Genomic DNA, 288,358 nt, shown 5'->3' with positions numbered 1-288,358 from the left:
AAGAAGCTTAATAAGCTTCTTAACTTAAGGTAAGTTAGTTGGTTTCATTCGACGACGTGGTTATCCTTCCCTCCCCCCTCCCACACACACCAGCTCCTGGAGTCTCAAATTTTTCATCCTGCATAAACTAAATACTTTATTATTGGACTTGTCCTTGTGGTGTTTTTTGAGTGGGATTTGTCAGTGTGTGTGTCTGTGTGTATGTGTGCGTGCGTGCGTGCGCGCACAACAGGAATTTCTCTAATTTTCATTCTCTCTATAATATTTATATAGCGCCTGTTTCAGCTCTCTGTATGTTCCTAGATTTCTGTCGTCGAACGGCAGTTTGTTTATCATGTCAGGTATGTAAAAGTTTCGGATGGCTTTGCAACAGTGATTGTTGTACTTACAGTATATGTTATGATGTAGTTTGTTGACTGTGGTCTTATCTGGTTACTCTATAGGTTGGGCTGTAATAATGTTTAAACATGACTGTGTAGTGGCATAAGTGTTTCACCTTAAATATTTTGTGTTGTGTCTGTGCTGCCTACATAGGTGTGGGTTGTTCCCAGATTATCAGTTTTACCATTTTATCTTGCAACCATTGCAACCTGTTAAGTCTGTAGTCTGCGCAGAATGCATATGATGTGATTGTGTATATTAAAATGTTTTCACATAATGCTTTATAGATTAATATTTTTTTGTATGTCAGGGAAATGTCTTAATGATTTTTAATTTTAATAAATCATTTTAAATCGCAATAATAATAATAATAATAATAATAATAATAATAATAATAATAATAATAATAATACTTTATTATATGTCAAATAATTTTTAGATGATTTCTTTCAGAGTTTAGATCTCAAATAAATTTACGCTATAACAAAATTCAGAGTAGTGACAAATAGTCACTCTTAGAAATTAATCCAGAAGTGAAACTGGTTATTTTAATGATATTGACCAAAGCATAGCATTTTAATTCATATTTAGGGTGAGTAAATGGTCTTAGAGCTTGCCATATCAAGAAGTCAGGCATAAAAATTGTCTGTTGAAAATAAGCTGTAAAATAACTATGTTCTGGTAGTATCAAAATGCAAGTTAATTTTTGATTTTTTGTAGTAGATAATGCTATCTAATATATTTTTATATTTAGATATTTATAATGTAGTTTTCATATTTCAAAAGGAACAGATTGCTCTACTCTCTGATGCATTCTCTACTACGCAGCACAATCATTATATTTGAACATGAAGCTCATCCACGAAAAAAAAAAAAAAAAAAAAAAAAAAAAAAAAAAACGTAAATTTATAAACAAGTGTATATAAACATGATAATTTGTAAACTGGTGCCATTCATTTAGGGATAGTTAAAAGCCAATTTACCCAAAATGGTAAGAAAATCTTTCAAATCAACAGTTAGAAAAAGTATACTAAGATGTAAATTAATTCCCCCCCCCCATTACACCCCAACAAAAACTGGTAGCAGTTATTAAACCTTATAAGCCATTCAATATTTTTATCAGATACTAAAATGCTGCATAAAGACAATTTTATCCAAAAATATATAATTTTCATGTCTCATTCTATAATAGATTCAGAAACCTGAGAACAAAAGCAACCACAAAACCAAAGGTTGCTGTATCGCATTTAGTTACACACCATTGTACAAAGACCAATTTACAATTGTTAATTAGAACAACTGTTACAACAAAATGTTCACAAGAAGTAGCACTGAAGTTTGATTACATGATGACTGCATTTTAGTTTAAAATTTAATTAATTGTTATACATACAGTATACAGAATTTTATTACTTAATAAGTGAAACAAGAATTTCGGTGATAATTTAGTTATGAAGCAATTTAAAACAACAAATGGGCTTTTTAACAATTGATAATGTTTAACTTATCACAAAAAGGCACGTACATATGTTCTCTAAAGTTCGAAAACACAGCCAGGAAGTCTCATTCTTGCTAGTTTCATTAACTTGAATTTATACTGCGAACTCCATTTTAAATGCCATATAAGTATAAAATGCCATTCAGCATATATTGCACAACCACTTCTTTGAAAACATTATACACATATCCACAGAAATCAGGACTTTTCAAATATTCATGCAATGTCATTCTGATATTTAAATTGTAATGAGGTTCATTTGCTGCCACAGTCTTAAATTATGACTTACAATTAAGGCTGTACTAATCAAAGTGTGATTTGTTTTCTTAGTTATTCAAAACATTTCTTCTACTGTTGCTTCTTCATTTTCTCGAAGTTAACAGGATTTACAATGATGATTTCTAAGCAATATATACATTTGGTACAAAAACTGCCCAGAACTCTTATGATTTCGAATCAAGTGGCATTGTCTGTTACGCCAATTTACAAAAATGGTAAAAGAAATGATACTCAGAACTACAGACCAATAGCTAACCTACCTGCCATTTCAAAAATCCTAGAAAAAATAACACACATCACATTGCAGAACTATTTACAGAAGTACACCATTATCTCACAAAACGAATACGGCGTTCAGAAAACAGAGCACCATCACTTTATTAGAAGACATCGTCGACGCCATAAACAAAGTCCTCGATAAAAACAAGTACGCTGTCCTTATACTACTTGACTTAACCAAAGCTTTTGATACACTTGAATATAACATACCACTCATCAAACTATACTCGATCGGGATAAGAGGAACACTGCATACCTGGTTCAGGAACTATCTCTGAAACAGAACACAATAACAAAAATAGGCTCATGTTACAGCCGGGATATACAATTAAAACAAGAGGTTCCACAAGACGCCATATTATCACCTACTCTATTCAATATATACATTAACTATGATCAAAACCTGGCCACATAAAGTCAAATATTTCAGTACGCAGATGACACCGCGCTACTAGCACTTCACACAGACATCAACACGGCTCTCGCCAAAGTACAACAAGACTTAAATGAAATCACAACATACTTCTACCAAAACTCAATTGTAATCAACGGCACCAAGACACAGATGTAAATAATACATAATCCGAGAATCACGCGCCCCGCACCACTATTGCTACACTGTCACACATACCACCGTATTAGCAACAAAAATACCTGCCGATGTCCCGAAATAAAACCCGTAACACATGCTAAATACCTTGGCCTTTACATAGATTGCCAACTTAAATGGACAAAACATATAGATTTATAGATTACCTACATACCAAACTCCGCATCATCGCAGCAAAACTTTTCCAAGTAAAAGACATGATTCCATTTAACATAAAAAAAACTCCTATAGCATGGTATCTGTGAATCTCTATTCAGGTAGCCACCTAACAAAATTAGAAATATTACATAGGAAAATCGTGCCAACAGTTATTTGGAAATCACATACACAACAGCCAATATCCGAACCGCTTATGGCGACACACACAATCCTGAGCATCAAAAATATAAAACACTACATAATGTTACTAAGAAATTACTTCAACATCACCTATCGTAACAACAGAGACGCATATCGCATAACATGACTCACAACAACTGTTTACATTTCTAGACCATACAACTCACGCTGTTCTTTTGTGAGATCGCATCTGAAACCCACGCTACTCAACAACCTACCAAGAAATTTAAAACACATAGACAACTACAGAACATTAAAACACGAACTCTGGAAACTATATCAACACAGTTAATATAGCATTAACACTTATATACAGACGACAAATCACCAGCATCCAACGCCTACATTCCATCCATAAACAGTACCAAACAACATAAATAGTGAAGACCAATCCTACTCTCTTTATAAAAGCTAACCCTAGCTTCGAGGTAGGAGGGATTAGCCCGCCTCGTTCAACTAATCCTCATAATCATAGAATGCAAATTATTGTAATGTAAATGTCAATATACCGCGTATAATAATAAATGATGATGCTGATACGGAAAAAAAAGATGTGTATTTATATTTAAAGAAAAAATATTAAAAAGAAATAAGGTACTTTAAACTGCGTACAGAATTTTGTACAGAGCAGAAAATGTAATATGTCTTAATTGTACATATGTAAATACTCTGTATGATGAAAATAGAAAAAAATTATTATTATTAAAATAATTATTATATCGAGAAATAATATATAGTTATTGTATACATAGAGTGTAAAAAATGCAAAAAAATCTGTAATAATCATCATTGTTAATATTATAATAATATACGTTGTGTTAACAATTATTGTTATTATTATTATTATTTAAAAAAATATTATGTACGTGCAAGTATCTGTTATGCACAATTGTGTTCAATAATTTTTAACACAACGTATATTAATAATTGTTAATATACGTTGTGTTAACAATTATTGTTATTATTATTATTATTTTAAAAAATATTATGTACGTGCAATTTATGCACAATTGTGTTCAATGTATTATAAATATTCTCTCTCTCTCTCTCTCTCTCTCTCTCTATATATATATATATATATATATATGACAGAATGATCATTGACTCGGTTAACATACACAGTTTTATGAAAAAAATTGAATGACTAGAACCGATATTTAATTAAAAAGGTTTTAATATAAACACACTACTAGTTTCGGCCTGTAACAGCCTTCTTCAGGTGACATTATAAAAGAAAAAACACTAAACATTGAGGATTAAAAGACTATGAACAACATAGACAGTCTTTATACATAATTAGCATGAAAACGTTGTAGTTGTATTTGAAGCTGTTCTTTCATTTGTTGCATTGTTGGGAGAGTGCGTGCTTGCTGCATCACGTGAACGCCAGTACATGATTACAGCTGAATGACTATCTGGGAGGTTGTAGCTTAAGTTGTTATTTAGATGAACAGGATTGAAGATGATTTCTCTCGATTCCACAATTTTTCTCTCTATTTCGTCACTGCAACGGAAGATGTTTGTAGATTTTTCCCAGCAGACTTTGTGACTTTGGTTATCATCATTAGGATTAGCCGAGAAGAGGATATGACTTGATAATGCACTTGCTCGCTGTCTCTTGTAAGTAATGTCTCTCATGTGTTCTTCCATACGCATTTCGACATTCCTTATTTCTGGCAGACAGACAAATCTGTCGAAATGCGTATGGAAGAACACATTAGAGATTCATGCTAATTCATGTATAAAGAATGTCTATGTTGTTCATAGTCTTTTAACCCTCAATGTTTAGTGTTTTTTATTTTATAATGTCACCTGAAGAAGGCTGTTACAGGCCGAAACTAGTAGTGTGTTTATATTAAAACCTTTTAAATTAAATCTCGGTTCTAGTCATTCAATTTTTTTCATAAAACTATATATATATATATATATATATATATATATATATATATATATATATATATATATTATTTTTATTTTATTATTTATTTATTTTTCATAGAATGGGAGATGGGAGTAGAACAAGAGGCCATTGCTGAAAACTGTATAAGGAGGGTGTAAGCAAAGGAGTGAGAAGCAGGCTCTTGTATGGAGGGTGGTTGGAGTGAGATGCATTGCCTGAGTGTGTTGTGGATGTGGACACATTGAATCAGTTTAAGACGCGGTTGGATGATCATTGTATGCAATAGTGAGTACCTCCCACGATGAGTATGACTCTATGGAGGTCATTTAAAAATAATAATAATAATTTATTGATTGTTATAATATTTATACATACAATAAACATCTTGTGTGACATTGCACCTTATAATTTTACAGAGTTCAGCACTAAGTGCTGCATTTTCTACAGTGGATTTCAATTAAAATTTTTAATAATACTTTTTTGCCTTTATATTATGTATTTACAACACACGTTCTTCTAATATTAACAATGAAGATTATACAGAATTTTTTGTATAATTTGTTTTTCAAAGTTTGGGAAAGGGTGATTATACAAACAAATTTCTGATTTGTTTATAAGGATTACTTATAAAAAATAAATAAAATAATAATAATAATAATAATAATAATAATATACCGGATGACCAAAGGCCGAAGCGAAATGCATTATAGCATGTTTCGTATTTTGTTAGACGTGTGCAATAAAAAAAAATCAAATTTTAAACAAGAGGACGGGTGAACTAGTATTGCTAAGAAACAAATTAGTATTACTGAAAATCAATAACCTGACGATGGGAGGTTTTTTTGTTTTCATTATTTTTAAAGGGAAAATAGTGAACACTGAAACGTAGTTAACGTTTCATAATGTATCGCTTGTGTAGAAGATCAACTGCCTTCGAAATATAATGAGGAATAATACATTGTTATTAAATTTTCTTTCCAGTTTAATTGAAGAACTTCAACCATTTGCATTTTCAGCAATATGCAAATTTTTAATAAAAAAAGCAGATGAAGATATGATTTCTTATATAACTATCAAATTTATTTTCCACGCCTAATTAATCGAGGATTATGATATGTTGTAATACTTAGGACTATATTAGTAATCTTGCTAATTAGCATTCACTTTCATCGTATCATATTTTTTAACTGATATGGAATAAGTTAACAGATTGAAGCATAAATCATTTCACAGGGACTAACATTTAATCGAACAAAATACTTACAATATATTTTAATAATACACGTTTCATTAAGAGCACATTTGTAAAATTGAATTTTTTTTTTATTAAGTAACCTACTATTTAGCCATCAACAAATTTCACGATTTCAAACTTGTAGCTAATACTATCACTGAAACGCAGTTAACGTTACATAATGTATCGCTTGGTAGAAGATCAACTGCCTTCGAAATGTAATGAGAAATAATACAATGTTATTAAATTTTCTTTCCAGTTTAAATAAAAACACAGATTTAGTTCAGTATTCTTGAATAATTGCATATCAAAATTATAACATATTAAATTAAAGTTCTGAATATTACCTGCAATATAACCAATTAAAATGGCGAAACAAACACAACTTCCCAAACCTGTTTACTCCACAATGTTTATGACTTCTTCTTTACGACAACCTACGCTAGAGGGCTTATCATTAGTGAATATTTCATTATTATAACTGCGTATAAAAAATAATCAATAATAAATTCTGAAAGGAGAAAATTTAAAATATAATTTTTAAAAAAAAGCAAATAAAAATAGCACTAAACACAACGCCTGAATATTTAACAATTAGTTTTTATTAAAAATAGGTGATATCAAAATATTAGCTACGAAACTTTAAAACTCACAAAAATATTTTCTCATAGTCAAATGTAAGCTATATTCCAGGCATATGGAATTTTTAAAATGTATACCATCGCAATATAACTAGCAGCAATCATAAACAGCTTTCATAGAGCTTAATAAGATTATTAAGCTCTATCAATAATCGCTATCGGAATTCTTCTCTTCCTCTTCTTCTTTTTCTTATTATTGTTATTACACGGGCATTTCCATGGAGTCAGAAGACTCATTGCTGGAGATCCAAACGATCCACGATATCTATCATACTTCTTCTTGATCAAGCACTCACAATTGAGTCAGGTAACGCTTTCCATTTATCCACCACTCTCCAAGCGAAAAATCTAGTCATCATGCCCGTGTTAACTACACTCTTACATAATTTCCAGTGATGGCCTCTTGTTCGTTCACGGCTATTTTCCACAGCTGAAGTATTTCACTGGCATCAATCTGATAAAAATCTTTTAGTAACTTAAATGTTTCTATCATATCCCCTCTTCTCCACCTATCAGCCAACCTCTGTAATCCACAAACACTCAATCTATCAATGTAGGGAGCATTCCTTACACCACTCACAACTTGGCCACTCGCCTCTGAATCTTTTCTGCCACTTCCTCATCTCCAAGGTATCCAGGCGACCAGATTTGAACACAGTAATCCAGATGTGGACGTATCAACGAATTATAAAGAGGAATAATAACTTCTTTATCTCTGCATGTTAATGTGTTCTTCAATAAGCATATAATCCTATGAGAAATGTTGGACGCATTAGCAATATGCCCTCTTCACTTCAACTCTCTATCTACTAACCTCCCAAGTTCCTAGCCTCATTTATCTCTTGGAGTACAGTTCCATCAATATGGTACATAGCTTATCATCTTTTAATTCCAAAATGCATGACTTTACACTTTTCCACATTGATGTGATATCCATTATCTTTTGCACATATAGTCAGCTTATTTAAATAATCTTGCAAGCTCTCTACATCAGTTTCATTACTTACTGTGCTACCAAACTTTGCATCATCAGAAAATATCATTTATTCACAAATTAAACAATAATGGTCCAAGCATAGAGCCTTGAGGCACACTAGTCATCTGTTTCGTCCTACACTCTGCTCCTACATACACTATGTTTTCATATCTGTCCATGAGCCAATCTCTTACACACATTACCAGTTTAATATCCATCCGGATTTGTTCTAAATTGCGTAAAGTATTCCCTGGGGTATCCTGTCAAAAGCCTTATTAAAATCAAGCAGTACCACTGCATAGCCATTCCCCTTATCCACCTCGATTGTCACTCTATTATAAAAAGTTAATAAATTACTAAGACAAGACCGACCTTTTACAAAACCATATTTTGTTAAAGGTCGGTATAGTAGCATATTCTTATCCACCTATTCCAGAATTTGAATTAATCCTCATTAGTTTTTGTAGCAAATTTTGATATATCAATGCCATGAATGGTATAAATGACAAACTTTTAGTAATGGTTTTGCTGCTGTTGCATAAAACGACAGCAGCAAAACCATTACTAAAATTCTTAGTCGAATAATAATAAATTGTACATTATCAACAAATATTTGTCCGGACCCTTACTGATAACAGCAGGAGAATCCTAATGTCGGATATTATTATTATTATTAAACACCTCCAGGGAGTCCAAAGACTCATCGAGGGAGGGCATCTGCTCTACAACTCTGTCTCCGTCACTCAATCCACCAACTGACCGCAACTACACCGACGCCATCTACCACCGACCACCACCACCACCACTAGTATTTCCGAAGACAATCAAAAACATCCATGCCCACGGCGGGATTCGAACCCGCAGTCTTTTGACTGGAGACCGGATACACTAACCACTCGGCCAGCCTGGCTGGCCACCTATAGCTTTGATCACCTCATGGACCCTTTGAGGAAGGCTTTCCGCCAATTTTCGGCAGACATCAGGTGGAATTTTTCTCCATTCCTCCATCAAAGCAGCACTGGGTTCATCAACAGATCGAGGACGTGTTGCTATGGAACCTCAATCACCGCCCCAATTCGTCCCACAGATGTTCGATGGGATTGAGGCCAGGATCCTGCGCGGGCCAGGGAAGTCGTTTTACACCCATTTCTTTATAACGTTCCAAAACAGCTACAGCTTTGTGGCATGGGTCATTGTCGTCTTGATAGTACCACGGATCCGTTCTATGAAATCTCCACAGTGTAGCAGCAAATAATTATCTAGGATATCAATGTGGTGAGCTGCCTTCATGGAACCACGGACAACGACCACTGGTCCCACTCCAAAATAGCTGAATGCACCTCACACCATTACTCCATCACAACCATCACCACCAAACTTTACTCTGGGTACAACACACTGTGGTAATAATCGTTCACCAGACTGCCTCCACACTCACACTCTGCCATCAGACTGGAAACAGATAAACCTTGATTCATCGCCCAGTGTACCGTTTCCAACTAGTGAATTGTCCAGTTCATACGCTCTTTGCACCAGGCCAGACGAGCCGCCTTGTTCGTTGTTGTGATGTTCAGCTTCTGTACCACTGCTCTTCTGCGGAAACCACTGAATGGAGTTCTTTTCGTGCAGTATTAGTGCTCACTATGGTATTACTGGCGCTCTGGAACTCATCACGGATGGTTTGTGCCTATTGTAGGCGGTTTTTGTGTGTCATCCGTTTTAACACCCTCATGTCCCTTTCATTTTTGACAGCCGCCTTGGGTGTATTCCAGCACTAGTGATGCCAGAACGTCTCCATTTGTTGATCACATCGCCAACAGTTGAATTTGGATGCTCCAGTTGAGTGGAAATGACGCGTATGAACATTCCACTAATGTGACAGCCCACGATAACACCTCTCTCAAAGTCACTGAGTTAACGTCGTGTTACCACACCACCTGTATTCAAGTGCCACGATGAAATCCTGCTTCTTACTATCTGCATATCGGTTTTTATGTTATTAACAAACCTGGATGCTGAATATATATATTATTGTTTGAATATTTTATTATTATTTGTATTATTTTGTGTAGTTTTAAATCTAGTAGCAGATAATTTCTTGTGCTCAAAACTCAGATACAAAAGAAAAAATGTAGATAGGTGTTCCAAGAATTTCTTATCTTACCTCTGTACAAAATAAAAGTGTTATCAAACATGTTTACATAATTATCTAGCATTGTTTCTGCAATAAAGAATTCCTTTAACATTTATACTCAAATTTTAATTCTTAATGTAAAAACGAAATAAGCTTTTTCAACAAAATAAACGGTTTAATGTGCGGATTTACAACACTCACCAAGTTCATAAGGATTCAGTAAGAGAGAATATATTCGTTATTACCAGATATTAATACAATTTATTACCCTAATAATAATAATAATAATTTCTGAACTCCTTTAATTTTATAATTGTTAGCCAGTTTCATTATTAACCACTCTTGCACTGCTGATTAAGATATTTTTATCCTAATAGTTCTTTACTAGTTATGGTAAAGAAATTTTAGGTAATGAATACCGAAAATCTCAATTTTTTACTATTCTCCTGTCATATTTCAATGCGCCTCCATTAAGTTTCAAATCCTATCAACAGCTTGATATGATAGCAAACTGCACATACCGGTCACTGAATTAGAAACTTTTATTTAATACCGTGTTGGACTTCTTTTAGAACTGCCAATACCGATCCTCTTCAATTCCCTGCGCATAGTTTGGTGAGATATGGGTCTCGTACAGCCTTCATTAAATGATTCGGTCAATTGCTGCACATGAAGTTCTGTTTGTCCGTACAAGCCTTCTCAGATGATCTCGTTCCTGATAGTCTTAGGGCCACAGTTACGCTTCTCAGACAAGCAATATAAGTTATTTTTACACTGATTAAACATCTGAGATATTTCACCCTTTGGAAAATCAGTTAGCTCTGCTGTTTGCAAATTCATTGGCTCCACCAGACAGGCACCCACAATAACCCCTCTATCGAACTCCGAAAGATTCTTTGTTTTCCGATTGTAATCAGCACTATTGACAATTACTGACCAGCAACATTCTTAAATAGTTTTCCTAGAACAGTGGTCTCCAAACCTTTTTTGATCGCGTACCCCCAAGACAGAAAAAATAAATAGCGCGTACCCCCAATTGATTGAGCAAAAATCTATTGTAATAAGTATTATAAAGAGGAAATATGCCTTGTATCATCATATAATAATTAAAAACGCTAGATATTTTTACACATTATTTTTTATTATTAATAGCTTACAAACATATTTATTACAATATTTAATGTGAACAATGGCCTTGCATTTCTTTCATAATTTCTTGAAATTCTGGTTTGATGGCGTCTGATACTGCGATACGAAGGTTTCCAAGTATAATTTATTTCGATATTTGGTTTTAATACCTATCATTGCAGAAAATGATACCGCACATAAATAAGTAGAACCAAACGGTAGGAGTGCATTATTTGCTGTGTTTACTTTCCTTGCCACGGATCAATCACGGATCTTGCCACGGATTATGTGTGCAAAGTCGCCCAATGTGCGCTACTCGCAAATTTAAGTTTACATGATCTTTATAACGTCTTTGTCTATATTAGATATATGCTTAATTGATGAAAGAAAGTAATATTCTTTATCTTTAATTAATTACTTAATTTTTTCATATCAATATAAAACTTTTTTGACGTATCTTCACATATCGACTCGCGTATCCCTTGGGGTACGCGCACCACACTTTGGAGACCACTGGCCTAGAACATGTGGCGACGCAAGTGACCAAGATCTTGCATATATGCTGCGTAAGTGACGTTTACGTACATCTGCATAAACGTTTCTAACTCAGTGGCCAGTATAGATACATTGTCATTCTCAAATCTTACAATGCACGAACTAAAAAAAAAACCTTCGTTGCTATTTACCAACAATTAATTAAGCATTGATGTATTTCCAACTCTACAGCGACGACTTAACAACGCTAACTTCAGTGCAATTTTATTTCTCATAAAAATAGCTCTTGTCAACAAATTTACTTACCGTACGTCCTATATATCAAGAAAACCAGGCAGTTAGCCAGAGGCTTTCCTAGTAATGAATGCATTTTTGTGCGAATCAGCAAGAAATGCTGTAGATTATATTGCTCTTTAGTGTATATTATAAATATTCTATATGGGCTAAAGGTTAGGTAAAACCTGAAACCTGGACTAAATGCAAATAGACCAAATCCCGTATTTTGTCTACATGATTAAAGTTTAAGTTTAAAAACTTCAAGGTATTTTTAAAAAAGAATTTAAAAAAATAAATGAATAGTGATACAAGAAAAATGGAAATTAATAATCATGAACGTAATATACTATTCTGATAATCACGTTTGCAAGATGATATATAAATATATTAGACGAAAGTTCTTCAGATAGAGCAGCATTTATTTGTCTGTCTCATTAAGAAAAAAAATACATCACGATAACTCTCGGATATCAGGCTATCCTATCATTAATTTTCCAGCTCGTGTTTCCTGTGCCACATGCAAGTATCAGCCACCTCTATCCATATAGAAGAAGCAAAGAGAAAGATTTATTACTTGATGGCTTATATATCAAGCTGAAGGACGAAACTATCAGTCTTCATGCTATTCCATCAAGTCTTAGCCTAATAGCAGATTTTGGAGAATGCGGATATAACACAAAGCCTATCAATAACACCATCTGTCTAGATTATTACAAAACGAATGTCTCTATAGGCCGTAATAAAAGAGCTCCATTGGAAAGTCAGGCTCTGTGTATTACAGAGACACGGGTTTTTGCTGTTGAGACAAAAACTCAAGGAATTTATAGCTTTGTCAAACGATTCTGAAAAGCCTCCCTGACATAACTTTAACACAATAACGGGCCTCCTACATTATTGATAACATTGTCTCTGATTCTCGAGAATCACCCGCTTTGGCACGCTCTAGCGTGCAGAATCATACCAGTCAGGATAATGACATGATATTTTGAAAAGCGTAAAGCAAGATAGTTGAGCTCATTATTGACTATTAGTTAACAGCTCATATTAAATTACGATATTCCATTTTCTAAGAAATCTTCAAGATTAATTCTAATTACGTGCAGCCTATAGCTGCATTTGGATTTTAATTTAGTGCCAAGCCACGAATGCATTCTTACCATATATTGAACATATATCACGGGTAATTGCTTACAGTTACATCTAACTACTTATTGTACTTATCTCTGCTGTTTTTATATTAGTTTCAGAGTTTAGTTCGCTTCTGTAACAGATACCCCGGCTTCTCTGCGTAATTATAGTAACTGCGTAGCAAGATGTGAAATCGAAACCACTTCCATTCTATGCAATTCAAGGAACTAATCATCTATCTGAAAGCGAGTGGAAAGAATCCGCGGGAATTCATTAATTATTATTAACTTTAGGCTGTGACTAGTAGCAGCCAGAGATTCGTTCTTCGTGCGTGCGAGATGGTGGCCGATTAACATTTTATTAACTCGATCTACCGTCCTTATAGAATTGCTGATAAAAAGTCATCAGTCCTCTTTCTCTCCTCGCACTGACTCTTAACCTTCTATGCCTGAAGCCGTACCGCAAATTAAACCATTTCTTACTTTCACTTCTCATTAATTACCTCCTTGCCTCCGGCACCGACATACTGAGGTTCCAGAAGAGAGAGAGAGAGAGAGAGAGAGAGACAGAGAGAGAGAGACACGGCAGGGGAATAAATAATTAAATTGCAGAACTCTCCAAGGATTAAAATTATCGCATTAAGTAGACGATATGTGTTTTCTTTTAATATCGGCATTTAGTTTTCTTTATTGTAATGCTGCGTTAGCGTATCATAAGAATATTCATAAAAAATTGGAGTAGAAATGCGATCTTTCTTCAAACGAATGCAACAACACATAAAGCCATAAACGTTGTTATAATTTTCTAGACGTTAACATTCCTAATTTTACATACCGAGGAAAAGTCCAAGATTTAGAGAGCAAATAAATCAATTTAGTTTTGAGTTTAATGATTTGTCTCAATTTCATCTTTTGTTTATCCTTTGACAATTAAATAAACCAAAAAAAAAAGGAATTGAGCTGTAAAAGAAAGAAAATAACGTCACATGTAGGAAGATATAATACTTGCAGGTTCAATTTTTTGGTAACATGTCATTTAATGAATGCAGGATAAAAACTACAATGAGAACCGTATCTCACACCTGCTCTTCACCTCCATCTAAATTAGTGGTTCCAAACAGCAATGTCCTTTTTGGGAGAGTGCAACTATGTAGACGATACTTGTGGTGGTTTTTATAGAATTGCATGTGCGAGTAGACTGATTTCTGGGACGAACAATGAAATCAGTGAGAAACCTGCTTTTCTAGTTAACCTATGATCAATGGAACCTGAATGGTCCCAGATATTCCCTATTGTGATATTTCAGATGACTGCGATAAATAAATGTAAAAATAAATCGCCATTTATTCCAATAAAAAAGTTTATCATTTTTTATCCTGTTTATCCTTTATTTTTTAGTATAAGTCTCTTGGTTCTTCTTTCGTACTTAAATTTCTTCAAAAATTTCTTCATTTTATTAAATGATTAAAGCATACATTATCTTTTTTCTAAGTTTAACACAATTTTCCTTGGCATCATATACTTATAATTACTTTTATTGATATAAACCACTTTGTTTATTCTAGTAAGACATTTTAAGCACGATATATAAATTCAGCCAATGGTTTATAATATTCAATTTGTGTACATGCGTACAGGCATACATATTCGTTTATCAACATAGTTCCTTCGGCAAGTGATGCGTTTACGCAATGTCACAAATTCCATGAAGTGGATGTTAGAAAATAATAATTGGAAAACGGAGACGAACATGTCCAAATTGTCGATAAAAGCATTCCCTTCGAGTATAATATAAATTACCACTCCTGTTAGAGCCACTTGTAAAGTCACATATAGAATTTTCTTCCACTTTTGTCTGTAAATGTCTCTAACTAAACATTGTCGATGTGGAAATGCAACAACTTTGCAGCCTCATAACTTGTTTATATATAAATATTTCGGATACCTTTATATTCACTGTTTAAGTTATAGAATGTGTTTCAGACTAAATTATTATGATCCTACATGTGTGTTGTGGATGGCTGAATTGAAGTTAGCACTCCTGATGCAACAACGATTCCTTACAATGTTTGAGAAGGCACCACAGACTATAGAAATTTGTAAATATATTTAAAGAGATGGATAAAAACTGGTGGTATTCTGAAACAGCAACGTATATGGACTGCCTTTCAAAGAAATCCAAGGATACATTCGTTCTGTCAGTAACGAACCGCAAATTCTACGTAGAACTGTTCATAGTGCACGGCTACAGGTCTACTCTTATATGCTTGAAATGTTGTCAGTAGACAACATTTGACATATCAAAAGGAAAATTATTCTTCCATACTTGACAGAATGAACCACAATCCACAGTATATGAATCGGATCATGTTCTCCAACGAAGCAATATTTCACATATATGGCAAGTTAATCAACAGAATTGTTGCATTCTCGGGGACAAAGAATCCACACACCTCACCCATGAAGTTGAAAAACAGTCCAAAATCGAATGTTTTTGATGGGACTTCACGTGTACCAGGACTGTCGAGCCATTCTTCTTTGAGGGAAATTATGTAAGTCTCATGGTGACCATTACTTCCTTGATACCTGGGTGCAGAGCGCTGGAGAGATAGAGATGGACTAATTCTTGGTCATATCAATAGCTTTTCCTATTCCGCTCGATTTTTTGTGAAGTTATATTAAGTAAAATGTGATCATAAAGGTGTTAGGGACATTATTCAGATGAAAGAGATATTGAATACCGTTATGACCTTACCTGCGCTAAGAATAGCGCACATAGTTGAACCATCTCAGACATCACATCACATATCCTATTATGTTTCATCCCAATATACAATATTATATAAACCGAAGCATACTTGACTAAGACCTCTCTGTTAATATTCCTCTTTTTAAAGTCTTCTATAAACAGTCTTCAAATTTCTTTCATTTTTTGAGTATTACAAATTGTGTTTATTCTCAGAATAGTTTGCCTGTTTTGCTGGGATAAAAATCCTACAACATTCACATAGCCAATCTAAACAGTATACTCAAACCATAATCACTTCTTTCGCAATATTTCATAGAGTATACATGTCTTTCAAAATTCACTGGTCAATCTTGATTCAAGATGTAGTTCATTCGTCTCATCCATTCCATATGAAGATAAGATTATGTCTCATTTATAATGAGGCAAAATTTTAATTTTCATTTGAACTGAGTAGATGTTTTTTTTCCTGAACGTTTTCTTTGCTTAAATTTAAACCTTTTACAGTTCATTTTTATCTCCTGCATTCACTGCTTGTTTTAATTTTTACAGCTTCGTTATATAATGTTTTCTTTATGCGTTTTCATCGTACTAAGATGAAAGGTTCTGTGAGTTCTCTTACAACTCGACGAATAATTGTAGAGATGTCGTAAATAACAAAATATATTGCGGTTATCACATAGAACTGTGAAGAAATTTTTGCGGTAAATTATTTTATTTCCCTGCTGTTTTACAAGAATCCACCTTATCCTTCAGTTTAAAATCTATAGTTTAAGATCAAACAATGAAACAGAAATTTTATTATTAAAATAACGCATTCCTTGCCAGCTTTCATCTGCTTACTAAGTTCAAAAATTATGGTTTATCTCAAAGGTTTTTCTTAACTCAAATACAACATGGCTTTGATAACTCATAATCAATTGAGCATTGCTATGCTTAAACAAAAACGAGATCTACCACATCATTAAGACCTAATAAATCTCTTAATTAGTCAACGAGAAAAGTAGTAACCTCTTCTCTCTCTCTCTCCTTTAACATAATGGATGATGGAATATGTAAAGCGTTATTCGTGTGCTTTTATTATTTGTTTGCATTACCGTCATCCTCTTCCTCTTCCATTCAGGGCAGTACTATGCACAGGCACACGAGGTTCTAGCTCGGATCCCGCCCGCCTGGACAAAATTGTATTCTTGTATAACTATTACAATGCTTCCTTGAGCCTGGAGAAAAATGTAAGTACGGCCCTGTTTCAATTAAGAATAAACTTAAATAATCAAGAGAGTCAAAATACTTCAATGAGCTACTCAAAGTACTTCACGATTGCACTCCAAGACTAAAGAATTTTATAATTAAAGGTTTCGTTTTCTTAGACATAAGAAAATATTCTAAGGAAAGTAAGATTTTCATTAGCTTCTGGCCATCTGATCCACAAGTTTCTGAACTTGACCCGAGGGCTTAATCATCCATGAAATTATTCGCAACGACTTAAACACTAGAGAAGGAATAAAGCATAATTATTTATAACAATAATAATTGTATTTTCGCTATGCATCTTTCCATATTTTTTATGTAAATCAATAGACTAGTAGAAATTTCGGTATAAGATATAGATCGACATCGAATTCTATCTCAGTTAATAGTTCAACTCATCTAGGAGAAAAGAGGTTGCCATTAAATCCATTTGTTAAAATATTTCGTGTTTCAGAGTCAGTGTAATATAATTTGGCAGGCAGTGATTGATAAGATTTTACCTTGCCTTGAAATTATTTTACCATGCCTTCAATGCATTTAACTAAACCTAAATTCAAATTTCGAAGAAATTATAATGGAATTAAGTTTAATTAGAAAATAAAATTACTAACTGCTTTTTATAGTAGATAAAATTTCTGTAATAATGATGAAATGGAAAACAAGTCATCCCATCAAGTTAACTAATAAGAATATCTTAGATTTTAAGGGTAATCTTCATAGCCTCCTTCTCGCTACTCTTTCTATAAAAGTTTGAATCCGTTTAAAAAAATTTAAAAAAAAAACTTGCTTATGAAACTGCTCTTTACTGGGGCTAAAGTGTTACAGTAACAACTGTTAACGTAAGAAAAAAATTACTTTTTCCACTCAAATGATGAAACGTTGCGTAGCTTATAAATTTCCCACAGTCGAATTGGTGCATGCCGAACTGACAGGAGATAATATCTTTTATGAATCATTTCGGCAACGGATGAGAGTTTAGTCAACGGAAGGGTGGTTCAAAATTCCACGTACAAACTTTGAGGGGAGATAGAGAACATCAAAATCAACCATATTCACCTGAAAAAGCATGACGGGAAACGCGACAGGAAAGTACTAACAGGAACACAAAGATACAGAAATAACACAAGGCAGTAAGTAGTGTAAAGAACTTCATTAGGCGTAACTGAACAGTTCAATAGTAGCCGGATACATAATATGGTTTCACATCAGGTGCTCAAAGCTACGACCATTAGCAGTGATGCATGCCTGACACCGACGACGCATTGATTGCCGTACATTTTCGAAAATACCTGGGGTTTCCCGAATATTAGCAGCGGCAATGGGGGATTCTTGCCAAGAGATCCATATCAGAGGCAACAGGCGTTTCGTACACTATGGCTTTAAGGGTCCCCCACAGAAAGATATCGATGCTCGATAAATCAGGTGAGCGTTGGTCCATACGACTGGTCCACCACTCCCAATACATCGAGCCCCAAAGGACCTTCCAAATACTGAAGCACAGAAATGCCAAAATGGGCTGGAGCCTCGTTGTGTTGGAACCATATTTGCCGACGCACAGTCATTGGAACATTGTTCACTAAATCCGGCAGAACCCCCATCCAGAAAGGTCCGATACTTCTGGGAGTCCAGTCGGGATGGTAACAGTAATGGGCCGAATAAACAGTCAACGATGATACCTGCCCTTACATTAATGGCGAAGCATTGTTGTGCAGCATGGGCCTACACATGAGCATTGTGGTGATTGAAGACCTCTTCGTGGGTAAATGAAGCTTCAACCTTGAACAAAACACAAGTTGGAAAATCCAGGTCTACGGCACTTTTCTGCAGAAATCACTGCGCGAATTCCACACGTCGAGGATAATCTTCGGCCATCAGTAACTGACCCGTTGCAGATGAAATGGATGTAAGGACTCAGAATGCAAAACGCGCAATGCACTGGATCGAGATACTCCTATATCAGAGGCAACGGCATATGTGCTTGTCTCTGGATTATTGTCCATGGCATACAACACCTCCTCTTCCATGGCGGGATTTCGCGTCGATCGTGGCCGCCCACTATCATGCCTGCGATCCCTGAATGATCCATAGTCACACAAATTCTGATGCAAATGCGCAAACCTTTGGTGATGCGGTACACATCTGTTTGGGCACCTTTCGCGATACATTCGTACAGCGGCTCGTCCATTACCGTCAGCTAACCCGTAAACGAGGTGCATGTCTACTATCTCAGCGTTCGAAAAACCACGCATGTTCTTCTTACGACGTAGAAAGCTTGAATGAGGAAGCCCCAATTGCTCACCTGGAGCGCTGGGGAACAGCGCCACCTATCACTTTTGGGTGGCGTTTCCGGTCATGCTTTCCTATGTGAATACGGTTGATTTTGATGTTCTCTGCCGCCCCTCAAAATTTGTACGTGGAATTTTGAACCCATATATTTGTTGATATATAGATTTTCTAAATATACTGGTATATTTAGAATTCGATCTTGGTCGTTCAAATTCAGAAATATAGGTCATTTTTACAAGTGTTTTATTTATTCAGATGATTTATTTTCCTGTTTTTTGTTTAATTTAATTTTAAATTGCAATTCATTCTACATTACTAGTGCAAGTGAATAAGAGTTTTTGTAATGGTGCTCTCGAATCCAAAGGGTTCTTCATCTTTTATTGCCATGGTGTTTTGGATGGTGTACTGATGAGCATAAAGAATCAATGTCTCAATTAATAGGTCATACTTTTTAGAAAACACAGAGCTATTTAAAATTTACAGAGCTATTTAAAATACCTAACTTTTTTTAATTTTTCTCCCACCCACGAAAGGTTATTTGCAAACCTACTTTTTGTTTTTACAGTGAATAGATTGAGGATTTTTTTTTGCTTTTTTATATCAATTTTATATATTCTTCTTTTAAATTTATTTTTACATAGTCTAGAAATCCTGCTCCAGAGACTAACATGGAACTTTTTCAAGCCACTTCAGGCCTCCAATAAGCAGGAAGCGAAATCCATCTTCCACTTAAAGATAATCACAAACATCCATACCCACGACGGGATTCGAACCCGCAGCCTGTTGCTTTGAGATCTGTTACGCTAACCACTCGGCAAACTAGGCTATAACAATCTACGTTGACAAATATCAACAATCGTTGATACTTGAAGTGCGCCTTAGAAGTTGAAAGAACAATTGGACATGCGTTCTTCGACCTCAAAACGCTTGAGTTCAATTGTCGTCGTTATAGGAATCTTTATATTGGCTTTATCAACTTGCAGGTGAGTTAGCTGATCTCTTACGGGGATAGCAGCATTTTTCTCTCTGCAGCTGGAGTTTTTCGTCTTACGAAAAAAATAAATTGGATGTGACGAACACGCTATTAACAGACAAAAATACGATTCAGAATGTGATAGACAACTTAGTAACGACGGTGGACTGTGGTGTATGAGTTCCTGTAGAGTCCTTGGATTCCACGGTCGAGTAATAAACTTTTGCGCTATACCAGTGATCAGATATCAGATATACAGCTGGCACAGTAAATTAGACAAAAGGAGACCCGGAAAATTGAACCGCAAAACTTGAAAATTAATGAATATGCATCATGCATTAGATCCGCAAAATGACGCTGATCGGCTGTCTCTACTAAGAAAAATAGCTAGAGGAAATCTGCAACCAATAAAACAAACTGTTAAAGAAATTAGTTGAAAAATTACATCGACATTATCGCTAAGGAATTATTCCAAGCCATTTTACAAGAGGGCCTTCTGAAATCAATAGGGAATAAATTCGATTACAAAAATGAACAGCAAAATAACCGATATATGCACTGGAAAAATAAACCCTAGCATGACCAATTTCTGCAAAACACCAAGGGAAAAAATTGGCGTGACCAAGACGTGGCAATGGCAACAATATGGATATAATAATAATAAAAAAAGAAACAGAAGGATTTATTCTAGAAGCTCAAGAACAGGAGTTACCAATTAATGCAATCAAAACAAAAATTGAGAACATCAGTAATAATAGTAAATGCAGATTATGCAATGGAAAATAATGAAGCTGTAGAACATCTGAGTAGTGTCTGCAGCAGGATAGCCCAAACTGATTAGAAATACCGCCATGATCAAGTAGCCAAAATAATTCAGAAAATATGCTTTTCCTATTTCTGATAACTGGTGGCAGCAGAAAATCGAGATAGTATTGGAACGGCAAAACGAAACGGCAAAATTCTCTAAGACTTGAAAACACAAACTGCTCGGCCTTTGGAACATAGTAGACCTGACATCACAATCATTGAACATCAACAAGTTGGGATTATTGACCGGCTGTGGTTTAAACAGACCAAAGTCATCCCAATTCTTATCGGTGCATTTGGGGCAATTTTAAAGAAGTTCTCCAACAAATGACAAAATTAAATATCAACGAAGTGACCACATGATCTACGAAAAACATAATTACTTGGAACAGTCAGAACATTTTACGACGCTACTTGACAGACTATTCTTAAATTCTTGGACAGAATCTGAATTGCGCTATATCACCAGTCAATTGGTTGTTTGAATAACTTGTTTAGACTGTATTTCAGTTCTGTGAATAAAGCCATAATACTAATCTAGAATGGATGCTTGTCAAAAGATATCATATCAAGATCTAATTGAAAAAAAAAAACCCCGAAAATTACTGTGTATTGTTATTTCTGTTGTTTTACAACATCATTCTAGTTCTTCCTAACTATATTAGCATTATATAATTATTTATCATATAATTAAACATATAATTTGACTATCATTACATTTTTCACATGCGTTTTTATTCCAAGTTTAGTTTAACTCTGCAAAGTTAATTTTCTTTGTTAAGATGCGCCCCACGTGATATTGTTTTCAATTTAATAATGCAATTTTTTTCTGAATTGTATTAAGACGCGATTTTTTCCACTTCAGGGAATGTTTTTTAGTAAAAGAAAAGTTTTTAAGCGAAAAGAATTCTCGAAAAAACTTTCCTTCTCTACTGTGAAGCTTTTTAACGAAAAAAAAAGTGCGCTGTTTGCATTAGAAAAGTAAATTTCCTTTCATGGTATCTCCCATCTCTTGCAAACACATTCCTATAACAAAGGCAGTCTAAACACCAACATAAACACAACGGTGCAAAATTACATGGCGATGTCTAATCTGAAAGTTTTTCTCTCCGATGTTTCTTTCGTGTTTGTTTGAATAAGTAAAAGGTAAGCTTAAAGCTCTCGCAGTTGCATGATTTTCGTAACCTTTCTTTGCAGTACAAAAAAATCTTCTAACGCATCTTGCTTACGGCAAGCATAACGTGCACGTACACTAGCTCAGTGTTATATAAATGCAAATTACTTCGAGAAAGTGTATTCTCTAGGCAGTTTCGTGTTTGTTTAGATCCTGATAAAGCAGGTTTGGGGGGGGGGGGGTGTAGCAGTAGTACGTACGTATGTACGTCTGTCTGTAAAAATGAAGCTCTGTACAGCAAACCAAAAGTATAAAACTTTTCAGATGTTGAGATCTGAACAGTCCGATGTTTTTTTTTATCTTACTTGTACAAATACGAAGCGTCTGGGTAATGATTGTCACGAAAGAACTTGTCATCAGGACATTTCCAGATGGCACATGATCACGTCAACTTTTTAGTAGTGCTTTACAATGGAATAATAGACTAAAATGGCTGATATAAAATTACCTCCACTACATTAAACTTTTAAACACGGTGCATTGTGTGTTTTCGGTGTCACAAACAACCTAGTGTAATGCTAGACGTCATGATTTCTGAGGTTTTCAAGCAATTTTAAAAGATAAACTTACGAAGGACTTATTCGAATGCTATGTGTATGGTTTTCTTGTTTTGTTAGCTTCTTGGTTTTAGCTATTTCGGTTCAGTACTTATGACCACGCCTTTAGCACTTTGTTTTGCAATATGATTTTTGCAATTTTTTTCGATATACAGTTCTTTACAGAATATTTGTGTAGAAAATAACGAGAATAGAATTTGTGTAGAAAATAACTATATATATATATATATATCAGTTTAATAAATTGCATTATTAAATTCAATTTCAATTCAATTCCGAGTCAGTACTTGGAAAGACTTCAGAACTACACTAACACCATTATTCTGAATATTAAGTCCTGTTGGACAAAGTAATGAATTATTTTTTGCTTTCTTCAACTTAGTACATGAGGGAGTTTCGGTTCTCAATTTTCATTAAAATTAAAACGAAAAAGAGAAACACCTTATTCGTATTAGAACGACATCTTCGCATTAAACTTTCAAATATTGTACTTTATATACCCTATCCTAGTGTTTTGTCACAAGCAATTCCATTTCTCATATTAAATATTCTGTTTCATATTTAAATTAAAAGTTTTTTCCTTGATTTTTTTTCAATAAACTACATTAACTCCACAACACACACGCAGGTGGTATGCCAATGAAACAGTGCCTCTAAAGCGGTTATCAACTATTGTGGATTGAGGAAACACATATAGAAATACGGTCGAAGCAACGGAAAGATTGAGGCCATAGCTTTTAGATGCTTATGCTGGAGAGGCATGCTATTAACGTACATCATGGTCTCCGGAATAAATTTAATGTTTAAATTTATGTTTAAATTTAAGTCCCTCATGATTTAAGTTAAATTTAATTATTTTTATTTAAATCGCTTTAATGCAATGATCTTGAAAATAAAAGTTACCAATGCATTTCAAATGCAATGCAAGATACAATACAAGTAGGGAAAAAACTGTACTTGTATATATTAAAGAAAATGGACCACTGGCAATCGAAAGTAAACTGGTTAAAGTGTTTAAAATTATCTATGACGTAAGTAAGGTATGAGTGGTCAATGTCAACCAAGTGAACATTTGAATCGATATATTATTACTTACTTCTTACCAACTTCTTAGGCCGGCTAACTCCGCTTTATTTGAAAGACATAGGAAAACTTGTAGATCCATCTTCCTTAAGAGAATTAGACTCCACATCTTTCGTAGTGATACAGTCATCCCTCGACTTACGTCCGGGTTCGGTTCCACCCGGCAGGACGTAAGTCTAGTCGGACGTAAGTCAATACATTAAATCAACAGAGTTATAGGGGTTAGGGACTTAACCGTACTAAGTATACTGTCATTTTAATTTTTAAACCTTATTATAAAACTGTACTGTGTGTTAATGCCACTGTAAAACAGGAGAATAATCACCCAAATCTTCCTCCACAATCACATCTTCATTACCTTCTCTGTGTGACAATCAGGATGTGGCTTTTCTGGTGTCCTTTGTTTTTTTTTTATGAAAATGTCCAATGTGCTTTGCTTATTTCTCTTCTTCTTTTCATCATAAATTTGTTCGTAGCAAGCAAACGCATCATGTACTTTCGTTTCTATTATTAAGTAGCGTTCAACATTGGGGTCCATGTCTTCAGCCATTTTGAGAACATCGCTAACTGCAAAGAAGATTTCTGCAAAACCCTTCATTGTAAATTGTTTAACTATCTCTTCCTGTTTTTCTTTTCCCTCTTCCTTTACTCCTTTTTCCTCTTCTGCAACATTTGTTCCTCCAGTTCGACCAATTCTTCGTTGGTCAACTCTTTAGGGGAACTTTCTATGAGCTGAATTACGTGGTTATCATTCACTTCGAGATTCAGATTGTTTGCTAGGTCCACTGTTACAAACTTCCAAAATCATGCACAAACCTTTTTACTGTCTTTTCCCATATGCCACTCATACATTGAGAGATCACTTCGTCCCAAGCCACAGCAATATTTTTAATAACATGATAAATATTGAATGTTTTCCAGAATTGAATGAGAGTCTGGTCATTTCCTTCAGTGGCAAAAATGGCTTGTGAAAACGTTGTCCATAGATAATAGGCCTTAAACATTGCAAGAACTCCCTCATCCATCGGTTGGATCAATGAAGTGGTGTTTGGAAGGAGAAGCATAACCTTGAACTTGATGAAGATCACAGTTATAAGACGTACAAGACGGATGACCTGGAGCATTACATAGAATTAATAAAATTTTAAATTCTACATTTTCTTTCACGCAATGTAATTTTATTTAATTCGCATAACAGTTTATTAAGGCATCGTCAAACAATTTTTGAGTCACCTACGACTTTTTGTTGCTCGATAATGAACTGGGAGTATGCTTCCTAACGTTTTTGAAGATTCGTGGATTCCCACTGTGCCATATCATAAATGGTTTCCGTTTATATCCAGTCACGTTACCCGTAACAGAATCGTAATATGGGCATTAAGAGCTTTGAAACTAGGTATAGATTTTAGATTTTTGTCGATGGGCATTTTTTTCTGAAACAAGGACATCTCATCCATATTAAATATTTGCTGTAACAAATAATCTTCCTCCAATTAATAATTTTATCCAATTTTTCCACAAACTCTTTGGCAGCACTTCTCAGATTATCATACATCTCAGCCTTCTCAGATTACCATTCACATTATGCAGCGCAAAACGCTGCTTGAATCTCATGAACCAACCGGAAGAAGCGTTGAATTCGTAGTTATAATCGGGTTCTGCTTTCTCCTTCAATATGTTGAAGAGACTTAGTGCCTTAGCGGTTATAGTGACAGTGCTAAGGGGTATGCACTTTTGTTCAGGTCCTCTATCCATGATGCAAGTAGCTTTTGCATATCTCCGATAGGACCTTGTCGTTGCTTCGTCGCTATCGTCGATTTAATGGAAGCAGATCCTTTCACAGCCTCTACGATTTTATCCTTATTTTTCAAAATGGTCGTCACTGTAGAATGAGACCACCCGAAGTCATGTGTGATCACACTGGCAGGCTTACCAGCTTCATGTTGCTTTATAACTTGCAACTTCGTTTCAAAATCAATTGCTCACCTCTTTTTATGTGATTCTTCACTAGATTTTTGATTGTGCATGTAGGGACCATGTTGCACAAAACATCGCGAAATATTTAACGATAAATACAAAAATAACCCATTTTTCAAACACAAAATCAACAGAGGAACTGTTGAAGACACGTGCGGACTGCCTAGGAAGATTGCCACTGTGCATGCTTTATCATGCGTTCGTTTGCGTCTTGTTCGAAAGTATAGCTGAAAATGTTATTTATTCCCTTATGGGATCACGGACGTATCTTCGAAAGGACGTAACTCGAACGGACGTAAGTCGAAGAATGACTGTAATTTGATTACTGATGAATGATCGAAAATGTTTGGTTGTTTTTGTTTTTCGCAACTCTAATACGGAACTCTAAACTATTATTTTTATTTAACGTTTATTTATTTTAGTGTGAATCCCAACCATAGTTAATTAGTAATTAACCGAATAAATAAATTAATCCAAATTAACATTTCGGAAACCTTCCTCTACAGATCACACATAATCTGCCCTCCAATAAGCAAGAGAATGGTTTCATACGTGGCGATAAAATTACCACCTGATAAATGGTGCAAATACTATGATTTTTTTGACATTAGTTATTGCTCATTATTATTATTATTCGTGACACCTCCAAGGAGTCCGAGGACTCATCGCGGGAGGACATCTACTATACAACACTCCGTCTCCACTATTGCACCGACCCTCTACTACCAATCACCTACATCAACGCCATCTACTGCCCACAACCACCACAGCTAGTATTTTTGTCTGTAAACTGCGTGTGTTCTAAAGGGCCGATTTGTCTCTATGCGGGATGAAAAACCCGAGTTTCCGGGAGAAAAATCCTGTTACCTCCGTATGAGATCGGCTAACTCACCTTCAATTGAAAAAGTCCATATAAAGATTCCTCCCGTCATGACGAGAATCGAACTGAGGTCTTTTCTAATCGAAGGGCGGAACGTACCATCGTTCTTCCAATTGCGCTACGGGGGCGCATTATTATATAATAATGAATGCCGTTGTGAGGATAGGTTTTATTGGAAATTTAAAGTTTATATAAAATATGAGATACGTTAAATAATTAGCACAACACGTAATCGTATCGATTAATATAATTAATTGATGTAATAATTATAGCTTATTATTTTTATTATTATTATTATTATAAATAAATTATTATTAGTAAGAATAATTGTACATAAACTGCGAAATATGTTAAATTATTAATACAGCGAATTTTGAAATATGTTTATTTAAATGGTCAAATTATTCAGGTACGATAAATACACTTTAGTTTGATAATATGCGTTGTAATGTAATGTAAAAGTATATGTTATTCACTGCAGACGATTTTTTGTTTACGCACTTTACCAAAAATAACTAACTCGCGCTCGTGAAAAGAAAAGCGAAAGGGACTATGGGAAAGGAAACCAGGAAGGAGTATGACAAACTACGCACTTCTGTAATGGCGAAAAAAATGCAGGCGGCAACTTTGAAGTATGCAAACGGAAACGATTTCTTGGATTACTGCACACATAGACTGAAGTGTATTTTATTATCGTTGCTTGTTCGTTTAGGAGTTATTTGCGTGAATTACTTTTGCGTACATGCTATATTCAACAGGCTTTTAGGAAATGTGGAAAATCGCTGAATTATATTGTACGTTTATTGCCATCAACAGTTTGTGGAACAATTTTATATGGCTATCTTTCAACGAGAAAAACATGATATGATTTTTGGCAACTATTATAATTGTTTACCCAGGTAACGCCTTTATACTTTTGTAAATAATTTAGCATATTCAAAAATGCTGTAAGATTGTTTAATTAGTTCGTTTTGTGTAATTATCGCAAATTCTACTTTATAAACAAATTTTCGCAAGCAAAATGAAAATATAGGGCAAGGAATATGCAACAGAAATACACTTCCAGCCTCGGAAGTAATTTCCATACTTGCGGTGTCAACTCGATCAGTGGCATACCCAGAAGGGTGGGAAAGCCTGCCCCCCCCCCCAAAGAAAAAGGGAAAAAAAAACACTAGAAAATTCTCCAAAAATCTTTTCCTAATTAAAATTAATTTTTTAAATTTATGTTGTGTCGTGGCTTCTATTTCTATACTACTTATTAATTAGCGATCATTGCAGATGCTCAGTCATAGGTCGTATGCGATGCGTAGTGTATTCTCAAATCGTCTACTCAATTCGTCCCCCCCCTCCAAGATTAAATCCTGAGAGCGCTACTGAACTCAATTGCAATAATTTCTTTCTAAGTTAGTCTTTGAAACGCTCCCTGCGATTTCAAGGAATAAGACATCTGGTCACGTATGCGCTGGATGTAGATTGACTAAATTAAAAATTTGCATTTTTTTACTATATCATATGTGTAACAAATTTTATGTGTAACTCTGGTGCATGTGTGTCATATAACATAAGGGGTCAGTCATCGTGTTCCAAATGAATTTGAGGCATCTTTATCAATTAGGGTATTAAAAAAGCTATATGATTGAAGTTTTTGAATATTTTTATGGTTAAAACATAACTTTAACCATTATATATATATATATATATATATCCATAACTATCGTTAGTTGTAATAAAATAGAGTAGTCATTTTCGGTTTGTAAAATCGTTCTAAAATAAATGAATGGATGGCACTTAGACTCGTTTTTCGCATTGAACTGATAATTATTCTATTAACATTCCCTTGTAATTTCCTGAGATAGAAACGTGATCATGCAAGAGCTGAATCAGTTGTCCATTAGCCGTTTAAATATACACTGACTATTTCAATATTAAGTCTGTCAATTGTGTGTGTGTGTGTGTGTGTGTGTGTGTGTGTGTGTGGTGTTTCTTGGTCAGTTTGTCTGTGACTGAGAGTGAAATATGGTATTACTAACTCATTTCTTGACTGTTTTATTACAAGATCCATTGGTAATACTATCTTTCGTTCGAGGTCTCATATAACGGTAGCAGCATTTTTCCTGTCTGATCATCCTGCAGAATAGGCACAACCGTCCAGAGAATAAAAACAGAAAATACACTGCACCCGCCCTCACAGCGTTAGTTGCTTCCGCGGTAAGCCTAATTAACAACATCTACGTAGATGAAATCGAAAGTATGGACAATATTTTTGCTGGTGAAGGGCGAATACCTCATTATATATGTACTATTTAAAAGGTTCTTCCGTTCTGTCTCCAAATGTGAATTTTGTGAACAACTCAAACAAATGTCAAAGACCAAGCATATTCATTTTCCCAAAACTCTGCGAGTTCTGTAACTTGGTGTTTTTTATTTTTGTGCGTTCTTCCCACCAGACGTCCTTAGCAGACCGTTAAAGACAGAAACAAGCAGTCAACCAGCAAACTTATGCGGACAAAAGTTCGTCGCCATGTGACAGCATATCAAGTATTCTCGTCTTACGATTCAAACTCAAGCGATTAATCTTTTCCGTCAAAGAAGCATCCAACGCCTTTGTCCGTCGCAAACTAGCCACTTAGCTGAACGTATTAATTTATCCGGTTCCGCTGTGACCGTGGGTAAAGGAGCCAAATTTATCATTCCGTAATACGCACCTGTCACAGTCTCGAGCTGCCCAAGAGAGGCTTTTTTTCCTTGTTTCCGACATGTAGGTCTTTTGCAAGGATGCTAAAAGATTAATGTAAGCAAGTCTGGACCACTGACTTGTAAACACGTGAAATGCTACGTAACAGAAGCATTCAAGAACTCATATGAGCGAGAGGAATGAGGAATTGCATAAGACGATAAATATTTCTCGCATTCCCCCCCCCCCCTTTTCCCTCGTTTATTTTCAACATTACAGTGCTACACTTCCAATAGATTTCCGATTAAATATTTCTACGATAGGCGCAAAATTCCCTTACTTCCATAGCAAAGTGAATGTATAACGGTTATGTAATTTGTATGTGTGTGTTTTGAGGTGGGCGGATAATTTTTCTATCGTTTCCCTCCCTCTCCACCGCTGCTTTCGTATTTTAAGAGTACAGATTGATTTTCTATTTCCCACATCTTTGCTCACTCTACACACTTCTCTAACAGTAGATTCGGAGTCGTTTACTTACTCAGAGTTCAGTAACAAAGCTCAGCGCAAACTATCAATTCAGTTGGACGATTAGAGCTAATTTCGAATGGGAACTCACTCTGAATTTAATTTTAAGTTTCTTTTTTAATTTTAAAAATAAAAAAGAATTTAAGTTCAGTTCTTTTTGAACGGGTTTTTGATATAATTATTTTCAGCATCTGTAACTGACACCCTACATACACGAATTAGTCGGTCCCATACGGAGGTGGCAGGGTTTTTTGTGTTTTCATCATGCATCAAGCGCACAACAGTTTACAGATAATGCTCCGAATACGCTGGCCTCATAGCCGTTTCTGTTGAATTCTAAACAATCCAATCCACCAAATATTACATGCGCGCGCATACACATACAGCGAACTTCTGTAAATATGCAGATATAAAAAAAAAACTTATTAGTTTATTAGTTAACTTCTGAGTTCTTCACGTCTAGAATCTAGGTTCATGAAACTCATCTTACAATCGCCAGAATTTTTAAATCTCTCTTCATATATTAACGATACTAAGATGTCTTATAGATATATAGTTATATAAATCATTTCTCAGAAACTTTAATATTCTATGTATTTTCTTATCGTTGTTTCATGTTAGCTAATAATGGAATTAGTATATTTGATAGCAACCGTTATAGTAGTGAAATGAGTTTGATGTTAAACCGTTGATTTTCTACCATAATATTGATTCGTTTTTATTTAATCATGAAGAAGAAGACCAACTGCGTTGCAGAAACTAGTCTATTTAAACAAAAAGCTGTTTATAATACATGATATTTATTCACATTATCTGTAATAGCACAAACGCTTGTTCACTCTTTACATGTAACTGTGGAGAAGGATTAATACTTAATAATAACGGATTTACTTACGTGGGGAAAAAACTTCTTATTCATTTATATTTATCAAAAGGTTTTCACGTAAATAATCTCTTATTATTCATTAATGACATCTTACGTTTCAATTAAGAAAGCGTGATGAAAGACGTTTTTCTAATATATCTTTTTGTAATTCCAATATAAGCAATAAAGCGTGAATAGTAGTAACTATGGTGTACTTAATGATAAACAACTCGAGCACGCCGAAATAATCCTTTTAATACTGTCTTAGCTGCTACTCTTTTTGGCCAGCCCTCCGTAACAACTTTCATTGGATCTCCTCGAGTGTTTTTATTCGGCTCGCTGAGTTCTAGCTCTTTCCCCTTCTGCGTATTGCTGCAGTTGGAGGAAATTAAAGGGTGTACCCAAATATTTCTTTATCCAGTATATGCAATTAAGTGGAAGTAATTTGATCAAAGTTCGAAATATTTTCAGAACTGCAATTCTTAAAACAAACTACTTCACTATAATGTAGCGTGGACAATTTAAATATTTTTCCTGAAGCGTAACTAATTTTATTCAAGTTCTCGATACAATACGTGATATGAATTCTCATAAAAGGTTCTGTAACGTCAATAAAAACAATGTAATTGTTTTTAATAGAAAATGTTCATTAAGAAAACATATTTCAAAACTTTCTTTTTTCTTGAAAGCATCACCAAGATATTTGTAGAAGTTAATATAATCTCGGAAAATTATTCCTGCTACTGAAATACTAGAAAAAAAAAGGGGGGGAAATGAATACGTTGACTCAAATATATTTAGATTACTAAACATAATTTTATTGCAAAACGAGAAACTGATCTTGTAAGTATAAAATTAGTAAATGTAAAAAAAAAGTACTATTAAACGTAAGTATAAAATTATCTTTTTACACACAAAAAAGCAAACATACAACCCAGGAATGTGAGGTATCATCAAACTCCATACTTGGGTTAATTAACTGATTATTAAAGAACAACATTTGGTTAAAAAAATCTGCGTCATAACACAATCTCTGTATAGATTATTTAATTTAATGAAGTTTTTGTTAATACTTGCAATAATTTTATGATTTGATTAGATCGACTGTGGTACACCACGATAATATACTTTAAAGCACATATGGGCAACCCCCGGCTCTCTATTTCTTTTGATTTGGCCTTAATCTATTTCAGCGAAGTTTGCCTGGTTTATGGTGGGAGAAAACATGGTGTGTTCTACTAACTCACATTAAGCTGACGTCATATGACTTACGCAAAATACACTATGTTTTCTCCAATCAAGGTATCTTTCTCACTTTGACTAGCGGCGTGTGTGAACGTGTTACAACGTGTCAGTTCGGTACTTGCGTTGATGTTGTGCTTTGTTCAGTGCATGCATTGATATTATGTTCTGTTCGGTGCCTGCGTTGATGTTGTGTTCTGTTCAGTGCCTGCGATGTAGAAGACAGTTTTGTTTGACAATTCTGAATATCGCTTATAAATTTGGGACAATGTCAGGGGTTATTGCAAAAAAAAAAAGAAAAGTAGATGTAGAGAATTGTCAATTTCAAGACAACTGGACGGAGGATTATTATTTTATTCTGAATAAAGGTTTGCCTGTATTTTGCTGTGCAACGAATCCGTGTCCGTCAACAAAGAATACAACTTGAAGAGACACTTTACTTCGAGACATGCGGATCACCCAAAACTTGATGGACAACTACGAAAAGATGAAATACAGAAGTTGAAGAACTTGGATACCCAGCAGCAAATGTTCAACAAGCAAAGAACGCAGCACCACAGCATTTTCAAAGCCAACTTTGTGGTAAGCGAAAAAATCGCTCAGCATTCTAAGTCATTTGGTGAAGGAGAATTTATCAAAGAATGTCTGCTGGATGTTGCAAGTATAATATGTCTTGAAAAGAAAAAAGATTTCGAGAATATTCGTTTGTCGAGACGTACTGTTGTCCGACGGATAGAAATTATGGCTGATGATATCAAAAAAGGTTAAAAGAGAAGATTGCTAGATTGGAAGCATTTTCAATTGCTTTGGATGACAGCACCGATGCCTCCGATATAGCACAACTGTTTATTTTATTCGAGGTATAAAATAATATATAATATAGATACAGCAATATTTATTCGAGGAGTTGATGCTGATTTCAACATCACAGAAGCATTATTGGCGCTTCGGCCGTTAAAAGGAACAACTACCGGTGAAGATATATTTGAAACAGTCAACACAGTCTTCGAGAGATTTGGGCTTAAATGGAGTTCACTATCTGGCATATGCACTGATGGAGCCCCTGCAATGGTTGGTGCACAGAAGGGATTTATTGGAATAGTTCATGAGAGCAATAGAACTACAGATCCATCGTGAAAATTTAACACATTTTCACTGCATTATCCACCAACAAAATCTGTGTGCAAAATCGATTAAATTCATAAATGTTATGGAAGTTGTAGTAGCCAGTATTAAGTTTATTAAGTCACGTGAACTTAATCACCGCCAATTTAAGGAGTATTTGGCAGACCCATTTTCGGATTATGAAGATATGTCTTATTATTGTGAAGTGAGGTGGTTGAGTAAAGGTAAAATGTTAAAACGATTTTATGATCTGAGATTGAAGACATTGCAGATTTTATGGACATAAAAGGAAACACAATTAACCAAGTAAAAGATGATGAGTGGATGTGTGATTTAGAATTCCTTGTAGATGTCACCGGATACTTAAATGAATTGACTGAATCTTAAATTGCAAAAACAAGGACAATTGGTTCATGAACTGCATGGACATATCAAAGCTTTTTTGTAATAAACTAAGATTGTTGGAAAGTCAGATAAGAGCTAAAAATTGTTATCATTTTCCTACTCTAGCAATTTATAAAAATATCCCTTTATAATTGTTATGGAGATGAACTGAAGGCACAAATAGAGCAATTTGATACACGGTTTGCCGACTTCAAAAACAAAGACTCCACATTCGCTATATTTGCTCGTCCGATGGATGCTGATGTAAATAATGTGCCAGAAAACTTACAGATGGAACTTATTGAGCTTCAGGCGGATTTAGTGCTAAAATCACAATTTAACAACATTGCTTTGACGGATTTTTATAAATTTTATTTCGTGGAAGAAAAAGATACAAATTTACGCGTTTTCAAGAAAAATCATTTGTCTTTTCGGCAGCAGCACATATATGTGTGAACAGTTTTTTTCGAGGATGAAATACAAGAAATCAAAAATTCGGACAAGAATAACAGATGAAAACCTCGAAAATTCTATGCGATTATCCTTAAGTAATATTAACGTCAATATTGATAGTCTCGTAGTTGAAGTACAAGGCCAATCTTCACATTAAATTGTTATATCGTTCATTATATTATAAAATTTATGTAGAGCTTTATACCAAAGCATTATATTATAAATAAATGAAATATGAAGTAGCAACTTGTTTTAATTCATTTAATATTAATTTATTTTATTTAATAATTTGGTTCTGCCCTTGACTCGGAGACAGAACGATAATTTGGCCCCCGAACTAGGAAAGATTGCCCATGCCTGCTTTAAAGCAACACGAAATGACAGCAGTTTCTGTCATGTTCCGTGTCGCTTTCGTCTATCTACGCTCGTTAGAGATTGCAACAATCTTCTGTCGATGATGAAGTAGAAATTACCGTCAACCGGTTTCCCTAAAGTTAGGACCAAAGCGTGTCACTTACTCGCATCTGAGAAGAAAAATGCTTAGAGACTTATTTTATTATTTTTTATGTTTATTATAATCGAAAGCAAAATGTATAAAACCAATGCACATGTAAAAGTTAAAATGTACAAGGAAAAGAAATAAGAAAGATACGTGGTAAACAAACAGGGAATGAAAATAAAAGAGGGAAGTAGAACGGGAAGATGCTTCAGCTCAACTTGATAGGAAATAGATCTCTACCAATGAATAAGTAAGAAGAAGAGAAATGAGGTTATCAAAAGTAAAAGGCCAAACAAAGCGATGACCTGTTACGTGTAACAAGCTAAGACTGTTGTAAGTTACTTTAGCACAACCTGCAGCATCTCTGCATTGGTGTGACAACATAAATCACCCCTGAGATGATAGGGAGAATGCCGTGATTTATCGAGCTTGTGGTAGTCCGCCACAATCAGTCTGTGTACATGATTAAGTGAGGATCCGGTTACCCAAGCATTCATCCAGTCTCCAGGCAGTTCATCATTTAAATCGTGATAAGTGTGGAAATGTCTGACACGACAAGAATAATGATGGTTCCCATTTACATCTGAGTTGGGAACCTCCCTTGCCATATCTGCTTCATATGGATATTTACTCCATATGCATAATAATAGCCTGCGCTGTTTCTGAAGGCATATGTGTTTGTACCAGCTCCACCGTACAGATAAAATACAGGTTACTACGCTATACATTGAATTATATGTGCCCCCCCCCCCTTCTCCTCCTAAGCGGATGTAAGAAGAAAAGGACATGCGGGTAGATCGGTAAACAGGAGTTACTGAAACGCTAGCGATATATATTTACACACATAAATAACCTCATCGCCACCGAAACCCCGTAAACTGCTGTCTGCCGAAGTTTCTCAACGTAATTTAGGAGTCACGAGCTGAAATTAGCTTTCTTGCCGTATTTCTTATCCCGCGTGTGTCTGGGGATTACAGCCATAGTAAGAAATGGTCAAGTGAGAAACTTTCACCAAGCTTTTGATAGCGTTGAATTAAAAAACATGCCAAGTTACTATAGTTTTCTGTTGATATAGTATTCGCCTGTGTTGCACAGTGTTAGTAGAACAATGACTTTTTCGTAGGAAAGGTCAGAACTATGACGTAAGAAACTTTTTACGTTGTGTGTGTGTGTGTGTGTGTGTATATATATATATATATATATATATTTACACAGGATAATACATATTTTATCATTAATGAAATAATTTATTTTTAAGCTAAAATTTAAATTATAAGTACAAATCTTCATAAAAGCAGTTTTCCTCATGTATCGATGAAGTTTTCTGGTTGCGAAAGGGAGGGATAGCATCTTCACTCGTGAAGTTAGAGTAGACTATCATCTGCATATGAATGTTTGATATTTCTTCAATGATAGAGAATACCAATTGGAGTCCATTTCTCAGTGAAATCAGATAAACTTCCTCCTTCTCTATTCTCTATGATGGCGTTACTTAAGGAATAATATGCTGTGCAGTTTTCTGCGTATGCTCCACATGAAGTTTTCCATTGACTGAGTGCTTGATGGATGGTCATTGTTTTCTTTGTGTGTTTTAGATGTAAATTGTAAATAATGGCTCTTTGCAGCGATGAAGAGGTAGTTGCATATTCTCTAGAATAGTTGTGGGGTAATTGCCAGTAGTCTTGTAGACCGTGTGTCTGATTGCAGGTGGAGGAAGTGGTGATCAGGGAATACTTGATAATAGTAGTATTTACACAGCAAGTCATGTATGTTTGTTGCAGTAAGTGCAAAGATCTGGGTCAATAAACTGGATTTGTTCAGTTTGTTTGCCATCCGTAGGATGTTCTGCCACTACCTTCACTGAATTTTTGCATCTACTTCGGTGCTTGCAATGTCGTACCGGAGGTTCCACTGGAAATTGAATAGTACACGTGGTTGTGGTGAGGCGGATGCAGACCAGATGACTGGACCCAATAACATAAGCTAGTCGTACATTTGCCTGTAACTGGTGTTACAATACAGGTAGGGAGAGATGCTAGGTGATCTGAGTTATAAAGTAGGTATAGGTACTTGTAGAGATTTTAATGCAAGTTTTCAAATTCATACAAGAACCTCTACTTACTTTCCGGTGGGAATTTTAATGCCTTGCACCTGCTCTGTTGTGAGGTCTTGAAAGGCTTTGGGGACTGTTAATTTCACTTACTGGTACTGTGATTTCCTTTGTAATTTTTATTGGCGGATGTTCAAAGATCTTCAACTTTCAATTCTTAGTTAGAATATTTCTGAAGGTTCTTATTCATGCCCATTTCGATGCAAGGAACAGAAGATGATGTCCAGTTGTGAGGGAGGTCTGTAATAATATGTCTGTTTGTGAATACTGGCTCCATGAGTATAACTAGCAGGGATGATCCTTTAGTGGGTGATGCAGTTCTTTACTTTTCCAGCGTTGAGCAGTATTTCAATAAAATTTTAACAGTTGGAAACATCTTGGTGTGTTTACCATTCTGAAGATTGTGGATAACAAGTCCTCTGGGAGCCTTTTGAGAATATAATCTATAGTATGTGTGTGTTCATCTGCAGAGTTTTGAGGAGGAAAAATCATTCTAAAGGACTTGATATCATGGTTTCAATTGAGACTAAGTCCTGACCACATTTGTGGATTGGCTTGCAAAGTGCTGAGTTAGATTTACAGTTTGTTTTTTTCCATTTTTTCACTTGATGACAAAGATAATTAATTTGACAAGGAATTATATTCTTGTGTATTTCTTTATTCCTGTAGGATATGAAAAGTTCGTGTAAGAATTCTGAGTGTGTCAGAGAACGTTGGTTTATGATTATGATTAACCGGTTTATGATTAACATTCGTTCCCTGAATGAAGAGGTTGCTCGGACATTATGTTATTTCCCCAGGACTTTGCTTAACTTTTATTTCCATGTTCCACTTATGTCTTTTTTTTTTAGTCTCCATGTCTGTGCCCCATAAAACTGGGGCTTACACATGGAGTAGGACTTCACTGTCCAAAATAGACTACTTACACTACTAAACAGCATTGGTCCAGTGAAATCCTCCTCGATACCTCCTGGAATCTAAACTTCCATCGCTAGAAAATACACTTCTGAAATATTTGAGATTTAAACTACTCTTCAAGACTGTTAGACTAAACAACTCTTCAGGACTCTTAGACTCTTTTGAATCTAATACCGTTTACTTGTATATTCTCTCTGCAGCGTAAAACCATGCCCATAATCACCTACAGAAGAAACTGGACAAATGGAACAGTGGGACACATAACTATAAGTTACAGTTATGTGTCCCACTGTTCCATTTGTCCAGTTTCTTCTCTAGTTCTTCAAATGTGCTTAAATCACCATATCATCTGCAAACACAGCTGTTTCTTCTTTCTTGTCATCAACCTTATCCAGGACACTACTCATCACCACAGTGAATAGCAACAGAAATAACCCATTTCCTTGTCGCTTACCCGATTTAGTCTTCACACAGCTCTTAGATTTAGCATACATATTCTTGATCATGACTATTTCTTCTTTTTTCTATGCCTAACTTTTTCAAACATTCCTACTCTTTTTCCCGTTGAACCCAATCAAAGGCCTTTTTTCTAAATCAAGAAATGCCATAAATAGGCTTCATCCAAACTTCAAGTGTCTCTCCACCATTTTCTTTAAAAAAAATCAAATCAACGGTTGATCACCTTTTTCTAAAGTCAAATTGCTATTCCCTTGGACCTTAGTCCTCCCCTCCCCCCTCATTCTTTTTTGCCGTAGCTAAACCTTTTTGGTGTAGCTGAACTTTAGCGCCCTTGGAAAATTCGTAGCTAAGCGCCTTTTATAGTGTGTCAATTTCGATAATTGGTAAAATATCCTGCCACTGATTTCCTTCTGACACCGGCGGCCCTGGCAACCGTCCCAGCGCCAAAGCAGTCTTACTTCTCTCGCCATCATCCTTTCATAAATCTTTGCACAGTGACATAATAACGTTATTCTTGTATAACTATTACAATGCTTCCTTGTGCCTGCTTTATATATCGGAATAATAAGAGCCTTTATCCAATCAGGAGGTATCACCTTGTTTCTCCAAATCAGTCTAAAGATGTCGTATAACCATTTCATTCTGTAATTATCCTAAGCTCTTATTAAATTAACACTAAAACCATCTATCCCAGAAGATTTTTCCATTCTTAATCTTCCTGCTCCTTTGATCTTTGTCAGACCTACTTTCCTATTCTCTCTCTCTTCACTATATTCATTCCAGTTTATTTCACCATGGATTTCATCATTGTTTAACAGATTTCTGAAATAATGTTTTTCACATCATCTTAATCACTCTTCTCTCTCTCTCTCTCTTTAATCAGAGCCGACGCTAGGGTCTTTGTCGCCCGCATGCAATGTCTATCTAAGGGCCCCCTGTAACGATCCGGGCGTGTGTGGTTCTTTTACGATAATAAAAACTTAAATTATTTGAAATTTCTTAAATAAATTTTGACAGAACAGCCACACGTGGGTTCGCTAAATGTAACGAACTGCGGTTGTTGACTAGGCAGGATAATCGTTAAAAACCCGAATATTCAAAAAATTCTCAAAAGTTAAAGCAAATTCTGATAAAGCCACTTCACTTTAGTCGTTGAATATAATGATACAGGGATTATAGCCTTCTCACCGATTCGAATCGCTAACAAAATTAAAATGAATTTTAATGAAAATTAAAATTTATTTGAACTAAGGTTTAAAAAATTCTTGCATTTCACAAGTTACTAAATTCTTAGTAACTTGTAAAAAATTTTTAATAATTTTTATAAGTGGAACTATCTTTTAGAAAAATAAAAGAAACTCAAGATAGATGAGAAAATAAGAAAAGAGTTCAGAAATAATTAGAACATTTAGTATAAGTATTCAAAAAATAACATCTTTAAAGAATAACAGAAAATAAATTAAATTACATAAATATACTTGAAATTTTTTACATTAAAATTTTAGGGTTTTTGATTTCATATTCATAAAATTAGAAATAATGGTCTTAACGTCTAATTCCCCACATATATAATTTTCAATAGCTATTAACGCCAAACTAACAAGCCTTTTTTGTGACATACTTGTCCTTAAGTAGGTTTTAATCAATTTTAACTTGGAAAAGGAACGTTCACCGCTCGCTACACTAACAGGTAAGGTTAATAGTATTCTTAAAGCAATTGAAAAGTTAGGGAAAGATAAATTATTGGACACAATAAAATTAAAAATATCGAAATGTTTTGAATATTCAAATTATCCTTCCGAAAAATATCCCGGAAAGCACATAACTCGTCATATAGTTCTATTGCATTTATGTCTTTATTGTCGCCGTCCTTCAAGAGAATCTCTAAATCGTCACAATTTTTTCGTAAATCTTCGTTATTAATTTGTAGTAATCTATACAAGAAATTGAAATTATCATAATATGTTTTTAGTTGTTCAAAACGTTCTATTAACGAACACATTGCAACGTCTAGAAGTGTATAAAATACATTCACTCTAAATTTATCTTCTGGCGATTGTGGAGTTTCGCCATGATGCTCGTAGTCAAATTCAGTTTTAAATTCTTGTTCTCCGTCCACCTCTTCACTCAGTTCTTTTGCCGTTTTTAGAACTTCTTTAAAATTTGTATCTGATCGATACTCTTGTAAGAATATTTTTAAGTTTTCGATAGATTCTAAAGCAAGTGTAATGTTCATATTTTTGTCTTAAAGCATTTTACTCACAGGGTTTATTCTGTTAAATAAATCATGCCCAGTTATAAGAGAGAAAATAAATTTGTAGTCCTTTATTTTAGCACATAATGTTTTTGCTTCATGCTGAGTTTCTTTATTAAAATTTTCATTATTTAAAATTTCAAAAAGTGCATCGTAAATTTCTCCTGACTGATATCGTAGAGGGCGGATTGCATTAATTTTACTTTTCCATCGCGTTTCTGATGGCTGTTTCAATGTCAATTTTTTTACGAACTCAGCATGAAAGACATTTCATTCTCTTACAAACGTTAGGCAATCCTTTTAAAGGGTTGCCCAACGTTTGTAAGAGAATGAAAAGAAATTATATATTTCTTGAATAATTGCAAAGAAACTAATTGTATCTGCATTCACTTTGGCTGCATCGTTAATGATTAAATTTAGAGTATGAGTAGCACATGACATGTAAAAAGCTCGAGGAGTTTTGTTTAAAAACAAATTTTGGAGCCGATATTTTTTCCCTTTCATATTTGCCCCATTGTCATACCCTTGACCTCGCATGTCTTCAATGGGAATGTTCCATTTTTCCAGTTGTTCCATTATTGTTGCACATAAACCACGTCCTGTGAAATCTGATATATCTGCAAAACCTAAAAGGTTTTCCCTGATCTTGACAATTCCATTGTCACAGGAAACAAAGCGAATAATAATGGTCATTTGTTCTGTTTTACTTGCATCAGGTGTGCAGTCAAAAATTATGGAATAATATTTAGATTTTCGAATTGATAATAAAATTGTATCCCTGATTGCATTACTTAAAGTTTCCAATATTTCATTTTGACTGTCTTTACTCAAATAGTGTACTCTATTGTTTCGTTGTAGGGTCCTTTCAACATGATTTTCCATAACTGGATCAAACTTCGCAAACAGTTTGACTAATTTTAAAAAAATTGCCGTTATTCCTTTTATATAATTTATCAGATGATCCGCGAAAAGCTAAATTTTGGCTGCCAAGGAATTTTATAATTTCAATCAAGCGTTCTAAAACACTCGTCCAATGTTTCTTTTCCATTGAGTCTGGCAATCAATAGTAGTTTTGTTTTTTAAATTTTTATCAACTTCCTTCCATTTTAAGAAATTTTTCATGTGAGTTAAACTAGTCTCATGTCTATGCAAAGTTGTACTTAAATTTCTCCAATCGTTATAACCTTCTACAAGACTACTTGATTCGGTAGGTGCGTAAGGTTTGCAACAAAAGCAAAAAACAGAATTGAAATTTTCGGAATAAATGAGCCATGTTCTTTGCACGAGCTCCCAATTTTCCATTTTTCTATTATAATACGTGTCGCCAAATTTATGACCATATGTATCTCTTGGGATATATTATATTTTTCTTTTGAACAGACCCCCATTTCAATTAAAACAACTCGTAATTTTTCATCAATATTTTCCCATTCACCTGGATCTTCTAAATTTACAGAGACTAACAATGTGTTAGTTTCGTGGTCAACTACAACTAAATCTTCTCCTAATTGTTTTTCACTTAAATCATGCATCTTGTTATTTTGTTCAATAGTTGCAATAGTACTTTCATGAAAACTGGATGATGTGCACGGTTATTCAACTCTGATTTCTGATGTATCGAGTTGGTTATAATCTGCATCAGAATATTTTAATATTTTAACAAATTTATTAAGAGCCCCAGTTTGTTTCTTAACATCTGCTTCTTTCGCAGCATGACGCCTACGATTTTGTGCACCGGATAACTTTTTTTTTAATTTTTGATTCCATTTCTATTTTATACCCACAAGAAATTATTACACAACACGACTCAGAGACGAAATAATAGTGTGCACTGCACTACTGTCAGTAGCCTGCTGAGATGCGTACCATATGACTGGTTAACTAGCAACAAATGTTTTGTACGAAAATTCGTTTCTGCACACAAAAACCGTTCACCATCTCACTTTAGATTGACTGCAGTAGACACAACATTTTGTAGGCAAGCATTTAGCCTGGTCTCGCTGCAAAATTGTAAACAGCCGGCTGACCAAAGAGGCGGCAATATATAATTTTTAAATTTTTTTTTATTCGGTGTATCCGCCCTTATTTATTTTAATATTGATCATTCTAAGAATTTTTTGTTTTCATTATAAAAATTTTGTTTCTTAAAAATGAACTTATGAACGGTGCCCCGGCGGCGGTGCCCACTTCGTAGCGGCGCCCGCATGCACCGCAGCTCTGCATGCCCGCTTCCGCCGGCCCTGTCTTTAATCACAAGATATCATCTCTATTTATTAAAAATCCTAGTTCCTCGTGAATCCTGGCTTCTGTGTAAGCTTTTTATTTGTTTCCCTTTAATTATTTCTGCATAGCTTTTTCTCTGATTATGAACAAGTCTGTCATCATTTGATATCTAGTGTTTATGAACCTCTGAAAATCTTTTTTTTTTTTTTTGACTAAGTTTCTCATTCCACCAGCGTGTTTCGTTTTTCTTTTCTGCTTCCACATATCTCGTCTGCTGTTTCTACCATTACATTTCGAAAATTTTCCCATTCCTGATTCATATCATCTGGAATTAACTCACGGCCTTGGACCTAATCTGCGACTCAAATTCTTGTTTTAATCAGTCAGTCTGTTTCAACAACCACAGCTTCAGCTTCCAATCTCTTTTTTGCCACATTTATTTTCCATTTTCACTTTAACGGTGGCTATAAAAGGCCTATGATCTCAATCTAAGGCAATAGGTGGCGAAACTTTGATGTCCATGACTTCCTGCTTGAAAGATGAATTAATCTATTATCAGTTTTTGCTCACCATCCTAATTATATCTTGTGATTTTCTGGATTTTTCTTCTCTCAAACCAGCTGCTTCCGATTTTTGATGTAAAAAATTTAACTTTTGTCCTTCATTTCTTTGAAGAATGCCAAATGTGGAAACTTTTCATTCCTATTCTGTCTTGTCCAACCTGTGCATTAAGGTCTCTCTAAGATGACTGCATCCGTATTATGGATAACTCTCTCCAATGCTCCTCAAATAATGTATGTTTCATCCATATCTAAACCCTGTTATGGCGCGTATTCTTGGAAAAGGGAGATTTGTTTTCAGTTACATTCAAATACAAGCCTCATTATCCTATTACTGATTCCATCACTCTTTATAATTCGGTCATTCACTTCCTTACTGATGATATCATTAACTAATATCATTTTTGGACTAATCATCTGTTCCCTTCCAAAACAAAATACAGTCGTCTCTTGAATATTCCTTTCCATGTTTCGTCCATTTTCTCTCGCTCAAACTCTAAACATCTAATTTGTTCTCCATTGTAACATCCATTTACTCTTCCTGCATGAACTCACCGATTTGCCATTTCTTAATCATAAAAATAGTTAAATGACTGCATGCGGAATGCCAGCAGAATGGACGAATGAGCTCATAAAAAGATACCGTTTGGTGACCTCTACATTGCAATCTTTATCGAAAATCTTATAAGATCGTGTTTGTAATAAAGTTGTCATTGCAAACATATAACACCGTATATTGCACTCAAATGATATAATAAGGTTGTGAAATGTGGCGAAACAGTGTTTATTGCTAATAAACCCAGAAAAATGTCGACTTTTGTATAGCTTATATGACGCCTTGGAACAATCTTTTGCGAGAGAATTCCTTCTTGTTGAAACAGGAAATTGCATGCTTCATATGTTTTATTAAGATATACCATGGGAGAAATGATAAGAAACTTTGCGACCTCGATAAAACGAAACTGATAAAGTATCTCTCTTGGTTTATGGACGTTATTTTGTCGTTTCTTATCACCACTTATGTAAGCTAAAGTATTTCGATATCTAAGCTAACATCTGATATACAGAAATCGAGTAATTAGCAATTATAATCTTGAATCATTTAAAGGGAAATTGGGAAACGTATTGAAAATGGACGTGGAAATACAGTACAAATGTCTAAAGTAATTTTGACAAGATTTTTCCATATAGAAATCTTTAATGAGGAAGAATACATTACATGCATTTATTAATTTCGTAATATTTTATGTTGTTAAAATAGGATTTGGGTATCTTGATTCGGATACACGACTACATTAATGTGACGTCTGTTGGCAAATCTTTCTTTTTAGAAAATATCATAGTTTCTGTAAAACACAAGGAGAATCCTTGTTTTGTAAATAAGGAAAAATTGAGATAGGCTTCTGAAGTAAAATTTTTAATAATGCTAGTTATCGAATTTATAGTTTTTGTGGTCTGATCTTGAGACCTGGTAGTAGCACAAAAACCTAGAAAGGATTTACGGTAAACTATTTATGAGCAGTGTAATTTCAGACAAATGTACTCTTTCGAAATAATTTCATTTGGATTTTTTTTGGTCTGACATCTCTTAAATGATACAATGAAAAGTATTTTATTTTCATGCCACGGTATGTAAGCGAGAAGCAGTGGACGTGCATACAATATTAATTAAGTTTCATTCATTATTATGGACATTAATTATGATCGAAACGTGCCTTAAATTTTTATATTAACAAGACATCCGAATTTTCAAGACAACATTTCTTGATTTTTTTTTTCAACTGAAAAAAAAAGATCGCTATTCAGCGTATAGACGGACCCGTAGGGAACTGCATGTCACTAGCTATTGAGAGGAAATGAAAGCTTAGCAGCATCGAAGAAATTTATACATTTCCAATAACATCGTTAAAAGCGTGAGTTGCATTCTCATGAGAACTTGAACGGAATATCTTACTGAAAATGTCTAATTTCCTGTCATCAGCGTTATTCCTTATAAAATGAAGATTGAAATGTCCGCAGGGAAGACACAGAAGAGCAAATATGTGTTTCAATGAAAACTTAATAAAAGACCCATATTTTTTGCTGTGTTGTGTGTGCTGATGGTGGCACAGGTTTTCCATGCAGCAGCAGATCAGTAATAAAAAACGTCCGATGGGTTTTAATAGCAGAGTTCAGTGACATGAAACACATAATGGAATTTCAGATGCTGGTTTTATTTGTATTTGCAGTTCTTTAAAAAGTTACCAACTTCAAAGTTTTAATTTAAATTAGTGCAATGAATTCAGTATACAGCATACCAAAGAAAGGGCTGCTCAGTTTTATTGATAAGCAAAGAGGGTTAGATTGCCAGTTGACCTGAATGAAATTTTTAGAAAATATATGTGCAACGCTACTAATTTGATATTCATATTATTAAACTTCCGTGAACGAACCGATGGATGCCTTTTAAGCTGTTTCATTACTAATAATCGCTATTTAGGAAGATAAATAAAACTTTTCTATATTAGCATAACAGTTGCACAGCTATATGCCAACACCACACACCATAATGAGCACTTCAGTGATTCGAAGATGAAGGTATCACCGAGTTTATCTACCGGAAATACTGATGAATGGACAAGCAGGTAACTATAGGTAACTGTGAACATTCATTGTATCGTCATGAATATTTGAGCATATAATGAGGGACTGGCCGATAAATCACACGGCGACACACACAGAAGACAGAAGTCCTGGAGACTTAGTGGAAACAAACACAGCTGGAAAACTGTATAAAGGAAAGCTAGCCAATAATGTGGGAACCAGTTGGGCATTACAACCACGCAATATACATAAACACAATAACCATTTTCCAACATAACGAGCCCTTCATTGTGAATAACAAAGTAGAGGAGATACAGATCTAGACCATAACTAGGTTCATTTGAATTAAGTCATCTCGGTAATTTACTGCCTTTTCCTTGATGCTTTCTAAGTCCTTTCAGGAGCCAGACCGTTGTTGAGCTTATACATGACATTAACTTCCAAAAGGTATATAAATTGTAATGCTGCATATATTGGATAACTTTACCAGTTAGCTCTATTCGCTCTCTTTTCATTATTTATTTCTTTGTGTAGAGTTTGTTCAGATCGTTTGAAGTCATTTCATGTTTTGCTGTTTACAAAGTAATGCAAATAAACCGCGCGAACTCATACGGACACAGAAAGAGAAGGATAAACAGAACTCTGCAATCGTATTATAGTATCTGTAACAATAAATGCCAGTAGAAGAATAACAATAAAATTGATCGACAATAAAATTAATATAAACCTAAAAATTCAGTTCGATATTAGAAATTAATCTTTGATTGAATTTCAGAATTTTAAATTAAAAATATATCAATATAATACGAGTCGTTGCTAAAATGCACATAATGGCATTGATAACTCAATAGAAATAATTTAAAAAAAAATCATTTCACCATAGCTCTTCCATCTAATCCCTCTACTTGGTTAAGCTCTGTTCCCTTCCGATCTGGAAGTCGTTTTAAATAGCATTAAGTTTCCATTTTTCTTCATCTCTTGGATTTCTACATCTAAACGTTGCTCCATAAAAGATGAAAACCGCATTCTTTGTAGGATTACTTTAGCTTTGGAGCATGATGAAATTTATCAGTCAGTTTTGATCATGAGAGAGAGATCATTTGTTACACTGTATATGGTTGTATATTGCATTATATTGTTATGAACGGATTCTGAATTACTTTTAGTTTCTTTGTGCAACCAAATTTTTTTGATTTTCTCATACTGACGGACTTTCCAGAGCGGCCTGTCTTAATCCTTATAATATTACATATAGAACTGGCTAACAGGCACAGACGTGTCGACCTGAAAGACCGATTGTCCGCTAACAATCAACAGGCATTATCCTAAAAGCTCTAAGATCAGGCAGAAAAATAGAGAGAGGATAGTCCCCATATTAATCTTATCTGTATGCGGCTGGCGCTTAATTATCGCTTACTCGGCGCACACCTGAGTCTGCTAGATTTTATTTTCTGTTACTGTTCTTGCGTTTACTGTGTAGAAGTAAAACTAATTTATAGAATAATTTACGATCTTTTTGATATCGTTATCATCACAAAAGTAAACTTCTAACCAAATAATCAATTATAATGATAGATAAAAAAAATTAGACATAATGATGTGGAATTTCAAGATCTCTCTCTCTCTCAGATGTAGTCTCACAGGCGAGGAATTGTTGTTTGAGTCGAATCCGGAGAACATTTCTATACATTGATTATACTTTGAACTCGAATACACAGTAATTTTGAGATTTCTGACAATATTTGATTTGTTCAACTGACAAAGATTTGCACTCTTCAGTGCTAGATACAGTTTACTACTGTAAACCATATTGTTCTTTCCTGTACATTGGATTTGGCAATGAAAACTGCTTTGAGGCTCGTTATACCAGAGTTGGATTTGCACTAAATCACTGAACTGTAGGAACAATGACAGACAGTACTCTGTAATTCAAAACGTGGTGAATAAGAAAAGTTAATTGTTTCGTACTGTGGAGTAAAATCTGCGTTGAAACATTTTGGAAAGTCACCTTCTAAGATTTTGTTAATTTTTCAATTTGAAATAGACGTTTTCAATGCTTGTCGAAAATTGTCGGAAGTCATAGTCATGGTGCTTAAAAGTGGCGATCTGGAATTGAGAGGGCGAAAACTTTAATAACAACAGAAATTACAACAAAATAAAGAGACTGGTGATTCCTATTTCAACAAGAAGCAAAATACAAATTTCACCAGTCTCTCAAATGGAAGGATCACAAAGTCGGCCACGCAGGCATCATAGTGTGCATAAAATAGTGGAAGTTCTCGTAGTATATCTTATAGTAGTACGGTAGAATTTGGGATATTCAGACAGAACAGTAATAGTAAATAACGAGGGCCGAGTGTACGAATATGAAGGATACTCATATGAACATCTCTGATATGAAGGAGACATACAGCACATATTCCGTATGTCTCCTTTCTGATTCACTTGTCTCATAACGTTAGTTACCTGGTCATAATTACATATAAAAAGGAGTATCTGATCATAATGTCTAAAGACTGAAGTTCGGAAGTTTGAAAATGCCAGCTTTTACGTTAACATTGAATATCAATGATTCAAAGAAATTATTGTTTTTGGACTATTTATTTAATTTTAACGAATATTTTAAAGTTCATTCCATTCTGCTAGAAAATCATATTAAGTGATTGCTATATATATGTATACAGTAACGAACAAATTAATCCAAACTCTCACATTTTAAAGAAAAATTTTAATTTTGCAGTAAATATGTGCTGCGTTGTTTCTAATAAGTTCATTAATTCGCTAAGGCATGGACTCTACCAACGTAGAACACATTTTTCTTATTTCTGCATCTCGAAAATATACTTTAATTGTATTAAGTTATCCTTTGTATCACAATTTAATTTTCCAAGTCTCTTTTTCACTATGACCCACAAATTTTCTGTTGGATTAACGTCAGGAGAGTTATCTGGCCATTGAATTTCGACTTTTGAGGAACTCTTTCACTTTTATTGAAGTGTGGCATGGAGCGAGATCCTGTTGGAATACGAGCTTTCTGTCTTTCTGGATCTGTGGGCCACTCTTTACTCCAATATTTTTATGTTGGTCACTTTTCATCATATCGCCAACAGGCAGTGAACCGGGACCGTCACGTGCAAAACCGCGCAGAACATCTTTTTAACTGAGTGTTTAGGAGCTTGTTGAAGGTGGGCGGGAGAAGTCTTCCCAGCTGCTGATTTGTGAACATAGGATATTTGCTCTACTTGGAGAAAGAAATATCTCTCGTCTGAGAATATGACCTTCTTCCACCTCTCGACAGTCCAATCCTTGTCTTTTGCCCACCGAAGCCTCTTTTTCTGCATAGCTTTAAAGTTTCTTTTTTTTGTGTGTGTAGAAACATTAAACCCATTAAGTTCCAAGTCTCTATTTAAGTCAACAGCTAAATAGAGACTTAGCTCTTAAATAGAGCCAAGTCTTGAAATAGCGACTCTTGAATTAACATGTTCATTGCCAATCACGCGATATCGCGAGATGCGAGTTCTCACCAAACGGCCGATCACGTGTTATCGCGTGGACGTCGTTAACTAAATAAAGAAATAAAAAAAATTTGGCCACCACACGAAATTCCAATTTTCAGCTTGGCAATGAAAGTGTTAATTTTGCTTTTCCTAACTAGTTTTTCGTTTTCGTCCAAATTTTTTTTCTGTCAGGAGAAAGGGTGTGTGTCTCCCTAAACCTTAAACTCGCCTTAACAGTTCCAACACCACACTCATTGTCAATTTGTCTTTGAGTTATGAATGTGTGCTGAGAAAGATTATACATATTTTTGAATGATATCTTGGAGATGTATCCATTTTATAGCTACACAAAATGGGTAAAACATAAAACACTACGAATTTCAGCTTGTTTACACTATTAAAAACGCACAGTGTTATTAATAAACATCGTAGAGATAGTTAAAAAACGCAGCACTCGACCAAATTAGTGAAATAAAACCAAAACCGAAAAAATAGCAAGCCAGAACCAAAATTAATGTGAACTGAAACAACAAAACCTTGACGAAAATTCGGCTTGTTCGGATTAATTTGTTCGCTACTGTGTGTGTGTGTGTGTGTGTGTATATATATATATATATATATATATATATATATATATATATAAAAGCACATTTCTATATATAGAAATGTGCTAATGATTTGTGGAACTAATATTCAGATTCTATGCATTAGTTTGTTTAGATTTTCATATTTCTGTTCGTAGAAGAAAAAATTCAGTACAATGTCAGTATTTCTTAAGGGTTATGTTTGTTCGAAAATCTTAATAAAAATAAAAGGAAACAACAGAATAAAGGAAAGTAAAAGCAGTAAACATTGATTGGTTATAAATATGAAACACTGTCGATAATCTATAGAAAGAGTATGCTTTAGTTCAAAATCATATGCAAGTTCAATTTCGGAACTGGAAAATTTCAGCAATCAAGTGACTTCATTGCTTGAATCGGCTTTCTCAATTAATGTATTATTATATTACATAATGTATTACATTTCTCTACGTGATATCAGTGAGAAATAAATAAAAAACGAGATAATTATTCACACAACATAGCACATATCGGTTTTATTTCTTTATTTGACAAAAAGTCTTGTGGTATATAGCAAACCCAAGACCATAGCCTTAGAATAGAAAACTGCAGTGCATTAAAAATATTTATAGAGAGAGGCACAGATGGAAAATGGTCGCGTCATTATACAATTATAGGAGTAGAGAATGACAAAAATAACACAAGAATTTCATTTTTGTAAGGTACAAAACTTCCAGTCCATTTTCATAGTTCATTGTGATAGAAATAGTTTATAACAGTACAGCATACATATATATATATATATATACATATAGACAACTGTAATGAACAGAATCTCAGTTATGACAACAAAGACTATTTAAATTTTTTAAATGATATATTAAGCAGTTCTATTTCCCATCATGCAATGCTTTGTTTACTGCACGCCAGTTATGTACTTATCTTGAAACTGCACTCATAGTCAACTCTTCGATTCGAGAAGGATCAGATAAATGTGTTTTAAAAGGATAGAAGGACGATGTTAAGTTCCCCTCAGTACTTTCCTTTAGAGCTAAGAAAGAATAATCTGTATCGAAACCTCTCTTCAGTACTGTTTATGCATCCCTAAAACTTCAACGTCATCGTCAGGCTTCGTTCGGGAATGTCATATGGATGGTGACGGAATATCTACGATAATAACACCAATGTTTCAAATTTATTGATTAATGTCGCCAATTCAGTTGTGTTTATATTCAGAATGATTAAACAAGAGGTTGTCGATGGTGATCGCAACAGGTCAAGCAGCATCTTCAGACTATCGCCTCTGAATTTGATGGCTATCACTCTTTAGCAATGACAAACCTTTTGTTTAAGGAACCTTGCAGCGTAACCAATAATATGGTGCTTGGAGATGGCGTCTTTCCTACTCCTCTCTATCTTTCTCTCTCTGAAGCAATATTTTCTCTTTATACAATTAACTGCCAACTATATCAAAGAGTTACTTTATCCTTTGAAGGTACTCCTTACAACAGCCTGAAATATATACCGTGCAACCTCTCACAGCTGTGTTGGTTATAACAACATATTCAATATTCAACAGCTGCTCTTATTTACATATTTACTATGCCACATCATGTATTCGATGTCTCCACACACACACACACACACACACACACACACACATGCGCGCGTGCGGAGATGTGACGAAGCATTTAGTAAACTGCTGCATGATGGGAATTAGAAAAAATAAGAATAAAAATGAAACTAACCGTTCGTTTTGGCACAATATATTATTATATACACGAAAAAGTATATACACACTGTTGTAGAGTAAATATGGTAGTTTTCTAGCTGATGGAAATCAGCTGAATGCACGTCTGGTGATGTAGTAATAGCCTATTAAGTGAACAGAAGGTCCCACTAAACATGCGTGAAAAATATCTTACGCTTTTTCCCCCAATTTCACAAACGTCCGATGTTTTTTTCTGAAAGAAATTCAAAACTTGCGTACATTTCTTCAACCACTCATTTCTATATAACTTCCAGCTATTTAGACTATTTTATAAAGCGTACCTGATCACTAAAGGTATTCACTAAATAATAACATCAAAGTTATATTGAAATGATGTATTAGCCGTAACGATGAATGAACGATTTCTTTGTTTCAGTGCTTTCTAGTCATGTGCCACATTCTTTACTGCTCTCAGGACTAGATTGTGGGGGGGAAAATGGTGTGCGAGACGAACTACAGATTTAAGACTGCTGATTTATGTTTCAGCGATAGTGAAAACCATTTGCTTTCTACCATCCGTTTCAATGGATATTTGTAGCAGCTCAAGCAAAAATTGCTTTCATTTTCTGTTTTATATAATCTAATAAAAACACTGGTCAAATGGCAAACATCTTTTAAATGGGCACTATTTTGGAGGTTACTGTTCATTCTCATAACGTAGTCACCGGCTGAAAGGGCAGGCCATAAAAATGAAAGTTATAGTGGAAATGAGAATTTTGAAAGTGAATATTGCAGTTACTTACCATTCAATAATATATTGTAGTTTCATTTGGTGAATTTTTTTAATTAACATAATCACAGAATTAGATATTATGAATTCATTTTAAAGCATGATTTTGAAAAAATAAATTTATGCTTCTTAATATTGTATGCGAGACCTGAGAGAGAGATTTATGCCCTTATTGGTATCTGTATTCTTTTTATTGTATTTCAATTTGATCTTCAAATGTTTTTATGTTGTCACCAAATTAACTCAGTCTATAACATGCTTGCTGATAGAGTGACTCACTGACAACTCAGTGACTTTTTACACTCTGCATAACTTTGAGGGTTGCTAAATAAATGCGATGAACGTGAGAATAACTTATTCACAAATGCCGCTTACTGTTTTACTGATTCATAAAATAAAACAAATATAATTAGCTGTACATTGCTATTTCTAACTTCAAATTCTCTTTATTTTGATCTATTATGGATCATGTTAATTCTGCAATATGTATTCAAAATGTACATGGCTAATAAAATAGGTCCGCCAATTAGAGAGCAAGTATCTATCTTCTCTAGGACAGGTTTTAACCAAGTTGCAAGTAATTTCACTTTTGTATTCTTGCTATTACTAAGAGTTTTGTTCACATAGTTATTAAAAAGTTGAATGCATCTATGGCTAATAAGGTATCTAAGAGTTATCATGTTGAACTCATATATCCGTATATATTAAATGCACGGAGAACTATAGCCAGTGACGACAATAATATTAGATTTTCTTTGTCAAATTGTTACATAAACTATTTCAGGATGTTCTAGCTTAAGATCACGTTGCTCCTAGAATGTTAAAATACTCCTCTTATATGATATTGAAACATTTCACTTAAACATGATGTTGAAACTTTCCACAAGAATAAACTTCTGCAGATCAATGAATACAAAAGAATATTTCACTAAACGAAGCTACAAATTTATGGCCTCCTCCTGTTTCTATTTTTTCTAAATTCAATCTTTGTTGTAATTCATTACGAAGACTGCTCTTAAAATATAAAGAGACCTTTCAGAAATAAACAGTCTGCCGAGGGAAGATAACAACAAAAGCGGTGTTGTTAGTCGAAGTAGATATAAATTAACAACTTTACAATTTATTATGAGGATCGGCATGATCCTCATGATAAATTTTAATATTACGCGATAACTCCTTCCCCGAGCAAAAATACTAGTCTCTGAAATAGCATATGGTAGATCGAGGAGGTCTTGATTTTAAACACCAATGTAATCTTTTTAATGTATAACCTGGAGAGCAGTAAGTGTTACTGCTTTTTAAACATCCATGAGCTTCAATTAAGTGTTAGGAAGTCATTAAGAGCCAGTTAATTGTTGAAAAAAAATATGTAGGTGTTTGAAGAGATATAAATTCTTTCGAATTTAGGTATTTTTGGATATTTTAATTATTTGTAGTGTATATATCAGATAGGTGATAGTTTTAAAACTCGACTTAGGTAAATAGTTATTTCATCTAAACAAATGTAAATACAATGCAGTTCGTTTAAAACAGGCTTTTAAAATATGGATGTGGGATTCGATTATTATTTCTGTATATCCATACTAATGACCAAATTATAACAGGGAGTCTATGCTTAACCCAATATTTTAGAGAACTCCTTCAAAACACAGCACTTGAACATTTTATGTTATGCGAGCTGAACTACAAAATCCGTCGGCTTGTTTTTGTTTAACAGCTAACAAATTAGGAATACAGTCTGAGTTATTACAGACCGTCCTGTCAGTAGTACGTGTAAATTTAAAACTGGATCATGTATCTTTAAAAAAAAAAATTGGGAAATGGAAATTTCATTATAATAGAAATATGTAATGAAATAATAATGGGGGGGGGGGGGTGTTTAATTTATTAAAACTACGGAAAATTCCAGATCACCACAACTGCAACTTCCTTATTTTATTAATGAATGTAATCATAAAAATGTGTTTTTGGTAGCATTTACTAATCTGTATAGGGTTGGATTAGAAAACAATCTAAGAGTCAATGAACAAGAAAGAGAAATCTTCTTAGGCCAAGTTCCAGTAGCCAGGGCAGTTCTTAATTAATAGATATACACAATTTATGGTTCGACCTGGGCTTTGTTTTGTACTGTGTTTGAAACTATTTGACTTGTAATTCGATTTATAGATTACGTAGCTAAGTAACTGTTTCATTATTGTCATAAATCTGACACCCTCTAACTGAGACTTTACCAGAAACTTCATGTACGATCACTTTAAACCAATCAAGAAATTATGAAAATATGTATAACAGAAGTAAATTTGCAATAAGCAGGTATTTGAATCATTCAAGCATGATGTTTTTGTTTTATTTTCAAAATGTAGAATCATTTTGACTCTTTGAAAATAGGCTGTCAGACAACTGCTTTTGAATTTGCTATACAAACTGAAGGAAATGCAAATATGGTGCACAGTTGAACTACTCGATTTTGAAAAGAAAAAAACTTTTCTTTCCATATAAGCAACTTAAAAATCGAGTTTTTTTATCTCACTTAGCATCTGCTACACACCAGAACTAATAAAACTGCCCATTCAGCCACTTGTTCAGAAATTCTGGAGACCCCCCGGACTGCATTCATTATTATTCCAGTTAACGTGATCACAGTATAGATGAGGAGTTTTCACCGAATAGTTCGCTTTGAAGAATTAGAAACCTGAATCAAACAAAAGTATCACAGTTAACGACTTCGTACTCACTTTACTGTATACCACAACAGGAAAGAAAAGGAAACAGATATAGCAGAGGCTTGCTTTCTTTCTCTATACAACATTCGCGTTTTACGTTTAAAAAAAGAAAATCGATGACATCTGTTACTAAGAGATCGTGTGTGTGTGTGTGTGCTGCTTCGTTAACAATACCACAGATCAGACTTAGAGACTTTGATTTTCGTGATATTTTGGTGACGTCATCAGTCGGCACGTGAGGATTTCCCCACCCCCCCAATTATCACAGCTGATGTAAGGCAAACATTTTCCTGTTCCAAGGGCTATCTGATCGCCGATGATGACCTGAACTCCTGGAGAAGTGGGGTGTCGTGTTGATACTGCGGGCTGTGTTCCTGACCGCGATGAGACAGGGCTTGTTTTCTTAACAGGCGTCGGGTCACTTCCAGATGTTGTCGTATGAACTGGACGCTCGGATACAAACTGGCTGCCTCGGAGAAGCAGTGCTCAGCTAGTTCGACGTCACCTCGTTCAAGGTAAACAACGCATAGATTGTGGAGTCCCTTCATGTGGTGAGGATCTGCCTGTAGAATCTTGCGATAACACTGGAAGAAACAAAATGTAAGATTAACACAAACCGTAAATCACTCACCGTAATCAGCTTAATAATGAAATTTTATTTACTTTTTCGTAATTTTCTGTAAATCTACTACGACAATACGTATGCGCATTCTTCAAGTCAATTAGTATTTCGAATAAAGAGGACTGTAAGTAATCGATATCCATAACGGTAATGAACTGGAAATTACTTCCAGGAAATTCATTTACCGAAGTTATAATGAAGCATATTTAACGTTGAAAAGTCCATACACGAATGATCTCGTGCTACACATGAGAGATTGTAAAAACCTGCAGCGTAGTGTTGTGGAGTATGTGCAGGCAAAAAAAGGAAACTTTTTATATGAAACAGCGTTTTCTAAACCTGCGGTCCGCGACTGCTTAGGAAATTTAATTCATTCTTTCACAGCAGATGAATCAAGTGTGTGTGTATGTACAAAAAGCACGATGTAAGATTTTAATTTCATTTCCTGGCACATATTTATGTAAAAAAAAAGCTTTTTTCTTACATAAATATAGAACAATAAATATAGACAACACTTACAAAATGTAAAATCTGACCTTAGAATTCAGTTCTCAGAATTCAAACTAAATATGGAAAAGCTAGTTTCTGAGAGGCAGCATTAATCTTTCCAGTAAAATTAAAATTCCAATGTTTGCAATTTTAGTTAAATTGAATGAAATATGTCGTAATTCGTGTATTTTTTGTATATCATTCCGAGGTTCACGAGTTTCCAAGTGCAGAAGCCAAAAATATAAGAACCGCTGATATAGAAAATTCCAGTACACAGATATTAAGCCTAGCTAGTTTCCACTCATATAAGGCGAAAAACGTGATAGAGAAAATGCGCTGAAATGTGGCTTTAGTATAACTAATTGGTTGCTACTTACGGAAACTGGGAAACTATCATTGGATGTCTTCTTGCAATTCTTCGCTGGGCTCAATTCACTGAGCTTTCAGATCTCCTCTACATTGAAGATTTCGTAGCCTAGTAGTCGGCTAGGCTAAATATTTTTTTCTTCTCGTATATATGCAAAGGAAAGGTCAGGCTCATTTTGTGGAAAGAACTGGTCAGGCCGGTTACAGAGAGGGAGAAATAGCGAAGGCAAGAATACCCGAGGAAAAGAGAAGAACCACAAAACTATTTTAAGTGCCAGGCAAGCACTCATGAACGTTTCTTTTTCAAAGTCTGGAATCAGAAATATCTTTCCATAATTCAACTACTGCAGTTAATAAAGAAAGAAAGCTTCAGGGATTATGAGAGAACATTCGCTATCCTTACTATAAACAGAAGGAGAGGAGACGGAACCCTACGAATCTTAAATGTGCTAAGCATTATTCGTTCAGCTAAGCTTCTCTCTGCGAAAAGCTTTTACCTGAAAACCGAAACCGCTTAGAACTTAAAGCGAGTGCTAAGGGCTCGTGATGCAAGCACATAAACTCATCGATGACTATTTCTTGGCATATAACATATCTGATTGTAAAGGGGGGGGGGTTGTTTTAAAGGGACGAATAATTTCACTGCTATCCTCCTGTGGCTTAGTTTTACAAGCAAAGAAAATAAGTTTATATTTAATGCACATTCCAAGAGTTTACCGAAACTGTTATTTCAGTGTTCTAGTATTATATAAAAGAATTTTTAATACCAATCCCAAACGTGAGCAGTTTTTTTTTTTTTTTTTGGAAACTATAGCACTTTAGGTCCGTGCGCAATAATGTTTTTGCACATGGACCTAAAGTGCTTAAATAATGGTAATTTTTTTTGAGAGACATTACACTTCTAACAAGCGAGGTGGTAGTTTCACAGTGAGCGATGAAAAGCGTCTAAACAACTAAAGACATTCACAACATCGATCCATAGTGAGATTCGAATTCATAGCCTGTTTTTTGGGAAGATATGACGATATCCACTTTACCAATCGACCAGAATGTTAGCAAAAATTCTAACAATATGAGAACAAAGGCAGTCAGCACGTTTCTGATTTCCGATGTTTCTGATTTGAAATTTTACGCAAGCAAATGTTACGTTTTAAGATTTTGAAAACAACAACAAAAAAGGGAAAGTATGTTTTTAAAGTGTCGTTTTTAAGATAGCTGTTCTTATGATCTCTTCATGATCAAATGAGAGGGTGCATTGGAAGTTTCAAGGCGTAATTTTATATACTGGACTTGCAAACAAACTTTCGCCTTTATGAGATACTCTGTTCCTGCGAAAGTGCACCGTTACACATAATAAGTAGCGTATATTATTCAGAGACAAAAAGACATTACAACCAATAATAAGATGGTTATCGTAAAGATGGTACTGAACTTTCCTCTACAGGGCTTACACCAAACTCACATATCATATGCTAAAAAGAAATAACACATAGCTTCTAAATGCAAACAGAGAAATTTTCCTCATATATCATTTTTCAACCTTTTAATTTAATAGCCAGCTTAGATGGCTCAGTACTAACTCAGCTGCTATCTAACAAGTAAAATGCAAGTTTGAATCACATCCTAGCATGAATGTTTGTGAGTCTTTAGATGGCCAAACGTTCTTCCCGGCGTGAGATCACTACTCTGCTTACGGCACGAAGTGTTTGAAATAGCCCCATGTTTTATCTCTATAGCATTGTTTTTGTATTATTTAAAACTAAGTTCAACGGCGTGGCTCAGGATTAGATAATGTACTACAGGTAAAACCTTGAATGGATGGAATTCACATGAAACATTGCTTTACAGCGCTAAATATATAGCTGAATCAGAAAACAGCAATACAGTTTATAAGGCATTTATTTATTTGCTGAGTAGCTGGTTAGCAGCAAACAGCTTCAGAATTATCGTAATGTTGATGCATGAAGCAAGCATCTTACCTCATAAACCCGAATATGTGTGGCTGCAAACCAGACTTGGATTCGTATCATCTGGTTTCATTTTACTGGCTAAATTAACATCATTCGGGAGCGTTTAATGTGGTACGAGTGTATCGTGTTGAGTACACCGTGTGGTTAGAGGATTATATTAGATTGTGTGTGCTTAAGCGTGTACTCAGTAGAAATCATCTCAGTGATTCCTAAGAATATGTGGAGAATAAAATATTTATTGATTTATGTAGCGCAGGAATGCATTTATTTCTCTTGTCACTTGTTCTTCATTGCATTTGTTGTATCTAAGAGTAGGAAATAAGTGGATTATGCCTGTTAATTTGGTGTATGCTCCGGCAGGTTTGCCTGTTTCGAGGAAGTGAGAAAACGGGAATTTCTAAGGGAAAAATCTACATCATTACGAGATTAGTTAAACTGCCTTCACTTGGAAAACCTATAAAGGGTATTCGGGTCACGAACGAGATTCGAATCCGATTCCTTCTAGCCAATGGACACATATCTTGCTTTTGATTGTACTATGAGGGTGCGTTGCTACATATGTCTCATGAAAGTGTGTGCCATTATTTCATAAACTTCGTATTAATTCTGCTATATTGTTCACATGTTTCCAAATCTGTGAGTGAGAAGTACAGATTATGTTTGAAGAAATTGACAACGCAATGTTATTGTTGTATTGTCTATTATAAATATCTTTCCAGCAATTTTGCGAAGAAATTAGCGAGTTTTGTCTGAAGAATCATTAAGGAAAAGAATGATAGAATCTTCAAAAAATGCATTTTAGTAATTACGTTTTACAGTTTCTTTCATTATCTCCTTACTTTTGGTGTATCATTGAATCCTTTTGGTTCAACCTATTCTGCGTTTTTTTCTTATCATCCAACCGTGATGGTGGGGGTGGGGGGGTTGAGAGGAGGAGGAGGCAAAAGAGAAAGGGCGATTATTGTCGAAGTGGTCTTACTATACAAATGATAGTATATACTATGATGATTTCCAGGAAATACTGATATAAAAAAGCAGCGCTGCATTTTCCTGCCGTAACATCGTTATCTGTAGCGTGATAGGTTTTTCCGGTCGAAAGTTCACAAAGGGGAAATCTTATAGGATATTTTCAATATGAACAAATTGCCAATGTAAAGTGCGCTAAATTTTTCGACATCACTATACTAAGTTACTGAAATCCTCCGAGGATTGCAAACTCTGAAAAATGCACTCTTACAACGAAGATAAAACGATTTCGCGTAAAGATGAACGGCATAAATCGTCGTTGCTATGGCAATGGGTTTTATGGCGAAAGGCTTCTTCGTAATGCTCGGTGTCGATGAGTGCTTCTTTTTTTTCCGATGCCCATTTTATTATAGACGACATCACGTCGACTTCTTGATGACGTGCTCGACTAATCTTGCAGCGTGCTCCATATCGAATTCCTCTTCATGTACGAACAAAGCAAACAAATGCCCACTAAGTACTTTAGACTAGTTTTTGAAAGATGCTTATTCTGACGCTTGCCGCGGTTCGCTGAACTATCACATCACTTCACGAGACAATGTAAGAATGAATGAGCCACACACACGTACAAAAGCGACATCCACAGCGATTGATTATTCGCTCTTTAAGTATTGTTACATATCAAATATTCGTTAATGTAATATTAACAGGAACTTTCCATTCCACTGGAAAGCCATAGTCATTAATATTAGCTTACGGGCTGGCCTGGATGGCCGAGTTGAGAGCGTAGCCAATGTCCAACCAAACTTCAGCGGGTTTTGTATCTCACCGTAAATATAGGTACTTGTGATGGCGGATGACTTTCATCGCCTTTCTTACTGTCGAGTGGATATACGCGTAGCGTTCGGAAGCTTACATTTTCTGACGAGACAGTTATGTACACAGAGTTTCTGCTTTTTTGCCAAAGTATCAGCTATCATTGGTTGTACGAAAAGCTAAACTTGATAATGTTTTCTTTTCTTTTCGATCTTTAAAACGTTCTGACATAATTTATGGAACTGCCCATTTTGAAAACATCGACATAACTAATGTCACACGAACAGTGAATCCTATAGACACCCGGCATTTCAGGGAAGGATAAGATTTTGGAGGCTGTAAGAATATGGAGTGGAAGTCACTTTTGTATAATGACTTAGGAGAAACCGAAAATTTTGTAAGGAAGACGACCACACTTTTGAAATCACTCTTTCGTACATCCACAATGAACGTGATGTCTTTGTTGGAGTTTGCAAAATACTGTTAATCATCTTGAGTCCATATCCATTGAAGAAAAGAGTATGGATTAAGTAACGAAGTTCTTTATGCTAGAGATGTACGATCTGTCACTTAATGTTTTGATTATTTCTACTTTCTGCAAGCAGTGGTAGTGAAAAAGCATTGTGGATGAATCCACTAGTATTGGTGGATTTTTATGTACACCAAATAAGAAAGTATTTTATTTTTCTTCACGGACGTTTGGGAGAATGTCCTGCTGGTAATGTCAAGTTCATAAATGAACTTTACATTATGATTTAGGCTGTTAAGATTTTCGTGGATTTGTGGGACACCATAGGCAGACTTTTCGCTAGAACCTTTTCGATTTTTCTTAGGAAAACGAAACTAATTTATAGTAAAAAAGCGGAGTAAACATTTACCTCATTCCAAGGTCATAGTCAACCGATCTCTGTATACTTAATCTTAATCAGAGAAAAATTTATTACCAAATAGATTCAATGTTTCATGTTTCATTGACTACTTACGATGTCTCCAAATGTGAACATCGTTACCAATCAAGAAAGAGGATTAGGAAGATTACCAAAGAGATTCCACTAAATTCAAATTCAATTACCCAAGAGAATTCTGTATTCAAATAGTTTTTGTTACTTCTAATAAAACTACCAGCGAGAAATATTCCAAAAATGGAAAATTTACATCACTCTAAAAATTGCGTCCACACGATAACATCATAGTTATTGAAGCGGATAAAGGAAATGCCACAGTTGTAATGGATTCTAAAGAATACCTCACCAAAATGAATAATCCGCTAAGTGACAACAGCATTTACGTCACACTCGATTGGCATACGCACAATAAGATCAATGACTTAATTAAAAAAAAAAAACTCGACTACTGGACAGAAGTTTAAAAACCTCTTACGTACGAGTACGAGCACCCCTAGTTCTACAAATCTATTAAGCCCGATGATTCACAAACCGTAAGTATCTTTGAGACTCAATGTAGATGCCAGAGATTCACGCACCTCCATTTTAGTGACATTGTACGTAGAAAGAACAGAATCATTCATCCAGAAGAGCATACACTTAATTAGAAAACGAAGCAAATAACAGAACCATCAGATATCTTGAAGCAAGCTTAGATATTGCTGACCTCTTCTAGGAGACATGTTTCGGAGCTATTTCGAGATATTTTCCCACCAATATTGCATAGAAAATACTTTCTTTCAATATAAGGGTAGATACTGGGAACAAACACAGGGTTCCTTCATCTCTTGTTTTCTAACTTATTTATGGAATTATTTGAAAAGAAAGCCACAGAAAGATATCATCAAACACCCAAAAACCTGGCTACGATATGTTGATATTTTCATCATCTGGCCAGGTTCAAACAGAGTACTGAAAAAATTCAAGAATTATCCTAACAGTCCACACCATAGCATACACTTTACTCTAGAATTTGAAAGTGGCAGGACATTCTCCTAGAAGTCTAAAAAAAATACTTGCATAAGCAAGTATTTTTTCTTTTTATTCAGTGAATAGAAAACACACACACACACACACACACACACACGTGCGTGTACAAGATAACAACTTCTTTATATCCAGATTTGTATTCGCTTCGCTTCAATAATTGAAGATGATTTTCTTTCATTATAAATAATCAGTCAGTAAATGCTAACCTTTTCTGCTGCATCCAAGTCCCTGAAGTGATTAACGTACATGTCTCCTAGAAGTAGTAACCCTTTGGTGTGATCAGGATGATGCTACAAAATAAATAAAGAAAGAAAGAAAAAAAATAAAAAAAAATATATATATATATATTGCAGTAAATGATATCTATAAAATAATAATCATTACTTTTTATTTTACTACTTACAACACAGCACAATATTGTATTGATATACTATATAATCTTCACACATTTAAATATGTCCTCAAAGAATGTACTAATTCATTTAGTGTGATAGTGTAATATACTGTTTGTGAAATGAATTTAACTAGAGATTTATCAAATCCAACGATAGTACTTCTCATTCTGTTTTTTCTAAACAAATGAATACATGTGCGTTCTTAATGTTTCATTCATTGACGATTTTTGTAAAGAATTAGGAAAAAACGGAAGTAACATAAAAGTCATTTTTAAACTTTGTTATCTCAGTATCTTAGTTCTAATTTTTAAATAGTATACTCAGTTCTGTTTTGTTCCTTTCTCACGATCCATATTAAATTCTTGGACGATTTTAGATATTAAAGCAAACATTCCCAAACGGAACAGTTTTCACATTAAACCAGGTCAGCAGAAGCAACATCTACATCCATTTTCTGGAATATCTTTTCGCAACTTGACAAAGTTTATTTTTAATGGGGGTTTTTCAATAAAACACTTACAAAAAGCATTAAGAAGAGTGGCGTTTTTACAATTGGCTTAACCATTAACTGGATTAGCAAACTCGGAACAAAATGTATGAAACTACAGAAAATCTATCTGTAAATATTATATTCTTAGAAAAAGAGTCTTCTTCTTTGAGCGCCATCTCCTATCGGAGGTGTCGGCGACCACCGTGGCAAATTTTGAGAGATACTCAGCCACTCTAAATAGTCCCTCAGAGCTCATGCCAGTCCACTGTCTGATATCTGACAGCCAGGATTTTCTTCGTCTTCCTTGTCCTCTTCTTCCATTTATGTTTCCCTTCATAAGCAATTGAAGTATTTTATATTTTAAAATTTTAATATAAAATATTATTATATTTTATATTAAAATTTTATTTTATCAAGTGATTTCCCCATTTGTTCCAGTACTTCCTGATTGGACGTTTTTGCTGTCCATGGGATTTTTAACATTCGTCTGTATAAAGGCTACAAGTTTTTTATTGATGTTGTCTTCAAGGTCCAAGTTTCTGCGCCGTACAGCAGTATAGACCATACATAGCATTTAACCATGCGTACTCTAAGCTCTAAATTTAAGTTGGGTTACACTGTGTTGATTTCATCAGGAGAAAATGTTTTCTTGCCATTTCAATTCTAACTTTTATTTCCATTTCTGGATTGCATTCTTCATTTAACCAGCATCCGAGATACTTAAACTTGTCACTCTTTCTATTCGTTTCCCATTTAAAGAAAGTGATGAATTAAGAATTGGTTTCTTGCTTATGACCATGAATTTAGTTTTGGTGATATTTATTTTTAATTCCATTTTTTCACTCTCTTCATTCGTTAGTTCCAGAAGATTTTGAAGATCCTGAATATTGTCAGCCAGGAGAGCTGTGTCATCAGCATATCGGATGTTACTGATGATTTCACTATTTACATTAATCCCTTCCTCTCTTCCTTTTAAGATTTTTTGAAATATGGCTTCTGAGTATATGTTAAAAAGAAGAGGTGATAGCACACATCCTTGCCTTACTCCTCGTTTGATGTTAATGGGATCTGTAATAATGTCATCAATGTGATCAGGTGCCTTTTGGTCCCAATATAAGTTTTGAATGATCCTGATGTCTTTACCATCTAATCCAATTCTCTTTAATAGTGCAATCATTTTAGTATGTTGGACTTTATCAAATGCTTTCTCAAAGTCAATGAAGCAAATTAATACTTCCTTGTTTTGATCAATACATTTTTGGGATAAGATTTGAGAGAAGAAAAGAGCCTCTCTTGTTCCCAAACCAGTTCTAAAGTCGAACTTGGTATCACTGATGGTGTCTTCACATTTTCTGTATATTCTTTTTTGAATTATTTTCAGGAATATTTTGAGAACATGACTCATTAGTCTGATCATTCTATAGTCATTACAAGTTTTCGCATTTGCTTTTTAGGTAGCATGATGAAGGTCGACTGTAACCAGTCTTGTGGGAATATGCCTGTATCGTAGACCTTATTAAATAGCTTTACTAATATATCAATGTTGTTACCTTCTAATAACTTTACTATTTCTGCTGGTATTTTATCAGGGATTAAGGCTTTACCATTTTCATCTGAGTCCAGCGCACATTCTACCTCTGATCGTAGAATGCATGGACCGTCCATCTGTTCATAAGTATTTTCTGGGTTCTATTTGTAATAATGTCATCAAAAGAGGTCGTCTACATATTTCACCCATTCTTGTATTTTGTCATCTTTTTCGGATATTATTTCTCCCTTTTTGTTTCGAAGGACACAGTTGGTTGTTTTTTCTTAAATATACCTGAGGTCTCTTTCAACTTTTTTTTGTAGATTAAAACTGTCATGGTTTTCTTGTAGAATTTCAATTTCTCTACATTTTTCATTCATCCATATTTCCTTTGCTTCTTTGATCTTGCCTTTAATAATTTTTTGAACCTCTATATTTTGTTGGACTGTGATTTTTATATGATATGCGTTGATCCACGAGAGAGAGAGAATTTCGTCAGTTATCCAATCTTCCTTTTTTACTGCTCTATCAGGACATAAGGTACTGATACATTTCTCTATGAAGACAGATTTTAATTTGTCTCATGATTCATCAACCCTCATGACGTCACATTCTTGATAAGTGCTATCTCTTGATTCAGATCTTGACTCAATTTGTTTTATCTCTGGGTTTTTTTTAACTTTCCTAAATTCAACCTTTTTCTTTGATTTTCTGAAGTATAGCTTTCAGTCTAATTTTTAACACTGTCACCAGTAGATTATGATCAAAAGCAATATCCGCACTAGGATAGGTTTTTGTGCTCTTTATGGAACTTCGAAATCGTTGATTAATTAGCAAGTAATCAATTTGGTTTCTGACTATATTTGTATTATTATCTTGTGGTGATCGCCAAGTATATAGCCTTCGGGATGGTAGCTTAAACCATGTGACTATTAGCTCCTCTTCTTGGCAGAATTGAATAAGACAGTCTCCTATCTCATTTCTTGTTCCCAGTCCATGTTCGCCACTATATCTTCACTTCTACCTTTCCCAACTTTAGCACTGAAATCACCCATGACGATGTTAATATCATGTTTTTTTTTGTGTTTTTCATTAGTTCTTTTAATTGGTCATAAAATTCTTCTATCTCGGTATCACTCTTATCAGCAGTAGGGGCACAGACTTGTATAAGATTAATATCTAGTGGTTGACCTTTTAGTTTTAATAACATAATCCTATCTGAGTAGGGAATGAAGCTCAACAGTGATTTATTGGCATCTTTGTTTAATATTATTCCAACTCCACATTTGAAAACAACAAATGGTTGTTTTCACTAAGGAACATTGTCATGTTATTAACTTGAGTTTTGCCTGATCCTGGCCACCTAACTTCACTCATTCCTAAAATCTCAATTTCAAGTCTTTTAATTTCCTGAATAGCATTTCTTAGCTTACCTGCTTCGTACAGGGTTCTGACATTCCAAGTTCCTAGTTTTAGTGAACGCACCATTTTGAACCCGGAGATTCTTTGCACCCCTGTCCCATTTAAGGGACGCCGGAAACCGGGGTCGTTTGTGTAGATTTGTTCGCCATGGTGGTCAGTCTGGAGAGAATAGAGCAGTAGTTTCTCCATTTGCTTTCTGCTCCGCAGTATTACAGACGTACACAATAAACTGTATTGCCATCTGCAATTTTCTAATCACAAGCTTTACCGCCATCATGAGACTTCAACCTTGTGTCAGTACTGAAAAAGCTGCTTCCCTTTGTCAGAGGATTGAATCCTTTAATTTTCCTTGTAACCCTAGGTAGGGGCCCTAACCAGGTACTGACTGCCGGAGCCAGCCGAGCCCGTGTTGTTTATAGACGTCTGCTCCTCTGAAGATTCTTTCGCACATTTAACTTGAGATATGAATCCTCCTCCGTTGATTTGTCCGTTGTTCTTCACAGAGGTCCGTAAAAGAGTACATTTTAAGTAAAGAAAAGTAAAGAAAAGAAAAAGAGTAAATTTTGTATTAATAGCATGCGAATAGTAGTCTCTTTCTTGTAACATATTCGTTAAATTCTTTTTGGATATGTTTGCATTTGATCAATGATATATATTACTTAGCTTAATTATTACAATTTTAAAATGGTAATTTTTGCACGAAATTAATGAGCTGTCGTAAAAAGCAGTTAAAACTCCTATTATGTATTGCTTTAAACAGAGAGCAAGCGATTTCCACATGTTTAAAGTTAAACGCATTTAATGAAATAACAAAACGCTGTTATATCAATACGTGGGTGTGTCGTGAAAGGACGTAATAAAATTAACAGAGTCGTGATTTATCTGCTGAAAAGGACAGATGGAGAAATTAAACTTCTCCCGCTGTATTTGAGGACGAAGTGAATACCAATAGTTGTTATAAGCTAATAGCGGACACGAGGTACTCTAATCAAATGCAGAGTAAGAATAAATAGAGTACTCGAAACGTGCAAAATCCTAGAGATTTTATTTATTTTAAATCTCAATATTGAATTTTATTCCACTGAGAGTTTGTACGTAAATAATAAAATAAACGCGTAGAATAGGATCTCGCTCATAGAAATACGTTATACGTGTCACTCTCGTAGTGTGAAATTTTCAAATTTCACTCCGCACGCTCGCACTCCTTTACTAAGATACTTATACATTTATTAATATTAACTGATAGCACTAATGTATTTTAATATCAATTCTGCTAGTTATTCACATGTGACATCATTCTGAAGCCGGGTGGTCACTCCCCTATCTCACGGGGTTTTGGGAGCGAAGCCTTCTGCTAGTAGAAGTAGGAATGCGGATGCCCTTTCCACAAAGAGTTAGTAGGACAATCACAAACATCCGTGCCCATAACGGGATTCGAACCCACAGCCTCTTGGCTAGAGAGTGGATACGCTAAACACTCGACCAACAAGGGCAGCTATTAATATCGTGCATTTATTAGTATTAAACTCGTTGTAGATATCCCTTTTGTAAGACTTTTTTAATATTCTGATTAAAATAAATATTGACTGACGAATACTTTTACATCCTGGTTGAACGAATAGGTAGGGTTTCATTCTTTAATCCACGTGCCGTTGATTCAACTGTCACTGTCATGGACATCTTGTGAATGCCTTTACGCTGAAGATGATTTTCATGCTTATTGGAGGCAGGCCTGTAGTGGTTTTTAAAAAAAGTATCATATTTCCTCTCTAGAACAAGGTTTTCTGATTACTTAACCCTTATCCATCCACGGTACTAATGTACTATAGGTTTGCAACCATTCGTGGATAGATCTCGCAGAAAAAAAACAATTCGTAAGACAGAAATTTGCATTGTATGTTTTGAACTGGGCTAAAATCAGAACACATTAAACAAGCAACTGATAAAACATCTTGTACTATTTAAACAGCTTCCGAGAAGCTCTATAGTGTTCGTAATACCTTGACTGCTTATCATGCTTAGGCAACATCATATAAGAAACTACGTATATAAAGATATACGAGCTTCATGTCATACAAATATTCATACGAGGCTAAAAGATAAAAATGTTTGCTTCTTATTTCTTATATGATATGTCTCTAAGAAAGACAAGCAGTATAGTAGCGGTAATTAAAAATATTTCATATGAGCCAAGTACAGAGAAAGCATGAGGCTGGCTTTAATTTCAAAGCCGTTCTTTGGTTGACATGCTTTTGCTTCTTTCTTTATTATTGGTATTGTTACCGCGGTGTTATTTTGGTACTGGAATTCAGAGGAGTATTTCAATTCTCAAGTCAGTCAGTAATATTAGTCAAGTAGCCGAATGTAAATCGGTGCCAACCTTCTCTGCCTGACTCACTTTTACCTATGTTTCTTTTAGGCGATATCATTTATTTATCATCAATCACCTAACTTCTGTTTTAGGTTTGTAAACAGACGACTTTTAGTGCTTGGTCTGAGACCATCAACCTGCTTAGTGGAGGCCAGTGGTGCTGTAAAAAGTTTCATATTTGGTCTCTAGACGCAGAGTTTCCAGATATCTAATCCTTAGTCTACCAATGGTACTACTGTATGATACATGTACAATCTTTTGTAGGTGAAATCCACATAAAATGTTTAGATGAGGATAGGTAAAACAATTGAGGAAGACCTGTTCAAAACCAACTGAATGATGCGAAGAATGAGACCCATTCCTACACCCTCTTTCATTATAGTCTAATATTACTGAAATTCTTAATGGGCCCTTTATTATATTCCTATTTTTGGTGATTTTTTCTCTATTTTCAAAAGGTGCTATTTCTTTTATTAATTAGATTTGACACTTCAAACGTGACGTGTCTTGTTGATTACCTTCGTGCAATATAGTGTCGGATCGATAATATTCATCGCAGTTTTTGTAAGAATAGTAGTCATCAATGAATCTCCGCAATCCGTATTTCTACAGTAATCAGTGGCTGTCTACTGAAAGTTTGCAAAATTCTAAACGTGAGCTGTTGTTATAACTAAATCGCTTAACATGCAATCATTCCAAATTGCATCCATTAAATCTGAATATGTTTGTTTCTAGTCGCCAATCTCATTTAAATTGTCATTGTCCTATCGTGCTTGCAAATTCTCTTTTATCAGCTTGATGGGCCAGGTGGATAGCGTCACCGCTTTTCAATCCATCAGCCTTGGACTTGAATCCCACTGCGCCACAGATGATGTTTCTGAATGTCTTTAGGTGGTACCCGAATTTCACCGCCCGATGTAAATATATATATATGAAGAAAGTTTTTTTTTATATATATATGAAGAAAGTTTATATATATATATATATGAAGCAAGGCTCCCACTGATGAGACCTCAATAAAGGTCGAAACCGGTCTGGGTAGTGGCCTCTTGCCTTTAATGCATAGCATCATACATCTCCTCAAGGAGATGTGCTTTGCATTAAGGGTAAATACAAAGAATAGTGATCAGAGCTTATTCCACGTTTACCACGGATTGCCTAAGACTTGCACTACGTGCGGGTCACCCAGACTTGCACTACTTGCAGGCGCAAACTTGACTTACTTATCTGTTTGCTTACTTGGGAAATGGATTAAAATCAGGTTTAAAATAGCTTGGTATCTTTAACACACACACACACACATATATATATATGAAAGAAATGCGCATTCCGTTTCATTGGAGTTCAAAGAGTTTCATCTAATAGACGCAAAACTGATTATCAGTTTTGACCTGGTGCCAGATAGATTGACCACATTGAATTTTGTCCGATTAATTTCTTAGCTGAATAAAAACACTTGCATTGATAATAGCAAATGATGGATTATACGAAGTTTTTCGACAGTTTATTTTTAAAATAATTGTATATATCGGGTAAACATATCGACTTATTAGAACTGTAACAAGAAATAATTGTATATATCGGGTAAACATACCGACTTATTTCATATGAAAACTCTTGATAATGAAACTATTGTTTTGTAATATAACTATTAGGATCTTTCAAGAAAAAAATAAAAGAAAAGAAAGGAAGAAGATTACAACGGCACACTAAAACGCAAAGTTTACAAGTTGTTTTCTATTGTTTTAGAATTACTGCCGAAGCGACTAAGGCTATGAGGCTAGTGTACTATCCGTAAATTATGTGCGTTTTTCTGGCTGGTTTGCTTTATTATTATTAATCATTCTCCCCCTTCCCACACAAACACAGATGAGAGAAATCTCAAACCCTATAACACAGCAGCGTTATAGGAGGGGATGGTTAAAAAGAAAGAACTAATCATCTATTAAGAACTTCCTTGAAAATTATATTTATTAGGAAAAGCATTAGGGGGTTGACTGCTCCAAGGATACATTTGGAGTTTAGTTGTGTATATATGCTAACCAGTGGCTGTTTCCGTTCTTGCATGATTAGAGCAAAGCAGAAGAATGGCAGTGACAAGATCGGTGGAGCAATATACATGAAAATGCCTATAAAAAGGTATAATGCAATGCAGAAACATATCGCCTATGAGAAAGTGACAGAAGGGAAGTCTCCTTGTATGAGAGAGAGAGAGAGAGTACTGCGGATTACCATCAATACAATAAAGAATTCTCATTTGGGGTGCTAGCTAAAAAACAAAGAACAATATCCTTAGATATGTCGAATTTGGGATTTATAAAATTTGGAAACTGAGCAGGAAAGAAGTAATGTTTTGGAGCCTGAAGAGGCTGTGAATGCGATGTTTACGCCAGAATAAGCTGGCGAAAAAGTGATCTTAACTATAAATTGCAATATAATCAAAAGTAAGAGAGAGAGAGAGAGTGAAGTAGTATCTTTCTTCAGAGTAATAAGACAAAATGGCATTAAAATTCACTAGACTCTTCACTAGTCTCATCTGCAAAACTATACATAGGATTAGAAGTTAGAGAGAGAGAGAGAGAGAGAGAGAAAAGGTGATTCATATATAGAGGGAAGAGTGTGGGAAAGGGTGCAGAATCCTGGAATACTCCAATACTGATAAAGAAATCTAAAGATAAGATAAAGAAGTCATTTACATGACATGGGGTGAATAAACAGGGTGAAAGGTGGAAATCCGGTCATAAAGGGTCATAAGATAGAAGATAAGTAAGCCATAAGATGGGAAATAAATCAGCCATCGAATGATAGGTTGATGGCTGCTTCTCTCCTTTATACGGACAGTTGGATAAAAGCTTGCTGTTGGATAGAGGTCAGATTAATATGACTGCATATATAGGCGATACAGGATGTATCGCCTTAAGAATTAAGCGACAAACTTGTGCTTAATTCTGAAGCACAAGTTTGTCGCACAGCTGGAAGGATACCATCTGGTCCAGATATTTCTTAGTATCAAAGCTATTGATTATTTTTCTGATGTCCTTCTGAAGAAGGATAATAGGAGGCATGCTGTGGGCAGTTCGTTAAACTAATGAAAGGTGATTTGCCTCTTGGTAATCTAAACAAGAGCTGTACTTAAAGACTAATAGCGGGAGGCCTTATCTTTAGGAGATGTTTCCATTTTGCAGTCGGGATGAGAGATGGAAACATGGTATGGCAGAAGTTATGCCCAACAATCTTGACCAGAAGGCCCGACTGAAATTTGAGCAGGAGGTAAGCGTGGAGCATTTGTCCCTTAAAAAGAGTGTAAGCTGATTGAGAAGTTGGAATTTTTAATTTTACCCCATGAATTTATGCTGAATTTACGTGGTAGGACAAATGTATAAACATTTTTGGTGACTGAGAAAGTGATGTATACTGAAGTCACAATTGTATCTGCGTACATAATTAAAATACAGATTTGAACATATTAAACGTAATTCTGTACTTGTATAACACTGACTGTTATACTCTGTATCTTTGGTGTTTCATAATGTATGGAGCTTTCAAATTTGAAATTTACTTTACTTGGATCTCTAATAATGCAAGATCGTGGTCCATATTAGGGCATTCTATTTCAGTAATAATTTTCTTTTTTCATAGAAAATAAAACAACAATAATCACGATAAGAATATGTAAGTCTAAGAATTGTGTGAAGACTGAATTTGGTAATTGGGAGTGGTTTACACTTAAGAATGAACTGTAACAAGAAATTTCTGTTCATTGTGGCGATGAATAGTATCCTAGATATGGTTAATAATCAGAGAGCTGTGATTGCAGATGATGTGGTGATTTGAGTAGAAGAAGAACTAGAGAAGAAACTGGACAAACGGAATAGTGTGGCACATAACTATGGGTATATTAATAGCAAGAGGAGTGAGAACATAGTTTTAAATCATAATAAGATGTAAACGCTAATGGTGTTAGACTCAATGACTAAGATTTGAAGAATAGTATAACTTCAAATATCTCGGAAGTATACTTTCTAGTGATGGTAGTTTAGATCATACGATAATGTGGATGATTTCACTGAGCCAAACGTTTTAACGGTGTAAGTAGTCTACTTTGGGACAGTGAGTCTTAAGTGCAAGCTTTGATTAACAAAAGTTACGTTTTGCCCATTTTGACTGATACAGTAAAGACGGGGAGACTAACAAAAAGAAACATGAATAGAATACAAGCAACGAAATGAAATTTTTAAGGACAATGTTGGCAAAAACGAGGAAAGAAGGAATAAGAAATGCGGACTTGAGGACCAAAAAGTGTTAAAGAAATGCGTATGAACTGTCCCTTGAAGTGATTTGGACATACAGAATGAATTTAGGAAGAATATCAAGAACAATTGTGAAATGAAACTGAAGGAACGAGACTAAGAGGAATGCCTAAATAAGAGGAGATCTCGAAAAAATGAAACCTGAGTTGCTACAGTGTTCATGAAGGAAGAATTTATGAGAATAGAAAAAATGGAGAAATTTGATCCGTCTGACAGGATAGTTTTTAGTGGAACAGTTACTATAGATAGTGTATATTGTTTTAAAACAACAATTATAGTACGGTTCTGTAGCAGTCTCCTGTAATAAGATTCGAAAGATGGCTATATACAACAAGAGTTGAAAAAATTCGTTCATCAATGTGCGATTCTACATCGTATTCTATCTTTCTCCTTAAATTAACATTTAGATTACAAAAATTAATAACAGAATATAAATACTAATTACAGTAATTAATATTTATATCAATAACATATTAATTTTATATTAATTGGCATGCCATTTTCTGTAGTCAATTGTTGCATACCTAATTCAATTATATTGTATCTATGATATGATGAAGTAAACTAAAAAATTCCAGTAGCCAGTTCTAAGGAATATTCTTCGCAGCCTTATATAAAATATAACAGCTAACTGTAAATGACTATAGTTCGAATATCACAAAATTACATGGAATTGTCTAGCGTTTTGGAAGCACTTCTTCCACTTAGCTGCCTCATATAATTGAAAACGTGCTCTATTTGGACAACAGTATGTACATTTTACGATGAAGTGTAATCTGACGCTCGAGTTTAAAATTTAACTAGAATGTTAATTAAATCAACGTGTGTTTTGCTCTTAAGCAAATACAAATTTGTTGAGGCATTATCTATGTAAATGAAATGGGAATTAGCTTGGTAGCTTTAATGCCCTGCCAATATTTAGATGATTGCTGGTCTGACTTGAATAGGACACGGAAATATTGAGATCTGTTTCAGTGCTCTGGGTTTTAAAGAAAGGTTAGCGTATTGAATTTCTTCTCTTAAGTGATTCATAATTAAAGACGGAAAAAGCTAGATCTTCTTGAAAATGAATATGTCTGTTTAAACTATTGCTGATGCAAATACTGAATACGAAGGCATTCATATAGAATAATCGCACCTAGTATGAGTTGTGGTACAGCAATATATTCGATTTATGTTTATTCTGAGATAAGTTTGCATATTTTACAGAAGTAAAAGCTCTCCACTTCGTATATATGGATATAATTGTTGCAGTGCATTGCATATTAAATAAGAGGCTGCTGACCTAATACTTTCAATATTCTGCTAATATTTTGTCGAAAACTATCAATCTCACGTAAATAAGCTCATACAACGTTTTATGTATCTTTTATCGATCTCTTTTCAAATGAAGAAATATCCACAGGTCTAACCATAAGAATGATTGTACCATTCTGCGGATATTTCTTCGCTATCGGCAGAGCGCGCCCCTCTTGGTTGAAAGTTCTCATTCAGAGCTCACCAAAAAACAAAAAACACATTCCAGGGAAACGCAATGACATGTTTTAATTTTTTATTCTGTAATGAATGCAATTATAAATTCTATTCGTAGAAATTCTTGAGTTATAAATTTAATTCTTTACATCAACTGCATTAATCATGTATAATTTAATGTTTTTATCTCATCTTCTCCTTAAGAAGTAGATTGCCTGCTAGATTGTCGATTCATGTTAAGGGCCAAATTGGTCTGTTTTGCAGAGAAAATGGATGTCTGACTTTTCGGGAGGAAAAACCTGTTTCTCGAACCCAATTCTTTCAACCAAATTGCGTCCTGCCACCAACTGCACTACAGTCGCACTTAATTTAAATCTTATAAGATTTAAAATCAGATTCATAGGAATGCTGCATTTTTTGTTTTCCAGCATAATACAGGAACACAGAAACTCGATGCACTTATTGACTACTGTAGGGATGGATGGATGTAATTCATTCTCCTTATTTGTTTTCCAGACTATCCAGCTAATTCAGGTCTCGTAAATATACTTGAAAGACTTTGCAAAGTCTGTATAATGTTTCTTGATAAACGCCTCATAATATGTTCTAGAGAAGTATAAGACTATTTGTTACTCTTCTCCTCTCTTTACAAACTTTAAAGGCTGACTAATCTATTCAATGAAGATTACAGTGGACCTGCTAAACAATAGACAAAATATCGCTGGAAAAAATATTATACAGTACTGAGGTGAAATTTTGTTTCCTATCGTGTAAATGAACGTGTCTTACTAAATACAATATTTGACTAAAAGCTGCTGGATGTAAAAGAATTATTCCTGGAGTTATATTCAAGTAAAGAAATTCGTATATTTGTTTTAATCAGTTCTGGAATATGCTATCGTTTATTTTGTTTTAAGTGAACCTCATATAAACAGTATATACAAAATGGAACACCTATATACCTGTAGCAAACGATGAAGAAATGCCGTGGCTTCGGAAGGATTCCCTTGTTCGGATAGCAGTAGGGCTAAATTGAAAAGCGTACTTGACGAGTTTGGTTTAATCTAAAAAAAAAGATACATTTTTCTAAAACTGTTCGTTTATCTTCCAGAATAGATTCAAAAGGCGAAATGTTAATTTAACAACGTAAAATAAAAATGAAATGAAAATGCAGTTTTAGAACGATTCATACAGAAAATCGACATTTTGATGTTAGTTTAAGTAATTGAGCACACACACACACACACACACACACACACACACCACTTTTCATTGGCTATTGCCAAAGCCAAATCGCAGACAGTACATCTTGCTGTTAAAGTCTTCATCTTAATGTTAAATGACAGAACGAAAGAATTTATATTATAAATGGCAATACAAAACAGGAAAGCGGAAATATTTAATCTCATGGCTTACTTGAGCCGCTTTTTTGAACCACTTTTCAGCACTTCGAACGTCTTCATTTTCTAATGCCAGCATTCCCAAGTTGAAAAATACTCTTTCATTTTCCTGGCCTTTTTCCACAGCTTTCTTTAACCTGGAAAGTAAAACAGATTAATGTCACATTTTAGTAAAATAAAAACCATGAAGTAATATAAAATATAAACATTTTTTCGACATGTTGAGCTGAAAAATACTTTACAATAGTATTACCATACCAATATAAGGAACTATTGATGAAAATTTCAGAAGCCATTTTATTTTTATAAGTTAGATAAAACTATGAGCCTCCGTAGCTCAGTCAGTATAGACGAAGCCCTTTGGTCGGAAAGACCTGGGTTCGATTCCCGTCAGTGAAGTGAGGAACCTTTATCTGGTCTCTTTCGACTAAAGGTGAGTAGCCAGTCTCATATGGAGGTCCGGGATTTTTTCACCCGGTAACTCGGGTTTTTTGGTCCCTCAGAACAGGCAAAAACCGGCCCTGTGAACATACATGGATTACAGTCCTGAATACGTTCCAGCCATATGCCGAAACGTATTCATGAACGAAATACTCCAAGCTCGGATAAAATTGGGGGGGGGGGGGGGAAGCAATGGCGAACTATAAAACTGTAAAAATCTCACCAGGAATACTTTGGGGGCAATAACTACAAAGTCACCTACGGTCGGAAACAACTGAATGGGAAAACTACATAAAATACTTTCTACGAGAACAAACTTGGGTGCATTTTAACTTAAATAACATAATTTTAACTTTTAACTTAAAGTTTCATCCACTGATTTAATCCTGTATTTCAAACCCTTTGCACCACAATTTCACTCAAACACATTTACACTTAATAAAAATCGCTGTGGGATAAGTAACAGTTCATTTTGTTAATTAGTTATTTCACAAATATCAAATGTAATTGCATAAATGTTATAATGCATAGTACCAGTATATATACAGTGTAATGAATCGTTTAGTTGATAGCTTCTAATTAAAGTTGAGTCCTGTACTGAAGATAGTTGTTAATTCAAAAGAATTAACGACTTTTGGAAATAAAATGTAACTGGAGAAATTCTAAATTTTTATTTCTATTTCTGCTCTAATTTCAATTAAATATTTATTATTTGTATACTTAAAAAGTATACAAATAATAGAGCAGCAATTAATCTTAACAACTATGATAAGAAATACTATTGAAATTACAAATTTATTTGTAGCATGAATGGATATAACGATCAAAACAATGCGATAGAACAGAAAAGTTAAATAACGACTTCATTAAAATATGAAATCACCACACATTCCTAGTTTATAAAAAATAATGCAGTTATTGAAATGTTTACAAATTCGCAGTTACAAATTCATTATTCTGAAGAAAATTCATACAAAATCTTAGTATAATCCAGACTAAACGAGAGACAATTAGGTGAATCGTTGCATTAACACAATGAACAGTTGCGGTAAATTAACATATGCGCAGTTCAATTGCACGGTCAATTTATCTTAACACGATCGGAAATTTAATTCTGCAGCTATAAACATAATACGGGTGAACAGTGCTGGTTGACTGAACCGCCAATGATAATGACGATGTTATACAACAGGAAAAAGGGATGTTATTGACACGTAAAATTTGCTAACATCCTTCTAATTTTTAGTAATGACTGTTTCCACGCGAACGCAAAATGAGCTTTCTCCAGGAATCCATTAAAGCAACAAAATAAATGTTTAACATTGTTTTCATAGACTATGGAAAATGTATTACCTGTTAATGGCCACATTTCTCTGACTAGACAGTCCTGCTTCCTGGATCAAAACAGCAGAATTCACTAGGGCTTTCTGCAATGAAACACGAGCTGCATTAATTGTAAACAGTCGTTTGCAAAGTAGTTATGCAGTGAAGTGGGCTCATTAAGTTAATATTAATGCGATGCCATCGACATGCAGTGATAGAGCAATAATCGCTAAAACAACTGATTGTAACTTTAAAACAAGAGGAAGAACAATAACATAATACATTGCGAAGGATATTTTAGTGCACGGTGACATTACAGAACTAAGTAATTCGACCTAAGGAATAATTTCAAGAAACTGTACTCAATACATAACTTACTTCGTGATCAGGATCTATATCTAGAGCTCTGTTGAACAGCTGAAGGGCTTCCTCACGTCTGCCTTGATCCATGATAATCACCCCCAACTAAACAAGATAAAAGTACACTCTGTATTAAAATTTCAACGTCTTTCATTTCAATGACAATTGAAATTACTGTAACTCATTGAATAGAAGGATAATTTTGAATGATAATATTAATACATTTAAAAAACTAATTTTTAACTCGTTATGATTAGATCATTTTCTGGGTACGTAGCCATTTCCAACTGTATCTATTAAATATTAATTCTTTCCGCTGATTTCCAAATTCCTTCCTGCAACTTCTAGTAATCGTGTTTTCTTGAAACCATGTAATTTAATCTCACTCAGCTATTTCTACCTAGTCAAATTACTAGCTAAATCCTGTGTTTATTAATTACTTAATGTTTATTTTCCCCGACTTTATGTATAGCTACCCGACACGTATTGTTTTCCTTTGACTACTCCGTTCTTACTCCGAAATGAATACAAAGTATCACCTTTCTTTGTTCAGATGGAATTTAATGGAATTTGATACTTATGATGATCTATATTGACGAGCACACTGGTAAAAACGGGGCCAAATTCAATTACGTGAATGATGATACATTACAAACTCTTACGAAATGCAAAAGCATTCTAGTATTTTCATGATTGTCTGGAATCAATTCCACACTTAACGTAATTTGATTAATGATATTCATTAATCAAATTAATGAATTTCTGAAATTCATTCATCAGACGACACTCAGGGACTACCCTGAGTGTCGTCGAGTCTTCAAAATTCGAGTCATCAGAATTCAAGGAGAACCGGCCTACCAGTCCGGAACTCGGGGGGAGGGGGGGCGCTGTAGGCGCCAGGGGGAGGATCCCCCTAGTAAAGTATAAAGAATATGAGAAAAAGTAGACAACAACATTCAACGTGGTACTGATTCAAGCATCGTAACTAAATGACATACTGAACTAAATATTCGCCATTTGTGATATTGGTTATCGTGATCCAAAAATTGCCCACGAAATAATTATTTATCTCACTTTACACAAAAAAATTGCGTTTTTAATATTTTCATTGTTATCTGAAAAGCAAAGAATATTTTTATGAAAATAAAAGCAGCAGTTATGGTTCTCATACAAACGCTACTATAGCGACGAGTTTGCTGGAAGAATTGGAGATAATTACATTATTATTATATTACAGTCAACGAGTTACATGTTGCAATATTAGCAACTATGCAGAATCGTGTGAACCCGACCAAACTAACAAACTTTACTGCATTATAATTAAACAGGATTTTATGTGGGCCAACAACAGCATTTAGATTTAGCTCATGTTTTCAGTTCTGTTTCCACTTTCCATACTCCTCACACATACAGAGAACTCCGCCGAAACTCCATCCCCCGAAAATATTTTACTGTGATATTCAAGTGTTTCCACACCACATTAGTGCCATATATTATTCGCAATGTGCAGTCGGCATAAAAGTAATTGAGAGAACAATTATACCATTATTTGCGTACGTTCTAATAACAGCTGCAGATAACTATTCCAGAGAGGATTACTTACATTGTGATACAAGTCTGGATTGCTATCATCAAACTGCAACGCCCGTTCATACATGGCTTCCGCTTCTTTAGTCCTGAAATAGATAACGCTAATTATATTTCGTTGTTGTATCATACTTCAATAAGTATGAAGATATCATGCATGCATGCATGCATGCATTATATTTTACTCTGCTGTTTTCAATTCCCGAAATGCGTCATTTTACTACTTAAAAAGCATCAAATTAGTTTTACATTTTGAGTATAATGGTAGAAGAAACAGACTAGGTGCTATGCATTAGTGGCGACCAGTCTACTTTAATAGACTCGGTGAAATGCGACAGTTTACGTCGTCAAGAAAGAAAGAAACAGGAGAACCACCGTAGCTGGGGTAGATACTCTCGCTACTTCAAAAAATTCTTCGTTAGAATTCAACTTCGTCAGAAATAGGCGATTGCACTTCTAAAAAAAAAAATATATATATATAACATTCACTGCACAAGCGCCAAAACCTCTGCGTTTGTTCCTATTCGTCGGCTTCGTGTACATTCTGACTAAAACGTAGAAACTGCAGTGTTTTTTGTGCTTGCAGAGGAAGAGAAGTGCTAAGAGGCTATGAAATTATGTTAATGAGCAAACACTAAGTAAATTCTCTAAGTAAAATTACTAGAAAATATCAACAACACTCTGCTTATAGTTTCTGAAATCAGTAAATTATGAGTGGTTCAAAAAAAGTGATACTATTGCAATCGTACAGTAATGTACGTTAAGAATTAATTAAACAAATCGTGTACTACGCACCTGTTCATTCTCAACAGCACATCTCCTCGATTCAGGTAGGCACTGGCGAAGTCTGCCCTCAGGTCAATAGCCTGTCGGTACAGCTACGGGAAGAAAACAAACTCTGAAGTGTACATCAGTCCTGGTACATGACAACGTTTTAAATCATTGAACATCGTATTAAATTTTCAAACAATGTCATCTGCCTCGTAGAAATCATGTTATGAATGGTTTAAATAATATAAATTTACGTAGAAGCCCCTGGGTAGACATTGGTTTTATAATCACAAACTAAAACCCGCAGTAATACCTGTATAAATGCAGGCAACTGAATGTCTCAACTTTCTGTTCTTGAGTTTATATTTTATGTAAATCCCACCACGTACGTATTGTTCATTTAGCACCATTGGAGGACTACGATAATCTGGAACTCTGTTCTGGAGAATAAACATGAAACTTTTATGGCACTTCAGTCCTTTAATAGGTAAGGTGATGGTCTCACTCTGGAGGACTAAAATCAAATCGTGTACCATTTAGACTTTTACAGATATTTATGCCATTGTGGAGTTATCCTGTTGGTTGGAAAGTGTATACACTATCCGCTCGACTAAACAGGTGGGTATATTTGATTATTAGTATATTCAAGACTGCAAGACGTTTGGCACTCACTGGCACTTTATACAAATGCACAAGTCGGTTAGAGCCGACTACAAGTAGAATAAATGACAGGCAGTCAGAGGTAATGATTTGATTAGGAAGAGTTCGTAACAACTTTTGTTTCACAACGGAAAGTAAAACAAATTTTAAAAATTGAGACGGAATGATTGTTATTGTTGTTCAGGGTTATATTAAGGCAGCTAAAGAACAACATGGGACGAGTATTATTTTTGTCGTTGTGATATTTTTCTCTATGGCACTATAATACCGATAACTAGTCATGATATGAAAAGCATTCTTCGCGGCCCATACAGCCAAATCATCAAACGCTACGAGGACAGTATATTACTGCTTTCAGTTGTGGCGTGCTTACCAGGCGTTTTCAAAATTAAAGCCCGACGATTTTCCCTTATACAAAAACCCTTATAATGGTTTCTCATTCCTAAATGGGATTCGAACGAATATTTCTACCCGAAAAACACCTATCGTTCTTTTGATGACTGCATTACATTACAAAGACATCAGAAGAGAAGAGGAGAGAGAGGAATGTAGAACGTTGTTGTTGGGGAAAGGAATTCTTTGGTTTGAAATAAAGTAGTGGTGAAGCAAAAATTCATGGTTTATTTTTTAAAAACGTTAGTTGACGCGTCTGTGTGAACTGACTGCAATGTCGTGTATGTAAAAGAAAATACAGTGGCCCTCGCATTGTAACAATTGTTTTTTAGAACAATGAATTGACATTAAGTGAAAGGAAAAGAAATGAAAATCTAGTATAGTGAAGGCATCCATTTTGAAACAGGGTTAGGTTTTAGTTTTCCTGTTCGTTCAATGTGTTAATGAAAAGTTTGGTAGCGGGAGAATCTGTAAGGGCCCATGCTTCTATAGTAAAGTTACAGTTAGTGGATAGTTCACTGCATACATCTCTTCATAAATTTCATAAGTAAGGAAAAGTTATTGGATTGGACAGAAAGTCCAGGTAAGGTTTTCTGTATAGCAATTTTTACGATGGGTTGCAGAATGATGTCACAGAGTATTTCGATACTTCAGAATGACTTTATTGGTCCACAAATTTACCCAGTTAAGTACGTTGTCTGCAGGATAAAGCGAAGTGAGCTGAACTCTTAGTAAAAATGGCCCACTACAGTCTAATCTAAGGTAACTACAGGATGAAAGTCCTTATGAGATGAGACTGTTCGAAAGGCTAAAATGTGTACTTGGGGATGGGGGAGGAATACTACTCGCTAATAGTAAGGAGGTGTGTTTAATAAACTGATAACTCAGTGTAGTAGTCTTTCTGTATCAACGACCAATAGTATCCCAGAGTAAAGTTCAATTATTACACACACACATACACTGAATTCGTAGTTTTTCAGATAATTCAATCAAGCCACATCCGAGTTTGAACTAAGCAATATCTAAATCTCAATGTTTTGTTGCATTCCTTACTTGGTTGTGCTATTGATCACAATGCTTAATTTGACATTCTAAGTAGGTACATTTTGCAAACCATAATAAAATATAAGCAAGGCGAATAATTTTTCAAATAAATTTAAAAGTACAATAGCGGTCTTGCGCCGCCTGGAAGTGCTATCGCTATAATCTACGAGATCTCATAATGGATTGAATGGATTTCCTATATGGCACAATGAAGTCATTTTACTTCTGCGCTGCTGTATTAATGGGAATTTGTGATGGTAATATGTGGTCATGTTTATTTTCATTTTCTCTTGCACGACAAACTCCAGTGAACTATGAATCTAAATCACTAGGGTTAAGAATAAAATTAACTGAGTTAATCATGATAAGGGTTTTGTACTTGAAAATGCAATTTCGGATTGCATGTATTCAGAGTTTGCACATGAATTTGTCTCTTATGAATTATGTTTTCTTTTTTATTTCTCGACGTAATGTCAGTTTTATGGTAACTTGTCTCAGGGTAAGGCCATCAGTCGATTATTTCATTACAAAAAATCTCTGCTTTTCAAGCCTAAACAACAACAAATGACAATCGGTTACTAAGCAACCTAATTCTGGAAACAACAATGCTTATCGATTGGAAAAATTAAAGTAGTTGAAAAACTCATAAGTTTTCGAAGAAGTCTTCATCTGTCAGTTCCTGTCACCAATTTAGCTGAACATCATTGGAAACGGTGGGAGAGCTTTGTCACCTTCAAAAGTAGTGCGTTACAGATCTCCCAAACCATTTAAATGTACCAGGCATTCCGCTACTCCGTAAATATATTTTCTAAAACGATTCTTTTCTTTGTATTTCTGTTAATTTATTCAAAATGATGACTATTCTAGAAGGTTTCGGTAAATGTTAAAATATAATAATAGCACAAGACAATATAAAGAGCCTGTCTAACGATTCGACCTCCTATCAGAACTAAATGATAAAAGTTTTGGAAAATGTTCTTTTGAGCACGTTTTCTGTGGCTTCCACTGTTCGAAAGGCAACGAAGACATAAGAATCAGTGGTGTGCACCGCAAGATTTCTTTTCGGAATATGACAGATGATGTCTTTCACTAGTGACGGAAACGGATCTGAACAGCGTTGTTTTTCGAAGAAAAGATAAAGGCCGTCATCTAAGAAAGCCAAAAAACATTCCTTCAGAAGAAAAACTCCGAAGTGTTCGTGATTAGCGATATAAAAGGTAATTTTTTTGAAAAAAAAGTCCTTTAGTAGATCGTTAAGCTCAAATTACCACAGTTTCCTTTTTCTTTTGAACTTTAGGAAGGGCTTTTGTGCTGTCTGAGAAAGAGTGTTTTGAGAGAAAGACGATAATATTCCTTCTGTCTGGTGTACCTGCAAATTTGACACACTGTTAATGTCAGCTTTAATCTCTTCTATTGACAGCCCACAGAGGGAATTGCTATGAAAGGATGACAGAAAATCCCATTGTATTAATTGGTAAATGCAGAATCATCATGGAAGACAAGAAAGTCAGTTTTCTTTTTTGACCTGATGCCTTTAAAAGCGATTCCAAACTAAGCGTAAATCACTTTTGTTGACAGATATTAAGGTCGCGAATCCTCTTACCTGATCTAATACGCCAAGGATGTAATTAATTTTAACGATGACAATAATGAGTAATGGATATAATGTGTATCCCTGACGTGTAGCCGATGAAGCTAAACAGTTGCCGGAAACTTGGCAATGATGTGCCATTGATGGTTTCAATATTCTATTATTTGATCCGAATTATGTGATATGAATAAAAAGTCTAAAAATTAATCTGAACATTCGGAAAGATTTTCTAGTTTAAACTTTCTGAATAAAGGTAACGATAGGATGATATCTGGTCTAAAGTAATAGTCATATCAAAACCTTTTTCAAGGATCACAAAAACAATTGTGATCATCTATGCTGTTTTTATTTTGACAGCAGTGAATGGATATGTACTACACAGAGTCTAAAACACATACCAATGACTTATTTGTCATCAACACTCTTTTAATAATTTCCTTTATTAAATAAAAATGAAACGACTAAATCACTCAAAATAAATGCGAAAAAAATAATAGCATTGTTTAAAAGTTACTAAATGATTGAAGATATGAATTGACATTTCGCATTCAGCTTATGGCTATTTTCACAATTTATCATTAATCAAGAATTCTGAAAGTCAAATACGGCTGACAGACCGTGCGATCATATTTTTACACAAAGTGTTATGTTTTAACAATATCATAAAATAGTAAAGAAAACATTTCGTGTTTTGACTAGACTAATTTCTGGTCCACAGTCTGGAATAATTTTAATATTCTAAGATCACTTACAGCGTCTGCTTCTTCTAGCCTGCTGTGATTTTGGGCAACGAGGGAAGCAAGATTCAAATAAACCTGAAGATGGCTGGTTGTAATACGGATATTATGAACTTCATCTTCTCCCGGATCGGGAAGCATTCGTTTTGCCTGAAATTAATAATCATATGCAAAATAACATAAAGATCATATAATACATTAAATACATAAATTAATTAATAAATGATGCATATGAATACTGCATGACCTTTTTAACGAGAACAGTTGACAATATATAGATCCCAATGTATAAATCACATAAACTTTGAACTGAGTATGCTAATTTAAAGCAGTGCCCATCTTGAGAGAAAATCATAAGTCTGTTCTATTCTAGTTATAGTTGAAACTATCATGACTAAAATTCCCTTATTTACTAGTTAGAGTTTTTTAGGAAAAGACCATTAGTATCTCAGTCGATAATGATGATGCTCTTTTATTTGAACCGAGGTAAGCCATACCTCGGTTCAAATTCTGTCTAGGATGCTCTCAATAGAAAGTGAATTAGTCAATCTCGTACAGAGGTTAGAAGGTTTAGATCTGAAAGCTCCTTTTTTTATCCATAAATCGACCACGCAGTTGACAGATATAGCGGACTATGACAAATCATTGAGCGTAATTCGTAAAACGGAACGTTTTTCAGATAAGGGACTTCGCATCCCACCTAGGTGTTTGTGATTGTTCTTAAGTGGAAGATGAATTTCATCAGCCGATGTGAGACCATCGCCTGCTTAGTGGAGACCTGAAGTGATGTGAAATAGTTTCATGTTTGTCTCTAGACCAGGGTTTCTGTAGCATGTTAAAACAAATAAAAATTTAACTGAAAATAAAAAATAATAAAAAAAATTAAATTAAAAAAAATTGAAAATTCGTAACCCACCCATTGTACTAATATACTCTAGTTTTACCACTTTTCGTGTGTGTGAGTGGCATAAAATGGGAAAAAAATAAATATTTAAGTTCATCTATGCGTGATACAAAAAAAAAGCTGTTAGATAGTTTTCTTTGTGTTTTTTTTTTTCAGGAAACTTAAAAATAATATTCACAGTGGTTTAAATGAAGGACGATGATGATTGTGTCTGTTTCTTCCATTCTGACAAGTCTTTTGGAATTAGTTTTACATAATTATTTTTACATAATGATGTTCACCACCGTGTGATGAAGATATTCACAGCAAACAAATCTAATTTGCTCTCTACGTCTCTTGTTTGCGCCTTGGAGCGTCAGCGTAGACAAACTTTAATTATGAATATATTCAGTATGTACTGTACATTATAAATCGACACCAACATGATCTTCCTTTTTGAAGAATATCGCAAGTCATTGCACGTGGTGTATTAACGAGCTCCTTGTAATTCTGGAGAGAAGTTTTAGTTCTTCAGACAAACAAGCAAAAATAATAACAAATATCCATCGAACTGGAATCCAAAGATTTTAATACGTTATGACTTTGTGCATGTTCGATCCAAACTTTGCTGATGTTGTATGAAAGTATTAAAAAACAAAACTGATTCGAAAAGTTTCTTACAAAGTGTAATGTCAAGGGTGTACGTACATAGTGAACAAAATAGTGCTTGAGTACGCCACGTGCAACGATTCCTCACTGGCACATAGTACTATCGTAGAACAGACATCGATACGGCAACTTGTTTCCTCGTCCGCTGTTTTTAGTGAAAGGAAGTAATGAAAAACAGATGACGCATAACGAGCAACGAAGCGGAAGACAGGACAGAAGAAAAACACGCATCCTGATCTTGTGGAAGGAGCGATTAAACATGACAGCAGCCGCGAGTGTGGGAGATACGAAAAAAACACTGAAATTCTTCGATCAATAAAATCAAAGAATGGGATAAAAGGAACAAGAGTATGCCGTTTCGGGTAGAGGTCTTCTGACTTCAGCAAAGGATTTTAATTTCATCACCTTCGTTTCTTTAGCGTGATACAAAATCTTAAAATCTATTTTTATTTTCAACTCGGAGTGAGAAGGCTTCGAATTTTAAAAACATTTTTTTTTCATTTGGTTCATCCTCATCTTTGCGTGTATTTTTATTTTTAACAAATCGTAAGATTTCACAATCGGTTTTTTTATTGCTAAAGGAATGCAATTGATTAGTTGGGATGCTTTTCTGCACGTTTTACATATTCTTCTACTTTGAAATTATCAGACATTTCTTCATGTTCGCTTATTAGATTTATTTCCACGTTCTCAGATGTTTTTACACTTAAAATGTGATCAAGTTTCTCTCTTTTCATTTTTAGATAAGCTATATGACACATAATGTAACTAACATAACTATTCGATATAAAATTATTAAAAGTATCTATTCTTTACTGCGATATTGTTTAGCACCAACAAAAGTATTTTCTGCTAACGGTCACCACCATTATTTTATATTTCGATGTTCCGTGAAATTTTTATTTAGATGTTTTAGTTTGTAGTTTCCTACGATTTGAAATTCTAGACTCTTCCTTCTCATAGGAATTGCAATAAAAAAAATCCAATCTTATAGAAATATTTTATTTTGTATTGTGTTTTATATCTTTTTCGCGTAAAAAGCAGTTTATATATAAAACGTTAGCCAAGTATTTATTATTAGTCTTCCGTATGTGATAGACTTCAGTCCTTTAGAGTGTAAATGGCAAAACATTTTGTCGAAATTCATATTCGTACCTTTTAAGTAATTGCTACTCATCTGTTTTCGAGATCTGTTTTATGTCATAGAAAAAAAAAGCAAACGCAGGAACGAAAATCAACAGCTGACTAACTCTATGCTGGAGAAAAATTCGAATAGTAAGTGAATCATACACTGAATAATCGCAATTGTAACCTATTCGATACGTATACACAATATTCTTCATACCAAGAATAGTTTAGCTTTTGCATATTTAAGTTAAGAGTCACTCTCTCATTCTTTCACTTTCTTATTTTATATATATATATATATATATATATAAAAAATAACACACACACACACTTATATATATATATATATATATATATATATATAAAACTGTATATGTGTGTGTGTGTGTGTGTGATTAATTTTTTTTTTTAACTTGGGGATACTATATATTAGGGTTACCAAGTAATTTTATAAGCTTGGTTATTTAACTCCTAATCCCAAGTAAGCAAACAATTAAGTTTGCGCCTGAAACATAGTTCAAGTCTAAAGATGGTACAACACCAGGGCAACTCACTGTAAAGGTGGGTAAAGCTCTGATCACTATTCTTAGTATTTTCCCATAATGTAAAGCACATCTCACTAAAAGATGTATACTGCAATACATTATGGGTCGGGTCACTACCCACACCGGTTTCAACCTTATGTGTAAGTAAAGCCGGCTCTAAAAATTCGGACGATCCCTAGACCACTCAATAGTGGGCGAAAGACCGTCCATCTCAGCGTTGGCTCCACCTCAGTGATGGCCTTCCACCCACCACCACCACCACCACCGAGCAGAACTGCTCATATATTCCGAAGAAAAGCATTCACCGACAAAGCCCCTCACCGGGCCGTGCCGGAAAACACGCTTCCCCAGGAGGCTCAATTTTTTTCGCGGAACATACTCGTAGTTTGGGAAACGCTGCTCTAGAGCATAATCAGACGGATACCGAGACAAGAACCTATTATAACACACAAATACACGTTAAAACTATGCAAAGTTGAAATTTCTATTGTCGACGATTTCAATTGTTTTATTGAAAAAAATCTGCTGTTCTGTAAAGTAACACCATTCGTAGAATTCTATCGAGTAGTATTATATTGTAAAAATAGAAAGTGTGGCATATCCAAAAGCTGCAGAGAATACAGAACAAATGCTGAGAATGAGTTTAAATGCCCCATGGTTTATCAGAAACGCCCAGATTCACAGAGAAGTCAACATTCCCTACATCACATCCCTCCTCCATGACCTAGCAGTAAAGTTCTTCATCAAGACAAATAATCATCCGAACCCGCTAATCAAGCAAGCTTCAGACTACAATGAGGCAGAATTCTGCAAATACAAAAGACCCAAATCAATTCTATGCTCAGCTGAACACAGCTAATCTCACTGCCCTTTCAGGGCGAGCTTAAAGCTCAATAATTCTCCACTCAAAGAACTTTCCTTCTCAGACAAAGGGGAATATGCATCAAACTAGTATCGTTCAGCGTTTCTGTGTGACATGGTTTTAGCTTACGTAGTATTTAAAAATATAATTTTAGTTCGCCTAATTTTATTATAGAAAATGTCCACATTTGAAAACAAAACTGAATGACTACAAATGTCTAGAAATCCTAAATACAAAATTTCGTTAATTCTACCCAGCTGGACGGAATTATGAACATCATTTCAAATTGATCCTTCAATAAAACGCACTGAAGGAAAACCAAAAAAAAAAAAAAATTGAATTATATGGACATACTATGTATATTCACGTCCCCTTAACGTGTTAGACTCAGTGGTCTGTCACTGCCAGTTTGACATAGGAAACTAATTAATTCTATAATAGGTCATTAATCCTGTCATAGCATAATCAACTATCTCTCTCTTCCCCCCCCCTCCCTGTGCGGCAAGAAAAACCTGAGTTTCCAGGATGAATAATCCTTCCACATCCATATGAGGCTGGATAACAAATCGTCAGCTGAAATATATACTCGTGTGTGTGTGTATATATATCGACAAGTTTTTCCTTTTTTTTCTATTTATTTAAATAGTCTCATTGCGCTTCAAAGTTCTAATATTGACAAATGGATAATATAAAATGTTAAAAGTTGATCATATGAAATGGAGATATAGTGACTGACAGAGAACACAAAAGCTTATTTAAAAATGTCTTCGAAATCAGTTATTCTTTGATGTGAAATCAGTCCGTGTGTTTCTTCTGAGAACCGACATATTTTAAATAGTCAGACGACTACAATTTATTACTTACTTGAAGATACGCCTCTTCAGCCTCGCTATACCTTGCCAGAGATGTTAACACCCTTCCAAGGTTCAAATAGCCACGGATATCATCCCACTGAATTCTGTATAAAAAAAATTGACCTATGAAATGCATCCAGATATGTTTGATTAGTGTTATTTCTTATTTAAAATGTTTAAAAAACAAAACATTTCCCCTACATACAGTTTGTTACTTTCAAGCCCTTCTATACTAAAAATAGCTCTACTTACCTTCTATCGATTAATGCTGTCAAATGACAGCTTAAATATGTAACATATTATATATGCATATAACAAACCGTCATCACAGATATTTTATAACAAAACTTATTCAACAGAAAATAATGAAGAAAAGAGCCTTAAAGGCTTCACTGTAACAATTAACCTTATGAAAAATAATAACATGTGGCTTTAAAACTTTAAAAAGGTTCAAAAGCTTATGAAGTTGCAAATTTAGCATCAGGTGTCTTAGCAAATATACGAGTAGAGTTTTTACTACCCTTTTTAATGCAGTTCAACGCCAAGACGACTCGTGAAAAAGGTCGGAACTTTTTAAGACATGAATAAGTTTTAACATAAAGTTTCAAAGCACAGTTTACCTACTTAGTATATAGACCAAATGGATATTTCTAATCCTTTTAATAAACAAATTTCATAATTTAACAAGATTCAAATAATCACAAGATATTATAATATATACCGTTTCTCTCATTTTTACGATTCTTCTTTAGTCTCTTTCCATCCACTGTTGGATACAGGCCTTCTTAACTTTCTCCTTAACTTTCCAGTTCTGTCTATCTTTAGCCAATGTCCACCCCAGTTTAAACGTGAGGGACTGGTTCTTGAATCTTTTATAGTGACTATTAAAATCAACCTTTAAAACAGAACTTTACTTTAGGCATCTTCTTTTTGCAGTTCCATTTCTATACTGAAGATTCCCGTGAAACATTGGCAAACATTTTACAATTAAATATCAAGATTTTTACTCGAGTTTTCTGTCTTTATTATTACTAGTAGACCAACTCTGTTCCACTTTTAAAACAAAAACAGGACCTTTTGATAAGATATTTAATTGATCTTCTAGTAAACAATCTGCTTTTCAAATGTATAACTCAATGTTACGAGGAGAGGAGGCTAACGGCCCAACGTTCGTACAGTTTCTTTGCTCTAATAATTCAAATTTCAGTATTAACCTAAGTTTGCATTTAAAGTGGACTCGTTTGGTTGAGATTAACGAAATTCTATTCTACAGATTAAGACAGAGAAAGAGAGAAGGGTCGGATTTGGAATTTATAAAATTTTAGGTTTAGGAACTGAGCAGGAAAGAAGGGATGTTTGAACGAAAAAAAGCGGAAGTTTTTTCGAGGCCGAAGAGGCTATTGATGTGATATGTTTACTCCAGAATAAACTAGGTTCGAAATAGAAAAATGATCTTGACTAGAAATCGCAACTTTATCAAAAGTAAGAGGGAGTGAAGTAGAATCTTCAGCGTAAGAAGACAAGACCGGCAAGAATGAATTTTGATAGGATTGAAATTCACCAGTCTCTCTTCATTAGTGTCATCAGAAAAACTATATAGATGGGATTTGAAGTTGAAGAGAGAGAGAGAGAGCTGATCTGCTTTACTCTCTTAGTTATAATTTTTCTATAAAACTTGCATTTTTGAGCGAAATATTTTACTGTTATTGTAATTTTGTCTGATATTTCATAAATGTTCTGAAATTATCGCTGAGATGCTAAAGTTGTATTGCAACATTGTATTATGGGTGTCAAATATATGTATGTTCGAATCGTTAATGGGAATATGACCGGATCTTTCGAGGAGTAAATTTTGTTTGCTAATCAAACGTTTTTCTAATAAAAAATAAACGAGTATATTTTGACAACTGTATACAATTCGACAACAATTTGGTACGGGTTTTGTATGCATGAAAGCTACGGATTCATTTAAAAGATCGACTACAAATTAGAGATCAATAATAACATTTTTCTTAGCTTTTCCAATATTAAATAGCGAAGAAAGAATGGAAAAGACATATAATGAATTGTATTTACTCTATTTAGAAACTTATTCTGTCGGCCAAGTGGTTAGCGTATCCCCAGCTAAGAGGCTGCGGGTTCGAATCCCGCCGTGGCATGGATGTTTGCGATTGTCTTGCTAACTTTTTGTGGAAAGGGCATCTGCAATCCTACCACTTCTTCTTCTATCAGAAGACTTCATTCCCAAAACCCTATGAGTTATAGGAGTGGCCAGCCAGCGTCAAAATGATGTCCCATGTAAATAATTAACTAATTAGAAACTTACTTAACTCCTAAGGAGGTTATTATGCTGCGAGTGCGGTCTTCGATGTGCAAAAATGTGAATGGATGTTATCCGACGTTAGTCGCAAAACTATTCCTTTCATTTTAGAAATTAAGTTATATTTCACGATTTCTCTAAGTATTCCCGAGATAAATACTTTATATATATATATATATACACTATGGTGCAAAATTTACGGACAACTGACTGTTTTCCACATTCTTTATTTTCACAACTCACAATACATAAATACCCCACTTTGGGCTACGATTACAGATTACTATTGGGAAGACTTTCCACTTCATGGTGATTTTATGTTAATTTCATCCATAAAGGATTTTGAACGTTCTGGTAAAATGAGCAGAGGACTAATGGTTAGATAATCTGGAAACCTACGGACATAACATGGAACTTTTTTCAAGCTCACTTCAGACCTCCAAAAAGCAAGGTGCTAGTCACCGTGGAGGATGAAAATAATCTTCCACCGAACTGTTATGGATACCATTCGCTGGTATCCTGGTATCCATAACAGAATTCAAACCCAGAATTTAGTGGCTGAAGATTACATACGCTATGCGCGCGACCAACCAAGTCTGTAAGCGAGTAAACAAACAAGACATCCGCGGCCTCTTCCTCCACTAAAATGACAATCATTTAATGTAACGAAGTTGAGAGTGTTCTAACTCTTCCAAGCTGTTCTAGAGTGTGTAGCTCTTGGGTTTGTGTTGGCATATAATCTTTCACCTTTCATTTTATCCAACTACGTCAGTTCATGATATTGTGCAAAATGTCAATGAAACGTTTGATGTTTTTTTTTTTTTCGTTGATTACAGAAAATGGTGCCTGAGCGCAATTCAGAAGCATCCGAACGTCATAATGCTACTGCCAGAACACTTAATAAATGGACCGATAAACTGGTAATTAACATTCACCTGGCAGCCGCTATTACCCAAGCACATTCATTTGATTTGGAGGTTATGTATCTTGATAGTTCATTCCATTCCATATCATTGCATCAATTACTAAGCTCATTTCCACAAAACCGAGAGATGTGGCGATGTTACATGCCTGTAGCAGTCCGTTCATAGATCTCGAGAGTTCAGTAGGTATTGTTTTGTCGAAACCTATACAGCTGCCGAAACTCCTGGTTAGGAGAATCTATTGAAGCATCATGGAAAGAAACGCAGGACTCTTTTCATCACCTTTCTATTTTCCATTACACTTCAGTGCGGAAGTCGCCAGTATAACCTATCGGAATGCAAATTATGGCAGGTGTCCAACGGCTGTGTTCAATAATTTCAAATGTGAATTACAATGATTTTAAAATAAAATTTCATTGGCAACTCATCTGGCCTTACTTTTGTTATGAACTGTATCATTCGATCCTTGATGATTTAGTGTTGCATTGTTTGTTTCTATGAATAAAGTTAACTTGCCTGATAGCCTCTTGATAATACCGCAGGGCCTCTTCATGTCGATGAACAGCCTCCAGCGCTTGTCCCATGTTGTTTAGAATCTTCGAATTTTCTCTGTTGAATTTAAGCGCAGAAGAAAACAGGCTGATTTCAGACTTCCTGTAACACAAAGAAAATTTAATTAAAAGAATAGTTTGTGATTATAGTAAGAATGTGATGAATTTTTTTTTTTTTTATGATTACACAACCGATTGCAGTAGTATTAGGCTATTTTAATCTACTGTCTTGACATAAAAATTTCATTTTAAACTAAATCAGTCTTAGCATATCCTAAATTAGATACTCTGAGAAGATTCGCAGTAATTTTTATTCCGTTATTTTCGATCTTATGTTTCTAAGAAAGCATCGAGCAAAGAATTGTTTAAATTAAATGGCAATGCAAATGAATGTTATTCGCTTGAAATAATAATTAAATTTTTATTAACTTTTGTATATTAATCATGTGTTGTGCACAGTTCATTTATATTAACCTTTAGTATTAGGTGAATCGGCGAACATCAAAAATGAAGCTTAATTTAAAATTCTGTAGGGGGGAAATGCGCATCGTTTAATGCTGTATACAAATACGTGAGCGTGTTTAAAAGAGACTTTAACTAAGGCTGTTTCATTTTTTTTTCTGGGGAAAAAGTAAAGAAAGGGCCGTAGAGAATCAAAAGTTGCAGTTCCTAATCACATCACACTGTTCATCATCACAACAATGGAATCTAAAGCCGTTTTTGGCAGACGTACCGTAGATATAATTTTCTTTGCTTAATTTTCTTAATCTCACCCAATGTATCCAATGTACAGGAATAACTTTCTTACGGAAGGACAAAATGAATCGAACAGGTACTAAAAAGCATTTTGCAGACCCTTCAAAAATAAACTAGCTTTTCTAGATAATGAAAATACTATACTAGAAGTGCTGTCAACAATAGAATACGATCTTGATATGCAGTTTTGTTAATATGATAAAACAAGTAAAAATTGAGTTTATATAAACTTAAATAGTGTGTTGTCAAGAACAGGGCTAGAATGACAGGAGTGAAAAATGGCCTGCGCATGTAAAAACGTCTATCTTTAAACTGGCAAATTTAAGGATAGACGGAATGTTAGTTAATACATTCAAGACATATTTCTCAACATAGAAGGATGGCTAGCTATGTGTTGAATGAGTTTGGCAGTTTGCTATGTTTTGCGGGATGACATACGTCAATTTGAAAAGCCACTATAAGAGTTGCTCGCGCCTTAGACGAGATTCGAACTCAGGTCTTCTTAACCAAATATTTCGTTGTTGTCATCGTGCTAAAGAGGCTCTAAAGGAAAGATTAAAATTGGTTATATGAAAATATAACTGGAGATCCAAAGACCAGAGACGAATGCAAGTCCAAATTTGCAGAGCAGAAGGATTGTGCTTAACCAGTGATTAAATATGCACAGAGAAATATTGTCTAAGCGACAGTTACAGAATATAATGGTCCACACACATTCGGCTGTCTGTAACTGTAGATAGTGTTGTTTTTCGGTGAGTATCTTGAAATGTAGTAAGAGAGGGGGGGAGAAGTCCTGGTGGAAGAAAATAAATTAAGAGGAAGAAGAAAAAAACCAAGACAACAATTATTTATTGATAATTATTTATCGACGGCTCTGGCATTGTGTTTTGCTGCGGGGGAGTACGCTGCCCCAGTGTGGGAAGCATCCGCCCATGCGAAACACGTGGATGTGGCTGTAAATGATACCATTAGGATCATAACCGGATGCCTAAGACCATCGCCAGTCGACAAGCTGTATCCTTTAGCATGCATAGCGCCACCAGGCATAAGACGTCAAGTGGCGGTGAGATGGAGAGAAAAAATCAGATGACGGACGAAAGACATCCAATGTATGGCCATATCATCACGGCCTTTCGACTCAAATCGAGGCGTAGTTTTATGCAAAGAACTAAACCATTGATCCATAAACCTGAGGAGCGACGCTTTGTTCTATGGAGGGAATCGGTTCAACTTCAAGAAGTCCCCTAATTAAGGAAGAGTTAATCAAGGGATATCCTACCCTACATCACCTGGAGGACTCTGAACCGTCTTAGAGTGGGAGTGTCCAAATGCAGAAGTAATCTGATGAAATAGGGTTATGCAGATGATGACAGCTGTGACTGCGGAGACGTCCAAACTGAAGAGCATCTTTTATGTTGCCCAAATCTAATCGATGTGTGCTCCACGGATGACATTCTGACGGTCAATGACAAGGCGATACAAGCCACTGTTTTTTGGAGGGAGAGGATATGATTGGTGTTCCGGACTCGGAAAGTAAAGTAAAGTAAGTATTTATTTAATCATCTCTATATGTTAGTAAAAAGCGCTTAGTCGTTGAAAAGATCGAAATAGTGTTGTGTAATGAAGTGTCAATGACATATCTCAATCAGGATAATGTGTTGGCATAGTATAGAATACGTATTTAATGCTCAGTGTATTTCTGTATAAATAATAGCCATATTGATTTTTTGCAAAATACCGAGGGAAATTCGTTTACTTAATAAAATTAAAACACCCAATTTTTTGATAAAGTTTTAAGTATCTGATTTATTTAAGTTGTTCCTTTATAATCCAAGAATGTAGTCGAATTTTTCTTTAAATATGCATATTTTTCCCAAAACCAAAGCATTAGTTACATTATAACCGTTAAGAATATAGCTATTAAAACTGCGTACATTGTTATGTCCACTTGAAATGGAGAATTAGCAGTAATAGATAAAGTTCTCGTTGATTCAAGCGAAATAGAGTAATACAGCCTTAACAGATATTCCGGAGTTGGAGGTTATCTTTAAACGCTTCCGGATTGAAAAGTGTGCCATAAAATTCTCCATTCCAACTTTTATTTGCACCTTTATCCTGGTACATAAATGATTAAAAAAAAATAAAGGAGAGCACGTGGCAAAAAGATCAGTATCGAGCAATCCCTTATGTTCAAGCTGCAGATATTACAATGTACATTTACAATTTTCCGTGAAGTTTCTTTAGATTCGCTGGCTAGAAAATCGTTTTATTTTTGTAACTAAGCTGAAGCATCACGTAACTGTTCAATTTGAACTTACGATAATAAAGCTAACTACAATTGGGACTGCATCTATATACCGGTTTTTACTGGTGATCGATAAGGCAGTGATTTTCCTTTGTTACTATAAAAGAAACACATTTAGAAGAAAGGTAGGATTGAAAAACTAATGCGAAATTTTGGTGATAATGAATGGTGCAGTATACTGGTATGTTTTATCCATCTACAAAATAAAAAATCTTTTAAATAAATAAATAATGATAATAACAATAAAAAGAATGAAAACGAATACGCCAAAGAATACCTGTCGTGAGATAAAATGAACTCCTCAAAGTTAGAACCCTCTAATAATAATAATAATAATAATAATAATAATAATAATAATAATAATAATAATAGGCATGAAATATAAAGCATCTGTCGAGCTAGTACTGCTAACAAGTAAAGAAATTACGGTTGGCAATCACAAAAAAATACACGTTTCATAAGGGCATTCTTGTATAGTGATACTCTTCATTATCACTATAATTGAACCTGCAGCAGTTTTCAGCATGCTTACTGTATTAAATAATTTTGGTAGAATTACTGTTTTGTGCTCTGTGCCATTACGCCAAATGAGCAATAAGGTGTATGATATCTTATAACCTCTTTACATATAATGCAAGTTGAAACTGTGTGCTACGGAATGTTGGATGTTTTTCCGAGAACCATCATTATGTCTGCGACAAAGTTACATTAAGTCTATTAAGTAGTAATATTTTGTAAAAACACACGTTATAACCCGTTTTGTTAACTTGGACCAATTTTGTTTTATATAATCCATAATTTTGCTACTATAAATGATTTAAATTAAACTGAAATTCAAATATCTCAACATATTTTAATGGGCATCATAACTAATTTTTATTCAATTTTGTCCTGTCGGTAGGGAAATATTCATATCAGTGCGAATCGTTTTGAATGATATGATTGCAATCTAAACTGAGCCACATGCAACTGCCGTTGTGTTCATCATAAATCCCATATTTTATTCTTCAATTTCCATATTGCTAGAGTGGAGTTATGGCAGAATACATAATTTCTACAAGGCTTATTCGGTCTATGCCCCTCCAATGGTCTGTTTCAAACAAACATTCACATGGAGAAAAAACACACAAAGCAGATATCAAACTGCTTTGTGTGTTTTTCTGGCATAAAAACCGAGTTTAAATTTCAGGAAGGAAAATCTTCCCACCTTCAAATGAGTCCGGCTAACTCGGTTTCAGCTGGTAAAAGCTTTTTTAATGGTTCATTGCCTCCTAGACGGAATTCGATTTAAGTCCCTTCCACACAAAGGGAAAGCGTCAAAACTTGCTAGCGACTGGGAGGTGATTTCGGATACCGTAGGACGAAACAAATCTTTTAGGTACTTATTACGCATTCGGCGAAACGCGCCTAATAAGAGTTAAACAGCTTGGAATTACGGCAGAAACAACTAAGTCTATGAGACAAGTGGGATTATGCGTATTCATTTCGTGTATTCTCTAGAAATTTTGCGTGTGAAATTCTGTCTTTTTGTAGGAGACTAGCTACTCACCTTCACTTAATAAGTAATTACAAAGATTCCTTGCAAACTGGACGTTACTTGAATCCTGGTCTTTCTAACAAACATAAGCCACCGAACAAAGAATAAATGTCGTGTCGTGCCTGGATGGCTGAGTGGTAATCTCAGCTAGCCAATCAACAGGTGTAGCATCGAATCCCTTTGTGGGTAATGTTGTTCGGTGGCAAGTGATTTTCGTAGCCTCGGTGTGCTGCTTAGTGGAGACCTGAAGTATCTAGAGAAAATAGCAGACTCTTCTGCTCTTGAGACCAAACGATACTTTTACCAAAACGAAGTGCACAAAAAACTCTTGCGCTTGATAAATTTTAATACTTCCGAGCACAATGATATAACAGAACTGCTTATTTTCTAGACATTCAGGAAAAATATATAACTGCCAGAGACAAATAAAATAATCACTTAACATTAACTTCGCTTTTCTGTTGTGGCCTATGTACTTACGCTTGTGTTTGTTATTGTACAGTATAAACATACACATGAATAGAATACAGAGAATACACTTATTACAACGCCGCTGCATCATTTGCAATCCTCTGAGAAAAATGTCTTTCCCTTGTTGCACAAACCAGTCCTCAGAGATATGACTTCATCATCTGTGATAAATTTTGTTCCTTTCAAGTGTTTCTTTAAATTTGGGATGGACAGATATTCAAATCCCAAGTTTTGTATGTCTGTCTGTCGAGTTTCATGGGCAGCGTGAACAGGCGCGTTGCCCTGCAAAAGCAAGACGCTCAATATCGCCTTCAATTCCTTCGGGGCTAGCTAGCTATTTAATAAACTGCTGATGTAACAGTTCACCTTTTTCGAGCTACTTGGTAAGGATTACACCATCCATATCCCAAAAGACACTGACAAGAACCTTTTCCCCTGACTTTTGGGTTCGAAACTTCATTGGCCGTGGAGAACCTTTGTGTCTCCACTCCATTGACTGTTGTTTGGTCTCCGGGTCATAGTGATGAAGCTACGTTTCATCAACAATCACAATAAGCCAAATATTTGCATTTAATTTCTCAAAATGACCAAACATTCATTGAGATGACATCACACGTTCTCTATTTTGGTCGGCATTCAAACATTTGGGGATCCACTTCGCTGAGAGCTTCTGCATGTCCGGATGTTGGTGGATAATGACCCCATCTCGTTCCCTGGATATGTCCAGAGTCTTTGCAATGTTTTTGGCTTGTATTCATCTATCATCAAGGAACATGGCATGCACTGCATCGATGTTTTCAGGTGTGATCGCTGTGGAAGGTCTTCCTAACTTGGGGACATATTCAGGATGCCCAAATTTAAATTTGGCCACCCATCTGGCAACTGTTGAATATGCTGGTGCACAGTGCCCTAAAATGACACACAAAGGTTAGTGAATATTAGTTGCGGACATTTTCTTGCAGCATGAAAAACTTGATGATGTCCCGCACCTCTGTGTCTTCTAATTTCTTCAAAACCTCTGACATGTCTTCTTATATATCCTAAAAGAAAATTAGCAAATTATTACAATTTGATGAAACATGGGGATTAAAGGATTTTAAGATATATTCTTTCTTGTGGTTATATCAATTGCTTTAATATAATTTTTGTTTTACGCGTTTATCAGAACTTTTCAGCCTCCCCCTCGTATATATATATATATTTTTTTTCTTTACACGTTTGTATTTCGTACACAGGTCATTTCAAAGAAGGGGAAAATTATTCATTGCAAGCAACACAAAAGAAAACATCAATCTGTTTTAATTTTTTTCCCATAAGGCCGATTCTAGGCAAGCGATCTTTTCAAAGTGATTCTCGCGTTAACAGCTCTTAGATTTATTACCGCTGACAGTGAGTAAACAGACAGACCACTTACGAACAAACAGTCATTAATCACGTGCTAAGGAATGTGTGGAGATTGGATAATGATTAGTGAAGAGAGCAAGTAAAGGACATAAAACAGCGCCTTGTGTTCTGTTTATTAAGAAGATTTCGGGAACCAATTAACATCCAGGTGTCGCTCGACTACCCCACTTTGACAGCTATTTAATGGCGATCACCGAAACACAACTAAAAAGTATCTTTTAGAAAGCATAATCATTTACTCCAAAAAGTCTTAATTTGCAACTTGATGACTGCACTACTTATGGAGCCAAAAGTAATGATCTGTGAGAGTGTCAGTTACTGCAATGCAAAAGAGGACTTGAACAGCTTCGACTAAGAGTGAAAGATAGCGTTTCAAAACACATCTCCATAGCGAACTCAGAATAACAGCTCTCTTTAGTTGGTAAACCCAGAGTTTCCGTCCCATCCTTAAAAGAGAGGAAATTTATAAGATGTTTTTAGTTGAAAGTGAGTTAACTAATATCTCATAGGAATATGGCCTGGTTGACAGAGTGGTTAACTATTCGCTCTCCACCCAGCGGGATGCGTGTTCGAATTTTTCCCGTTTACAGGACGCCTGAAGAAGCTTCAAAATGTTCCATGAAAAGTCATCAAAAAGTCTCTGAAGCAGTTTCCAGACTGTAAAAATAATAAAAATTCTTAGTCTGATGCACTATGATTTTTCAACCCTTTTTTGATTCAGAAACTACAACTTTAACTGATTTCCCCAACATACCAGCTTTTTAGGTTTTTTTTTTTTCCTGTCTGTTGTTAACACTATCTGTATAGTGGTTCAGTGATGGATAGAGACAGACAAGGTGATTTATGAGTTTTACTCGGATGTATTAACCCTGAAACAATTTAAGGTACGCATGCATTCTGCCTGGTAATCTGTCTTTCGCAAGCCAGTTCGAGTGTATGCGACGTGGAAAAAAAACTGCTATCTCCATGTGTAACAGACTAAATTCATAAGCAGTTGCTACGAATCTCGAAATGTTTCCCATGTCGATGTGGGAATTTGAACAGCGAAGAAGCTTGGTTATTTACAAAAGAATTATAAAATAATTAAGAAATAATAGAGTAATTCCTGAAAACTTGCAATGGCAATTTTAAAACTGCTGCGTGACGCCGGATTATTTGTTAAGATAAGATGACCAGTTTTCGACTTATCTTGTTTTCTTCCCTTTGAGAGCATATGATTTCAAGCACTTCCAGTTTTGCACAAGCGATTCTAGTTTCTGTACTAACCCGTCCTCGTCTGTGCTTCTTCTCTAGTAATTTAACACCATTAAAAATATTCTAAACTTTCAAACCGAAGTGAGAGGGAGAGAGAGAATCGTGTTTTTCTCGTACTTTTTTTTATATCCTGCCCATGCCTTTATAAGGAGAACACTGAGCCAACTGACAAATGATGTACTCATTTTTCACGAAAGAGGGAGAAACAGTTTCCGCCTCTTCACAACTATGACGTGGCTTTGGACTGTAAAGTCCAACCAAATCAGAGAGCTGACTATTTTGTTTCTCTAAACGAGAGGAGATGTCTGCAACTATTGATAGCAGCACGTTCCTTTCATTAGCAAAAGGCTTATCTGAATGACGTCACACCCAGGATTAACTTGTGGCTGCGAGTGAGAGAGGGTTGACTCACCACTTTGCTCTCTAATGCATGTAAGAGAATGAGATAACAATCCCCCCTCCCCTACTGCTACTCCTTGTTATTTAAGCTCTGTTCTGAATAATAATGAAAACTATTCATCCAGCGTTTCAAGATATTAATTAGCTTTTATTTGTTACGGTTCAATCAATCGGCCATTAATTTAAGCGGTCGTAATGCAGATTTTTATCACTTTCTAGGCGAAGGTAATAACATTATACGGCACCACATTCTGCCGGTTGTGATGGTAATTCAAGTATTGAAGAAGTACAGAACTGGTACATATCCTACATAATTGGTTGGTATTATCTCGATAATGACATCCGAATGCTCGCATGCGGGATGGTGTGAAGTTCATGCAAGGAAACGTTGAAGCTCCGCTATCAGCCGCACATTGTTTTTGTTCTTGATTAATGTAGCTGTCAAAACGATGGTGTAAGTCTGATGTCTGGCAGCACAGACATATTACAGATAATTGGTATATAATCCTGCAGGTTAGCCTCAACTGCGCACAGTAGTAGCATCCCAGCTGCTCTGATAATGACACTGAATGAACCGCAATATCTCAGATGGTTAATGGTCAACATATTAAGCCTTCTGCGGATGAAAGTTAGCATCCCGTAATTTCTACATTTCGGTGTCTGGTTTAATATAAAATACGATCCTAAACTTGTCTTTTAGATGGATACTCTGAATTATCAAATAAACACATAGTTTTATGGTTTTATTAGTTAACTTTTTTCTCTTTAGTATCCTGTCTGGATTGTTGCTCATTTCATTTTTATAAATGAAAATTTGATTAAACTGAAAATAGCAAGTTTTTTAAAATAAATAAGTGTTTCTTCTATTAAAGAAAAGATTTAGTGTCCAAAATTTTAATTTCCGTAGTTTCAATCTAGAGCGTGAAAACCAAAATATTGCAAACGTTTCAATAAAACGACTGCCAGAGACATTTTTAAAGATTGCAACAGTCCAACCGGTTTGACTTGTCAAATTATGAAATAAGCTATTTCTCTACATACATCACAATTTAATAATTTTAACAGCATTGTTCTGTAATAATAAATACCTTTCGTATAATAAATCACGGTCCTTATAGTATACAAAATAATCAACTTTATAAAGTTGATTATTTTTAGAAACTTATAAGTTTCGAAAAAGTGATCACACATTTACTCTGATATAAATTCCACTGGAATTTATACCTGACCGTTTTTCCATCAAACAATTCGTTTACCAATTGTTGAGTATTTCACTAGTTTCACGTACATCATAGTACTCTTCTTTAAGAAGATGAAGTGAAAAAAAATACAACTGAGTTAAACAACAAGCAAATTAAAGTGATTAATTTGTTCATTGTTTTTACCATCCTTATTTAATTTTATTAGAGACATTTTACAATCCTTATTTAACTCCCAAGTGATATTTCGGGCTCTTTTCTTCTTTAATTACTCTATGACACTGATCGATAATTCACTTAGGAAGAGTTTGGTAAGGGATTTCTGTTTATTCTCAACAGTTTTTGACTTTTGATATGCGACGAGAACCAATACTTAGAAACAAGTGGCAAGGCTAGCACATCTTTTAATTAAATATGGACATTGATGGAATTATGAATATTGAATAATATATGGACGCTTTGCAGAACATGTCACTTAATTTAAATGCACTAATAAAATGTGCATATATGGACGCTTTGCAGAACATGTCACCAAGCAACTCATGCTGCAGTTTATGACACGATCACTATCAAAATCGTCAAAGCTCAAACAGAGTTTGTCTCCTTGATATGTAACCACAATAGGAATTTCTTATCTTTCCTTGAAATAAGGTTCCCATGCCAAGATGAAGTATTTAGCTGTGTTCATTAATAATAAAGACACCTATAAAATATGGAATTTTGTACATTGGAAATATATTGTTTTGATGTCAGTTGTTGTTATTCGAAGTTTCACGCAGTCATTGGATTAATTATTATTATTATTATTATTATTATTCGTGACACCTCCAAGGAGTACGAAGACTCATCGCGGGAGGACACCTATTGTACAACTCTCCGTCTCTACACCGATCCTCTACTACCAATCATCTACATCAGCGCCATCTATTGCCCACCACCACAGCTAGTATTTTTTGTCTGTAAATTGCGTGTGTTCTGAAGGGTCGATTTGTCTGTATGCGAGATAAAAAAAATCCGAGTTTCCGTGAGAAAAACCCTGCTACCTCCGTATGAGATCGGCTAACTCACCTTCGATTGAAAAAGTCCATATAAAGATTCCTCCCGTCGCGATGAGAATCGAACTTAGGCCTTTTCCAATCGAATGGGGCAACATACCGTCGTTCTTCCAATTGGGCTACGGAGGCACTTAAAGACAAACCTGCACTCTCGAGGCTTTCCAGCTCTGGAAAGCTCGTGTGCGAGTCTATACACATCTATGCCTTACGTGCGACTTGAACCCACAGCCTGTTACAAACAATTATAAGGCAACAAAGCCACTTTTTCCCATACAAACATATTCACTATACTATTCAGGCCGGCAAAATAAAAAAATTTACATATGCACCATATGACAAACTGCTAGCGATCTAAAGTTGGATTAGTTTCCAACCAACATATGAATTATTCAACATGATACATGTTTCAACTGGACACTGGATAACTAAATCCACTTTCTCAGGAACAATGTTATAAATGGAGGTTAGGATCTTTAGCAAAGATCTAGCTGCATTCCTATCAACACCAGAAGCACTAACGTGCCATTTAATTTTATGTAAATTTGTTCAACAAGCCATTCTCTGCTAGACCTATCAGAAACGAACGCCTTCACTTTGCTACTTCGATTACGTTTTCTGGCCAAATTGGAAAATGTAGTTTCCTTATATAGATATAGTTCAAACATTTCAAACGCATCATGCAAGACCATCTACAATTTATGGCTTGCCGAAATTGCATAAACTAGAATATCCTCTTCGGACAAATCGTTGATTGCATGGCAAGTCCTACATGTAACGTTTCGAAGTTTCTTTTAGATCTTCTCTCTCTCTCTCTCCCCTTAACTGTCCATTTCTTTTCTTATTTTAAAAATACAAGCGACTTTATATTAAAAATTAAAGATTTGAGACCTCACTCCACTCATTTATTAGTAAGCTTTGACAAAGCTTCACTTTTTACAAATATTCATCTAGTTGACACCCTGGAATTTTTATCGTCTAAGTTCCAGATATTTAGACCTCTTCAAGGTCGTCCATGAATTCTGGATATATCAACTAGAATGAAAAACTTTATCGACATATGGAAGCTATCGCGATAGGCTCTCCAATTGCTTCCATCCTTGCTGAATTCTATTTAGAACAACTGGATGGCGGAAAATTCAATGTTTAATTCAAAACCTTTCATATGACTTCGCTATACGGATGATGTTTTTGCATTTGGAATAATTCACGCGAACAGAAGCCTTCTTACAATATATCGATTCAACCTTAATGATGGACTTACATGCCAAAAATCTGGGAAATTATTATTACAAACTATACGGTTTTAATATTTTATAACTTTTTAATCACACGCACACACTTCATTTGATCCTAATAGTATCAGTTTTCACTTGGTTGTTTTGTGATTCCACATAAGGAGAGAGAGAGATTCCATTCTCTATATACCTTCGTTGTTGTTTATTTTTTAATTGCCAACTGCAATACACTGATGATGGTTCACCATAGATGAATTGAAAAATCTAGTTTAATCAGTCTTAACTAAATAGTTTTTCAACTGTATCTACGTGTGACCTTACTAAATAATAATAATAATAAAAAAAACGCTTGGTTGTGCAGTATTTAAATTAATTTCTATCATGAGAGGAGAGCACGACTTTTCGTACATAAAATCAATTAACTACAAAAATAATGTTTATACAGTCTTCTAGAATAACACCACTGACACCACAAAAATTCAGAAAAGAAAAGGAAAAAAAATTGTGAGGTTTAAGCGCGGTTCTAGTAGAAAATGAGATGGCTTCAACTGAATCGCACAGTGCTGCGGCAGCGAATGTACTGCCTGCATTAAAATTCAGGAGGTCTTTGGTGGTAGTTTTAAAATATCGATTAAAATCAACATTTTAAACACAGCCGTGTAATATTTAGATCACTATTAATTGTAAGCGTAAATAATTTCGTCGCCAGATTTCTTATAGCAAACGACATCCATGCTGCTGCTGACTTCTTTTAATTTCAACTGCGTCTAGATTACCTGATCTGGTTTTGGTTTCAGTTTCAAAATCCTCAAAGCAGTATTTTAAAATCTGATTTTTTTTCCATTCTCATTTTCAAAATCTTTCAGAAACTAGCCTTCCTTTATAAAAGTGAAATTATCTGTGTTTCGGTAGAAATAGTTTCTCTCCTTCCATTTTTCTTTGGAAAGATATATTTTATGTGATTTTTAGCACACACATTTTTTCTTTTATTTTTCTTTCTCTTTCTTCCTTTATTTTTCATGCTATATATCAGCACTATCTATGAATGAAATTTAACTACCGTAATCTTTCATTCCAAAACTTTGCGGCCAAGTTAGAAACAAGTCAGATTTTTCTTTGTTTCTGTGTCAGACTGGTGATGTATAGTGAGAAGTGGGAAAGGTCGTAAGACCGTTTCATGTATCATCTATAAGATATGTCATTCATATCTCTCACTACTGTTTAAAACAGAGAATTCACATAAACAGTCCGCATGGCGCATGCATGTAGTTGAATTCATTTATTCGATACGAAGAAATGTTTGAAAAATATTAAACGGGAGCAAAGAATTTTGCGAATGGCAACGTTACTTCAGTGAAAATGAAATGATAGCCAAATTCGATATAACCTTAAATATTTCTAACGTATCCTAAGGTGAAGATATTATTCTGGTTATGAAAGGAAAAGGTAGCAAAGTTTAATAAGATTCTGACTTTCACTTTTTAGAGAATTTCGAAATCGAAATTACAGTCCCATCCACGACATATCTTCGATTCGAACTATAGCTTAACTGTTAGCATGCTGCATATCATGCTTCAATTTTTTTCTGTGATTTATGTCAGCCAGAGCTCTGTCATATCCCATCTTAGAAGGCCTTCCGTGAAGAAATAAAAAAAAAATTCCAGCAGTTGCAAGATCGATTTTGCTCTACCGTCATATATTTTAATGCAGCCAGTGTTCCTCAAAACAAGGGAGTCATGCTACAGTTCCGATGGCTGTGTTACACACTACACGTCAGACCGTTGCTGTGCATCCTTCGTTACAATAGATCGGCGATGCTGGTCTGGTTCTTGTTTCATCCTGACATCGCCACTTACAAAATTCTGCTTATATAAGGAATACGTTATCTATGTTTAGGTAGCCTATTTCTTTACTGCCAGATGTTCTTAAAAAGTCCATTTAAGTAGTTCACAATTGTTCCAAATTTCCATAAAACATTTCAGACATTTAGTCCTTTTATGATCACAGAATAACCGATAGTCAGAGGATGGCTCCCACTCTCGAAAGGTTGTAAGCATATAGTACATAAGTACCGTGAGTAAGCTAAAGATTTTTAAATAGTCCGGAAACCCTACTCTAGATAACAAACATGAATTCTTCCAATTCATTTCCGACCTAAAACCAATCACAAATATCCATGCTTAGGGCGGGATTCGAACCCACAGCCTATTAGTTGGAGATGGATATGTTAACCACTCGGCCAGCCAGGCCAGCAAAGTTTACTATGACTTAGGGAAGATTTAGACAGATGTCTAAATCTTCTCTAAGTTGATGAGCTTAGGAGGATATTTAGCTGCGTTCCTAAGCTCCTGTAAGAGTAATTCATAAATTTATACCATCTGAAAATCTCACACATTAAATGTTGCTGTATGAGTTCAACGTTTTTCACTATCAAGATTCGTATGCATTTCTATATGTTGGATACAATGCATTCTGAAAATGATGAAACATATCACGTCGCAATTTTTCCTTGTATATGCAATTCACTCTTTCTAAAAGACGAACATACCTGTGGCCTGTAAAGTTTGTTCTATGTGAAGCACTCATCAACATTATTATTAGTAGTACTTGATGGCCCACGATCGGTCAAGTATTGTTAGCTTTTCTAATCCGAACTTATTAGGATAAGATAGTTAGTCTTATGCCTTGTGAATATATTTTGTCTGTAAATTTTGTATGCTCTTCTGTCCTGTTTGTCTGTAATCTGTAAATAAAAAACACATTTCTGGGGAAAATTCTGCCATCATTTCTCTATTAGACCGACTAATTCACCATCAGGATAAAATAGTTATTTTTTAAGTGACTCCCACTCTCGAAAGGTGTAAGCATATAGTGATTTGCCTCATAAGATTTTTCGCCTTCTAGACAGGATTCGACCCTGGGTTTTTGGGGCATTGTCGATACCGGCTGAGCACGTAGGCACCAAAAAAGATTTATTTATATATATATATATATATATATATATATATATGATATATGTGTGCAGATATTTGTAAGAAAGCCACATATTCTGCTTTTCGACAAAATGCTGTGGCACGTTCAAAGGAATCAAAATCCATCATAGCTTAATCGGTATCGACGATGCCATTTGGATAGAAAGACCTGGATTCGAATACCGTGTAGGATGGGAAGAACCTTTATAATTGTTTGTTTTTTAATTCATTTGGGGGGGGGGAGAGTTAGCAGGTTTTTATGAAGGATTTATCATCATTAAAACAGACAAACGGAACTGAAGTATATGCGCAGTTTACAAACTAAGTTGCTTTGGAAAGCGGGCACGAGCCGTCAAGCAATTTCGGCATTATCTGTACAAAGTTGTCATGCCTATTGAGACGTGAGTCCCAATGTGAATTTAGTAGTACAATATTTCGTTCATCGAAACACATACTTGTGTTACATGTAGAACGAAGAAGACGAATCTGTAGTAGCGTTGTGCCTTTTTGTCCAAATTGAGCATAACGTTCTTTAACTACTGAATATGTGAAATACAATAATGTAGGAAGAAGTCAGGACTACAGTTTGTTTTAGCGCTTCTAATCACGTGATTAACGTTGTCAACATTAATTTTCCAGTAACGATATACACTGATGTCACCATGACCCAGAATATCAATCAACAGGTGGCCCTTAAAGCCATAATCCTAAGAAATGCCAATACTTTTCTGATGATTTTCTAGATGTCGGAGAGGATTATGCTCTCATTGCATAATCATGGTTTGTTTCTTAATTATAATGATAGTAGTTACAAATACGATGGAGAAATTCGCTACATCATATTTGGATGTGATAAGATGATGTACGATTTGTAACTTGAAGTATGCATTGATGTTCTATCCAAAAAAGTAGTCACTAGACATCATGTACGTGAATTCTAGCATGTTGTTCAAATTTGGATAGTTTCTCGAAGCATCTTCCCGGAATCTCTCTCTCTCTCTCTCTCTCTCACACACACACACACACACACACACACTAAAAAACAGAAATACTCATCTGATAGTATGTCGATTGTAAGTCTTCAAACTAGCTTTAATAAGCCGGGCCATCGATACCGAAACATTTCTGAAAACACCCAGATGTGGCCTATTCTAGGTGGATAAGATGAATTTCTGCACTTCCATTAAATTTACTGGCAGTAGGTTTTTGTCGCCAATACCTCATTCTATCATCAAAGATATCCAATGGGACTTAGATCAGATGACTGAAGAGTAACAATCCATAAAAATAAATTCACTCTCATGTCTCTATAACCAGTTTTGGATAACATACTCGTATGTCTTGTAATATGGTGCGGTATCGTTTTATGCCTGCTCTTGTTGTTTCGTGTGGACGACGAACGGAAGGAGAAGGTACGGGCAACAAAAACACTAAGCCAGAATCATTACTTATGCTTAATAATCTGGGATGCAGAGTTGGAGTGGTGTACGGAATGTGTTAGAACTGTCCACCATATGCAGATAAATGATCAACATGAATATGAATATTTGGTATGCAAGAACGGTCAACCTACGTAAGTGGTTCATTCAAGTAGACTGACCATTCAGCGACCGAATATTTCGACCTACTTAAACCATTCAAGGTACTTTATACAAATAGAATGCCAAGAAACATTCCATACACCACTCCAACGCTACATCTCAGATTATTATGCATAAGTAATGGTTCTGGCTTAGTGTGTTTGGTCGCCCGTACTTTGCCCTTCCGTTCGTCCACACGAAACAACAACTGGCATTCATCACCGCAGGCGACCTTGCTCCAGTCCTTTGGTGTTAAATTCCTTTAACCACTTTTGCTACAGCTACTTGTTTTCTAGGAGTAATGCCTTTACTGTACGTACAGTGTTTATTAGGATATTGTCTGATGTGCAGTACATCCAGATGCACATCATCACACTCTTCGGTCGCACCACCACCACTAGTTATCTGAATCGTTATTAGTACATCTGTTATTGTATATATGACAGACACAGATAACATTAGTTATCTGTGTCTGTCATGGATCGGTTCTTTCATCAGATGTTGACGTGTTGTTTTTAATATAATTCTAGATATGTTAGAGGCAATATTGCATGTGGCCATTCAAGAATAAAAACAGTTTCGAAATGCTATTACGGTCCACCTGGTCTCACTATTATCCCACAATTAAAAGTCACAAGGTGTAACTTTGTTCTTTATCACACACAGTTGAAAAGCAAATATTGCGTTTGCCTCCCAGAGGCAATCTACTCTGTTTATGGCTTGACTGGTAGTATTGTTAATAGCATGTTATTATTGTAATCTCCTAATATTTTGGAACATTGTGCACATAATAACCCAACAAATGTTGGTTGCTATTAGACATGCAGATTATGACTAATAATCTGCTATTCATAAATACATGCATCAGCACTGAATAACATATATTGATTGGTTCTAAGATTATACAGAATATGCATTTATTAAATTCTACACTTATAAGTTACTACAACAGTTTATTTCATTTTTGTCTCGCTGAACTAGAGCTCACCATCATAAAATAAGCATTTTTATAGAGAATTAGATTATATATATATATATATATATATATATATATATATATATATATATATATATATATATATATATATATATATATATATATATATAGCATGTATATTTTAAGGAATTTCAGCAGTAGATCTATTTAGATTTATTACCAGCATGAAACATTGCTTGTTGAAATGTAATATGCCTGTTTTATACTCCTACCCACTGTTTAGATTTTATGCAGACCTTCTGCCGTCTGGTTTGCGGATGGATGGCGTCTATACTCTCCAACCAAGACGCTGTGGGTACCAATACTACTATTTGTGAGTCTTCATGCGATAAATGAATACACCCCCTTCCCATCCCGGTGTGAGGCAACCACCGTGCTTTACTGGAGGGCAGGAGTAGCTGGAAAGAGTTCCATGTGTTTGGTTTACGATAGCAGGGTTCCTGGATAACTTAAATCTAAGAGCACCAATAAATCTATAGACCTAATGTTACACACCTAGAGTACTAATTCACTAGAGGTTTATAACCTTTCTTAATGTGCATTAGTACTTTTAGCTAGCAAGAAACATTTTTTAAGTGTTCGGATTTCTTGAAAGAGAGTCAAACTGTTTACTCTTTTGGTAAGTTTTAATCTCTTCCGTGTAATCATTTTACAGACGAGGGTGATGATACTTGTCTGTATGTTCTTTTCTTACATTGTATTATAATTTTGTGTTGTAAAACTTTATCACGTTAGTGCAAAATGTCTGAACACTTGAAAGTGTTAAGATCAATATCAATATCTTAACACTTGAAAGTGTTAAGATATTGATATTACGTTTTAGAATTTCTGGGCATAAATTTATACCTAGAAAAACCTGAAGCTATTCATTGCTCACAAATATTATTTTAACAATTAAAATTGATTTACTTTGATATATTAAGTTTAAATAGTTTACTAAATTAATTACAACACGCATATAATCCGTTATAAATGTAGTACGGTTTCAGCGCTAATATTTTAAATATTGGTTAAGACACAAACTATTAGATAGGTTTATTAACATTTTCCTGAAGTCCATCGTTTAGAAGACTTTTAGACATAAATGACTTTTTTCAAGAAACGGTACGCTACATTTTTCAAAGCAGAATCCTAAGTATAATTGACGTAAGTTTTATACGATCCCAAATGAAACCATTAAGATTATTACTGTATAATTACATAATTTATAATTTTACACTCTAGAGCTCTCAGTAGATAGCGATGATTCCCTTCGGATAGAAACATCTTGGTCTGAGTCCTGCTTTTCATCTGAAGGGGAATCAGTCGGCCTCAAACGGAGGTGTAAGGGTTTTACTCACGAAAAGACGCAATGTCTTCCTCAAAACAGACGACTAGTCACGACAGCACATAGGAGCTAATCCTACAGCTAATCTGAAAGTTAATCCTACCATGTCATTGTTAGGTAATTCAATAAGTGTTTATAAGTGTTGGATGAGATACTTTTAGTGTTCCGAGTGTGTATTAATTTGTGTTCGTCTGTCTGTCTGTATATAAATAGCAGATGAATATATCATCTTCCGGTATAACATCGACTCTGATTATGGAAAATTTTAAGTGATATAAAAATGATGTTTGGTCACAGCGATAGGGCTTCCAGCTTATTTAACATTCAGTCAAAACAATAGTATTTTGAACCTTTCATAGATGGGATTGTATGACAAATATTTGTATGGCAAATTGCCAGGAGCACATTATGAGCTTCACAGTGTTTATAACAAACAAAAATTGAAACTGTTAGCAAAATTTAATAAATGTCCCAAACACTAAAACCAGTATAGTCAGATGACTATTAAATTAGTACAGTCAGACAGAATGGAACTTAAAAATGACTTTAATTGGCTAATGAATGCTGTTAAGAGTCAATTGCTTTTGGCCCATCAATAAGTAACTCGGTAGAAATTACACACATATGTATATTAGATTAATATAATTCCTTAGAGGAGAAATTGTTTTAATAGTATTGGAAAGAACACACCGAACTCCAACTTAATGACTGCGAGGCAACGAAAAGATGCTTCAGAGCAATGCGAATGGTGTGGATTTCGACGGACAGAATAAAAGGAAATAGCACAAATTTAATGGTTTGGGATACAACATGAAACTTTTGTCGGAGGGCTCCGAAAATTCAATAAAACCTCTATTGCTGTTTGCCTACCCGAAAATGAATCTTCATTCAGACAGGAAACTGCGAAATAATGTTCCATGGCAAGGCACTCAGCTAATTAGAAAAAACGGACAACACCGAGGGATGTTAGAGAGTAAGGGTTTGCTATCAGAAACCATTAAAAGAGTGTGTTTCATTATTCATTTAAGTGAGTGTTAAGAATGTGGACACTCCGATGAGTCTCATAAAAAATTAATGATGATCGACGGGAACAGAGTGTGACGTGGTGCTGAAAACAAGAGGCCTTTATTAGCGTTAATAAGTGACATTAAACGGCTTTCTGTACTAGAAAAAGCAAGCTGGAGCAGCGTTCATTTCTTGTATGGAGCACTTGTCCTTTTTAATTATCTGGAATTGTACGTAAGGCTTGTGGTGACAAGATTAACGAGACCAGCAAATGAATGAAAAAGTTGGAAAAGTGAAGAAAATTAACCGTTTTCTCTGTACTGACACGTTTCGTTTAGGGAAAGAAAATGTAGCTTCTTTGAGAACAACGATTTTTTTTTAAAAAAAAATCTTGAAAGAAAATTACTTAGCTATGCTTTGTTCAAGCGAAAAACTAAAATAGTTTAATTAGGTGATTTGATTAAAATACATCAGGGCTCAGCAGCAATAATGAGAACAGGGTTTATAAGAAATAATAAGCTCGACAGCTTTTCAAAATGCTGCTTTAATGAGTGTGTGTGTGTGTGTGTGTGTGTGTGTGTGTGTGTGTGTGTGTGCGCGCGCGCGCGCGCGTGCGCTCAAGTAGGCCTAATACAGTTCATTCAGGTGTTAGCTGTACTGGTCTCATGCAGTTTCTGATAAAAAAAAAAAGTCGCATCAATTAAGAAGTGAAATTTAACTGAACTGTTGTTATTAGTTTTTTCCCTTTACACAGAGCTACTTACCATTCCTGATTTCTTAATGATGTCTTCAACATGTGGACTGTTACCAGGAACAGGAGACTTCCCAGAACTAAGCTCTTATGGGAACTGCAAAAACAATTATTAAATAAATGATTTCTCATAAATTGCAGAAAAAGTGCATAAAATACAACGAAATTATAAATTATACATTAAAGAACATTTTTAATAAGCACGAGCAGTCACAAATCCACCGTAAAGATTAGTTTCAACAAGATTCCTTCTGTTTTCATTTATAAAAATATTTTGAAAACTGTTCATCCACAGTGGGATAAAAAAAAACCCGACATTCTTTTAAAGTTACCTAATTTTTGCACAACACGTTGTAAACGCTTGAAAAGAATAAGCTTACTCCTGTGTCACAAGATTGGATTAAAACATTTTTCGTATTGCTTTCCACCAAGATAACATTTTGCATGCACCAAGTGGAAAAAATTGGAAATGTGTCTCAAAAAGAAGTTATCGTCCTAAAGTAATGGCTCGTATCTTAGTCGCATAAAGTTATTTTACCAGTCACTTTTCTGTGCTACTTAGGAAATACGTTTCCAACTTGTAGCGTATCGTGTAAGAATGGAAGAAGGAGGTTTGCCTTCCGCCCGGTTCTTGAAACATAGGGAAAGATACAATTTTCATTCCTTAATATGGTAAACAAAATCAGGTAAAATTCCTTCCTAACATCTTTGAATAAGAAAAAATCTAGTTATTTATGATGTTTATGAGAAATTTACTTTAAGTATGAAACCAAAATTAAATGACTTATTAAATCGCGTTTTATAGGATTGACAAAGTTTATAGAACAGGAAAAGAATTTATCTCACAAAACGTACGAATTTGTAGTTCTAGTGGTGTATTACATTATGAGCTTAGTTGTATTTTATGTAACGCAATCTGAGAGTTTCATCGCTATTATTTTTATTATAGCAACAGAGAAATTATTTGTTAGGCGTTGGCCATATTTGAAACATTCACTTAGGTTTTTGCTTCCCATACATTCTGGTTTATAGCACGTGTAGTTTGGGGGTATTTTTAGCCAAAAGGCCCAACAAACGCCCATTTTCATTAACGAGATGTGCTTGTTATCGAGATCTTAAATATAGTATCATACAAGTAATGGAGTATAAAATACTGTGACCTACCTCTTCTCCCATAATGCACTCCACCCCTGAGCTACTAACATACAAAATCCCATACTGGGCAGGTACAGAACTCGCTCGGCAACTACAAAGCCTACAGGGAAGAGAAGATTACAGGCGGGCAGAAAAGGCAGTATAACCATAGCCAGACTCTGAAAAATTAAAAAGAGCATCGTTAGTGCTAATGAAACATTAAGAGGCTAATGACATATCTTGTTCACAAACTTTCAGTATGGAGTTTTACACAATTTCGTATAAATTATTTATTTCCCAATGTTTATTTTTCGTTAATTAGCCATCATTTATCTATATTAAAATTAAAAGCCCTATGTGGTGAACAACTGTTACTCTACAGATGAAACGAACAATAGCTCAACATAATTTGATCATTATACAGAAGCGTGATGGTTAACTGGGTTAATATATTACAAAATTTGAGACATTTAAGTAAATTTAATTCCAATGTTTACATTTCATAGCATTTCATTACATTTCATTTATATTAAATTTCATAAAAATCGAAATTTTAGAAAAGTAAAAAATAAGATGAACTGATAACTTGGACAATCTGACGACATTTACAAAATATTTATATAAAGCAATCGATTTTTGGTTTTGCTTCCCTCAAAATAGACAAACCCACAGTTAACACATAATACACTCATCTCGTTGCGTTATCGACAATTGTAAATAACACAAACAAACACGACACGCCTGGAAGAGTGTATTGTGCTCACAGTGAAGTTTGGCATTAAGGTTAGGTAATTTTGCTCTATCTTTACTAAGACAATTCTTCAAAAATGGCCTCTACCGGCCTCAAAAGGGTAATTCCCTTTCTCAAGTGCATGGTTCATACGGGCTGTTTGAGGACAGTGATGTGAAAAGCTGTCCTAGTCTGTCCAAACCTTCAAATCCACCTCATCGAACATACCCAGGATGTTTAGAATAGCATTATTAGCAATTTAGCGAGATGATCATATTCTGAAATTACTTGTCGCAAGCATTATTGCTTAGTTCATGCTTCCTTCTATCTCTTTCGTTTCAATCCTGTTTAATAAGAGGGATGTTTCCTTTTATTTTTCTTAAAATGGCAAGCCAGAAACGAGCGTATTTTGTTTATGATAATCCCACCTACGAAAGTTTGTAAGCTTACAGCAAGTGAAGTGTTATAGATCGGCTAAGGGTGTTAAAAACATGAAACCATTACTGTAGAAACCAAATATGATACTTCATTTCTCCAATAAGAGGAAGGTTTCTCATATTGGGCGATGAAAATCATGTACCACCTAAAGGCATTCATTTCACAAACATCCATACTTCACTAACCTGACGACAGATACAACAACAAGTTATGAGAGATGAATATATTGAAGATTTTGTGGGAAAAAAGTAATCAAACACCACGAATTAAGTGAAGATAGAAAAGTTTCGACAATTTTTGAAACATAACATCGTAACAATTTTTATGAATCTACAGATTCATAAAAATTGTTACGATGAGCGTTCGATTCGCAATCCAAGGGTAAATTTACAGCATAGTGGCATATAATCTTCCTAACAAAGTGGTCAGTTGTTATTTATACTGCACCAAAGTTACCAATGATACGAGGAGAGTGTGTTATGTCTACTAAATCAAGTATGTTCTCTGACTGGTTTGTCTGTTTTGCAGAACAACAACAAACATATTTCTGTGAAGAAACACCTTGCTACCTCCGTATAAGACCTGCGAATTCACACTCAGTTGAAACTCTCGTAAGATTTCCTTGTGTCCCAACATGAAATGCTCAGGTCTTTTCAATCAAAGGACACATGGCCATTTTAGACTTCGCTAAGGATATGTTTGCTAATAAGATGACGGCAGACTGTTCTGTGTAGGAAATCAGCCAACTCTCATCACCATAATAAATCGGTAAAATTAAACTGAGCTAACATAGAATAATTACCTGAATGTATGATTATTCGAATGTATTACGCTCCTGTTACTCAAGACTTAAACTGGAGATCATCCTCCAACTAATATTAGTCATAATAGTAAGAGTAGAACATATTCAGAAAGATTGATATTGTGCAACATGTTCTCTCTTGCCATTATAAGGGAGGTGAAGTGCATAGTAGCCTGCAGAGAGAAGTCGTTGACGATATAGTTAGAGGGAGTTAGTCAGAATGTGTTAAAAAGGGCACACGAAAGGAAAGTTAGTGAAGGAATCGTGATTCGGTCTTTTGTCTCCCACCTATAAAAAATTGCAAACCTACTAACATTAGCACCGCGGGCGGGCTAAAGAAAGAATATTTTTCTATTAATTTTTATATAATCGGTAAACCCTGCTCTAGAAACCAAACATGGAACATTTTTAAGCCACTTCAGGTCTCAAAAGTGTGATAGTGGTCTCACCGGCCAATGAAATTCATCTCCCAACTCTAAGACTATTGCGCATATATATATATATATATATATATATATATATATATATATATATATATATATATATATATATATATATATATATATATATGCGCAATAGTCTAAATAGAAAACCGAAATCAAACCGAACTTAGCTAACCTTATTTGCGAGTGGTTAGCATATTCACTCCAGTCAAGCTGCAGGTTCGAATCCCGCCATAGGCATGGCTGGTTTTGTTTGTCTTTAGTTGGGAGATGAATTTCATTGACCGGTGAGACCACCATCACACTTTTGAGGCCTGAAGTGGCTTAAAAACGTATATGTATATATATATATATTAGTACTTATTCAAAAGATACTTACAATTAGTACTTCTGGACGAATCTTGTCCGGTTGGAGAGCTGTTCGAAACATCACAAACAGAGATGCATACAAAGCTATAGTTGCTAAATTACGAATATCCCAAAGAGATTTTACGATTGGGATAGTGGACATTGTCCAGTCGCAGCACAAGTCTGATGGGAACAACAACAGCCACGTGTTGATGGATAACAGATAATTATAAGTTAACTGCCGACTAGGGCTAGGAGATACGGAAGCGGGGTTATCGAACCTAAACAGACAAATATATATTACAATGAATATACACTGTTCAGACAAAAGTGAAACTATTATTAATATATAAATACGTAAGGGTGGATAAGAAATAAGTGCGTTCGCTAGTGCATTTTCAGTTGTTTTTTCTTACCTGCTGAACACAGGAAAGTGAGGACCAACTATTCTGACCCGTAGGCACAGGATGATGAGGGTGATAATGACAAGGACAATCATTCTTGTCACACAGTCTCTAAGCCATGGGGTACTAGGGCCTCTCTCCTTTCGGACAACACGGGATATATACACCTGCAAATGAGGTAAGTGAATTCATCACTACTACTGGATCAAATTTTGTGTCAAACATAGAAATAAGTAATGGTTTTGCGAAGTCTAATATCCACCTGTTTAGCTGCTTACCTTAGCTGATACTAAGTCATAGACAAAGCAAATAGCTAACACCGTTAGCCCTTGTTCCTTACAGAGCATTCCAAGAGTTGCTAGAAATGATGTTAGCAGGCAGCGTTGGAGATCTGAAAAATAAAGGAAAGAGAACTTACATTAAGGATAGCAATGCAGAGAAAATTCTCTGACAGAGAGGAATTATCAAAATTCCTCTGTCAGAGAATTTTCTCTAAGAATAAAAGTAACTGTATGATAAACTGTGATATACCATCGATGAGATTTCATTCGTATTAACAAGACTAGATAATTTTTTTAGATAATATATAATTTTTTTAGTACATTATTTAATCTATATTTACTTGTGAAAGTGAGGCAATTTAAAAAAAGAAGGATTTTATTCATTATATTTATAAGTCTGTAACTGTGTACAGAACTGAAATGTAGGTACTATTTCTAGGTAAACTGGTCGACATTTGATCATAGCTTGATTTTAAGTAAACTAAAAGCTTGATTTCAAATTATGAAAAAATTACATTTCCTACACTAAAATTCAAAATAATGCTATCAGTGAGCGTTGAAATCTCTTGAGACTGTTTAAGCGATTTAACTTAGATATTGGGTGTTGGTGTTATGTATTAGAATATGTATCAGACCTTTCGAAAATCATTCGATATTTGTAATTATGAATCCCAGGATTCGTAAGCGCACATCAGCGCTTACGAATCCTGGGATTCATAATTACAAATATCGAACGATTTTCGAAAGGTCTGATACATATTCTAATACATAACACTCAATATGTAAGTGCAAATTAAGATTTGCACTAAGCTGTAATGTAGTGTTCCATTTCCACCAATCATGCAAAATGATCGTGAAATAAAGGAAGAGTGCAGAGAACATCTCGTGATGTGACGCGTTGTGAAAAGTCCTTAACTGAACACGCGCTTTCCTCTTGAAACGCATCTCGATGGTGAGGCGATTGGCTGATCCACTAGACAGGATGATCTCACCCGAGTTTAGAATTGTTGAAGCTCTTAGCAGAGGGGGGGGGAGTAGAACTGCACGCAACACTAAGTGGAATTCTATGGCTTCTCTTGAAAATCCTATCAGGGCGGAAGCGGCCGTACAACTGGCATTAGATGGGAACATCATCTATCTACTTTCACAAGTGGGAGGACAATTTCTCCACTCGGAGATCTGTCGTTTTATTTAAGCGTTCGTGATTCTAGGTCTCAGAAGAAAGATTTACGAGCGAAAAGAGAAGGAAAATACACATCGAATGGCAAGAAAATGGTGAGACGACATGGTAATACAAGTCTATCTTTGTCTGATTGTGTTTGACAGTTTATGGGGAACATTACTTAAAATATATCATAGTCTTTTCCACAAAGTACCAAACTTCAGCAGTTCATTTTTAAAATGCATATTTTTATTACACTTATAAAATATATAAGTATATAAATACTCGTATATAGAGTAAATATATATACATATTATAACTCACTATAAGTATGTCGCTAAATAGTTTTTCCCATTACATACTCTAAGTTACGAAGTAATATAGCAATATATTATACGCTGAACTGTTTAAGATATTTATGAATATCCCGAAAAAGAATTTTTCATTACGGAAAAAAAAGCAAACCGGACACGTGCATTTTAGAGACACAGTACGGTGGTCCCATAGCCGAACCTACTTCTAACACAGTTCCAGACAAAAATCTGCTAAAACAGCAGATTTTTGTTATCTTTTCACAGTCTCCTCATTTACAACTAAACAAACTGGTTACTCCTCAAGAAAAGGTATCGTCCTAAGAAAGGACTAACTCTTTGATCTCTTACTCCACTTGTTTAACAAAAATATTTGTTAAACAAGTGAAACAAGAAACGTGTTAGGAAATATGTTCACATTTAACCACTGCCAAATACATAAATGAAATGAAAGAACTCATTCGCAAATTTCACTTTAATCATTGAGCAACGCTAAGTTTTTTTTTTCCAATTTAAATTGTTATTAAATTTAAATCACTACTCTTACGAATATTAAGACCAAACTTCAACGTGCTGTAACTCTAGTTATAAGATGAATATGCTACTAGTTACTTTATTCGACAGAGGTAGTCAACAGGACAAAGTCTGATATTTGAAGCTTTAAATTAAATTAATACAAATTTCAGATCACTTTGAAAATAACAAAACATCTACCCAGAATTGTCCTCCTTCACCTCTCCGCAGAAATATTATATTCTTACATTGCTGAAGAGCTCCTGAGAAATGAGAAATTCAGCCTCTTCAAAATAAAATGGAAAGGTTACAGGAAGCTCCATTTCCCTGCGATCACATTGTTCAACCATTTTCGAAATGTAAAAAATAAAAACAAAATAAAACGGAATATAGTGTCTCACACTTTTTAAGTTTATTTCATAATATCCGCACAATAAGATCAAACTGGAGGCTGTATTGTAAAGAATATAGATGACAATAAAATGCAGTTGATACTGCTACAGGAAACATCAAATAGATTTCGACCAGTCATCGGTCGATTTACTCATTTCTATAAAAAAGGTAATATCTCATAAAAAATTGCATATATCTAAAACAGAAAGCAGCAGGTTGGCGGAAATTTAGAAGCTTCTATTTGGCTGATGTTGTTTTAACTGATGAGAAGATAAATTCCTCACTGAACAGCCAAATTTGTTTTTAGATGAATTAGGTTAAACAGCCAAAGAATAAACTGAAGGGACATGGCCATTCTCATTATACTTTGTTCGCATTTCTTTACAATTACACCTCCATTTTGGTTCAGCAGTGCAGAAAGTGTCGTTAACTTAAAAAAAAAGCAAATGTCTTCCATATTTGATAACGACTGAGCAATGTGAATCTTCTACTACAATCTCTCTCCACTTTTGTCCAATGGACTGAATTTTTAGAAGTTCTTAAATAATGTTAACAGCAATATTTTAAAGTTAGTCGAAAATGGTTGAACATTGTGATTCGTAGAGGAGTCTGTGCGGAAGCGATCCTCTACAATCCATTCCCTTTAATCTTAGTTCGACCGGACTGAAAATCTCAGAACGATCTTAAGTAATGTTAGCAAACACTCATGTTTCAAATTTAATCGAAAACGGTTGATGGATGAGACTTGTGGAGCTGTTTGCAAAGAAGTGGAAAAGGAGGAGGAGGACAAGAAAGAAAAATTAAGAAAACGACGCTTTGGGGAAGTTTTTCAAAGGATCCTTGTTTTTTTTTTTTAATTAACTGGCTTTATGGGATCAAACTGAGAAGCTGCGCCCTTTCAAATATCTGTCGTATAAAATGGTATTTGGCTTGTGAATTACAGCTGTACGTATTTTTACGGATATTTACAATGATTTTAGTCATCAAATTTGTTTGAATATTTTTAAAGTTCTCGACCTAAGTTCCAGTTGTGCCCCTGGATTAGGGAACTGCGACTGATCTAGGGCTTTGAATCTTTCTTTCTTTCTTTCTACGTGCAGTACTGATTTCAGTGTTCTAACAAAATTTCATCCCATCATCTTTTTTTTTTGTATTACAGGAGAGGAAAATTACGTATATCGGTAGCACATATTGCTAATGCTAGCTGTATAAAATCCAATGAACGTTAAATCTTGAAACGTTCTAATTTGATCATAATTAAACTTGATTTATACTTTACTCATTGTATCATATTGTTTTCAACTTGATGTGTCTACAAAAGACAAGCTCAACATTAAATGAAATAACGTTGTCATTATAAGTATTGCTCTTTTATTATAAGCGATCATCACACACTTGGTTACGTCACCAAGTTGCGATCTTCACTATGGGAAGTTGAATGAAGAGAGAGAGAGAGAGAGAGAGAGAGATGGCTATCTCTGTTTCTACGGGGAAACTGAGAAGCTTCGTTGCTCTTTCAAAACCCACCGCATAATCGATTAAACCCGAAGTGCTATACGTAAGATCCAGCGCAGCCCACGATAATCAGGTTAAATCTTAGCTAATAACACATCTTTTTAATTCGGTCTTTCGCTATGGGTACTCTATCATGGATAATGGATGCAAAATAGGACTGCAAATTATGTCTAATGAAGACGACTTCATAAATAAATCCCATTAAGTCTCCAAATGAAGGTAAAACACACTAACAATACCGCCACACAGAAATTACCGTATTTTACTCCGCGCAAGGGAAGGATGCCATCAAATATTAACAGTTAGCTTAATATAAATTAGGTAAATGTTTGTTATTATGCTTGATAAGGGAGACGCGCAATTAGTTTTTGGTGTCATTATTGCTCTTTTCAACGGATGCAACCGAATGGCTGCGCACACGAACTTGAACGTGCGTGGAATTGGAGAATGACGAGAACATTGGCAAACACTTTCTGAATATTTCTTTGTTACTCTAACAAACACGTTACATTCGAGTTTGTGTCTAACAAACTATTCACAATAGCAATAATCCTCTTACCACAATTAGGCGCTGCGAAATATTATATATTAACTTAATCAAAAGAAATAGAAAAAATTGCATTACTTGACTATTTTTAATGTATGAGTTGCGCAATGCGCAAATTCCTTTATCTCTGAAACACATTCTTACAAAAAATAAAAGAAAGTAAGAATGTATCTCATTTAAGTGAAAGAAATATACCAATTCTTCTTCGTCTTTATTAGCTACAAGCAAGAAAAGTATTGTATATTCTTGTATGCGAGAATGTATTCTTGTAGTGTAGTACTTGGTTATTTTTCTTTAAACAGTGCAAAAGACAGTATGAAGAAATATTTCCATAAACAGCTTACTGAGACTGAATTGGCTTTAATTCAGTCCCAGTAAACTGCTTATGACATCTTTCAGTGCGAACTGAAAATTCACAGCGTTTACAATTTAGCTACTAAATACGGTTATTTACAATTTAGCTATGGTATATAATTTAGTTTATAATTTATAGTTTATAGTTTATAATAAACTATCCCGACCACTTCTTGATGCAAAAATAAAAAAAAAACAGTTTATTTTGCATCAAGAAGTGGCCGGGATAGTTTTCTTCTTATATCCTGGCCTTAGGCACATTCAATTGAAAAGCCGCAAACTTGCGGTCCTGCTGAACCATTATTTCCACTTATAATGAGAGGAATACATTCAAAAGAAAAATAAAATATAGAAAACTTATCAGGAAGTAATTTATGTATGATTTGGCATGAGCTAAAATAAGTATATCTAACAGGAAACCATTCCTGTTACGAATTGAAAAAAAAAAAAAAAAAAATATATATATATAAAAGAATAGGTGGAATTCTTTTATATACAGGGTGTTCGGGATAAATTTGACAGTTTCGTAAGGAAAAAGAAAATCTTCTTTGTATCTATTAAATTTAATGAATTGACAAAAAAAACATTACAGGCAGAGTTAATTACAATACTATCAACAAGATGTACTCAAAATAACCACCATTAGCATCGATCACAGCTTCAATTCTGCTTCGGAATCTCGAACAAGCTGATGCTACAGTCTCCCTGGGAAGGGCCGCAAAAACTGTTTTAATTTTATCCATTAACTGGGCTTTTGTATTACTGGAAGTGCGATTGGTGTCTTTTTCAACTGCGCCCCATACAAAATAATCCATGGGGTTAAGGTCTGGGGAGTTTGGAGGCCAAACATTTGGACTGGTGAAGTCGTAGAAATTTTCAGACAACCATTTTTGACTTTTCCCAGAGGTGTGGCAAGGGGCCGAATCCTGCTGCCATATATACGGCCTACCATTGGCTACCCTTGTTATCCAGGGCTTGACTACAGTTAGCAACTCCACGAACAAAGCCCGAATTCCAATGCCAGGGTTCTTCAACACCTGTTCCTGCAGATTTGCGAGGAATTCTGCTGTACGAACGCAATCAGATCGTCTGCTAGGGATCTTTCTTCTTGCTACATCCTCGTAGTCACCATTGCAAGTCTCTAGTTCATGCCTGATTGTTTTTACTGTATTCAGGGAGCATTGGGCAGCAGTCGTAATATCCTTATTTTGATGGCGGGCACGAATCATCATGATACAAGTTATTCTCTTCCATGATTCAGGTGGGTTCCAGCTATCCATCCTTTCTGACATCTTGTATATGAATGAAGAAGGGTCCAAACTTTTAAATGAAGAGAAGTGTGTGTTAATACATGTAACTTACGGAAAAATATAATTAATTATAAATATGTCAAATTTATCCCGAACACCCTGTATATATATATATATATATATATATATATATATAAAAGAATAGGTGGAATTCTTTTAGCAATAACTAATTGATGGAAAAAACGAAAAGAGGGCTACAACTCGCCACCTTAGCGGTCACAGAAAGCTGAGTCCATGCTATCAATGATTTTAGAGCCATCGGGACGAGAGTATGGCAACTGCCACTAGCTTATGACCCCTAACACTAACCTAACACACGTGCTTTTGTCTATAATAGTGTGGAGTTCTACGGCCTATTTTTCAGAGATGCGATGTTAAAAACCGGAGTTTCCCATAGACAACACCCACATTCTTGCACCGATGACTGAATAACTCCGAAAACCGGCTAAAAATGTCCTAGAAAAAGTTTCGCCAGTCGGCAAATAGAAACGAAGTCAGTAAACTTTCTTCACCCGAATGATCAAATTAATTAAATATGTACAATTGCAATTAGAGAATATTAAATTATATTAGAAATGTGCAAGTGAACGGTTATTTTATCCTTGAAGTTTTAAATTAATAGATTATAACTCAACACCGCAACAAAAGAGTTGCTAGAACCGTGAAAACAAAAGTTACTACAAGTGAAAATCGACCAACTCATTACATAGATTTTGCTTCCGTAAGTTGCTATACAATTAGTTCAATAAATAAGGAGAAAATATTATCCGTCCAAATTTCGGAGATCGATTTTCTGTCTCTTTGTAATGCTTGAGTGACATTCAATAAAACATCTGGAAAATTCATGCTTCATGTTTGTTTACTAAACATAGCATAAATTTCAGACAACAAAATGAATAATAAAAATATAAAAGAAAATTAGTAATGTCGGTAGATTTCAGGATAAAGTTTCTTAATAAATCCTATTTAGCTTGGCTTCAGATTTTACTGATGTCCATTTCAATCTCAAATAGTTTTAAAGCGTCCTTTAAAAGCATTTCAATAGAAAATGCTTTTTCTATTGAAATGAATTTCATTCGGTTGTAGATCAGAATTATTAGAAGCTCCACAAAAACTATTCAATGTTTTTAAAACGGATCCAGGGATCAACCCATGGCTTGCGAACCGCACGCGAATCTTTGAGAAATTTTTGCAGCTCGTCAAAGATTAGTTCGATTTTTTAATCAAAATAACTGTAGGATTATCTGTTTCTATTTTTATTAAAGAAACTTATTTCAAAGTAGACAGGGTTATAATCAGTTTAAATTTTTTTTTTAAATGTCACACTCTTTGTTTCTATTACTGGAAACCTTTGGAGACCAAATAAGGCACCCGTCGAATGAAAGGGGATACTTTCATTCGACGGGTGCCTTTCATTTGTTATATATATATATAACAAATGTACTTTGAAATCGTCAAAGGCTAGTTTTTTTTTAGAATGAGAAATTTAATTTAAAACTGTAATTAATTAACTGTAAAATGCGCCTACAATATAAACAGAATTTGGAATATATTTCCTTTTTGGTTTTTCATGCAAAAGCCAGATAGTAGTACTATATTCAACTGATTTTTATTTTTGGAAAGTCATAGGAATTTGGTGAGATATACCAGTACTATTTCAGAACTAAAGCGTGAAAAAGCCACCGAATTGTTGGTTTTCTGTGCAGAACCAAACTTCTGTTGTTTTGAAAAACGTATTCTTCCTGTTTCTATTGCAGTGCAGTTCAATGAAATGAATAATGGTATATTATAACTCGCACACTTGAATGATTGCGATATCTGCAGTAAAGGAAGCCTACGTCTGTCTTGAGTCTCAAGAGAAGCTTGAAATTTATGAGTCGAGTAATCTAGCTGTTTATTTTACTCTTATCACACATCTTACAAGAATAATGGAGGTCTCCAAGTGTGATGTTGACATTACAAACAAACAAACAGATGCATACATCACAAAATGACGAATTACTCGACTTAATTTTCCGCACAAGTTTTCAGCTAGATGACGGAGGAAGAAAAGAATAACTGTGCATGCAGCGCTCAGCAGATAGTAATTGGTCAACATTTTCTCCTGGGTGTCTTCTGTCGGAACAAACGTTACGTAGAAAAGGAGGCGTGACAAGTTCCTGCAATGAATTACAAGAGTGCGGCAGAAACAAAGAAAACGATGCTTTTGACACAATAGTTCTTGTCATTAGAAACGTTTGCATGAGGCTCCACCTTTTGGCAATTCAGTACAACGATAAACCAGTATAGTAGCTAATGGTTCGACTTTGCTAAAACGAAAGTCGAATACGGGAAAGATACATAAAAGAGTGAAGATGAACGACTGTTAAAAAGTTTAACCAGGAATAAAAACATACCCTTTGTCATTTAAGAAAGATTTCGTCCTTTTACGTGAATGCATAATGTAGCAAGAAAGGAAGAACAAGTAAACACGAAAGAGTAGTGCACTCTCCCTCTTGTGTGTTATACAAAACAAAGTAAATATAAAACATGAGGAATAAAAGCGAAAGGTAAACTTACCTGCTCCTGGAGTTTTGCTTTCCCCAGTCGTGAAGTGAATGAAGGCACATAGATAGAATATCGCAGACAGAAGCTCTGCTCGTCCGACCACACCACTCACCTAGCAAAAAAACAAACAAAAAAAAACCTTTGGGAAAAGGAGGCGATTTTTATTATAACTACGCAGTACATATAAAAGACTAATAACTCGGAATTCTATCGAATAATTCTTAGCAAGAAAGAGAGACAAGTTAAATAATATGAAAATAGTCTCTTTTACAGACGTGTGTATGTATGTATGTAATATATGTATGTATGTATGTATATACTGTATATATATATATATATATATATATATACAGTAAAACTCCGTTTTTACGTTCCCGCAATTTAGGTTTTCCTGCCATTTACGTCATTTTCTGTTGGTCCCATCTTAAGACCTATTCTCACGATGTATTGTTTTCCCGCCATTAACAACTTGATGTGGACGTTATTTCCCGTGATTTGCGTTTTTTTTTTCTCGGTGGCAATACCGATTTTCGTATCGATTTCAGCGGAAATCTGCCCATTTCTGTTCTCAGGTGGCGTTGCTTTCGGCTGTAGTTTCGTTTCGCCATCACGGTGATTTGTGCGCATGCAGCAGTACTGTAGTGATGAGCGATACCGTGATTTTTCAATCACAGTACGAATTGATATTGCAGAATTTCTGCAACGTAATTTAGCGTGTGAAAGTTGCTTTCAAGTTGCGGTAGTGGATTATCGATGTTAGTAATATGGAGAAGAAAGACAGAAAATGTATTTCGGTAGAAGAAAAGATGGCAATTCTGCGACGTGTAAATTGGCATGCCGGAACACATGTGCATTTAGCAAAAGATCTTGGACTCTCCGTGTCCACTTTGAAAATGATAGGAAAAAAACAGGTCAAGCATTGAACTCAATGCAAAGCAATCTTGCGCCAAGTCAAAAAAAAAAAAAAAACGAAAAGCAAAAACAATTAACAATTAAAGATTTGTTTAAATAGATAAGTGTAAGTACATTGTAAAATCATTTATTTTCAGTTATTAAATTTTGTAATCTAGTATGTAGACTCACATACTAGCAGTAAGTCATCTTTTAGCCTTTTTTAATGTTTTTTACATTTCCTGCTATTTACACTTTCCTGTTATTTGCACTTTTTTCCATCAGTTCCCTGAAAAGTGTAAAAAAGGGGTTTTATTGTATATATATTTATATGCCTGCACAAAGCATGAATGTGTGCACTCTGAAAAGCCAAAGTTGATACCCAACAACCAAAAGGCCTTGTCTTCGAATCCACCATGAGCATGGATATGTTGTGAATGCCTTTCAGTGGAAGTTGAATTTTATCGTCTAGTGCGTGTGTATACCACTTTACTTACTGGAGGCCCAAAAGTGACTTCAATTTTTGATCTTCTTTTGATCAAAAAAGTTCAATTTTTGATCTTCTAGGGCAAAGTTTCCAGATTAATTATCCTGAGTACCTACCCGTGGTACTTACGTACAATAAGATTAACCTTTCATGGATGGGATGCACATTTCTTGATATTTAATTCAAACTGGAGCAACAAAATGCTACTCTAATTTGAAGTAAATACGAAATATTTCATTTTAAGTAATTAATTTGGTTTTAGCGTGTTAAAATATGTATGATTTTGCAAAAGTGTTTGCAAAAACACAATGAATGCGAGGGTTGGGAGGTTAAATGTAGCGCTAATTGCTCTCCAGAGGAAATTTATCAAGAGCAATGACAAGATGTGCATTTATGCAATCAGATTTTATATGAGAAAAACCTTAAAATGCAACTCGTACAGGAATTAAAAGTGTCAATTGAGCAAATTAACGAAGAAATCACAACTGCGGTGAAGATCTTTACTGACAGTCTAGCATCAAATATCAAACGATAATGTATGAAAACTTATATTTGATGTATAGGGATTAGATAGACTGAAAAATGGTTCTTTGCATAAAAAACTTCCATTGTATCAGCAGTATGATATATCTGAATACTATTATAAAGTGAAGTATATCAGAAAATTCAAATAAGAACTTTTTTCTTATGATCCTTTAATGTTTCCATTTTTCATCTCGCAAAGTTGATGTCAGGAGGACCATTCTTATGATTTTACTTCTAAATCGCCCCAACGTTCTTATTTTAAGCACATAACTACTGTGTCGTAAATATTTACTACAACAACCTAACAACTGTTGGGAACTTTAACTTTATTTTTAAACGTTTTTCATGATAAAATCTGCCATCCATTCAGCAATCAAAAAGACTTGCTCGAAAAAAAAAAATTAAGTGCCAGTGATCTCAAACTTAGAGTGAATTCTCTCTCTCTCTCTCACCTACTAACTACTGAAACCAGCCACGCTATTTATTAATATAAATACTGAAATCCGTCGCAATTCAAGACTGAAAGTCGTTGTCTGAAAAAATAACGCTGTTTGAAACATACCCGTAATAAGATACAGTGTTAGTAAATCCCTTAATGTGAATCATACTTGTACAAATTTAGCGTAGTGTACAAATTTTTGAAGCGGTAAGCTTCAAAAATTTATTTCTTTATCAGTTGTAAAACCGAAAGAAAGAGATTTTCAAAAAGAAAAAGATCTTAGGAATTACTGGACTTGGTATAAAAAAGGGAAGAAACATTAGAGCAAGTCAAACAGATTCAGGGATTTAACTTACCATTTCATACAATGATCACACAATTTTCCCAGTTCGTCATGTATAGATACTGCTCTGATTTGGAGAACACGTGGAATTTCTTTTAATATTAAAGTTGTTGCTTTCCAATTTTCTTAGTTTATCTCAGATATTATATTTCTGGCCCAAGGAACTGTGACCGATAGCCTATCATCTTTCATGTGTTAGACAAAACTGAAAGGTCTAACTACATGTGTTGGTGATGATCGATGTCATTGTTACGTGGTATCAACTCAGAAATTACATAATCTCTTTTTCTCTTATTCTAACTCTCTCTCTCTGAAGATCACTTTTCGTGACATTCATCGGTCTTTTGAATTTCAGCTCAACAACTTCTATGACTACAACATTTCAATAGCACCAAGTGTATACATTACGCCCGTCAACTGATGTGATTGATGAAGTTTGGATATGTTTCTATTTTTTTAAAATCCTTTTTAGAACCTCCCTCTGTGCCAGTTAGAGCATATAACCTGACAATCAAGTGTAGAAGTATAATTTTATCTTACGTGAAAAGCCGAAATTTCAAATGGTCAGTGTTATTCAAGAAGTATACTTACAGCTTCGGTGTGGATAGGGTGGACGGCGAACAGTACAGCAGCCACGACGCTTGTGGTCATAGGAAGGAAGAGCAGGCACACTCTGCAAAAGAAAATACTAAGATGTGTAAATTTTAAATATACCTAACTTATTATTACAGCTTATTACTTACACACTGTTATTCTAAAAATATCAGTAAGTAGTAAGTCGGGTATTTTAACATATCCGAAATATTTATAGAAATATGCTCAAAATCAATAATATCAATGCGAGTATTAGAAACAGTATTTTATGGATGATGGGCATTCAGTAATCTTAGGGGAAAAAAGTTTCAACCAGTTCCATATAGCTGAACTTCAATCCGAAATATACACTTTACAAACTCTTCTAATTGCTTAGGATAACGATGCAGGTGAAACAGTTAATGAATCACGTGAACAATGAGCTTATGAAGCGAAAATGTAAGTCCTTGGCATGACTGGTGTAAATATAAAAGACACCGAATCTCACCTGCAGTGCATTAATATAAGGGTTAAATTGAAAATTAGTGACAAGTTTTAATTTCTTTTCATATTCAACCTACAGGGGTTATCAAATAATGGAAACCCCTACAGAAGTTTTATTAATAAGCTGTAGGCCCACCTCGGGCTGTTAGAAAACACCATGAATTCAAAGTGAAATAGACTGATACAAGACATTTACATAAGATAATGGGATTTGGGACCATTCTTCCTTCAAAATATGTCCCCAACTGTGCCAGCGATGTTGCACGAAAAATGTCCGTGCAACAAATGTCAAATGTCATTATTTTAGGTAAATGACTTGTATCAGCCTATTCCGTTGTTGATTCATGGTGTTCCAACATCTTGAAGCTGGCCTACAGCTTATTAATAAAAAAATTCTCGAAAATCTTTGTAGGTGTTTCCATTATTTTAATAACCTCCTGTATATGCCTCCGTAGCGCAATTGGAAGAACGACGGTGCATTGCGCCCTTCGATTGGAATAGGCCTAAGTTCGATTCCCGTCGCGACGGGAGGAATCTTTATCTGGACGATTTCAATCGAAGGTGAGTTAGCCGATCTCATACGGAGGTAGCAGAGTTTATTCTCCCGGAAACTCGGGTTTTTCATCCCGCATACAGACAAATCGGCCCTTCAGAACACACGCAATTTACAGACAAAAAATACTAGTTGTGGTGGAGGTGGGCGGTAGATGGCGTTGATGGAGATGCTTCGTAGTAGAGGTTCGGTGTAGTGGTTGAGATAGTTGTAGGTGTCCTCCCGCGATGAGTCTTCGGACTCCTTGGAGGTGTCTGGAATAATAATAATATATTTAAACAAATCATCGACAACTCTAATAACCTTTGCCCACAAGTGTGATAACTGGACCTTTTACCAAAGTAGGTGTTTCTGAATATTCTGCAAGTACCATTTTATGAATTCTAAACTTTCTCTTTTGCTTAAGAACATTTTTGGACTGTTATGGAAGGGAGCAAACCGTCAATTAGTTCTGAAGAAAATGCATAATAGCTGCCATTGATTTTAAAACTTTCTTGAAGAGTTAAATTCCGTGTAGCAGTGCAACTTATAGATAATTATCTATAAGTTGCAATCTATACACAGCGATTATAATCGCAGTGCATCCATTATGATAATTTCAGCTGGCATTTTCAGCTGTTTTCATTTTTATAATACTACTGTTATTAACAGATATATAATTTCGAATAAAGATTATTACACCTCCAGATTTGTAATCTCTACACTGATAATATTTTTTAAAATCCCCTTATATTGTACAAATCTACTTCATCATTAATCCATATTTCCGTTCATAATACGCCATTCACTGAGAGCTCAAATTGTTTAGAAGTTCCAGAAGTAATTATCTCGAATACTTCTTGTATTTCTATGCAATACTTTTAGTAATGAAAAAGTAAAACGTAAGTCAAATGCTCCTTAATTCTACGTAAGTCATGACATACTGCACGTTTATGAAAAGCAGCATTACACTTTTGATTATCCTCATCAGACATTACTGATTATAAGATAGTCTTATCTGTTGCTGTTCAGAGGTCTTCTCCATACCTGCATATTTTGAAAGTATTGTCTTTTCTCATGAAAAGTTTGCCATCAGAGTGTAACTCTTGCTTATATTTATTAGTTAAGAATGGTTAGTTAGGAATTATATATTTTTAAGGTTAACCTTAATTTTATTTGAAAATTTCGGTTCTATTTCAGGCACATTTTCACGTGTCTCCTGGAAAACACCAACAATTTCCTGGTTTGAATTCATTGCTTGTTGATTAAGGTCATCCACTGTTTCAGGAATTAATTTAAGTTCACTACTACTACACAGTCAGTTCTACGTGGTTTCGAATACGCTTTCTAGTTTACCATTCAAACATTCCAATTCCTTAATTTCGTGTATCAAGCCAGCAATGATAGAAAGAAAATCAATTTTGTTCGAATTATACTCTGCCTGACTTTTAAGACCAGTAATGTCGTTTTGTTCTTTCATCAAATTCAATAATTCGTAATACATATATTGTTCGTATTACTTTTCTTGTGACATTCATTATTATTATTATCATCATCATCATTAAATTTCTATGTACCCTCAAGGGGATGTACAGGATACTATGATAATATTACATAAAAATTTCACACCATTATCAATTTCTGGCGACAATTTTCTTCTAATTATTTGGTAATCTCACAAGACACTCCAATATTCTTATATTTCGGTTTTCCAAGGTACTCAACATTAATTACCTAAGATATTGGTCTTTCTCTGGGTCTTTTTCCTGCTATCTTGGCACCAAACACCTGATTTGCTATCCATTATTATATTCATATTTGAACGAACGATTGCTCTACTAAATTAACAAAACATGTTTTAATTAGACCTGTGAATTATACTTGTTCACATGCCAATTTACCTGTTCCACTGAACCGAAATCTGAGTTTCAGGAAGGACAAAACCTGTTAGCTCCATCTGAGATGAAATTCAGAAAGATGTTTACCGTAATCTCACGTGAGATTAAATACATAATCGCCTAATGCATAAAGGAAATACGTTTAAAGACTCTTTAGCGAAAACTTAATGAATAAGTGAGTTCTGCTTACAAGTAATACTTTCCTCGATCTTGACGGAGATCTTACGTAATATTTATGTGGCGTTATGCCACATATAGCAGTATATACTATATTTCTCTGCATCCAAAAACTAAATAAATAAAAAAGAAATGGATGTGCCTTTATCGTTGAAAGCAATTTTCTTTCAAATGCAATTCGGTTTGAACCATTGACAGGAATCCAATGTACTGCAGTGAGCCGAATGCATAGAACTGCATCTGTTACCGCTGCTTGTTACTAACCACTAGAACCTCCCACATCACATTCCGTCCGATTTCAAAACACCATCCGTTTTTCATCCTATTTCACGGAACCATTAAACCGACATCCTTTGGTGAATACGAAATGTATCAAAACAAGGAGAAACGCGCGCAAGCTGATTTCATCGAAGCACCTGAGAACCAATGGTGTCTTCAACAAACAGAAAGAAAGAGGTAGCCACGAGCTGCCTCAATCCACTCGAGTTTTTATATCATTTCTACTTTTAGGGTGAATGATATTTGGAAACATCTGCAGTGACCACACACCGATCTGTCGTGACTCAAATACTGTTTCGTGTAGAATCAAAAATCAACAGAAACTCAAGAATTCCTGTTTATCATCTATGTAATGGAAATAATGGGAGATGTCTATCTGGTTTAAAATTGGAAAAACGGTGAAGTTTTTTTTTGTTCTATGTGATGCATCACACTTTGAGCGGAAACAGAAATTATCCCCTGCTTAGAGTAGACCGTGGTGCTTGGAAATGAGTGCAAAGCGATATTTTATATTTTCAAGAAGCCACAAATACGTAGTCGGGAGACGAGTAGCAACTTATGATGACGGATTTTGTGTATTATCTGCTCTAATGCGAATTTTACTTTTTTTTTCAGATGAAGTGAAACTGGAAATGGGAGTGCAGCACAACTTATTACGTATTGTTAGAGAATATATATCGGTTTGGAATACAGTTAAAACTTCGCTCTCCTAAACAAAAGCATATTATGCGAAAAAACTGCAAGAAATAAGGAATATAAATGCATACTATTATTTATTTCTATTTATTTTCTCAGAATAAAATATGTGCGCGAAATGATGGCAGTGTTAGGCAGTATTTATTAGGGAGAATGTAATTTTGTTTTACTTTATCAAGTTTACAAATTCATTTAACCAAATTGTAAGAAATCATATTATTCTTTCTAGAGAAGAGCTTTTACAACAGTCATTTAGAATCGGTGAAAAAACTCATTAGTAGGTTGAAGAAAAGGAACGTTTATGAGTTCGTTTTCTTCAACCAGTTTTAATCATTTGAGTGCAAGATGAAATAAACAGAATTAACTAGCAAAAAAGCAGATGATATGAAAGATAGGAAATTATCTTATATCAGTAAGGAACAGAATTTCCAAAATACATTGAGTTTTATGTTGTTTAAAGATTTGGAAAAAAATAATTTTATGTTTTGTCAACATAAATGATGTTATGTTGTGATAACATACGTGACGATGATGATAGTATGTCGAAAGCAGTCTCGAACATTTTACCTTACTTCATTGAACTTCTTTCTGAAGGCAATAAGTCGACTGCTGGAGACTATATGAATATGGACATCTGGGGGAGCAGGAATATTTGCAGTTTTTTTTTATTGGTTTTATTTTTTATTTTTTATTACTCGAAACAGAGTACAATTATAATGATAATTTATAACGATGAGTTGAAGATCATGAAAAAACCATCTACTTTAAATTGAATAATCACTTTTCAATTTGCAATACAACAATCGCTTCCTCTTAACCTATCTGCATATCTTCATTCATTTTAAGCCGATTATGTTTCGTAATTATCATTTAATTATATGTTCACATTTACGAGGGTGTGTTGAAAAGTTCTGATAATTACCATGTGATAACCAAAACCTCTGAGATGCCTTCTTATATATATCCTAAAATAAAAAGAACAAATTATTACAATTTGATGAAACATAGAGGTTAAAAGGTTCAAGATGTACTCCTTTAATATTATTTTGTCCCAGGTGTTTATCATAAATTTTCAGCTCTCTCCTCGTATAGCTAAGTCACGTTATTAAAAATGATGGTGCTGATGAAATTTCAACTGTGCCAAAGACGACTTCGGTACTGATTTGAGTTGCTTCGGAGCCTCAGGACATTTCACTATTTTAGATAAACATCCCACTTTGCAAACATGAAATACTTATTATAAAATAAAATTCAAATACTGGTAAAAATTGCATTACAAAAAATGAAAAATCGAATAAAGTATATGACTGTATCAAATGGCGTTACCATAATGCAGTGCGCACCAGTGGACGCCTATCGAATATATCATCTAAATATTTTAACTACTACCACAAAATAATTGATTCGGAAGTTCTGACATCAAACCTCACACAGAAAAAAATATCGCAAAACCTGTAGCACGTCAGAGCTGTATTTGAGTAAGAGGATAAGGGGAAAGTAGAAATCTGTGTTCGTGAATAGAGATAGCTAGAGATGGTACTCTTTGGGAAAGGCACTGTAAGCCGGAGGGCTGTTCCAAAAAAACAAAGTTCGATGGAATGAAAAAAGAGGAAGAGAAGTAAGTGGGTTCTGTAGGTTTGAAGCTTGACAGCAGCTGCTCGTCTTCTTATTGGCTTAGGAGATAGCCCAGGAATGGTGGTAGTAGTCAGTTCAGCAGATCATCGTGCATGCAAATATTTATAAGAGGCATTTGGACAGAAACAAACGTATATGCGCGAATCTGTGAGATATATCGTCAGTTAGCTGGATTACTCTCTTCTGGATAGCATTAATCAATTTGAGGATGTCTACGTACACACATCATATGCTGGATCAGTAATCAAAGCATGGGTGGATTTGGAATTTATATAAGTGCTAGAAGCTGTCCATTTGAGAAGTAATGCCATGAGTGAAAAGGATAAATTAGAGGCCGAGAAAGCTATGTATATGTGACTTCTGTGCCCGGAAATATGCTGGGCTGGAAATAGGCTTTCTCTTCTTAGGCTGAGCTGACTTTCTTTGACGATGTGAATAATATGAAAGGTAAGAAGAAGTAAAGTGAAATATTTCTTGAGAGAAATAAAACAAGACGGCTGAATTTTGATAGCCCTGAACTTCCCAAAAGTTAATTTATTGAAGTATGACAGTGTGATCAAAATTTTAAAATACACTTGTTATGGAAGATTTTGAAATTTCGAATAATTATGAATTATATTCCCTGAACTCTATATTTATAATCCTCCCTGAACGCAGTATGTTTCAAACTGAGTAGCAATTTGAAACACACTGCCTTTTTGAGGGATGGCAGTCTGTTAAGGTGGTAAGAAAGCAGTAGCGTGCATGCTGTTTGTCGCAGTGCGATGTACCTTACCTGTAGCGTCTCTCTCTCACGTTTAAATTAAACAGATATTTAATTTAAATTTGCTGTTTGCTAGAGAATAAAAAAGAAGTAACACGAAAAATTTATTACTATACTAGAAGTTATGATTTTATACAACGAAATTACGCAAAAAATTGTAACCACTTAATATTAATGCTATTTATGCACCGAAAACATAACATACAACTGTTAATGACAATCCGAGCCTATCAAGAATATGAGACTAGCACTCACGGAAACTCAAGAATTTAGGATTGACTCTCAAAACAATGAACATCAGAAAGAATAATATTGTATTTCAAGACAGAAATGTCTTGAAATGCAGTATTATTCTGAAAGCGTCTGTTTGCAATCCTAATTTCTCCCCTCCTTTTAATTCTTTTAAACGTCTATGCAAAGATGTCACGAAGCATATGGACTTTGGACTAGTGAGAGAGGGTCAGACGGAGCATTGGGTCGCGCCATTTAGTATATGCATCGGAGGGACGCACGTTTATATGGCATATGTTCGCAGAACGTTTCCAGGTGGCTGAATTTTATCCACAGCGAAGTTTCATTGGTGGAGTATAATGCCGTAGGACGGCTGTTCACGCTGTTTGCTCTGAGTCCATTAGCTGTGGTGGTTGGTATCATGAAGGCCGAGACCTATCACGTCCAGATAATTCTGCTTTACCTGTTATGGAGGAATTCTTCAAAGAATGAGACTCCTACGTGTAATAGCACGGAAATGGTCCCTGTTATGCTTCGTCTCATAAAAAGGAACTTTCTTGACAGAAATGTGGAAACACTCACTTGGATTCCTCACAGCATCATCTCAGTCCCTATGAAATGCATTAGCGAGTTCAGAGTGAAGGATCAAATGCAGGCGGAATTATATTTCGAAGAAAGCATAAATTCATTTATTTTAAATTGATATCCAGCTCATTATATCATTAAACCCTAAAAAACAGAAAACTAAATCGCAAGAAGGTGCAAATTTCTAATTTGGTACAAAACTTGACAGATCTCACCTTAAGTGTCGAGAATGAGAGGTTTACTAATTTCTTTTGAATAATGGGAATGTTTCCCTTTCTGTTTCTCCCATCAAGCGAATATATTTCAAACTAATTGATTTCTCTATTGTAAGGAGATGTGTCCATATCGAAATTACTACATCGACATCGGGTAATTAACTTAGATAATTGTTATATAATGTTACTATCTTGTGTATAACTGAAATTCTTGTGTCACGAAGTGAGAAAAAAATAAGTAGCTTTGTAAACTAAAATGAGTTTCTTGGTTAGGAAGCTAAAATAAGTTCCATATTACTGTTAAATGTAGAAATACTCAATTTGTATGTTTCAAGAAAAGAGAAATTTGTCACAGTTCATCAAATTAGAACAGGCAGCAATTCGTGATTATTATATCTTCTAGTCTACTACAGCAGCTTGGTAAAGTAAGAAAATGATTACTAAGAGGAAATGTGGTTGAAGATTACAGTGGCTGGATTATTTCCTTTGTTTTGGAAATGCTTTCGTAATTGAAATTCCCAGTAATAAACATTCTTTAAGAGTGGATTATTTCGTCGAGATTCGTGATTTTTAAGATGCGCGAATTTAATACTGAGACCATATATTTATTAAAAATGTATTAATGCACAGTGTGCTCCTATATTTCATTACATTTAATTTTTTTGCGTTTCATAGATTTCCGTTTAACAATTTTTCTTAAAATGGATTATGCTGATTTATGAGAAAAATAACGTAAGCCATAGCGATGTTTCCAAACACATCAAGACGTTTACAAGTATTACTCGAGGCGAAATTTCAGAAAATAAAGTGTTTTCGATCTGGTAAAGGCTATGGTTACATTTATCAGGGTTGGAACTAACATACATTTATTACGTCGTAGTAATAAATGTGAACCTGTGGTTCGTGTAGCTCCTTTGGCTTAAATATAAAAGGATCATCACAGTTTTTATGATTATGGAACTCCCTATAATAATGAACTGTTTTGGCTACAATTACTCTAAATTATAAATACTAGAAAAAATACATTAATGTGAACAATAGTGTAATGATATCAGCAGTCTATCATTGTGCTATTAACTCTTCTGAAATCAGCAACTCTTTCGAAATTAATGGTTTTCTCTGGGATTGAGATATGTTTGAAGGTTTGTTAAAATATGAAGCTGAAATAAAAATAGACACAGAAGTTGAAAATATACGAAAAGCATGAAATGATGGAAATAATGAATAAAATATAGTGAAAATTACAAGATGCGAATTCTTCTTCTTACCTGTGGTACTAACAGGTTGTGAGGTCCAACAACAAGATTCATATGGAAAAAAAAATTGTGGCAGAGAATTGAAATATCCAACACTATTTCGAATTGAAAGACTTGATAATGGCCACACTATTAATTCAGGTTATCCTCATTAGGAAAATACAATTTTTATCAACCACTTCATCCTGAGAGGAGATATTTCACTTAAGCCCTACTCACATACATGCAAATTATTAGGCATTTCAGAGTAAATTTGTTTAAAAATCAAGAAAATATCAGCTTTAAACGAAGGATCTTAAAATTAGTAAAGCAATCAAGTAGTAAGAAGTGCAAACTACTAAATAAACGTTTTATTTTCAAATCATCGCACTATGGTATTATGAACTCCGATATCCGAATTGATTCACACCCGATTTAGCCTATGTTACAGGCTAAAGTAAAATATAGGACCTACCGCTCACACCCTTCTTCGGCTTCTTATATCATCACTACGACTTCAATAATTACATGGGAATAAGGATACAATTAACTACTATCTTAATTGGAAGCAAACTGATTTAAATGTGCAGTTATTAGTTCTCGAATTTTATACTTCCTAATGATTAGTTTATTTTTTAAAAAAATGAAAAGCTGAAACATATGCAGACCATCTTAGTCTCTGTTACTTTTCTTTCACTCAGCATACTACGTAGTTGAAGAGAAAATTGAGTACATTGATTAAAAATTGTCTCAGAGACACATCTCAATATACGCGTACTGTTACACGAAGCATGAAATAAAAATCAGCCTCACCTGTAGTAGAGAAGGCACACAACAGCGTGTAGGATTACGTTCGCTAAGTGATAGCCTAGCGGCTCCAGACCGTGGACGGCGTAATTCAGGCGAAATGAAAGAATGGTAAGCGGGCGATAAGATTTGTGGCTTTGTTCCTGCGAAAGGAAAACGAAGTAAAAGTTGCATTTAATTTGAAATAAGTTGAATAAATTCTATTTAATAAAGATCAATAATGTATAGAATGACCACACCATAACGTTTCAAGAGATCCCAAGCCACATAAAAGGAAACTTTCATATCTTCCATGCGGAAGAAGATAAATTCTTCTTGGTTAAATGAAAGTAAGAATAGTTAAAGCCTTAATCTTTATTTACATTTTTCATAGGATCAAGTAATGAATGCAAATACCGAAATGAAAACTGCTTTTACACTGGAAAATTTTGTAACATAACCCTGAACGGCAAATTCCTGTGCTGTGCAGTTTGTTAAACTGCACAACACAAACGTTATACCGAACAGCGACATTTACAGGAGAATAATTAATTAGAATTTAAATACAGTATTTTGAAAATAACAAATAAAGATGAAGAGTTGACTTTTTTTATAAAACGTTTATAGTTATATTTAAATAGTGAAGGTGATAAATTAAAATTAATTTAATGCAACATAATGCATTTCAATTGAACTATGAGTAATTATTTAAATTCGCAACAACCAAAATCAGACAGCTAGTTCGAAGTTGCATAAAACACTGGAGACAAATATTATTATTTGTCTATAGCAAATCTTTATTCCATGAATATATAAATCATACTAAATAGTCTGAAATTAATTCAAAAAATATTTAGCAAAAAATGCCACAGATAAGGCTGATTATCGTATTTTCCACACTACCACAATTGATAGTTTTCCATTCCTATACACTTATGATTGATGAGATCACTCTTCAATGTAGAGTTAGTTAGATCATTATTGTATTTTTATGCATTTTCCTTCAAATTCAGTATACTTAATAATTCTGTCCTCTGTAAGTCTGCCGATATTTGATAGTTTTGTTGGTTGAGGAGGGGGGGATTAATACAGTATCCATAATGCACGTGATGCTGTCTTAGTCGAAAAAAGTGCAAAGCAAAAAATATATGAAGCTTAAATTGAAAAATGAAATAAAACGGATGAGGAGAAAGAAAAGAAATTGAAAGTAGAAGAGAAAGGAAAAGCAGAATTATATAAAAATGTTGATTAATTTATCTTATTAAAATAAAAATATATCGAAATAAGTAAAACGAAGAAACACACACACAGACATACAAACACACAGAGAGCGGGAGGGAGAGAGAGGAAATGAAACTTCGAATACCAAAGGAATTAAAAGCTGTGGAATCGTAATAAAAAGAAAAGCCGAAAGAGAAAAATAAGAATTTTCCATTAATGTATAAAGAAAACAGGAATGCATAAAGAGGAAAGTATGAATGAGGCAGATAAAGTGAGGCGATGAGAGAAAAAGACATATACGCACATAAGAGAGAAATGGGAAAATAAAAACGTTAATCGAAAGGAGCCACTTAATGGCTCCAAGCAATCAGTGTTGGTGTATGAGAAGGAACTTTTACTGAATAAAATGTTTGAGTTTACTTTTGCGAACCGAGAACTTCTCTGCCTAGATATTTATGAGAAGCATCAGTTGCGCTACTGTTTCTATGGCAACGGCCAGAAACTAAACAGAAATAGCTTACAAAGTAAATGATACTTTCAAGTGTGTAATGATTTTCGGATCTGCTTTCAACGACTGAATGCAGAGCTTCCGCTCCTTATAACGAACAGAGGTCAGAGATGTTAGCATTATAATCCCTCGTGCCCTAACTAATTACCCGCTGTAGTAGTTGTCGAAATCAAGCCTTCAGGAAGTTTACCTTCTTCAACGGAGTTCCCCAGAAGTCGTTAAGAAAGACGTTAGGGAGGGGTGCATGAGGTCTGACGTCCCTGTTGTCTCTTACTGCCGCTATGTCGTCGAACACCAGTCCACAGTCCAGAGAAGTCCAGTAACACGTGAAGGCTAGTCCCACCATTACTAGAGGGAACAGGCTCCTTCTTTGCTTCTTCATCGCTACAAGAAAAGAAAAAAAATACTATTCACATTTGTGTTAATGGGATTGTGTTGTCACCCACGTAGCTAATACAGAAACACTAGGGGTGTCACACGGTTCGATGGTATTGCGAAAATACTTTCCCGGCGATAATCAATCAAGCAAGAGACCGCTTCGCATTAAAAGCGTGAGCGATCACATGAAATACACTTAAAACTACACTTTTTGGTTTAAACAAAGTTATTGGGTTATGATAAGCTTTTTCTAATATAAATAATCAATAGAAACGATGGAAAAAATATTACTTAACACAGTGATGAAAAGGTTAGTCATGCGTGCTCGACCTTCAATCCATAAATTAAAAAGCCTCTTTAGTTTAGTCGGTAATGACTTCGCCTCCAAAGAGGAAAAGGTGTCAGTTTCCATCCTGTCAATGATGGAAAGATCTCTTTCTGAAACTTTGTATTCATTACTAAGTCAATTTCTTAGAGGTAGGAGAAAGTTTTCATCAAAAAGAACCAAACATTGGCTCAACAAATTATACACACAGAGCTTCACAAAACGTACAATTTATAGATAACTGTAAATGTATTATGATTATGATCTCGGTTTGCCTTTTGTCGATCTAAAATAATCCCTGTACGTATAAAATACCTCTGGAATACTCGCTTAACGAATTCAAAGCACTCTAGTTTAATAAACATTTACTGGAAGCAATATCTCTTACCATTTAATACTAGTCCGTGAAGTATGGATCAATAAGACCTCATGTGAGCAATCAATACAACATTAAATATATATCGTAAAATTATTGTATACGCAAACTTCAAGTACTTCACTTAATCAGTAATGAATTCAAAGTGAACTGCAAGCAGCGGAAATCATTAAAAATAAATTATCCTATTTGTATGAAGACAGAATAATTAAAGAACAATAAAAAGATGGATTATATTTCTTTTATTTATGCAACGTAAAGAACAACATGATAGGTACTCAAAATATTAGTCTTTTCTCATATAGTGAATTAAGGAGATATGTAGTAATTTACTGTTTTTCTATTATTTTTAACGTTGATTTTCAATAAGTCAGCGCTGCTAAAAGTCAACAGTATGTAGAATATTTCTTTCCAAAGACAGAGAGAACAAATTAACAGTGTAGCGAACTAAATTCTAGTGAATGCATGAAAGAGAATAATACTAGGACAAGTCAGAATGTAATAGAGCTGTATTTATAAAAACATGATGCACTTGACCCAGTTGTGGTGAATTTTTAATCTACGACACAACAGTATCGTATGTGAGTAATTGGTCACAGAGAAGGACGGACTCTCTTATTAAATAGCTAATGATAGTAGTCCTTGGAAAAACAGTGCGAGGAAGTCTGTTCGAAAGAGCAGGAGGTGAATGAAATGGAGAAGAGGAGGTTGAGAAATTCGTTCAGTTTGAAGTTGAACTATATACGGATATTGACCAGAACTTACTGGTGTTTTACTTGTTGCTTAAAGGAAAGAGGAGGAATCATAATGGCTGGTGGAAATCCGCCTATGAATATATCCAAAAAAGGCATAACACCAAACAAATTGTTTTTAAGACTTCTTTCACACTCATTTTCTCGTGAGTATGAGAGAAGAGTCGTCACTCAATCGTATATACAGTATATATTTTCTTATAGATAACATTACACATTTTAGAGAATGTTTTGGTGCATTATCTCAAATGTGTGATCACACTTTTCTAAGATTGCATGGATTTAGGGTTTCTTTCAAGACTATTCTTGTGAGAAGCAGGATCTTGAACGAAAAAAGAAAAAATAATTTGAGAGGAATCTGAAAATATACGGATTTTAAGAGATATGTAAATCGGTCCGAGAAGATAAATGTGGTCATGGATGATCTGTTTATTTATCAAAAGGTAAGGAGAAGCAAAATGAAATTTTCTTATAAGAAATAAGGCAGGACTGTGCTTTGATGCTCATTGGTTATACATTGGTTATGAGAAATCTTGTATTTGCTTAATTTTAGCAAATACAAGATTTAACAAATGAAGAGGAATGGCATACACTGCCATTAACAAAACTATGGAAAGGATTTGAGGTCAATGAAGGAAAAATGAGGAAAAAATCCGAGGAACATCATCGATCAACGCCCTGTCGAAGTTCTTCCTCGTTTATTATTGGTGGAGTAAATATTAGGAAAAGAAACTGGCAGCCAAAATGGAAATGACGGCGGGAAAACCATAAGAGATTATCTTGGTAAGGAGGCCTCTATGCCAAATTCGATTAAATCACATGGAAATGTCACAGCGACAATCTGAGTTTTCCCAAACATTCTAATGCCCTGTCTAAAGGCAGATAAGGATGGGTAGGATACCTCTTGCAGATAGTGGAATGAGAGTGACAGAATCCTTATTGGTGATCAAAAATAATCTACTTTCCACGTAACGAAGAGGTTGGCTGTTGATGACTTTTTCCAGTTTTTACGAAAGAAGGAGGCGAGAATAATGGGATGATAGTTTGATAGCTAATTTTGTCTCCTTTTTTGTAATGGGGTGAATATAGTCTTGCTTCTATATGTTGGGGTAGATGACAGACGAGTATGACAGGTTGTAAAGATAATAGTACAGACAAACTTTGAACAAAGCTCTTCCACTATTGGAAGTATCAAAATCTGTTTTCCGGACATTATAGTTCAATGATTTTAATTCAATAGTCGAGTTGTGGATGTGTGGATGATTTTCAAAGAAATTGAGTATCAGAAACAAAAACGATAGAGCAGTAGCCCCATATCTCAGTCAATATGGAAGACCGCTGTTTTTGTAGTGTTCCACTTTGGGACCAAAACGTTCTCGAATTGAGATTCGTGTTAGTTAACGAGACGAGACCTTGCGCTGAAACGTATTGCTAATAAAACTGAGTTGTAAAAGTCTGTGAAAATTCCAATTACTATCTGCATACAGTTAATAATCGACTATTTTGTACAAAAAGCGCGCTTTCTTACAACAGTTTCATTTCTCGATGTTAACAACAGTCCAATGCATGGCACTTTCCATTAAGGTTCGTCTCTTATTAAATCGATGAAACCACTCAGGCCTCTTTATATACCACAGTAACAATTCCGTTTGTTATTTTACCAGAAAACTGCATGCTTTTGGCAGTTGTTTTATATCAATTTGAAAACAAAGTGTAACACGCACGCGTTACTGTACTTTCAAATAGTGTAACACCCACATGTTAGCTTTGTCAGATGGAAGTCCGAGCACAGTCCTCTTCTGTCACATTCGGAAGTACGTTGGGCTTCTTTCCGAAAGAAGCCCAATGTACACATACATATAAAATGCGAGCCTTTGTGAGAATTGAGCATTAGTTCATGATAAATTTATCGGTGTATTTGTGAAGAAAATCGGTTTTCGGAGGATGTTTCAAAATAAAGTCTGAAATAAAGTTCTATGTCTCTGAAAAATCTTCATTTTTGTGTTCCTATGTGAGAATAACAACATTCCGTTAATTGAAAAAATGGCTAATTAGGATTGTTTTCAGAAACCGATAAAGATCTGAAATCTGTATGATAATTTGCCTTCCTACTCAAGCTTTTTCCATTTATTTCTCGTCTCCGAGATGGATTGAGTCCCCTGATATTGAGTTTTAAGTAATTTAATGCAGCTAACTTGCCACTCGTCTGCTGCATCCCTCTAAGGGTAAGTATTTTATGTCTGTAGTGTGTGGTGGAGAAGATTTTGGAAAAACTGGTCAGGGCTCACATTCAGAAATGTGTTGATAGTGAATCTCTACTTTGCAATGAGCAACATGAGTTTACTAAGGGAAGGCCATGTTTTAGCAACTTGCTCACATTCTATAACAATGTTACCATTGAACTAGACAAGAGGAATGGATAAACCATGATACTTTTGGATTTTACTAAGGCTTTTGACATTTTTTGACATTTAGAGAAAATGGGTTTGGGTTATAGAATATTAGCGTGGATGAGAGGATGGTTGACTGACAAATATCAAAAAGTGATATACGGGGGATATAAGTCTGTAAGATTTAAGGTAACCGGCGGTGTACGACAAGGATCAGTGCTTGGTCCACTGTTATTCAATCTGTACATTAATGATACTGGGAAGGATTTGACAAGCGACACAGATATTTACTGATGATGCAAAAATAAAAAATAATAATAATAAACTCAGCTAACGCCTTTTTATTCCCGTATACGATACGGGGAGTAGGCGAGGCCATTTAGCCCTGTCTAACTTTTGGAGACTGAGTGGGCAGTTCAATCTCCACTGGTACCAATCAGAAATAGATGGCCCAAGGCTATCACTAATTAAGCGGTACACAGTGAAGAGAGATCGGCTCAAATGTGCCGCCATCTCATGGTCCCTAACCCTAACATAATATATTTAATGTCTGAAATAATGTAGGTTCGACGGTCGATTTTCTTGAGTTTACGGGACGAAAAACCCGAGTTTCCGGGAGGAAAAACCCGCTTGCCCGTGCCAGAGATCGACTAACTCGGGAACCGGTCGAAAAAAGGCTTAGAAAAATTTCCTCTACTCGCCGACTAGACTCGAAACCAAGTCTTCCTTCGTGCGGCCAAGCGCCGTGGTATGCAAATGCCACATCCACTGAGCTACACAGGCTCTGATGCAAAAATATGGGTAATCTGGAATGCTGCTGATATGCAGTACTTGTAGAAGAATTTGAATAGGTTGGAACTGTGGGCATGGGAAAATGGGCGTCAGTTCAATGTCGGTAAATGCAAAGTTATGCACTTCGGCGTGATTATATAGTCGATGTCGTATTATAGTGGTGGGATTATGCTAGAAGAAACTGATGAGGCTAGGGATATTGGAGTGTTAGTAGATAGGAAGTTGAAGTTCAGGGACGCCATGTATCAAAGATTGCAAATACAACTCAAAAGATAATTGCAATGTTGTTGAAACAAACTTTCACATGTAAAGATAAGGATGTCATTTTGTCTCTTTACAATACTTTGATAAGACCTCACTTAGACTATTGTGCCCAGGTCTGGTCTCCTGGTTTCCGTTGTGATTCTGATATTGCAAAGCAGAATGTTGAAAATTATATCAGAATTATGGAATACTGATTATGAAAAGAGATCGAGAATTTGTAGACTGCAGACACTGGCGAACAGGAGAAAAGATGGGTGATATGATTGAGACTTACAAACTTCTGAAAGGGTCATACAGAATTTCAGTTGATGGAATGTTTTATTTTATGGAAGGTTGGGAAAGGAGGACATCCTTGGAAACTGAGAATGAATGCTGCTAAGAAGGGGATGAGGGCTAGATTTTTCTCTAATAGGGTCATGCGTGATTGGAATTGATTGCCATTGGATGTTGTGAGTGGAAGCAGTGTGAACGAATTCAAGAATAAGTATGATAGCTGTTGCGTGTAGTATGTGGTCTCCCTCGATGAATCCCTAATTCCCTGACGGTCTCTTATAATAATAATAATAATAATAATAATAATAATAATAATAATAATAATAATAATAATAATAATAATAATAATAATAATAATAACATAGAAGATTATTCAGAACATAGAGTCACCTCTTACATAATTTCTCACTGCAACTAGTACTACTACTACTGTGTTAGCTCGAAGCAAGATAAACTGAACAACAAAGGTAAGTTATATTTTCGAGGTTAGGTGTACGTGTTATCCGGAGTGGATAATTTACGATGCAAACAAGATTCTATGACTATTCGTTCTAAAAAGATATTATTCATGCATAGCCAGGTTTCAAAGGTTGATAATGTACTTAAGTGCTATAAAAATGTACTGTGAGAGTAGTACTTTATAAAACACAGGTATCATCAAGAAAACTGCAAGAAGTGTGATCCAATGAAATATCGAAACATTTTCAGAGCTTCAAGAGGAGATTTGTTGTTATATTAAATAAATTTCTCCATGGCCGTTATTTCTATTCTTATATATAATATACTAATATATTATCTCTCACAAACAAAAATATTAAAGATACTATTAATAGGTATTGCCATTAATTACCTTATATTTAATAATATATTTATATCTATTAAATGTAATAAATATATTCTTATATTTATATACTATTATCTCTCTCTCTCTCTCTCTCTGAGTATTATTTTCCCTCTTTATCTCTCTTTCGGATAGAAAAAGGCAATTAAGGACTGCAAGCAGCCAGCGTAGTAAATACTGTTTTGAAATTAAATTATTGCCTTCAACTTCTAGGTGTAAATGCGTTATTTGTATTATCAGTAGTTTTAAATTAATACTTTTCTGAGAATATTATTTGCAAAATTAGCTCACTGGATGCATGAAACTGTTTACATACAGTATGAGAGGCTTTTTTCCAGCCGAAGGTGAGTTCTCATCCGGTTTCTCTCTCTCTCTCTCTCTCTCTCTCTCTCTCTCTCTTTCTCTCTCTCTAATGCCTAATTTGCATACAGTCGTAAATATTCTGATATATGGTTTTGAGAACGAACTCCGTAACAGGATATTTTATTTTTCCTTCAGAATAAAGGATGGATGTATAAATTAAACATGAGATCAAACTGAATCTCAGTTTATGTGTTTTCAAAGACCGGAATCTACTGAATCAGGAGCATATCCCTATCTAAACATATTCAGGAGTGCAGGCACGCGCTCCATCACGTAACCCATGGTAGAGCATGTTGTCTGTATCGAAGACACAAAATGCATACATGGAACAGAGCCTAGGTCGTCTCTCTCTCTCTCTCTCTCTCTCTCTCTCTCTACCCGAACGGAATACGGGTAAGGAAATCGAAACTCATTTTTGTCCATCTGAAAGAACGGACATTCTCCGATCAGCAGTCCATAACTTCGTAAAATAACCTCACGTATTCGGTAACCATTTTTCACGTGTTACTGTGCGCAATCAACTGTGCAGTAATCCTGACACGCATTTTTTCATCGGAAAACCGTTACAGGATGGAGAAAAAAATATTAAGGTTTGGCAATTTTCACAAAGCAAATCTGTAGCACCTGGGATATTGTAGTTCCGGGAAGGCTAATGTATCTGTAGTAAGCGAGAAAGGAAGTATTACTGGTGGTGGTAATAGGGCTATAACCGTCTGAATGCCAATAACATTCCTGAGGGAATTACTTTCGTAGATTAGTCGGATGTTTATAATAGCGCAGATATCCCAAATGTTCCTTTTATTTGAGCAAAGAAAGACACCACGCAGAAACCTTCTAGTTCATGTCCACGCAAACATCAGCCAATGAATGTCCTACATTGTGAAAAATCATTGCTGTTGCACATTTTGTACACGATACAAGAACATGAGTGTGATCAATTTATATTTTATTTAAAAATAATAATTAATTGCTGATTTTTGAGTCCTAATTCATATTTCATTCTTCATGAACTTTATTAATATTTATAACTTATCCATTTCGTTTACTCCTCGTTGTCACTGTCAATAAAACTTAAAAATTTATAAAACTAGCCGTATGTGTCCAAATTACCAAGCGGAAAATAAAAATAAAAATAAATGGAATACAGAAATGTTAAAAAATATTAAACGCCAGCTAGATATATTCCCTGAAGAAACAAGATAACATGGGGAGAGAGAAAGAGAGAGAGAGAGAGAGAGAGAAATGCGTACACAATAAAGACAAGTGAAACTGCTCCAGTAACAATGACAAATAAGCTGACTTGCAGGAGTACAAGAAAAAGAAAAACAATCCTAACACTTATAGGACATATACGTTCATAAAGAAACAACGCAATTGTGACTTAGTATACCGCTTTTGCTGCAAACTTAATAAATCTTGAAGACAATAATGGCTTAGGCACATGGTTTGACGCTAGATAGAGACACACTAAGAATCATGGGAAATATTGGCATGATGCGATATCGAATGACATTCTCTAAAGCTGTCATTCTTTGTGGTTGCAATAAACAAACTTTCCGTGTGCCTGAGGAATAAAAGTTCAGGAGTCATATTCGGTCGCCATTAGATTTATGACGGCCTAGCAGTAATTCCCTGACTGATTTCTCTTCGTATTGTACCCTAGTAGACAAAACGAGAAATCCTTGTAAGACAACTCCCCATATTTACAACTCGCTATTGTCTGTAAAGAACCAAGTTAAAAATTCAATACTTCGACAAGATAACAATAGTTAATCTTTGAATCGTTAGATTCGGAAGCAAATAAGCAATCCTAATATTTATAATTAACCCTTAAGGAGAAAGTTTTTTACCTTGGGTATAATATATGTTAAAGATACCAAGCTATTTTAAACCTGAAATTTTAGACTTGGGAAATGGAGTAAAAACCATGTTTAAAATAGCTTGGTATCTTTAACTCTTAAGGAATTAATAAAAAAAATCACAAAAAAAAGTATGTTTAAGCTACTAAAAGAAGTTATCTTCTTTTTAATCTACAATATATGAGAAACTGATATGTTTATGTAATTTGTCATTTGCAATAGTTCTACTTTGTTAACGTGTAACAAAGCTATATCCAGCACGTACCTATTCTTTAAAGCGAAAGAAATAAAACCTTACACAAATAATCTACAGACGATATTTATCGAAAGAGCCTCACTAAAACTGTTCTTTAATCATTTGTAATGATCCCCAAGTAACCGCATCCCACTATTTCCACCTCTTACATCAGTCGCTAAAATGAAACTATTAAGAAAGAAGACGATCTGTTAACTACAAGACTTCCAGACGAAAAAGCAGATAAGCAACATAAGCAACGATTTCCTAGGATCTGTGTCATAATTACAGAGCACTGAGTGAGCACATCCGAAAGCGCGCGTCCGCTAGTGACGTCTCAATACGTCAAATGCAAATAGTCTCTCCAACTGTAATGAAGCAACAGCAACCGTAATCAAGTGCGTTCATTCGAATAATCTTCGCCAAACATCCAAATCGACTATTAAAGAAAACACGTGTAATACAAAGTAAGACTCATATTTCTCCTTGACTTTTATTGCTATCATGGAGAGGTCTAATGGCCGCTTCAGTAGCTATCACCTACCTATTGTTGGAAATAGTGAGCTTTTGTGGTGTGTGGCGGGGAGAAGTTATGTTCCTTTTCTGTGCGTTGGAATGTCCAAACAGACAATATGTTGGACTATTTGCAATAGTACACAAAATCGTATCAATTTCGTTCCTATCGAAATTCCTCGAAGCTGTTAAGGATCTCAGAAAAGGTAGAATACAATCCAGTAGAAGTGTTTAGTTGGACAGTGGAGAAAGTGTCGTAAGAAAATGCAACTAAACATGGCAATATTCGACCAGTCCATTCTGAATTGGCTGAATGAAAATTGCCGTAAATTAAATTGTATAATTCGTTTTAATCAAAAAGAACACAAAACGCAAAAAAAAAAACAGTTCCAACATTTGAATGTACAGTAACTTTAAAAAATGAAATTTCAAATGATAAAGACCATGTACGTATAAAAAATTGAACATTAAAGCCTGTAATTTTCAGTAATAAGCACTGATAAAATACTAGCAGTAGTCATTTGGACAAACAGTTTATCTATAGTCGATTAATAACTTCGGAAACTGATGAAAAAAATCTGTAAAAAAATGGCTTATCGTAACAAAAAATCATTAATTTGCCAAAATCGATTCCTGATTGCTCAAATAATTGCTACTACTGTTTTCCATTTTATCGACTAGAAAGGTAACTACACAGAGAGAGAGAGAGAAAGAGAGAGAGAGAGAGAGAGAGAGAGAGAGAGAGAGAGAGATGACGTCATGCTTTGGATACAACATCGAAATTCCCAGTTTATAAGCGCTATTCATCATTAATAAACTAACAAAATAATGCATAAAGCTCTCAGAAATTACTCTCCATCACAACACGAAGGTCATTAGGGTGCAGCACATGTGGCGCGAGTCTATGTAGTTTTTCTCTTGCTCCATCACTGCAGGGAGCTTCAGTCCTAGCAACGGAGTGGGGGGAGGGGGGGAGAGTAGGCTGGATTCGTTAATGACAGTGGGCTTTTAACATACTAGGGAATGTTTCAATAGCTTGGATAAGCTACTATCATTCGCAATGTCTACAGCCAACCCAGATGTATATTTCGATGCGTCACGTGAACCACGCGTTCCACAGTATATAACAGTTACAGTCATCTCACGTTAGACTGACTAATATTGACATTGTCGTTAGCATGCAAGGCAGTGGCGGTCACGTGGTACTATGGAAGTCATTTGCGGGTTTGCCAGAGTAATAGACATTAAGGGAGAAATGGGATTCGATGCACTCCCACTTGCATCCTAACAATGAATGCTCCATTAAACTAGAGTTACGAAATAAGATGCTGTCAGCTGGAAATGATGACGCTTTTAGGGGTTTTTAATTATCCCTTTCTCTCTCGTTCAGGTTTCGTCAGCTTCAATTAGCAACAGCTTTCAAATTAAGATTCGCGGATTTTTTTTTTAAATGCACGGAGGTGAATCATGAAGTTGCTTTATCACTTATTTATCTACCCATTTACTTCTCCTAATCTTTAATGCTTGCTAACACTGATTAATTAATTCCCTTTGTGCTTGCGGCGAAATGCGGAAATGGATAAATAAATGTCCACAGAGATACTTTTAATGTATTACGAATTATTATGCCCATCACATGGTGTAATCTAATGAGAATTACAAATTGCATTCAAGGCCAGTTAGCTATATTTATGCATACCTATTATTAAAACTCATTAGGCTGAAAGTTGCATAATAAAATTAAATATATAGTCCTCTCACATTACCCTGTTTCCTGCATGAAACACCATCTGCATCGTTATTGGGAATATATTTAGAGTGAACATTACTAACAGGGTTTTGTATCACCTAAAGGAATATTTGGTAGAACTATTCCATTTTTGATTAATCTGATTAATACTACCAAGCAGTGAATACTCTAAGGTTTATGTAGTGAAAATATTAAGTCGTAAATATATGCATATGAAAACATCCATTGCAAATTTTGTCCTCGAGAAGTGCTTGATGTAACCTCTTGAATCCCTGTGTTCTTGTGAATCGGTGGTGAAAATTTCTGTCATTCAACAGGCTGTTGCATACATTCGACGGTATCAAAGTAATAAAATTATATTTGTTTTATCAGTAAAAGATAAGCCTTTTCCACCTGGATGACGTTACAGAAATAAAACTTCTTTTTGCTGAAACAGAAACTCGCCATCGTTTTCTGTGTATATCAAGTAACAAACCGCTGCCTGAAATCAATAATGCATAGGACTCGCTGAAAAACTTACGCTATTGCACCGTCCGTTCACGACACGTGTAGGAAATCGACTGCATCATAGACTCCATGCACATGCTTTTCCCACGTTCTTCAAGGACATAACAAAATGGCGATCACTTCATCGCATCTGATCACTTCTCAAATAACACAGATTTCTTTTAATAAAAGTGTCGCAAATGGAATGTTTGAATAGAGGATCAATAGACCTTTGCGTAACATAAGACCCACACGTGCATTGCTCACTTTTATGTCAACGGATGTTTGATACACGTAGGATTTATAGTCACTAAAGATGTTTTCAAAAGGAGAAACATGACCGAAGAATGGCTGAATTTCTATATACTTCCCAAATTCTCAACAATAGTAAAAAAATAAAATAAAAGGATCTTGTTTATCTCCTCTCTCCTAAAAAAAATTTCAAAATCGTAGGACGCAACTAAGGCTCTGAGGTCAGTCTCTTGTCTGTTAACTGTGCGTCCTTTTCTGACTAGTATACGTCTTTTGAGGTATTTGAAAACCGAGTTTTCGGAAGGATAAAGCCATATTACTTCCGTATAAGAACTAGCTAACTCATCTTCATGTAAAAAAAAAAAAAAACATATCTACATGGAATTCGAAACTGAGTCTTTCTAACCAAAGGATATCATCAGTGAACAGCAAATAAACGAACAAAAAACCTATTTCTATTACAGAGAGATTAATGATAAGGAAAATGTCTAGGTCTTCTTCTGCTCTGCGATAAACCGCCATACAGAGATAAAATATGAAGAATGAAGTCTTTCAAATTGGTGACGACTTAGTTTTTTGAGGAAGAAATAGACAGTTGAGACACTTATATACGAAACATAAGGTAACATGCCAAGTTGTATACTATTCCAAATATGTGTTTTATCTTTTACAAAATAAGATATTCAGTGACTTAAAGAAGTTGGTTCCACTTTATATTACTAATAAAATGATGAACATAAAATACAATAAAACACCTCAATATCAGTTTGAAATAATAACTCCTCAAATTTTAAAGCTAAAAGTACTCACAACACTAAAAAAGCTCGGAATATCAGTGTGTAATGATTCATCATAATAATCATGCTCTAGTACGATTTCTATTTGATGCGCCTATTAGGTGATGTTATTATGCTAGTTGTGTATTCCTAATATGTAATACTTGACAAAAAATTATGTCATGAATTAAGACTTTAACAAATTAATTTCTAGAGAATTATTTGCATACGGTCGTTTAAAATGGGGATAAAATGCGAATATTATTTCTCGCCAAGTATAATACAAAACAACTTCTATGCAAACCATAGAAGAAGTGTAACCGTGTGTGTGTGTGTGTGTGTGTGTGTGTGTGTGTGTGTGTGTGTGTGTGTGTGTGTGTGTGTGTGTGTGTGTGTGTGTGTGTGTGTGTGTGTGTGTGTGTGTGTGTGTGTGTGTGTGCGTGTGTGTGTGTATTGTTTCATTCTAGATAAACATATATCTATAAATATATGTTTATCTAGATAAACATACCGGATAAAGTCCTTTTTACTGTTGAAGACAGTTTAATAAATGCTACCCGAGTGCATGAATGGCAAACGATCAGTGAATCTTGAAAAGAACTGATCCCGGATTTTCAAGGTCGTTTCGTAAGATCCTTCATCAAAAACTAACGGTGCTTGCTTGAATAACGCAGTTGTTTGCGACAGGCAGCATAAAGGAATCTCAAAGTTCAGGTAGTTCGGCGAACAAGAAAGGGAATCCGTGACGCAATCTTTACATCAATTGAGCGTAAGAATAAATCAATATGCAAAACGCTATACAGAGTTGGGAATATCAACATTAAGCGTGCACTTGCATTCGAGGAAAAATTTGCACTTTCATTTCTAATGCAGTGTTCTAAACTTGGTGAGAGAACTGTGTGGTCAAAATATGGAGACAAGCTTTTGTAGATTATATTCCGCAAATTGCATTCATGCAATATCTTAGCGACGATTGTGTAATTTACAGCAGTAGCAGTCATTTCAGATATGCTTATTATTGAGGTAAAGAAAATCCTTACTTTTTTCCAAGAAATCGAAGATAATCTTTTGCATGTCACGAATTGGATGAGGGAGGAAGTAACGACCATATTTCCTTGCTGGATCTGTGACACAAATTACCGGCAGTTTCTTTGGAATAGTTTTCCTACAACGAACTATTTCAAAGAAAATCGTGGTATTCATCTTGGATACTGAATGATCTCTACATCCAAGATGAATTCTAGTTCTATCAGAATGGTATATCTTCTTATTTTCTTTTGTCCTTGCAGTTCGAAAATACCTCAATGAAAACTTTTCAAAGAATAAGACAAATTGGGATAGAGTCAGAAACAGCACAGCACCATTTCGCAGGCCAGCACGCAGCTCTGACCTTTCAATCTGTGGCATTAATAAACCCTGGAGTGTCATCAGATAAGATGTCTTAGTTTTTATATTTCACATGACTAGTAATTAATTTCTTAGTATGATTAGTACATATTTCTTTGTTATTCAATTACAGTGCACGGCACATGGCAAAATCACCAGTCTCATGCTCAAATCATTCACTGTCGGACCGCTTCATGACTTGTGGGGCTTCTATGGGTACAGTCAGATTATTTATTATTATTATTATTATTATTATGCGACACCTCTAGGGAGTCAAGATTCATCGAGGGAGGGCACCTACTCTATAACTCTCCTCCACTACTCAATCCAGCTACTATAACGAACCGCAACTACACCAACGCCATCTACCGCTCACCACCATCACTAGTATTTTCAAAGAAAATCACAACATCCATGCCCACGGCGGGATTCGAACTTGCAGCCTTTTGGCTGGAGAGCGGATACGCTAACCACTAGGCCAAACAGGCCAGCAAATTTTCCTGGAAATTTTCTCCTCTGGCAGAAATTTCCAATAAAAAAGCTAACTGAAGAACAACGGACAGACGTAAAAGCCTGTATATAGTATTCTGTATTTGCAGGATCAACATAATAACTTTCCCCAGCTCCTCTATATCTCGATTTGAGTTATAGATATTCAAAGCTGGCCTGGCACGTTGTACAGTGAGCGTCAGTTTTTCCTATTACGAAGAGGGAATTAGGTGTAAGCGATTTACTGAAATTCGTTATGCCTCACGGAAAAAAAAAGAGACCACAAATTAAAGATATATAAAAGGGAAACAATGAGAACTATGCTATTACAAGAATACTAACGAATTATTTATACATTATTATTTATTCATTATTTATTAATACATTATTAAACAAACACTGCAAGCAGAAACCACAATAAGTTTTCAGTGTTTACAAATACGTAGAACGTCCAGTTGATAAAATTAAGTCTAAGAATGACTTTCGTTTTCGGCTATGATCCTGTTAATTTCGGTCTGAATTGAACAAAATAATGTGACGCTCACAGACTTCTTTAATTATGAAAGGATGCAATGCATGGTGCTACTTTCTGAAGAATTTACATCCTAGGATGAACACGGTAACATGACGGAAGAAAATATTTTCCTTTAATTTTCTTCTCAAAATGGGGTAAGAAAATTACTCGATGGGGAAATTTATGCGGATATATACGGTAATAAAACAGTTCTTAATGTTCCTACATTTAGTACCTGTCGCTTTATGTTTACAAAGAATTGAATCAAGTGCACGAAAATTACAACTACTACTACTCACACTAGTTGGTGCTACCTCGGGACTCGCCACACCGTAGCAATAAACATAATTATCGCAACCAAACACATCAACGACACACGATTCATTAGCTCCGGAAGACGGCAAAATGTGACAAAATTACAGCTTCGAGTAATTTCTCCGCTAGGATGAAAGCTACTTTGCAAACCACTACAGCTCCACACGTGCCATTTGAAATTTCCGCTATAGGAAACACGGCTATTCGAGTAACCCATGGATAGAAGAGTTATCCAAGAGCATTTGCAAAATCAATATTTCAAATATGAACAGCGGTTAAGTAGAGCCATTATTTATGATTTTAAGAAATCATTTAGAATGCAAATAAAATGTCGGATGCTATTACAGCACTGAGCATTCCAATTAGGAGTCCGATGGAAAGAAATAAGAAAATGACGTTGATGTGATGTATTAGTGACGGGAAAGCAAATATGCGGTGCAGTTCGCTGGCTATATTTGCGTATTAGACACCATATTAGCAGAGACCAAGATCTCGGACTCAGCTCCTGTAGAGCGAAAGAGAGAGAGAGAGAGAGATGCTTAGCAGACTTGAAGTCAACTTTTATCCTTTCGTTAAAACCCATTACTTAGGAAAACGAAAGCATGTCTTACTTTACAAGAAGAAGAAAAAAAATTTCGCTGTTTGTGATGTTTTCTGCTATTTTATCAGGGAAAAAATTGATAAATGTAAACGTTGAAAATTTGAAAGGCAGAGCTTGATTTAAAATCAATTTCCTGAACGTCAAGAAACTATACTTTTAAACTTATCGTATTAAAATACTAAGATTTCGAAATAAATACTGTAAAACACTTTCCGAAGTGGAAAGTGTTTTATAGCAAGTTTCGAGCTCAACTATGAAATAAACGTTTTTTTTTGAACCATCAATCATGAAACATTTCAAGTCGAGAGGAATTTTCGTGTTCGCTTTTCCTTGTAAACTAAACCAATATCAGCGAAGAAACATCATCCTAACTAATCAATCAGTCGATATTTACACGAAGAAAAAGATTTTAATATATATTTTAAAAACTATGTAAACGTTTTGATTTCTGACGATATATAAAATAAAATTAGCACTTGAGATTAGTCCTCTTAGCGAGAGATTTAAAGCACCAATTTTACAGTATCAAGAAACGCGAAACATATCAAACAAATCAACACTGCTGAAAAAAAGTGTCTAAGAAGATGCGCCCTCTATCAGAATGATGGAAAACTATTTAGATCAAATTGAAGTGTTTTAGAATTGACGTTTTTTTGACGATTTTTGTTAGTCCATACTTTTGACCAAACTGCAGACTTACACTATACAAGAGGGAAAATATCTAGATCTGGAAACCAGTATATTAGTAGGATAAAAAGTTCTTCACATTTCTGTTGTATCTTGTTTGTTTAAAATACGAAACGATTATTAATAAGCAGTGTGTCAAAGAAAAAACACACATCTCTCCTAAGACGATAATTCGTTCATTTCGTTTACCGAGTTGACGCTAAAAAAAGTTCAGAAAAGGTGATGCCTGTTCCTGTTTCATATTAATTAACGTAGCACCGACTGCTCGGGGGAAGCGAATTACACGAACAAATTGTGGGAATTGTGACAAATGATGGAGCACGTTTTGCCAGCGGCACTTTTAACAATTTCTAAAAAAATGGAATTCGATCATATTTCTTTACAGAAATGAAACAGGAGAAATACAGATTGCAACATATTTTATTTTGTGATTCGGCATTGTTCTCACAAGTTTACGCTTATTTTTAATTCTCGCTTTATTACATGTCTAGAAGGTTGTTTAAAGATAAGAGAAATTTTACAATTAGTTGTGGTACGATTTAAAAACATCTTTATTCGGACTATGCGAAGCCAATTTACTAAGTCGTATTTCTTTAAAGCCTACTTATCGCGGCCCTTTTTTCCGTTGTGAACTCCGAAAGTATCAAATTCCAATTTTAAAAGCATGCCTCAATTTCAGAAGTGAAATTATTATTAAAAATGAAGTCATGTTTAGAATAATTCAATGTTGTTTATTTCATGGGTCGAAATAAGATTTTTGCAGATATAGGAAAGCATGTGTTGAGGAACCCCTAAAATCTAATGCATACAAAATAGGGTGCAAGGGGAAGGGCAATATTTAATTTCAGGCAGAAAAGGTACTGACATTTAACAACAAAAAAAAAAGTTACTCTTCAAAACTGCACACTTCACGCCGAAATATTCTTCAGAAGAGGCATCAAGTGTTTATTAATTGTATTATAGAATATATATATATAACTTTTTTCAAGAACATTTTTACAACTTTTTCAAGACATTTGAAGCCTCCAAAAGCAGCAAATACGCTACTTTTGGAGACTTCAGTGTCTTAAAAGTGATATGTGAAACGGTGTCCTCGTAAGGTGCCTCTGGCTTTGTGGTAACAATTTCGCTTCAAAGCTAGGCCGCTAGAATTAACGACCGTTATAGTTTGATTCTAGTTACTAATTAGAGACCTTTTTATAGCTTTTAAATCTGTTTTTCGGAGCTAAAAGATCTTCAGCACACACACACACACATAAGTAGAGTTCTTTCTTTCCAAAACTCGGATATAAACAATATCATCAAGTCAGGCACCCGAAACACATTGTATTTCGATGTATTAAGACGCTCATGAGCTGTTTCCAAAATGCAGCATACAATTATCTTCCACGATATATTCATCTAACAACCTTAGTTTTTTTTTTTCAGAATGATTCTAGATTATGATTTTACTATTGCATGTTAAATACTGAATACGCTAGCACAAAGAAATAAACCCAGAAAACTTCATAAAGTTCTGAGATTCGAAATGCTATTGAATTTCATTAGTGCGTCATTGCATTCAAAAAATATATAAGTGAATCAACTATTTCTAAATCACTCACATCTGAAATACATAGCGAAGTTTGTAAAAGCTGTAATGCTGTTGGTTTTCATACAATTTTTAATATAGGAAACTATTTTATTAGCCAACAACTTGCTGTTCGGAATTACAGCTGAAGCAACTGATCTGGTTTACCTGTTTAGTGGGATGAAAATCCTGTGTCCTCCTTATGAAACCAGCTAATTGACTGGGTTTGAATTCACGGAAATTCAAACTCAGGTCTTTCCAAACAAAGGACCGTTGAAACCAAACCCCTCAATGCCATTATAGTATTTTTCTTCATTTTTTTTTTCGATACCGTGCAAATAACAAGGCATCCATGCCAGTTCGTGATTTCTCCCTATCGTTATATTAGCTTTCTTGTAGAGAAGACTTATGAAATAAGACATAATTAGTCTCTTAGTAGTCCGAGATTATTATTATATTTCATGAATATAGACGCGCAAAAATATTATAAAGGGAAAAGACACAGACATTGTGATGCAATCTCTAACTTTGAGTAAAACAGCTCAATAAGCAATCACTAATTTTTAACACTCTAATTTCATAAATTAATAAATCAATAATCATGCTTAGCAAGGAATCCAAGGCCAGAATAATCCATTACTCTAATCCTAATATATTGCTTACTAAACTATTTTCCAGTTAAATTTACACCATGTTAATTCTTCTTATTCGAGATTGGAACAAATTCTGCAATGAAATACAGTTCAACAGAGTAAGCAAACATTCAAAAGTAGGAGTTCAGAACTTTGCTTCTTCTTGATTTACCACAAAGGCCACCTATCACCATCTTTCAGCCTACTTTCCATAATCAAACCAACTTTTAGTCGTCGTTTAAAAGGATTAAAGTTGTTTGATCATAAAAAAAATTACAATATTTTAAACTCCTATTATAATGAAAAGAATTGTGTTATTTGCATTTTAATAAAAAAATGATATATTTATAAGGATATCTGAAGTCCAATTTCGATGCAGCAAATATGATTTATGAGCCGAATTTTGTGTGTGGGGGGGGAGGGAGGGAAGGAATTAGTGAAATCTTCCAAAAGTATTGTGTTACCTGATGATTAAGTAAAAATGCCAGAAATGACCGAATAACACTCTGAAACTATTTTCCAAAATGCGAGGATTTATAAGAATAATCAATACCAAAAGATGCGAGTATTTTAAGATTAACCAGTGTCATAAATTTATCAGTTTTATTTACAATGAAGTGTCCTTTATATTCTTAGTTGACGAATTCATCGAAGAATTTTATAATGAAGGATGCAGCTTGTATAATGAGGACAAGACGAAGAGAAGAGTAGCAACAGAAAAATTTCAAAAGTCAAAAATTAAAGGGAATAATATTAAAACATAGATAAATAAATGAGAATGAACCATGAATTCCGACATAACCAGATGAAGCTTATATTTAGAATTTTTGTATCCACTTCTGGTCAAAAGAAAAAAAAGTCGCTACAAACTAAAGAATAAGTAGTTTATTTGTATGCAGATCAAAGTAGAACCAAGACACTGTAGGGCAAAATACCCTTATATCGTTCATCTGATTGAGAAGGATGAATCCACATTTAATCTACTTCAATAACGCAGTCAACTGTTCTTTAGATGGTAGAATAATGTGTATAGATATCGTCTAAATACTAATCAAAATACTCATTCTTTTCATCCTGAAGTAGGAGATGGAAATCAAGATCGTTTTAATATTTAGTATACGAAAAGGAAAATTTGCATAAATTTCATGAAACAAAATTATAATTTTATGAAGTCCTGGCACGAATAATATTATACTGATCTCAAAGTTGGATAGAGAGAAAACAAATAAGATGAAAGTAGAATATATGAATCCGAAATGAAACTTCTTGGAGCAGTTAAACGATATAAAAGAATGGATAGAATATGAAATAATAAAATCGGGAACGAATTACAAACGAGTGCAATGAATTATAAAAGACCATGAAAGGATGGAGACAATGAACAACAAACGGAAGAGAGAGAATAGTAATTAAATATAAACCTGGAGAGAAAAAAAAAGATATAGGAAGCCTATACCTTGCTAGGAAGAGAATGAAAGTATATTTCCTTTAGATGCCGAAATAAGCTTAAAGCCTAGATCTTGAAAGAAGTACATGAAAATTTGGAACACCGTATCAGGATTTAAATAAGATCCCAATATATCTTATTTAAATCCTGATATGCGCAACACTTACACGATCTTCTGTATGCCATATTTAGTGAATGATTATACAAGTTTCTTTGCTAACAACGAATCGCGTAGGTTAATATAACAACTTCATTTGTATAGATCTAATAAAATTTGATTACTTTCTGGAGTTTTTTCAATAGCTCACAGAACATTATTTACTTATGTAGAAAGTTTTTTAACTTTCATATATACATATATATATACATTATTTACTTATTTTCTGAACAATAATACCCCTTCTTTATTTATTCTCTTTTTCTATTCGATCTTCCTTTTTCCACTTAATTTTTTTACGGTGCAACTCAGGAGTATTTTCCTCCGTCGCCGACCGGCGTCAAACCGCCAAGTGCGGTCCTCCCTCAACTCCTAGAGGAAACGGCTTCATCTTCGCGAGTGTTGTTCAAGAAATCTCGCCAATCCCCAGCGGTGACAAAACAGCTTCCGAATTCTGTCAGCTGCATCAGGGATGTAATCCCCTGGATGTGAGATACCTCAGCCTCTCTTGCCCACCATCTGCAACTACTCCACGGTCTGGCGCACCTGCAGATCTGCCGGAATATTACATTCCTAGACCACGTGCTGTCGTTACTAGCTACAGATACTGAACACACTCCTAAATGATATCATTTGTGTCCGGCGGTCGGATCTCATGCCTCTTCGCTCGCTCCCTCGTTCGCTCTCTCTCTCTCTCTCTCTCTCTCTCTCTCTCTCTCTCTCTCTCTCTCTCTCTACGAATACTGCTCAACAATAGATTGGCCGAGTGATGCCGCTTTCGTAGGGTATTTACTTGACGTGCACAGAACAGACATTTATGGCGGACTGGAGGAGAGAATTCGGATAGGAAAAACATCATATGTTTCGCCTGAATGATTGCCTTCATTCCATGCCGGGATGGCTAGCAGTTAGATAGAGATGGAGCAGTCCGAATGTGCTTGTCAATTTGTTGGCTATAATATCCGCCTGCGGTATTTACTTTCGTCTCTGCCTCTTTGCGAGGCTATGTCGGAAATGGCGAGTATCACCTGAATGCTCAAGAGAGGAATAACCATGTCCTTGTATTTTGATGGTTCTTCCGAAGTACATTTCTAAGATATATAAGAACTACTTTTCGCATACTTCCTGTGCTAGACGCGTAACAGCCAACCTGTGTGTCCCAATGGTACCTGCGAGGCCGATGTACCAAACTTATAAAATATGCATAAACAGACCCCAAGCATCGGCACAGCTTACACAGAATGGCTTCTGAGATGTTCGACAAGAAATGTTTATTGGCCCTTCATCAAGATCTCTCTGAGGTCGTTCAGAATTCGAAACTAAAGAATTTAAATTTATTTTTTTCCTTACTTATGTTACGTCGAAACTAAACGTGGTTTCTCTCATAAAGAAGAAAAGTGCAAAAATAAAGTCATAATCGTAGAATTTTTCTGCTCGTTCCAAAGCGTTCCGAAGAAATGGAACGATAAGAAAGAAAAAATATTCTGATCAAGTGTAAAATGTAAAGTGTAAAATATTTTCAAGTTCGGAATCCTTAGAAATCTCTGTAATTTTGTTTTCCATGTTTCACATTAATGTAACAGTCCAAGTATATCGTAATGTATCTAAATAATAAACAAGGGTTTTTTTTTTCGGTAGCTCCTGATGTCTAAAAACTGGCTACACAGAAGCGATGGGTCGAAGATATCCCTAATAAGAAAAACTACGTCTTAGGAACCACGGATTAGCGTCGTTTTCAATAGTACAATAAACATTGCGTCAGTATTAACAGACATGAAATTAAAATCCAAAATATTCTTATGGCCTTCATCAAATGAAAAATCACTTCTGATTATTTCTTTGTACACCATCAACTCCACAAACATCCATACACACGGCGGAATTTGAACCCCCCGGCCGGTTGGTTACAGATCGGACGTTAAACACTTGGTCAACCGAACCAGCAAATACATATAGTAGAATTTGAAATTGTTCAGAGTTGAATTTTTGATTATCGATAATACCCTTTTATTGAGAATCATTATGATGTCCTTGACATATTTACGATATTCAAAAAGTTGTGTCGAATGCTGCGCCGCTTTTGTAAAAAATCAACAAAACTGTCAACAATTACAATGTAGTCTATTAAACATACGACTTTTTAAGTGGGTGTTTCGCAAATGAGGAAGTACCTAATTAGACTTGTTTAGGCCATCCTTACATAAGTTATTCTTTTACTCTGATGGACGCATTTCACTGAAATTCAGTATTTGGAATCCTTAAAAAAATATGTCGATATTGTGCAATTTTTATTTCAATCTGACCATAAGAGAGGACGAAAAGGGGTACGAAAAATGTGTAGAAATTATATATTGTAATCATTTCGCGTTGGCTGAATTGAATGTGATAATGGTTGGTATTTCTGAATTAACATTTAGTTTCAGTTAGATCTGAATAAATACTTCTGCACTGGCGGAAGATAAAAATTATTATTTGGGTTCGCTATCGAGTCGTTTTTAACGAACTTCCTAGTGGGAAAAAATTGTCATGCCATTAAAAATAAATAAATAAATAAATAAAATAATAGCATGCTTTTTTGTCTCTTCAAATTGTCTGACATTTTAACTACGTAATTCAAAAACGGACGGACGTTTCGATCCTTCCGTTTAATTTGTCGATCTTTTCATTGCTTTTGAGAGAACTCTAACTGCAACGAAACGTTACGTTATTTAAAGAATTCTGCTGAATGTTGGTTTGTAAAAATTTATGAATATAGCAAAAAAGTATTTTTGCACTCTAGACACATAATTTTGTCTAATTGCGCCATGACAAATGGCCGGACTGAAACCAAAACTTAAAAATATTCAACAAATCTTAATATATATCCTAAATATCAAATTTCGCTAAATTTCATCCAGAAAACGAGGAATTATCAGTTCAAAGAGTTTATTGTTGTTAAATTATATTAACAAAAATGATCAGATCGAAACCAAAACTGAGCCACATAGATATTTTCTGCGTATCTTTTCAAATTAAATTCTATCCACATCGAAGGAGTTATCGCAATATATATTTTCGATAAGTGTTATCTTTTTGTTTGCCTGAAAAATGGTCCGATTGAAATAATTATTACATTTCTATAAAATCCGAATATCCAGATTCCAGGAATTACTTAAATACGTAGTGGAACGAACTGACAGACAAATAAAACGAATCAAATAAGCGCTTTTCTTGAAAGTTAAAAAACACGCTGGCCCAAATGGTCATTTTGCTGTAAATGGTGCCTGAATAATGTCTTTTTTTTTTCTCGTTATAATTCCTTTTTAAAGGCAAGAAATGAAACAATCCGATTTTTTCCCCTTTTTCGCTATAACTGGATCGTTTTCATTGCCAAAAATATTCTTAATGCTGATATCAATTACTATCTTCATTTTCTTGATAAAATATAATGAAATAGGAATGAAATTAATGATTTAATAAGAAAATTAAATATTTGCATGCTAATAGCTGAATTTAGCGTTATCTAGGCAGTTGAAAGACACTCAACAACGACAGAAAATGAATTGACCCCGAGAGCAAGGATAATCACGTGCACGAAGCAGGATGCGACAACTGTGCTTCTCATGGCATCTTTTATAATTACTGTGAATGAAAAGATAAAGAGAAGCACCAAAATTTCTGCAAAAATCACACCATAAGCTCTGTTGTAGTTATCAGGATTGCGTAAAACGAGAGCCGCTTTTCCATTTGCAGTGAAAATTATGCCTTAACTTGGCTTTCTCCCATCCAAGGCAGTTAGTTACAGTCCGATTTTGGACTGTTCACGATTAGAACAGCCTGAAAACAGTAAACGTTTCTACCTTCTTGGACAAATTACAGACTGCAGGATCCTTATCGTTATCCTTAACAATATAATACCTAGTATTTTGAATAGACAAGAAAGACTGATATAATCAGGAAGAAAAAACATAGGATACAAAAGTGGATTAGTATAATATGCAGTGAATAATGAAAAAAAAAATCTTTAATTGCTTCCGTGAGTTAAATTGGCATAACTAAGTAGGTTTTGAAAACTTGCGGAAGAAAGCATTTTAAACTATATTGAAAAATATCATTACCAATAATACTGCAAAGAATCTGACAAAAAAAAAGACCTAAGAATTTCTCATATATTTGGATGTGACGAAGATAGTTGACATACGAGGTGCACGGATCGAAAAATACTCTCTCTCATCCCCTTACTTAGAAGTTTGGATGAATGTAGTTACTTCTCTGTTTTCGATAGTTTAGTTCACATTTAATCAATAATAATAATAATATTGCAATAGAAAGAGTAAAATTTGATATCAACACACTACCAGGAAATGGAATTTTCTGAATGTGTATGGTATATGCATAACAGACTTGTGAAATCATTTCATCGACATATCTAAACCATCTCAGTAATCCAATTTAATAAAGATGCTTTGGATTTCAATAAATGAAACAATGTTTTGTCAAAAAGATCTCTTAGAAAGTCATAAGTTACTCTAAGGGAAAACATATCGAAGGGAAAACATACTCTAAGGGAAAACATATTATTTTTTACTTTCTTGTGTCTGTAGGATACCGGATTCCAATTCTATTTAATATGAAGTAATCCACTTTAATAATTGAACATTAAAAAGTATTCTGTTTCTTATCATCACAGTGACTACCGAGCTTCCTTTAACCGCTCTACATGTTTAATGCTTCTATACCCACACATCTTCGAACAGCTGTGAGTTTTTCAAACTGTAAAGTAATAAATAACTTCGCTTCAACTTCGCTGGTAACAATAAGATGCTAAATTATTAAAAGACAACCAATGCAATCTCTCGTAGCTAAATTGCGAGACCGAAACTAAGGAAAAAGATTTCCGTCAGTTCTATTCATGATTTATAGGGAAGTAGTCCCATCTGAAAGCTCTGAGCGGATTTCAAGTCCGAACGACGTAGCGGTTGTTTCTCAGAGAACAGAGAAACAAATTCAAAATTTATCTAACAAGATTACACGAAAGAAGGGGAAGGGAAAAGTAGCTCTCAACAAAGGTTTCCGTGCAAAATATCTCGAAACTGAGTGAAATCTATCTAAACAAGATTACAAGGACAGAATCTGATAGCTATCTAAAGGTAAAATAACCAACAAGAACAAGATTAGAATTTAATCTGAGAAATGTTACAAGAACGTCAGCGAAAAGGAGAAGTTCATAGCACGAAATAGGTGATTGGACGAAATTTATCTGATGAGATTACAAGAATTGGATCCGCCAAGAAAGAAACGGGAATGCAACGTTTACTACTCGGAAGAACAGAAGAGTCGAATTCAAAATTGATCCCACAAGATCATAAAAAGAGTAAGAGAAGGAGAATATGGCAGTTACATGGGTGCATAAAGGAACGGTCAAAATGGTACAAAACAAGATTCAGAAAATATCTCTGAGGCCACCATAACTGTCTCTTGAATATCAGTTGGAGGAATAAGTGGATTTATTACAAAATCGGAATGTTATTACTTCACAAAAAGGAATTCCATAAGAAACAGTACTGTGAAGAGACTCCATCTTGTTTTTGAAATACAGCTACGAATGCAATAGAGAAAAGAAAACATTGAAGCAGAAGACACTTAGCAGCTGCCTTGCTGATCTCCCCCATGAAATCATCTTCGCGCATTTCTGCTTCCATTAACGACTGCATTTCTCATTCGCATTAGACATCCACCCATGGTACGACACGAATATTTAGCGAACTTATTGCTTGATGCGTGTCTGTCATACTTGTAGACAATCCATTTCAACAGTAAATGGAATGAATGTTGAATTCACTCCAAGTCGTAACTTTTCCTGTCGCTAAGTAATAATTTGCATGGATTCCATTTAATTCAGCAGGTAAATATGTCACCTCCGTACTCTGTCATAGCGGGATGGCTTTGACATAAAATGGACATGAAATTACAAAGATATCTGCTTGACACCAAATACAGTGGCAAACAGCAGGAAGTCTTTATGACACTTAGATACGAAGGCAAATCCCTACTGCGTTATTCACTCATTCATTTAAGAGACATTGATAGGAATGACAGCAGCTAGAGAATATCGTAGAAATTATTGAAATTACCGGATAAATAAATGAGGATATTTAGAATAAATCCTCTTTCAGTATAACTGCGCGACTCTCTTTCTCTCTCTGGAGGCTTTAAAGAAGTCATACAATTAGTGAAAAATAATAATTCTGCTTTTTGCTGTTTATCGAAGTTATTATTACGATCCTGTTTGGATAAAAAAAGGCTAATAAAACTGTCTATTTTCATCTGTAAGAAAGTGAAGTCTGTCGACGTGTAAACAAGTGTCGTGCTCTAGATAGAGGCTCATCGTACTTGCTACAAAGAGATGTGGAAAATGGCAATTTTTCTACAGTCGGATCAGTTAATCTCTGCGGCTCATTATCATTTAATACTAAACTATGTACTACTAATAAGTAAAAATTACAAGAAAGAAGAGCGAAAATAACTCCAGTTGTAGATGCGCAAGAATTGATTCCGATTATATTAAACAACTGAGTTTAAGAAACGTAATGCGTTACTTGTCTTCATAATCTTTCTCTGGAAAAACAAAATGCGAGAGATGGAGAATATCTTTTGTCTCGTGATATAGGAAATGCCTACACCTTCGTATGAGACAATCACGTTAAGTTTAAAAGCCTTATAAAGGTGCTTGGAGTGCTATACGTTGTTTTTAAACCTTATTTAAACCCTATACAAGCAAGCAGTAACTTATACTAAGAGTTGAATTTATGTTTTTTGACATTAATCAGAGTGTGAAAAAGTATAAGTAAATATGACATTCACTCACGGCGAAACAAATCAAGGGGTATTTTGTGCTGATTCAGAAAACTTTAGGAAATAAGCAATGTTCTTCATTTTTGGAATATGAATTGGAGAAGTGAAAATGGAAAGAAGTTTAATCAAATCTTTCAATTAAAGTAAAATGGGATTTTATTTTAATTGAAAAAAAAAAAAAACTCCCGACTTAAAAGCGTTTTAGTTTCTTTAAATTCGCTACTTGAATTTCCAGTACCATTCAACAAACATTCCTGTTTAACTTTTTACCGAAGAGAAGCAAATTGAAGAGTAATAAAGTTATGTGATTCCAACGTGCAGAAAAAGCGTGAAAACAGATTAGGGGGAAAAAAAGAGTTCAATGCAGTTTAAAAAATGTAGAATTCACAATGTGTCTCACAAAAAAGTGAGATAACAGTACAGAATGTTTTGTACAAAAGTTGAAGAAAATAAAAAAAGAAAGGGAATAAAAAAAGCGGCCTATAATACTGAGATATATATAATGGGAAAGGGAAAAAAACAACAAAACGACGAAAGAGAGAAAACGAAGATAAGAGAAAACAAGGAGAACAAAAAAGAAAGCCAAATAATGAGAGATGGGCATAACGATTGCATGAAAAAAAATATAAAAAAGAACGAGTTGAATATTTCAACTATATAAATGGATAGACATTAAAAAAGAGGAAAAAAGAAACAAAATGAGAGAGGAGAAGAGAACAGCAGTGTAAAGATTACGAAAGAGCTCAGCGACGGCCGTGTGTGACAGTCATGAGTGTCTGTGTAACTGCGTAAAGTCGTTTTTCCAACATCTTCCGCTGACAGAACAACGAGCTTAATTCGCTGTCGCCAATCTTTGCCTCCAGAAAGTTACGAAAGCTGGCTTCAGAGCTATATTTACGACAGGGCAAGGAATTCGCAATCAAGAACTGCGCTCGAATGTTAAATGTTGCGTTTGTTTTTACTTCCACTACGACAGTTTTCTTTAACCGAGCCACCCTCTCAAGTCAGGTGCATTTTACGGAAACAAAGCCCGAGAAAGCGGAATGAGGCGGAAAATGCTAGCCGTAGTAAGGGATCAGTGGATCGGAGACGATAGGCATGGACGACGGGCGGTGGGGCGTGACATGCACAATGGAATAGTCGACCTGTTTGCCACTTGAGCGGTATCGGACTAACAGTGTCACTACATTACGGCGTATTTTCCGATTGCCTCGAACTTTATCAGCTGGCGCAGCAAGGTTTCACCTGTCGACACTCGCTTTCTTTCTTTCCCCAATCGAAAGAAAGGAAGTTTTCGCTTTGATATGTCAGAGTTCAAAATAAACATGCAGATGTTTCAAGAACCGTTTCGAATAACTTTCTAATGCTTCGGTAATTACAAAGAATCGCCAAGTTTGGTTGTTGTTGTTGTTGTTTTTGCCTTTGGTTTCCGTAGTTCACACACAAGTGCTAGTTGTAAGGTTTGGAAAAGTTCACCACTTTGCGACCTAATTTATGTCAAATGTGTCGGCGGATCAATACTTGCTAAAGGACAGTCAGAAGTCAACTATGTCAAAATAATGCAGTTCTTAAAATTTAGATATTTCCTTAAAAAATAATTACCCAACAGGCATTAATAGCAAACTAAATGATGTACATAGATAAATAATAGTTGGTTCACTTAAGATCGTCTAACACGAACTGCACACTGAATAGTTCATCTTAGAGAGTTTAAAACTCAACATGCTGATATTTTTAACGAATATTTTCGAATAACTTCTCAGGTCTCAGTAATTACAAAGACTCCAAAGTTCATGTTATTTATTCTGAAACAAGTATGGAAGTAATAATAAACACGATCAATAGCTTTTGGCATTAGCATTCTTGTATTGTGACTTCATTATCCCAACACTCAATCAAGAGGTCTTGATTGAGTGTTGGGATACTCAATCAAGAGGTCTTTGAAACCAAAATTAAGATAATTAGTAAAGTTAAGTCAAGATCCTAAATACTGAAAAGGCACCTAAAAACTAAACTCTATCGAGACAGGTAGAAATTATTAACATTATTTAGAATATTTTTTCCAAATATTGCGATAAAAATTACTCCACTGTAACAGAACCAAATCGAGAGCAAATATTTGTGGATAAACGAGATGTCGTATTATATTAAAATTTTTTCCAGGTCAGAGGATTATTGCAATACATAATTTCGAAAGATTTTCACTGTAAACAGTTGATCTGAGAAATTAAATTTTATAAGGATTCAAATACAATAAAATCCGTTCGCCTTTTCATTCGGCAGTTATTTTAAACATAAAATATATTTTAACCATCAAGACAGTAAGTTTACCAATGAATACGAGCTTTAAAATTTCCCTGCGGAAAACGAAAAAAAATAAGATTTTAAAAGATTCAATTTTTAGAACTAATTTATTTATTTAGATCTAATCTCCATTTTAAGGATATTTCAAAATTACCTTTCGATCGCCCTCTTTCTCTTTCTCTCTCTCTCTCTCTCTCTCTCTCTGACATAGCAGCATCGCTAAAAGCTCTCTTTTCAAGAGATTAAATAGAAAATAAGGAATACCTTCAATAACGGTGAACATACAAGCCACCTGCTACTGAAGTCATTCCTTGTTTTCTACTATTTAATCTCTGAAAAGAGAGTTCGAGGCGGTGTTGTTATGTCAGTGAAACCCTAAGAAGTAGAAATATAAAACGAAATACAGTCTATTCGTCTTTTATTAGTGCCTAATAAAAGACGAATGTGAAGTTTTGAAAACTTACATGCAGTGAGCAAGTCCCCCGCGTATTTGTTGAAGAGAGGCAATAGTGCCAGTCTTCAAGAATGGAGATTATCATTTAAGTGATATAATACAACGTGATTCGAATAGGTGGAGCAACTTCGTATCTGTTAAACTCCTACCACTTTCAGAAACCTGTTTCTTGGGACAAAACTTTAGTGAGAAAAGGAATACGAGGAGGAGTTTAGAAAGTAAACTCAGAGCACTCACAGCGCTTAAAGTGTAAGTGGCCACGAAACGTCTAGTGTTGTTTGGTTTCCCCATCCTTCTGCCAATGTTTAGTATACAGTAGTGTACAATTTCTCGCGTGACTGCATACACAATGGACGAATCTTTCACAAGTTTGTAAGTGAGTCAAACTTTGCGCAGTAATCGAATTTTTGATGTATGAAAACGTAAGTGCTAACCAATTACAAGGTTTTTATGGTGGAGCAACTGTAAATAGATGTGACTACTGTACGTCGCTGGACATGAAGAACAAGAAACAACGAAGGTGGAGTTGACATTAATGACCAAGACCGGTAAGAGGCATGAAAATAAATTCGCAAAGTTACGCGAAGATCATGAGAAAGCGGAAACAGCGAATTAATCATGTGAATGCAGAGAAATACTTTTTCAACATCTAACTACTAGTTATTTCGTAAACTAAAGATACATTTCAAGAGTATTTATTCAATTTGTAAAGGAAGTGTGGGCAACGAGTTAAAGCAGCTGTGATAGAATGGGTCCTAAAGCTATCTGAAGAGTTTCGCTACGAGGGCTTTGTAAACCTTATTACGCACTAGAGAAAATGTATTATATCAAAGAATAATTTTTGAAAATAAAGCAAAGATTTCAAACTAGCTTTTTATTTTTTTATTTTCATGATCTCTCTCTCTCTCTTATGGGTGAGGAACCATAACAATAAATAATCATTTTTATTACAATGTCTCATCAGCTTTTGTAAATCATTATAAAACATTTCACTTTATTATATTTTTCCTTCTTATTCCTACTATTGTTAGATAGCCTCTTTCACATTTCAGTCTCACAGTTGCTATTCTTTCATTAATAAAAGTAGCTCTTAATTCTGGTCTTCCATTTTTGATTTATCATTACAGCCACAATATAGCTTGCTCTTTTATTTTGCTCTAAACCACTATATAATTTATTTATTCTGCTCTACACAACTATATAGAATGCAAGCAACTGAAATAAAAAAAAATTTACAGCAGTTAAAGGATGTACAAGAATGGATAGAGTACGAAATGATGACATAAGGAAGGAAAATATAGGCAATAAATGATAATAGAAAAGAACCTCAAACGAATTGAAGAGAACATGTACAACGAATGGAAGAAGGAAGACTACCAAAGGAAGTAATAAAGTATAAACCAAAATGGAAAACAGAGAGGAAGAAAGATCTGGAAGAGAATGAAAGTATAGACCTTTAGATGCCGGAACAGGCTTTTAGCCTATATCTTGAAAGAAGAACCATGACAATGGAGGCATTACTTTCGAGACGCACTCATATTTTATCTTTCTTCAAAACTTGAATCAGACCTACAGAACCATTACAGGTGTTTGGACTATGCAAAGGTCAGGTACAGCAGCAATTGTGCGGTACATTTTGCAAATTTTAAGTGGTAAGGGTTATATAACATAAATTAGTCTTTATGAAGTTCGTAAATGTTCAAGGATCGCTAAAAACTTTTATATTTAATTAAACAAATGTCAAAAATGGCAAGCTAGATATGCATTTAATATTTCAATGTCTTAAAAGCATTTACTGGAATAGTGGTAACTACTCACCACAAAATACTGAACACCGTTCATTTCAGAATTTAATAATACAGTACGAGTGCGATTATCCAAAGTAAAAGACAAAGAGGGACTCTTTGTCTTTTACTTTGTCTTTTAGTCGGTACAGAACTTTGGTAGTACCTGGAATTGTAAACATTTGGAATTTGGATAATTCGTCTAAAAAGGGTAGAAATTATTAGTCCCGCAAAGAAAATTCTCTCTCTTTTTCTTGCTAAACATGGGAGAATTGAGCACTATTCTAAGCCACGTATAATTTCGCTTTTATAAGGAACGCACAAAATGAACAATTTGGCTACTTCATAATAGAGTATTCTCCACTCATAAAATGAGTAGAGTGTGGCTCTATTATTAGAATAAGATTCTCTAATTGAGGCATTACTCTACTATGTTATAGAATATGAATAGAAACTGCTTATCGACTGATACTTTATTTTACTAAGTGATGATATTGTAAATGATTTTACGTGAAATACGTAGATCATCGGTAAGGCATTTGATAATCAAATGCATGTTGTCTTTATTAATGGAAACATCCAGAAAAAAAAAGTGTTGCCCGCAGTAGAAATTCTCGTCTTTCGCATCAACGATACAGATCTGTACACATTTGAACTGCTCGTAATGTCAATTTATATTCCGGCATAGCAAACACTTCTTCCATATAGAGGGTACATATGCCGAGAAATGTCATAGTTTGGCATTTCTGGAATCGATATGAACAATAAAGGAGCCATGTTTTGCATGCTATATCCACAAATGCAGCCTCGTTACCTTCAGGAATAAATTGCTAAGATATTTTTCTTTCATTTATATGTTTTGAAAATATTCTCAAAACAAAAACTGCAACATAAATAAAAACTCGTAGAATCGATTACCACAAAACTTGCAATGAATATGAGATCATACATTAATACCACAATAAGTAACAGCTTACTTACTGAAGCCTTGAAATGGCGTGACAAACTGATCTCTGGAGTAGGCCACAATTTATTGGACCCATAGCTTATTTAACGCACTAGTGCTTTTCATGCGGCTCCTCCACAAAGGACTGTAAGCCAATAGCATATATACTCGTAAGTCCACCGTGGGTGGATTAAGGATTTTTTCTGTTTTTATTAATGTTCTTTCTTAATATTTATTTTTTACATAATTCGCAAAAAACTTTTGCGAATTTTACAAAAAAACTTTCTAAATAAAGTTTTTTTGTGTATTATGGCCTCCAGTAAACAAGGTGGTGGTCTCGCACCTAAAGACAGTCAGAAACATCCATGCTTACGGTAGGATGAACCTGCAGCTTGGTTGAAGAGCGGATAGGCTAATCACTCGGCCAACCAGGCCGAAATTCTGGACTTACTTAGATTTCCAGCCTATTGCTGAAGGGATTATTGTAATAAAGCAAAACAAGTCAGTATGCCAGAATGTCAAACCAAATTCTTTGGAATTTACAAAATTTCGAAAGTTCAAAGTTGCAACAACAACAAACCCCCATTTACGCTAAAGTGGAAACAAATTCTTATCTTTATAAATGCATGATTGTTACGCTTTTGGATTGGATACGTTGCTTTTAACTGCTCTCTCTCTCTCTCTCTCTCTCTCTCTCTCTTCTTGGAATGAAACAATATAGATAATCTTTTATGTTTACATTTTTGTTGCCTAGTTATTCCCAAATGATAAACCACTGTCGGCTTTAAGTGACAGAAACCCTTTAATAAGTTCCAGTTCGTTGGAAAAGAATTTTAATTTCGATAGAGTCATCACGGTATTGATAGTTACGCATTATTTAATTAGTAGCATAAACATCTGGATAAAACATGTTCAGCTAGAGAAGATAGAAGGATGGGGCGGGGATAAGCAGTCAACTTTTATCTACAATTTCCGATGACTTTTTTGTAGAGAGTTAGCTGAACATTTTTATTTCTTATCAAGTTGAATGTATTCGTTGTTGATATGATAAAGATCAGCAAAAATCCGAAAAACAGTCTAAATGAATGTTACATTACGTTGTTGCTTTGTTCAGTTTAAAAAAAATATAGGAACATTATGCACGCATAAAGAAATATCTTCTTGTGAGTTGGGCCACAAATCGGATTAAAAATACATGACAGTTTGATAAAAATATCAGTGCAGTTTTAATACGATGGTAATGGAAATTAATTATAGTATAGAATGTCATAGCGTAAGCGTACTGCATGACATTCATCTTCTTTTTGATGTGTTTATACTAAAAGAAGAAACGCATTTTTTGTGATTTGAACATTAAAAATGAAAAGGGAATTTAGACCCTTAAATTAACCTTCTCATTTCAATCTCACTTCAAATACAGGTTTGTTTACTGGGAATTGGACTCCGCTTTGCTGCCAAGCTCTTGACACCGAGTAAACTGTGGCATGTGCGAGTGATGCGAACGTTATTAAAAGTTGCATGTTTCCGTCTGTAAGTGACAGAATTTAAAAAATATAAAAAAAACATTTGCTATTGAGGTGGATGATGTTAGTTACTTATACTTTTAAATTATACAATTCAGAGGAACTAGTTACTCTTTGACATTTGGGAAAGGAAAGAAGTGAAAAGAAGGAAAACAAGTGGATAAGAGAAATTAGGTTGTCTGTGAATCAGAGCATGACCTAGCAGGAGCGGGAATTCTATATAAAAATGGGCAAATCAAAATATCATTTAGCTACAAGAGATTTCTTTTTTAAAAAACTTTCACTAATTCTGTTTACTCTAAAGGCTGAATTATTTTTAAATTTTCCGATTCCCAACAAAGTAAAAAAACAAGCTAAAACGTAAAACTCCCAAACCATCAATTTATTATTTGACTCTGTATCATTTATTTCTGAAGCATTTTGTTTATTTTTTTTTCTAAACACAAATCATTCGTTAAATTTATCCGCGAGCTTCCAACTCGTCTCTCGTGCAGAAAGAAAAATAGGAACTAATTTATTTCCAATTCTTTTGTAAAAATGAAAACGTAAACTCCCCACGAGGTTCAGCAAAAGTGATCTCCGGTTGAATGGAAGTACCGCTGCAAGTAATTTCGAGTGGACTAAAAAAAAAAGAAAAGAAAACCACTCACGAAGTTAGAAAATATTCTAGCTGCTCTTGAGTAGAATGAAATTTTTATCAATGAAAAAAAAGCAACATTATATCATCACACAAAATGAAAAGCACGCTTGTATTATTTCGTGTAGATTCGTTTACTATAAATTCTCCGTCTTATTAAATAATAAATTATATCACGGTATATAACCCCAAATGAAAGTAGAATGAGAGTAATATCAGATAACATAACGAATTTAATAAATGTGCGGTCTGTGTTTTCCAAGCTTGAAGAGAAAAGTGCGGAAATAATATTCTACAGCATTTCGAATGAGAATTTTATTCAGTGTTCTTAATTCCGATCGCTGAATGATAAATGACATTTCATCTAAGGAATCCAAAGAAATAAAGTGGAAAATTATAGTAATACTTGCAAGCTTGTGATAATGTTTTCTTAACTATCAATATACGATGGAGATGAGGCAAACTGTTTCGGAATTTTAAGATATAAATGGATTATACTCTATTTATCCGAATGAAATCAAAAGATATTCGGACTGTGATAGAATGTGGTCGGAAACACGTCAGAAGCTGCACTAAAGATCAAATTATCTAAAGCCCAATTAAAAACTCGTACAAGCAAATCTCTGAAGATTTGAGCTCTCTCTCTCTCTCTCTCTCTCTCTCTCTCTCTGTAGTATGCATTCATTTTCTTTGCACTTGTATTTATGTTTGTATAGTTCAGATAAACCAAATGTGGGAATCTTGTCTCTTTTCATTTCACATTATCCAATAATTTTTGAATCATCCATTTCGAAATTATTTAAAACACGCTGTTAAATAAAAGTGGAGTCTGTTATCGAAACACAGATACGCACAATATTTAACTATTATTGCCATGTTAATATCACCTACAATAGACTCCGTCAGTTACTTTTAATGAAAAATATTCAACTTATTTTTATAATTTATATAATAATTTTTCTTGTATCGCAAAATTTCGCGTTAATTCTTTAAAAAGGTCCATTCTTTCTTTCTGATGGTTTATCTGTCAATTTAGTAGTTTAATTTGCTTTAATAATACAACTAATACTGCTAAAATTGATTAATTTAACCATTCAGTTGTGTCCAATTCTTAGTAAATTTTCAGGCAAGTATTTCTTGCCACAAAGTGTTCTGGTGATATTCTTCTTACAGGGTAGTTCACCAAAGCTTTCCCCCATCCCTCCCCATTTTATCCGGGCTTGGGACCGGCACATAGCAGACGAATCAGCCATATAGCTGGGAGGTAAGTATTCATGGCTGTAAATCCCTGTTTGTTCACGAGGCCGGTTTGCCTGTTCTGAGGGACGAAAAACCCGAGTTTCTTGGTGGGAAAAACCCTCTAGCTTCGTATGAGACCGGCTAACTTCACCTTTAGTCGAAAGAGACTAAAGACTTCTTTCTCTCATTATTATAGTAATGATACCGCAGTGTATTAACTCTGTTTGGTGTTCAATAGGATGCTCAGTAAGTTAAGCATAGCTGTATGTGATACATCTGATGATTTAATTTTCATGCGCTCCATCTTTTATGTATATTATTTATTATTATTTCTGTGTATTTTTCTGAGGCATAAAACTATGCCTCACAGCATATAAATATTTGTCTTTAAAAAAATGTATTTCACTTAATATTTTTTTAAATTTTCTAAATTTGTAGAAGTAACATGCGATTATTCATAGCAGAACTCCTTACTTATATCTTAAACATAAATCACCTAGAACAATCTGAATTACTGTCATCTATCACTGCGTAGTGAGTGACACCAAATCTAATATAGTATCATATCGTGTTTCTTAAGGTAATATATTGCATTAGATCTCTCCTTGTCTGAAAGGAGACAAAAAGTTCTGTGACAAAACGAAATTTGAACGGTAGCTACTTTCTCTCTTTCAAACGAAACTCAGCTGGGAAGAATTAAATATTCATCATTAGTTCTTGTAATTCCAAAAATCCAGCTATATTTCCACCGAGACCTTAAATATCCAATAGTTAGCTAGTTTGGATATTTAAAAGTTCGATTATGTACTATATAACAAAATCAGGACCTTTAAGTCAGTGTACTTATAAGGTTAGTATTTATTAGAAGCTGACCGGCTTCTCTTGACCAGCAGCATCAAATAGTGGCTGCATAACTTGAACGCACGATGTCTTGACAGACCTTACCGTAAGGCACACCGAGCAATATTAAGGCTTTAAAATGTTGAAAGCATGTACAATTTATGTCCGCTTTGGATAACAGAATTGAAACTCTGATTTCTTCTCTATTCACAATTAATAAAACGTATCTCTATTTTATATCACGTATCTCTTTGTATTCTTCGTCTTATAGACCCTCTCTTTCTTTCTCTCATGATTATAGTAATGATACTGTAGTGTATTAACTCTGGTGTTTAATAGGATGCTCAGTAAGTTAAGCATAGCTGTATGCGATACATCTGATTTAATTTTCATGCGCTCCATCTTTTATGGGCGAGGTCCAATTTCCTCTTTATTTCAGCCGCGCGCCTCCCCTTTCATTGTTATTCTTGTAAGTTTTAACGGAAACTGCTCCCTTGGGATTACTGCAGACCTGGCAATAATGAAAGTTAGCTAGAAAAGAGTGCCGTTACTTTGAATTTAGACGTTCACAAATTCACTGAAGAGATGAATAAACTGTTTACCTTTGGTGTGTGTGTGACGCATAATCTACGATAGCAAGACTCAGATTATAGGGTTGACAAAAATCCTTCATTGTACAGATTACTTTATTTATGAGACCGATCCTACCTAGTAGAGGACACGTCACTCATTGCAAGATTAATACAAGAAAATGTGGCAGCGTGTATGTCACAGAGACTTAAATTTAAAAGAGATTACAGGCAGACGATTACTTGAGTGTATAAGGGGGGAAAAAAGATAAATTTCCTTGCTCTCATCTTATTTAGCTTGTGTACTTATATTAAAAAAAAAAAAAAAGAAATTCCTTGAGGAAATTTTAGTTCACCAGTTTTAATTCCTTAAGCAAATATCCAAATTGAATGAGTTTAATTCAGCGTCTTCGTATTCATTATGTCATGTTTTCAAGAGTTAATCGATAAACCTTACTTTTAGAAGCTTAACCATTTCTTATTTTACTTCTGTTTTAAACAGTAAGTAAACCGTCTAAGGACAAAATACTCCACATTAAGTTAGAAGTTTTTTTGTGAATAAATGCATTCTTCGCCAACAGGCAAATGGATTTTCAACAGTCGAAAACAAAACAAAACAAAATAATAATAAATTATGCATTCTTCTTTGTCGTATAATGAAAACTAGTTATTAAAAGAAACTCGCAGACTAAACTAGATTCTTCTCACCGTATTATTTTTCTCCGTGTACCTTATTCTTCATAATTACATGCCTATGAAAATGCGCTGAGTTGAAAGAAGAAAATCATTAATAATAATAATAATAATAATAATAATAATAATAATAATAATAATAATAATAATATTTATTCCTGACCTTCGATTGTAGACGAGGAGAGCTCATTAAGAAGTCGCTCACCACGCAAGAGAACTAAAGTTCAAGGTTTGTGGTAACGTCCTTTATGGTGGTTATTGATCGATCACTTTAGAAGCAATTCCGTCGGCTGTATAAAGCCGTAAGGAGTTCAAGGTTAGCAGTAAAGTCTTTATATATTCTTACTCCAAATTAAGGCAGCTGCTTAGCAGCAGTGAAGAATTCTCGGAGATGTTAAGTAAAAGCAAGTCATCACTAACTTTCAGCATATGAAATAACATAGTAGCCCAGAAGATTTCGATCGTGCGTAGATCATAACAAGATCGAATGAAGTTGAAATGAGCGTTTCTCTGATTAGCAAAAAGAAAGATCTTTTTGTTTTCGCATTGCAGTTAAGAATAATGAAAATTGCAACTTCGGAATTCTTTGACACTGAACACATAAGTGTCAAAGAATTCCGAATTCAAGACAGTCTTAAAACTATACAAAAACGTTAGGAATGTATCAAAATTTCGTCTAATTTAACATCATTTAAGCTTATCAAAATTATTCACACAAACAAGTCATAAAGATACCACTCTTCCCTGAGAATTTGGCTCCATCTTTTCTTTAAAACGCAATCATTCTACTTTTTCTATTACTGATGACCAACATCACTTCCAAAGGTCTGTTGTAGTGTAGCTAGTTAATTTCATTCCAAGGTACTTGATACTGTTAATTAAGTTTATTTTTTATTCAATAAATACTTCATCAAAACAACTATTACACAATTTCAATTTCTTTATAATTCCGTCAACGGTCTTGGCTTAACCGCTTCCTTTGCTTTCTTCAAAGTTCTGATTCACTTCGCCTCCTTTCGAAACAAAGGAGCAAAATAAATAAAGCTATGTATGTACGATGGTGACTTACTGTTTTATTATTTTAATCACTTTGATTCATTTTTATTTCTCCATTCCTTCATTATGATTTTCGATTACTTCCTTATCGGTTTTATGATATCAAATTACCACTCTCAGAAGTGCTGTCATGTTCTGTCTATTGTACACATATTGAGATTATTAAGTACTCCTCTTTACCTAGCAATTTAATGAGTTATAAGCAAACCAGTAATTACATGGAATATTAAACCATAATTGACGAATGGCTTTAGAATACGAAGAAAATAGCTTAAAGATATAGTGACAGCTAAAAAACTTGAACTGCATCGAGGATAACGACACCACGACACACTCGTAAAACTACTTTACTACTCATTTACTAAACTTGCTAACATAAACATAGCTTTAATATTTTACTCATAAAATGAATTGACTCACTGATACCGAATATTTGCTTCAAACAGCATATCGATAGATTCCGTGTCTCCAATGCTGTTAATGAGGACAATCCAATGTTGTTAGTGCTACATTTTATCATATTTCGCCTTTGATCCTTATTTATAACACGTATCCCACACCCACATTCACATTCTTCAAGCTAAGCTCTGGGAAGGAAAAATTGAACCTGTTGACCATCTGTAACTATATAGACACGTTATTTTTGCAAAATATCGATCATTAGTTGCAGTAAGAACTTTTCTCCTCTCCCTCGTTTCTCGTAGAAAAGACAGGTTCCTGTATATTTGAGGGAGTTTGGTTTACTCAAATTCATATGAATGTTGCGGCAAAATAACACTCAGTTTTTTTTTAAAAAAAAAACAATATTACGTACAAATTTATTAGCATGCCTTCAATTTCCATTTCAATTAAAACGCACTTTTCATGTCGCCACTGATATAAATAAACAAAAATGTGCAAAACATTCTATCCCACAGTTTGTCATTAACTTTAATGAAGACGAATAAATAACATAAAAAATTAGAATACAAAAGCGGCCAAAATCAGTAATGATAAAGTTAATTGAAAGTGTTTTTCAACGAAAATTTGATGTACTGAAATCAAAGGAATAAATAAGCTTCCAACAAATGACTAATTAACATTTCATTAGTACAGAATACTAAATATATTAAAATGAATACCAAAAAATTTACACGGAGAGAACTAAATGGAAAAGTTCCAAGCCTAGAAGAAGAAATTTAAATAAGGAAAAGATAATTTGTCTGATGATTATCTTATCAGGGCAAACTGGGCACCGCAGTAAAGCGATGCAGTAAGCCATCCGCGAAATGGATATGTTGACGAGATGCATACGAGATGTTGAAGCTTACACTTCATGCAAGGAGAAAGTCCGAGTACAGCGTTATGCGAGGTCACTGGCAAAGAGCACACAGACATGAGGGTGGCTTCCCTCTGTACATGATATATTCAAACAGTAGAGGCAAGCACTGGTAACTTTCACTCTCCGTTGCTGGCCTCTTTTTTTAAGACTGGCCTTATAAACTCAAGGAGTTATATACGAGCCCGTCCAGAGAAGGCTTTTACAAACATCCATGCCCTGGTGGGATTCGAACCCCATAATCTGTTGGTTGTGATTGCTACTTTCTCTTTAACCTCTTGATCATACTGATGTTCCATAGGTTTGTTAAGTTTTTTTGTGAGAGAGAGGAGAGTTGATATAAAAAATGGAGGACATCAGCTGGCGATCATTCATAGCCATGTAATGTTGATTTACGACCGAACCAACCAAGGCCGTGAGGCAGGTTATTGTCTGCTAATAGCAAGAGCCATCTGGCTTGATATGAGGAATGGAAAATCCTGCTAGCTCTGTATAATACCTATGCTCATTTTTTATTAAAAATGAATGCGTACTTTCAAGAAAATTGAATTTAGACAAAAGTCAAACTTCTTTTAAACATTCATGCTATTAGTAAAATACTTCAAGTTTCGCATAGATACATTCTGAAGAATGCAAGTACCAAAAAAAAAAAAAATAGAACTTTTCATGGGAATTTCTTTATAAGGATACAATATGATGATCAGTGAGTGAACAAGATCCACTGGGAATGTGACGTTCATTTTCATCTGAACGGACAGATGACTATCATTTGAATGTTACAGTTTATGCATTGCACCTTTTGCAAACTACCACCAGCAAAATCTGATCGCGTCGCTTCTCTATTCGAGATATGCTGATTTCAAAAGTAGCCTGTTCACAGATTTAGTTTTTTCTTTTGAGAAAACATCGTCATCGGATACAAGAATATGGCGTAACAGATTAAACCATGCTAATTCTAGAACACGAATCTATTTGCACATCAGAAATGAATGCAAAGTATTCATCGTTGAAGACTTATAAACTTATCAGCAGAAACTTACTTTATATAGTCATCACGCAAATACAATTTTTTCATCATGCAAATACAAATCCAGAGCTCTCGAAACCTGGCGCCATTTATTGATCACGCAAAAACCTCAGCTTTTCTAGCTATATCTACTTATCTGCTCTACTTATGTCAGTACAAAGTGTAAATTTAAGTATGTAAATACAATATATGAGTAAACATATGAATCATACATTTCCTTATTCAAGTAAATAAATAGATACGTGGAAAGGTGAATATTTAAATACATGGTAATTTCCACACGCACACACACCCGTCATACACTTCAAAGCTGACGAAAAAAAGTCCCAATAAAAATGCATCCAGAAACCTCTCATTTATGAGAGTACAGCCCCTTTGTTGTTGCAGCACGAATGACAAGGTACAATGCATAAAGAATGCAAAATATCAAGAAATAAGCATAAAATTCCTTTGTTAATGGCAAAGAAATTGCTCGTACTTCACGTGTTCAAATTGACCTCTATTACTATCTAGGCAGCCAATAATACAACCCCACACACTCGAAATGGTCAGTTGTAGGAATGCGTGAACATGAATGTGCATGCATATTCACGCATTTCTACATTTCAACGTTCGATCCTGGATTAGACTGCACCAATGATTCCAACTGGCTCAAGAAATAAATTTCACAGGATTTAGGTCCTGACCGAGGAAGAGGCTACGTCATTGGTTCACCTCGGCCAAGCCATATGTATGATCACGCTATTGATCCTTTGAAGAAGCTTTTGATCACGATATTATGCCTCAAGACCGAAGAGTAGTAAAATTCCATCAATGTTTCTCCTCCACGCTAGCGGAAACTCATCGAGCACATCAGGGAAGACGTGTTCGACTAGCTCGTGCAAGAAGTGACGGTACAAAGGCCTACCAGGTTTTGTTAGCGGTCGATGTAATCCCGTTTGGCAAGAAATATGGTTCCTATTAATTTGTCTTCAAAGCTAAGTGGCCATATCTTGATGGAGAATTGCTGCTGATCTCTTGGTTGAATAACTACCTTGGATTTTAATCGACAATTGTGTCGATTAAAATTATCGTCGACAATAGTCGTCCTTTTTTATCTTTTTATCGGTTCATGATGACCCGATAAAAAGTGACTGAATCAAGTGGAAATGGTAGGAGTAAAGCAGATTTTCATATAATTGTTTGGAAGACCTACTACAATCACTAGTGCATAAACGGTGTCACTTACAAAGATGGTATCGGCGTTTCATGTGTGTGTTTCTGTTGGCACGTTCATAATATAGTGCATATCACTCAATTCAATAATTCCATTGCAAAACATCGCCATATGACTTGGAAACAAATAGAAACCCCACTTGTTCAGGGCAAACCTATTAGAATGAATGCAACTCCAGGCAGATACATCTTATATGCGAATAATTCTGGTTGTTAACATCGAGTTGCATCTACCTTCTTTGTGCATGTTGTTCTGCAACTACAAGGGGTTGTACGTAGGCAACGAGAGGTTTCTTTCGGACCCATGTTTATTGGGAACCTTTTTCGTTAGGTTTAAGGTGTAGAATACATCTACCTTTAAATTTTATATACATCCCCCTCGTGATTCTCTGCATGATCAATAATACAAACGGTATGACTGAAGTTAACATTGAAATTAATGGACAGTTAAGAGTTCGTAACCAAATTTCTTTAAAAGTACATCCAGTCAGTGAGGAATTATTTTTCTTAGTTTAAAGTGTCTTATCAAATTTTGCCAATATAAATTATCCGACCGAAATCTGAATTCAGCTTCCAGACTTATTGTAGCGTGCCTCCTAAATAATATACATCATTACTTTCCATCCATCCAGAACGGAGTTATATATAATTTTCAAAAATCCTCGTAGGCCACAAATGGGAATAACTTGCATATGACGAATAGAAGAAATTGAATACGCACTTATCCATTTTACGAAAAGCATTTAAAAACTGTCACGTAATATAATGAAAAATTATGATAGTAAAAAATTAACGAATTAGCAGATCTTTTGGTAGAAAAGTTTGGATGGTTTTAACAAAATTGCTAATTCGATAGAGCTGAGAATTGCGAACATAGTAAGAGTTTCAGAAATACGCAGAATTTCTGAAAAATCCACACATTAAAATGCACAGAATTAAGATAACTGTGCATTTTAATATATGTAGAATTCGTGAGCATGCTTCGCAGTTTTACCCACTTATGACACACGATGCTTATGTTGGGAGAAAGTACATTTATCAACTTCAAAACGCACTGCATAATGCTGATATGACTGAAATATACGGTACGAAAGGGATTCCGGAAATGAAATTGGAAGCGTGCATTTTATATCATCTTAGTGGTTCCAATTTATATGAACGTGAGAAATGGGTGTTGAGAAACCTTCGAGATGTGATGTCTACACACAAACAGAATACCAACGAGAACATAAATGCATAAATGTGAAGAGAAATACAGTAACCAATAATGAACATGGTGAGCTTTGGGAAATGTGAAGAAAGGAAGATAAAAAGACGTACCAAGCCAACCGTAAGATTAAAGCTGACAATACAGGAAAAACCTACGAAAGAAAAGTCAAGGAAATAACAAACTCGAATTACAAAATCCAATTCGAATTACTACGATGGGAAAGAAAGCAACAAAAACTTCGGGTGCCTCTCCTTAATCCACATGAGTAAGTCTTGTCCGTCTCAGCACACCTTTTTATCGTGGCATTGTTAGATTGCGTGCTGCTCAACGTCACACTCACACACATACACACACTTGGATGAATTTGTAGCGTTTGCGGCTCTTATGAATTATTTACGTCGGCAAGTTGGTGTAAAAGTTCGTTACTTCCGCACTCTGAGGTAGTACCGACCATTTTCGGGGAAGAATGGGGGTGAAGGCTAGTTGAAAGGAATGAACGGCTCGATGTTGTACCTCATTAAACCCACAGTTCGAAGTGAATTACTACGGCATGTGTATCCTGAAGGAAATCGAGCACTAAAGTAACTGAATTGCATGATCGCCTTCTTATGAATAGAGTGTTAGACAAACACGAAGTTTTATTAAAGAGTTTCTTGTTTGCGTACGAGTTGCAATATTCTGATTCAGATTCTTTATAGCTACTATTGCGATATCCATTTTCTTGATGTTCTACGGAACTGCCGGTTTTTCTCCTTTATCTCTTTCACCCTGCCCTTTATCGGAAAGGTCTTTTCATTCTCACATTCGGAGACACTTTTAAGTTCAAAAACTTAACTGTACCATTCTCAGAAAGATTCTAAGCGAACAAACGTAAAATACTTGAAGTAACTCTTCATCCCATCCTATTTTAAGAAATCAAATTGACAATTTGTGAAACAGTGATTCTACTATTATCCAGTGGCGGCTTGGCTCGAAATCGTGGGGGTGCTGCAACTTTCGAAATATACATACACACTGTGTATACGTGTTTGGATAAAATATCAAAATTATGGTAAAAAATTTTTAAAAAATTGTTTATTATCGATAAAATTATTCGGTTTAGAATAATTCAAAATTACTTAAAAATGAAATCTATTATCAAAACCCCAATAATGTTCTAAAATAAAAACTATAACAAATGTTGTCTTTAATTGTAATGTCCAAATATTTAAAGAGACGGAGTAAACACGATAAGCACTACGAACACTCTACTACTGGCGCAAACTGCATATAAACAACAGTGGAACTGCGCGACGGACAGTGCCGCATTACGCTGATAGCTCGCATCTCACTATGACGTGCATATGTTTGCGCGAGTTGCAATATGACACTGTGGCAAACACAGTGCTGCTAGCATCCTTCGCCCTCCTAAGTGCTACAAGATGGATTTTTATTATTTTTTTATACAAAATGAAAGAATTTCGTAGGATTGTTGATGATAAAATTAAATATTACAAGCAAATATAAATAAATTAATAAATATATTTATATATTGAGAAAAATTGGGGGTGCTGCAGTTCCGCAGTGCCTATGCACGAGCCCCCCCCCCTGCTATTATCACTACAAGTGCTGCTTACTGTTTCGTTTTGAACTTGGATTTAATTTCATTATAAGAACACCAAATTAGACTCGTGATAATCAGGCAGTTCATAATACATTATGACAGCACTAAACCCAAATCTTTTTTTTATAAAATACTGCAATCATTCCTATAAAAGTGACTAATTCTCATTCTATGATTAATACATTGCAATGCATATATCTATCTATCTATCTATCCCAATGGCTTTAACAGGCCTTTAAGGCCCACAACCATCCAAGCATGCTTGGATTTCGTACGAGGATAGAATGGTCACTCCTATGCCTCAAGGTATTCTTGGCTGTATCTCTGTGTGTTCACGGGGCCGGTTTGCGGGATGAAAAACACCAGATAAACTGGCGGAAAAACCCTACTGCCCGCGCCCAAGACCGGCTAACTTGGCTATAGCTGAGGAAAATCCTTCAGCTCCTCATGTCTCCGACGGGAATCGAACCTAGGACACTCCTTCCCCAGGCATATGGTTGCGAAGCGCAAAGCCACTAGGCTAACTGCGCGGACAATGCATATATCTGGCTGAATATTATTCAATTTAAGTCTTGTAAAAATTATAGATAATACTATAGAAATTATTAAATCTTATTTTTACTCAACCCAAATTATTACATGATTATTAATTCTCGGTTATATTATTACGTACAGTGAGCTAAATAAACAATTGCGTAGCAAATTGAACAGCTATCATGCTGTCCGATGTTTTATTATTTTTTTTATAGCAAATGGCAATCTGACAGTAATAATAATGAAAGCTCGTGTAGCAATGCTATAATCTAGTTGCACAGTTATAGCATACAGATTTTATGTAACAGATATTGTACGTGTAACAATCTGTGGATGACAATTAAAAATTCGTGAGTGCTTTTCGTACAATTAAACATCAGCACTGATAATTGTGTTACCAGGTTACTTATAAATATAAATAAAAAATGGGACATTATTGCTGTAAAAGCTTTCAGTGCTCAGCTTACTTTAGAAGATATAATTCTCTAAGGTTGTGTTTTCATTATTTTAATGTCCCTTTTACATATGACAAAAGCATTCAAAATTTGACAACTAGGTCTTTTTATATTCAAAACCAAATTAATACAAAAATATACGTTGTATATACTTAAATACACCATTGTATTTATTTTACTGTACAACAGATTTTATCTAAAGCGATCATATCTCCCTAAAAACTTCTTAACATTATGAACTTATGATTTTAGTGTTCCATTGGAATCAAAAATGCAGACTTCACAGATCATCTATACAATATGATGACACTATCAGGTCTTGATCATCTAAATGCACACATAAGCAACAAAAAAAAGAACAAAAAGAAACGCTCACAGGAAAAGGCCTAAATGCTATCAACCTTCTTTCATTCTCCAAACAAGTTATTTGTTATACCGACGGATCGTCAGACACCAATGTGATTAATGGAGGCGCTGGTGTTCTCGTTCTACTCCCGAAAGGTGAAAAACTTTCAATAAAAGTTGGATCTGGGAGAACTGCTTCCAATTTTACCAGCGAACTCTACGCAATAAATAAAGCACCAGAAGCCTACTTAAAATTATTATCATCTTAACAATCAGAGGGAATTATAATTTACAGTGACTCAAGATCAGCTATGGAGGCAATCAAAAATGACAATACCAAACACACACAAGACATCCATAAACTCTTAAACCAACTCCAGTATTTGGGAAAACGTTGCATTTTACAATGGATTCCTGCTCATGTAGACATTGAGTACAATCAAGCAGTTGATAAATTAGCAAAAAGTCAGAAAACTCAACCAAGAAACTGACATGATAACTCTTGCTGATGCTAACGCACTAGCAAAGGCTAAACTAATTGCACTAAAATCAGGGATATAACACCAAATTCCCGAAATCAATGCTGACAGAAAGACCCCCATGACGATAGCAAGCCTCCAAACAGGACATTTTAGAGGAATGAAGATCAATGAAGATCAATACGGATGGGACGAGAACATACAGAAACTGCAATAACTTCCCTAATACTGAACTGACACCCACTAACATTTTACCTGACCAGCAACAGCAGCCTAGCAAGCAATAGACCCTAATCCTGAACAATTTTGCTCTATACGAACAAAATCATCGACATAGCCAAAACAGTTCAAGGAGCACATGGAAATATCTAAGACTCTTCAAAGGACACAACAACAGATTTTATATATTCAACGCGAATTACAATTTCCAACTAGTAATACCAGTAATATTAGTTTCTGGAACTGATTACTACTCTAAGGGGTGACTTTCATCAATCTCTCTCTCTCTCTCTCTCTCATTCTTTCGTCATATTTTAGTGTTCCATCAGAAGTCAGATAAAAGCGATATATCTTGATTAAGCCCAAAACTTAGCCAAAAGAAATCGGATATTAGAACCAGAAAAAAGCATTTTTATTTTATGAATGAGTTTTAAATGTTTCAAGGAAGGAAAATTAATTTAAGTTAATAATTCTGCTTATTCTAAAAGTCATTAAAAGGAATTTAAGATTATTAAAATAATTTTAAAATCCTCGCAGTTCCAGTCCGATATAGGATAAGTCAAAAAGTTGCACATTTTCAATAGTACACCATTATAGTAAATATCTTTTCAGAAGCTGTGCTGTTCTCATGTAGATCCAGTTATGTGCTTCTTGCTTTTCCATTGCATTGTTACTTCGGGCACTTTTCCGTGCTTGTCAATAACCAGATATCCACATATTTTTGTAATTATTCACGACATACTCGTTCGAAATAACGGGATTATCTAACGTACTTTCTGGAAATATATCAGGTAATGCAGACTACAATGAACATTGTCGCAACAGGTTCAAGACATAATGTAAAAGAAGAGTGTATGTAATAATAGGAGAACAGAAGACAAACTCCATAAATGTTAACTTCAATGTCTTTTTTATTTAGAAGACACAATGCTTCTAAAAAAGGATGGTGTTTGTGCATGTTTTGTGTATCTTAATTAGATTTTATCACAAAAATCTTACATTTTCCTTAATGCGTCAAGTCTAATGACATGTCACGGCTACGTAACTTAGCTTTGTATAAACCTAATGAATTCGATGATAGGGAAGTTAATCCTATCAGCGTGGTCATCTTTGTCTGTTAATTGTATATTCGTGATGGTTTTCTGAGAAGAAACCAAATTTCCGGAAGGGAAAAATCCTGCCATCTCCGTATGAGACTTTAAAAGGAAGGCGAATTCGCGTGAATGTTCTCACGCGAGTGAGGACATTCACGTGAATGTCCTCACGTTATAAATGGAATTCAAACATAAGTCTTTTCAACTAAAGGGAATCGTGGCTATTGAATGAATTAAGATCGAATGAACAAATCACCGTAGACAATAAGTAAATAGTGCGCTTCAAAATCACACCTTTGTACAATAATACAATTTATTATCACAATAGTTGAATTTAGAGCAATTTTTGACATTATACAAGTATATAGTACAAATTTTAACAGCAACAATATAATTTTGCGTAAGTTGTCCATTAAAATGGTCCAATTAAAATAATTCGATGAATTCTGAATTTTGATAGTGATCCAAGATATTAAATTTCGATAAGCCGGAGAGGAATTGTTATTGTATAATTTCGAATGTTTTTCCAATAAAATAATTCATTTGTAGGAGAAAAAAATTTTCATTTGAAATTGTTTTATCAATAAATAGTATTATAAAGCAAAATAATTTCATTGATCAATCTTGAAACTAGGACTGGTTTAACAGCAGAACGTACTGCCAAAGTATCCACCCGACAAAACCGATCGAAAATGTTTTGTTGGTTGGCATTACGGCCGAAGGCAAACTATCTAAAATAAATATTGGAATGTGTTCTTCGGCTGGTTTGCTTGGTGATGAAAACTCCTCGGAGTATTCATCAAGTTTTCAACATTTAATATAAACCAGGGAGTTGTGGAAGATATTGAAATGGATTTTGCTTGTTTTTTGAGCAATATCTGGTTAACAAACTAGATATTGCTCAAATGTCAAAATCAATGCAGAGATCTGAAATTGTACATGGCGATTCGTTATGTATAGGAAAGCAACTCAAATCTATGGAATAAGCATAAAAAATGGAACAAAATTACACCTCTTGCTGTACAGTACTTTCACTGTAATTTTGGTATGTGGCATTTTCTGATGTGCTTCGCTTACATCTACAAAGATTACTTTCATTAAAATCGCATTCGTTTTCCTTGACATTTCAGTACAGCTACTTCAGTTCCTCACGTTCAATGATAAATTTAATCTACACTTAATTATAGTTGTACGTACACGTGATTAAAAGATAGGGTGGCGAATGAACTCTGCTAATACGATTTTTCTCTTTAACCGATAACAAGAATTTCTAGCGAGTATTGCGTGAAATGTAGCCATAGTAACTTGTAGATATCTGCAGTCTACTCTGAAGAGGAAGTTTGATAGTATTGAATAAATTTCCATATTTCAAATTATTGCAACGGAAATCTGAATATTTATCTTTATGAACGAGCGATAGATAAAGATAACATCCAATAGGGAAAAAGAACTTTCGTCTAAAGAAATTATTTCATATAGTAATAATGTCAACAGTCTGATGGTTAATTAAAAGCTGTGACCCATTTCCTCCTGAAGAAATTACATCATAGATGAGTAGATCAAAAAGGAACAGGATGCACTGAACAGAAAAATAACTTCTCGAAATTTTTTTGTAATTTTTTCGAGTACAGGAAGAAGAACAAACAACTATTTGTTGCTGTCATTTTTTCTTATAATTCCATTATATCCATTCTTTACGCAAAAGGAAATGTGGTATTCTTGAGGATTACTGATTGTGGAATTACGAGGGGGGGGGTTAAAAGTTCTGATAAACACCTAGAACAAAAATGATATTAAAGCAACTGATATAACCACAAGAAAGAACATATCTTACACCCTTTGACCTCATGTTTCGTCAAATTATAATAATTTGTTCTTTTTTATTTTAAAATATATAAGAAAACATGTCAATTCCTTTATAGTGGTTATCACAACTTTTCAGCACACCCTCGTAATTTTATAAACCTGATGTATACGTAATGAAATCTATATCGATATTGTTGTAGAATTCTTGGTGGAGTCCAAAACAAAGAAAATGAAAGTATTGCGTATTCAGTAAATGGGAAGCCAAAGACAGTCCCATAACAAGAATGCTCGCAGTCTCCTTACGGTAAACGATTTCATAGACACTAATCATCGCCGTCTATCCGAATTATGAAATAAAACGTCAGACATTTTAAAGAACGTTTAAAATAAAGCACTTACCGCAATTTCCAGACACACAGCAGCGTTATTGCGGCATTTGTAACATCCGTCTCTGAGATCGTTAACAGCGCTGACAGACCTTTAGTGACAATCTGCCGCTACTTTACTCGCTCTGTCGACAGAGAGAAAGAGAGAGAGAGAGAGAGAAACTGTTGCTGCAGCACGCTACGTTGGGTGATGCTAACGTGAAATAATGTAGTCGACATACAGCGCGCGTGCCACATTCACGTGCTCCAGGAGCTCCGGTTTTGTGAGCGAACAGTTGTCAGTGATGCCTGGAGGCAAACTGTCGACGCAAAGGCAGCGAAATTTTCGACGTCGGCGTAAGTGAGCGAGGAATGGAAAAAAAAAAAAAAAGGCCCACGCTGAGATTCCGGTGGTTTGCGGTAAAAGCATGTCGTGTAGTTTCAATCGCGCGATTAGAAATCGAAATACCGCTATGTACGGAGTTAGCGCGTAGGGTTGCCACCATCGACGTTCTTAAGAGGCACAGGTGTCACGTTCCGTGTTTCGAAAGAGACTTTTGCAGACGTTTAATGGAGTGCTAAAGTAGAAGTTAAGCATAATGCTGACTGTTTATTATAAGGCATGTGCTGGCTCATGTGAATTTCGAGGGCTTTGGTCTGCTTGTTTTATTGTGATCGTCATCTTCGTCGGCTATCTCTGTACATGCAAAGTACTTTTGCGCTTGAATTCAAGCACCGAGATAGCGAATGCTAAAGAAATACAAAAACTTATTTATTTACTTTCCGTTTAACGTTCCGGTAATTCCCACTAGTCCGTAATCCATCATTCTGCTGTCACACCATCAATTACATGTTATACTCTCTGTCATTTCCAGAAGGTGGCGCAAGGTCCCACACGTTATCAATGCATTGTTGCTACATTTTATTGAGAAAGTTAGTCGCGAATAGTTTGCTTTTTTGTTGTTGTTGTTTTCAGATCATTCAATATTATCACAAAAAATGTATTGAGTATGAGCATCTTATTTATACGCTGTAGTGGTCATCGCACTTTCATTCATGCGCACACATTTCTTGTGCAGTTATGCTTCACAATCCATTGTTTTTGGTCATGTATATTATAATCATGACAAAAATAAATAAATAAACAATTAATTCAGCAGCTGTTTCTTACGTTAGTGTTTTATTGCTGTCTTAGAAACTGCTAGCAAACTTGCTCATAGCAAGGAAATAATTGGATACGTACTTCATTTCTTGGACAAATTAACAGCTTTTCTGTTTTTCAATGTATTCTCGCTTTTACTGAATCACAGTCTCATTTCGTATTACAAATAAAATGCTGCTGGAAATCATAATTGTACTTGCCCGGTCGATCATTTGCTAAACAGTTTAGCTAATGAAAAATCATAATTATAAAAAAAAAACATAATTATTTCAAAGAATACTAAGTGAAATGAGTTTATTTTAAGTGCGTTTCACCTAAATTCACTTTTCTCCTTGTGTGACATAACAAAAGCTCTCTAACTGTACGAATTTTAATGAAATTTATCTTTCGGTTACAATTTTAAATCCTAAGTATCTTTTCAGTATCTATTTTTTGGCGTGCTGAACTAAATATAGATTAAATTCGTCTAAATTTTGTCAGATACCAGATTACAGATAGTAGTTTTGGGGTTTGGATTAGCACATCATAAGATGCCCGGAAACAAATCAGTGTACTGCACGGAAGACGTTTTTTGTTCAATATGTTTCCTGGGATAATTTTCATATTCGCGTTTCTTTTTTTTTTCTTGTTTGTTTCTTTCCTAAATGTAACCAAGCGTGTATGCACTGGCTAGTTCTTTAATGAAGTTAATACCTTTTTCCACTACTAGATCTGAGGCATTCTTTCTCTTCGAAGCAAATGCTTGGCGACATAGAAATAAAAACAGTGGACCATAAGTAGCACATAAGTTTTAAATCTGGCAACAAGCCCAGTGCTCTTCCCTCGCTTTACTTTTGTATTAACAGTAGACATAGCAGTGCACTTATCCCAATTGATTTCAGATCTTTTTTGCTTCTGAAAAAAGGCTGTAAAATTATTTCACTGACTTTCTTCAGTTGTGTTGGCTTTATAAGAATCACATTTTCATTTTCTTTCAGAGATTTGTATAAAACATATGTGCATTTTTTTCTAAAAAAATTGCACTTTTTCCATCTTTTTTTTTTTTTATCCAGACATATGTATGCAACCACACACATAAAGATTTTTAGACTTTTCCAGGTTGAGGGCAATTGTATAAATTACATGGACTTTGATCCTTCATATTTTTATGTGAATCTTACTCACGGAAAATGTAAATTTCTTGTACATGTATCCGTGGATAGGCTAAGAATTAGGTAATCTGGTTCTCCTGTTCAAGAGATCAAACATGACACGTACTTTTACAAGATACTTCAGTACTGCAATAGTAAGAATGATATCACATGTGGCAACGGAAATCACATCACACCTAAAGTTACGGAGCCATTTTATAAAATCATAAATGTAGGTATGAAATATCCCAATTTCATATCTCAATTTCAATATCAAAGGCCGACCACAAATAGATGGGATAAGACAAGAAGAAATTAAATTTATATTTAATTTTATTTCTAAGTTAATCTTCATTCAAGATGTTCTCATACTTAGAATCGTAAAGAATTGTGTCAAGTATTGGGGGAAAAAATCTCCACATCCTTAGAGAGAGAGAGAGTTTATTGATCTTCATGAGAATAATGGTTTGATTGTGACACAAAATATTTCGCAAATTAAAATTATCGAAAATTTAGTCTTCTTATTTAGTTTTCTCTCGATAAACAACAAACTTTTAGTGTATTCGCATGGCAGAAGACGAAAATACGTATTCGGGAAAGTGAATAAAGGAATGGTGACTAATAATACTTCCACGAACCTCAGTCATCTTGCGAGAGACAAAAAAGCCCAAATTTAGCACTGAATGTATATCATCTCACTATTATTGATAGTCTAATTTATTGTTTCCATTAAGTATTTCAAAACATTTTTCTTAATAAATTAAATTTCTAACAGTTGATGAAACTTCCTTTCAATTAACCGTATAATCTATCATCTTCTAATAATAGATTTTATACTGATAACTAAAACTGAGCTCTAAAAGACAATACTTATAAAGAAATGTTTTAAATGCTGATACCAGTGAACCACATCATCCAATAGCGCCAACAACTCAATTAATTGCTTAATTAGAAAACTGCGGTAGCAGAACTAAATTAAAAAAAAATCATTTATAGTGTCTGAGTTGACAGCAGAAATATGCACTGATTATTCTGTGCAAGCAATCAGTGTTGTCATGGAAACATGAAAGTATTACGTCACATCCGTCTTGTACGACAATGAATAAGCGAAGTTATTTTTGAAAAGAAAGGACTAAAAACTATTTTCTCTCTCTCTCTCTCTCTCTCTCTCTGTCTCTCTCTCTCTCACACACACACACACAGAGAGAGAAAGAGAGGCGAGAAAAATGTAAAAGATAAAGATAAACCATTTGCTTCATTGGATTTCATTACCACTTCCGCTGCTGTCATCCGAATAGAAAATGAGTCGACGTTTAGTGCTGATATTTGAATGTCAAGTATGTGTTTTTTTTCCTTCATCATTCGCTTTCTTCTTGCAGTTGTATTTGATACAAACGGTCAGCATTTGCAACCATCACGTCGGTAACTACTGAACAGATTATAAGCTATATAAAATTAACAAGTTCTTGTTAATCTTATATAGCTTTTTCTTGTTAATCTTGAACAAGATATACATGTTATAACATGTAACAAGAAAATTGTTACATGTTATAAATCGGTTGCTTTATCTTGAAACAGAAAAGTGTTTATTCGATAAAATAGGTGATTATTGGATGTGCTGCTGGTGAAGAAGAGGCCTTCCTGAAAGACTTCGCATTATTTAATTCATTATCCACCAAAAAGTGCTAGATAAATATTTCGGATAAATATCAACTGTCAAGGTGATATTTATCAGAAATGTTTGGCCCACATTTTTTAAAGTCATAGGTTGAGTGGTCAAAATGTTAGTAATATTTCTGTATCCAAAAATACATGTATTCTAGGATTACACCATTGATAACAGTGGTGATAACGTGTCGTTTATCACCACCTATGTTATTTATCATCACCTCTACGAGTTTCTTTGTTGTTTATCAAATACCGTGTTCTTGTCATCTTTGCTACGTTGGACAGACTGGCAGTTCCGCTACTATTAGAATCGAAGAACATAGATTATATAAAATTTTTGGAATTTGGAGGGTCAAGCTGTGCTTCTCGTGCCATCGACACTAGACATGGGGTTCACTGGAACCGTACCAAAATTGCACACTACAGTAGATTCAAATTTAATCGCTATTTTTTGAATCGTGTAAAACCCTACGCCACCGTCCTAATCTTAATCAAACAGACTGAATGCCTATCCCTAAGTTTTGGGAAGTGATTACTGTTAATTTTTAAAATTAATTATACATATATTCCCACGTCTCTGAACCCTAATAGTATTTCCTCCTACTGGATAGCTGTAACCGAGACACGTGATATTATACACATGCTGTGTGACTCATTCTGAATTCAGAATTTAAATGCTATTATCAGAGAGAAGGCAGAACATGCGGAGAGTGCTATATACTGAGCGAAATATATAGGAGTAATAAATTATGTTTAGTTTTCTATTACATGTGTAAAGTCGTTATTTAAAAATTATATTATGTCTAACGCGTATTTCTCGCTTACACTTCTAATAACTTACTCTTATATATATATATATATATATATATATATATATAAGAGTAAGTTATTATTATTATTATTATTACCTAAGACCTCATGGAGTCAAAGACTCATCTGGGAGGTCCTTTTATCACACACACACACACATCTCACCATACCTGAGATTGTGGTCTCCTTGCAGACACCACAATCTCAGGCAAGGCATTCTAATCATTCACAACTCTGCACGAAAAAAACCTGCCTCTCACTCCCCTACTCACACACCCTCTTTATACAGTTTCCATGGATGACCTCTGGTTCTCCTCTGATCTCCCACTATTCTCTGTAGAACTTCTCCACCATTGATCTTATAACAACCCCTTACCAATTTGTAGGTTTCTATGATATCTTCCCTCTTCCTTCTCTCCCCCTCCCCCAGACTCTGCAAATTACATCTTCTCAATCTTTCCTCATACTCAACATTTCAGAGGTCAGAAACTACCTTAGTCAGTCACCTTTGGACCCTTTCCAACATCTCTTCATCCTTCTGAAAACCCGGTGATCAAATCTGGGCACAATAGTCCATGTGTGGGCTAATCAAAGCCTTATACAACGGAACAAGAATCTCCCTACTTCTACACGTCAGTGTCCTCCGCATCATTCCCAGAAGTCTTTGTGTTGTCTTCACAATTTTGGCGATGTGTCCCCTAAATTTTAGATCCTTATCCACTATCACCCCCCAGATCTCTTATACTTAAAGACTATATTCAGACTACTGTATACTTAAACGGTGCAATAAAAGTAAACCCTACCATAGTGCCACTATTACTCATACAATTTACAATATCCTTCCGATTACATTTTCCGCGATATTACAAACTTGCGTTGGAATTATGCACCGAAGCCAGTGGTGTAGCTAGGGGGGGGGGGGGCACTTTGAACCTTTTTGAACTTTTGCAGTTAATTCTAAAATACAGTCTCGAGAACTCAGTTCCAAATATCGTAATACTACTGTGAAATTTCTTCACAATTGCTGTAAGTGTTGCTAGTTGTGAGAAGAGTTTTTCTAAATAAAATTTGATTAAGAATTACCTACATTACTATGAAATAGACTTCGCCAATGTCATCGACGATTTTGCTAACAGAAAAGGAAGAAAAATAACATTTTAGAATGTTGAAATTAAAGTTTTACTTCAAAAATAAGCATAGTGTTTTAATTTATTTCCCTATACGTCGTTTGACTTTTCGTATTATTTTTGGTGTGTTTATTGAGAAGGGCGACAAACTCAGGGACCGCCCCGGGCGGCAACAGCTCTAGCTACGCCACTGACAAGCAACTAATGCTATGAGGTATATACGACGGTGGTCTGAAAAGTTTTCGGTATCGATCATAGATGGCAACACTATCGGCAAGATTTTTTTTTCTAAGTTGGTATATCTGTCGTGAGCATCCATGTAAAATTGCAAGTCATTCTATCAAGTAGTTTGTTTTATACAGCTGTCTGAAGCAAAAGTGTTGTTTGTATCCCTTGAAATGGGTAAAATTGAGTATCGTGCGGTTTATAAAATTCTTTGTAAAAGAAGGTTTAACGCCAAAAGAAATTCATAAAAGACCCGGTTTGCAGAAGAAAAAAAAAACATTTCACAGGACAATGCACTTGCCCACAAGGCAATGGGAAAATGTGTGTGTGTATGTTCTTCTAGCCAGTTTTAAATGTGTGTGTGTGTGTGTGTGTGTGTGTGTGTGTGTGTGTGTGTGTGTGTGTGTGTGTGTGTGTGTGTGTGTGTGTGTGTGTGTGTGTGTGTGTGTTCTTCTAGCCAGTTTTCCTATTTTGAGGGAGGAATGATAGACGCAAGTTTCCATAAGAAAATAATCTATTATTCCGTATGAGTTCAGCTAACTCACTATAAGAACTGAAAAGCACTTATATTTTCAACTTTATAAAAGTCTTTTGATCAGTGTTTTATATAAAATAGTTATATAAAACACTGATATTATTATTAACTAATGTTATTAGTTTAGTGTTAAAAATTAACCTAAATCCAATGTTTTCGTTTATTTCAAAAAATCGAAATTTAGACTTGCACTTTGTGAAACTGAAAGTTAAAATGCAAAAGAATACTTCCGCAGATGGGGGACAGAATCTAACTTTTGTCACACGTTCAATGCAGAAACATTTCACGTTCAAAATACCTATAACCAATGTCTTAAACATTGATGTTGTCATTCTCCAGTAATATGAAGACAATACAATGTCATCTTATTTCACGCAAGAAAGATCCAACTTCATTTCCCCTTATCTTTGATAATTAAGATTTCCAGACCAGATCACAATTCTCTTCTTGGCCGAGTTACACTTCCAATGTTTTCTGGAATAAACACATCACAACCATAGTCGTTAATCCTATAAAACACTGTTTGCTTTTCTATTCTAATCACAAATCAAATTCTTGCCTAATTCTAACACTGTATAAATACCAAATATGTCCAATTTTGCAATTTTTGCTGCGCCATCTTATAATTGAGATGGCGCAGCAAAAAAAAAAAAAAAAAAAAAAAAAAAAAAAACCTTGTAAAGTTACTTTCAATGCTATCCAGAAAAGGGTAATCAGATTAAGATAATCCCTCTCCCCCCAATGATTCAGTTGTCCCTTTCTGAGTACATTTTTGGACGCCTTAGGGTGAATTGATTAATTTAAAAACAGTACTAGTGACAAAGGTACATCATGGAATATCAAGAAAATAGTCTTAGGGGGAAAGATTGGAAAAATTTTGAATCATATGTTGTACACAGTGGACTACTGCTGCAGCAAACCTGTTACAGAAGTAATTTCATTTCATGTTTTAGCGAGTTTCTTTCTTTCTCTCTCTTTCTTTTCTTAAAGTTCTCTCCTAGGAATATACAAGTATTATATTATAAGAATATATTATATTCTTATAATATAATATATTCTTATTCTTATTATTATATATTCTTATGTAATATATATATATATATTACACTCTGAAAAGTGTAAAAAACTTTTTTACACTTTTCAGAGGACCGATGGAAAAAGTGCAAATAGCAGGAAATGTTAAAAAACATTAAAAAAAGGATAAAAGATGACTTTCTGCTAGTATGTGAGTCTACATACTAGATTACAAAATTTAATAACTGAAAATAAATGAATTTACAATTACTTACATTTATCTATTTAAAAAAATCTTTAATTGTTGATTGTTTTTGGTTTTCGTTTTTTTTTTTTTTTTTGACATAGCGCCAGATTTCTTTGTATTGAGTTCAGTGCTTGACCTGTTTTTTACTATCGTGTTCAAAATGGACACGGAGAGTCCAAGATCTTTTGCTAAATACACATGTGTTCCGGCATGCCAATCTACACGTCGCAGAATTGCCATCTTTTCTTCTACCGAAATACATTTTCTCTCTTTTTTCTCCATGTTACTAACATGGATAATCCACCATTGCAACTTGAAAGCAACTTTCACACGCTAAATCGTTGCAGAAATTCTGCAATATCAATTCGTACTGTGATTGAAAAATCACGGTATCGCTCATCATTACTGCTGCAAGCGCGCAAGTCACCGTGATGACGGTGACTTGCACAAGACTACAGCCGGAAGCAACGCCATCTGGGAACAAAAATGCGCAGATTTCCGCAGAAATCGATTCGAAAATCAGTATTGCCACCCGAGAAAAAAACGCAAATCACGGGAAATAACATCCACATCAAGTTATTAATGGCGGGAAAACAATACATCGTGAGAATAGGCCTTAAGACGGGACCAACGGAAAATTACGTAAATGGCAGGAAAACGTAAATTACGGAAACGTAAAAACGGGGTTTTACTGTATATATATATATATATATATATATATGTAATAAAAATATATTATATTCTTATAATATAATATATTATAAGAATATATTATGAAACACAGAACCAATAACATGTAAGATGAGTATTTTTACATTTTAACACAGAAAAACTTTCCATGTCAATAGTGTCGTGTTCAAGCCCGCTGTTCACATCACAATTAATAATTCCGTCATCACTATTATTATTCACTTGGTTTGCATGAACGACACCTTACATTGTGCAACGATGGCCTCAATGGATTTATGAATTCTTGGATTTATGTTTCGCTGTAATTAATTTAGAAGCGCTAACTAGAAAGCACTCTACCCAGTTGAGTTTACTAGCTTGAATAAATAAAATAGACTGGCTGGTCATTTTTACAACATATCCACCGGTGAAAACATAAATAGCCTGTTAGTGATATTATAACAGCTCGCAGGATCGTGGCTAACATGAGGTCAAAAACGGCCAATGTCATCATCTCAGAGATACATCCTATATTTACTGAACTTAAGCATTAAAGTACTTGTAAAATGTTCTTGTTGTCTCCTCCCTGTTTCCCGACAATGTCTATCATATGCATCACCCATGCGGAAAAGTGAAGGTTTCGTGCCTCGAGTCATCACCTGCTGCTTACCGTAATGGTACTCTATATATCACAAGCCAAAACGTATTGCTACTGTGATAGTCTACGTAACAAAGTACTGCATTCCGAATGATTTCATACGTGCTTTGAAAGAGACAAAGAATAGAGATTATGAAATACAGAGAATGTGTTTTTCTCTCCCCCCCCCTCTCTCTCTCTTTCTCAAATGCTAGATAATAAATCAGAAGTATTCATATTTAAATAGTGCATTCTCTCTCTTCCCTACTTATCATAACAATATAGAATAAACATTTGATCAGCAACTTTATAGTTAATGATTAATTTTGGTTGGATGGTTCAAATCAAAGCATCCAACAACTGTTAATGCGAGAGTTCCAGGTAAATTACAGACATCTACGCTATACTTCAAGGTGGCATGCTGACATAGTAAGGCAGAATGACTAGTTGCAATGTAAAATTACTTTAATAATAAATAAGCATAATTTGTAGCTGTTACTGTCTTGCCTGCTATCAATTAGAAAACATCATCTACAAGTTAATAATCCTTAACGAGTAGCATTGTGATTTTTTAGCAGTTCGCCTCTGCCAGCGTATCTCTCTGAAAGATGTGTCAACAATGAGAAATCAAATTAGAACAAATTAATAATCATAATATTACAATTGGTAGTTCGAGTGACTATACGTTGTGATAACAGTGTGTTCATGTCTTGCAAAATTTTCAAGCAATTGCAGTCCTCCACAGAAATTACAAACGACTGTACTAGAGAGTCCCCATTCTTCAATATGAGCGATCTGTTATACAAGTGTAGAATGTTACCAGTATCAGATGGTGATGAAGTTCCCATAAGACCTGTGTTGTGATTATTCGATATTAAACCATTCGCCCTCCTAACAGCATCGGTGATCTTCATGTGATTGCCAAAAGGAAACCAATAAACAGTTTAAAGAAACTTCCATCCATTTTCGACACATCGTTTCTGTAATTGAAGCCGAGGATCACTAGCTACGTTATTCACACGGTCGATAGCCCTGTTGCTTCTGTTGGCCGCAAATCTGCGCCATTTCCGACTGGTCGTTCGCAAGCGGAAAATGCCACTTTGTCAGTGGGTGCTCCTAGTGCGCGAACCGTCTGTGGGTCTTCTTTAACTCTCCTGGCTTCATCTGTAATTCAGACTGCTTTCTCCCTTATCGATTTGTTATGTAAATTTCCATTCACGAGCAACGACACAGGCCGTATTCCGGAGGAAATTGTCATCAGGCAGAAAGAGGCAAATGCGTTCCTTCTTGAACGAAGTTAATCATCGGCTTACAGGATAGATCCTACGAATTCTGTTTTACATTGTAAAATGCAAACGAGTCTGTCCCGTCTTCTTGTAGTTCGCATCCATTCCCTGTCAATAAAGCGTAGACGAAGTACATATATAAACCCAAGGGGAATCATCGAATTCTTCACTTATTTGATAATTCCTATAACAGAATTCGTAAACTGCAAACTGAGTAGGGTAATGTGGGTAAATACAAAATTTAAAGCATCTGTTGTGAAAAAATGATGACAGTTAACCTTTTGTTACACGAAGTGTTGTTCTAAGTCCAAAATATCACTAGAAAAGTTGTCTGTAGAATTTTTGGTATACCAAAAAATTAAGTATAACCTAGAACTTCGATGCATGTGAGATTGGATATAACATTATGCTTTGTAACTATAATCTGTATTCGAAATAATTTACTATGCCTACATTCTGCTATATTAATTTTAAAACTGATATCCATTTGTTGAATCATGTGAAGATTTTTCACAAACTCGATGCATACGCAGTTTTGACAAACTAATATTTTAAGGCTTATTTTAACGTACAAAATCACCAGGGTTATAGCAAAATGCCTGAGTGTTTATATAAAACTTTTGATGTGATGAGTAACTAAAAATGAAACATATCTAGATGCCAAAAAGACGCTGATGCGCTGAAATAGAAAACTGTAGTTCGACATGTCCTGGAGACGATCGGCCACTTACTCGTGCCACCTGTCATTTTTATTTTTCGTTAAGTATACAATGTTTTACTTCGAGAACTTTCACAATATACGATTCTCAAGCTTTGTAATGAAATATTATTTTAATAATTTTATTCAAATATAGAGTCTACAAAATTTTGTGAAGAATCAGTACGTGGCGGGGGGAAATTGTCTTTTCATGTCCAGGACAGCTCTTTTATGTGCATCGCACTCCTGAAAGGTTGTCCTATAGTAAATTAATACGGTGAATGAGCTAAAAGTGTTAGATAATGCAGAAAATGGCCTTAGGGCTAAACATAAAACTCTTATTATATCCGCTTGAGGCCTCCAATAAGCAGGATGTTGGGGCTGTAGTCCCACCGGTGATGAAAATCATCTACCACCTAAAGGCATTCATAGTATTCATGCAACAGTGCAATTAGAACTTGAAGAGCGCAGAGGTTATTACCACTCGGCCAACCAAGCCGGCAATTACTAAATGATAGTTAAACATTTTCATACCCCATAAACCATATAGGCTTGCATTATTAATTATAAATTCAGTTCTCATCGTCCATTAGCGTATTAAGCAGAATGGCCTGTTATGACCAAATAGGTTTTGATAAACCTAATCTTCGCTCGGAGTAGGATAGTCAGTTCTATCTCCACGGGATGCTATTTATGCCAATGCATTTCAAATCCCAAGCATATACTTACTTTTATTAATGCAGGAAAGAATTATTTAATATTTGCAATTCATATCAAAACGAAGTGGATATATCAAACCGTGATCAGAACCGAAGACTATACTGGATCAAGACCTTTGGCAAACAAAAGTAACTGGCAGTATAATGTAAAACAGTATAATTACAAGACCAATTCCAGTTTTTTGCACCACAATAAATGGCACTGAAAAGGCTGATAATAAAAGACTTGTATTTACCAAAAACTGGTGTGACTGTATTTACAATTGAAGCAACTAGGGCTAGGAAGCCAAGCGTGTTAATGCCTGTTAACTGAGTGTGTTTTCCCGAAGGGTTGCCTGTTTTACGGCAACTCGCGTGCTCCACGGGATTCAAACGTTGGCAATATGATATTTTCCAACAGAAGTGAAAATATTAAGCCTTGCGATTGCGCTATAGAAGAGTTGCATAGTTTTAAAAAAATAATCCAGTTTTATCTGAGGAAAGTTATTGGTGCAAGTTTATCTGTAGAAGTATATCACATTAATCCTCCTTAAAAATTTGAATGTAATCGTCGCTTACCAGGAAAAGTAATTGATTAGATTAGTACCAGATGCTTATCAACTCTACACTTTAATGGTTTTGGATAGGGTGACGATCTAATCACGAAAGAAAGATTCTGTAGCTTGTGGATGAGAACTAATTCATTCGCTTGAGGGAAAAAAAAAAAGCTTTAAAAGACTAAAAGAGGAGGCGCAATCGGTTATTATGCCTAGAATGTGTGCTCAATATATGCAGACCTTTGCTTTGAGCTCGCTAATAACATCACTTTAAACGAGCATAAAAATATCTTGTTAACCGACAGCAGATATTAACATTGACATTCCATCGAGACAACCTTACGGCTTTATTATCATAATTCAATTTTAAAAGCGGCGTTTATTGTCTCCCTACGTTGCTATATTTCGATAGAGGAAGAGAGAAACAAACACGGCATTTAATTGAAAGGCAATGAGCGATGTTGTCACAATGAGAACATCAAGCCTGTGCAGAAGACAATATGAAATGACATAAAGCGGAAATAGATGAGCAGTCATAAACCATGCAAGATGCTCAGTATGAAATGAGATAGAGAAGAAGGTGAAACCTGTCAACCGTGTTACAACGATGCCACCAAGTACCGGCCATGGAAGGAGTTTAATGTCATGGAATGTCCCCTAGCAACAGCCGAAACATCTGTTGCCAATACAGGTATAATATCGGAAATATTGGTCTTGTTAATGGGAAACCTGGCGCAGATTAAACTAGCTGGAAATTCAACTAGAATTTTAATTAGCTTCCTTTACAGTTCAGAAGGTCTAAACGAGGTATGGTGCTGATCTCTTTTGGACTTAGAAATGAAGATCAGGTGATGTGTACTGAAGGGAATTGATATCTCATATCATCTTACAACAGTGGCATGAGAATGCTTAATGCATACATTGACCTGTTAAGAATGATTGCTCGAACAAGTCTACTGTTAACAAATCACAGAAAATTAACGCCATGGAATGACGCAACCAGAACTGTCAAGTGGAAACAATCTCATAATTTCTCTTGTCTCTAGAGTTCGAAGGCTAGCTGACATATGAGCAATTGATTTAACATATTATAAATCAACATTAAAGGAGGTCGTGCGTGTTTTGTTTTCTTATAAGTAAATATGAATAAATCTTCCGTTAAATTTTTAATATGTGACAATCTGTAAATTGAACAATCAACAGTTTCAAAATTACCACCTTCCCATTTTCGACAAATGACGACAAAATTAGTTTGGACTTGAGCAGCAGGATTTAAATATATTTACTATTGAGATTAAAGCCGTTGTAATTATGTCACATTTAAGTTGTATTGCATCGATAGTTGTATGCATGCAATTATACGGCAGACATCATTTTAAGAAATTAAACTACCATATTTTCAACCGAAGAATGAATATGTGAAGTGAGTTAAATTACTGCACAAGCAGCCTAAAAGAAGTTGGAAAACAAAACTTTTCGATATTCACCTTGCTGGATCCTAATACCTTGAGCAAATAAGAATCTCGCTATACAGCCTACATTACACATACTAAGACTAAATTACACTCTAAGAGAAAGAGAGAAAATAAAAATTCTACCTGTCCGTAATCCGGAGTAATTCCCAATTGCTGATGAGTGGAGATAATCTTCCTAAATGGGTTTCGTACGGCTACACTATTGAACATGCCTGAAAACTCATTACTGATTTGTGTGCCGTGAAGAAACAGCAATAACTTGAAGAAGGAAAACGTAATCGTTGTGAATACCAGAAAATAAAAATGTCGGACTGTACGGGCAACTTATCATGAAGTAACCGAATGAATGAATTCTGATGGAAACAATAACGGCAGAAGGCTTGGAACAGCAATAGAAGTCATTAGCACTGGACTGCTGGACTATGATTACTGAGACACGCAGCCATTACACATTTCTACCAACGATATTAGGAAAAAAACCTCTTCTGCATCTTTATAGTCTTTATCCTAATGGCACTCCGTTTTCCTGGGTGAAATTGCCTTTTAAGGCTAATTTAGTACACACCATATCTGTAACTCCCTGCTGCTAAATAACTCTCATAATATTTAAACATTTTAAACAGCCTAGGGTAGCAATTCTCGTTAGTATTATTGCAGCCATTACACTCCAAGGAGGGTTGTTTATTTATAAGCTATATTACTGGGTGATTAATAAAAACATTAGTATTAATTTCAAAACAAATCTTTCACGGGATCCAACATCTACCAACAGTGAACGATAATTATTGACTGAATGAAAACTTTAAACGTAAAGATTCGATGCAATAAATAAAAGAAACCCAGCGTTACCATTAAGCGGACAAATTTTTACAGCTATGGGCAATTTTCAGTCGGTCATTAGGCATAGTAAAAAAAGTAACTAAACCAGTATGTTCAAGTGCTTCTTAAAACTATTAACAGAATTACTAAATGAAAGTTTCGAAGCCGATTTCTCTATCTCCTTCGTTTTTATTTCCCATGAAAGAAAGTCATAAATGAATACAAATAAATGGAATGATCATTTTAAAAGCGCAGAAATGCTTCGGCTCTTAAAAATTAAATGTTTTTTACGAGTAGAAAATTGTTATAGCTTTAAGATAACTGCCACTATTTCTCATGCCTGGATGGCATAGATGGCGAAGCATTTCAGTTTTTTTAAAAAAAAAAAAGTGAATATATACAGATTAAAATTTATTTAAAATTTTAAATAAGACATTTATGAAGAATAAACAAAAATGGATGAAAAGTAAACGAACATCTTGGAACAATATTTTATTTTTCTACGGTAGAGGTAATGGATATTGAAGTATGAAAATGGTATTACACACAACATATTACACAGACCCTCGAACACCACTCCCTTTCCAAGATGATTTTATGAACTTTTCTGACTAAATAAGTCTTATGATATTAAAGAGTGCTCATATCCAGTAAATACACTACGTTCACCCTAAAAATAATTGCGTTTAGTTCCTCGGTTGATGCTTACATCTTATATTCTGTTCGGTCACTAGTAAGAAACTAAAGACATTAAGGCATGAGAAACAGTGGCGGCCGGTGGAAATTTTAAGTGGGGGTCTGCATATACAAAAAAAAAAAAAAAAAATCTAATCAGTATTGAATTTATTAATAAATAAATTTACATATTAAAAATTGCTTTATTAAAAATTTAATCCTCACTACGAACAACATCAATAATAAAAGTTTCGTATCAATAGCAATGACAAGCGCAAACGAATATCGGCGTTAGATCGCAGTGCATTTGTTTCTTGTAACAATAATTGAAAAAAAATTATTATTTTCGTATTTTCAACAGTGACACTCATCATAATTCAGCCTTTTATCTATAATAAATAAACAATTATATGTTATTTAAATTAAGGGGATATTAAATCCCACATTGTTTTAAAACTGAATAAGAAACTCAAAGATTGGAATCAGAGAGTTTCATGCCGAATATAGTAAACTATAAAGTATCGGCGATTACTAGCGTGAGCTAATGCAAGTAGTCCTAGTACGTAGTACAATCTCGAGCAACTCGCAGCAAAGGTGGTAAAGTTCTGATCCATAATATTTTCCATAATGTTTATATCGCCGAAATGAAGCCTATTGGCTGTTTATATTTAAGTAAATTATATGTTATTTTAACAAACTAAACTAATATTCACAAAAAATAGTTCACCACGCACCAATAATAGACGTTTCATATCTCACAGAAATAACGTGCGTAAGGATACTAAAAATACACTGCCGTTTGGGCAGTGTCTGAATGACGTAACGTGCAATGATAAGTGCCAACGAATATCGGCGTTAGATCGCAGTGCATTTGTTTCGTAATCTAAAGCGTTGATCGAACAATTAGAATTATTAACTATTCAATCAATGTCAAAACATAAGCTGTAACCTTTAACATGTTGTACTGCATTTATATGATGTTGTAAGCATTGTTATTATTTATAAACACAAACAAAATTTAAAATTTTTCCTTGGGGATGCAGTGTTTACGTACAGGTCGCCACAGATGAGAAATCTATCAATCAAGAAAGCGTTTATCCAAATATTCTCTACATCCCAACAGTAATATTTAGGGATATACCGTACTGAAGAAACAAAAGTAAGGAATAAAAACTCCATTCTTCTAATTTTCATTTACGGTAAGTACGCAAGGAGCTTTGGATAGCTCACCTATTCAGCTGTTTATTTTGAATTATGGATGAAAAAACAAAGGCTTGATTACGGTCGAACCAACTAAGGATGTGGTCAGTGTGTATTATTTCTCTCTTAACTGCATATATTCTCCCCTGACTGCGTTTCCTGTTTTACTAGATAAAAAACGCAACTTTCGGTGAAGTAAAACCAACAGCTTCCGTATCAACCCGGTCTGCTCACCTTCAGTTGAAAAGTTTTATAAAAGGTTCTTCGTAGCATAGATCGAATTTGAACCCAGATTTTTCCAACCTAAAGGACACCGTTGATAATAACTGAGGCCAGTTCATGAAAATTATAATGTCATCTCACAGAATTTTACTGCACTTATTTGTGAATTGTTTGTCATACTAGACAGTTTGTCTAACCTCATTCGGATGTATCATGTCTCATCACCGTTTAACATTTTAAAGACTTCAGGAATGGAAGCAATTCATAAGGTCAGTGGGTAATATGTACTGTTTGATAGTTATTTAAATCTTACAAGATTTACCATTGCGTACATTTTCTACTGTACTTTCAAATTTTTGTAGAGTTGCTGATTATTGTTAAGATTAGATATTCGACATAATCATACTTTGCATGTCTGTGTAAAAGAAAAAAAAAGATTGTTGCTTCGTTTTTTTAATACTGCACAGAAAATAGAAATTTCGAACAGAAATTCTCCTGCAGTGCTTTAAAGAAAGTAAACTAAGCTTGTTGCTTCTGAAGTGTGAAAAGACAGCGACGATAGAAGTAGAATAAGATCCTAACATGCATTCCAAAACTTTTTGAACTTGAGATTTCGGAATCCCGATACTGTGAAAATGTAGTTCGTGATGTTTCGATATTTTACCAGAGAAGAAAATGGGTAGTAAAGCGAGAATGGACAGTTTGGGCCTATGGATAGCATCCGGAAATATATCTGAAGTTTACGAACAGCGGAAAGTTTCAATTCGTAGTTTTCACGAGTCGTTGCCGTAAGTCAAAACAACTCAACGCATTTCAACTTTTAATGAAAACTAGAAAGGCTAATGCTGAATGACACAAATTAAGAGCAACTATAAACAAAATCAACTAACGTCTTTTTATTCCCGTATATAGGGAGTAGGCGAGGCCGCTTTAGCCCTATATGCCAGATGTAAATTATTTAAATAATTCACATCTGGCAATTGATATAAATTATTTAAATTAAGATGTGTGTTAAATCTTTTATGCTTAGAAAATGAGCAATAATTTCAATGGCTGATCCTAAGACGATCATCTAAAAGTACAAAATATTGTAACGTACTAAAGAGTAAGTTCTTTAATTTCAGTCTGCACTAATAGTTTGGTAAGATTATTATCTCCTGGCAGTGGTGCATGTGGAATTTTTCAAATTTTGGGAATGGAGAAAGTCCGTAAACTCTGAATGTCATAAGGACGAACTATTTTCTTTAAACAAATCTTTTTTACTACTATCCAATATACTTACAGTGTAATCACTGTCATCTCAATACAGCGAATCCACTGAAATGTCAGTGATATTTCCCTCTCCCTTCTATTTCACCAATGCCTGCAATCTTTGCAAGAAATAATGCGGTAGGCAGGTTGATTTCGGTTGATCTATCGAGGCAGTTGAACATTCCACCTCTGAAATATTAAGGCGGCGAGGCGAGTAATTGAATAATCTTCATTGCATTACTTCCAGCAGTGTCAGTGTGAAAATATTCACGTATAAAATAAATCCTAATTTTCAGGACTTCACACAATCTGATGGTAGGGGTGGACATGGAGAACGTGCCAACCGATTGCCAATTATTAAAGATATTTAGCGGTAGGGTTGTCATGGGCACGTGATATGCGGAAGTGCGTCAACTTCACAGCATTTGACATGACGAAGAACCTTGTGTCAAATGCTTGATGGCTACGTACTTCCGCTGTCACGTTGCAGTTCATGGACTATTCAAAACGAAGTAGGGTCCGGTTATCAAATAACACTCCGCAGCAGTGTTATCATATAACTGGATCAGATCATTTCCGCTGCTGTCACGGTTACTATATGAGTATTTGGATGAGAGAGAAACGTAAGAATTGGCCTTTCGTCCACGAAATGTTCAGTGAGATGGTTGTTTGTCTATGTATACATGAGGGAAAGAGAGCTCGTGCGAAATTTAATGATTTCGTGAGGTTGTACTGCCGCTGCTTCACCGAATAGTCCGTCAATGGAGCATCTCTGAGATATTTCCCAAGATTCTCAGCCCTAGAAAGTACTAACGCCTGTTCAGTCTGATGGATGCGGCATGCTGTATGAAGATTTTCAGAAAGAGAGCTTGATGCAAAATTTAATGATTTCGTGAGGTCCTGTACTGCCGTTGCTTCACCGAATAGTCCGTCACGGGAACAACTCTGAGATATTTTCCAACATTCTCAGCACTGGAAAGTACTAACGCCTGTTCAGTCTGATGGATGCGGCATGCTCTATGAGGATTTTGCTGTACAGCTTCATGAAGTATGATTAAAGAAGAATTCCCACATCAGGTCATGCAGAATGGTGAGACTAGAAGTGCCTCGCTTCGTTAAGAGGGTAAAACTGAACTAAATTATTTTGAAACTGTTGGTTGGGTAATACCCTACCAGTGGCAGACAGAACGTTTCGTTGTACCGAGCATAATCGATTATCATAATCTTGCCATAATGCCGAGGCGTAGCTAGGGATGGGCGGTCTGCCCAGGGCGACACTTTGAACTTTTGCAGTTAATTCTAAAATACAGTCTCGAGAACTCATTTCCAATTATTGTAATACTACTGCGAATTTTCCTCACAATTGCTGTAAGTGTTGCTAGTTGTGAGAGGAGTTTTTCTAAATAAAACTGATTAAGAATTACCTACATTACTATGAAATAGACTTCGCCAATGTCACGATGATTTTGCTAACAGAAAAGCAAGAAATATAACATTTTAGAATGTTGAAATTAAAGTTTTACTTCAAAAATAAACAGTGTTTTAATTTATTTCCCTATACGTTGTTTTGACTTTTTGTAGTATTTTTGGTGTGTATTGAGAGGGGCGACAATCTCAGGGACAGCCCCGGGCGGCAAAAGCTCTAGCTACACCACTGTCATAATGAATAATATTTCTATCATAAAACATCAGAATTCATAGTCACCTCAAGATATCTCTAAATAAAATTACAGATTCCTTTATTTTTATTTTGATGTGTGGTATTTTTATGGTAGAAGTCACATAAAAACCATGTTCTACCATAAAAGCGTGTGCCTACCATTGTTGCGTACTCTGTACGCAACAATGGTAGGCACTACAATGATAAATAAACTTTAACTGATTATTCTGATGTTCTTATCAGCCGCTAATTCGTAATATTTTCTACAATTGCAAGTCTGAAGTTCGTTGAGTACAAATAAAGATTGTTTTGTTCTAGCCATCGGGATAATTCCGTGGTTTTCAGTGAGACTATGTGGTCTCCGGATGATAAACCCTCCTATCTCCGTAGGAGACGAGACCTGCTAATTCACTTTCACTTAAAAATCCATTGAGTATTCCTGTCGTCATTTCCAACAGTAAAATATATCTCTTCATATTTATTTATGTGACCTGCCCCTCACTAAAGGCTTACAACCTTTGGTGAGGGGAGAGTCACATAGAAAAAGTCACATTAGTACTGCTAGTAGCTAAGGATTTTTCTGTTTTTTAATTAATTTTATATGGTTTATATTTTTATTTATTTTTACATAGTCCGGAAACGCTGCTCTAGAAAAGAAACAGAAATTTTCAAGCCACTTCAGATCTGCACTAAGTGCTGCACGGGGCGATGAAATTCATCTTCATATTTTACTAAAGCTAATTTTAACGCGCATATATAATGGAATGCAGTTCAATATTTTCGGAAAGGCAGCGAGCAATATTTAAATAACTTTTAAGTATATTTGTAATAAGTAATCTCTCTTTTCATTTCCTGCTATAAATATACTTTGTTTCCAATTTATTTCATAAAAGAAATTAAGCTAAAATATTGAATATTCGATAATAGGGGAAGTCTGTCTTAATGTGCTAAGATGACGTTTATACTTTCGCATAGCAAACGAACTGACTTTGATAAAAGAAGAGAGAGAGAGAGAGAGATCCAGCACCCTGTGAGAAAACTTCTTATAGAAGAGAGACTACATCAGAATGAAATAAATAATTTTACAACCAATTCATAAAATTACAACCAATTCCAACGCATATTTACAACACCTTATAGGTTGAAACGATCGTCAATTTACCCATCATACTCTGGTGCACTCTGTCAGTTCATTGTTTCTGAAATAACTTTAAATAGAAGTCTAAACAACGCACATTCTTCAGCAGTATGCTTATAAATTAAGACCATTCCAGAAACACGCACGCATAGTTCCGACATTCCCGAAATACCATCGGGAACACTAGATTTCGTTTTTAAAGTATTTCGCACGATAAAAAATAAAGTAAAAACGCCTTTACAGAGAAAGAGTAGTTTATTGAAAATCCCAATGCGCCTACAAGAATCACAGGTGTTCATACTAGTAAAATGCCGACAATAGCAAAGGAGTTAGGTTCGTCAGTCCCGTGTATTTTCTGTAGTTCTCAATTCAGTCGGCAATGTCCTATTTAATGGGTACCTTTCTAGACCATGTTGCTTGCGATCTGAATCGATAACCGTACTACCGTTGGTGAATGTAATAAGGTAATTGCATTTTCGTGCTCTTTAATTTCACCCTCAAAACAGCATGGAAGTGCAATTACGTTATTACATGGACCGCAGTAATGCAAGTTAATTCGATCTCCAAGGATATTATAAACCCTACAGATATGAATGGACGGGGAGAAGCCATATTGCGAAAATTTCATGTCAGAAAAATTTAAAAGATGGCTTTTTGTGTTATTGAAATCTGAGCAGCAGCGAAGTGATTATAAGAATAGTCTCAATTATGAAACCTAAATTCGTTTAGGAATCATATTTAGTACGGCCTTCATTTGAAAATTATTACTGCTGTGTTAATATTAAGGGTGTAGCTTAAATTATGCTGTCGCACATATTTTCTTCTTGCGTATGTTTCTTTTTCCCGGCAATACATTTTAAACTACAGCTACAAATAACTGCTGTATATCGTCAATATTTTTTAGATTTAGCTGTAAGTTAGCTGTCATTACGAATTCCAGATTAAAATTGTCTTTCTCGAGTCAGGAAATGTTGCGATGCGAATGCTTTCACTGTAATTCAAAAGAATCGAAATAGTAAAAATCGTAGAAAAATTTCAAATCACGTGTGGAATATAAAAATCAAAAGTTGAGACATCACCCTTATAAAATTTCTTATGGTTATACTTGATTCCTTTCGCTATAAGGTTAGGTTAACTGGCAAAATGCCCAAACGAATGTTCACTTACTACATCTCTCTCTCTCTCTCTCTCTCTCTCTCTCTCTCTCTCTCTCTCTCTCTCTCTCTCTCTCTCTCTCTCTCTCTCTCTCTCTCTCTCTCTCCCCTTCCCCACACACAAAGTTCCGGAAGGGCAACAAACCTCATTTTCCAGTTTCCTAAATGGCCTGCGCCGCGTTCATTCAATGAAACGCTTGGGAAAGGAAATTCAAACGCAAAACTTTTACATATTCCAATAAAACATATTCTGGAGCACAATGCGAAAGTTACCTAGAGCCTCCTGAACGCCAAGTCGCGCGATCATGCCCTCTTGGGCATGATCGCGTTCTTATTGGAAGCTACCTTAGCAGTCCGATTTGAATTATTCAAGCTGTACAGCAGTTGTGCCTTCCAGGACCATGAATATCGTCAACGATAAGCCATTCAAATATGATACAATTATGGCGTCTCTTGAAATTGTCATAACCACAAACCGGAAATGTGGAAGCGTGAATATTTCAGCTTTCTTTCCGTCTCTTTACCAATACTAACTTCAGCTTCTCTTGGGGGGCGTTTAATTCTCGCAGGTCTCGCTGATCCTTCCTGTGCTCAATCCAATTCGATGAACGTGCTCCTCCATCAGTTCGACATACATGTGAAGCGGCTCTTCCACACAATAATTCCATTGTGCTATGTGCGCGTGCAATTTCTACCCCAATGGAGAGACCGGCGCTCTCTCAACACCCAGCGACACGGAGTAGAAGATTCTCCGTGCCCTACTTTGTATGGAGATAGGGTCTGTAGAGAGTAGGTGATAGAGGGAAAAAAGCCTCGACAACAGAAGCGATCTGCCCATGAGAAAGCACTACACAAGATGCTCTAAGTGGTCTTTTTGTCCAGCGCAAGTTTTCCTTGGAGTACTTTTCTCAAGTCTGGTGATGTGTTATCTCGAACAGCGAACTTCCACGGCAAAACTACAATGGCACTTCGTGGCAACACGAAAGTAGATTCGCCACTGGGGAATTGTAGTTATTCATTGATCCGTGGTTTGGAAATGTGACGTACTTCATCCCAACGGAAGTTTCAAAATGTGCCAGATAATCACGGATTACTTATATAGAAGCGCGAATATGGCATTCTTATCGGTCTTAAATAACTGAATTAATCTCATTCATTGGCGAAAGATTGCTACTATAATTGTCTGCTGAAATGCTATATATTAATATATAGAAATGATGAAAGAGAAATGCCTTTTGTAGCTAAGTGCTAAGAGTTTTTCTTGTTGACTGACGACAACCGCTAACTTGGCAGAAAAAATACTAGCCAATATTAATTTTATACAACACAAATACTAAAGATTCATTGCATATTAGAGCAATAAAACAATTACGTTATCAAGAAAAGAAGAAGCTTCGTTCTTAAACAGCATAATTTGCTTTGACTTTCATGGAACCATAGCAAACAAAATTACTTGTTTTACTTGCGTGCGAGTAAACTTAATTTATTCACACGCAAGTAAAATAAGTAATTTTGCTATTTTTTGATGAAAATAATATAACTAATTTTGTTAATTTTATGAGAATCCTACCCACGAAAGGATGCAGACCTTTCGTACACTAGTATCCTGATGGACGGAGGACCACATAATCCGGAAACCTTGCACTACAGACCAAAACATGGAAATTTTCCAGCTGCCTTCAAGTGTCCAATAAGTAGAGCAGTGGTCTCCAACTGCACGATGAAAATCACTTGCCTCATAAAAACATTCACAAACATCCATGCCATGTCATCCCTGACCTGTAGCTTAGAGAGGAGCGCCGTCCCCGTAACCAATCAGATCCGCCTGGATTTAAGGTTTTAAATAATACACTTCCATTAGTAAACAACTAAAAAACACTGTGGACAATATCTTTGGAAAGACAGAGCAAATGCTGACTATTTATTAATGAGCGGAAATAGAACCTGTTATCATGCAAGCATGACGTGACGTTCGTCTTAGTCAACAACAAACAAAAGCATATTATATGGAAAGATGCGTGGAAAAATCCCCAATATGCTAACGAAGATCTAGAAATTTTTAAACGGAAGAAGTACATTTCATAAAGCATCGTTGAATGTTATCATCATTTGAGTAATGAGCAACAATAATTGTGTGATTCAACCTTAATGATGCCATTTCCATCTCAACAACTGATTGGACTCTTGTAAAAGTGTGCCATTTCAGATATGAAAAATTAGTCATTCGGGAAAAAAAGAAAGAACGGAACTTCTCGGTACATCCCCCCCCACACACACACACCGAAAAAAACATTACACTGCAGTGTGTACAAGTTACATATATATAAACAAATTAAAATTACACAATATCATGCAAGGAACCGCGAAAGATGAATCCATTCAATGAATAATGCTGGAATAATGAATGATCTGTCATAATTTGTAACTTAACGAAACTGGATGTTAATTTAAAACAAATACCCATTCTAGAGTTGTGTGGGTAAGTATCGATAAGTATTCCGCCACTTGCTTAAGAACTTTCCTTACGATAAAACAGTAATTACAATAACAAATGAAAACTAACTAACTAAGCAGTAGAACGAATAACCCTTTCTTTCTCTCGGGTACAAATGCTACCTAAAAGTGACCTCCTTTAAAAGTTTCCTCAAAAAGGCGGAGTGAAACACGAGTCTTAACAACCGTTGTTCGCATGTGAGCAAAGAAACTAAGTGATGAACTACGGATAATAATGTATGGTAATGTATGGAAATGGAGAAGCAGTCCATTTCATGCCGTCAGATCTCCTAAGCGCATGATAGGTAAATGTCGCTAGAAAGTGTACGAAAGGAAGATGCATGATGTAGTCATTAGCCGAAAGAGAAAACAACGAGGCCATCAAACTTCCAAGGGGACCGGGATATTGTATAATATCAAGCTATCAGAAGACGGGAAAGGAATTGACGACCCCAGTTACATGCCTGTTATGACAGCTCTTAAAATAAGCGAAAGCTAGATGACATTTAGCATAGCTCTCCCTGACTTGTTCTTATACATTTTAATCAGGCTTATTTTAATAATCAGAATGGATGCTAAAACCATTTTCATTCTTTTGCTTTTGGGCGCTTACCTGGGACTTCGTGCAGGTCTTTTGAATTGTCTAATATTCCTCTCGGTCATTTCTTTAGTTCTTCGAGTAAATTTACTGTATATTTCACATATAAGCTTCATACATTATACAGTTATGAATTTATGAATATTAGAACAAAGAAATGTTATTTCCTACATATCATTCGACAGAATTCATTAATTTAAATCGACCCCGCACCTTGTGACAGAAATATACAGCTTGGCAAGAAAATTAGCAATTTTACCTTAGTAAAAATCCCTACTAAACTTAATAACATACTGAATTTCACGGTATGAATTCTGTTAGTCTCTGAAGGGCATCTGAGTAATAGATATAAATTCAAATAATAACAAATAATCCAGTTCATTAGAGATAGACTTTGTCGAGATTTTTCTAATTTGTTTTAATCGGATGTTTTTGTCCTTATTTGGGATTACGGCAGAATTCAACTAAGGCTATGTAGGTGGTTCATTATCTAGGAATTGCCGAGTTCATTTGGTCGGCTTGCATGTTTTGCAGGATGACAAATCCTAGTTTCAGGTGCGGAAAAACCCTGACACTCCATATGAAACCGGTTAACTCATCTTCAGTTAATTAAAATGCCTCTTGAAAAAGTGCTTCGCATGCTAGATGGGATTCGAACCCATGTCGTTTCAACCAAAACGTATCGCCAGTGCGGACTACTCAGGTACTGCTGCTTCCTATTATCCTCTTTATGCAGGAGCACAAAGAGGAAAAATCCAAAGAGGAAAAAGAGCGAAATGAAAGATCTAATGAATGCATTGTAATAGCTCCACCATGAGTGGATGAGAATGAAATTTAATAAAATTTGAAATTTACGGGCACACACACACACATAACGTCGACGTGGTTCAATTTTGGATTCAATATTGCAATAATTGCGACTGACTGAATGGAATGTAATAAAATTTGGTATTTGGAATGAACATACGATTGTCTTCGTAGTTCAGTTTTGATGTCAGCCAGCACATTGTTATTGGAAACCGATATGAGATTAATTTCATACTAGCTAGGTGGAATTTAATAAAATCTGGTATTAGCATCTGTATTTAAAAATTTTTCAAACCATTTTTCAATTTTGGTTTTGTAACTGGACCATCTGTAATAGTAAAATTAGGAAAAAAAAAATGTCTACAGCGCATAGGCCAAAAAGTGTGTGTTGAATTTAATTAAATGCGTGATAACTTTTAACACATTTATCGGATTTTTACAAAAGTATCATTTGATAGTTCTTGATAAGTTGTTGCAGACATGACGATAGTATATGCGAAATAACAGAAATACAGACAATTCAAAATTCCTCTCTGAACAAACGTTTTTCATTATAATTTCATTTTTATATGTAAATCAACTGAAATATATAATTGATGAAATTTAAGGAAATTTATTATTCATAGTCACCATCAAAAATTATCGTTTCAACTGGACCATTTTAATGGTTCAATTACGTAAAATGATACATAGGTTAAAACAGCTCTGAGTCAATTCTTGCGATAATAGTATTGCTATATAAGAATGACATGACCACGTGCACCTTTTTTTTTATATATTTACAATCACTTCTTTACTTGTTTATTTTTCAATGATTGCTTAGCTAATACGCTATTTTTATCTGAGCAGTTCTCCTTTTTGATAGCACTTAAAATTCTTCTGATCATCAAATAATATTTTGTGCTTTCCTTTCTTTAATTTTTTTTTATGCAGTTATTTAAAATGAAGTTGCAACGCTAAACAATGGTGTGCGAAGTTAAATTTGTATTAAACGTGAGAAATTACTAAATATTTATCAGAAAGTTTCAAAATAAAACTGAAAAATAAGATTAAATATAAAGTATATGTATTCTGCGATGGAGTTTATACATTCTAAAGAAGTTTAAAAGATGATAATAGAATAGGAATATATTTAGGTGAAGCACCAAAGTGATGAAACATGGAATTAAGTGCTGACAAACGCAGAACAAATGACAGACGATCGCCATTTTGGATTAGAGAGAAGTTGTTGCCGCACGATATTGCTGCAGTACTTCAGTGATTGCTTATAGCATTACCTGGACAAACATGTTAACAGTATATACTGACTACATTATTCCTGGCTCGCGCAGTCACGAGGACAATGGCATTCTGCTTCGGTTGGAAAGATAAGCATATTTCATGTTTTGTGAGAAAAATAATTTTTTTTTTATGTGAAGAAAGTGTTCTGAAGCCAGTTTTGAAATTATTAATTTGCATTGGAAAAAGTATGAATGAGAAAGAAATATTCATCATGTTGGCATGGGCAATGACTAATATATATTGAAAAAAAAAATTCTGTACATCTTAGACTGGCATGAGATTTGAGAATGGAGGTAGCTATGTAAGATGACTAATTTCGCCATCAAATTGTCTCGAAGATCACCGATGACAAAAAGATCTAGCTCGATATGCATTATTATCAGGAAAATGGCCATCATTTTTCCGGATAGAAATGCAAAATCGCATGATGTACAAAATTAATCGAATCCATCAAATGCCTAATAATTTTCATCCGTTTAGAAATATCAATTGATCTATTTTAAACATACGAACATTTCGCGAACAACTATTCCACTTCTTGTAGCTTGAACAATGATTCCAATCTGGATTTGGCTGATCAATGAATTTTCTCCCCAAATTTGGGCAGTTCAATTACGTCGTCTTTGGAATCTTTAGTTGTAATTCCTGACTGAAAACCGATGATCAACGAATAAAGTAACGCACAGGTAATAAATCTGGGCACAGTCGATCTTGTTATCATTGCTTTGCTTGTCGAGTTGCCAATAATACAGCCTTGAATATATGTAGATCATAAATTTCATCAAATGCATCAGAAGAAAGGAATAATGAAAAGGCAGAAGTTACTTGTTCAATATCAAAGAACGGTAAAATGTCAACGGTACGTTTATGAAGATTTAGTTAGAAAGATGCCGCGAAAATGAAAATAAAAAAAGGATTTCAGATGAATATAAAGTCTGAGATAGGATGCGGTATATCAGAAAGGGTCACTAATTATTCTACTCTCTCTCGCTCTCTCTCTCTCTCTCTCTCTCTCTAGTCAAAAATTTAACATAAAAAAAAACAGAATAATAATATTCTATAAATGGTGTTTTGAAATTATTTTAAGAAATATGATCTTGTTTCAAAGAAAAATATTTAGTAATTGCACTGAAGTTGGCATGCTATTCGCTCGCATTGGAGAGCATCTCGAAGATGAACCAGCTAGTAGTGGATAATGCAGATAGAACTTGCAAAAATCAACCAAAACTATCAATGTTTTACAAACCTATGGATGGCTGCAGCAAAATTTACACGCTCACTAGTGTAAAGACATCAAAAAAAGTAAATAAAAAATAAGGTCGTTTAGTTATTGCAGCATTAATAAAAAAGAGCCACGCATCGTTACACAAATAAACATCAAAATGAGCTGAATGAAACCTTGAAATTTCCTTATGTAAAAAAGACGAGTACGTTCATATTGTCTAATGTTAATAATCAACTGTTCCAAATTTCATAAACGTTTCACGTAATAAGTGACGTGAGACATTTGACGTGAATAACTGATGGATTAGAGTGTGCTGAACTGTATATCACCTTGTTAGCAAAGGACCAGAAGAGAGAGAGACGATGATAAGTATTATGCTTTGACTTTTGAAATTAAATTCTGGATTTATTAATAACGTATTTACAAACTTTAGCAAAATAAACTAGATGCTTGGGTTGAAGTTAGTTTAAATGTTTTTTTCCTTTTACTAAAGAAACTGAAGTCTTTAAAATGAATTATAAGTATCTTCCATAGATTCTTCCCCTTCCTTCCATTGCCAGCCTCGTTGACCTAGTGGTTAGCGTATCTGCTCTCAAACCAACAAACTGCAAGTTCGAAAATTCCACCACCGTGGACGTGGATGTTTGTGATTGTCTTAGGTGAGAGATCAATTTTATCGCTCTAAATCGATATTTAAACTATTTCACTTTTGACACACACACTTATTACGCTTATAGTGTGAAGTTTGGCAATGTGTATATGCCGTTTCTTAATAACTCACTATTTTATGACTTCAACATGGCTGCTCATTGAATACTAGAAGGTTATTATTATTAAATCGTTTTGCTTTACAAGTTGACCAACTCCTAATATATGCCTGGATCAGCTGATAAAAACTTTAGTCATTTGCGTAGAGACTAAATATTTATATACGAGTAAAAGAAAGTCAGCCCACTAAAACATTTTAATATAACTGTTGACATTAAGCCGAAATTGGGATATAAATCATTAAATCATGCACGTTTCTGATTAATTTCATACAATGTATGAATGCTACAAAAGCGTCTACCCACCCTACACTTTTTCAGTATAATAAAAGTGTATATTCAATATTTTAGGGATAGTCATTCATATTTATATTTTTTCCAAACAAAGTCAGTCAATTTTTAGACTTTCTTAATAGTAATATTTAAACAATAAAGTTAGAAATGTTTTAAAGATTATCATCTCCTTGAAAGATGAGTTTATGCTTACGTTCTTATAACAGACAAGGCGTACTCATTGAATAAGCATTCAGTCGCGATGTAATCCCCCCCCGCCCAGCACGATAATTCATTTGCATATGAAACGTATTAAAAGAACCGCTGCAACTCTTATTCCGCCACCTGACCAGAAGATGACCTAGCCCTCGGTTAGTAATATCCTCAAGTCAACGCCAGTCGTGACGAGGGGATGCTGTACAAAACGACTTCGAAACGAAATACACATTTACTCATATCCGTCGGCTTAAAGGAAGATTACACGAGCCAAGAAAGTTCACACGTGAATCCCACTTCATGAAGACTGCACGCTATACTGAATGATGACAGAAAAGAATGCACTAAGGGTCTTACAGCTGCAGTAGAGGAGACTCCAATTTGTTGACTAAGTTTCTGCACGCACGTCTCTTATAAATTACAAAACTAACAATGTGTGGACAGTTCCAGTAATCCTCCTTGAAGGACATTTTCTTCATGAAAGATTTTTTTTGGCTTCTTATTTGTCACATTTTTCGTCATTTTCTCAGTTTCATCTATTTTGTTACTGTTACAAGTAAATCGTACAACAGTTACTTGAAACTCAGAAGATTACTGTAACAGAGGTTTCCAATTTAGTCGATCTGATATCTATCAGTTTGTATTTTCTAAATTGAAAAAAAAAAAGTTAAAGTTAAAGGTCAAATTTTCTGATGAAAAAGTCACCCTAGGATGTGCTTGTTCTGGTCGGTTTGTGGAATGATAAATCTACGTTTTCAAGGAGGAAAAACCTTTCTTCCTCCGCATGAAACTGGCTAACTCACTTTCAGTTCAAAATCCCTTAAAGGTTGGCACTCTGGACTCGATTTGAACCAAACTCTTTACAACCAAAGAGCATCTCTGATACAAAGCATAAGGTATAATTTATTTACATTTTCTATAAGCCCGTGTACATTTCGAACAATATTTTGGTAAACAAGGTTAGATGGTCTACCAGAAGAACATAATCCAAACATACAAACAGGTAATTTCTATCAATTATACAGGCATTTTTCATTTATTTAAGATGAGATTTTTATAAGTAGATTCAGGCATCGATCCGCCACGCACGATTATACTTTTAAAATGAATATTTCAGAAATGCTCTTTGGAATGGTTTGAGATCCAATCGTGAATTTAACATCAAAGAGTTCTGATATATTTGAAAAATCAAATAAATATTAAATGAAACCAGTATATACCGAACCTTTTTTTTCTTAAAAATGAAACTAGAATTAGGAACAACTTTATGCCCACATGGCAAATAAGCTGAATGTCATTACATATTTCGAGTAGATCGATGAGCACACTCGGTTCATGTGCTGGATCCTGTTTATCTAATGGCTCCATAATAAGAGCAGACTTTCACGAACAGAATTTTTTCTGCATTATAATCAAATGAGTTGCTTGAAAATAAAAACAACAATTGTACGAGTACTGTGTAGGAACAAATTTAAAAATAGATACTGTTTGTCTTAGAACTCGCGAAGGGATGAACCTGCATCCCAATTACAACAACGCGATGTTCATCGCAGACAATGATACGCCGCTTGTTCAATTTAGTGATCACATAAGTATTATAAATCTGATTGTTTTTTTCAGTTACTTAGTTTTAAAAACTTAAACTTAGCTATTTCAAGAGAAGAATGGAGAAAAACAAAACTTGCTCTTTCTGTTGTTTATTTTGTTTTTTCCCACAAGAAGGCGGTGTAAGATTTTCATATGCTTCTCAGTGACAAACGAAAAGAAAGACATACGCATTATAAAAATTTAAAAAAAAAAGAAGTTTCAGTGTTTTACTGTTTTCTGTTTAAGATGCCTTTAAATGTAGCATATCGTTGCTAGCAACGTGGTGAATTTGAATGTAAACCTTAATTAGTGTCAAAGAAAGAGGATTAGGCGAGTATTTTAGCCAGTAAGTCATGAAGTACGAGGCATAGAAACTCACATAATCTGAAAGAAAAGTCTACCACAAAGATAGAGTATATCGTCGTGGCAAATATGCCATAAACAGAGTACAGCTTAAGCCCGCAGGTAAATCATTATGTATTCGAATCTATGTGATCTAAGGGTATAAATTGAATTCAGATATTATGTAAATATAAATAAAAAGTTAATACGCAGAAAGACAACTAGATAACATGTAGAATAAAATACCTAAATAGATATTTTCTTTCATTCTACAAGTGGAACTTGATACTATGATTATATGAAGGATGGAACGAGAATTTAGTGTTATGTAAAATGCTTCACTTTATTGGGTTTCTAACATCAATGAAATGCATCTGAACTGAAAGAATTTTTAAAACCAAAACATACATATTCTTAACATATTCTTCAACTTTATCTCTCTTTATATATATATATATTAAACTACGCCTTCAGAGAGCGCGCAGCAAACTAAAACATCATTTATTTGAATCCCATCGAGAAAAGATCTACTATTTGAACGTTAGTACTCTACGTGAGTCAGTAGTTAGATAACCCAGAAATGCTACCCTAGGAAACCAAACATGAAATGCCTAAGCCCCTTCAGGATTCCAATAAGCAGAGCACTCTGGTGGTTTCACATTGGGCAAAAAAATTCATCTTCTTCCTTTAAAACATTCAAAAATATCCCTGTCTGCAATGAGATTCGAAACCGTCTATTGACTGGAGAGCGGAAGCACTATTTTTGTAAGTTAAAAAAAGCTTAAAAATCCATCGCTACAGTTAACTGTTTTTGCACCTAACAGTGCAAGGACTTCAGCTAATTATTTGCAGCATTATTGAAATATTAATAAGAGTAAATATGAATAAGATTAAATCTTCATTATAAGAAACGTGGTTTTTGTTAAAGGCACCTCCGCAGGTGCGTCATAAGAATGACCGTACCCAAATTTGGTTGAAAACAACTGGATTAAAATCTCGTCTAGAATGCGATAAACTTTTATAAAATAGTATTTTCCGTAAAGGTATACAGAGGCGACATGTTTGGTTTACTCCATGCAGAACAGATAATCTGGAGACAAACACGCGCAGTTAATTCAGACATGTACTCACATCCCAGCTTTGGCATGAACATAAAAACAAATGGGTAGCGGCGCGCCTGTGTAAGGATGTACACGAAGTAGATAAGAGTGTCTAAGGTAATTTGAAAAGGGAAAGAATCGTAGTTAGTTTGTAAAGAATTATAACATATTCTCAATGAATGAAGCGAAGCGAGCACACTATATCAGCTGTAGGCATGTAATCACCGTTTATGTGTCTTGAGTGAAAAAAAACAAGTTTCAGGAAGAAAACACCTGTCATCTCTCTCCAAAACAGCAACTCCGTTTTGAAAATACTGAAAAAAAAATTGCGTAATCTCTGGTTTTTCGCACTTGAAGGTACGAATCGATCTATCGGACACAGAGAAGTTCGGAATTAGGAACAGAAAGAAAAAGCATCGAGATATGAACAAAAAGGTGAGCTGGTTCAACATACGAGTGCCTGAATCTGGAGGCGCACACAGCACGCTGGCCTAGACTCAGCTGCTGGCTGACAGCCGCGGTTGTCGACACCTCAGAGCGCGAGTGAAGTACGGAGGTATCTATTCTAGGAAACGTGCAGTCACAAGCAAGGTCAATGTGATGCGATGCCGCCCGGCATGCCTGTAGTATACGCTGCCGCATTTTTGCGATGTAATACAGCCTGCTGCGGCAATAATGCGCGCTTGACATTGAATACGACACCGATGATACTCGACTCTACCCAAAGTGTTCCGTTAAAAATTCAGGATTTGTGAAGTGTTCCGTCGTAGGAAAAGTTTGAGAAACCCTGATCTAGATGATTTCAAGCGGGGAAGAATTATTGGAAAACTTGAAGAAGACCGCAGAGTTACTAATATTGCCAGAGTTCGGAATCTCACATATCGTTTTATCCAGGCTCTGAGCAGCGTTTCAAATCAATGGAATGTGTTCCAGACCTTTGCTAAGAGGTCGACCTCGCTCCAGCACGGAGCGGGAAAGACAGATTTTTGGTTATAACAGCAAAACATAATCGACGCACTACGGTAGATCAGCTTACAATTTGGCTCCATTCAAGCACAGGTACGCAGATATCTCGACAAATTATGGCAAGATGTTTGCCACAAGTAAGCCTATACGCCCACCTGTAGCCTGCGTCCTTTTATCCACAGCTCATCGTAAAGCATATTTTCAGTGGTGTTGTATCCATAAAAATTGAACAAGGCACCAAAGTGCTAATGTACTCTTTACAGATGAGAGTCGTTTTAATCTTTGCTCCAATTTTAGACGACATTTGATCTGGCGTAAAAGTGGTACTTCTTACCATCGCAGAATATTCTTGAAAGGGATAGATACGGTGGTGCTGGGGTCATGGTGTGAGGAGGTATTATGCTTAACGGACGCACCGAGCTATAAGTGCCGGAAAATGGACTATGACTAGTGCACGATATTGCAACGAAGTTCTTCAACGTCATTTGGTGGTGCTGTAGGCGAAGAATTCATTTTTATGGATGACAATGACACGCCACATCGTACGCGAGTAGTGTAGATACCTCTGGAGACCGAGGATATTAATAGAATGCGGCAGCACGCTCCCCAGACCTCAACCCCGTAAAACATGTTTGGGACTCAATAGGGAGACGCAATGCTTCTCGAAATTCCCTTCCAGAAAACAAACAAAGCCTTATCCTTACTCTGAAGAAGGAGTGGGCCCGTTTGCCTTAAGAACTCCTGAATCACTTGGTGCTAAGCATAATACGAAGTTGCGAGAGCTGCATCGCAGTTCGGGGCGGACATATTCCATACTGAAATTTCTCTCCAGATAGATTTCTGTAAGCACTTTACATTAATTCCTTAACTACGTTCTTAGGAAATTGGTAACTTTTGCAAAAACTAATTTCAATTTGTACGAAATATATAACACATGTAGTGGCTTTGCGCTTCGCAACCATATGCCTGGGGAAGCAGTGTCCTAGGTTCGATTCCCGTCGGTGACATAAGGAGCTGAAGGATCTTCCTCAGCCATAGCCAAGTTAGCCGGTCTTGGGAGTGTACAGTAGGGTTTTTTCATCCTGCAAAGCAGGCAAACCGGCCTTGAGAACTCAACACTATGGACATAGGATACACCAGGGCGTAGGGCTGACCACTTTATCCTGTGAACGGTTTAGATCCGATGATTAATAACCCTCGACACCGCAAGGTAAAAGAAGGAAAAGGAAGATGAGATGAGATGTTTAACACATTTTTTGTGTGATATAATTTATTAGTATGTTGCAATAAATTAATGTCCACATTTGGCTATAATCATAAAAAATGTTTTATATACAAGTAAAAATGTAGTTCATCCTTAGCTTTTGGAACCACTGTTTAACTAGAATGAACACGTAACAAACCAAATTATGCTCAGTCGGTTTTATGTTTGTGAGGGAGGAAACCAATTCTACACCAAAGTCTGAGATGGACTTAATGCTTGAAAACAATTGAATAGCAGGTGAACCATCTATTGACGAATCATAACTGTATCAAACCGATGAGCATACGATGAATTTCACCACCTTACTTGCGCTAATTCATTCAACTTGTCTTCTCCTCATTCACTTTGTCACCTTTTATTCATAGACAGAAGAATACTGATATGTTCAACAATGACAAATTTGATAACTATTATAATTTAATTTTAATTAACCTCTCCTCCAACCATGATAACTTTGATTCTATATATACCTATATATATTTGATTCTATATATACCTATATATATTTGATTCTATATATACCTATATATATTTGATTCTATATATATATATATATATATATATATATATATATATGCCCGAATTAACTTATAAACCTTAATTAAATCTCCTCTTATTCAGACTGCAACTAATCAACCGATTCTCATAACTATCATTACACAATCCATCTGTACATTACTCAATCTTATTTCTGAATACCCTGAATTTTCTCGACATCCATTTAAAGCCTCTAATAAAATTAAAGCTTTCATTGACTGGTGGTCTCACACCGGGCAATGAAATTCATTTCATTGTCTGGTGTGAGACGAATTCGAATCCGCAGCCTGTTGGTTGGAGAGAAGATACGCTTACCACTCGGCTAACCAGGCGAAAAATTATTTTCTTACTGAATCGAATATACTGTACTTGCATTTGTTCATATTAAATTTTAAACACCACTTTCCGGTCCACTCTTTCAGTATTTAAAGAAAATCGTATAAAGACCTTGGGTATTCATACCAACTGATTACTCTGACAACTTTACATTATCAGCAAAGAGCGAAATTTTACTTTTAATATTTGAACCACGATTATTTATGAATATATTAAACAACGAAAGTCTTAACGCCAAACATTTTGGTACCCCGCTCTTAATAACCGAGCTCCTTGAAGATTCTCTATACCAATTCAGTCGCTTAATTTCCCACTATTTCACTAGATGATCAGCAATACCTATTTGGTATTAGGATGTTAGATGTTATTAAAAGTTTTACTAAAATCCAAATAAATCATATCACAACCATTACCTTACTCTGTTTTCCCTCTTTAAACTTCCAAAATTGGAAGTTTAATATCAATAGTCTTCTTATCAACTTTTATGAATTGGAATAATCCTTTCAAACTTCCAGTCGGAAGGAAATATTTCCAATCTGAGCCACCCATTGAAAATAATCAAAATTAGATAGATTAACTCAAACATACATCGGCCTAGAGAGAGAATCATCCCAATCTCTAACCTTATCAATTTCCACGTGATTTAAGATATCAAATATTTCAACCTCCTGTATAATTATGTTTTTATTTCCAATATTAACTTGTAACTGGTTTAGTCTCGTAAATGCCAGGATACTTATACTTTTTGTAATTCATGTGGCTTATGAAACTTTCAGGTAATTTAAAGGACCGAATACATAAGATGTAAGATATTTTTCATTCGGAAACGCTCCAGAATGATGCAAAGTGCATAAATGAACGTTCCAGTGTTGATTTCTAGAAAATCTGGGGGAGGGGAGAAAGAGAGAGAGAATCTTGCAACACTTGAATCGATCAGTGTATATTAACAACAAATTGCTTCTTGACGATCCTTTCAACTAATGTGGCAATTCTCTCTCTCAGCACATCACATTGCTTTGATTGAACACTTAAATAAAATGAAAAATGAGACATCACTAAAAGAGTATGTTATAAAAAGAGACAGACACAGAAAGAGAGCGCCGTATATCTGGATTACATCACCCAGGCACTCTTAGATATTAAGCAGACATTTTTTTTTATTACCAACGTTGCGCTAGTGTATTGGATCACAGCCTGTGGCTACATGTGCCAGTTATTGTCACCATAATATCTTGTAACATGAAACTATGCGGTTACAAGGGTCTGCGCTTCCTACATCATTATCTGTCTAATATGACATAAGTTACACAAATGGAAAGCTTTTGAAGATCCCCTATTCCATTAAAGATAGTGACCACCGCAGTAGCATGTGATACTTAACTCATCCTCCCCCCCCCCACCTTCAAAGGTCACGAACATCATGATTCAATTATTCCCGTGATATCTACATGCTCTCCGTTAATTCATTCATAATGGCAACATTCTTGGCGTGTTTTCTGACATGCGCATGACAAAGGGCCAGCATTGTGCTGGACATAAGCAATAAAAAGAAGTAATTTCAAAGCCCACTTTGTTGTCACTGCACTCTGTCTTAATGTTCAGAATTTATGGGGATTTCCAAGTTATCTGTTTGTGTAATGACTTCCGCAGGCTTACGGCTTCCAGAGCAGCATAGTCAGTTATATCACGCCACAAGAGACTTTATATTTCATGCTTCCGCTCAAGGGAGATACAAAGGGATCGCAAAGCTTTCACCTGAAAGTGCGTCTCAGACCAGAAACAATCGTTAGGCGCATTTGTACCAAAGAGCATTGTGTGCGTTTATTTTCATTTGCACCATAGCAAATGAAAAGGGAGGGAAAGATACTCGGTGCTAGATATATTTAGGCATATTATGCAAGATATGATTAATCTTTAGACATACATTCAATCCAAGTGTTTCAGGTTCGTAACACAAGATTATCTATGATATTTTAAAATAACTTTTCAACAGCGCTTGACTAAGGAAAGAAATGTATTGTTTGCAAATGAGATCTCCAGAAGATTAGTTTTCTATTTACGTGGACGTTTTCGAATGTAAAAAAACCCATGAAGTGTTGTGGTTCTGTTCACTGTTTCCACTCCGCAAGGTCTAACATCTCGATGGTTCTGTAGCAGCTTTTATGATGTGAAACAGAATTTAATGCCAACTGGCTGTTCTCTGAAGTTTTCTATTTTCGATGGAGCAAAATCGCAAAAGGGGAATCACACTTCACTAGATGTCACCTACCAATAATGTAAACTATATTATTGAAAAGTGTAATCAAATAAAGATTCTATTCCACATACCCAAATGAGGAGGAGTATAGTACTAACTGCATTAGTGTTATCTGCCACAGTCAACAAACCTATTATAAGGGCAGGAAGACCGTCTGGAAAGAGTGAAAAAAATACTACAACTTTATACGGTGCATTAACCAAGCTTAGAAAAATTAGTATCAGAAGAAAGCAGTTACTTCTTTCGTTGATAACTATTTCCTGCATTAAGTATGAAGGTGAATCAAGTATTGGCAATTTTTTTAACATTTCAAAATGAACAAATGAAAGATAAATTGTTAATGTGTTTTTGACGATTTTATACAGTTGGTGACAGCAAACAATACGCACACGCACACAGTGGCCGCATTGCCATATCATAAGGAATAAAGAAGTACTGTTCGATATGTTGTACCAAGTGGCATTTATCGCTGATAATCACTCTGTGAGGAGGAGGGGGGGGGATGTCATGCTACGGAATAAACTGATCATATATATGAACAGTTCAAACATGTATGCATAAATGTCAACGCTGGAGAAACATCTAGTGGGTCAAGTACTACTTAAGGTGATTTTAAAAGACAGAAAACTAAAACTTTTGGTAGAGCTTCTACCAGCGGACAGTGAGGTACTACACCAACTGTACCATATATCGCTACACATTGCAATGTCTGCTACAATTTAGTATGTTCCTAATTGGTGAAACCGTTCGACCTCATGACCGATGGTGGGGACCAATCGCGCTCTTTATTCGGGGACTATTTGCCGATGAATGACAGCTGGAGTCAGTAGCGCACTCAGGATTTAATCTTGGGGGGGAGGGGGACGAGTTGAGTAAACGATTGAGAATACACACTACGAATCGCATACGACCTATGACTGAGCATCTGCAATGATCGCTAATTCATGAGTAGTATAGAATAGAAGACACGACACAACATAAATTTTTTTTAATTATTTTAATTAGGAAAAGATTTTTGGAAATTTTTTTCCCTTTTTCTTTGGGTGGAATGCCCCCCCCCCCTCTGTATGCGCCACTGGCTAGAGTGACATTTCAGGACCCACAAAAATCGCATAACACTTCGTTGTTACTTTGGCGTAGACATCAACAGGAGCGACGCCATGTATGGAATTCCATTAACAGCCAATGCACTATCGCTAATCTGCCATGGGAAAAAATACGAAAAAAAAATATTTAGAAGTTCATAACATCAAAATATATCTTTAAAAAAAAGCGTGTGTGTGTGGGGGGGGGGGGAGAACATAGGCCTTCAGAGCTGTTTCAACTGACACTCGTAATTTATAAAAAATAAATAGAAATAAGATCATATCTATGCTATTTTGCAAAAGAAAGTAATTTATCTGTTCAAGATGTTTTCGTGATGTTTTCATATTTTAAAAGCACTATTTAAAATATGACAAAAGAAAGATTTACATGTTCAATTCAAGTCACTGACTAAAGGATCTTCTAGATTTAGTGTTTCTTTGTCTCAAATAGTTTTTTTCCCTGTCTAGAAGAAACTTGTTTTCAATCCCACAACTCAGTAAAATCGACCGTAGAACACACATACAACAAATATTAATTTCGATTAGGAAACATCGTCTCTTGTCTATCATGCCAGGGAAATGCACTCGATTTCGGTCATACAGAATAAGTCCAGTACATACCGTATTCTAAAAAGAGAGATGAAATAATGCCGTCTACTTCCTTTTGAGGATAAAATATTAGAAGATTTCGTCGAGGAGTTTCCCGTCTTAACTCACTTCCTTTCTTTGCTCTCAATGTTATAACACACAAAAAACCGTATGTATGAAATACTGAGCATCGTGTAAATATCATGTACACTTGGTTATAGTAACATTTGTTTATATAAAAATACATATACGACACGATTATAAGTATTTGAAGAAATCAAAACCAATAGCAGACTTAACCGAAACGAAAAGCTCTCACAATATGTCTCTTCGGTAAATATTTAGCCCAAATATTGTCGTAGATGTGGTAAATATAGCCTGAAAGTTGAAACACCAATTTAAAGAAAAGTTTTTCTGTGACCTAAGTAGCTGGTTCTCAAAATTTAAAAGTATTGCAAATATCTAAACGCGTTTCGAAACAGTTTAATCGTTTGGAAATCATTTTGCTAAATTTGGAAATTAAAGATGGTCAATCAAAACCAAATGGCTCGACAAATTTTATTAAAGTTGACTAACTGAAATACTAACCTATACGGGAGTTGTACGATATGCATCCAATCCAATCGAAACCAAATCTAATGGGTACTACAAATTTCACAGAATTTACCTAAAGATCAGTTCATAAAATGCAAAGATTAAAAAAAAAAACTTGGTAAAACGATACGCGAATAAATGGAGCAAATTATATTTTTGTTACCGAGGACATCTAGTGATACCAGTTGCTGTATTTCATCTAGCAAATAATGAGGCATATACATAATGGATAGTATGCATAATTTGCAAACAATTTTCAAGACGACAACGTATTCAATAACTTCAGACTGTGATCCTATATTATAGCTGCAAAAGGTGATACTCGATCACCGACAGAAATTGAGACATTTCCATGGATAGATGTCCATTAATATCTATTAGTTATATAGGAAGTAGTCGGGATGTTTTCAAATTATTCCGCTCTTCCTGAGAACCCGAAAAAAACATCACTCTGTGTACAATACTTAGACAGGCGAGTGACTTCTTTTGTGGCTAACTGGTTTACACCATGGAAAAAATAAATGCCTTGAATTCGAATCTCACCTGTGACGACAGAAATTTTCTACGCATCCATCATACAAGATTATATAAATTGGTCTGAGAAATTCGATATTTTCTATTTCAGTAAACTGACTAATAGAAAACACGTTATTAGATCAGACAAAATACAGGAGAAACAAGAAAGTTCGACCAGAATCTCCCCAACCCCAAATGACGATATTTGAAATTTATCCACTCCAACAATGCCATTCAATAGGCAGAAACCAGGAGATGTGGAAATCCAGTTAAATCCTGGCGTGCTGTTAAGTTTCTAACAAAATATAAACAATAGGTTGTGCTACTAGTGGCAGTAAATTGTGGTGTGATGACGAAATCTTGTAATAAACAGATTGGAACACACTCCAGTAACGTCGTGTTTGACACACATTGTCGAAGTTTAACAATTTTATTCATTTTTTTGATCTGCCTCACCGAGTGTTTTAGGAATCCCTTTTTCTGTTCAGCTGTACATAAAACAACTGACTTGAGTCAAGTATTTCATTAAACTATTCTGCTATGAGAGTATGAGAGATTTTGGTGAAATTTGGTATTTGAGATATTTTCTAAAATGTGTTGGCAGTTATTTTAATTTTGGTTTAAATAGTAAGAAAGCTTAATACCTAAATTATTCAAATAATAGAAAATAATATGAATCCAAAATAATAGGAAAGCTAGTATTATACCAAACACCTAAGTCGTTCAGAATAGTTTTTTCCTTAATTATAATTTACGATTTGTTAGTTGCCAAGTATCTTAAGAGAGAAATTTGAAAACTTGAAGTGTGTAATAAATGTATCAACGAATAACTGAGAATTATTTATTCTCGATTTCAGTTTATTTAATTGTCAAATATTAATTTGAACTATTATGAAGTCATTTCTGAGAGATACTAAACAATTGTTTCGAAATATTATTTAGCTGTAATCTATTTTGTCGCTGACTAAGGTAAATAACTGACGTCTCATATTTAACTGTACATATTCCAGAACACTAATCTCTTTAAATAATTGTTACATTGCTATCGAGAAACTTGGATGAGTTTCTGTAGTTTGCGGTGCAGACTGAATCAGACACGAATGTCTAAAGTATTTAGCAGAATTATGCAACGTAATGTTTGAGTTAATTTCAATTATTCCATCTTCAGCTGAGCTTCCTGAATTACCGTGAATATTATACCGTTCAAGTGAACGCTATTTAGAGCAAAGTTAGAGAAGTTGACAATGATTCCTTAACTGCGGTGGCATTTAGAAAATAAACAATTAGTCTTAAGTTTGAGAACAATGGTGTCTTAACTGGGCTTTCAAGTACAAAACAAGGGAGTCGTGGTGACATACAAAACTTTCCTGCTTGCTACCTACATTGCGAGCACGATTAATCTAGCTTCTCACGGTACCGTTATTAACCCTCGCCCATTTTTATTATCCCTCACAATACGTTTTAATAATGGCCCTTGTAGCTCGTGCAGCACCATCAGAGGGTTTGTTAACGTGACGTTCGTGATTTATGATGGCTCATAGCAGTCGGGATGGTCGATACAATGGCAAATCAACAGCTCCATTGATGTCGGAGTGCCTCCGACGTGCTGGATTACAACATTCACTTAGGACACCACCAACCTACTTGGCCGCTCCTCCAACACTGTCATTTACATACATTTACATTTTATTGAAACCGCTCATTTTCCTCGTAACTCACTACGCTGCGTAGACTCGTGTTTGGTGGAGCTTGCTATCCTCTTTCTGTAAGCGAAATGGGCCATCCATTTGTCTTCATCAAGGTGAACTAGTTATGGAATGTATAGACTCACTCTTTGAAGTTTCCTGCAGTTCAACTCTCTCTCTCTCTCTCTCTCTCTTTCCATGCAATTAATAAGGATATTGTCATCCGGCGAATCGTCTTAGTATAGCCAATTATTAGTCGGCGCATAATCCACCTTTTAGTCTGTTTTGATTAAGAGAACAAAGAGAATACAATTTTGTGTGGTTAATTTGCCTTGTTTTCAGTGAAGTACATATTTTGATATGAATCCGGTGAAAGGTATAAACTCATCTCATATTTGCATAGTGGGTGACTAACAGTTAGATAATCCGGTGAACCTTGCAGTAGAAACCAAACACGATGCTTTTCAAGCCACTTCAGGTCCCCCGAAAAACAGAAAGCTGGTCCCACACTGTTCGTCGCGAGATCACCACCACCATACGCAAACTCCTGTACACATTTTTAATATTCTCATATATGTACAACTTGTGATGATGATATCGGGTTTCTTTAAAAAGAGAAACAAACATTCGCTAAGAACATCTGAGAATTAAAAAGAAATACATTTTTTTCAGCAGCAAAAACGTTATTTAGAAGCGGTGGCAGATTATTTACATCATGTCTGTGTCATTCAACTGCATCATAAACTGTCATCGGCGATTAGGTTCAGGCATGCTACATCGCTGAATAGTGATGTATAAGCTTTTGTCCAGAAACGGAAAAACTATTCCAACAGCATTAACAAACGGGTGTTATACAAATTCTATTTATTATGTACCCCCCCACCCATATCTTACATCGCATATTAAGATGTAAGACATTCGAAATCTCTCTCTCTCTGTCTCTAACAAATATTAAAATATGGTATTGAACATTTTAAAAAAAATAGAACATTCGAACGTATATTGAGGGCGAGAAATTGGGAAAGTTTCTTCTGAAAATAATAGACCGTTCTCAGAAAGTATTTGACAGTAATTATTCTACGGAAGTCGTCTAACTGTACAACTTAGAGAAAATTTTTTAAAATTGTTTATAAAAAGTTGCAATTTCTGTTTTTGCCATTATGCTGGTTGTATATTGCATAAATCTGAAATCAAAACTTATGAGGCCAAATACCTCGCAGAAGAGTGGACTATTGAAAAAAAAAATCAGAAGTAAAATCTAGTTATGGCATATTGTTTAAAGAATACATCAACAGATCATCTTTCTTAAAGAGGAATCAAACGATGGAATTAACAATAAATATAGTTCTTCCTCAACTATCCATCACTTCACTATTTTCTTTTGTAACTTAAAAAACACAACCCCACTATCATTGAGTTAAATGTCTTCAAGAATTATTAATCTGTTAACCAGAGGCTTTTACTGATATAGGAATTAGCACCAAGTAGTTCAACGTATAAAAGATCATATACGTAATAGTTCAAACAAAATAAGCAGTTTACGTAATAAATAAGGAAATGGAAACAAAAAAAAACCATTTTGGACAATATTTGCGGACACAATAATGCTACTGTCACCCAGTAACTTGAAGCGAAGATGGTTGTTATAGAGGATACATCGTAACTCAGCCTTTCTGTGAAGTAAATTTCTGAAAAGTTAAGCAACCATCTGGCTCACTTTATAGATAATGAGCGTCATTTAAAAAAAAATTGAAGCTCTTAAGATAGCATTAATTCACATAGCAACAAAGATAACAGAAGTAAATAATGGGAAATCATGCAGCACAGTCAGGTGTGGATATAACTATCTGTGGCATGCAAGGGGAAATACAAATTCCGAAATAGCGCAAATTTTTGGCATAACACACCAGCACTGTTATTCCGGAGATTTAAAAGAATGACTTCAGTAGGAGTAAAGAAGGCACCGTGAGTAAGCCTAAACTCAAATTACTTTAACATATTTCATGATCCTTTGATTGGTTAAAAATAATATAAATAAATAAATAATTTTAAAAAACGAAATATTTTCCCTCTAAGTCAGGGAATTTTTGTAGCTAGACTATAAAATGTGAAATTATTCTGCGTATAATGTTGTGAGTCGAATACTAAATATGTATAGACAGAGAAATATGTAATTCGAATAATATAAAGTAATACAACTATACTTTTATAGCAACGACCATATATTTGAAGTCATAAAACTACAATAGTGTAGGACAGGTGATTAAGAATAAAGAACGAAATATAGATACATGTATTAATTTTGATCGTGCATTTTCTTGTTATTAAAGTGTCTAATCTAGCATTATTAAATAAATATGGATCAATATTTATAATTCGAGAGAATTTATTTAAATAAATTTTATATTATAATAGAACCGACTTTATGAAATAAGTGATTGTTAATTTGGTGTTACGAAGATATCTACAATTATATTTTTATTATGCTAATATGATATTTGTTTCCTTACAAATATTTCTACTAAGCTTCCTGAATTATATATATATCATGCATAACACATTTTTCAATTATGTTTCTCCGAAGATTTTTCCTTGAGAACTTTTTCGACAAAAATTGTCTACTCCTGAAGTTTGTGAAGTTTAATCTTTAGGTAATTCATGACTATTGTTGTAGTAATAGTTATATTTCAGTCATTAGCAGATAGTTTGGTATTTGAGATACCAAACTATCTCAATCAAAAGGTTATAATAAGATCGATAACAACAAAAAAAAAAAAAAAACAATATAATGTGAAAACTATGTATGACTTAGTAGTACTACTCAGCCATACATAGCGCAACCTAATTTGTTATCAAGTGCGAATTGTTAGACTGTTCGCGTTCGGAGCCACGATGGCTATGAAGTCAATGTTAATTGTGTTATTTCTGGATGAAAACAAGCAGAGTGCAGAAAAATTCCTGCTTGAAACTTTGCTAAATTTTCAATATCATCGTCAATTGGATCCATTTTATCAGTTACCTTTTATGCAAAAAAGATTCTTTTATATTCAAATATTTTGCTACTGACTCTAAAACCTGTCTTAAGTCTATTCTTTGGTTTGGTATGTTTGGAAATTACAGTCAGAGCAACTACAGCAATGAGACCAGCATATGTCTGTTAACTGCATAAATATTACACCCAGCTTGCTTTGTTTTGCGAGATATAAGAAAAAAACGTTTCCGGTAAGAAAAACTCTGCCATGTCCGTATGAGATGGACTGATTCACCTTCCACGCATTCACAAAAACCTAGTCTTTCCAGCCGAAGAGAAAATGCCAAGTTTTCTTCATGATAAAAGTTATATTATGTACACTGTTTGTAATCCAAAATGCAATTGAGTGGATACACCACTTTATAGGGGTACCGAATAAAAAATATTGAATTAATCGGTTTCTAACATGTTTTGATATACACATTTAAGCATCTTAGAATGAGCTGCCATTTTAATCCGCATATATTAGATTTCAATGCACAAGCATGAAAGTTAACATGAGAAGAAGAATAATCGGATTAATTATAGTTCTGTTACATTCAGAAAACGGCGTAGCGAGACTGAGACATCGGGACACTAAGCTCGATGGATGTGTTTTAATTAGAGGCGCTTTTCCTTTGAAGACGACCATTAACTTTCAACAAAACGCGTTGGTAGTAAATTCAATATTCATTATTACCGTTACATTTAACAATTTCCTGCCCTTCTCTCTTTCATTTTCACTAGAATACACCGTAGTTATCACTTTCTGCTTGTTGGCAATCTTTTCTGAAATGTTCTTTTTTATGAGTTTTTCTACGGCTTTCAGGTGGGTCTTAGACGTTGTAATCAACATTCTAGACGCTGTGTTGGCAGCGTAATATCATAACTTTCTCCCTTTATCATATAAAAAGAGTTAATAAATGGTCATAGTTTCGCTCCTGCGTGATAGAATTCTTAGTGTTTTCATTAGGACGTGGTCTCTATACGATATTGGTAGTCAGACTGGTAACCTCATAAAATATATAACCGCACATGAAATCATTTATAGCGCATAAGTTGTAATTTAGACAAACACGTGATTTTTGACAGCGATATGAAATCCTAGAACGTGCGTGTCCTCTGATACGAGCTTCAGTAATCCAAATAGTGACGTGTAATCTTTGACAGTTAAATCAGTGTTAACTTGTAATATGAAGAACACAACGCATAGAACCCACTACCTCAATATTTTCCAAGCCATCATGATCGCCAAATCATTTGTAGTTGTCATGTATAAGATAGGTACGGATATAATGAAAGCGTGAGCCCGTCTCATATGGAGATCACACGGGTTTTCCTCCAGGAAATTGTTGGTCATTTCGAAATAGGCAACTATTTCGTAATAAACTGTAAAACACACGAAATGACAGGCATACACTGGTGTTGCATCCTTAGTTGCTTTGGTCACAATTCCAACCAACTCAACCGAATCCAATAGGCGAATGGGATAAACAGACACTACATCATCTTATTTTTTTCCCTTCATTTTTTCTCCTTCAGTATGGGATTTTTAACATGTGATCTAAAAACTCAAATGAATGACGATAATGATCTTTGGCTCTGGTGAGCGCAGAGGATCCCCAGCAGATAAAGCAAATGAAACACCAAGAAATATTTGAAGGCTAACCAGGTGAAGTACATCAAAAACAAGAGTGTCAGCCCTAATTCTGTCAATTTAATCCCTTTTCAGTTATTTTTCAAGAATTAAGTTCATTATTTTCAGTGGCACAAGCTTTGAAAAGCCCGAGAAGCAGCACCCTCAGCAGATCCGGAATTTGCAGACAATCAGTTCTAATAGTCTAAATGAGAAGTGACATTTGTGCTGCATTTCATTTTGCTGTGGACAAAAACAATACAGAGTCCCCGAAAATTGTACAAGGCATTGGGTGTAGTGTAATGTACTAAACTAGTGAATGGTGTGAACGGAAACTATCCATATTTTCTTTGTGATAATTCCAAATATGGATCTAGCAACCAGTATGTCTAGATATTAAAAGGTAAACAGACAACTGAAAATAATGCATATTTAAGCAATACAATAAAAATCGTCTTTTTTTTACTTTAGTTGAGGGATTTGGATTCGTGACATTTGTAAGATTTTTTTGTATCGGTTCTCAGCGATCATTTGACCCTCACGCTATCCTAAACTAATTAATCATTTTTCAAAAGTATATTTCCTATCTGCGAGCCAATAAGCCATGACCTAGAAAAAAAGTAATCCTGATTGACTTTTTCAAACTACTGCGTGCGCGAGAGCGTATGTCGACAGTGCGGTCGCGAAGTAATGACGAAAGAAAAAAAAAAAAAAGGGGAGGGGATTAACAGGGATTTTTATTTTACATGAATGGCAAGAGCATAAGACAGTCCCAAATCTTCAATTGAAGTGGATGCCAAAGCTTAACCATAAGATTCTTATGTTTTTGTATTTACTAAAAAAAAATAATACTTGATAATTCCTGTTTCTGAATTTCATTAATAATAATAAAAAAAACTTATGATAAAAAAAATCTTATGTCTTATGTGGCTACACCACATAAGACAATCAAAAGTAAGATTTGACTTCATTTGCGAAGGAAATAATATAAGAAATTTATATCGAGAAAGTTTCACAGAGAAAACTGACGACCCTTAGAAAAGTGGAAGAACTATTCCCACCCTTCTTGAAAATAACGGAATATAAACGAATACCTAGTTAGCCAGTAATTGTTTTACACGTCTCAACTAACCCCAGCCGAAAATCGTTTGTGTTTCCGTGATGGGACTCAAAACTTGATCTAAGTAAGAGGTCTGAAGATTCTTTTAAAGTCATATTTTTTTATAACGAACGAAAGGTTCGGTTCCTCAACCTATAGCAGACTAATAAGATGGATAAATGAATTTGCTGACAATGCTTTGTGTTTTCAGTTTAATAATTATACTAGTAGTCCTCTGAGCTTAGCGAAGGAAAAAACAAAAATGTTACTATAAAATATCCTCAAAGTATTAATTTATTCCAAAGGGGAAAAAATGCAGAGCGGTTAAACTTTCATGTTTAGATCAGCTTGGATAGATAAAGTGACAATTATTATGATTATGGCACCTCCAGGTGATTATTATAACTAACCTACCTCATGGGATGTCAGCTATAGGCTTCTCAGCTATAGCATGACATACGCTACAAAGCTTTCGTTCACTTAAAAAAAAAAAGTAAAAAAACGTCAGTCTATGCAATCGCATCCAGATCTGTTTCCGAAAGATCCTCGTTTTATCGTGAAATAATCTAAAATGATATGTGCCAGCAATTGAAATTATAGGTCGTTCAGTCTAATGACTATTGCTTTAGAAAACAAAACCAAAAATTCCGTCTCTTAAAAGTTTGAGTAAATGCTGTCAAATAACGAGGAGCAACGGTTTTCCACACTTAGTGTTCTTTCCATCCTTTTATATATAGAGAATAGATTTTAGTATTTTCCTAACCGTTGCTTTGCATGTCATCCGCCAGTTTAAACGCTCTACACCTCTGAGGCTACAAAGTAAAATGTTCCATTCTAAATATTCGCATATTCGGTTTCTCTTTCCGAATATTTTTAATTTTACACAATGCAAAACATCCCAGACTACTGTTTACAAAGTGTAAGTATATTCAGCACTTTTAGAGGAAAAAAAAAAGTTTCATACTTGTCTGAAAAATAAATGCAAGTCGAGTGCGTTTCCATGCGTTTCCTGGAAATCAAGCAAGCAGTACTTGCTTTCCAGGAGTATTAATAGGAAAATTAATACTAAATACTATGATATCTTGATATGATATCTATGATATCTTTATTCCCTGCATGGTTATAAATTAATAATACTACAGCGTTATAAGATTGCGAGCACTTCATTGAATCTCGTAATTCATATTTGTCCACTTAAGAGTCCAGAATCACTTATCTTATTCGATTCTTGCTACTACCTAAATATGAATTTTCCGCTACACTGTTAATTCTATTATAAGTTGGTGACGAAAAAAAAGTACACGCATACAATTTTGAAAATTAACTGAATTACAAGCGGAAACAATAATACTGAGCTCCAGGGTTCAACGATGTGTTCATCGCTACTGAAATGAAAAACTAAACGCTAATAGCAGTCTCAGTAATGAACACTTGTTACTTCCTTTTATGAGTGGGTGTTTTGGAAATTTCATCGCATGTCATCACGGCGTTCTTCTTCAGTGAAAAAAAAAATAAATAAATAAAAAAATTTAAAAAATAAAAAAACGGCAAGAAAAACAAAAACTCGACTAATCAAAATAATTTGTCAATAATTGAACTATATTTCGAATATATTATCCGAGTGTTGGCACTTTTTTTGGGGTTTTCCCTTAGGGGAAAACCTTAAAAAAAAGATCTCAAGCGGAGATGAATGTTTACCAGAAAACTCTTTTTTTTCCGACCAACTTAGTATCTTTTTATTACAAATCTCTCTATTATCACTGGATCAAAAAAGTTTATTAGGCAATATAAAAATGCTGAACCGAAAATACAAGTTTTTTTTTTTTTTAATGATTGATTTCGTTTCATAATAACAGTAGCGAGGGGTTTTGCCAATAATACACTGTTAGTAGTGAACAAACAAACTGCTGCTCGACGCTTAAAATGACCATATCGGTATCCCAAAAACGCCAATTAGGTTTTCCTTTGCAGGTGAGTCAGTTTATATTATGAAGTTTTAGGAATAACTCCAAAGAGTTGATTTACAACTTATGCAGCTTATTGTTTCGTTAAACATCAATATTCATTTAGTTCGGATTTTACACGCTTATAATCCAAATTTGATTCAAACTTGGTAGTGAAATTATGCTCTGCAGAAATTTCTGAAACTCTCAGACCTTGCTCCATGAAAAGAAAATTCCTTGTGTTTGACATCAATAAATACTCTATTTTGACTGTGAACCAATGACATCGAGACTTAAGTCGTATATAATCTTAAGGAAGAATATACAGGTTTCGAATTTGAACATCTGACTACAACTATCATTGTGGAAGCATTTGTAATCTTTAACAGGTCTATTAAATTATCTGTACGTTCTGATTATCAAGCAACTAAAGGTTGTAAGCCTATAGTAAATTTAGCATTGCGAGTGGGCTATGCATTGTTCCCTTATTTTATTATTTTATAATAAAACAAGTAACTTTTTCAAGCCATTTCAGGACTCCAATAAGCGAGTTGGTGGATTCACACCGGGAGTTAAATTTCAAATTTAAGCACCATATACACAATTATAATATTCACCATGCGCAATACTAAGTTTAATGTAGCTTGCCAGTCATTAGTGTTGCGCTGACCTGATTTAGCGCTTTATAGGAAGGGTGCTTGATTAGCTAGTCGAATTCACTATTAAATGCCATTGTAAGGAACTTGTGAATTGCATGGTGCGTGATTTTATTGCAGACAGAAAAAAACAAGTAAGAAATATTACATGAGTGGCACTCCTGCTATAAATTATTCTTTAGATGAGGCTCAGCCATAAATAAATTAACTAAACAAGCCAAGACCAAAGTGTTACCTGCAGGGAACAATAAGTAACTGGGTGTATAAGTAATGCCAGGTACTGCACAACTCCGTGGATAATCAAGCACAAACAACAGAGGGAGGAGGAGGCTGTCTCTAATAGAGAATCAACTCACGATCGGATTACAGCGAATCAAAAAAAAAAAAAGGAAACCCAAGAGAAATCATTTCCACAAATCCAAGTGATGTTTCTTTACGTGCGGATTAGTTCGCTGATATGACTAAATAAAAAGGTAGAAAACGATCTCTTATGTAGATAGTGATTGAATAGCTGGAAAAGAATATAAATACAAAGTGATTCAGATACTAGTAAAATATTTATAAAACTGACCAGAAACAATCTTAATCTATTAACAGGCTAATTGCATTGCGCCATAAAACGAATGTAGAATATAGAGTTAGTGATTAAAATTAGATCACTGTTTAACACACGTTTCAGGAACTGTAGCTTCGCCTCTTTTCCCAAATACAATAAAATCATTCGCCAAACGTTCCAATCTTATTAAGTAAGATTGATCTAGCTGGCTAAATCTAAAGGCAAACAAAAGTTTGCTGCTTAAACAAATATCAGTGACGCTGACTAGCCAAAGCTTGTAAAATAAACAGTCAACCTGATTTTCTTTAAAGTAGTTCTAGACGTTATATTTTTAATATCTAATAGCGATTACTTGATTTATTCCCTAGTTAACATTTCTCAATCAACGTTAAACTATGGAGAGGTTGGAGAAAACCTACTTACGATGACAAGGAGACAATTTTCTCCACTGTAATCAGAATAATAGCGCCCTCTTATAATATGCATATAAACGTCCTTTCCGAAAGGACTCGTTCTTCACGATATAATACCAAGACAAAAGATATTCCCAATAAACGCTACATTAGAAAATTAGTTTCCATTTCTGTTTATCTCTTAATTATGCAAGCAGTTTAGGATTTTTCTAGTTAGTAATTAGTTAAAAATTAGTACAAGTATCTCTCACAGAAAATTTGACCTCTAACCACTAACTGATTTCATTATTTTTTTAAATTCATAGTTCCATCTTTTTTTGTTTTTTTAAGTTTTCAACAAAAGCAATCGTGTTTAATGAAATAAAAAAATAATGAATATTACTAACTATATCAAAAATATAAATTTAACTGATATATTATCAGTGAAAGGTAAAACGAGAGGAATGATTTTTCATTTCTAGGAGAATGAAATATCCTTTATTCGACTTTGGTCAACTTAGAATGTTGGATATCTTACTGAAGAAATGGGATTGGTTTAACGGCTTTTGCAAATTAACAGAAACCTGTGGTGTAGTTCAGTGCAAGTTTACACTGCAAGCAATAACATACTACTATCCTTGATATATTCTAACAACAGAGTTAGTTATCTTTTCGTCCCGTTTCTAGATCTGTAAGAGTTGTTTACTATTTTTTCAGATATCACTATCACCAACGCTATAACTGAAGGCAGATGGACGTGGTATAATGTTTTATGCCAACAATAGTTTCCATTTTCACTTCTGTACTAAACCTAAACTGTAAATTTAAATGAAATGGGGGGAAAAATACCAAAGAAATATTCGATGTAATACTGAATTCTCATTTCAGGACGGAAAGAATATGTGTGTGTATTCTCTACGATTTCCATTCCCAGGACAGCAATATACAGAGCAGAGAGTTACGAGTTGTTCAGCAAGGGTTATAAGTAGCCCAGTCGATATTTTTAATGTCGATAATAACTGTTAATAGTTTTATCATTAGGTTTCATGCTCCCTTGCGTAGGCGAACGCTGCCGACACCACAAGTCCCATCTGCAACTGCCGCAGCAATTACTGAACTGGCATTATGCCAAGTCCGAAGGCAAGCAAAACAATGTTTCAGCTGTGTGGCAGCGAAGTCTGGAGGGAGCAGAGCAGGCTCTCTGTCAGCGATGTGGTTCACACGGTCTGACAATGATTAGTGGCAGAAAGAGGCCGAAGACAGGGAAGGTATTAATTAGCAGAACGAATACGAGCAGAACAAGGGTCATCGAAGAAAGCAAGAGATGAAGAATCCGTCATGGGGTGGTCAGTGCATGTTTCTCTTGTTAGACGAGACTCAAGAATAGAAAAGAAAAACAAAAGAAAAGAAAGAATTAGACAGAGGCTCTTGAAGTTTTTCACGTTTCTCTTTCTGTTCGAAATAAAATGACTGTGTGCCGAGTGTAGCACTGCATTACGGTAAAAGGAAGCTCCTACACGTTAATGATTGAGTTAGATAAGTGGGAAGGAACTAATGATACTCTTGTCTCCGAAGGATTGTCGTGCTTCATTAGTTTCGGGAATACGACCATAGCTGCCTTTTTCTGTCTCTCCCCTTTTCAAGCAAGAAGCAAAGTTACCGACCTCCTGATATTATTGGCAATTCTCAGACGGCGTTTCATAGTAATAAATGAAGATAAGAAAACACATCGTCTTATCCTATGCGTATAAAAACACTCGCTGTTGGCCAGGAAAATAATAATAATAAAGAAGAGAGGTAATCACATAAAAATTTTAGGTGGCACATCATTTTCATCATGGTGTGACGTCTTTGTCTCGCTTAATGGAGACCCGAAGTGACGTGAAAATAAAAATAAAAAAGTTTGGTCTTCAGCGTACATTTTCGGTGATCTTAACTCTTGACCCCATTGTGCTTGTGGGTTATAAGTTTAATTTTTTATGAAGGGCTCATCTTTACAAATAAAAGACGCACAAGGTTAATAAGGAGAGGAAAGAAGCAATATCTCTGTCATTGTTTTTCTATTAACACAATTTATTTCTCATCTGTGCGAGACGTTTCTATTTTTAGTTTAATTTTGTTTCAAGCCATTAAATGTAATACCAAAGAAAGACAAAAATTCCACTGCAAGCGTCACTTATCCACATAATGAAATTTACAAAACAGCAGGAGAAAACCCACCCACGGCAAAAAACAAAGTATAATATTTTACTACGTTCATTCGTATAACAGTGTTCAGACGAGTTAACTTATTCAAAATCACGAGAACATACTCTTCTTAGATGAAAATTTCGGGATAAATTTAACAACTACCCTTCTGTCACAAATTGAAAAATTGTTTACTTTTCTTCTTTCATACTAAAATTCAACGTATTACTGAATAAATTTTAGATATGAATTTTTGAATATTAACTTCCGTATGCTGTTATTCTGAAAGTCGACAACCGTAAGCTATAAATTCGTTACCAAGAATTTGGAAGGCCTCCCAAATTCTTTTGAAAAAAAAAAAAAAATTATTGCTATCAAAATTCTTGAATCCGTCATTTTTAAACAACTGCTTCATGCTTTAATATTATAACCAATAAACTGAAATCGTGCGATTCATTTAGCTTGCACAGTTCAAACATTGTTCGTACTTAAGGTAAAACTGAAAAGCACCGTTAATGAAGAGGTAGGTAAAGAATGAAACTTAATTTAAACACCGGAATAAGCACATCGCTGTCACGTATTGAAGTGAGAGATTTTTTCCCTCTAGTCCTGGATTCAACCTATTTAAACGTGTAAGAATATCTGTTAAGATGGAGTTGTGTACTTGGTTTTTATTTTCTTAGTGATACAAAAATATTCCAAAGCATCACATTATCGGACTTCACGGCATATATTATCTAATTCAACTTCGATTTCATAGAGAAATGCAACTGACTGTAGTTTACACCAACAAGATCTGCTCATGTTCGCCGTTTTTCCGATATTACTCAATCTTTGACGATCAGCTTTTGGTGATCAATTTATGCTGAAGTTTTTAACACTTCACTTTTGATTTCCAGCTCGCGCTTGTTTTTTTTCTTTTTCTTTTTTTTAAATTCTGTGTCGATCAATCACGGATGCAACTTCCTTTATTAGTAGATGTACATATTTTCCACATTTCCAAATTCATCTTCATTTAAGATTTTGCCAACTGAAGAATAAAAGAATGCGAAAGTCTGCGAATGGTTGCTAATTAGAGCTGTTAGCTCATGGCACGTTAAGCATACTTTAACAGTGCATCTTGCTAACATAAAAACACAACTAAGAATAAAGTTTTTATAATACGGCTATTAACATATCGCATTGATTGTGCAATTTAGAACTAAATTCAATTAGATGATACTATAGTATCAGCTAATTACTTAAAATACCCTAGACTACATATAACAAATATCAAACTTCGAAAATTGTTGTTTCATGAACGAAACAATGCAATTATAAGGCGTTTCAAAACTAAACTTTCCTGGTAAAGTCTAAAATATTGCTGACTGTCCAAGGCAATTAATATTTTTTATTATTTCATTCATTCTGAAACTTGTTTTACTTTTTATAATACGTAAACCAATCTTTAAGCTACTTGCGTATAATGCGAGCTTCCGTAGCTCAGTCAGTTTCGACAATGACCTTTGGTTAGAAAGATCTAGATTCGAATCCTGTCCAGGACGCAAAATACTATTCTCAGGACTTTTCATATGAAGGTAAGTTAGCCGGTGTCATACGGAGGCGACATGGTTTTTTTTTCTCCCCGAAACTCGGGTTTTTCATTCGCAAAACAGGCCAACCAGCCAGAAGAACTCACGCAATATACAGACACTGGCAACTACAGGAATAAAGATTAAACACGTCAATTTTGATTTCGGACGCCTGAATGGTATGGTGTGGGTCTAAATGTAAGCGTTAAACAAGAAAGGACTTACTGAAGTAGGTCAGGTAGCGGCAAACTACGGCCCGCGAGTTAAGGATGGTTTTTTTAACAGAATCATGAGAATGCTGTGTCAATATCCATAGATTAGTGTTAATGTGGTGCAACCATGCATGTTCGTCTGCGTATTGTCTTTGGTCGCTTACGCACCACACACGTGTATTTGCTACAGTGACCGTTATGTTGCACTCATCGCTACAACCGTTGCCGCTCGGACTCACAGTGCTAACGTGACAGTTATGAGTGCCACGAGTTTATGTCTGAATATTGATAAATATCTTTTATATTCAGATTTGGTGGCTCAGAAAAGACATTTTCTAATAATAAAATACGTAAAATCTCGGATGAGTTCCAAATGAGTCTTATCTAATGGGCATTTGAAATCGATTGTGGTGATTGGGAACACTAACTTTAAATCCCGTAATTATTTCTAATATAAATTTCTAAAATAAAAAGAAATCATTCTCAACCCCTACATCTCAACAACAACCTGAGTTACAACCTTTCAGACTGTCACTGTGCTGCGATCAAATACTGGCGTTCGCGAGATGCTATACGCATGCATACGCTCAACAATGAAGCCAACGAGAGAACAGTTTTGAATGCGCAGACTTCAACGTTTCCACATTGAATATATACAGGGTGTTCGGGATAAATTTGACAGTTTCGTAAGGAATAAGAAAATCTTCTTTGTATCTATTAAATTTAATGAATTGACAAAAAAACATTACAGGCAGAGTTAATTACAATACTATCAACAAGATTCACTCAAAATAACCACCATTAGCATCGATCACAGCTTCAATTCTGCTTCGGAACCTCGAACAAGCTGATGCTACAGTCTTCCTGGGAAGGGCCGCAAAAACTGTTTTAATTTTATCCATTAACTGGGCTTTTGTATTACTGGAAGTGCGATTGGTGTCTTTTTCAACTGCGCCCCATACAAAATAATCCATGGGGTTAAGGTCTGGGGAGTTTGGAGGCCAAACATTTGGACTGGTGAAGTCGTAGAAATTTTCAGACAACCATTTTTGACTTTTCCCAGAGGTGTGGCAAGGGGCCGAATCCTGCTGCCATACATACGGCCTACCATTGGCTACCCTTGTTATCCAGGGCTTGACTACAGTTAGCAACTCCACGAACAAAGCCCGAATTCCAATGCCAGGGTTCTTCAACACCTGTTCCTGCAGATTTGCGAGGAATTCTGCTGTACGAACGCAATCAGATCGTCTGCTAGGGATCTTTCTTCTTGCTACATCCTCGTAGTCACCATTGCAAGTCTCTAGTTCATGCCTGATTGTTTTTACTGTATTCAGGGAGCATTGGGCAGCAGTCGTAATATCCTTATTTTGATGGCGGGCACGAATCATCATGATACAAGTTATTCTCTTCCATGATTCAGGTGGATTCCAGCTATCCATCCTTTCTGATATCTTGTATGTGAATGAAGAAGGGTCCAAACTTTTAAATGAAGAGAAGTGTGTGTTAATACATGTAACTTACGGAAAAATATAATTAATTATAAATATGTCAAATTTATCCCGAACACCCTGTATATACAGTAACTTTCCGTGTTGTTTACAGTTATTTCCTCTATGTTTTACTGGTTATTTCTTTTTTAATGTGCACTTGAAGAAGGCTGATACAAACTGAAACTGGTTGTGCTACTAAAGTTTTTTTTTCTTTTTTCTCGGTTTCTAGTCATTCAATATTTAAAAAATATATATATATATGATCGAAAACAAAATTTATACCAGTATATGACATTCTCGATTTTACCTCCTGGACCGCAAAGCGTCAAATATTCATCCTCCAGCCCATCTCAGAAAAAAGTTTACCAACTCCTGAAAAGTAGGTCATAAAATTGTCATGTAATGAAGGAATAGTTTCTAAAAAGTTAATATTATATGGATGAAAAACGGAGTAAGATACCAGGGAGTGGAAAGAAATCTCTTACAAATTTGTTTCATATTGTAATAATAATAATAATAATAATCGTATAATAACTGAATGTTGCTGTTATTTTCCACTTGCTTTACCTTGTTAGTTATTGACAGAAGATAATTTTCACTGTTAAAATTAAAGTTACGATCTAATGTTGTCAAGCAAATCACAATAAAGCTCAGTTAGGATTTTCATACTTTCTTTCCAAGAATGAATATCGAGTGAAAGTGATTACATAAAAAAAAAAAAATGAAAATTAAATAAATAAATAAATTTGTTGAATCTGATTAGTGTTGAGGATAGAAAGCAGGGACCCAGCTGTGGGGGCGTCAAGTTCTAGCACAGGAGCATAAAACGTTTAAACACCTGCACGTGGTAGAACGGAAAAGATATCACGAAGTCCAAGCGAAGAAATATATTTTGTTCACCAGTTGTATTTAGTTTTGTAAAAACACTCTGAAGTCTCACAAGTATCTCGAAGAAAATATTTCTTAGTAATTTCTTAAACAGCCTGCTCCTATACTAATGAAAAACGAAAACTATTTCTTAGATAAGAGTATCTTGATAAAATTTTAATTTGATTTCAGCAATTTCGAATTCACTTAAAAAAATTTAACATAATTGAATCTTGGTAAAATGGAGGTCAAAGAGCGAAGAAAATGTCTTTAAACAAAAGTAGTAAATATAACATCGCTTTCAGAAACTCCTTACATGTCCGTGGTTCTGATTAAGATCCCAGCGACGTCCTTTGTCTAGTCGTTCCTTGGAGCAAACAGTGCGTGACCGTACTCGCATATTATGTGACTCGCTAAACTTGTATTACTCTATCTTTACGAGCAGCTGTTTATGTACAGGGTTTTTATTAAGCTACAAGAACTGGAGTGGGGAACGAAGGAAATGAAACGCGTACATTTAAGTGATGATTAATATTTTAGTGTATAGCATCTGTCATCTTTAAATGAATTTGGTGATACTCCACTAATAACGGAAAGCAAATTCTTCGGGAGTTGAATATTCAAGAAATCAGATAATCTGATTTCTTGACTACTCCCCAAGAATTTTACCACCGGTATGCAAATCTGAAAAAAGTAAAATAAAATAATTTTATTTTCCAAATTTGCACTCAAATTTCATTCAAAAGATGGGTTGGATCATTCGCTACTTTGGAGTTATTAGTGGTTTTAGTTTGTTTGCCTTTACATGATAAAAAGAAACATCGAAAATAATCTGAAGACCAATTTTAAACAAAAACTGAAATATCTCACCAAATTTTATGAAAAAATTTCGGATACAAATCTCACGAATTTTATCAAAATCTTCGCATCCTGAGAGGCTCCGTTATATGCGTACAGACTAAACGAAGGTATATTAGCCGATTAATTAGCTTCAAATTTTCGGACATTATATAAAATTTAAAGCAGAGTAGTTTGTAAATTTGTGTTTTTATTTTACCTATCATATAGGTATAAAAATCATCGTTGTGCTGTACTGACTTTGCGTGAAACAAAGCGGTGATGGGGCCTATAAAGCGGTTCTATGGTTCGGTGGTTCATTAATAGGAATTTTTCTTCAATCGTTCTTCATCACTGCTTCTGAATTAGTGAGTCCTGGGCGTGGGTAACAGCGTTTTCTAATGAAAAAACAGAACTTGCGGCCTGAGCTGCATGTAGTAACCAACCAACCAACCATAATATCGTAAATGGATGGTTGTAATTACGGCCGAAGCAACTAAGACTGAGATCATTATATTATGTACGTTATTTGCGTGTGTTCTATGGCCAGTATCTGTTCTGAAAATATTGAAAAACCCTTCCGCCTTGGTCGATAAACTCGCCTTTAATCTGAAAATCTCTTATTAAAAAGTTCCTCTCGCGACTACAGTGGAAAGGTCTTTCGAACAAAAGGACATCGCTACCAGCTACGCTACAAGAAATGCTCTATCCTGAAAAACTGGTTAATTCTAGTCATGCATTTAACCAAAAATAATTTAGCAGTTTAATATATTGGAAAATTGAATGATTGATTCATGATTTGGTTTCTAACGTCCATTAGAAAAACACGAAGACTGGGTGTGTGCGCGAGGGGAGGGGGGGGGGAAGGTCAATGAATTTCATGAGCGAAACATGGAATATAATAGTTAAGGGATTCTAAATAACTAATTATGTTTATTTTGCGTGATGAACAACACGGCGATGTGGGTTTTGGATGATGTTCTCGACAATATGAACTGCGTTCTATCATAGAGGTATCTATTGTATTAAAGAATGGAAAAAGAAAAACTCATCGAGACTTTTGTTCAGTTACCATGGTACTATTTCGAAAAAAGTACGTTTGATCACGCAAGAACTCATTTCTTGCTTTCTGTCGCCTTCGTGAGTTATTTTATTCACTTGTCGAGAATCAGTATATTTGGTTCAAGCAAAGAAAGAAGATTAAAGAATTCAGATAAATGAAGTTATTCAGTTCCACATATCCCTCCCCCATGACTTAGAATGTTATGTTAAAAAAAATCAGCATTTGGTATTGAAATATGTATGTGTATATCAAAAACTGAACAGATAAAAAACTGAATAGACAAAACAATTGGCAATAATTCCCATCCGAAACAGTATACATACTTATTTCTTAAGTAGTCAACATATAGAGCAAGCAATTTGCGAAGGCAATTTTTCAGGTAAACTATTTTTTAGTGTAACATATTTTGTAACTTCTTCACTGTCAAGGTGCACCACTTCTCTAAAAGAAAAACCAATCTTTAACATACGTTTGAAAATAGTGTTGAATAAAGAGTAAAACTTTAAATTGGGATTTAGATAATTAGTGAGTTCGTGCCATTGCAAAACACATAACAGTAAGTTATCTGAACATAATAATCAAGTTAGTATGCAAAAAATTCTTTTATTTCTCTCTTTTTTTCCCCTTTTAAGCACTTATAATATGCTGCGATTTAAAATGATACTCATTATAAAAAAAAAAAAAAGTACGCTGAAATTCAATAAACCTGTTGCATTATAAAACCAGAATATTAAAACCAAAACAAAAAAGAAAAGAAACCTTTATTCTGTTCTTTTATCTAAATTTAGAAAATATCACCAGAATGTAAGAACATTATCTTTTAATTTGTTGTTCTCCTGAAGAACCTGTTTTGTGAGGGCGAAGAAATCAAAGTAGCGGTTTCTTCGCACTCCTGCCATACTTTTGTACTACACAAATTAAACTGATCTTTAGGCAAATATCATCGTAAAAGAGTATAAACACTTAGAATAAGAATTTACTATTTAATCGTCTTGCTCTATTCTAATATTTCTCGCAAGCCAGCCTGACTGACCGAGTGGATAGCGTCTCTGCTCGCCAATCCATAAGCAGCTGTTACTGCGGCATAATGTTTGAATGACTAATAGATGGCCATTTTCGCCCAGTGGTGAGACCACCACATGACTTATTGGGAGCTTAAAAAACGAAACAAAAATAATAAATATATAAGTCCCATGGTTCATCTCTAGGGCAGATTATGTAAACCCTAGTCTAGCCATGGAACAATGTGCTATAGGTGTTAAAACCTTCCATGGATCAAACATAAAATATTTCGAATAATAACCAACCTTTTGACATATTTAATATATCGATTATTCCATTCTCTTTTTAATTCAAGAGGAATATTTGTGGTGTAAGTTGAACGTTAGCAGAACGTTCAAAAGCAGAAGCGCTCATCACCTCTTTCATTAACATAAACGGAACCTACTACTGCAAAGTAAATATTACACAGAAAAAAATATATTGTATAGAAAAATGTTATGTAAAAGCTGAATCAATTTGGATACAGTTATAATTTTATTCCAAACCGAAAATATTTCTAGTGTATTGTCGTAACGCAAACATTTCGGGATAAATTGAAAAACTTTTTAATACATGTCGAGCAGAACATACCTATTCACTTTTCAAAGCAGTTGCTGATCTTACGGACACGTGAAGTTACGAAATCCTACAAAGAACCATTGCATTATTTACATTCATTATTATTACTACAAAGAAATATTTTGCTATGGTGATTCGTGACTTGTCTCCATCATTCCTTCTGAGGAATGAAATTTTAAAACTTCAAGTTACACAATACATTTCGGGATGAAATTTATAAATAATTGTACTTTTACAAACAAATTGTTTAAACAAAGGATAGTTCAAACAAATATTCTTTCCTGTTGTCTGGCTGACAGTGCAATAAATTTCTCTGCAGTGTTTACATGCATCCTCCGAACAAGCCAGAAGCGTGTTATACAATTGTGATCAGCGAGCCAGAAACAATGGAAGCTGCTGTTTGAAAGAGATGATAGCGGAGAGGCAGTGTATTGTGTTAACAAACTGTTTCACATGTTAAAGCTATCGCATTATTCCGGATTTTCAGCTTCCCGCATGTCCTAGCGCAAGGGTAACACACGCACACAGAGAGAGAAAGAAGAAAAAAAAATTAAAAAAAAGGCAAGCGTTGGTTTATCGCGAAAACAGGGTTATTAGACTTGCAGACAGTCTTCACTTTCTGGAAGAAGATAGCGCTTTCTTTTCATCATAATGCTCCAAAAGTCATGTTAAATATATATCCCACGCCTGAAGCAGCAGGTAAATACGTAAACATTATGAAAATGGGATTTCATGGTTTCCTTCACATTAATACAAGCACACAGCGTTTAGTTAGTGATATACACTAATTGTTTAACATTACGGTATCATGAGCAAAACAACTAATTTTTCAAATTATTACATGAAACCTACTAAATTCGAAACGTATACACTCCATATCTGTGGAAATGTAGCAGATAACAAGTAATTTATGTTACTTGAGTATATTAGTAGGTTTTTAGAAGAAATAATGTAACAAGGAACAACCAAACTTGAACTGTTCTAAATAGTGTGATGAAGGAAATGTGATTCTAATTTGTATAAACACCAGGTTTGATAGTTTCTAATCGTGGCGTACGATACATATACGTTGTTTAGCACCATTTCGTCATTCCTCTTACGGTTAGATGACCAGAAATGACCATTTTAAAACATTGATCGGATTTATTAATGACTACTAAAAATAACCGATGAAATTTTCCGAACTACACTTAGATGCTTCTGGGAAATAAAGAAAGAGAAGCTTGCTTTTCTTCTTTCTCTCTCGTATAAAAGATCGTTAACGTCTTATTGTGAGCTCTACTACGATAATCTCACTTCATCACGCATAGATGTTTCCGCAAAGCAGTTATAGATCTCTAGCAAGCATCTTTTCTGGATGCTTATTTATTTTAAGGAGGCAAATCGGAGAAGAATATGACCACGAATAGCAATAGAGTTTAGTATCCGAATTGTCACTGCACTTAAGAAACACCAATGAGTTTCAGCAAATATATTTCGCAAACTCGCACCACTCTTCGTATTTCTTCATCGTGAACTCCATATTATTCCAGAAAACACCTTCATTTCCTTTCTCACAAATACTTCCATTGTAAAACAACAGCAGAGGGTTACTTGCTATTTACGCCAATGCATTTGTTCTATATTATCCACCGAGACAATACGAATTTATGATTCGATTACAATTTCTTTTAGATTTCAAACCAAAATAGCTGTGCATAAGTTCCCAAAATGGTGATGTATCTCCAAGATTATGGTGCATTTCACCACAAATGGAAGTGAAATTCATTTCTTTTAAAAATCCTTAAACTAAATGTATTTACAAGTAGGAGTATACAGAAAAGAAATTTATTCGATACCAGTAACACAGAAAGCATTAGTTTTGGATGAATATGCCAGGTTGTTTATAATGATCACATAGCTAAGGCCATGAGGCGAGTATGTATATCAGCCAACAATTCTTACGAAAGATTTGTATGTTTTCAGAGAGCACAAAAAAATAATAATAATAATAAAGTTTAAAGAAGAAAACCTATCTAAATCCTGTTAATGGCCAACCTCGGAAAGTCTTTGAAAATCTCATGTGTAATTAATAGGATTCAAACCTAGATCTTTTTATCAAAAAAAGGGATATCCTCATTTTTCCTGATAATGCGCCATGGGATAAAGCTGTCTGAAAACCTTAAATGCTAGAAACTGGATCAGCATGAGAGAAAAATACTGTTTCTACAAAGAAGAAACAGAAAAACATCTGAACATATTATTATACTCTGTAGCAAAAGAAAGAACTCTTTTTGATAATTCCAACTGATTAATGCTTTCAGAGCCAATAATTCGCATACTAAAAAAAATTAAAAATAAATCAGTTCATTTCGCAGATAAGAATTGCATTAGCAGATTAATGAAGAAACCACTATGAATAATAACCATGGAAATGTAGTTACCGTTAAGTTGGTTGCCAAATTCATTCAACATTCATAGTGAGATTAGTTTTACGCACTGCTTTTCCTCTACCTGCAGCCTACTATACTGAAATTAAATTTAAATCACTGACAAGAGAAAAAAAATGTTGCATGATAAAGAAATTAGACACGGAAACGTGTAGAAGGTAGAGCATGTGCACAAAGATATTCAAATTATGCGCACGCGACATACAAGAGTTACATTAATCCGATTAAAGTAAGTAAATCTAAATGGTGTTGCTTAGCTAGTAGCTTGAACTATAACTCGAGTGCTCTAGAATTGGACATTACGATTTTTTTTTTTGTTAGATTGAAGGAGAGGTCTGAATAGCCGTAAAGAGAAACAGTACGTGAATGTAAGAGATGTCACTTGCAGATTATTTAGAAATGTGTTTGCAAATTAGATTCTTCGTTTGTAACTGTTGAATGGTTAAAAGAAGACAATGAATTAAGCATTAATCTGAAATAGGACAGTGGGATAAAAATTTGAGTGAAATTTACTGACAGAAATCGAATTGCACAAAGAGAATTCCATTTAGAAAACTAGATGAAGTGCATCTAAACCATCAGTTTTGATCGTTCCCTTTAGAAAAACAATTCCAAAATATTTCTTTCAGCGTTTGAACAAATCGAATAAAACATGCCAAAGAATATAGCATGCAGAACGATTCGCATTAATAAACATTATTATAAGCAAAGTAAAAGTATAGTAACTTTTATGAGGGAAAGATCTCTCTTAGGAACTTAAAATCTGACAACTTAATCACTTCAGCACCTGACATACTACACCAGTCAAAGGAACAAGATTAGTCCATAGATTAAAGGAGACTTTCGTGAAAAAATATATACATAACAAATGGGCTAATATTGGAGATTAATGATGGCCGCCAGGAAAAGTACACGCATGGACTCAAGTGTGTTAAACATATGAAACTATAAACCATGAGACCAAGAGAACGTGTTCGGCGCAGTGAACTATATTTTATGTTGAACCTTCTACTGATTTAAAACTGAGCAAAATATTACTTCATCTGCGTTCGAAGTCTGAAAAATAAAAATAATAATAAACATGGTGTTAGGAGTTTATTCTATATAATCTGGCTTTACTATTAGATTTTTAAGTTCAACATTCCCTTTAATTAGACTAATCAGGCTAAGCTGAGAGTTGGTTGTTGCGCATGCTTTGTTTCTTTTCTCTCGTGTAAAACAGCTTCATACATGGCGGACAATCAAAGTGAGATTTATGCACCATATGTGTGCATCCCACTTTGATTTGTGTGTGCGTGCTGCAAAAATAGACTTTGGTAAACACTTGAACATAGATGGAAAGAAGATGTTTTATGAAATTTATCTACTATTAGCATCTATCCTGGCATAGAAAGGAATTAACGTCAAATGTCTTTAACCAGGAAATTATAGCCTGCTGTACATCCCCATCAGCTGCGTGTTTTTCTCGCAGTCACTGTTCCACCATTGGTCCAAAGAGATAAAAATCACTGGATGCAAGATCGGGAAGAACTACCAAGACTCAGAACAATTTCCTCGAAACGACAATTGCTTCATACACTTCAGTCACCCAGTGACGGACCAAGATAATTTCGCGCCACGGACAGACTCCGTGTGTGATGCCAAGTTTTTATTATTATTATTTTTATGCTTACGTACTTTCTAATTGTAAATATAAGTTTTTTTTTTTCAAATTATTAATAATTTCATAACTTCATTATTTCTACTTATCATTTTTGTTCACTCATATATCTTCTTCTTCTTCTACGCGTTATTCCCGCTTCCCATGCAGGGTCCGCGTGTCACTTTAGATGCGACTTCTTTGTTAGTACCACTCCCAACCGACCCGTCGCCTGGTCTGCCGCTGGGGGGATATAGTTTTCACTGTAGAGGCGTATGTTCACGGGCCGGTTTGCCTGTTTGCGGGATGAAAAACGCCAGATAAACTGGCGGAAAAAACCCTACTGACCGCGCCCAAGACCGGCTAACTTGGCTATGTCTGAGGAAGATCCTCAAATACCTCACGTCTACAACGGGAATCGAACCTGGGACACTCCTTCCCCAAGCATATGGTTGCGAAGCGCAAAGCCACTAGGCTAACCGCGCGGTTTGTTCACTCATATATACTACATCAAAAAGATTACAAACAAAAATTGATTTTACACTGTAATTTTAATTTAATCGATTACAATTTAGATATATTTTTTCTTGATTTTAAATCTGCGAATGCTTTTATTATTTCACTAAAATCTATTTTCTGAGCAACGGCATTTTCAATAGATAACAAGGCTAAAGAAGTAAATCATTGAATAATTTTCAATGAAAAAAATTGAAAAAATTTCAATAGATAACAAGGCTAAAGAATTAAAGAAGTCACTCCCATTGCCGATCGCAAATATATTTTCATAAGTTTTAATTTTCTAAAACTTCTTTCAGCAATTGCTACCGTTATAGGAATTGTCAGCAAAATTTTCAACTTGACCCACGTAATTGGAACTATATTCTACAAATTTATTTGCTTTTAAAAATTGTAAAGTTTCTAACGGCGAATTGATGTTTTCCGGAAGTAAATTGTCATTTTTTAATTTGAAATTTGCGAATATTATTTTCAGTTTTTGGAAGGAGCGCAAGCTCTAAGGCCATAGTGTCGGCTTTAGTTTTGGTGCCCCCTACGTTTGGCGCCTCGGACGATTGCCCGATCAGCTCGTCCCTTAATCCGCCACTGCAGTCACCTGACGATAAATTTCTGCCGGCGTGGCACTCTTGACCTACGCATGACCATATTTAGTCATCCTGTTATTGCCTCCGAGAGTACAGCCGCGACCACGATATTATATCATGATCCTATGAGTCAAGTAAAGTTGCAAATACTCTTCACCTATTGAAATCCCCGCGAACAACGTATTTTCATGTGCTATGTGCAGTTACCATTAAAAAACATTCCTGAAGGATCAGATGGTTAGTTCACCTACAATTGAGTATAGATTACTAATTAATTACTGATCACCAGTACGGATTCCACCACTTTCGTACCATAACAACTCTCCTAGCCAACCTTACTCCTCTCTGGACGCCACCATGAAAATACTTGAAGAAACTAGTATTTCCGCTCTTTATATTTCCAGAGCATTCGAATTGAATAGTACAGAGCCCCCCCCGCCCCCCCTTTACCAAGCTCCTTTATACCTTTGCGACTCTGTCGCCAGTTTCTTGTCTGGTCGTTCAGTGCGTGTCATGGTTCTTTTCTCTCTCTCAATGCTTTTGTTTTGCTCACACTTGTTCCTCATATACATAACGATTTATTTTTCACTAACCACAAATCGAGGCAGACATTTAAAGCTCAAGTTGTGTATTGTCTGTTGGTTTCATGAGTAGTTGAGCAGGTGTGTTGTCCTGCAAAAGCAATACGTTTCTGCTCAGTTTCACACGGCGTTTTTCCTTCAGTTACTCCTTCAATTCGTTCAGAGCTGTTGAATAAACTGTTGCTAAGGTGTACTTGGTAAGGATAACACCCTCCATATCCCAAAAGAATGTGGCAAGAACCTTTCCTGCTGACTTTTGGGTTTGGAACTTCTTTGGCCGTGGAGAACCTTTGTGTTTCCACTCCACTGTCTGTCGTTTGGTCTCTGGTTCATAGTGACGAAGCCATGCTTCATCAATATAAATATACCTGATTTCTCAAAATGATCCAAAATCCCTTTGAGATGACAGCATACGTTCTCTACTTCGGTCGGCATTCATTTAAACATTTTGGGACTCACTTCGCTGAGAGCTGCTGCATGTCCAGATGTTGGTAGATAATGACTCCAACTCGTTACCTGGATATCCTCATAGTCTTTGCAATGTTTTTGGCTGGTATTCGTCTATCATCAAGGATTATGGCATGCACTGCATCGATGTTTTCAGGTGTGATCGTTGTGAAAGGTCTTCCTGACCTGGGGGCATCTGTTGTCTCAGGATGTCCAGTTTTAAACTAGGCCATCCATCTGGCTGGCAGCTGTTGGATATGCTGGGGCATAGTCCCTAAAGTCTTACACAAAGTTTGATGAATCTCAGTTGTCGAATATTTCTTGTAGCATGAAAAACTTGATGACGGCCCGCATCTCTGTGTCTTCGAATTTCTTAAAAACCTCTGACATTTCTTCTTCTTTCTTATATATCCTAAAAGAAAAAGAACAAATGATTATAATGATGAAACATGGGGTTAATTGGTTTTAAGATATGTTCTTTCTTGTGATTATATTAGTTTCTTTAATATAATTTTTGTTCTAGTTGTTTATCAGAACTTCTTAGTCCCCCCCCTCGTAAATCATTACTCACCACTGCAGTTAAAATTCTAGACCACTAATTATTTTTGTTTTGTCAAACAGATTCCAAAGGCTGCCAAATGCAAGAATCGATTATATGATATGATAAACTTTCAGGGACATCTCCGCCTTTCTGAAAGACTCACTAAAAGTTCGCTTGGCTTAAGATTTCGGCTATGTGGAAGAGAGAGAGAGAGAGCAAAGTAATTATATTGATTCTTCAAGGATTATTTCGATTGCATGCATTTATACGGATATTTCGAAGTTTAGTTAATTCGAACTGCAATTAATAATTCCCCTCCATTGTTAACTTTTTTTACATGTACAGTATTCATGATTCTTCGAAACTCGAAGAGTTCCATCTCTTAATGTGTTACCACTACCGCTCTTCGATTTGTAAATCAGTCCATGAAAAAGTGCAATCCGAAGTTATTTAAATGAAAATATTAAAATTTTATTTAGCGCTACCATATAGTGCCAAATAATGTTTCCTAACTTATGATTATCACATGTCTTAAAAATACATGAAAATTCTTCTGCCGTGTAAGCAGCCTTGGAAGTCGTTCCACAAAAGATAATAAATCTATTTTCACAGTGATGACATGTCATACAACCATCCAACAAGACTATGCAATTATAGGAAACGAATGCTACAATTCGAAGCACTGTTATCCTCAGTTGTTGATAAAAGTATTACGTGCAGAACGAATTAAAATGAACGATGAGACCTATGTGTGACCACCAAGCATTTCTTTTGTTTACTTACTGAAAGCAGTTTGAACGTAATGTATTTGGAAAGGCGAGTCATAAGTCTTTGATCCTGGTTGCGGAGTTTACTAAGTGGTTAACCAAAGCGTGACAAACGATATTGTTCGTGTGTGTGCATCGAATAGCGTGAATGCCAAAATAAAGAACATTTGTAACCGAAACAAATGTGATTAAGTATCGTTCCAACCCCAAAGTACCGTAAGAGATGGCATGTTTGTGATTGTCGAGTGTAGTAAGCAACTTTTTTCTCTGTACTAACCCAGCATGATATAGACAAATAAAACTACAGTTTATTTTTATGTCCTATTTAGTGTATGGAAAAAAATAACCATGTCGGAGTTGGTACGATTTTTTTTTTTATTTGCCAAACTAATTAACTGTTATCTAATGATATTTTGAATAAAATGTTTAAATGCATATGTATTAATATCCATATGAATTGTTGCATTCGAATGGGTATTAGTAGATAGTTCATTAAAAAATAGTTTAAACTGTGCATAAAACACGTCAAGGGGAAAAAATCGAAACAATGAATTAAGAAATTAGATTGAAGATGGGAAAAAATCTTTCTTTAAATCTAGCTAAACAAATTAAGGATGCTAATCTTCCTCGTTAGGACATAACGTCGTGAAATGAAAAGCGCAATGTACTTTTATTTATTTATTTTTTATACTCGTTTTTACATATTTCATTTAAAAAAAGAAAAAAATGAACTGAAAAACTGGTTGAATTGAATTATTGATAATTATTGAAATTTTCAAAAAAAAAAAAGATTTTAAAAAAGAAAAGCGAAATGAGTGCAATTCTTCTCGGTATTTCACAGAAGCGTCGTTGTTTACATTCTGAATATATTAAAACAGCACATATGAAACTGAATATTTCCACGAATATTTAAACTTCTCGTTATGTTTACTGTTGCGTTTTTTATCGTGATGTTTAGGAGTTAATGCAGTAAATATAAGGCGCTCGTAGAAAATATTCGGTCCGAATGTACAGAGAGAAAAGCTTGATTTCCAGGATTGGAATTAGTTATCATGTACAAGACATAAGACGTTTAGTCATATGACTGAACGTCTTATGTGATATGAATCAAGTAGTTTAGTTGTTCGCCTCTTGATCACTTAAACTCATTAAGAATTCTTTTCAAGTTGCATTTAAAATTTAGTGGATTTTTTTTCTAATGAATGCCTTAAAATTCAGAATGCAAATACTGAAGAAAAAAAATGAAATGGAATTTTCGAAGAAAAGAAGACCGGAGAGTCGAAAAAAGACGTTATCGACAGCGCTACTAAGAAAGCAGAGGGGAGAAAGTACACATAAGCGACAAAAAAAAAAAAAAAAAGCAAGAAGAGAAAGATGTGAATATAAAAAGAATGAGAATTTCCTGGTTCGCAATCGGCGTTCCAATTCATACCACAAGTGACCAATGGATGTTAAGATTAGTGCTCTGTGCAAGCCAGTCAAATTATTCAAAACCCCATTTCATGAACCATTCCTCCAGTTTTATGGTGGGGGAATTGTCGTATTGATACAGGAAAGGCTTGCAGCTAACTGCTGCTATAAAACTGGAAGCACGGAATTGTCTAGAATGTTATTATAGGCCAAAGTTAAAATTTCCCGTTACTAGAACTAGGACCTCGGCACGAGCTATGAAAATCAGCCCCAGACCATGATATCCCTCCACCAAATTTTACAGTTGGCACAATCCACACTCATCCTTTGGACTGCCAGATGTTAGGCTTGCGTGCAGTTGCACGGTCTTGGAAACCCATGTTTATCAGCTCCCCAAGAATACATGTGGCGCTGGCGTTGATTGCAGAGGCATTTTAGAACTCGGTAATGAGTGTTTCGACCGAGGACAGATCGTTTTTTCGCACCACACGCCCTGCTCTGCGATGTAGCTACCTCTATGTAGCCTACTAGGTTGCGATTGTGCTGTTGTTGTTCCTAGACGTTTCCACTTCACAATAGCAACACTTACAAATAATCGGGGAAGCTGCAGCAGGGGCAGAAATTTTACCATTGTTTTTTCTTGTCCCAGTCCAGGATTTCCAGTTAAGAGAGACGTACGCGTTGATGATGGCTTCAAAAGGAACGTCGTGGGCAAGCACGTCCTCATTTTGTCCTAGCATCCAAACAAAATACAGTTTTCATTGTCTTCAGCAGAGCACACCGAGAAGTATCATCTAACAATCCTGTTACGACTTGTTTTTATATTATTTTTCGTTTCTACCTATAATTTTCTCTTTCTTTATCTATCTATAGTGACTAAATTTGGTATCAAAAAAGACTCAGCAAGAAAACCGTTTTTCACTGTATATTGTGCGCTCTGTAATGATGCATTCCCCCCCCCCCTCCCTCAATGTTTGCGATAGAAAGAGTGGAGAAATGCTGAATCAAGCCAAGATCTTTGATGACAACACAAAATTCCACACACAATCTTCGAGTTTTGTAGCTAGAATCAAAAAACGAAGTATTTCCTCATTGAGAAAGCAAACCGTGTTACATAGTAATCTATCACGTCTTGCTTGATTTACGCAGTGCAATAGAAGGGTATCTCCAAATCTCAGCTCATACTTTTGAAAGAAAAATATAATCTTGAAACATTATATAGGCAGTGTGATTTTTATCTTATCATCATCTTACTCTTCATGTAAAATCGTCCGGTGGTAACTGTACTTGAATACTAAAACCGAATAATTACTGTTAGGGAAAACAACCTGAGAGAGAGAGAGAAAAATAATAATTATCAAATCCAAATAATCTCAATAATATAAGGGGCTTCAGTGTAGACTTAACATTCTGTGTAACTTCTGCTACACTGAATGTTAAACCTACATAAATTAAGATACAAAATGGCTGTGTTTCTTAAGTGATGCTGCTTTTCTTTGATACAAGAAACGAGTTCTCTTCAATTGGAAAAGATAATATTCGAAAATACTATTAAGGACTTCTATGTGAGTCCGGCTAAATGTGAATTAGCCATTTCATGTTTAGATAAGATTATTTTTAAATAATCTTACCTGGTTCCGCTGTCTTCTCTAAGAGACGGCGAAACCGGGTAATGAACACACACACACACACACACAACAAAATATACTCGTTTCATAGTCTTGGCCTCCTCGACTTTAGTCTAGATAACCACAAGTGCAGCAAGTTAGAATATTTCTTGATGTATTGCGCCCTTCGCATCTAGAGATGAAACTTATGAAAAGTGGATCTGTTCGCATAAAAGAGAAACTTGTGTAAATTGTAAGCTGGAATCACCTAATGAGTGCAGAACTCACTGAGATTTCTTAATACCTTAATAGAATTACATGGATATGTAATCATTCTCATCTGTGGATATATTAACTAAACAAGTGGAGGAACACTAAGAAGAGGATCTTCGCCATCGCCCTACTTCAGATTGTAGCTTGTTATTTTAACCGAACACACACATTTTCCTCTCTCTAGCATTCAGTGTTCAAACGCCGTGTGATCGATAAACATGCCACGTGCCAGTCTGCTGTTTGTACCTCTCCCTATTCACGGTTTATGCTCTCACTGAGTAATCCATTCTGTACGTCTGCAGGTCGTTTCTCCATCCCAGTCAGCTGGGGCAACGGCATTGAACGACGGTGTGACCCTGTGTGCGTGCCGTTACAATAAATACGTAATTGCTTACGATTTTAATCGCCCCAACGTGCTGATGGGAAGAATCAAAAAAAAAAAGAAAAGAAAAATGCTTCTCTAGTGCAATAATTTATTCATAATTTCACGCACCTCTCGTGGTAATGGATTTTGACGAAAAAAAATCCCATCATGCACTGGGCTTCATTACATCAATCGAAACGTACATAGTAGAAGGAAGCGTGGTGGGAGGTCTAACTACGACGATGCCGTACACGTGGAATTTTAAATGCACAGCACGCGGTGATTAAGATACCAATAAACAGACAAATAGATTTTTCAAAGGACGTTTCGCAGTAAAACATAAATATCATAAGCTAAGTTTGTGCTGCAAAATGAAGTCATTCGCTACAGGAAATTCGATATTAGCTTCTTCAGAAAGCGGAGGTCAATAAATCTTGTTTTCTTGTGAATTAATCGTTTTCTTTGTGCATGAGGAAATATTCTTCGTTCGTATAGAGGAGTGAAAGTTAATGACGAAATTAATAACAAAAGAAGGCAGCAAATAAGCACAATAAGGTCGGTGTTACACGTTGAAGTAATAAAGAGCTCGGCTATTTAGTATCAATAGAATAAAGAATCTTTATATATTCTAGTCGAGAATGCTAAATCATAACTTCGGTGATAATAATAATAATAAATAATAATAATTAAAAAAAGATATGCAAGAATCTAAGAACTTTCATATATGGCAAATAATAAAGGATAAAAAGTTTTAATTTTTGCCAGTACTTGTTACGTGAAAGTAAACATGCCCGTAGAAAAAATAAAGGCAATATTTTCATATGATATTTCAGAATTTTTTTTAGGTAAAGGTGATGGAAAAACAAGAGTTAAAATTTCGATTTTCAATTAGGATAACCATACCAGTGTTAGCAATATTTGTTTAAAAGATCCTATAATTCACCATCCACCATACTGAATGAACTTTCGATTTAGCATTCATATCCTGTGGTTGTCCATTATAATAGAATACTTTGTGCTATTTGCCACATAGATAACACTATTACGTCTACTGATTTTGCTGTGACTAACTTCTTCAGAATCAATATATGTACCCTGTTTTCCAGTTGTTTGTATAAGGTACGCAATGTTTGCATTATATTGTCTCTTCAAATTTAAAAGGAGACTGGAAATAAGAGATACAAAGAGAATCAGTTTATAAAGCGGAGTATAATTAATATTCATTCTTGATCGAAATCATTATAGGTGGTTATAAATGTGATTTTAAACTGAAATAAATATTCCAAAAGAAAGTCCGTATATGATATAAAAATACAAAAAGTTTTACTGAACTTTCTTATCTTTGAAAATCAATCAGCCCGAAATTCAGGATACAGCAACATTTCTGCTGACAAATCTAAGTGGAAATCCGGTGTTTCTGGTGAGCCAAAGTTTTTCACATATCTCAGACTAAAATTACTTATTGCAATCCAAGATTTATGAGTGTTGCCTCCAATATGACCTTAATATGTCATGTGCCAGGCCTTTGGTGTTTTTCAGAAGTAAGAAATTGCGCAAGACACAAGGTGGTGCACACTTACTATTTTTCACTGTCCGTGCTGCTGATGCCGTAATGCGTTGATGAAGAGCTTCCCCCCTCTACGGATCATGATCATCTAGCCCCAATGTCATATTGCTTCCACGCCATTCTCTAGCGTGTTTCCAGGCTCCCATCTGCATTAATCAATACGCCCGTTGGCCAGGACACTACTACATAACTACATTTTGCTTTCTCGAGGTCGACAGGGTGGGATGTTATAGCCACTCCTTGGCTATCCTTTATCAGCTTTCTAACGTGGCATTAATCCTCCCCTGGAATATTTCATACTACTGCGTTTCCTGCATGTCGTAAGAGATAAAGTTCGTACGCCACGTCCTTGCTAACTACTAAATCAAAAAAAAAAAAAAAGTGTGTAACTCATTATGTTTGTTGCAAGGATATTCTGATAAGAATAAGCCTGTGATTTCCTGAATTATTAATTAATAACAGATGGATCATTATTGGTGAATAAAAAATGAACACCACTTGCTATGCCAAACAGATGCTCATCATAGAGAAATGACATCTAGACGGAAGTATAAGTTGCCAGATGCGTGATGTAAACAGAGTACTTTAGTGCTCTAGTACTGAAAAAAAGAAATTTCCAGAGGAGGGGGGGGGGGCTTAACTGAAGACGAGTGTATGAAAATCCATTTTCTGACAAATTTGGATTCTTTCTTCCTAGACGAGACTCAAAACAAAGTCTTTCCAAATAAAGGATCTTGTTATCCGGTGCACTTTATTTGTCAGATATAATAAATCCATTTTCTTAAACAAATCTGTCAAAAGGAATAAAAATCTTAGTCTAGTGGAAGTTACCCTCTCCACAATATATAAGACATATATATTGTGGAGAGGGTAATGAGCTCATCATCAATGATATAACAGTTGGGTATTAAACGGACTTGTGTATCAGACATGAGAATATTAATGGACTATGAAAGCTCAAGAGAGTCGCGAGAAAATGAAAAAGTACTGTCACTCCTCAATGCTTTCTCGAACACACAAAATTATGTCATTGTTAAAATGAGCTGATAACTTTCAATATTAGTTTGCGCAGAATTCGGGCTTTCGATTAAACTCATAGAGGCTCGCGCATTTCTTTCGATGGTGTAGAGAAATTTAGTAGATAGAGACACACACACACACACACACACAGAGAACGACCGGTAAAATGAAGCTTTGGCTTGAAAAAAAAAAAAGTTTAAGAACACCTAAATACCCAACTTATCAAGCTGCAATCGACTTCAACTGTTTCGATACACGCATGCGTTCACAGAAACTTGAAACGCCTTTCACAAAAGGTGATGTGCGTAAAATGAGGACAACCACGCCACTAATTACAGCTAATTCTGGCTAAAGCCATGAAATGTGTACAATGCAGCCATGCAATGAAAGGAGACACAGAAATTACGCAGAGTGTTGTCGTGTTAGGTATCGTTTTAGTCCCAAAGCATAAAAAGGTGTTGTAGTTTTTATAAGTGCACCAAAAAAAATTAAATCTCCAAACCAGTGCAATCGTTTCGATTGTTAACGGACGCTTACTATCACAACCCAAAACATTTCGGATATTTAACCGTGGAAGATGAATTCCAATGCAGTTATTTTTTGAAAGCAACTAAAGCTGTTAATAAAATGCAATCTTATTCACGTGTTCCTTCCTACTGCATTGTTTATCAAAGCTCCTTCCAAATGCATGTTTCCTCAACTAAGTATTTAGCTTTCAGAAATGCTAATGTAATAATCCTTGCGCTCCAGAAAGCTAATTATGTTTACAATCCCCAGATTTAGTTGTATCTCCCTCCCCATCATTTTGGAGGTGATGATGTCCTCTTTCATACAGCTCAACTCCGCGTTCAATAATTAAGTGTTCACCCACACATAATCACTAGGCACAGACATATCTGCTCTCTCTCCCCCCTATTTCTGATGCGGCCTCGGCAGTATATCGATCATATCGTACACACGCTATATCCAACAACTGTTCGGCACTCCTTATGCAAGTACGTAACACTCCTAATTTACTACACGATTACGTAATCCTAATCGTCTAATATGCACAGTGATTAAAGAGCAATAACTTCTTGCTTCTAGAACATACTTGGCCTTCTTACGTTTTCCCAAAAGATGTTGACCGGCAAAGATTAAACTGAAATAGGAAACTAGTTTATAACAAAATAATAACACTTTTAGAATGTTTAAGGTGAACTTTAGGGCGACTATTGCAAATACATTACTATGTGATTTTGTTTACCATTCAGGATTCACTGATAGCTACTCATTAAAGAGAAATATTAAAGAATTTAAATCATGCAAAATGCTAAAATCTACATTGATTGCTTAACAGCTGCTTAATTACGCAATACACATTCAAGTAATCATTCAGAAGTGGATTAATATAGGTTAGTGTCGATGAAAGCAATCTAACATTGGCAGATCAACTTTATGCTAATGATTAATACAGAGCGTATGTGTGTGAGAAAGAGGGGGGGGGGGGTATACAAGATTGTTTCCTGTAGTAACAGTAGATTCTAAAACGGTATTTCCTAAAATATAACTAAACACCAAAGAATGGGTTTCCATTTCATTTATCATGTTAGTGTGTATTAAAAAAAGTTTGAAAAATAACATTTAATAGGTTTTCAGAGTAAGGGTAATTCCCCAGAAAGAGATAAAGTAATGACTAACTTTAAAGAGTTAGATTAATTGAGGAAATAAATTATTTGTGAAAAAGAAATACATCAAAATAAATTAGAATTGCAAATCATTCAACACATTTTCTTTGATTATTCTGATTTTTTTTTTTTTTATTCGGAGGTGTATTACGGCTCACTGGTAGTTTCACATGCCATTAAATTCTAAAATATGCATTGATTCAAATACCGCTTGGTTGGCAGAGTAGTTCGCGTATCCGCTCTCTACTAAAGAGGCTGCGGGTTCAAATCCCTCCGATGAGATGAATTTCATCAGCTGCGTGAGACCACCTTCCCGCTTATTGGAGGCCTGAGAAGTTCTAATGTTTGGTCTCTGGAGCAGGACTTTCGGATTTTGAAAAAAAAAAAAAAAATATATATATATATATATTACAACAGAAATAGAAAAAAATCCCTAGCCCATCCATGGTACTAATGTGCCATGGATTTACATAAAAACTTTTCGTGGGTGGGAGCCGCATAAAAAATAAGCTATTCAAATCAAGGAGTATCCGGCTCAGAGAGATAGAATTATCCTCTCCACGGCATTGATTTAATGATCTGTGCTATATTGTGCTTCCAATGAGGGGAGATGGAGTGGATCTAATCAGAATGAGAAAGTAAAACAGAATTCCCGTTTCTGCAGGAATGTCGGCTTAAATAACGATCTGATCTGATCCATTGAGTTCGGATCAAGTAGCTCAATTCCTGCACTGATTCAAAGCAGAGCTACACAGTTGGAAGAAACGTTCAAGAAAGTTCTTATCAAGCCCCCTCGCACAAACGGACGAGTTCGTCTACATATCCATGAACACAGTCGGATATCACATCCAAGTAGTTATTAATGTTACTAGTTGATGCAACATCTCAATACTGATTACTCATAAGTAGTATCCATAATGAACAATGGTCCAAGGTCAGTCAAGAGTGATCACTTCCTCCAAGATGACAATTTTTTCAACCTTACTTCACGCATAACACAAGCATTTGTCGAACGGCCGCCATTTCGAGACAGTCATGTTATCGTCAAGTTCAGGATTTGTGTGGGTGGAAAGAATTCTAGAAGTTCTTGTTGCTATTCCATTTCTAATTAACGACTTGGTGGTCTCTTAAACACAGTACGGAATTCCATCAGGGTCGTAATGACGCTGGTCTGGATTATGGCCAAATCAACAAAGGGAACGAGGGCAGCATATTATTGTCTTAATTGAACGTGGTCGCCAGTCGGTTTTGCAAGATGAAAAACGCCGTTTTTCAGGCGGTAGAATCTCTACTACCTCCATATGTTTTAAGCTTTTATGAAAACCTTTCATAAAAAGGATCCTCGTGTCTAAGATGGGATCCAGCAGGTTTTTTTAACCAAAGAGAAAATGTCGCGTTATCCTAGGAAATGGGCTATGAAGACGCTCCATCTAGCTCACCTGAAGGATCAAAACTAAAATTATATGTAAAACAGAAACCTACCATGCACGTAATGACTGGTCGGATGTTCTGCTGGTTATGCATTCTAAAGCACATTCATTCTTTTAGAGGCTAATCCTGCGAAGGTGAGTCATTTATCCTTCGTTAAACGTTTTCCTGAGAAGGGATCATCATTAGAGTCCGTCTAATTCCATGCTAAGCATATGTAAGAATGTTATTGCATGGCTTTCATAAATGCATCGGCCGGCATGAGTATGTAAATGTCTTGTTCCCGATTTGGGATAGCGTACTCAGTTCTAACGGTTAATATTAAAGAATTATTCTTATTCTTTATGCTGTATATAAACATAGAGTTTCGCAGTTTTGTATGCTTTATAGCATATAAAGCATATAATTCCCACCAAATGAAGTACATCTTTACGGAGCACAATTTACTGTATAGTAACGAAATGAAATTATTGCCAGTTGGAACCTTCTTAATTTTATCAACTGTACTGTTTAGCGATGGCAATAGGTGATCACCAGCAACTTCTAATAAACCTTCCTCGATCCCACTACTCAGTTTGAATTTATTGCACAGTATCTTAAGGAGGAGGTATTCACTTTAGCATTACCTCAACTACACTTTCTTCCAACAGGAGTTAACAGTAGAACAAACGTGTAATTATGTTGACCGAAAGCAGCCCTTGTCGATGGTACTTGTTTCCGTTACTCGGAATACGTCCTCTGACGCCAGGCTGACTGGCCCGAGGAAGCGCCAACACCCTGCGGTGAAGTGCCTGTTGCAGCCGTGCGTACCAGCTGCACGTGTTGAAGTAACTGCATGAGAGCTAAGAGCGAGCGAGCGCGCGCCCACACACACACGCAGTGGGTGAACGATATATCGGACATTCAAACAATAGCCCCATGGTCTTGCCTAATGGTGCATTCACAGATGTCGCAGCTGCTTGTCGGGAGTGTAACGGAACCAAAGAAAAATCGAGGTACGTCGATACGGTAACCGTATAAATCTTTCACGACTCGGAGCTGGCCTCATCACCGAGATCATTGGTTAGACTCAAACAGGGCGACGGAAGGCCACATGATTCATTAGGCGGAAATATAAATAATTAAGGAGCCAAAGACTGGAATTGCAGAGCTTCCTAAATTGTTGCGATGGATAACAGAGATTTTAGATCTCTAGAGGAAATGACCGTATGCCTTCCTTTATGAGTCTGTTGGAGCACTCTGAGAAGTTTGCTACTGACGATGCAAAAAAAAAAAAAAAAGAGAAAAAATAGTAGATAATTAATCATTCCGACTTTCTTACTAATCCCTAGATGACGGGGTTGCAGTTAAACTTTGATGCACGTATCCTTGTTAATACTTAACGCTCTCTGCATTAATAACGGGTTTGGCCACTCTGAAAATAAACGAATTCAACACATAGCAACAGAAAACAGAGTAGAAGAAGAAGATGTAAAGTTGAAAGATTAATCATGGAAATGATAGGTTATTTATGATATTAATTTCTACAGTCTTAATAGAAATCGAAAGTGAGTTTTTACTATCTAAAATTTACATAACTAAATAATCGCACTTACAGGACTCTTAAAAGAATCCTGAAAGCGCAAAAAAGAAGAAGAATGATTCTCACAACCAATATTACCTTAAAAGTAAAGTTGGGTAATATTGCTGAAGGATTTTTTAATTATTCATTATATGCAAATTATATTTTTGCGATTAATTAGTAATGGAAGATATCTAAAGATAGCAGATATCTATCTGAGGAATGATAATTTTGATGGCAAAACTGTTTCTTAAGCCTAATAATTTTTAATAAAATATTTAAAGCTTTAAATAGGCTGGTTGCTTTCCATTTGGTGAAATAGGAAACAAAATACTTACTCCTAGAAAGGTATAATTCATACAGTCAACTTTAATGGATGTAACAATTTTTAACACGAATCGAGATATGTACCCTTTTTTTTGTTGTTGTTGGACAACTGTATCACAACAGCGGATGTGTAGACCATTCGTATGGACAGATACGTCATTGTGACGAGTATTTCTGGTTGTCAAAAAAAGCTTAGCCTTAAACCATTATGTGGATTCTCTGATAGTAATCTGACTTGTCATTCTTTACATATTCGATTTAAAAATAGCAAAAGAAACTTTAAAACCAATTTGCGCACGAATATCAAATGCTAAACCAAGTATGCCTTGATTATATAGAGAAACCTGTGGAGAATTCATGACTAAGTTTAACACACGTGAACCACAGTAGTAGGATTTTTTATTACGTAAATATTTCGTCCGAGGTATCTTAGGACATCATCAGTACAGTAAGGCAATACTAGGAATGACAAAAGAAAGGGCGCGTACGTACAAAGGAATCCAAATTGCGTGCAGTGGCGCGTTGCGGTCTGAACTTAAATTAAATTAAAATGAACTAAATTACTTAAATTAAATTAAAATTAATTACAGTTAAGTTATTATTTTACACAATTTTGTATGAAATTTTGTATGACAATTTCGTATGAAAATTGTGTAAAATAATAGTTTAACTGTAATTAATTTTAATTTAATTTAAGTAATTTAGTTCATTTTAATTTAATTTAAGTTCAGAACGCAACGCGCCACTGCACGCAATTTGGATTCCTTTGTACGTACGCGCCCTTTCTTTTGTCATTCCTAGTGCCTTACTGTACTGATGATGTCCTAAGATACCTCGGACGAAATATTTACGTAAAAAAAAATCCTACTACTGGGGTTCATGTGTGTTAAACTTAGTCAAGTATGCCTGTAACAGTAATTTGCATCGTCGCAAATTACTATTATAAGTACTTTAAAATTAGTTGTTTGGAATTTAGCTATATTACGTTTAGATGTAATTAGATTAAGTTCCAAAATAAAAATTTAACTTTCTTAGTATTTTTAATATCACAATTGTTCTATTAAAACTCTCGTTATCTTTCTTAATTATGCATATTTGGCTCCAATCTCAAGAATGGTATTGTTATAGTTACTTTCGAAATAACGCATTTTAAATTGCTGACAAAATTTTTGTCGTAAAACTGCACTCTATGTTTGAACATTAGTTTCTCGCAAAGTATGGGATAAGCTGAAAAATACAGATTTAGAGGTAAGCACTTCGATACGGAGATTGGAGAAAAATCAGGTATAAATGCGAATACATAGCGAGGGAAGAAATATCATTAGGAGGTACAAAATAGAATAATTAAGTTTAAAAAGGGAGAAAAATTTAACACGGAATATATTTTTTATGTGAACGAAATGTATAGTTTCAGTGTTAAGCTGAACGTAGCAATAATGAACTATTAAAATTAACAAACTCTAGGCGGGAAAAGTGAGAAAGAAAATATATTAAGACTGAAAGAATACATAGAGGAGGAACTTTCACGACAGCATATTACGTAAGAATTTAATTTCACTAATTCTCTCCTAATTTACGCTCACGCGTAGACCTACACATTTTACCGTGTAGGTATTCGGAATAGGTTGGTTACTCCTTATTCCTGAAGGTGTCCTATGTCTGTAGAAGCGTGTGTTCACGGGGCCGGTTTGACTGTTCTGGGGTACGAAAAACCCGAGTTCCTGGGTGAAAAAAAAAAAACAACACTACCTCCGTAGGAGACCAGCTAACTTGCATTTAGTCGAAAGAGATCAGATAAAGGTTCCTCACGTCACTGACAGGAATCGAACCCAGGCCTTTCCGACCAAAGGGATTCGTCTGAGTGACTGAGCTACGGAGACTCCAATTTCACTAATAGAAAATACAATTAGCATGATAATATGTAAAAATATTTTTGCATTAATTTTATAACAGTGGTTTTAGTAGATCCTTAAACAACGAAGAGAAGAAAAAATCCATTGTCAGATGCAAATTTTTTATGTACAAACATGATTAAAAGTTAGTTTTAAAAATCTCTAAAACATTTTTTTTACTTTACAAAATTTTGTATATGAATGTTCTGAGGACGAGACAAAAGGGGCTAACTTGGCAAGAAAACAATTTTTAAAAATTTTCGTTGTCACTAATAAGCGACGTATAAGCAACGTGGACTCAAATAATTTTTCTTTTAAATGTTGAAATTAAAAACATTCATAATTCTAAAATGTCTAGATTATTTATATATATATATATATTATATATATATATATATATATATATATATATATATATATATATAATTAATAACTATATAGGAGCTCAAATCTTTAGTCTGACAAATCTGACAAATCTTTTTTTTTAGTGTCAGACTTAAGGGTGAAGAAGTGACAGTACAAAAAAAAAAAAAAAAGAAAGGTTGAATCATTCACTCATATTTTGAGTCACTCAAATTTTGGTTACTGTAGGCCACACTATTAAGATGGGATTGAAGTAAAGAGATGTCCTTTCTCCCATCCTATTTAACTTTGTTTTAGAAAAATATTCAAGAAAATGATAAACGCAAGTAGAAAAGTAATATTAGGATATACAGATGATATATGCAGCTAGAAAAAATGTGGAAGACATTAGAATAACTTAAATCTTCGGTTGAAAAACTAGGTTATAAAATCAACTAGGATAAAACTGAATATTTAGAAGTATGTAGAAACAACATAAGGGGAAATGACCAGTTTTCCATCGATAACCTGAAATGTAAAAATGGCACTTCCTTCAAATATCTGACACATTGATTACTCGCGATAATAACATTAGCACAGAATACAAGCTAGGATACAAGCTTTCAGCAAATATTATCATTCACTACATTATTTACCTTCTTCCAAAATTCTATCAAGCTGAGTTAAAATAGAATTATACATGGAGCATTAAAAAACTAAGATGGAAAAACATTGCAGACTATGAAAATAAAATCCTCAGAAAAATTTTTGAAAGCTGTAAAAGACACAGGTGGATGGAGAAGACAATCAAGAAATATGTGATCTCTATCTTCTAACTGTGGAAATCAGAGCTTGCAGATTGAGAGGGCTAAGACATGCGGAAAGAACAGGTGGGGAGATAATGGCTAAGCAAACGTTCATGATGAAGCCTGATAGAAAATGACCTAGAAGATGACAAGAAAACGTTGAGAGGATCCATAGACTTAGTTGAGATGGGAATTCTGGACTAGAAAAACACAAAACAGAAAAGAATGGAAGAGAATTGGTGTTTGCAACGAAGAACCTTGTTATATTTCTTTTTCTTCATTTCTTTAGCTAAAGAAATAGGGCACAGTAACCAAAATGTCTCAGTGGTTTTACTTGTATGATCCCGTTAAATATCCCATGAGTCAGCCGACTGCAATTTAAGAAACTCTCCTCTGCTGCACTGATGTTCCCTGTAGAGACATTTCTGTATTAAACTATTCTCATAGCTCTCGGTGATATTAATAATAGCAAACTTCTATTTCACTTGTTACAGCATCATTATTCGAAAATTTTAACGTGAGTCATAAAAACAATGTTAGTTAGTAAAGAAAAATGAAGAGGATTTTAAGTTCAGAGAAACTTTCAAAATATCGAAAATGCGACTCATAAGTAATTATTCTGGATTATTAATATCGATAACGTGATATCAATAATAAAAATAAATATTTTATGCATTTTGACACTAATAATGCACGCTGCGTGAACTTCTTATTGTCACTTATTACTTATTGTATTTTTAAGAGAGTTCTCAAACTTGTTATAAATGATCCTAAGACGCAAACTGTTATAGTTCGGTCTACCACAACCCACAGTTCCATAGAGACCTATTTGTCTCAATGGAACAGCAGCATTGGACACTTTATACGTCCCGGTGTTGTCCCCCTAAAGTACACACGATTGATGGCAGAGGAAATTTAATCTGCCTTGCAACTCCCCATGCCAACGATTCTCTTTGGAGTGCATCTATCTCTGATGCGTGCAAGAGGAGAAATGTAATCTTATTACACTGAAAGTATAAAACGAAGATGATGGAATTACTGAATCATCCTTTTACAGCGCGGCCAGGTTGTTAATGAGGTGGACTTGCTCGAGTCTTGTTCGCTCCCATCCCTATATTATAGAAACCTCTCTCTCTCTCTCTCTCTCTCTCTCTCTCTCTCTCTCTCTCTCTCTCTCCCCTCTTTCCCTTCATCCAATCGTAACGGTACAGTTACGCTGTGGAAGGGTCATCATTATCACGCTGCAAGCACCACTCTTCTTTCTCGGATTGTAGTGTAATGCGGGTAGTTACGGCGCTCGGTGGTACGAAGAACAACATACCTAATGTCGTGGGTGGCAACGGAATTGGTGCTTGTATTGTACTTTTTTTTTCTTTCTTTCGTTAGGTGGAAAAATTGTAGAAAGTATTTCTGGATTGCACTCTGCAATCAAACAAGTTCATACATTTTGGGTGTGCATACTGAAGTTTAAAAAAGCAATACGCGTGTATGTATGTTAACTTAAAATTCATAGAATTTAGAGAAAGGGATTTATGGCTACATATATATCTCTTACAAAGAAGCGAGGTGATAAAATCTCACTTATGGTTCGAAATATATTGAAATTATTAATATTCACACTACTTTACGCATTGATATTATGGTGATGATTTGTAAACATAACAGGTGTGTCGCCTGTGACCAAATTAAAATTTCAGCTAATTGGTTGTAGATTATGCTAAATCTATTAAGGCTATGAGGTGAGCATAATTGATAAACTTAACGTATTCCCTTGTTGTGTTTCAATGATAATCCCATCAAGGAGCAGTTGTTTAACTAAGAAGGGCTTAGTTAGACAACCACTTCTTATCGAGGTACTAAACTTCTAAAGTTTAGTACCTCGATAAGCAGAAAGGAGAGGAGAAACTAGCAAACTAACACTGAAGTTGAAAATGTAGACACATGGACTGTACTCTTTAGGAAATATAAGAGGCAAATTTGTTCCAGTAGAAATAATGAATTCAGAAGTAAAACCTGCTCTGAATTTGGAGCTGAACTGTGAAGGAGTGTTGAACAGCTGCTGCATGTTTTAACATCTAAAAGAGCGTGCAGATGCGTGCAGATGCCAATTCATCAGAATTGGCATCTGCACGCTCGATATGATCATGCAAATATTCTATTTGCATGATTCCTTCTTAGGAATTGGTTGAATATTACCTAACTTGAATATAGACTGCAGAAGAGTAATAAGAAGACGACACAGAAGAGGCATTAACTGTGGAGCACAAACCACCAGTACAACCGGGAAATAATATCAAGGTCAGAAGACGTTTTGGTGTCAATTTTGGACAAGATTTTTATGATACAGGGTGGCCATAAAATAACTTGCTCCTCTTTGGAGGCATCTGCAGCTAAAACCAATAAACGAAATGAGACCAAATTTTAAATTGAGACTTTTGAAAGTATGGGGAGATGATTTTCGAGAAAAAACATTTAGTACCAAAAGTCGCCGATATGGAGAAATTTTGGGGCTGGCGGAGCCAAAAACAAGCGGATAATTACATTAAAGGCAGGTAAAATGGATAATAACATTTCGACGGTGTAAGCGACAGCCGCGTCACTCATTCCAGCTGGATATGTGGCATGCAAGTTGGGAACGCCACCAACATACACAACGGATTTCAAATACCCCCACAGCCAAAAGTCACATGGAGTGATGTCCGGGGATCGAGGCAACGGATTTCAAATACCCCCACAGCCAAAAGTCACATGGAGTGATGTCCGGGGATCGAGGCAACCTTGCCGTCGGAAAGAACTGACTGATAAACCTCTCATTAATGAAATGCTGCCGTAAAAAGCGCTGTACTGAACGTTCAATGTGTGGCCGTGCTCCATCCTACATAAAAATTATGAAGTCCGAACATTGTCTTTGCTGCAATGCAGGAATGACAAAATTTTCCAGCATTCGTCGATAAATCTCTCCAGTAATGGGGCACGTTACAGGAACAGTAGGGGATACGCTCAAAAAAGTATGGTCCTATTATGAAATCGGCTGTGAAGCCACACTACACGGTTACTTTTGAAGAATGCAGTGGTACAAACTGGATCGCTTGGGGATGTTCAGATGCCCAAATTCTGCAGTTGTGAGTGCTGACCCATTCAGATAAAGATGAGCCTCATCACCCCATAATATTCTCCATGGCCAGTCATTGTCGACCTCCCTTCGGGCAAGAAACGTTAAGCGAAGGTCATGCGCTTGCACACGACTGAACTTATACAGATAGAAGTGAAGCATTTCCGTAAGGTTTTCCAGACTGTACCATAAGCCATATCAAGTTTGCGAGATATGGCACGAGCGCTTGGACCAGTACTGGTCCCTGTGTTGTCGAACACCGCAGTAGCAATGTCTGTTATTGTCTCTTCTTGCACTGCTTTCCGTCCTCTGCCAGGTTTAACTCCTAGTGATCCAGTTTCTTCAAACCTCTTAATCATAGCTCTTAGTGCTACAGCTGACATTGGACCTGTACGCAGGTTATGAAGCCTTCTATATTCTCGAAGGGACGCTACGGCATTGCACTGTTTAAGGTAAAACAACTTAACAAGTAAAACACGTTGAGGCAAGGTAGGACGCATATTGAGCACAATTCGTCAGTCATTCGAATAACCACCTGAACGAATTGGTGGCGCTGTTGTCACGTACGCACAGCAAAATTTGCATAATCCTTTTTACCTGCGTTTACTGAAAATATTTGACTACTTTCGGCTCCGCCAGCGCCAAAATTTCCCCTATCGGTGACTTTTGGTGCTAAATCTTTTTTTTCGCGGAATTCATCTCCCCATGCCTTCGAAAGTCTCAATATAAAATGTGGTTTCATTCCGTGTATTAGTTTTAGCTACAGATAATTCTAAAGAGGGAAAGTTAATTTATGGCCACCCTGTAACAATGACGAAAACTTAAACAGGTATTGAATGTTGTGTGGAGTGATAGGAAGACATTTACCAAGATCGTCCATACAAGAATTAATTGAGGAAAAGGAAGAAGCCGTTTTGTAGATAACGATGCCACTAAAACCATGCGAGTGCGAAACAGGTGGAAGCATGGTTGAACAAAAGTTCAAAACAATAGTTTTGACAAAGAGATTAGATAATAATTGTCATTCAGACATTAAGTAAGTTTCCTGCTTTAAGCCATTTCAAAATCTGTTCTGGATATGTTGATAGTTTGCTTGCAGTTAGTTCAGATCTAGACAAACATAAACAAAGAAAAAATATTGATAATTCGATGAAAGCCAATTGCTATATGCCTGGTTATTCTCTTGTACAGCCTTGATACTCTTCTTGGAGAAGAGAGGTGGAGTTAAGGGACCAAAACTGAAACTGGAATGAGAAATAAATATTTCCACACCAAAAAAGAATTGTTTCAGTGATGCGTCTAGTGAAAATGTTTAACTAGAAGACTGAAAAAATAATAATCCCACCAATGAAATGATGTCAAAAAAATCATTCTTAAATGCCAAGTTATGAGTATAGATTATGCTCTAAATTATCTAATGGACAAACATCACTAATATACTTGGAAGGGAACTCGTGAGGAAGAAATCAAGAGAGTTTTCTGGAGAGTAAGCATCTCTTAGCTACTTGATCTGCACAGCTGAAAAAAAAAAAAAAAAAAGGGTACGTTTGAGTTGCGAAAATTAAAATCTTGAAGGAAGATGACCTCGCTATTAGAAAAGTTGGACTCGAGAAAATAAGTATTTAAAGAAAAAAAATCCTGTAATTCTTTTATTCCCCAAATGGAGTGATGAGGCCGGTTTAGCCCTCACTGTTTGAATATGGGTAGGCAGCTAATATCCACCCTAAGCTGTCATTGATTACTAGCCATAAGCTATCAATAATTTTATAGGCATCCAGGTAGGAGAGATCGCTAGACTACTGCTGCTATCACAGGGTTCCTAATCCTGATGCTGTATATTATTGCCTGAAATAGTTGCGGGTTCTATGGTTGTTGTTTTTTTAGTTGCAGCTTAAAAAAGGAGAGAAACTATTGTGCTTTTGCCAAAGATTGACATCTTCTAGAGGTCTAACATCTTCTGTTCAAGCAAACACTATTTCCACAAAACTACACGGGTACCTTATATTTAAAGAAAGGAAGTCAAAAAGTTGGTGACATCAGGAGAACGATAAAGAAAGCAAAAACTTCGCAGAATGGCGAAGGTTTTTGGCCAAAAAGAACAAAAGCATATTCTAAGTTGGGAATTCTTTGATAATGCTTATCAGAAAAAATATATGCACAAATGGGTACATTTGAGACGAAGAATCAAAGATACTGTAACTGGTAAGAGTGAAATTAGCAGCGCTTGATGAAGCACTGCTCACTTGTGTTTATACTAAGAAAAGATGGCTTGAAAGAAAGCATGTGGTTTTGCAGATTGGACGCACAACTGAATATCATTCTGGCTGAAATAAAAAGACTCGGGTATATTTTTATGTGGATCGTAAGGCTAGCATACTATGGTGAAACGGTTTAGCTTGATTTGAATTAAGGCCAGGAAGACTATCACTATTATCTGTTAATTCAGCCTATTTTCTGCTTCGTTTGTGGATGAAAAAAAAAAAAAAAAAAAAAAAACAGAAACTCTCCCACTTCGATATGACCTCCTAAGAGCTCGAATAGATAAAAACCATGACCTCCATAGGGCTAATTCACATGTAGCTGAAAAGCCTTTATTGATATTTTCTCGTAGCACAACAGGAACCGAACGTGGTATTAGCATTTCTTCGGTGGCTTTCGACTTGGCCAACGAAACTTGATCGATCTACCCAGGCATTTGTCAAAAAGTACCGAGTATGAAGAGAGTTCAGCAAGAAATGTGGCGTGTTTCAAGGCCTTTATTTAGCCAAATAATCATTTTAAGTAAAGAGAAGTAATTTGAGCATCTGTGTACAATCGGCCTGCTCTCCTTTATCTTAAGAATATAAAACGAGTCTAGGAGACAACAATCGCGACCCTATGTGCGTTAAAAACTTTCATCTGTTCACAATAACACATCATCTAGCTACAATTTCTGTATTTATGTAATTCTAATATATTATAGTCTTCAATTTTCAGTTCGGATCTTAAAAATTATTTGTGTGCATTTATTTCAAATAAGCGAAGCTAGTAGTATTATAAATCAAGAATTTCTATTAATAAACATGTTCCATGTTAAAATGAAACTGAAACTAATGCCATCTATTAAACAAATTCAAGAACATCCAGCAGCGCCAATACAATGCAAATACAGTTACAGAATGAAATTTAAAAATATCTCAAGCCACATCTAAACGAATGACGGAAGATTACCATTTTAAGCAAACATAGGATGGTAATATCATTTGGAGATGTTTCTTACTGCATGAGACTAATCTCTCCATGCCTGTCTGATCAAATCTGACAGTCATGGAGAGCATAAAGCAATCAACAACGTTGTTCCTAAGCCTGTCGGAAATGATACAGTAAGGAAATTACAACAGCCAACATGGCTGGATTATATTAGGAAAGGGAAAGATAATTAGGCCTGTTTCATCAAAATCAAGTGAATACTGTTGGAAAAAAACAAATAAAACAGCAAGATCTGCGCAATTTACTTGGGAATATAATTTGAAGAGAACAGTGAGAACAGGTAGAAATGAATACGCTACAATCCATAATGAGTGCTTAAAACTGTAATCAAAAATGATGATTCCATGTTCTGTCCTATTTACTTTTTGTACATAGGACATGTGCGACAACACTGATTTGTTAATAAGTTCCCCAAAAGCAAAAGGAAAAAATCCTCAGATCCTAATTATTGAAGCAATTATTCAGCAGCGATGTTCTATGTGATAATATTGTTGCTTTCTATTCAAATGGCATGTTGTTGTATAGTATATAATGGATTCTCCTCTTGGCCTATCCTTACAAAGTACTGAACCCTGTATCAGCATAATTATGGACGAGTTCCTACAAAACGTTCCTGAAAGTAAGCCCTTAACTTTCTGGGACGTCTCTAGAAGTTTCTTGGTTCAAACATCAATCCCTACTTTACGGAAAATGGATAATTTCTTTTTCCAGTTTAATCGAATTTTAAAAACAAAACTTTTTAAAACTAAAAGAGGAAGATCTAAGTCAAACTCTTAGAAAATATATTAAAACTTTTTATGTAGTTCATTACACTGAGATGCAATTCATTATGGAAAAAGAATTGAACTGTTAACTCCTTATCATTTAATCATTTAATTTTATTTTTAATTACTCATTAATGATCAGTAAAGAATATTTTGCTGTTATCTATCCTTTCTGAGACATCACACCGTTGTTATTATAAATAAACGGTGATGCAAGAAATTGTATCGGACAGAAATCAAATGTTCTGCACAATTTTTCAAAAAGTTTAGCAAAGTTATAATGGAGAAAATGTTCTTTAATACAAAACAAAATATGTTCAATATGATCTTTAGGTTTTGAAGGATCTGAAGAAAAATTTGAAATTTGAATATTCGGATATCAGCTTTTATAATCTTTCTGTAAATTCCAAAAGGGAAAAATTGCGTACTTAATTTGATCACAAAATAACGGATGGCTATAAATACAACTATTATGTTATCAGAGGTTTAATCACATGAGGCCCGAAAATTTTTCATGATATAGTGAAGACAGACTTAAAAAGAAATGGGAACTTAATTTAATGCAGATTTCTAAGGGGACTTTTATCTCATCAGGTCAGGCTTCCAAAGCGATCGAAAGAACATAGCAATTGAACTATACTGTATTATTAACGAGATGTGATCTATGTAGCGTTTGCATGTTTACTACAAACAGTTTGTTAAATCTAAATTATGTAGATATTTTAAGATACGATCGCTATTAAATAGCAATCCAATTTGTGATCATTAATACAAAATGAGTCATTTTGTATTAATAAAACAAAATTTTCTTGCAAGGTTCTCATCACAGAGAAGTTTCTTAAAAAACATCTTTTACCTTCTTACGTATTTAAATGCATGATACTCAAAACGTGCATTTACGAATGGACTTTGTAGTCTTTGTAATGATTATAAAGCACTTGGATGAAATAGATTTTTTTTTACTTGATACATTTGATAACCCATTGCAGAAAGATTTGCCATAATCTGACCCATGTGAAAAGGTTTTATCTAAACTATTTAACACTTAATGGCTTTGAAATTGCCAAACTTAAAAGCAAGCATTTCTTAGTGTCAACATTCAGTAGTCAGCTTTCTGGAAATAAATAAGTATTATCCTAAAAGAAACAACCAGAAAATGTTTCAGAAGGAGAGCTAGGATCAAAATCCAATTAGTAGATGGAGATTATATTATCGAAACTTCTTTATAGTCAATAATATTTTGCAAATCTGATCAGCAAGCATCTTACAGAATATTTAGTTGCTAATTCTTTAATATTATGGAAAGATAACATTTTAATCTTAAACATAATATTACACATATAAACTAAATGTAATATTATGCATTTGGATGCTGCCCAAACCCAAATGAAAGCACAAGATCCTTCATCAGAGGCAAATCTGCTCCAAAAGCGAAAATTAAGACTGCACCGTTGGTTTCATAGCAGTCTTGCGTAAGAACGTTAACCTTATGCAATGTAGAAGCGATTTACACCACACAATTATTAGCTGGATTCCAGAAGCGATTTTTTGGTGGATATTAGAAGACCGGAAAGCAATATGACCATCAAAGGGTACTCAATTTTCCATTAACTGCAAGCCTGGAGTAGCTTCGAAGAGTTGTGACGTGCTAAATAAATATGTAACAGTTTCTGAAATTTATTCAAGTCATCAGCGTTTCGTACAGTCTCTCGAAATGTATTCTGGGCTATTTTTAGTTAGCCGTTAAGAAATATCTTGCCGAAGTTTCAACCAAGCTTCTTTCATCCCGCAAAATAGCAAGAAAAGAAAAGTAATTAACCTTTGTATTTAACTTGGTGGTGACGTTAAAAAGTTTGTTGTTCTTACAAGGCATTTTTGCAAGATGAGACATCATGGTATTATGTTGTGTAAAGTTATATTTTACTTAATGGGCTTCGACTGTCCAGTATTTATTTTGCCACTTCTGTAATTGATCTTTCTATATCAAATAAATTCATTAAATAGAAATTCCGTCTACATTTCAGGAGTCAATTTAACGAATCCTTTTTTTAACCATAGGAATCATCTCTCCCTATCAAGAAGAAGAAGCGAAATTAAAAAAAAAAAAAAGAAAGAAAGAAAAGAAAGAAATTGACAAAATATATCACTCTTTGTTAGTTCATCTTATCCAACTCTGGATATGCTGGTATTCTTTCTATAAGATGAAAAAGACTGAAACATGATCAAGATATGAAATAAGCAAAGATCTAGACGGAAAAAGGAAAACGAATTTGTCTGCCAGAAAAGGACAAAAGTGATCTTCATATCGTCGGAACACAACAAACAGCTATTCGATCCTCTCTCTCTACGTTTAGGAATTCAAATTCACATAATTTTTCAACGGTTGAAATGGATTTTCGTGCAGCTGAAAGTAGTTTAAAAAGCTCGGAGAATGACAACTCTTCGATGGTTTTAAGATTTTAAGTACAAGAACAAACATGTCTATGCTGTCTCCAGTTTTCGTTACACGCAGAATTAGGTAGAAAAATATTTCACCCAAATACTTTACCGATTAAAAAGTAAATCAAGAGACGAGTAAACCGAGACTCTGTTGTGATCTAACTCTTTAAACATGCGGCACCGTTTTTGATCGGAAAATGTGATGTCGTATTACATCTATTCTTGAATTTTACTTTTCCGATACCAGCATCTCAAAAGCCACATGTATTCAGGAACACGCATACATTCCTTTCGCTCCCATGAATTTCAAAAGCCACAACAACAACAACAACAACAACAAACGCATTTTTCTACTGCGTTTCGAAACTCGAAACGGTATCTAGTGCATTATTATTGACTAGAATGTACTAAGAAAAATACAACAGTATCATTCTTTACACAAAGCCTGAATAGCAGGCAGGATTTTTCTACCGGAAACCACACACGAAGCATAGTGCAACACGCGATCTTTAGTCAATCGATAACCACGTGTCTAAATTTACGGCCTACCTGAAATGATAAGGTCTCTAGCCATCGGAACTGCTCTGCCTGTATCAAAGAGAGGGAGACGAAGGGAGAAAAAGGACACTCCGCACCTCGGGTGTCCAAGTTATTCCGTGTGTGTGTGTTCTGTCCGCTGTCATCGACTCTCTGCTACAGCTGCAGCCCCAATCTTCCACGACAGCTGATCTGGAAGTTATCGGCAGCTGGAAGTACGCTTATATCACGACGAGAACTGGACAGTGTCTCCCTCTAGTGGTGGCAAACGACTAATGAAGCAACAGTTCCTCTCCGTGCAGTCGGCTACAAATGGGGTTAAAGAGTGCAATGGACGGCAAGACCTGTTGGAGTCGCACGAACCAGTTTGGACGTTGCGTAGACGCATGCGCATTCTGTTCCGCGAGTTTTCATGACTGTTTCTGACAGCATTAGTCACGGGGCATACGTTAGCGCACGAGCAGATGAAACGCAATATCCGAAATTAAATTATTAAAACTGCGGAAGAAATGGAGAAGCATGTTTGCACTGGACAAATATGAATGTATGCGGTAAGAAATGCCGTAAGCCACTTTTTTTAACTATTCATTCAGACAGGAGTAAAAAAATATAAAAAAATTCTCAGAGCTACAGCGAAAATACTTCCATCTCCTCTCGTGCTGTGTTTGCATTTGAAAATGCAATCATTTCTTCACTTTTTAATTATTGCCTATTTTTCATGCTTCGTGAAACTAATTTTAAAAACGATCAGTATCCACGTAAATGCTTCTTTCTGATTGAGCCATCTTTCTTTAATTATTTATTCGATGTAGCATTTTAATTTTCATTTTGCACAGACTTGAACGAGTAAAAATGTGTAAAATTGTTACTGGGCTTAAACACAAAATTGCAATAGCTCAAGCTGCGCGATGTAGCATCCTCAAGTCCAATATCAAGAAAAATTAACGCTGTTGGATTTCTATCGTACAAGAGCTTTGTTTGAGCGTAGAAAGATACAAAAACTTCACTGATATAAAATAATTTATTTCATAACCAAGATTAGTCTTCTAATAGGTGGAGCTAACGAACAGAATCAGAATCCATAGTTTGTAGGACATTCATTTGAATTTGTATTTTATAAAATAATAATAATTATAATTCTACTTTTCATTTCACATACTCCAAAGCATTTTTAAATCTTAAGTAAAGTGGATGGTAGTCTGAAAAATTCGAGTTTCCCATCTGTCAAATAAATTATGATTTTAGAATCCGGTGAGATCGAAGTCACCGAATAACAATTTCGTTGTGGGTGTTTATTCCCCATAAATGGTCTACAGCAGTAGTGATAGTTTTTAATTCCTAATCAAAATACGAGAAGTCAAAGTAGGTGGACATAATCAAATGAATATGACTCCATTATTCGTAACCAATCGATTATTTCCGACCGTGAGGTATTTGACTCTACTAAAATCATTCGAATAATTTAACCGTATTATCATTTTCGCATTCAATTCCTTAATCATAATAGATATACCGTACACACACACACACACACACACACACACACACACACACACACACACACACACACACACACACACACACACACACACACACACACACACACACACACACACACACACACAAAAATTCCTACTGTAAGACAAAAAGAAAAATCTGGAAGTCTACAGAGATCATGTTAAATCCCAAGCACTGAAATATAAATCCAGCATAATCTTTCTGCTGTAAAGTGAAAATTCAACTATAATACAGGTAATCCCCGCATAACACGGTCGTTAGGTTCCTAAAAAATGCCATGTTATGCGAATTCGTGTTATACGAAACAAAGAACTAGTACAAAAAACAGGATTAGGTTCCAAAAGTTAAAAAACTATACTATTTTCTTTTTATAACTAAGAGCATGTTTATTAAAGCAATAATTGATCAAAAGTATTATTAAACGAGGGCGTTTTCTTTCTGGCAAAATATCCTCATCTTCTGAGCTTTCTTCAGCAGCATCTTGAGTTCTATGCTCTACTTTTTGCAAAAAATCTGTAATTTTCGATCGTTTGCTTTTAGCTGAGAGAATCTCTCAGCTAAAAGCAAGTTCTGGGAAGTTCTCTCTTAAATTTTGTGCATCTTTCAGTGGAAGGATCTTCATTTAGAAAATATAACTCCAATTGTTCGGCTAAATTTAGGCCTTTCTTTATGCTTTTTAGGATAAAATGTTTAACTTCATCGTTTCCATCTGTGCTATCGTCCTCTGAATTAATTTGGTTTATCCCAGATGCCATTTCCACCAAATCTGCTTCATCAGTCTCTTCTTCCAACAGTAATTCTTGAATATCTTCGACAACGCTCCCCCCCCCCCCTCCTAGAGACTTCGCAAGTTCCATTATTGCATCCATTCTGTTTTCTGCTGGCTTGATTCGATTTTCGCT

General features: G+C 35.0%; 1 protein-coding gene across 1 annotated transcript; it reads right to left on the bottom strand.

Moving 5' to 3' along the window:
* Window positions 1–50,563: 50,563 nt before the first annotated feature.
* LOC150103092 (protein O-mannosyl-transferase Tmtc3-like) lies at window positions 50,564–286,104 on the bottom strand. The gene is made up of 21 exons (XM_090398575.1): window positions 285,951–286,104; window positions 141,576–141,769; window positions 139,684–139,820; window positions 130,139–130,220; window positions 126,875–126,974; window positions 118,208–118,320; window positions 117,942–118,096; window positions 117,557–117,806; window positions 114,795–114,943; window positions 113,644–113,727; window positions 93,349–93,486; window positions 89,600–89,693; window positions 84,664–84,798; window positions 80,248–80,330; window positions 79,469–79,541; window positions 77,884–77,970; window positions 77,536–77,609; window positions 75,758–75,878; window positions 75,304–75,405; window positions 62,559–62,642; window positions 50,564–55,773 (listed from the first exon to the last, which is right to left on the bottom strand). Exons 1-21 carry the CDS (start codon window positions 285,973–285,975, stop codon window positions 55,492–55,494), a joined length of 2,562 nt encoding a protein of 853 aa, XP_090254701.1. The 5' UTR covers window positions 285,976–286,104; the 3' UTR covers window positions 50,564–55,491.
* Between the last annotated feature and the right edge of the window lie 2,254 nt (window positions 286,105–288,358).

The sequence above is a fragment of the Typopeltis vanoorti genome, chromosome 9 (assembly GCF_054136105.1).
Source record: "Typopeltis vanoorti isolate ZY-2024b chromosome 9, IOZ_Tvanoo_1.0, whole genome shotgun sequence".
Classification (NCBI taxonomy): domain Eukaryota; kingdom Metazoa; phylum Arthropoda; class Arachnida; order Uropygi; family Thelyphonidae; genus Typopeltis; species Typopeltis vanoorti.
The sequence above is the reverse complement of the archived record's forward strand: the minus strand, read 5'-3'. Positions and strand labels throughout refer to the sequence as shown.

Bases quoted from the DNA above. Each gene is read 5' to 3' on its own strand.
- LOC150103092 (XM_090398575.1), bottom strand. From the start codon at position 285,975: ATGGCTAGAGACCTTATCATTTCAG. The intron at 126,975-130,138 runs GTAAGTATACTT...TTTTTTTGCTAG, and splicing joins ACCCTATCCACACCGAAGCT to GTGAGTGGTGTGGTCGGACG. The intron at 113,728-114,794 runs GTAGGTCACAGT...TTGTTTTTGCAG, and splicing joins AGTGCATTATGGGAGAAGAG to TTCCCATAAGAGCTTAGTTC.